This window comes from Balearica regulorum, chromosome 5 (assembly GCF_011004875.1).
Source record: "Balearica regulorum gibbericeps isolate bBalReg1 chromosome 5, bBalReg1.pri, whole genome shotgun sequence".
In the NCBI taxonomy this organism is placed as follows: domain Eukaryota; kingdom Metazoa; phylum Chordata; class Aves; order Gruiformes; family Gruidae; genus Balearica; species Balearica regulorum.
The window spans coordinates 70,222,051-70,505,768 of record NC_046188.1 but is presented as its reverse complement, the minus strand read 5'-3'; the positions used below and the strand labels follow the sequence as shown (position 1 = coordinate 70,505,768).

At 46.8% G+C, this 283,718-nt stretch overlaps 8 protein-coding genes across 22 annotated transcripts; 2 read left to right on the top strand and 6 right to left on the bottom strand.

Moving 5' to 3' along the window:
• Positions 1-23,450: 23,450 nt before the first annotated feature.
• IVD (isovaleryl-CoA dehydrogenase) lies at positions 23,451-40,251 on the bottom strand. Its single transcript, XM_075755643.1, has 12 exons — positions 39,962-40,251; positions 37,832-37,921; positions 35,878-35,929; positions 33,402-33,571; positions 31,834-31,927; positions 31,219-31,355; positions 30,069-30,165; positions 27,391-27,484; positions 26,117-26,198; positions 25,614-25,718; positions 24,858-24,930; positions 23,451-24,723 (listed from the first exon to the last, which is right to left on the bottom strand). Exons 1-12 carry the CDS (start codon positions 40,109-40,111, stop codon positions 24,590-24,592), a joined length of 1,278 nt encoding a protein of 425 aa, XP_075611758.1. The 5' UTR covers positions 40,112-40,251; the 3' UTR covers positions 23,451-24,589.
• Positions 40,252-40,268: 17 nt separating this feature from the next.
• KNSTRN (kinetochore localized astrin (SPAG5) binding protein) lies at positions 40,269-46,270 on the bottom strand. Its single transcript, XM_075755645.1, is given in 9 exon segments — positions 40,269-40,670; positions 41,992-42,066; positions 42,214-42,275; positions 42,600-42,714; positions 44,406-44,505; positions 44,735-44,791; positions 44,942-45,074; positions 46,136-46,235; positions 46,238-46,270. Coding segments are annotated over 9 exon segments (807 nt in total). The 3' UTR covers positions 40,269-40,538.
• A 1,382-nt stretch (positions 46,271-47,652) lies between these two features.
• DISP2 (dispatched RND transporter family member 2) lies at positions 47,653-65,950 on the bottom strand. The gene is made up of 8 exons (XM_075753100.1): positions 65,819-65,950; positions 59,226-59,672; positions 56,792-56,821; positions 54,769-54,892; positions 53,721-53,836; positions 53,134-53,252; positions 52,090-52,187; positions 47,653-51,475 (listed from the first exon to the last, which is right to left on the bottom strand). The coding sequence occupies exons 1-8, from the start codon at positions 65,896-65,898 to the stop codon at positions 48,056-48,058; spliced, it is 4,434 nt and encodes a 1,477-aa protein (XP_075609215.1). The 5' UTR covers positions 65,899-65,950; the 3' UTR covers positions 47,653-48,055.
• Positions 65,951-81,841: 15,891 nt separating this feature from the next.
• CCDC9B (coiled-coil domain containing 9B) lies at positions 81,842-132,126 on the top strand. 4 transcript variants are annotated; one of them, XM_075755639.1, is made up of 14 exons: positions 81,919-82,074; positions 87,332-87,445; positions 89,031-89,135; positions 89,908-89,970; positions 90,366-90,530; positions 99,050-99,199; positions 109,238-109,312; positions 111,912-112,096; positions 113,466-113,527; positions 114,043-114,096; positions 114,517-114,622; positions 120,350-120,407; positions 120,746-121,563; positions 130,591-130,723. In XM_075755639.1, the coding sequence occupies exons 1-13, from the start codon at positions 82,054-82,056 to the stop codon at positions 121,529-121,531; spliced, it is 1,944 nt and encodes a 647-aa protein (XP_075611754.1). In that variant the 5' UTR covers positions 81,919-82,053; the 3' UTR covers positions 121,532-121,563; positions 130,591-130,723. The 4 variants fall into 4 exon arrangements, with proteins under 4 accessions (XP_075611755.1, XP_075611754.1, XP_075611756.1 ...); XM_075755640.1 differs by lacking the exon at positions 89,908-89,970 and having other exon boundaries at positions 81,842-82,074; positions 130,591-132,126; XM_075755641.1 differs by lacking the exon at positions 87,332-87,445 and having other exon boundaries at positions 81,923-82,074.
• Positions 132,127-138,433: 6,307 nt separating this feature from the next.
• INAFM2 (InaF motif containing 2) lies at positions 138,434-139,781 on the bottom strand. The gene has a single exon (XM_075755638.1). The coding sequence runs from the start codon at positions 139,548-139,550 to the stop codon at positions 139,113-139,115; it is 438 nt and encodes a 145-aa protein (XP_075611753.1). The 5' UTR covers positions 139,551-139,781; the 3' UTR covers positions 138,434-139,112.
• Positions 139,782-140,615: 834 nt separating this feature from the next.
• PLCB2 (phospholipase C beta 2) lies at positions 140,616-200,854 on the top strand. 2 transcript variants are annotated; one of them, XM_010303850.2, is made up of 32 exons: positions 153,404-154,130; positions 157,755-157,832; positions 160,215-160,283; positions 169,502-169,642; positions 170,086-170,165; positions 170,785-170,838; positions 173,405-173,480; positions 174,064-174,164; positions 174,738-174,904; positions 175,087-175,233; positions 175,504-175,661; positions 177,630-177,712; positions 178,109-178,193; positions 179,586-179,757; positions 180,598-180,695; positions 181,439-181,535; positions 182,361-182,445; positions 182,865-182,989; positions 184,057-184,211; positions 184,654-184,818; positions 185,912-186,011; positions 186,284-186,388; positions 187,973-188,058; positions 188,156-188,252; positions 189,313-189,366; positions 190,589-190,799; positions 191,017-191,185; positions 192,926-193,002; positions 195,173-195,268; positions 196,355-196,412; positions 197,101-197,187; positions 197,829-200,854. In XM_010303850.2, the coding sequence occupies exons 1-32, from the start codon at positions 154,047-154,049 to the stop codon at positions 198,099-198,101; spliced, it is 3,633 nt and encodes a 1,210-aa protein (XP_010302152.2). In that variant the 5' UTR covers positions 153,404-154,046; the 3' UTR covers positions 198,102-200,854. The 2 variants fall into 2 exon arrangements, 1 of the variants encoding a protein (XP_010302152.2); XR_012835881.1 differs by lacking the exons at positions 177,630-177,712; positions 178,109-178,193; positions 179,586-179,757; ... (16 more) ...; positions 197,101-197,187; positions 197,829-200,854 and adding an exon at positions 140,616-140,721 and having other exon boundaries at positions 175,092-175,233; positions 175,504-175,642.
• A 5,666-nt stretch (positions 200,855-206,520) lies between these two features.
• On the bottom strand, positions 206,521-246,007 carry PAK6 (p21 (RAC1) activated kinase 6). Of its 10 annotated transcripts, XR_012835880.1 has the most exons (13): positions 245,543-245,956; positions 233,506-233,831; positions 232,998-233,196; positions 232,277-232,341; positions 222,827-223,035; positions 218,206-218,823; positions 214,567-215,058; positions 214,331-214,464; positions 211,736-211,862; positions 211,418-211,543; positions 210,635-210,769; positions 207,914-208,661; positions 206,521-207,036 (listed from the first exon to the last, which is right to left on the bottom strand). XR_012835880.1 is itself a non-coding variant. In XM_075755636.1 (12 exons), exons 5-12 carry the CDS (start codon positions 223,028-223,030, stop codon positions 207,013-207,015), a joined length of 1,860 nt encoding a protein of 619 aa, XP_075611751.1. In that variant the 5' UTR covers positions 223,031-223,035; positions 232,277-232,341; positions 232,998-233,196; positions 233,506-233,831; positions 245,543-245,957; the 3' UTR covers positions 206,521-207,012. The 10 variants fall into 10 exon arrangements, 9 of the variants coding, with proteins under 9 accessions (XP_075611751.1, XP_075611744.1, XP_075611743.1 ...); XM_075755636.1 differs by lacking the exon at positions 207,914-208,661 and having other exon boundaries at positions 245,543-245,957; XM_075755629.1 differs by having other exon boundaries at positions 206,521-208,661; positions 232,259-232,341.
• Positions 246,008-254,590: 8,583 nt separating this feature from the next.
• BUB1B (BUB1 mitotic checkpoint serine/threonine kinase B) lies at positions 254,591-281,831 on the bottom strand. 2 transcript variants are annotated; one of them, XM_075755626.1, is made up of 24 exons: positions 281,744-281,831; positions 280,883-281,045; positions 279,290-279,349; positions 278,900-279,044; positions 277,790-277,986; positions 277,509-277,687; positions 277,190-277,389; positions 275,098-275,192; positions 272,687-272,913; positions 272,286-272,398; positions 270,499-270,596; positions 270,153-270,205; positions 269,588-269,698; positions 269,268-269,352; positions 268,770-268,872; positions 267,283-267,569; positions 266,158-266,348; positions 263,944-264,090; positions 263,660-263,772; positions 263,212-263,373; positions 262,360-262,502; positions 260,676-260,847; positions 260,184-260,290; positions 254,591-256,081 (listed from the first exon to the last, which is right to left on the bottom strand). In XM_075755626.1, exons 2-24 carry the CDS (start codon positions 281,023-281,025, stop codon positions 255,892-255,894), a joined length of 3,321 nt encoding a protein of 1,106 aa, XP_075611741.1. In that variant the 5' UTR covers positions 281,026-281,045; positions 281,744-281,831; the 3' UTR covers positions 254,591-255,891. The 2 variants fall into 2 exon arrangements, with proteins under 2 accessions (XP_075611741.1, XP_075611742.1); XM_075755627.1 differs by lacking the exon at positions 281,744-281,831 and adding an exon at positions 281,444-281,564.
• Between the last annotated feature and the right edge of the window lie 1,887 nt (positions 281,832-283,718).

Genomic DNA, 283,718 nt, shown 5'->3' with positions numbered 1-283,718 from the left:
GTGAAATATTTCCCTTTTTCCATCGAAAGAAGTCAGGAGGGATTCGGGCTAGATGAGAGGGGTCTGCCAGCACAGAGCTGTCATACGTGATCTCGTTACCTACCTGGGAAAACGGCAAACAAAAAGTACTGTACTTGTGTCTCAGGGAATCACCCGCAGGCTTTTAGCTTTGTTACTGCTATTAAGGCTTAATTTATATTATATTTTAGTTTTAGAAAAGTTGCTGCTGCTCGTATCGGATGCTATTATCTACCAAGCAACAGCACCAGGGAAGCTCAGCCCACGTGCACTGCAAAAGCGAGGGGATTGCTATGTTGTATTTCTTATTTCACCTCTCATCTTTAACGTGCTTTAGTGAGGAATATATGAGCATCGTTAGCCAAATTTATTGATGGAGAATAAAAATGGAGGGACAATGAATTTTGCTTGAGATGAGCTTGGTGGGGACCAGGAAATGAGACCTGGATTAAATTAAAGCAGAAAATGGCAGGAGTAAGGGTTAAACACATACCTACATGTTATCGTGGATGGGCACATCCACAAATGTAGGTGTGTGCTTAAGCATATTGCAAAATAAGGATTAAAACCGAGGACTCTGCTTTATGAGCTGGATCGTGGCAGCGCTAGTGAAAAATTCATATGCACGGGAAGAATAAAATGTTATGCCTTACATTCCCTAGGTAGCCATTATTTTATGAAGTGTGATTCACAAAACCAGGGAGGCTGGAGAAATCTGAACGCAAAACACATGTCCCAAAAAGACACGATGGGAAAGCAAACAGTAATTATATGACCATCTGCGAACGGCGATGCTAAAGGATGGGGTTTTAGTGGGCTGCGAGCACAGCTGCGTGCGAGGGCTGCGCTCGGCAGGGCTGCAGCGACCGGAGCCGTTCCTTCGCCCTGCGGCTGGTCGCTGGGCTCAGGGCAGCGCCTTAGCTACGATCAGCTTGGATAAGTCAGCGGGAACAAAACCATCGCTATGTTCACAACTCAAAACGTTGACTTTTTCCCCTTGCACAGAACTAATCCAGGAAACCTAATAAGAAACCCCGAAGGCACCAGCCCGGGCCGATCGGTGTTTCCATAGGAAACAGCTGCATCACCGGCACAAATTTCGGCCCCCTTCTCGTTGTGTCCCTCAGGTGGACGGGAGCTCCTGCCAGCACAGGACGTGAGAGGGACGTTGCTCGGCAGAGGGGACGCGTCTCTGCTCCTCCGCGCTCCCGGGCGGTTGCGTTAAGCCAGCCTGTTTTGCTGGCTGGGCCGGCGGGGAGGTGATGTCTCCTGGGGAAAAGCGGGGAGGACGAGGGGTGGCAGCTTTTTAAACCACTGCAGCTGGCTCCTCTGCTCGCTGGCTGCCGCAGCTCTGCCTCCCCGGGCTTCAAACAGAGAAGATCATATTGTTCTGGTGTTGCACAAGCAGCTAAATATCCCCGCGCTGTGCTGATGCCGCTGCCTTGGCCAGGCACGACCTTAGAGTGGGCGAGAGAGCCGCAGGGCAAACGAGGAGCAGAAGAGCTGGGAACGAACCCCCCCCCTCCGCCGCTCCTCCGAGCCCAGCTCTGGCGTCCCAGGCAGAGGCGAAATCGTGGGTTCAGGAGTCAAAGGAAACCAGCGGGACTGCGTGGTGGTGAGGAGCATCCCCGCTCTCCCCACGGGCACTTCTGGGGGGCACCGAGGAGCACTTTGCCTTCAGCCCCCAGCCAGGATACTTGATTTAATAACGGAGTGGTTTGAGCTGCGAAGGCAAACCATCCCTCCTCGGCCTGTCTGCTCTGACTTGCACCAGTATCAATCTGGGCGACCTGGTTCTCCAACCTGACCCGAGCGTCATCAAGGCTCGTACCCACAAAAGTCACCTCAAATATTACGAGCTGGCCAGGAATTTTGTGATGTCCGCAGAAAAAGCCCTTCTGCCATCCTGCCTCTCAGGCTAACGATGCTGTTGTGCAGAACCGCGCTAGTTTGCGGTGAAGCCAGCTGCAAACGACTGGAGTTGTGAATTAGCGCCTAAGCAAAGAAAACATAGGCAAAAAGGAAGGTAATGTGTCTCAGAATGGACTTTGCTTATTTATTTTATCATTTGTAGCTTTGTTTGAATTATTTATGATAATACTTTGTAGTGGCGTCTGTAGTGTATGTTGTGAAAATAATGAAATCCAATTCACGTGAGACTTCACTCTATTAAATCTCTGCAGAAAGGTGAGGAGAGCCTACCAGGTTTTGCACATTTTAAGCGCAGTAGGGAGGGGAGTTAGGAGGTTCCCTGGCTGTTAGAACCGGTTTCCAGTTTTCAGTCTGCTCTGCATCCATTGGCATTCGTTGCCTGATGGCCATCTGAAATAAAAACTCTCTGGCCTGGGATAGTCCTCAGCTGGTGCCTGCACAAAAGCTGATTTTCCCCCAAAGTCCAAGCTGATGCAGTGCGACTCCTTCAGAGCACACTGAAAGAAAAAAAAGCAGCTAAATACCTGAAACTGGGGTGTTTATTCAAGCTCGAAGAAAAACCATCCAGGGGTTTTGCACGTTGTGACCTTAGAAATACTGGTGCGTTGATTGAAACTGGGGACGATATTTCCCCAGCTTCCTTATTCTGACGCACGCAGGGAATGCATTTGTCTGTAGATTGCTCTTACTCATGGATTAATTCTTCAGACCTTCCGACCAAAAGTGGCTCAGCCTTTACGAAGCAATTCAGCCCCGGAAGTGTTTTGTAGTGAACCCGTTGCTTCCTTACTCAACAGATTCTCCTCTGCCGCTCTTTGCTCCGCACCAAGCTTGAGACACAGGTGAAGATTTAAAATGCAGCGAACCCGGATCCTCGCTCGCATTGACGCACTGGTTTAATTTGAGCAGGTGCACTGCAGTTTGGTTGGAAACTGAGCAAATTTGGCCTGCGGTCACTGCGACCTCGTTAGCCGAGGACGCCACGACATCAGGCTTTTTGTGCCTCCGCCGCGGAGCTGCCTTCAGCACTTTCTCTCTAACGATGCTCTTGACGTACCCCAGCGCTGAAGCTTTGGCGTTACAGGTGCATTGAGAAGCACCCGGGGGTACGTTGGCCTGAGAAAAACACCCCCCGTCGCTTCCAGCGACCCTTGGGGGTCCCGCCTGCTGCAGGGCGCGAGGACCTTTGTGGAGAAGCGGTACTGGTACCACTCGACAACACGATGGAACAAAATCCACGATAACAAACACCGTTTTAGGGGGCCAGAGTTAGTGTCAGAGCCTGGAGGTTCCTGCCATGAGTATCTGAACCCCGGCTGCCCCCAAAACGCCAGGCTCCCGTTCCTTGGCCACCCTTTTCCCCGACTCTTTGGTACCAGGCCCTGCCCTGCGAGGTGTCGGGGCAGGCTGAGGGAGCCGTGCGCGCCGGAGAGGCCCCGGGCAGGCTCCGGTTCCTGCTGGACCTTGGTCCGTACCACTCCCAGGGCACGGGAGGCAGAAGATGACAGCAGGTCTTTGCTCAGCAATAAAACAGGGCGTGAAGCAGCAGCCCTTTGGCAGCCTCTGAAGCAATAGCAGGCGCTGCCGAGAGCGAGACTTTACGTCTGAAGTACTGGAAGGGGCTGAAACCTTGCCGTCGCTGCTGGAAAACCATCACTCCGAGCCGCATTCCGGTTTTACTGCAGTTTTTAATTGCCTTCGGGGCTGCGTGCATGAGCAAAACATCCGCCACTGCCCACAGGGGCGAGGGCAGGGGCAAACCCCCGTCCTCGGGGGGAGCGGTGTCACGCAGCGGCACGGGAAACCTCTCGCAGGAATGGACACCGCAGGGCGGCAGAAGACGGCATCAATATATCTTTTTTTTTCTTATTGGAAAGCTACCAGCTCCCAAGGTCGGGCGTCTCCTGCTGGCCAGCTGTTCCTAGAGAATTCCGATGTTCTAGAGAATTTGTCCCAGTTTCCCGCGAGCGAGGTACCCAGCTCCCCGGGCTGGTCCCGCTGCAGCTTGGCGTGCCTGGCCAGCCCTGGCACCGTTCCGGGCACGTTTCTGCTTTATTGAGGAACTTCTGCCCTGCATTTGCCTAGGCCCTGCTTGTCTGCTTTCATGCTCCGGAGGAATGGGATATGCGATGTATAACATACGCTGCCGACAAAGGCCAAGGTTAGGCAAACCTAGCTCTGCCCAGGCAAACCTCGAATTGAGCACTCGGGTCTGGGGGCTCTGCCTGCCACTCCCCAGCTGAGAAAAAATATCAGCCTATAGTCTATAAATTCTATCAGAAATTCATTTTTATTTTAATTTTATTTTTATTTTACTTTAATTTGAAAGGGGGGTTGTATTTCCATAAGAAACTACGCCTTCCTTTGCACACACCGTAGCTCACCCAGCCGGGAAGGTGGAGCGATTTCTGTGCTCGTTTGTTTCGAAACTTTTTCAGGTGTTTACGTTACCAGACGTGTAACCTCCCTCCTCACGCGGTTCTGCAAAAAGGAGTCTTTCTTGCAGATCATCTCAGAGGAATACACTCACGAGATGTCCTTAGGAAAGTCCAGGAAACTTGCTTTGCTCCCTCTTCTTTTAAACAGAGAGAAAAACGTGAAAGGTAAGAGTACTTCTGAAATGTTTTTATCTGTAACAAATAAGGAAAATGCTGAAGAGAGCTTTTGCACGGCCGCCTCTAAGGCTTTTTAAGAAAAAAAACCCCACAACACTCTAAAATGAAAATGAAGCCTGAATGAAGCATATGCAGGGTGAATATGGGGCGATACGCGACTCTGAAGTGCTATTTGCCTTTGAAAATGGGATAGATCGGTTCGCTCTACGTGTTCATCGTACGTGGTACGGCTCCCGTGACAAAGGGCGTTGCTGCCTGTCTCTGCCCCTACGCGTGAGCTGCTCACCGCGAAGCCAACTCGGCGCCCGCTGGGTCCTGGTCTAGCTTCATCCGCTGCATCACCGGAATGAAATCTGAAATGCAGGAGGTTTGTCGGTGTTGATGGATGGGTCCAGCTTCGCCTTGGGTCTCTGAGCTGAGCTGGTAAGTTTGGCGTGCAAAAAGCGTGGGCTTATGTATATATACAATGTCGATAATGTTATATATACAGAATTTCAGTTGTATAAATATATCGATTGTAAATGAAACAAATTCAGACCCGGGAGTTGAAATAAGCAGCTCGGCAAAGGCTCGCTGCCCCCTTCTGTGCCCCCTCCCCGCCGCAACAGGCAGCCCGAGGGCCGGGGGCATTGCAGCGGCACCGGGCAGGGCTGCGCCGCGGCCGGGGAGCGGTCACAGGGCGGGGGTCCCGGGGGCAGGGGGCGAGGATGCTCGGGGGGACGGGGTGAGGATGCTCGGGAGGATGGGGTGAGGATGCTCAGGGGGACAGGGCGAGGACCCCGGGGGTAAGGGGTGAGGATGCTCGGGGGGGGACAGGGCAAGGACCCTGGGGGTAAGGGGCGAGGATGCTCAGGGGGCAGGGGGTGAGGATGCTCGGGGGGACGGGGTGAGGACCCCGGGGGTAAGGGGATGAGGGTGCTCGGGGGTAAGGGGCAAGGATGCTCAGGGGGCAGGGGGTGAGGATGCTCGGGGGGATGGGATGAGGATGCTCGGGGGAACGGGGTGAGGACCCCGGGGGCAGGGGGTGAGGATGCTCGGGGGGACGGGGTGAGGACCCCGGGGGCAGGGGGTGAGGATGCTCGGGGGGACGGGGTGAGGACCCCGGGGGCAGGGGGTGAGGATGCTCGGGGGGACGGGATGAGGATGCTCGGGGGCAGGGGGTGAGGATGCTCGGGGGGACGGGCCGGCGCGTCCCGCGGTCCCGGTGCAGCCGCCGGGGAGGGCCCGGGGGAGGTGTCGGGGCCCGGGGCGGGGAGAGCGGGGACAAAGAGGGGAAGGGGCGGAACCGGATCGGGCGGGGGCGATCCGCGGCCCGGGAGCGGGGCGGGAGCGGAGCGGGGCGGCGGCGGCTGCGCTCCCTCCCGGGGAGGGGCAATCGGGCGGGGCGTCCTGTTACCCCAACGTACCGGACGGACAAAGTTTCGATCTAAAAACCTTCCCCATTTTTTTGAGAGTGGAAATCTCCCGGGTGCATCTTTGGGCCGGGCTTACGGAAGAAGATGAGCCGCGGGTTAACAGCAGAGGCCTCCAGCAGACAAGCGCGGGCTTGGCTTTGGGGGGGCACGGCCACATCCTTGGGGGTCTCTGAGCCCGGCGGCGCCCAGCAGCTTCGCCTGCTCCTCTCTGGCGGGGATCTTGGGTGGGTTTTCCCGGCTGTTGTCACACGGTCCCGCCGGTTTTCCTGACGCGGTTTGTCGGCAATGTCGGCCCGTGAGCATCTGAAACCATCCCCCCGCTCCGCTCGGGTTTGGGGGTGAAGGTGAACACCCACCGCTGGCTTGGTGAAAACCCCACGGCACCCATCGACTCTCCAAGTCTGAAAGGTTTGGCTCAGGGTTGTAGCCATTTGTTAATTTAGTTATTTCTCTTTAACGTGGGAAAAAAACCCCAAACAAAACACATTGTTGGATGCTTTGTTCTCATCTTGTCCCCAGGCTCCCAGAGATGCCAGGCACCAGAGGCCCACCCAGCCTCCCACTTGGAGATGTTTCAGCCCTCAGGGTCCTCTTTTACTCCTTATTTTTGGTAGTTTGAGGTCAAGGCAGCACAAGGAAGGAGCAACTTCTCCGTGGGCTTTTGGTGGAGACATCAGGAAAAGCTCCGAAAGCCTCATTAAGACAATAACGACTTCTCAGTGGCGGGGGGGAAATAACACATCCGCACATCATCCGTGTACCTCTGCCTAATCCCATGGGTTGCAGGGATGAATTAGGGTTCAGCACCCACATTCTGAAGCTCTTACGGATGCCAGGGACCACCTGCACCTCCACCCTTTGGTGGCCGTAGGTCAGGCACCTGGCGAGCAGCAGAAGAGTTAAGATAACAACGGGGCAGTAAGTTTTATGGGGAGGCTTGGAGTTTAGCTGTACAAATCCTATTAGCATTAACATCGGCTGTATGGCTAAATCCTTGTATTCCGCACAGAAATTGAATCCCTGAGGGGCTGGCTTAAATCAACAAATACTGGGAAAGCCTGCGTCTGCGGCAGCCGCCCCGGGATGGGGCTGTCCCCTCGCCCCCCGACCAGAGGGGACGGGCAATGCAAACCCAGCCGGGACGACCTGCAGGGACGGGGGGGGCCGGGAAACGCCAAACCTCTGCGGACTTGCAAAGACAGCGCGGGGTCCCGCCGGGCCCGCTCGTGCGCTGTCCTTGAGGGACGATCGGAGCGAGCCCGTGTCTGCAGAAGGGGAAGATGGAAGCAGACGTCTCACTGGAGGTCCCAGCAGCACGGCGTGCCAGCGGCTTTTCGGGTGCGACACGCAGAGCTGGGTATCCCGGGTGGAAGCGGGAGGTAGCGGCGCAGCAGATTGGCTTTCCAGTTGATTCCCATTGCTGTCCTTTCTCTTGGTTTAAAACCAGGGACTGTAATTGTTGGCACGTGGCCACGCATCCCGAGCCGATGTATTCCGGCGGGGATGAGCACTCAGCGTTCAGTAGGTGTCTGTCGGAAAGGCCCCGGGCTCCTCTTCAATTTCCCTTCCCGCATCTTTCCTCGTTGTTGTTTTATTACAATGAGAGAGAAAAAGGAAAGCGAGGAAGGGACAATCCACCATTTCCTCCCAGGCTTCGAAACACACGTCGGCATCAGGATCGGTTCTGATCCCGTGGGAGAAGAGAAACCGCTGCAGCTTTACTGCCTGGGAACGAGGCGTCTGCCTTGGGAGGCAGAGCCAGGGCTTCTCTGCTTAGGAGAGCCCGAAATCCAGGTCCCGTCCCCCCGCCAGCCCCGGGCTGCTGGCCACGAGGAGTTTCACGCTGTGGCTCAGCTCTCTGGTCACTTTTTTCTTTTTTTTTTTCCTTTTTCTTTCTTTTTCTTTCTTTTTTTTTCTTTTTTTTCCTTTTTTTTTCTTTTTTTTCTTTTTTTTTTTTTCTTTTTTTCAGCCCAGGTTTGTCCCCCATGACGGTGCTGAGCAGGGTCAGCAGGTGACACACAGCGGAGCCGGGGGAGCCTGCTCATTCACCGGCCTCCTTTTCCTCGGGAAAGGCGTTGGGCTTTGAAGAAACCACTGGCAGCACTCAGCTCCCTGCGAATAACCCGAGGAAATGCAACCGAGACCACACTAAAGGCGGGAGGAGCCGTCCCGAGAGCTGCACGAGATGTAACGTGGCACAGCCGCGCGAAAAGGGCTCTTCTGGGGGGACGGTGGGAAGTCGGGGGGGAACCGGGGCTGGTTTGCTCCTCGAGTCAGCCAGGGAAGAAGCGAGAGGGATGAGCTGAGCGGATTTTCTCAGCTCGTTACGAGCGCGGGACGTTGGCCAGGGAAGCACCGGCAGCGGGCTCAGAGGTGTGACCCGACGGCAGTGCGAGGGCCACGGGCTGCGCGGGGCCGGCAGGGAAGGGGTCGGTGAGCTGACGCTCGCACGGCCGCGTGAGCACGGCGAGTCCCAGCGCGGAGATGGCACGACAGGGGAGGAAGAACCGAGAAACCGGCAGAGCCGCTGTGGCCATCGATGCTGAGGTCCCGCCGGATGTCCGACGGCAGCATCTCCTCGCGGGATGGGGTGCGGGGTGACGATGGGGGTGCTGCTGCAGAGGAGGACGCGGGTCCTTCTGCAGGCGCTGCCCCTCGGCTGCGGGTGGCCGAGGACCTGGGCTCGGCTGGAGGCTTCCCCCAGCTCCCTGGCTGCTGTTGCCCTTGCAAAAGTAGTTACTAACCCCAATATCCTCCTTAGATACTCACGTGAGGACTTTGCGCTCCGCCAGTCGGAAATATTCCCGCGGTGTGAAGATTTCTGCTTTTCTGACAAATGAATGTATCTGGGGTAAAGGGAACTTTAATTCATTAAGGCAAATTTTTGTTGAACTCTGGGCTGGCGAGTGGAGCCGACTGCGTCTCGGACAGTGAACTGCGATTATTTATCAACAGAATTAATCTGAAGGGGGGGTCGTTCCCCGGGGTGAGGAGCCTTGGTACCAGGATGTGAGTTCAGCCATCAGCCACGGACTTCACGCCAGAATCTGTGGGAAAAAGTCTCTCGTCAGGGAGATACAGATGATAACGATGGCTCATGGCCTCAAATCTAATGACCTGTTTATTCCTCTGCAGTATCTATGAAGCGTGCTTGGTGGCACAGCCCTGCTGCTGCCCCGGCCTGGCATCCAGACCTGAGGAATCGGAGGGTCACTTGTGTTTCTGAGTCCTGAGCTGCTCCTCGCCGCCTCCTCCATCCCCAGCCCATCGCTGGTGGAGACCCTGCTGCACGTCGATGGCGTGGGCGCGCTGGAGAAGACCCACCTTGCAACCTAATCACAAATCCTTTGCTTGGGGCAAAACGGTCCTTGCATCAGAGCGCTCGCGATGAGCAAAACGTTTCGGGTTGGATCTCGCAGGTTAGTGCAATTGTCTTGACCGGAGCAGACAGGAACTGCTTTCAGAAAGCTGTGCCAAAAGCTGGGGTGTGTGGACCCACAGTCTGACAGGCTCACAAAACCCCAAAGGGTTCGTACGTAGCACGGAAACCACGTCAGCATCGCCCGAGTTTCAGCGAGGTGGGTTGTTAGCACTGTTTGGACAGAGCCTTATATCAAAAGCCGTTTATTCTGCTGTTACGATTCATTATTCCTTCCAGTGTTACCCTGGATGTTTGAGCTGGGATCTGCCTAATCCCGTAAAGCCCGACTTCTCCTCGTGCCAGAACGGGGAACAAAGTCATAATTCTCCTTTTGCAGCCTCCCAGGCTGTTGCTATGGGAATGATGCGTCGTCCCCGTTCGGCAGTGCTGCTCTCCCGCCAGTGCAGGTAGGAGAAGACGCTTTCCAAAGGGAACTCTGCCCCGCATCCAGCACCGCGCTCTGACAATTAGCCGGGGAAGTTACAAATCGCTCAATCACAGCGACGGAGCCAGGCTCGCAGGGGACCTGTTTTCTGAATTGTAAATGAAGAGCCGAGCGAGCCCGGCTCAGCTGGAGCCATCTGAAGGCGCCGGGATTTGTAGGTCGGGGTCCTCAGATCCCCACGAGTCTCCTGCTGGGCTGGCCCCGCGGGCAGCCTTCCCCGCTCCTCCCGCTCCAGGGCCCACCCTGCCGTCCCCAGCCCCTCACCTGCAGCTGACACCCCAACACGGGCTTCTTGCACCCCTGGGTCTCCCTGAACCTGCGCCCGTGCTTACGCGGGACCTCGCGGAGACTTCTGAAGTACAAACATCCCCTTGAAAATAACCCCTGGGGATGCTGAGGACGCATCTGGGTGCGAGCGGCCGGCGAGGTAACCTCTCCCCAGGCAGGAGGCACGAACTCCACCTGAGAGCAGCAACACTGATAAATCCTCCCTCGTTTCTTTTCATTAATTGCTGCCAGACCTGCCTCCTCCCCGAAAAGTGGGGGAATTGGGGCACTGACCTGCTCAGCTGTTGGTGCGGCTCTCAGCCAGCCCCCATCCCGTAAAAGCATCTTCCTGAGTTCATCGGAGGAAAAGTTGCTAAAAGGTGTCACTTACGGTGGAATGTGGAGCCAGGTGAATTTTCAAAGCTAAAATGAGCAACGAAGCCGGTCCTGACAGCGGACTTGTTCAAACCTGGGGAGATAAAACTGAGTGACAGGAACGAAGATACAAGCTCAGAAAATCACCTCCATGGCTGTGCTATAAACTTTCTCCTGAGTTCGGAAACACATTATGGCCCAGGTTATGGCCCTTGGGCAGTGAGAACACTGAGCCCGTCTCTCCAGGTCTGCCCGGTGTTTGCGGGTCGTTCCGGGGTGATTCGGCAGCGGCTGGAAGGGCTCGCCGTGCCCCCGCTGCCTCCCCGCTCCCTGGATTTGCTGCCGCTCCCGGGGCCGGTGAACCAAACTTTTCAAACCTGGAGAATAACGACAGCTGAATGATATACGATGGGAGATACTTAAAGAAATGCTCGGTTTTGCTGAACAGCTGGTGCTCGCGGGGTTTCCGTGGGGCACAGCCGGCGTAGCAGCCCATCGGGGCATCGTGAGCTCTCCCTGTAGATCTCTGCATTCCTGTTTCGCTGCAGAGCTCTGGGGCTCCATGGGAGCACCCTGAGACCCAGCGGAGATCAGCCCCTTTCCCTTCCCCCCCCTCCAGTTTGCCTTCTAGAAAACCCCCCACAAAGGCGAGGCCCCAACCCTTGGAAACGCCAGGCCGTGGGGCGCAGGGATGCTCGGCCCCAGCCAGCCCACTGCTGCAAGCAGAAACACAAGACAGCAACTTTTCACTGAGCACCAGAAAGAAAAAGACAAAAAAAACCCCTTTAAAACCCCGCCTAGCCTGGCTGCTGCGAGGTTAGCCTCGGCGGCACGTTTCGCTAACGGCGTTATCAGTCGAGTGCTCGAACGCAGAGAGCTGGCGGGGGGAGCGAAGGCAGTTCCTTCCTCCCTCCTCTCCTCGGTGCTTCAAACCACAACCTGAAAATCACATCGCCCCGCGTTCGGTCCTATCCCTCGCCCTAAATTTGGGTCTGAGCACGCAGCCCATCTCCGTATCAAACCCCGTCGTGCCGTTCTGCGGCTCATAACAGCCTGCGCGGGCTTGGGCTGCCTGAATAGGCACCTCGGCACCCCGGCAACGAGGATTGCTGCCGCCCGGGGAAATCCTTTCTGCTGCCCAGGAACTGGATTTCACAAACTGACTCGTCCCTCTCTTTAAAACGACGTCCTCCGCACCAGGAGGCGGAAGGCAGGGACCGAAGCGGGACGCTATCCCGGGGGCCGATCCCGCGCGGCCCTGCTGAAGGCTGAGCTCTGCGCTGATCTCGGCAGGATGCGGGGATGCCGCCCGGCACCAACGCCGCGTCCCCGCACTCCGGCAAAGACAGGGATGAAGAGAGACAGCGGCCGGCCCAGGTCAGCCCTTCCCATCACGCGGCCGTGCCAGGCACGACGCGTAACGAGCCGCCTTGGAGCTGCAGAGCAGCGGCGTTACGCGTGTGTACGACTGCCGACCGCTCTCCCGGCCGGCCCTCGCCGGTTTGCAGCGATGGCTGCTTTGGCCCGGTTCGGGTTTGTTCCCAAGGCTGGAGAGTTTGCCGTGTCCCAGCGGGCATCGCCACAAAACAGCCATCGCCTTTTCCCAGGACACGGCCCCGCAGGATATCCCCCCTGTCTGCCGGCGCCTCGCCATCCCCATGTTCGGGAGAGAAGTTTTCGGTGAGCTGTTCTGCACGGTGGGGACTGCGTCCAGCCCCAACGCCTCGTTTCCTCCCCCAAATGTCACGCGAGACCCCGTGTAGAGCCTTCCTACAGTCAGAATTTGTCCTGTTTGCTGCTGCTTCCTCATCCGCTCGGCCAGTTTCCTCATCAAAGCGGGAAATTAGAGAGGTTTGATGTGATCTCTTCTCGAAAAACCCAGGCTGGCTGCTTTTTATCACCCTGTTATCTTTCAGGTGCTTAAATGGATTTCAAAACCCCCCATACGCCAGGAGCTTTCCAGGCATCAAAGAACAGCCGAGCGCTTTATAATCCCCTTGGTCTTCCTCTTCGCGTTTGGGAAGAGGAGTAGGAGCCGATGTGCCCTTCTCCTCTCCTCCACCGCAGGCTGGGATGCCTGACGGGTCAGAAATCGCTGGCCCGTTAAGCCCTTCAGCATCAACGGCACCAGAGGCAGAGGCATCGCGTACAGCCCTCCACACCCCCTTTAACCTCCTCCTCTCCCCCCGGCCAGACCCCCTGCCCTCCCGCTCCTCTCTCCCTCCGACCCAGCGACGCGCTGGCGAGGGAAAGTGGGGTTAACGGATGAAAGAGGAATCGCTAAAGCAAATATTTTCTTTCCAAAGCTCTGTTCATTAGCTATAAACACAGGGAACCGCCGCGTGCAATAGATGCGTTTTAAAGAGGGTTGTAGCTCCGTGGTGAAAGCAGGAATTGGGAGACACAGATCTCTGATTTTCTGTTCTTTTAAGAGAAAATAATTAGCTGTGGACCATGTCAGACCTCCTTACCTATTGGCCGAGCAGGAGCATCCCAAACCCAGGACACTCGGCAGCACAGCGGCCCCAGCACGCAGCGCGGGTCCATCCCAGCGGGCGCAACGCGGGCAGCGGCTGCCGGTGCCCCGTGAGCGTCCCTTCTTGCCCCAGGAAATCACCCAGCCGTGGGCAGGCACCTGGGAAATAAATGAAAAAGGTCCCGCAGGGTTCGGAAACAGGTTTGGTGCTTGTTTAGTGTTTTCGTTAGTATTTTCGACAGGCTGCAGGCTAGCTGATGAGATTAGGTTTGCTTAAGCCAAGGAGAGGAAAACTGGGATGGGGGAAGGAATAGGAAGAAAACGCCTCCTCTATCCACCGCATCCCAAGAGGGATGCTCAAGACCTTTCCCCCCAGGCAGACTCTTCTCTGCAGCAGTAGCGCTGCTTTCTCCTGGAAACCCGGCAAGGTTTCCTCCCGGAGCAGGCAGCTGCAGAGAGCCGAGCCGGCGTCTCTCCCGATACGGCCCCTGGTGCGGGCAGCGACGGGGGGCAGCGGGTTGCGCTGCCTCCGACTAACCCCCCGCGGCGGGGAGGGACCCGTCAGCTGAGGAGATGCGTACATAGGCTTCCAGTTTTACTGCTGGCTTTTGATGGGGAAAACGGGTGATGCGGTGCTGGGGAAGCTGGGGCTTTCCGTGCACACAGGGAGGTTGGTACCCAGCATCGCGCCGGCAGCCGCATCCCTGCCCTCGGGGCTAGAGACGCAGCTGGGACACGGCTCCAGCGCGGTTTCCTTCCTCCCGTTAGTGCCGCTGGGATGGAGTACTTAATTAAAAGCCTGCTAAGTCCCATTTTGGTGGGGAAAAAGAAAAAGATGGCTTCTTCACAGGTAGCTGGCCGGCAGAAAATAATAAATAAAATAACCCCCTCGGCAGAAGAGCTCTGCTGCAGCGATGACAAAGCAACAAAACCCCGAGGACCGGCGAGCGCAAGACGCTCTCCTTGCGTCTTTAAGCATCCACACACGAGCGCAGCGCTCCCAGGTGCGGCGAGGGTGTAAAGATCCCCCAACCTGTCGTTCAGAAATGGGGAAATGGGGAAAAAAGATGTGATTTGTGCACCCGACGGGCGTTAAATCCCCCGGAGCTTTCCTCGTGTCTCTCCTCTCGAGCTGAAGGCAGCCCCGGAGGAGCGTGGCCGCGTCCTGCTCGTCAGCCCTTCTTTGCCGCGATTATAATCCTTAATTTCTGATTTTGCCACCTGCACTACGTTTCATAAAATTTTAAAGCTAATGCTCTGCCAAACTCAAATGGCACCGGAGCAGATGTTTAAGTGCAGCCTAGGATGAATAAATTATGGGGCTCGTGGATGTACGGTGAAGGAAGGAGAGGCTGGATGGCTCTGAAAGGACAGATAATTGATTTAAACGACACTGTCCATTGTAATCACCTGGGATTAGCTCTTTGGGCACAGGCAGAATAAGAAATGCAGCAATTAAAGATACTGCTCTAATGACAGCGATGACTTGCCCGCATGCAGTCCCTGCTCAGACTTTTTTTTGGCAGCTCGGAGGGTTTTCTGCCTCTTCATCCCATCTCGATCATCAGGCAGGGAGAAGGAAACGAGGCCGCTCTCCGCCTCGGTCCACCCATGGCGGTGCAGAGCGTGCTCCAGGAGCCCGAGGCTTGCAAGGGACGTTAGGGGAGGAGGAGCTGACAGAAACAGCACGGAAATGATTTGATGCTGGAGAAAAAGCTCCGTCATGAGACGCTTCCGGGGGTCACCCTGTTTGGGCTATCCACCGGCGCGCTGGGGGGGATTCGATTGCAGTACGTCGGTACCTGCGGAGGAGAATGTGCTAAGCATCAAAGAGCTTTTTCATTTCACAGAGAAAGGCGTAAGAAGCATTGGTGGCTGGACACCAAATCCAGACCCAGCAGCACCAAGCTGCTTTGGTTTAACCACGAGGACGGGCAAAAAATGACTGCGACTCGGAAGCCCACGGGTTTTTTTACTCTGCTACAGGCAACTCTGACAACCCTGGGCAAGTCACTTAAGCTTTTAGCCCGGCAAGGTGTTTACCTGGAGGGTTAAATAGGTTGGCTTGGCAAACCCGCAGCTGCCACGGAGGAAATTATTCCCTTGGATCCCAAAAGCTTGCTGGTCCATGGGTCCTGTCTCCCCGGCGGATGCCGCGGTCCTGGGTGCCAGGCCTTGTCCTGCCCCGTGCCCCCCCGAGCACCCCCGGTTTGGGGGCTCGATGCCGCCCCTGCCCTTGCGAATAACGGCCCGGAGGTGGGACCTGGCTGAACCCGCGGCACTTTTTGCACTTCACAGAAAACGGCTTTTTTTGCAACTCTGAAACAAGCTCCGCTGGAGCGCGTCGGCTTTTTAATCATCGTCTTGTCTCTGCGTCCTGACGGCTTGCTGCCAAGGAGCTCCGCAGCGTAGCAAAGCCTCCCGCCATCGTACCCCCGTCTCGGGGAGCAAACCCGAGTAAAGCAAAGCAGGAGACGAAGGGTTCCCACGCCTGGGGATCGCTCAAAAGCCCGTGCCGGCCTCCGAGGACGTTCACCTCCAGCCTTAACCTGCGGCTGGGACCAGGGGCGGAGGAGGGAGGGACCCGAGGTGCCGCCGGCAGCAGCTTCAGGGCGTTCGCAGGCGCCGGGGGGTTTGATGTGCGTGCGAAGGACGCCGGGCAGAAAGGGCTTGATGCTGCCTGTGGCTCCCGGGCGATGCTGCCATGAAGAAAATAGACGTGTGGAGATGAAAGGGGTTTTCTAATAACAAAAGCAGCCGGGTGGAAAGCTGGGGGGAGATTTCTCTGCTGGCGGTGATGGCTGGTTTTCCAAATCCTGCTGAGTCAGCGTAAAGGAGGGTGGGTGCCTCTGCATGCTGCCACGGCAGCCGCCTCCCCGGGGGAGAAAACAGTACCAAGTCCCGGGCGGACACCGGCTGCTCCCACGGGCACGGCAAATCCCTGCGGAGGGATCAACATCGCGTCTCAGCGGGGACACGAGAGCCGGGAGCTGCCCCGAGAGCGAGCAAGCCGTGACGGCACCGGCACCGGCCGCGGGAGGGGGTCCCCGTAAAGATCCAGGAAATAAAGTGCCTTTAACACCCTTTTACCTCTAGAAACAGGCTCCAAATTCACATTCAGGTCAGGGTTCGCCTCTCAAACCTCTGCCCTTATGAAAATTTAAAGACAGACCCCAAACGTCGTCATGCGGGGGAGACCGAGGGAATAGGAGTGGCGGCACAAGGCCAGGGCAAAGGTCCGTCCGTCCCGGCGTCCCGTTCCCAGCAGAGACGTGTGTGAGCACAGGGACATCCGGGGCGACGCTTTGCAAAATCCTGCTGCTAACGGGCTCCGGGACTCCCCGAAACGCAGGTGGTATCTCGGTGGTCTCGCAGTGGGATTGCCCTGCGCGCAGCCTTGGAAAGCGTCTGGATGAGACCTGCGTGTGCTCGGCCTTGACCGATGACATAAATCCGCGGAGGCACTCGCGCCTGGTTTGCACGTGCAGAGCCAGACCGTGCCGCTGGCTCAGGGGCTGAGCTCCACCTCGCTCTGCGAGCAGCCCCGCTCGGATCTGGGGGTCCGCAAGCAGCCCCGGGGGGATTTGGGGGCTCGGTCCTAATTACGCCCGCGTGAATATTGCCGGGCTTGCCCTGATGTTACGCCAACGCCGGGAAGATCGAAGCGGGGCTCGGGGCAGAGGCAGCCCAAGCCTGACCCACCTCTTTGGGCGCACGGAGGGGCGGTGATGCTGGTGCCGATCCCTGGGTGGGCTGGATCCCCGGCAGCGGGACCCGGCTCAGCATCCTGCTGCTTTGCGAGCTGGTTTTTAGTTTTGTTTTTTTTTTCTCCCCTCTTGATCTCGCGGCTCTGGAAAGGAACCGCAGCCAGAGGAGCAGGACCTGCAAAATCAAACAGGAAAAGCGCCGCTGCCACGCTTACGCGTGAATCGTGCTTTCGGCTCCTCTGCAGGGCTCAGCGGCTGCCCTGCCGCCCAGCCCGGGGGGGTTCGGCTCTGCCTGGGGGCGATAACGCGGCCGTGGGGCTGTGCCCCCTCCTTAACCCCCCTCTCAGCACCAGCCCTGGGCGTTTTAGCAAGCCAGAGTCGGGGCTGTTCAATGAAGCAAAAGGCCGTTCCTGTCCTCTCGCAGCCAGGCAGCGCTGCACGGGGATGGCTGCACGGGGATGGCTGCGTGGGAGCGAGCTCCCGCTTTCCCCTCCTGACGGGGGGCCGGGGGCATCGTCCCCTCCCCGGCACTTGGAGGCGGCTTGACAGGCTGGCAGCCGGTCGGGGGGCACGCGCGGGGGCTTGGGTTTGACACCCCCCCCCCATTTGCAAAGCTGCAGAACTCTCTCATGCCCTTCGCGCGCGTGGGCTGCCATCTCCCCATCCCGACAGGCCTCCCCCTGGGTACCGACGGGGCACCCTCTGCGCGTCCCCCCGCCTTGCGCAGGCAGACGGTGCCTGCTGCGGCTGGTTGCGTAAAGCGGAGCAGCCTTGGGGCTGATCCACTTTCTGCCCGTTGCAAACGAGTCGCCCCAAAGCCGTTTCGCAAGCCAGGGGTTGCTGGAGCCCGGCAAGCTGCCCTGCACCCCGGCTGCGCAGAGCAGGATCCGACCCCACGGGCCGTATTTCTCACAGGTTTACAAGCTCAGCTGCAGTTTTGCAAGCCCTCGCCGGTCCCACCGGGCAGCTCTGTGCGAAGCCACGTTGGAAACGACGGCTCTTGGGAAAACCAGCCCCGGGCGAGCGCGTTCAGGCGACGGCGTGATGCCAGCACCTCGGCGAAGCGGGTCCCGGGGGAGCTGCGTGAAGGCTGTTCCTGCGGCGTTGGTGAGAGCTGCCTCGTCACCCGTGCAGCTGTTAAAAACAGAAATCCCAGCAGGCTGACCGGACAGCCAGCCCGTGCCAAAACCAGCCTCCCGAGCCCGGAGCCCTGTGCGGCACAGAGGTGAGCAAGCGCCCGGTTAGGTTTGTCCCAGGTGGATTTTTGGTTTTAAACCTCCCTGGCCAGTGCTGAGAGCTTTGGCCGTGCCCGAAGGAGGGATGCGGTAAAAGGAATCGTCTCCGCGGGTTTCCCGAGCGGGTCCCGGCGGCGGGGCCAGGGCCAGGCCGGCCCCTCGGCGCAGCCACCTCTCCTCGTGCTGGTGTGAGCACCCGGGTGCTGAATCCCACCAGGGACCCCGCTGGGCTGAAAAAACAACCGCTTGCTTTTCTTCTCTAGGTAGGACTCACCAGCCAGCTGCTGCTTTTTCCTTCCCCGGGATTCTCCAGCTTTTTCAGCCCAACGATGGGTTTGCTCTCGCTCTGGAGAAGCTCCTTGCTCTGCGGCAAGGCACAGAGAGGGCACGGGCTCTGCATTTCCTAATGCCCCAGCACGGCCGCTACCGGGCTTGGATCATGGGGAGAGCATCAACCTGGTACAATCCCCTTCCCCCTGCAAACCCCCGGGGCACGCGAGCTATTTTCATCCCTCCAACAGCTGCAGGAAGACACCCTTTCTCCCGCCTCTGTTAAGGGAGGCAGCTGCAGCCAGCTCTGTGGAGGGCTGGAAACTCTCCCGGCCGGGCTGCCCCAGCTCTGACAGCAGCCGTCCCCACGCAGGAGGGGGCTGTGCTTGTGCAGAGCCCATCAGTCCACTGAAACACCCTCCAGAAACTCCCTATTCCCTCTCCGCCCTGCTCCGTGTGAGATTTCCTCGGACAAAGGTGATGCTCCGACGGGGTACGTGCTGAGCGGGATGTCTCGGTGCTCGTCCCAGAGAGATCCGGGCTCGTGCCAAAGCGCCTCAGCACCTCTGGGTGACAGCGCTGAGGGATGCAGATGCCACTCTCTGGTCCTCGTGCTGCAGGGCACGTCTGTCCCGCTGGCACTGGCCCCACCGGAGAGGGCTGGCGTGCCACGCGTGGCCGGGAAGAGCAGGATGCTCCCGCCCGGGAGACGGCGGTGGTGAAGGGCAGGGTGTCCTGCGGCAGCACTGCTCAAAGCCTTGGGTTGGGGGGAGGCACGCCTCGCACCGGGCTGCTCAGCGTGGCACCTCGGGGCTGGAGCGAGCAGGATGGCTTGGGGAGAGCTCATGCTCTTCAGGGGTTCGGGATCACCCCGTTTCTCCTGGATCCCTTTGGAATGACGACTCCCCGACCGGACCCACACCTCCGGGGCTGCCCAGACCTCCACGTGCCGAAGGGAGCCGGCTCCTCTCCCCCCGCCGCCGGCGCTCCCTCCTCCAGCCCGGCGGATGGGACGCCTGCCATTTCCTTTGGCGAGCGTGCTGAGCGGAGGCTTTCTTTCCCCCCATTCAGGCCGACAACTGGGCCTCAGCATCAGCTGCTTGTTGCTCAGCATCAGCCTTTCAGCAAACAGCAGGTGCAAGCGGTGCGACCCCGGGCTCCGCTACAGTAATCCCCGCTCGCCCCCCCGGCCCCCCTCGCACAATATTGTCCCCTCAGCTCAAGAATGTTTTTGTCTCCCCTTCACAGTTGTGAATTCTTTTATATATTGAAAAGAAATCTCTTTCTAATCTTCCTGCCCGGCCATGGCTCGGGAAGAGCGGGTGCCTGGCGGCGAGGGGGAGCGTGGCCGGGCACAGCTGTGCAGGAGGATCCGCTCCCTCCGGGGCAGCTGCCTGCAACGGCCCCCGGCCCTGCTGCCAGCGCAGGCAGGACGTAGGCGATGGTGGCCCTCTCTGCCTGCATCCGCAGCTGCACGGGCTCTCGCCTCCACCCTGGCAAAGAAACCAGTTCACCCACTTGTGGGAAACACGGAGGTGACACAGCAGCCGCTCTCTGCTCCGTCACCGATGTTTAACCGCAGCGAGCTCTGCCAGGAGCCCCGGGGAGGGCCGTAAGGCGAGCGAGAGCCCAGACAAGCAGAGCTTTTGAATACCGCATCGCGCGGGGCTGCACGGGGGAGGCAGGAGGGATGCTCGCGAACAGGGACGGAGCAACGTGCTGCGCGATGCTCGGGCGTCGTCGCAGGGCTTGGCCTCAGCACATCCCCTCCGTACAGTGAAAACAAGACTCAGTGACACTTTCGGTATGTGTCACCCTGTACTGAAATTGTGCAGCAAAGCCCGGCGCAGGAGGGAAACATCATCCTGCCCGCAGGCTACCAAAGCCTCCCTTCCCCTCGTGGACCAGCCCCACAGGCAAGAAACCGCATCCTCTGCCACACACAGGCACGGCCACGAGCACCCACGCTCCCCGCTGCCACCGAAGCGGGGTGACGGTTCCTGCCTTCCCCTGGGGACGGAGCGGGGGGCACAGGGGATCCCCGGAGCCAGGCTCCGCAGGGAGCTGCTGGGACGGAAATCCCATCCGGCAGCCTCGGCAGGCACCTGCGGGGCTCAGGAAGTGTTTTTGCTGGGGGGGAACCAACCCACACAGGTCCCTGCCGAGGAGGGGGGACAGCACTGCGCTGCCCGAGACGCTGCTGCAACACGGGTCCCTCTCGGCGTGGTTCGCCCTCGCCAGACTCGAGATTTGCTTTGCCCACGCCGTGGCCGTCGCTCCCTTTGCAAATCATCTCTGATACAAAGCGCGGCTGGTCCCGCTGCAGCCAAACCCCTCTGCAGCCGGTTTTACCCTGCAGACGTATTTGAAAACAAATGTCCTTGGCGTGTTTCCAAAGCAAACACTACCCTGACCCTGCGGGCATCCCTGGAAACACGGGCCTCTGTTTAAACTCTGGTTTTGGATGCGGCTGGAGAAGCCACGGTCCCTTCTGCCCCGAGATGTACGAGGCAGGACACCGGAGATGTTACAGCCTGTCTTCTCCACTACATCTTCCTTTTGACATGAGTTTTGCATCAAATACGTTTCTGTACCTGTTCTGGCAGCATCGTAGCTCAGCACAAGCCCAGCTTTGCAGGAAAAGCCAGCTCATCATGGAAAACAGCTCCAGAAAGGACCTGCGGACCAAAGGGGCATCAAAGACGGACACAGAACAAGTTTCCTCGTGCAAACGCTGTTGGTATTTATCACAGCTCGGCTGTACAGCTGAGGAGCTAGAAGAGAGCAGAGCCGCAGCATCCACGGCAGGAACACCGGGCAGGAGGACACGACCCAGACCTTCCTGCCCTTCCAGTGCTCGGAACAGCTCGAGAACCCGCTCTCTGTTGTGAGAGTGTCGGCCTCGCACACCTACCCCGCTGCCGCTGACTGGGATCCCCAGATTAGCGTATCCTCAGGTCCAAGGGTGGCTGTTTCCCAGCAGAACGCCTTCCGAATGCCAACCGCGTCCACCCGTAAGAGATCAAACCGAGCCAGAGCTTTGCTGCCTTCAGGACATCGTGCTCGGGCTGTTCCTCCATCGGGTGTTGAGCCGAACGAGCTGCAGAGCGGCTCTGGTCGCACACAGCGAGAAATCAGTCACCTGAGCTGGATGCCCCAGGAGCAGCTTCAGCATGGGAACCCAGCGTGGTTTTTCTTCTTTCAAGAAATCGGTAAACTGCCAACCTGCGAAACCCACCCAGCTGCCAGGGGACAGATGCCTCACACGTGGAGAGCAGCACCTCAAACCCGCTCAGCTGGACAGGCAGCATTTGTGGGTCCCCGATAAGTGACGAGATGCCTCCTATGCCTCATCCAAACCCCCCCGCGTTTTATACGCGCTGCCGAAACAAACTCTGTGCTTACCTTCATGAATAATTCCCTCCGCTCTCCGTGCTTTCTCTGCTTAGTAGCCAGCCGGCTGGAAACAGGGCAAGCATCCTGAAAACCAGGAGAGGTGCAGCACATCCAACCCTGCCATCAGGCAAAGGCTTAGCAGGCTAGGACCGCTGCCATTACAAATTCAGAGCAGACACGTTAAAACCACGTCCAGAGACACAGCGCCCTTGCACGTGGTCCCCGTTAGCTCTGCTGCTCTCCAGAGGAGGCCAGAGGCACAGCCCAGATCAGTATCACTGTATTTTTTTTAAAAAATGGGAGTTAGGGGGGAAAAACAAAAAAAAGCTGTGGTTGGTAAGAAAGCGGGAGGGACAAGGGGGGAAAGCAACGCCGTACCCATGGCTGCGGCCAGCCCGGGTGCGCTGCAGTGGGTACCAGGCAAGGTCTGCACCTGCCTCCTGCTGGGAACACCCCACAGGAGCACCCAGCAAAAGCTCATTTTCCCAGCATCTGTAAAGATTAACCCCCTTCTCCCCCGCGGCCCCCTCCCCAGCCCTTCTTTCCACAGCACGGAGGAACCCGCTGGGCGCAAGGAGAGCCGCCCCTTTCCCGAGGCAGCCCCTGCAGTGCTGCTGTGGGAGCGAGGGCGGGTTGATTAACAGAACCCCGCTTCGCAGTCATGAATCTCTCCCTCCACCCTGTCCCGTGATGCGTTAGACATTGATTCATTTTACCTCTAACTCCGAGGTGCTGATCAGCCTAGAAAGTGAAGGCATTATTTACGATGTCCATTAAAAACCAGACTTCTCTGATGTTAGAGGACAGCTTTAAGAATCTGTGGGTCCCTTCCAGCTTAGAAAACCCATTTTTAGCAATCTGAATCTCGCACCATCCCGACGTGGCTCTAACGCTCGTTAGAGAAGCTCCCCTGGCCAGAGACGGAGCCTAACGCAGCGATTCAGTTCCGACGTTCTTTTGAGAGTCTTGAGGGGAAACTGCAGCGATTCATTCCCGTATTAAAGAGCTGAGGAACACACAGGTAAAATACGAGGCTCCGATACGCGTTAGAGACGCTGCGCCTGCACCCCTTGGCACCCCTGCAGCGCTCCCACCGCCTCTCCAGTTAGATTTGCCATTCTACTGGACGCAGAAACCGCAGCTACGGTAGCGAGCAGACGAGCTGAGCAGCGGTTGCTGCGTTCCTGCCCCGGCCACAGCCTGCTGGAAGGGAGGAGGGCTGCGGGGTTGAAGGCTGCAAGCTGCCCTTACTCAGCACAGCAGGAATCTGCGACCCAAACCTGGAAACTCCTGCCCTCGGGCTTCCACGGGACGCTAGGCTGGGGTTAGCAACTGCAGCGGCTTTGAGACTTGCACGTCCGGGAGAAGACACCACCTGTAATCATTCTGGGATCAAATCGAAGCGCCCGTCACAGAAATGAATTCTTACGTTAACGTACAGTACCGCACTTCGTGTTTCACGTGTGACGTGTGCTTCACTTGTGCTTCAAGGCTCGTGTCCGAAGCTTCTTCAGGTGCAGCTCTCTGACATACTCTTGACCGGCCGCCTCTGCCCACTCTCCACTGCCTCCGTCCGGAGGTTAAGGCCAAAAATTAAACCCTGGGACACTCCAGAGCGACAGCCGTCCACCACAGCTGAGCAAACACGAAGGTCGGGAAGATGGCACTGCCACCATGACTTTAGAAGTTGTTTCTAGCTCTGGATAAAGTGAAGTTTTATAACTTTTTTATAAAAACACTTGTGACCTACCTGGCGATTCAAGAAGGTGAATGTTTCTTCAATCCATGGCATTTTAAAATTCTGTATTAGTCTACTGTTACCTAGTACAGACAGATGTCAACTACAACCAAAAAAAACCACACAAAGCTTTTAAGTTCTTTTCTGTTAAAACTGCTGGGAGGTTGCCAACGTGGCAACCGTTTAATTAATTGTTCTGTCATATTTACAACATAGAATTTTTCGTTGTGATTCACTCTTTAAGGCTGGCAGTATACTGTGCAATTTTCTTTAATATGGCTAGGTAAACTTCAATTTGCTGTATATAATATACACCGAAAACACCCACAAATACTGCTGCGCTCGCTCAGACTTCTCCAGCCAGCCAAAGGTGGAGTGTGAGTACACGCCTTTGCCAAAAGAACAACCTTCAGAAAAAAGAAACCCCAACAAATAACCCCAACCCAAAAAGTCAACCTCCTCCTGCCTGCTTCATTCACGGATGTCACAATACAGGTCTGACGTTTTAACTGTTCCCAGAATGATGGATGGTGACACCTCTGAATGAATAACACAGCGGGAAGCAGTCAATCAGGGCAGCAAAGACTTGGGGTTGCACTGAAATATCTCGAGAAGCAGCAGGAACAGGAAAGGAAGTATGCAAAGAAACAGATGTGGTATTTTAATGAGGGTCTAGGAATTGTCACCTAAAACACGGCTTGTGCATCAACAATGCTCGAGAGTTCGTGACAGCCACCCCCATGAGGTGGCTGGCGTCGAGTTCCCAAAATGGAAGTTATTAATCCCATCGGAAGGTCACAATGGGAAATTTCACCTTCCAGTGGTAATGTGCTAAATGCTAAAATGCTAGCTATTTAATGGCACTCAGGGGTTTTTTAAAAGAACAAAATTGTTCCCCCATTGTCCATTTTTTTGGGGAGTTTACTTTCTGCGCTCAGCAACGGCTGCCTCATTTCAGGCACGCTGCTCACCAGCCTGCTTCAATGGTGATACGTCCCCTGGATGAGCCTCAGCCCTGTGACGCTGGGAATCAGGACGGCTTATCAACAGGATGAATCAGGATGATCACAAGAGGAGAAAAACCACTTTTCCTTCCATGAACCATCTGATTCATTTTATCGAAGCCCAGTCCAGCAGTGTCTGTTCACGGAGCAGGCAGAAGAGAGCCCACAAGCGACGAGCCCAGATTCACAAGCAGGAAGAAGAAGGATTGTGCGCCCCAGCCTCTATGGTCCAAGGCCTCGTGGTGCTCAGGGCGCTGCCTCTCCACTGCCGGACGTTACTTAAAAGTGGCGTTGAACGCCCTGCCAATGACAAGTCTGCGCACTTCACTGGTGCCTGCCCCGATCTCGTAGAGCTTGGCATCACGCAGGAACCGCCCCATGGGATAGTCATTGATGTAACCGTTCCCACCTGCAGTGGAAAAGAAGTCAAAAGTCATTTCTTCTCTCCGATTTCAGGGGCTGAGGGTGGGATGGGAGAGAGCGCCGCTCTTGCACTGCGCTTGGCTCTCTCCAGCAAAGAAACAAAGGCCGCCAGAGCCTTACCCAGGCACTGAATCCCATCCAGAGCCACCTGGGTGGCACACTCTGCCGAATACAGGATCACTCCAGCGCAGTCCTAAAGGAGAGTGACAATGATGACAGTGAGGAAAGGTGTCACCGGCCCGTCTCCAATGTCCGTGCTGCTCTGACCTTTCCGTTACTCCTCAGACACCTGCTAACAAGCCTGCACTACTTGATCACAAAGGCACAGGATTCATTCCCCAGCGAGCAAGAAGCTGCAGCAGTTTGTTTTTTTTTTTCCCACTACAGAACACTTGTGTCAGGTCTGTAAAGGCCACATGAAGACAGAAAAAGAAAAAAAACAAAACCCCAAATCAAAGAGTGCCCCGGGGAGCTGGTCTCTCACAAACGCACATCATACCCACAGGAGACCAATGTGATTTGATTTGGGATGCAGGGCTCTGTGCTCCAACCATTAAACACTCAGTCCCCTCCCGTGGGCGCACTGTGGTGACAGTGCGGGTTGTGGAGATGACAACACCTCGGAATGACTGCTGCAGCCCCTCACAATAGCCAGAATACTGTGTTTGGGCTTCCAATAAACACCTACCGATGCTGCTCAGTCTGCTGCCTTGTAGAACAAGGCTTTCTTTTTCTTTAGGGGCTAGAAAAAAGGCAGGTAGGGCTGTGAGCGAGTCATTTTAACCCCCAGCACAGCACCTCCACCCAGCTCATGATATGGGACCAAAGGGAAAGGAACTCCCCCCGCAGGTGCAGTCCGGGTGGAAGCGAGCTCACCTTTGCATTGAAATGGCCCCGGTCGCAGGCCTTCGCCACGTTGTAGACGTACTGCCGACACGCCATCAGCCGCGTGTACATATCTGCCATTTTGCCCTGCATGAGCTGCGTGTCGTGGGAGACAAGAGAGACATTAACATGAGCAAGGGGAAGATTATTTTCTGCACGAGCATTGGGGATCACCGATTGCCCGAACTATCTCAGAGAAACCAGACAAATGAGAAGATGCGGATTCAGCAGACACCTACGAGGGAGCTGGGGGTTCCGTCAATTCACAGACGCCCAGATGTCAGCCGCAGTCTCTCCCCCACCGCCAGCGGCCTCGGGTAAGCAGGCTCAGAGATCCTTTCACCTTCTCACCACATCCTTACATCATGCGGCCCCAGCAAAAACTCCAGGCAACCTTCTCTACGCAAAGCCCACCCATGACAGAGCTCTCTGTCTTCTCATTTTTAAAGAGAAACGCAAGATGACAAAACTTTCTAAATCCTCTTCTGCCTCACCTGGAAGTGGCCAATTTTCTGTCCAAATGCTTCTCTTACATGTAGGTATGGAATTGCGTGGTCAAGAACCGCCTGCATGAGCCTAAGAAAAGCACAGATATGTAGGAAAACAACAGAACTATTCTTTAATAATAATTAAACCTTGGAAGCACAATCTAAGGCAAAAAGATTCTCATACCTAAAATGATATGCTGCTGTCTTCCCACAGTTCCACTCAAAAAATGTTAAGAATAAAATCCAAAAGTCCCATTTTTCTCCCTAGTGCTCTACATATTGCTCATTTGGGACATCTTGTGGTAAGGTCTTACCTTCTTAATTCAGGGGACGGAGACAAAGAGTTGAAGAGCTTTCTTGTAACTGTAGGCAGGACAGTTTCTGCTGCCTTGTTTCTCCAGAGACCACCAACTCAAGGAGTACTAGCCAGTACGATAAAAAAGCGTAGGCAAGAACAAGGAGGGTAAAAAAATCCTCCTTCTGCTTTGTGGAAGATAGTCTTTCCATGTGAGGATTAGTACAGAGAGACCACTTGGGAGGGGAAAAGGACTGTAGGGTAAAAATAATTACTGGGGAGCTTAAGGACTGAATAAATGAAGAATAAACCCTTTACTCAGTCCAGTGGTCCTTCTGTGTGACAGTCTGGATAGTGTTTTAGATTTTTCAGGAATCAGTAATGCAAATGAGCTGCTTATTCCCAGAGTAATATACGCTATAGGGATACACAGGCAAGCAATCGGGGACTGAGGCAGATCTGCCATCTCTGGAAACATTTACATCAAGACTAATATTTTCAAAAGCATGTTCTGGAGGGTCTGTGGCTTGTGCTACGCTGGAAGGCAGGGATTTGCAAACTTTCCTTCTGGCATTGCTTCTTTGATCCCTTGCCCCTCAGCGGGTGTTCCACTCACTCTCTCTTTCAAACTGAGAAAAAACTGTGTGAGGAGCGGGGAGGTGAGGAGAGCTAAAGGAAAAGGTGGAGCACACACAGAGCAAGCTGTGCCTGCCTGGGAGTGCCGAGCCGAGTATCCTCCAGCAGGAGCCCGTCAGAGCAGCGCGCAGCTACCACACAGCTGGAGCACCCAGCAGCTACGGCATCTCCTTGCTCCTGCTTCCTCCCAACTCGCCCAGCCACCTCCTCCCGGCCTTGCCTCAGTATCTCAGTCCTCCATCCAAGATGCATCCCACAGAGCTGTGACCCCAGTTGGAGACCCGCCGGGCAAGGTGATCGTGAAGGGTCCTTCTGGCCTTACAATCCATGAAGGATGACAAAGCCTTACCCCAGTGGCCCACCAGACAGCACGAGCCTCTCCAGGTCCAGTCCACTCATCAGAACGTAGACTCCTTTGCTCAGTGTCCCCAAGACATTTTCAGCTGCAATCAGCAAAGGAAAATGATTTACTTGCGTGCAAAACCAAGCCGAGCTGTTGTCTGAGGGCCTGTGTTCACTGGGGAGAGGATTCGAACTTTCAGTCTCGTGCACCTTTCTCTTTGGCTTGAGACACAAACATTCAGGATGAGCTAGACAGGTGCTGAGTTCTGATACATATACTTCCTACCACTGAAATGTCTTTTCAATCCAACCAAAGCTAAAAAGGAAAAGGCAGTAAAGGGTCCTAAAGTGCATCTACAGTCACTCCTATTCTCTTGCCTGTTTTCTCAGAAGCAAGGTGCCCTCCAGAGATCTTCCAGCTCAGCATTTCTACCAACAAGAATAGGAGACTTAATAGCCTGTGAGGGCAAATTGGGAGCACCCTTCACCGTTCCCTTAGTTTGTATCTAACCCAAACCGACAGCGTTACATTCTGATGCCTGCTGAGTGTGCATTTGAAATGAATGCAAATGCTGGGCTGATATGCTCGGGTCACCTCTCTGAGCATTCCCAACACAGGAACCAAAGCTTACACAGGCAAGCAAAGCTGACCACTTATCGCATGTGGACTGACATACAATAGTCTTCTGAGAGCGGAGAATACAAATAGTCATCCCCTCTTCTGCAAGGGGGGTTGAACAGAACATTGCAGTTGTTATAAATAAATGTTTTAAAAAGACACGTATTATTTCTGTGACAATGGAATGGGAAAAGAGCCACATTAGATAATGGGCTGACAAAAAACCTCAAGAAACCGTTTCACTTTGGGACAATCTAAAGCATGTGCTGATGTTAACAAGTATAAAAAGAGAAGCAGGAACCAAAGGCTTATCTCAGCAAGGCTGTATTCCCACAGTCAGGAGAGAACTTAAAGACTAACAACTGAGCTTTGTAGATGGACAGTGATTATCCACTGATCACACCATATGGGAGAACTGACATGTACTTCAGGCTTTGATCACGAGAGATCTGAGAGGTGTGATATGCAAAGTGAAAATTAGATGGGACTTGAACACATGCAGATAGTCTGCTGAAATAAATAATCTGGTTTTCAGCAGCAGAAACTCATGGACTGCATTTTCTCCTGCTTATTGAAAAGCATGTTGATGGAGGGTATGGAGAAGTGCAGCCGCTGCAGGGCCATCATCATGGCATTGGAGCTAGAGAGAGGAAGAAGAATGAAGCTGGGCTTTCAGAGAAAAAAGCTCAAAAGCCCCACAAACAAGAAAGAAAAATACTAATAGCAAACATTACTTTGAAGAACAGAACACAAATGCCAGCATCAGTAATAATAAAGTGACAAAGCTGTTCATGAGTAATGACATCTCACAGCTAAAAAAAGGACTGAATAGCCTGAACACTTTCCTGTGCGTCCAGGGGAAAGGGATGGATAGGTGTGTGGTGAGCTGAAGGTCATGCGTGCTGACTGCACAAGGGGGGCAGACCCGCTGGCTGCGTATCACAGGAAAAAAAAAAAAAAAATTGGGGCTCTGAACCAACTTTTCCCAATGCAACATGAGCGAATGAATCCGTGGACAACACTTACTATGAGAAAAACACTCTGTGGAGCATGGCTGACAGTAAAACCCAAGTTTTTTTAAAGTGGACAGACTTGCAGTACTAGAGGGACATCTTGATCTGAGAAAAAGATTCTGCAGACCTATGAAATGGCATCAAACTGGCTCAGCTGCCAAGGCAGATCAGAAGCGGCAATAATGGCCAGAGTGCAAAGTGTCTTAACTTTCAACGCTGCAGTGCTGTGCTTCTCCGAGTTATCAGAAAATGGAAATCCCGTTACCATGAGAACATGCTGTTCTGTACGGATGATTGCCCAGGAGATGATCTGAAGACTTGGGCACTGGCCTTTCTGATTTCAGAGTGGAGGAATCCAATAAAGTTAGAAATGTCAGATTTCAGCTGCGACTCTTCCACGTAACTGCAGAGAGGCTTTTGGGGGTGTATGGGGAGCAGGAGTTACTTGCACTGCAATTAGGATTTTCTTGAGTTCAGACAAGGCATCTCCTCCACTTGCTGTATAGTGGCTGTAATTTTTCTATCAACAAAAACAGCCACTGGAGTAATAAAAATAGCCATTGCAATGACCCTTGCTGTACTAACTAATAGGGGAAAGGATGTTCATTTTCAGGCCCTAACCCCAAAAGAACTCAGAAATGTTACAGGCAAACCAAAAGCCTGTTGGAAAGTCTCCAGGGATTTTGGAGAAAAAAAAAAAAAAAAATCCTTCAAGGCAAATAAGCTCTCCTATATACAAGATGGGGAGCTCTGATGGAAACAAGTTTCTTTGGAAGCCTCCCCTAGGCTTTGCAGAAGCAGTGGTTAAGAGTTAGGTCCACGAGGGTTAAACAGGAGTGACCCAACAAGGGTTGTGCTCATTCACTGGAATCCAGTCACTTGCACTTTTCCAGTTTCACCAGCTCTGTTGTGAGGCTGCCAAAGAGCAGATAACCATCTGCAAAGTCCTCTAGGTCACAGTCTGAACATGCATGTAATTAGTGATCCAATTTATCTGATCAGGAAGACAGGAAACCACCACATGCATACTGCCCTGATTTGAACCCAACTCACCAGGGATCTTGCAGTCTTCAAAGATCAGTTCACAGGTATTCGACCCTCTCATTCCCAGCTTATCGAGCTTCTGGGCTGTGCTGAAACCTGGCATTCCCTGCGAAGTCAAGACACTAAAAATACATTTCAAATCTCAATGCTGACAGACTAAATAAGATCACTAGAGATCTGTGAAATTTCCCTGAGCACGTGAACGCGCGTAGGGTACCAGAAGGGAGTCAAAGTGATCTGCCCACTCTGGGAACAAGAGCAGGTATAAGTGCAAGTGCAGAGGAAGCAAATGAGCAGAGAAACATGCACATGGGGGGAGGGAGGGCACATACAAACTGAGTGCATCCATTTTCTAATGCCCAGAAATATTAAATAATTTGGACAGCTGCAGACGCTGACTCTCCTAGAGTTAAGGGTTGCAACCTTTGCCAGTAACCGAACTGTTCTAATTGCTAAGTCAGGTTAAGACCATCAGGAGGTTTACTGATCTCCAAGATTTCACATTTCCAGTACCGTTTATTTTATTACGGCTTCCTGTCTCCCTTGCGGTGACGGAGATGTGCATAGCATAGCCTCAAATAATTAAAAAGGAAGAAAAAAACCCAATAGATTCCTGTTTTCCAAGGGCTCCTCCTTGAACAGCCCATTTCTGCTCCCTTTGGCCTGCTCTGCTTTGCATCCACGTTTGGGTCATTCCAGGATTCCAAAGGGGCAGTGCAAGAAAACAGAGGGAAGAAATGAACAAAGCTGGTTTAATGTCTTGGCTTAAAAAAAAACCAAAACCACAGAAAGTTAGAAAATGGGATAGTAGGACATATTTACAAGGCCTCCAATATCTCTGACAATTTTTGGCAACAAGCAGGCCCTTTTACATTAGAATCTTGTCCATTCTCTCCACATTTCTAGCCCACATGATTGGCTATATGCTTGGATACCAAAATTCAGGAGTGCCCAGCTGACAGTGCAGTACGCCATGGCCCTGGGGCAGAGGACTAATCTCATGGGTTTACGGAATTCAGGCGGGGAGTAGTTTGTCTTCGAGCAAGAGGCTGACAGTTACAGAAGCCAGCTAGTTTTCTTTCTAAGTGAGCCAGTAAGGGTGAAGGAGTTACCTTTAAAAACCACACTACAATCAGCTTGTGAGAATTATTAAACCTACCCTCTCCACGATGAACGCAGTTATACCTCGGGAGGCTGGAACAGCATTAATGTCAGTTTTAGCATAAACGATGAGAACATCTGCATCTGGCCCATTGGTGATCCAAAATTTGTTCCCATTCAAAACAAAGTAGTCTCCTAGAAGCAAAGAGCTGCAATCTGTTAGCTCACAACAGACAACAGAACAACATTTACATCCTCACTCCATTTATTTCAAAACAGGCTTCCAAGGATCCTCTTTAAGATCCCCACAAACAGCATGCACAAATCCTTCCCATGTTCAAAAAAACATCATTTCCTTCATTTTCGGAGTCCAAAGACAGTTTAAGGAATGCCTGACAAATTAAGGCACCTAGCACTGGTTCAATCGTACCACCAACCTCCACCACCTTCATCAGAAATCTACTTTTAGAGCTTCAACCATCTACCCTGTGTCTTCACTACTGTGCTTTATCACACACTGAATCTTCTGGGAGGCAGCACAAGCCTGCAAACATGGCCTGGTATACCCAAGACTAGGCATCGTATCTCAGTGGTGTTGGGGAGGTTAGTCTAAGTTTACAGGAGACATTAGTTACGGCAGCTATCTATCCGGGCAGCACGTGACAGGCTTTACCTTTCTTATCTGCTTTCAGCTTCATGGACACAACATCAGATCCAGCATTGGGTTCGCTCATTGCTAAGGCTCCAATGTGCTCCCCGCTGATTAGCTGGAAGAAAAGACAAATACAAGGAAGCGAGGGAGAATAGTAGCATTGTTGCTGTTCCCAATTTGGCCTGCCTTCTTTTTTTTTTTTTTTTTTTTTTTTCCCCCTGCATTGAATCTCCACAGTAGCTGTTCTATGCAAGAACTGCAAACGAGAGCCGTTCCTAGTAGCATCCTAGCAGGGAGCTCCCTTGTGCTGCTGTGCTGAGGGAACAGAACCAAATCACAGTGGGATGAGAAGGATGACTCAACCCACGTCTGAGCTAGATGAGCACAGCCCCGCTTATAAAACACCATCTCCAGGAAGGTGCCAAAAGAACCATGCAGGCAGCCATATGCCTTTGACAAGCTCCTTGTTCTGCGCTTCAGGACTGCCCTTTTACATAAACAAGAGTTGTCAAACACAAAAGGCCAACGAGGGGGATGAAAAGAGATTGCAAAGTTCTCAGCAATGTTCTCGCAGCCCGGTCCCCCACACTCAAACTACACCAGCAGATGGACACCCTCCTTCTGTGCCTGCTCATACCAGGCTCTGGCATAGCTGTTGCTTCCTCTTTGCTGTTCCTTTCATCCTGCCCTTTTCTCCTTCCCTTTTTTTTCTCCCTGTGTACTTTTATCTGTCTTCTCCTCCTTTTGATCTCTCATTTTTTTTTAAGAATAGACTCAATGCTGAAGATACATGTTCAACCCATTCAATCTATCAGTGCATTTCTACAGAGGTCTTCGCGATATGCTCAAAACTAGTTAAGTACCATCAAGTACTGAGTCACGAACCAAGACAAGACAGACTAAAGTTATCGCACATCTCATTGAAAGGCAGCGAATGACGGCATTAAAATACTCCTGAGCAGCAACGAGGACAACTCAGGGTCACACATTAGCAGGCTGCACAACGCTTTGAAGAAGCGACACTGCACTTTACATGTGGTTTACATCAAGTTTCTCCTGCTGATAATTTCGCTTATAATTTCAGTAGCTGGGATTCAATCTACTAGTTAAGTTTTTCCAATACCAAAATCTGTTTAACATGCCTTTGATTCACAAACATCAATGCCCCAAATGATGAAGTTTCAGATGTAGTTAATTAGCATAGGCAAGCCAAGCATTTGGGCAATGAGAAATGGAGAACATAAAATAGGAAAGCAGTGAGTTTCATCCAGAAATCTCAAAATGATTTGGGAATTCGGAAGAATATCATCCAGTGTCACCTCAAAGCCTCATTTAGTACCACAGCTCCAGAGAGCTGGATTACGGTGCCTGCAGGCACGGACCTCGGCACAGGCTGAGGTCAATATGGATTAACGGGACAAAAATTAACAAGCTAGAGAAGGGCGAGTTTGGCAACTACACTATTTCCTAAAGGCTGGGTGACTGAAATTAGCTAGTGCTTAAAATGCTACACATTCAGAAAGACACTCATCCTTGCATACAGCCAAAACCTAAATGCTTTCCCTTTCCCCCCTCTTCCAGCCACACACCTTGGGCAAGTACTTGTTTTTCTGGGCCTCGTTGCCGTTACGCACTAGCTGGTTGATACAAAGGTTTGAGTGGGCCCCATAACTGAGACCAACAGCTGCTGATGCCCGAGAAATTTCCTCCATCACCAGCACGTGGTCCAGATACCCCAAAGCAGATCCACCATATTCCACTGAAAAGAGAAGAGAAACCTGACGTTAACCACCATGGAGTATATCACACAAGTACAAGATCCCAGGGTCGGGCTCAGTCTTAAATGAGAGCTAAGACGCTTACAAGAGACCTTCTGGCTTTGACTGACACTGTCCCTGAGCTGGGCACCTCTGGCTTTCCCTGTCCCCTCTGAATTTCAGTTTTCTTATCTTAAAGGCACAGTGATGTTACTTCTTCAGCATAATCAATAATTGACTTTTACAGCATAGTTTTATACATATAACATCCATAAGGATACATCTAAAACACGCTACTGACAATTGCACAATAGCAAGTCCTTCTTGTTGACCATCCTTAAGTGCAACCTTAATACTACCATGAAGATTAAATCACAAAGTGGAAACCTGTATTAGGTGAGGGGACAAAGGAACGCAGGCAAAGTTTGTAAATTCCACGTGTGTTTGTCATAACGAGGACCCCTAAACAAGTGAGGAATCCTCAAACTGCTCAAAAAGTGGGGTATTAAAGACTTCCCTATACCCACAACCATGCAGGAGATCAGCATTTGGATAGACGGCTGATTCAGAATGAGAATGATCTACAAATGTAACTGCTGTAACTCAGCAGTGGCAAAAAAGGGGATTTCAAGAGAGGGTGAAGTGAGACAGAGCAGCATATCCATTGTAACTGGGAATCCAGCGAGGCACACTGAGCCGAGTCTAAAATGGGTGGTAAAGAGTAAAGGCACATTGTAGAACAGGGAGAGAGAGAAGGCAGGAAAAAAAAAGAGAAGGCTGAGAAATGCATAATGGCCTTGAGCAGCTGACAGCCTACACAAATATATACACGTAGACCTAGACACACATTTATATACACACAAATACAGTCACATCCCAAAGTAAAAGCTTTGCTCTACAGGCAAGAAGCAAGTGATTGTACTGCTAAGAGAAGTAAACGAGGAGGATATAAACACTGCAAAGTAGTCAGGGAGGTATCCAGGAGCACTTACTCGTCATCAACGTGACTGCTGTGAGCAAGCGGCAACAACAGCAGAGCAAATATCTTTATATATTTGTACATATGTACATTTCTTAACTTTGCTCTTTATAAAACAAATGGAAAATTACATCAAACCAACATAGCTTTCTTAGTTCTAAAAAGAAAACAAAAAGCACTGTTATTTAAAATGCTCCCTTAAAAGACATGATCCACTGGTACCCAAATACGCCATTTAATTGAGCATACGCCCTCATAAGGTTTCACATTATCTTCACATCCTAAATCCCAGTCTCCACCTCCTTCAACAAAACCAATGCCAATAAAGAAACTGCACATAGCTATACAATCAAAAATAAGGCAAAAACTTCTGGGCATGGGAGGGTTTGAGAGGTAAATCTTTGAGGAAATCAAAAAGGACAGGACTCATGAGGGGATGGCTTATTTATAGTGTGGGAAACTGCTGTAAGCCTCAGGCACAACATCAAAGAAGAAAGAAGGTAAGAGTGAGAAAAAACAGGAGCAGCAGTAAATTGGGAAGAGTAAAGAGAAAGCAAGCAGAAATACAGACTCTTTCAAGCAGACTCAGCGCCACTGAAAGAAACGCAGAGGCATTATTTCAACGCATTGCTATTCAGCTTGCTTCTGCAGAAGCCTTTGCACGCGCACATCTAGAAACACAGAGTTTACGATGGGGAAATAAAGGCCCCATTGGCCGCTTTTCTCCACTAAGGGCTTCTCCTCATTACACTGCGTTAGTGCATTCAGCATGACCACAGCAGCCTCAGGAATCTATAACATTAATCAAAACACTTTTCAACTAACCTGGATGAGGCTGAATAAGATTTACCCTGATTTTTTCTGACTGGTTGGATGTGGTCAGCTCTCCATTAGTTATCGCAGCTTTTCAGAACACTGTTTTATACCCGTTAACTTCTCCTTTTAGAGATGGATGTTTGTTCTGGGAAACTTTTATCTATAGCTTTCATTCTTCAACACTTGCAGCAAACGCTTCATATTAAGAGAAGTGCAAACATGTTCGAGTTGTATATGTTATCTCTGGAGAAATAATTTCTGAACAGTACTTTTGAATTGTAAAAGGCATTTTGTAATTGTCCAGAAGTCTAACAAGGAAAAAGGATTCTGAGTCAGTGAAGAACAACAAAAGTTGCGATGGAGTTTTTAAAAACATGAAGATAGGAGCTTCTGGACAAAATGGATGGCATATCACAGAGCAGGTTAGTATGAACTGGAAAGCGTGACTTTAAGTAGTTTCTCCTTCTTTTGAAGAGTCACCCAGCAGAAGGTAAAAGGTGGGAACAGACTTACCGGGAGCTGTGATCCCCAGAACTCCCAGTTCCCCGAGTTTCTTCCAAAACTCCTACAAATACAGAACAAGCGCTCAGTCCAGACTCGCAGTCAGGGCATCACCGTAAGAAGTTTTCCCAGGCAGCTCACCAAGCACACCAATTTACTTTATTCTTGTGATATCTCAGAGATAAATACATCGATACCTATGCGTTCTGCAGCAGCAGCTCCAACTTTTGGACTAAGAACCCAGACAGACTTAAGGACCTTAGTTATGCTACACATGGGAGTCGTCTGTTGAATTCAGGGAAAATTCACAACCTGAATTTAATTCTGGAAGGATAGGTGCTTAGATGTAACTCACTGCCCAGTTTAAGGAGAATTTTGATGAATTAAAAGCTCTCATTAATTTAAAAACTGCACCTCTAGGCTTTCATATACTATCTCTCGCTAAAGATAATTTAGTATGCTACGACTTAAATTTATGCTTGTCTTTTACCTCATGCATCCTTGTCACTGTGCTTTGGCAGCGCTGTGTAGGCCTATCAGCCTGTGGTTGCCGCAAACAGCGGTTAGAGTAAGTTATCCTTCACTGAAACCCTGGAAAAACTTAGGATACTAGGTGGCAATTTAACTCTTCTAGTAAAACAGAAACTGGTAAGTAAAGCCAAGGAGGGCTCCTTGGGAGAGATCACGAAAAGGGAATGTTACAGCTGGGCAGAGAGAGGTGCTGCCCGCCTCGCAGGTGGCACTGGAGAAGTGACAGAAGGTGACCGCAACAGGGAATTTGTGAACACTTTGGACCTGTGAAGCTAAAGGAGATGACTCCGTAAGGGCTGCTCCCGTACATAACCTGTAGGTTTTCAAGACTGCCCAGACACGAGGCACGCGTGGGACTGGGCAGCGCGGCTGAGTTTTGCTCAGCTGGACACGAGTGCTACAAAGTTCGTTGCCAGAGGACAAGCTGTCCTCCTTGACCACCAACTCCTCCGTTCGGCTATCACCCAGATTTATCACTCTGGCAAGTGACAAACACAAGATCCGAGGCACAGAGGCAACGGCTGACTTGAGATATACACATCAGCTGCATCTAGCACATGGCATCACAGAGTTAAGAGGGAAGCTATGACATCATGCAGTAGCAAAGGATGTCACCAGTGAGGACCACACACATGCTAGAGGGGTCATCTCTTTGTTGCTTCAGACTGCAGCCTCTCCTCCGCTGCATGATGGACACACAGGTGAACGCTTGTAATGTGGCCTCAGTGTCCAGCGGTAAGAGAGTTATCAGCGAATAGTCGCCAGAGACTTCAAAAAGTATTATAGAATAGCTCTGGATGACATCTGGAGCACCAGACTAAATTTATATACTTAACTTCAAAGCTATGCCTATATCCCTGAAAATGTCAACATCAGAGCTCTGGGAAATCCTAGCAGATGTTCTGAGCTTTTTAAGTCTTGTGGAGCTTATGAAAACCAATAGTTGGATATCTCATTTTCATCAATCAAACCATCCTGTTGCACAGAATTTATTGGTTTTATTAGGAAGGCAAACTTCAGCTCGACAGTCAAACAACTCTGCGTTTCAGCATTTGCAGACAATATTTTCACAACAAACTCAAACTGTCTGAGAAAGGGTCCTAGCTAGGAGAATACAAAGCACATATTAGAGGAGGGGTCGGAACAGAGCCAAGCAGAAATACCATGATAAGAATACAAACAAGACCATTATCAATCCCTTTTTTAATATCTTTTTTTTAATTGGATGCTGGCTGAATTCTGCCCCAGGTTGCTGAAAGTTGCTAACAAAAGATAAAACAGGAAATCAAAAAATCTCCATGGCTTTTAAGTTTAAAAAGTTAATGCATATGTTCCTGTGGTGTGGCCTGGGATTCTTTTCTGGATTAATGTACAGATCAAAGTACAGACAGGCTTTCACTACCATCTATTTTAAATGCACACATGAAATACTTGCCCGCATGCCTTTGAATTCATTTTCCTGGTCAATCTGTTGGGCCTTCGGAGCCAAATGCTCTTGACAGAACTTTGTCATGGTCTGTCTAAGCTGGGAAAAGAGGTGAGGAAAAACACATGCGTTACATCTCATCAATATATCGTCACCTTCCTCCCTGGGATACTGCCAACATTCCCCTGCCAGGCGACTCCGGGATCCCAAACCCAGAAGCACGAAACCATAAGGAAATGGATGTTTCAGGGTACTGGCTGAAAGACCATATGAAAGGCCCTGTAGTCTTTTAGAGAGAAGATACTGATGTACTTCAGTTCCTCTCAGCATCGAACCTCAACAGCCTTACCCCAACACAAGAGAACGCTACTGCCTGCACTAGGGCTTCAGGGCGTGGGTTTGGTCAGGACACGTTGAAAGCTGATGAACAGCTTACGATGTGTTATCCCCAGCCAGTAGCTGCTTACGGTTTCATTTAATTATACGCAGATGCCTGTAATAAGCATGCGTACTAATTAAAATGTGTTGGTGTATCAAACTGGAACTATATTAGCTACCCTACTATTTTCCACAGAAGGAAAATTTGATAAAGTCAGGTATCCTCATTGATCCAAGTGTTAAAAGAATCTTAAAATCTTTTTCTAAACTTTAAAATCTGAATACTTGCACACAAGTATTCTGCAGAGCTCTATAGGCATACTAAAAAAACGTATACAATATCTTTTTAAGTGTCTTTAGGATGAAGATTTTAAAACTTTGTCTAGATATTATGGTAGAGCTTAACAATCTCATTTTTCCTTTTGGTTCTTTATTCCTACAAATTAATGCTGGTGAAGGAACAGTCTTAGAGGCTGAAAGCCTCTGCTGTTTAACCTGCAGAAGGAACAAACCAAAACATGCCCACGCTTCTCTGCCTTTCTCTCACCTGCACAACCAAGGCATCCGCTTTTTCACAATGAAGATGTGTTAGTTTCCATGGCCACCCTGACCTTGGATTCCAGTACCACTGAACAAGCTTTCCCACCACCGACAGATTTAAAAACTTTAAAAAACCCAAAACACATTAGATATGTTTCCATTGTGACAAAGTTGACAGCAGTAAACTCGAGCATAAAGCTTAAAAGAAAAAAAAATTCTAAAGCTATAATAAAAAAAAAAGATCTTAATCGATTAGAGACTGAGGGATAGACTAAGACAGGCATCCCTGATACTCTAAGCCAGTTTATAAGTTACAGTGCTCTTAATTCACAATTTAACTAACATACTAAAGATCTACTTCTGATCTTTTTTTTTTAGCTTTTCCACCAGACAGATAAGAACTACAAAAATATTTTTCTCCTTTTACACTGCTGAGAGTAGAAGCACAAAGAATCATCAAGTTAATTCAAGCTGATAAGGCTATAAACCGTGAACACAAACTTGGCAAAGAATTATTCTGCAGTAAAGAAGAAGCAAGAATAAGTTTATTTTGTACATCCGTATGCTTGCACTGTCGTAATTAACTAGAAAGTAAGGCTGTAGCTCCAGTCTTGAGAAGCACGGAGGAAGAGTTTCATGGGCAGAGCCTGTCCAGATCAACCCCTCGACTCCCTGCCCTGGGGCAGCTGGGAGTAAGAGCACTGATGGCTAGCACTGGCTGCTGTCGGACACCGGAGAGAACAGCAAAGCTAAGAATTATTATCCTAAATCTTTAAGTCCCCCATTGGACAAGAGAACAAGCTGGGAGAGCTCCAACACTTCTTTTGAGAGGACTTGACGAGACCCAATCAATTTGTTTCTTTGGTGATCGTATTTCTGATCGTCATTTCTCATCAAACAGGCCCCAACGCGCACGCAGAGGACGTTTTTTCACGCAACGCTTCGCCGTCTGGCGCTTTACCGTGAAGAGACGCCTCCCCCCCGCTGAAGCAAAGCCAGAGCCGGGACCGCCTTTGGCCGGGCACTGCGGACACGTGGCCGGGGCGCGCCCTCCCCGAAGGGCCCGGGCCGCGCCCCCTCTGCGCGCCCGGCGATAGGTCGGCTCCTCACGGCCGCGGCCAATCACCGCTGGCAGCCCCGCCACACCCCCGGCGGGGAGGCGCGCCGCCAGGGCCCGGGGCCACCGCTCCCCCCCTCCCCTGCCACCGGGCGGGCCCCTACCTGTCGCTGCTCCTCGCTCAGCCCGTTGACCGTATCGTCGACCGCCAGCCCCGCGCAGCCCCGCCGCAGCAGCCCCAACGTTTGACGCCGCCGCGCTCCCCGCAATCCCGCGCCGCCCGCCACCCACCCGATCACCGCCGCCGCCGCCATGGCTGCCCCGGGCCTGCACCGGCGCGCAGGCGCGGCCCGGCCCCGGGGGAGCGCCCCGCCCCGCAGCCCGCCTCTCCGGTGGGGCCCCGAAGAAGGAGGGAGGCAGAGGGCAGCGGCGGCTGCAGGGCAGAGCGGTGCGGGGAAGGAACAGCGCGTGTCCGCACCCTCCCGGTACGTTTAATGGGTTAAAAACCACCCAGAGTTACAGCACGGTGCCCGACTGAACCAGAGCGAGGTGAGCGGCGAGGCCAGGGACGAGCAACAAGAGCAGCCAGCCACGGCCAGTCTCCCCCAGTCACCCGTCCCGTTCCTGCCCCGCAGAGAGCAGCGACCTGCTCATCGCGACATAAGAACTAGGTTTGCAAAGTAGAGACCGCTGAGCTAGGAGTAAAACATAAAAAAAAAGTGTACAGTCCGTCCTTGTGCCTCACATAGCCAGGAGCAGCTCCAACTCATCAAGTATTGCTGAGCATTCCTTAATTTCTGCTTGAAAGGAGGAATGCTTCTCCATGGACTGGCGTTGCTCCTCTTCTGCCGATTTCCACTTAGCCATCGCCGTCTGTGTAGAAAAGTCAGCGTACGTGACATTTTACTAACACCAAAGTACTGAGTAGCAAAGCCAAGTTCTAAAGCATGCGAACTCTTCAGTGGGGCCCTGCCTGCCTTGACCGGGATGTCTTTTACCTTTGTTCCTTGAGGAAAACAGCAATTTATCTGTGACCAGAATTTAGGAAGTCTTATATAACAGCCGTTTCATTAATTAGCTCTTAAGCTTCTTACAAAGAATTGTAGAACCGTAATTTAATCACTATTTTGATCAATATATAGACAGTATTATTGAAGCTGCTTGTGCTTGCATACTTCTCCCAGAGAGACTACCTGAGGTCACTGGGCTGCAACAGTCACCAAGTCAGATCAAGCGTTCCAAGTTCCAGTGCAACAGCCAGACTGGGGGATCGGTGTTCTGCCAGGGGTGCTGACAGCCACCTGCAACACAGCCTGGAAAACTCTCTTAGGACAGGAGCTGGTCTAAGCAGGGGTTTTGGCAAGATAGTTAATTTTCTTCCTAGTAGCCAGTACAGTGCTGTGTTTTGGATTTAGGATGAGAGTAATGTTGATAACACACTGACTGTTTTAGTTGTTGCTGGGAGAGCACAGCCAGGACAGCCGACCCAGGCTGGCCAAAAGGACATTCCCTGCCACGTCACATCATGCTCCGGATATAACGGGGGAAGCTGGCCAGGAGGCAGATTCGCTGCTTGGGAATGGACTGGGCACCAGGATTGTTTTTTTCCTTCCACATGTGGTGAGCAATTGCATTTGTGCATCATTCATTTTATTATCATCATCATCGTTATTATTATTCTCTTCCTTTGTTATCCTATTAAACTTTCTTTATCTCAACCCATGAGTTTTTCCTCATTCTCCTCCCCATCCCCTTAGGGGGGACGTGAGCAAGCGGCTGCTGGTGTGTAGCTGCCAGCTGGGGCAAAACCACAGAGACAGTTCTGTTTCCAGTCCTGACATCCATCTTCACTTTGGAACTGATTCACTGTAACTTGGAAGCTATCAGTCATTAATATCACTTTCACCTTCTACCTTGTTTCAAGTTCAATTGTACATAATTGAACTTGAAATGACCGAGATGAAACTTAACATTGCTCCACCATAACCTTTGCTTTAAGCCCTCTATTTAGAAGGGGAGTGACACATACAGTTTCCTTAATGCACATATATTTATAACAGAAGATGAATACTGTAGGTTTTCACTGTCTAGCTCATTTGAAGAGAGAGCAGGATTGGGAGGAGCAAAATAACCTTCAGAATCTCACTCAGCACCAGACACTCATTACCTGGTTGAGTCAAAGTCACAGTCTTACCTGAAGCATCTCCTTTTCTTTTGCAGCTGTTTGATTGAATAGCCTCAATTCTTCTATGAGCTTCTCAGTTAACAGCTGAAGAGCCAAAAGGAAAATAGTTTAATATATGCAAATAAATGCAAGTCTCAGCAGCTGTTTCCACGACATGAGTAGAAAAGGGCAGTAGCACACAGATCCCTCAAAGCCTATTGAACTCCTATTGCTATTTCAAAATTTTCTTACCATTGTTTGCTTCTGGCACTCTTGTGTCTTTTCCTCCTCCTCCAAAATGTTGCTGCCTGTAACTAATTCATGAGATCTATTAGCAAACCTCTACTATACAAATAACTTTGCTTGTAGGAACTAACAGCTTTTCAGAGTAAATTTCCACAGCAAGAAAGACTAAATGATTTTCAAAGTTTATCAAGGACAGGGCCTAATACAGGAAGCAGATTTTTCTCTTAAGCTAGGGAAAAAAAAAATAAAAAATTGCCTGGAGATACAGCAGAATTTCCTTAGCAAGGAAGCAGAATCCAAATGTCTTATGAGCAGTCACATCACAGGGAAAAAAAAATTAACAGTTACAAAGAATGAGTACTAGAACAGTACGTGAAATGCATAGTCCTTACCAGGATCAATGTTTCTGCTTTCCAAAATCACCATGCAAGTCTCCTGAAATTTCTTGAGCTTCTCAACTTCTTGTACCAGGCCTTCATTCTCCTCCTTTAACTCCTTTATAGTGCCCTGTTGTTAACACCGGTTGTAAGTGAATCAAGTTTACAAGGAGATTTTCTTCTCATTAGTCAGTAATACTGAGTGTAACGCTAATGGCTTAACAAGCGCTCCACTAGCACCAAGAATCAAATCTTGTCCTTCCGTCTCTGCTACCACAGCCAATGAGTCTGCTGCAGATCCTTACTCCTGCTTCTTGACAGGATTAATACATTTATCACATCCACATGCCACAGCAATTATTAGGAAAAAAAATCAATCCTAGAGATAAATTCCTTTTAGGCAATCCTAGCATATCTTTTCTTGTGCTCCCTCTCATATATATGAATAATTCAAGAGTTTGATGCATTGCAAAGCATATAAACATTGGGAGAAAAAGGGCATCTTCGAATCTTTAAGCCACAGCATTATTCCCTACACAGTTCAGCTATTACCAGGCAATCGGATAAGCTGATCAACCTCACAAGTTGAATGCAATTCTCCAAGAGAATCAATAAGCATGTGGATTAGGGTGATCCAGCTGATCGTGTCAGGAGCTTTTTGAACGTTTCATAGGAGGTCTCAAAGGCTCTTAAAGAAATCAAACTGTGAGATAAAAGGAATGATCATCTCACAGATTAGTAACTGCTTGAGAACTAGGAAATAAAGTGAGCTTTTACAACTGGAGGTTACCAGCAGGGCCTCTTGCACATGACATACTGTGCCAAGTACATCCTAGAGTGAATCTCTAAGAGGTGGTGAATAACAAGGTGCTAATTCTGAAACTCAGCTTTATTCAAGAAAGTCAAATCTGTTTGAAACAGAATCCACTGAGGATTCCCAGCTCTCTCAGCCTTTCCTCCAGTCCCTTAATCATCTTAGTGGCCCTTTGCTGGACTCTCTCCAGTATGCCTGTGTCTCTCTTGTACCAGGAGCCCAGAACAGGACACAATACTCCAAGTTTGGCCTCACCAGTGCTGAGCAGATGGGAAAAAACTTGCAGAAGAATACAAAGACACTAAAAGATTAGGCCACAATATGACACACTAGCACATGAAGAAACATAAGCTTATATAAACGGAGCTCTGTGTTAAATACTCAGAAGAGAATGAGGTCACTGTCCCTCAAACTTAGTGCACAGCAGCGACCAAAATCCAAATAAAGTGTTCTTCATTAGTAAAATGAGACCACGCACATTCCTGAACCCACACCTTCAATGATGTACATACTTTCACAGCACACTACGTGATGGGTTAGCAAAGCTAGGAGAGACTGGGCGAAAGGAACAAGGAAATTGGATAGCTTGCCTACTGTATGTTCAGAGCTATGGAAGAAAAAGAATTAATAGACCTCAAACCATCAGTGGCAAGTGATTATTTGCAAGCTCTCTTGACATAGCTAGGAAGCATCTGGCAATATTGAGGCTGTTTTAATAAAATTTCATGTGAATGTATAGGTGTGAACTTGAAATGTTCTCCCACAATGAGTTTAAAATGGAATTAGATCTCTGATGACTATTTAAGAGTGATCTGGATGCATTATCTGTCCAAATCCATCTGCAGCTCTGCTGATTTCCAGGTTCTAGCAGATATCACGGGGTCAGAGGAGAAAAAAACAGCCCACCCAAACTCTACTGACCTATCAAACTCAATCCTTTGATCTGACCCTGTAGGGATCAAAATACAAGAATTACTCAATGATTCACCCCCCACCCCTTTCCTTACCTGTGCTCCTGTTAGTCTGGAGTGTAGTTGCTGTTTGGCTGTTTCTAACAGCTGATTCTTGGTCTTCAGCTCTGCTTCTAGTTTGTATCTGTTAAGAGGTCTGTAGAGTCAAACATCAAATATTTAGGGGCAAAAATATCAGTATTGCACACCTCCTCTTTTACTTCCTCAAACACACCCTTTTTTTAAGCATTTGCTCTTGTTTCTGACCAAAAGCTTTGATCAGCAAACTTGGCCAGCAAGCTATGCATGGGTGAGAGCTCATCATAACCCTCCAAGAGGGAGCATTACTGCACGAGGGCACCTAACAGAAATTTGAGGAAACGTACCCTCTCATAGCTGTCTTCTTTGAAGGCGGTTCCACTTTCTTGGCAGATTTAGGCAACCTTAAAACACAGGTAAAATACAATTACCAGAAGACCACTGCATTCTTGCAGATTAATGAGTCTGTTAGTTTGACAAAATCTGCAAAATGCTAAGTCATATTTAGGACACTTGCCAAGTAATAAATCCATCAATATTTTACTTTCATTTACCCTTGGTTTGCAGCTTTGAAGACACCATCTGCTGGAATGTTTGAGCTAAAGTTAAAATTGGGATCTTTGCTGAACTCTAGATCTGCTGTTTTGCTGATGCATTGTTTCTTTGAAGGAAAAGCCATTTGCGTTTCTGCAAGAAAAAGACAACACAAATGCTACAGTCTGCAAATGATCACCATAATGCCCAGAACTACTGCATCTCTTAAGCATTCAATTTCAGGTAAATCACAATGATGTCTGGCTAGAATGGAGACTTCAAGGTAGTGACAACTAAGGGCAGTCTTCAAACTTCACCCAGGATCAAGGCTCCAGAACAAGCCACGGATAGCTTAGATGACAGGCAGTGTTAAAACACAGTTACCAGGTTAGCACTAATGAAAGAAAGTTTGCAAGTGATAATATAGGCATGGTAATAAAGGAGGTCTCAACATGAAGCAGACAGTATGCCACAGGTTTCCAAGCAAAGTTGTTCAGCACTGGAAGCAGAACAAACACAGCCCACTCGAAACTCTCAGTTAAGAGAGCTGTGTATTTCAATTCACTGTGAGTAGATACACTTCTAAAATAACACTACAGAGAACTAGCTTTCTACATAAAGTTTATTTGGCTTTAAACCACAGCTGCTTGAGTATATAAAGCTTTGTTCATATAGCGGGTTTAGGAAGCTTTTCTTTTTCCCTGCCCAAGTTAAGTATTTTTCAGACAACATACCCACAAGCACGTTTCTACTAGAGTAACACGGCAGTTCCCACCGACCCAGACTAGCTCCCCGGGTTTTAACGCTACGCCTGGGTGCCCCGCATTTCTACAGCGCTGTAGGCAGTTTCAAAGGCCTTCCAGCAGCAGGAGCCCCCGAAGGGAACCGCCTTCAGGCTCCGAGGGCCGCCGCAGGCCATACACGCTCCTCAGGCCCAGCACCGGGGCCGAGCCGCGATGCGGCCAGAAACCGCCGGCCCCGCTGCGAGGTGCGCGCTTAGCAAAGGCGGGCTTCACCCAAGCCTTAAATAGAGACAAAACAGTTGAATAAAGCCCGTAATTAGATTTCGCACCGGCCGCCACAGACCAAGGCGGTATTGGAGCTCCCTAACAGACACCGCTCCCCGCCCTCACCCGGACACCAGCCCCTCCGCCCCACGGAGGAGGGGGGGCAAGGCTCGCTCGCCCTTCCTCCCTCCCGGAGAGGGTACGCACCTGCGGGCGGGCCGGCGCGGTGGAGCGCGGTGTAGACGGGGATGCGAGAGAGCTCCCCCTCCATGGCGGCCGCGCGCCCCCTCAGCCGCCGTTTGAATCGAACCCGCCGCCAAACGGCTGCGAGGCCCCGCGCATGCGCACAAGCGCACCTCCGGCCGCGCGCTGGCCCCGCCCAGGCGCAGTGCGCGCGCAGCGGGGTGCCGGGTGCGGTTCGCGCGCCGTTTCTCTCCTTCCGCCCTTCCCTCAGAGAAGGTCCCCGGGCACGGCGGGTCTCCGGGCGGCTCTGACACCGCGTCCCCTCGCTCAGGGCAGCTGCCCGGCGGCGGGGAGGGTCTTCCCTGCCTCCTGCTGCCTCGCCCTGTGGCTTGGGCACTGCAGGCCCGGAGGTGGCCTTCGGGGGGGGACTCCCTGCTGTGCCCTCGGGGCGCCGGTGCTGCCACTTGCCTTTGAGGCGGCTGGAATAGCCCTTCCACACTGTAAGGGGAAAGGAGGCATCCGTATAAAATGTTTCCCGGCTTTTTTAGCACTGTTCACTAACAGAGTTTTCATAACGGGTGAGAAGTCCCTCTGAAATAACAGCAGCAGCTTCGGGGACCAAGAGGATTTCAGGCAGTGTTGGCTCACAGCCCTTGGCGTTTCGTTACTTGAATGCCCAGTATGAGACCTGCACCATGGCAATGCAAAACTGAAATAAAGCATTATGTGGTTCAAGCATTGTTAATTACCCTTAAAAGAGCGTGTTCCTAATCAACATCAGGTGGTTGTGGCCTGTCTCCCACGGAGCAGGGAAAACTATTTGTGGGTATCAGAAGGAGAAAATCTTTTTAAGATGTATGCTTTCCTTTTGCTGATTGTATTGGAAAATATATTAGGCACTGAAAAGATGAAGAAAATGAACCATGGTGTTCTTTCTCGGTGAAAATGAAGCATCACTCAGGTTTAGGAAAGTTTGTCATAAGCATTTATTTTACGTCAACTTGTATAGAGAATGTTTTTTCTTTTTCAACAGATAAAGGCAAGGAAGTGTTAGTTTTCCTGTTTGTTTCTGGTAGAGAAAAAAACCTACATAAAATTCAAGATTCACCAGATACGCAGATTTAAAAAAGTGACATGTTTGTGGGGAATGCCTTGAGCGGAAACAAGCTCTGAAGACGACACACAAAGCACCCGAGTGACTGCGGGGACAGGGGCACTTCTCCCAGAGGGGAAATCTCACACTGAAAATCTTTAGCAGTACTGGAATTTCTTCTGATAAACTGAAATTGTTACAGAAAATAGGTTTGGGCCAGATTCCGCAGCCTCCTCCATAACCAGTAAGAGACTGTATCAACTCAAAAGTCTCAATGAGTTGGGTTTTTTTACTATCTATCTGAACTATTTTGACGACATCCGTGAACCTGCACTTCACATAGAGCAGTTTCTAATTCAGCAGAAAATGAAAGACTTTCTTTTTTTATTAACAATACACACTTCACTTGATACCTAGATTTTCAATAGTTGTGGGTTTGGGGGTTGGATTTTTTTTTTTTTTTTTTTTACGTGAGCTCTGTGTTGTTAAATATCTGGGGAGATTCACCTCATTATTTCTCTCCTACATGACCTTGACAAGAAAACAAAATCTAATCACCGTGTAGGAAATGACAGAACAGGTTTACTGAAGTAAGTTTTGCAGTACAGCTGTGAATATGGCACCAGACACCGGAAGGTCGAAGGGCTTGTACTCCATCAGGATTGATCTCACATCCTCTCACTAGGATCAGATTTGCTGGTTCTGTGAAAACACGGGTATTCACACAGCTGAAATACTAAGAAATAGTCTCAGCTCTAGGAGAGGTGGGAGGAAAAAACTGATATTTACAGTTCCAAGGAGATTTCGACTTCCCCTTTCCCTAGCAGTACAGTTTTGTTTTCTGCAAGATTTCAGCTGTTGTAACCAGAACTTTGTGCACTAGATCGTTTGATCCAAACATCAGGCATGTCTGGTTGGCTGTTCGGTAACACCACTGGACCTTCGCTCCCTAATCCAAATCGATTTTTCCATGAAGAGCTGTTCTGCTGCGATGCTGCTGGAGAGATATCAAAGACAGTCTCCCTCAGGTCCAGCCGCAGGGTATCTCTCTTCCCATTCAAGTAACCTCTTTCTGTTTGACTGTACGAATCAGACAGCTCTAAGACATCAGGACAAGAACTGGCTGATTCAGCAAGCTTTAGGCCTTGCTCAAAATCACTAATCGACGTCTCACTGGAGATGTTGAGCATGTCGAAAGAGCTGCCAAGAGAACAAAGGCATCTGTGAATTTTGTAGATGTCAGCAGCAGGGAGGTGGCTGTTGTCTGAGGTATAATCCGACTGCTGCTGGGCAGTGTCGCTGGAGCACTGTGATTTATTGAGCTGCCCTTCCTCTGTCATGCCAGCCGGCTGGATATGGTCCAGCCCAGACCCATCCCAAACTTTCAGACCGTACTTTCGACATCGACAATCTCGGCAGAGTCTCTCCCTGTGAATTTCTGCTTCTGAGCTGCTGTGCTTGTACGGAGAGGAAGTTTGCAGGGCAGGACACTGGCACAGGCCAACCTGCTGGTCTCCAAGGGTCTCCTGCAGAGTCTGTCTCTCTCTTTCAAAGGAGGGGTGCATTCCTAGTCTGGGGCATCTGTTTTCTTCAACTTGTGTGTCTTCAGAGAGAACTGATGGCCTGTTGGACAGCTTGCTTGTGGAAGTGCTGTTGTCAAAGCTGTCGCTGAGTTTTCTGGACAAGGGCTGGAGCTCGTATTGCTCGTTTGCCGTGTTGGACTCCTGGACCTTCCGCAACCGGTTTTGCTTCTCGTTCCCCCCACAGGCAAAGCTTCCGTTCAGCCCAGAGTCATCAGAATAGTCTTTCATGGTGTGGGCACAAGGCCAAAGGATCTGCCCACAGTTCTTCTCTGGGCCAAAGAAGCAGCACAGTGACTGGAAGAAGAAGCTGGCAAACCCACAGCTGATACACTTGATCATCATGATGAATATCCCCAACTTCCTGTATGCCAGGACCGTTGCGGGCAACATAATGACCCCTGCAGAGAAAAGAGCCGAAGCTGCCATGGCTGTGGCACAGCTCATCTGCTTCAGGGAGAAGGCCACTCGGCTCAGGCGGTCAGAATGGGGGCACAAATGATAGGAGATGCAGTAGTTGACGGTAAAGTCAACAGAGAGACCCACTGCAGCTGAAATGAAGAGAGACTCCACTGCGTTGAGCTGCCACTCCAAGAGGACCAAAAGACCAATGGTTACCAGGACAGTGCCCGCGATGGCAGTAACAGAGAAAATGCTAAGGAGAACATTCCAGGTCGTGAGCAGCAGCACCACGAAGGATATGGCTATGGAGAGCCCCATGACCACCATTGTTTCTGTGCTGAGACTATGCTGGAGGTTGTATAGCTCTAGTTTACTGGTAAACCAGCCATTCTGAAGCCCCACAGGGGCAGTTTTCATTTCCTCTGTTACCCAGAGGTTGATTTCCTCATAGAATTGTTTGGCTTTGCTGTAGTTGAAGCTATAGTGATAAATAGTTTGAAACTGCAGCACTAAGGCAGCAAGATTTCCCTCCCCGTCAAACCTGAGGCCCAGATCGTACGTTTCTGCCCCTTCCCTGCCCTGTTCCAGGAGCATCATTTTGATGCAGTGTAGGAAGACTTCGCTTCCATAAGGGAAAGAGAACTGGTTACAGCAAAGATTGAAGCTGTGGTCTCGCTGGGAGCACTGGCGACTGTCCATCCACCTGAGGAACTCCTCCATGAAGCATACAGTAGATTTCTGCTCTGTGTCGGGGTAATAGAAAGTTTTGTTCTTCACTTTTTGGCAGAATTCAAGGAGCCACTTCTGGGCATCGGGGTTTTGGATTGTGAAGGTGATGTCTGTCACTAGGGTGCCATTACTTTTTGGATTGAAATGGTCCCCGTTATCCATGGGCAGAATGCCCCATACTATTGTGACAGGCATGCGCTGCCCTTCTCCATGCTCCAGCCTCTCAAACATGAACTGGTGGCAGTACTCGGAATCGTACCTCTCAAAGGGGTGGCTCAATCTAAACACCTGGACAGATGATGTCTCGAGAGTCGGGAGTTTGAGTTTGGGGTTGGAACAGGAGATGTACGCACCTCCTATTGCTAAGGCAGCAAACCAGCAGATCCAGATGTACCGAAACTTGATGACCCCACAAGGCAGAAGCTTTTCAAATAGCAGCTTGGAGGTTTCAGACAGCGTGTTCTGGAGACCCCTGAGAATGTAATGGAGGGAGAGAGCGACTCTCTTCTGGCCGGCGTTGTTCCAGTAGTCTTCTGGCTTGTAAATGCAGGTTGTTGCTATGTAGCGCTCATACAGCACAGCCGAAGAAGGAAGCCAAGTCATCATGAATACCAGATTCACCAGCACGGAGGTGCCCATGTAAATAGCGAAGCAACGGATGGCTATTATATTGCTAATGTAGCTGGCGTAGAAGGCAGCACCCGTTGTGAAGCACGATGCCAGCATGAGATACGCAAAGTGGTGCATGGTTTGACTCACCCACTGAGAGAGCCCAGCAGAAGGGTTCTGGCTCTTGCTGAGGTTCCAGAGGTCGAAGAAGACAAAGGTGTGGTTGGCACAAATGCTGCTGAGGATGATCACTGCTGTCAGGTTTACAAAAGGGAAGTAGGTGAATCTGAAGGCCACCTTGTACAAGAAGTAGGAGATCAATAAAGAACTGACAACAGCGAGCAGGACCATCAAGGTAATAAAGACTGAGCGTAAATAAAAAGAAATGCTTAGAAAAATAGCTAATATTGCCAGGACTGGATACTTAGTATCCAGTAAAAGATAGTGCTGGAATAATTTCTGTTTAAGGCCCAGGTCCATTCCAGTGATGGATGTATAGTTATCAAAGAGATTCCAGGATTCAAGATTGTCTAAGTAGATCCCCATCATAGATGCACCTTTCCTTGTAGGCAAAAAGAGCAGGCTGTATTTGAGAGATGGCACTTGGTACTCCATTGTCTGGGGACTCAGGAAGTCTCTGTCGACCAAGAAGTGAAGTAGCTGGTAGATGGCATTGAAGCGGGTACATTTTTCTGGGACTTTGGCACACTGAGAGTGTTTCTGTCTGACAGTCTCAGGACCTATGCATGACGGAGTGAGGATACCTTTGTGGTAGTCTGGAGCACAGGCACGAAGGAGGGCCAGGGTATGGGAGATGTCTGCTTGGGTTATCTCCAAACAAGAAGACCTGTTGTACAGGACAGCAATGTAGTTCCCCAGAGACCAGCTTGGGCAGCATTCGTTGGCTTCAGTACGTTGGCAGAGGTCTCTAAAATGAACATGTGAACGTATCTGAAAAACAGATGAGGGAGTGTCATGTCAGACCCTCTCTGCACGCTTCGTCTTGCAGCCCCATAGTGTCCCTTGGTCCTTGCAGGGGTATTCCCCTCCAGGCGTACAAGCCATGGCTCGCCATCCTCCCAACGACAAGTTGCAAATACTAAAGCTATTGAAACATGCTAGCCTTTTGCAAAAAATTAAACCCTGCCCATTATTTATATAACCTCTGATCTGAAAATTTGGATCCCATGGCAAACACAGCTGATCCAATTAAACTTCCCACTTGCAAAACTTGCTGTCACAGTCTCCAAGATGATAGCTCCATTTTGATAATTAGGTTCTGCTGCCCAAAATTCTCAGTGGCTTCTGATGGACACCTTTGGCTTCTGGACCAAGCGTCCGTTTATTCTTGTTTAATGGCAGCTGCTACTTTGCAGGTGGACTTTAGTGACAGGTGGAATCATCCGTGTATTGCTAAGTAGGTGAAATGCTTTGGGGTCCTCTAGGCTGAAACCTGTTCTGTAGCTTGTGTTATTTTTGTCTGGCTGCCTTTCAGCTAAAGATTAAAGATTACAGCAGTCAGAAAAGAGACAGCATGTATATATGTTCTTCCTGACATTACTAACCTTGTCTTGTTCAATTTGACACATGGATTGAATAGCTTGCAAGTTCCATAAGCTCCCAGCAGTTGTGGACATAAATACCAGCTGGGAATAGCTCTTTTCTGAAATAAAGAAGAAGAAAAAAAAATTAAAAAAGGATTAGGTAATGAAGATGAATCAGCCAGAGTGTTTGGAGTAGACTCTCTGTGTATAGAAAAATAAAATAAAATATATATATCTTGCTGTCTATATGACTGCTATGGAGGACTCCCTGAAGGGAAGCAGGTCACAGAGACAGTAGCTTGTAGTGAGTGGTAGCATCTGCCTTGTGTGACCTGACCTCTGCTCCTGGCCCATCTGTCAGCAGCAGGAGAGCAGCGTTGGGGCATTTTCAAAATACACTCTCCGTGCTGTCAGCATGCTTTTAGTGAGTGTTGGCATCTGGTTCTGCACCCCTGTTACAAGTGAGGGGCTCAAGTTCAGCCAGAAACTCCCAAGGACCCATGGGTTTAGTGTTTGGCTGGTTTCAGAGGTGGCATAGAGGCAGGGAAGGGAGTAAAAATATCTGCACACTGTTCCTCTTTTTTGTACTTGCTCATGTCCGTTTTGGGACAAATTTTGGGTGTCTTGGAGTTTTCCTCTTTTTTCTCTCCAGTTTTTACTGCCACTTAGATTTTTCAAGAAGAAAATAAGGAACAGAGAGGGAGTGGGGCATATGCCATTTTTTCAGTGTTCACTTTTGATATGGGGAAATGGTGAAAACATGAGTCCTTTTACTGGTGCTTTTAAGGCATATTTCTAAAGGGGAGAAAGAAGTATGGCAAAAATTTAAGGAGAAACAACTCTTCTCCAGAATTTCAGAATAAGCCTTTTCGACCACTTACTTACAAAGTGCTGGAAGATCACTGTCCAAAAGGTGGCTTATGTTTCACAGGGTGGTATTGTATGCATCGCTTTCTTAGAGCTCTTTCAGATAATTTTCCCTGTGTCCTAAACCACCTTGGCAAGTCTGTATTCTGTTGGGTTCTGCATATGTAATACTTATTACCCCATCAAGATTTCACTCACCTGGGGGACCACAAAAGAAACCATCCGCTCCGTAGATTTGTTCCACCATTCTCCGTGTCCTTGCTTCTTGTTCACCCTGAGCAGCCTTCTGTTCTCTGCTAGTGCCAATGCCATCATAGCTAGCAAGAGATCAGATTATTTGTGTAACTAGAGATGATCTGGCTATGAGTTGCGTTCACTGACAAGGCTCTGGTGCCACACAGAACACAGCTGCAGCAGTAAGAGTCATCAGTCTTGAAAGAGCATTGCGTGGGTGGGAGCTTTTCGGTATTGGGTTGGCTGTGCCCCATTATAGGGATCTTCGTGAGACTGAGAACTGCATCCCCTTGTGCAGACATGCCGAGTCCCCTCTGCAGTTTCTTAAAGGTAAACAGTGAAGTAAATGCATGAAGGGTTTAGAGCCTAATTCCTAGTTTCCAGAATAGGGAGGCCAAGGCCATTGCAGGCAAACAGACTAAACTCTCCAGTGCCTTGGTCGCTCTTAAGCATAGCATATATGTTGTAATTCACATAGATACCTTGAAACATTGAATCTATAACTTTACAGACAACATCTTCCTCAACCCCCCCAAACCAAACTCAAATACCTTTTCTTCTCAGCATAAGGAGAAAGAGAAAACGTCTTCTTGTAGCCTGTATGGCTCTCCACATTCCTCCACACAACGAGCTTTCTGCCAATGTCAGTGTCTCGCGGCTCGAAACCCTGCAGCCAAGCAAAAGGGTTTTGTCGTCAGCTTGCATTTAAGTTTAGCTTAGCTTTCCTTAATCCTCCTCCTAGGCATAGAAACTATATGAGATTATCACTGCATCTTGGAGAGATACACAAATTGAATTTTCTGTGGAAATACTGCATCCCAGACCTGACAGAAAAAAAATATTTCTCCTTTCTTTCCTTTTTGGGCAAGGATGGCTACAATTCTCTCTCCCTGACCTCATAAGACTCTTCTCTTCAAGTCAAATAGTCACTTACACAAATGGGAGTAATTTTCCTCTTCCTGGACAAACTCTCATGTATTCTTATTTTCTCAGGATTCTTCCATTAACAAGAGACAGGGATGACTTTAGAAAGCATGGGATCCTGCATGGAAAACAGGCTCCTGTGCAGCAGCGCTCAGAACAGGGCAATCTCTCCATTTCAAGACCCTTGCTCATGCACAGACTGTAGAATCCAGAGCCAGCTCCTCCATCTAGTCTCCACCCAGCTTAGTGCTTTTGGGCAACCCCAGCCTTCCAGCAGTGGAACGGGAGCCAAAGGAGTGATCTGGGTTTGTGCTGGCAGTGTCTGGACACCAGGCTGAGGGCACTAGTGCGAGCTGGCGTAGGCTGTGCTCTTTCCATGGTGTCAAAGGAACAGCAAATACTGTGCATTACTCTGACACTTCATGTTCACCCAGAAGGAACCTTGCTTTGGTTGCACGCTGTGAAGATGTGGGTTAAGGACAGCAGATCACTGATAAACATGGTAATTTTTTCTACTGGCTTTAATGTCCTTGATTTACTGTCCTGCCTCGCTGCCTCTATCTGCAGAGAAGGAAGGCAGCACAGGCTCATTTTATATGGCAGAAAGAATATATCAGTGGTTGGCCTGTGGATTTTCCTTATGTTCATGTTGACGTATCGTCTGTAGGGACTTACCATTAAGGGTTCTGAAAAGTCAGGCAAATTTCCAACAAGCAGGCCAGCTAAAGTGCAAACCACAGCCGTCACTGAACACAGCACCAGGACGGCTATGGGCCACTCTGCGATCATTTGAGAGTAACTGGAATCAACAGGAGAAGAAAAAATGCAGCTGTTAAGGCGCTTCTGCTATTAGCATGAAACCTGCTGTTGAACCAATGTACTGTTAGTGAAAGGAAGTAAAAGAATTAAGGCTTTCTGGTTTGAGCATTTATTTATTGAAAACCTTGGAGGCTCTAGTACAGCTCTTAATGAACATATTATACCTCCAACTGGATGTTTGCAGGCAATTCTAATTAACTCGGGTAATTACATTTTGCCTCACTAAATTTTCCTGCTTTTTCAATCAGAAATAATAAAAGCCAGACTCTTGCATCCTAGGGCAAAATGAAGCTTTAAATATTTAACTTAAAAAAAATGCATTTAAAAAGAGCTGCTTCCCTTTTTTTCCCCCACATTGTGCAGTCTAAGCTGCCTAACAGTCTGGCCTGCAGATTTTCACCCTGTGGACCCTGAGAAGTCTTTGGGCTATTCTGAAGGGTCCCCTAAAGACAACTAACAAGTCCATTGTCATTGATCTAAATTCACTCACTATATAGGGGCCTGCCTTACTGTTGGGAAATGAATGGACATGTGCACAGCAAAAAAAGAGGAAAACCTGATAGCCGAAGTTAGGATTGCCGGCAGCATTCTCGGAGCAGACAAATGGCTTCTGCACTCGCAGGATGAGTGAATCTCACCCTGATCTCAGCCTCAAAACCAAACGCTGAACCTCAACAAGAGCATCTACAAATGCAGCAGACCAGTTTTCCTTCAGGGTTTGGACAACACCTGCAAGCCCCCAGGCCAGGGCTACGCCTGGAATACGTATCAACGTGGTACGGTGGCACACACATGTTTAATGACATTTCTATACAAACAAAACCCTTCCAGAGAAGCAGCTTACTCTGGCCAAAAGTATTTTTGCCAGTTACTTTTGTTCTTAAAAGCTGGTCTAAATCCAAGTTCTATTTTTCTTTTGGACAACCTGTGTCTCACACAGGATGATCTGTTAAAGTTCCTATCCCACAATTTTTTACCAGTGCAGGTTTTACTGCGTCAAGATTTTTGTCTTCCTCAAAAATATCTGTTGAGATATAAGATATCGGAATGGGTTCCTGCTCCAGTTTGGCAGGTTCTAGGTAGTTCTTCTGGATTCTGGTGTGTTTCTGAAATATAAGAAATTCCTTGTTCAATCATCACCAGCCCTTCAAACAGGTTTTCACATGCCTTTTGGTCAAGCCTGGTATTTTTTTCAATTTAAGGCTGCCTGTCACCTGTTTTCATAGGTGAAGTCTTTGCTATGAAAATAAACAAAAATTGCCCTTTATGCTTTAGAGTACCAAATTTCTGGAGGCTATTTTGGGTGATTCCATGTTCAATTACCAGAAAGAAAAAAAAAAATAAAATCAGATGCAGTATCTGATGATGGGAGGTATTTACTCAAACCTTCCAGAAAAGATAGTTTACAAAAAGCAGCTTTTAAACAGAAGTTGAAAGCAATCAAATTATTTTAATTTTGAGAAATGTATTAAAAATCCTCTGTCTTTTGAAAACGTGAACTTATTTCATGGATGGGCTATCCTCCTGATTGCTCATCAGGTGGGCCAAGCTGGTTTAATCCTATACATAGATTTATATATACATGCATACATGCATGTAGGATTATTATATATTGTACAGATTAGAGCCAGGCACCTGCCCCCAGAACAGCTATCAAGACAGTGTTGCTATTCATGAATGCAGGTTAAATGGATCTTGCAAGCGAACTGAGATTTTTCCAAGCGGGCAGGAAGCCCTGAGCAGGGAGCGCTGCCCTTGCCTCTGAAGCTGGGCCTGCTGGGGATGGCACCAGCAATAACACTCTACATTTCCTAATAGCAGGGTAGGAGAGCAATGATAATGGGGTAGAAGGACAGGAAGCTTTTGATAATAAACATACCTTTTTGGCATCCTGAAAGCTTTGTCATGTCTGCAGACAGGAAAAAAAAAGATACATTCATTTATTATTTTCCTGTGAAGCCCGGTGCTGGGCTGTTAGTGAGCGAGGTAACCCTTTCAGGGCTGTAAAGCCCCAAGCTGAGCCGTTGCTGCAAGAGACTGCCACTACATGGATTACCCTAATGAATTACAGAGCCTTTTCCTCTCCTGTTGGCATTTTAACCAAACAGGATGGGAAGACACGGAGTCACTCCTCCTTTTTGCCCCTCTAAGAAAACCCTGCAGAAAATAGTGGACATTATCCATGTAGAAATTGCACTGCAACTCTATCCATGAAAATCTATCTGTTTTAAGCACTTTCCTACTGAATTCTTAAATTGTTTCTTGACAAGAGCATACCTCTATTCAAATTCATCAGTTGGGCTAGCAACATCTATAGATAGTTTTTACTTCCTGTTCCGCACAGCAAGGATTTTCCAAAAAGATGGCTCTCATTTGTTTCCTGGGCCCTTCCAGAGACAGCGTTTGTACAGTCTAGAGGAGCAGAAACCTGGTGGAGCTGCTCAAAACATTTTGCCAGGGTTTCCTTCACAGAGGAACATTTGTCATTCCTACTTGTAGGGCTCTGAGGAGTGAAATAAAGCCACCTTCCCCAGGGATCCAAGGTTACATGTGTTAATGAATCCCTGAGGGCAAGCTTTCCACTGACATCTTAACAGAAAAGCTGCACCTCAGTGGGCCACCATGTCTGAAGGACCTTTCGTTCTGCTCTCCGTTTCCACTGAAACATCCCCTCGACATCTGTGCCAGCCCAGCACAGCCTTGGGTTGCAATGCAGCTTCCAGCAAACTGCTCCAAGCTGTGGCTTCCTCCTCTCTCTGTTCCCGTGCCAAGCTCAGCTCAGCGAGTGCTCCCTCCTCCCTTCACCCTCCTCCTACGCTCTTGGCTTAAACTGGGAGAAGGTCCTGCTGCTCTCCGATATCTGCATGGGACAGATGGCCCTGCTCCAGTGCGGGTAGCCAACCGTGACCCTGTGGCAGCTCATCCTTCCTTGCAGGTTGTTAGGAATGGAGGAAACAGAAAAGCAACAGAGTTCCCCAAGGAAGAGTCTCTCTCAGTGGCACATGTAATAAATGATACTGTGTTTTCTTCATCTCATTAATGCTCTGTAGATTTGGGAGAGAGGGGAGCAAAGAAAAATCCTCACCAGATTATTAATGAGAGGTCTCATTCTGGCAGCATGCTGCCCATCCTGTGCTAATTCCCTCACAATAGCTTCTCAAGCAGATTTGCTTGGATTAAAAGCCCCATTCTAGCATTATTATGTTATCACTTTTCTGTCTGCTAGTGCTGCACATTCTGCCAGGGATTTGCAATCCAGCTGCGTTTTCTACTTAAACAACCTGTTACGGAGAATGCAGTTGACGATTTTGTTGATAGCGTATGAGCTAAAAAGGATCTGGGCTCCACTCCTCTGACTGCAATTGCTCTACTCTGCAAACACAAGCAAATTAAATCCTCTGTTAATGGCTAGAAAATGAGACCATAAAGGGCTTTTGTGCCTAACCCTGCACTGCTGTGCACAAGCAAGGAAGGAATCCAGAGCCATCTTTTATCGGGCTTTGGTGGCTACTGCTGTGGTGGCACAGGGATCAAGGTCTTTAGTGCCAACAGCAGACCCCAGAAGGCGCAGGCAGAGAGGCAGGATGATGCTGGCAGGCAGGAGCAGAGGTTGTAGCTCAGGCTGTGGGGGAAGCCCGTCCTGTATGCACCCTTACAGTGCTGCCCAAGAAACATCCACCACCCAACCAAGTCACTGTGGTGCTCTGCATACAAATGGAGTGACTTGCCCAATTCTGTCATGGACAGTACAGACTTTACACCCTCGTTGCTGCCCAACCTGGAAAACCAAATAATCTTCCTCCTTTTTGTATTTCTCACTGCTCAGCTGTAGCCAGTTCTTACTCTCTGCTGCCTCTGCTTTCCAGCAAAGGCAGCAGCTTTGGTGGGGGCAGAAAAAGAAATTAACTCTGCTCTTATCACTGAGAAACTCTGCCAAGACAAACGATTAGCCAGCTGGATGTCTTGCATGCAAAAGGAGAATATACAAAGATCAGAGAAGATGGGCATAATCAGAGCTGCGTGATCTAGGAGCAACTGAGCGACCTCGGCTTTATGCAGCGAGTCACCTTGAGAAGCAAACCCTGCCTCTCCCTGGTGTGGGAATGGCAGCTCTCTGTACGCTTTCCACAGTGGTGGAGAGAGCAGACTGGATCTCTCCATGCATTTTGGGGCAGCTGTTGTCCCAAACTGAAGAGCAAAACCCTGTTTCGTGCATCCGCACTCGTCCCCTTCTTGTCCCCTCCTGCTTCCCACCACAAGGGTCAGGGGATGCTTTTCGAAAGCCCCTGAGCCACCCTCCGTGTGCCTCTTACCTCACTGTTACAACGTGATGCTGCACCGGCCGTCGCTGCCCGGGGGACCACTGTTTCCAGGGGGTTTCTGAGGCCTCGTGGTGGGAAGCTGGTGCCGGGTCACCGCTGGAAAGGTGGGAACACAACATGGGCCCCTCGCCGTGCCCAGGGAGCGGGGGCAGGCCGTAGCTGCCTCGGGGCTCCTGCTGGTTGCAGGGGTAATACAGGTGATGCTGCTGCGAGTCCTGGGAGCTCGATGGCACCTGGCCGTTGAACTGGGTGGAGACTGGCCCAAGCGTGTGGCTGGAGGAGGGCAGGTGGTCACCCCCCAGCCTGGGAGATGCAGGAATGGGGCAGTGATGGACCGGGCAGATTCTTTCCCAGGAAGTGCCACTGTAGCTGGGCTCGGTGGTCCCAGTCTCTGGCATGGCGAGACAGGTCTGGCAAGGTCCTGCATTTTGTTTTTCTCTGTGAGAGAAAATAATGGTATGGTAAACCCCTCCTCTGTTAAAACAGCAGAGCAGTAGAAAGGCTGCGCAGGGGAATTGCATCCTGCAAACTGGAGGCACTCACAGGCCTCCCACATAACACAGGATGTAAAACCTCATCCGGTATTTGCTGTACCAAGAGCAAATACAGGGCTGAGCGGGATTACGCTTTTTATAACGACATCCACGACTGACTCAAGGATTCCAGTTGATGGACAATCCATCACCTCTTTGTCTGCTCCAAAGTTTTGAAAAATTGGGTAATATCCCCTCAAACAATTCTCTAAGATAATTCTCTGTGGAGGGGGCAGAACACACTGGGTGGTGATAATGGCAGAGTCCTCCCTCAGGACCACAGAGTGATTGCATGTGAAGAAGACACTCAATTATCTGTGCTTCTTGGGAAGATGAATTTGTTTGATTGCTCTGCAGAAGGACTGGCTCTGCTCCACGTTGGGAGAGTAGGAGAGTGAATCATCCCTGGCACTAAACCTGAGCAGTGAACCTGGTGGCAGTGACGGTGTAACAGGGGCTTCAGCCTCCAGCGTGGCACATGCCCTAATGGCTCCTGTGTCCTGCAGAGTCTCCACTGGGCTCTTCAGGAACATTTCAGATGTACATCTCCCAGGGATGTCAGCAACAGATACTATTGGTCTGGGTATGTAGGAAGGGGATGGACTAGGATCTCTCAAGATCTTTTGAAGCTTGACTTTGCTCAATTTACTGAGACAAAACATTTGCGGACTTCAGTTCCCAAGTAATGAGGTCTCTGCAGAATATGCTTTCTTCTCTCCAAGGAATAAAAAAAGTATTTCCTTCCTATAGTTCTTGATTTATGGAGCCTGAGAGATTTTGCTAGCTTGGAGAAAGTTTGAATAATACTGTGAGGGACTGGTTAGTCTGACACCAAAAACCCTTTCACGCACAATACACTGAGGTCATGCCGACCCCCAAAATGCCTTAGGAATCACTGTCTCAAGAGATGCAGCTGGGCAAGGTGTCGGGGAGTTCCAGCAGCACCCTGCAACCTGGAGCTCAAGAAGAAAGCACGATATGGAAACATCGGTACTCTCTGGTCCTTGTTCAGAGCACGTGCCATGGTGTCTACAGCTGACTTAACGTGTCTCGCCCTAGTGTCTGGCATCGAGAATTAATTATGATGAATGATTCAGGCCAGCTAGAATCACAAAGTGTCTCAATCATCAAAGAATTATGACTGCTGGAGCAAGGCTGCAGTGAGATGAACTTTAGCCTAAGGCACCTGATGTGATGTGGGAAAAAATGAAGGCAAAATGTTTGAGAAGGGAATATTTTTGAAAAATTTCAGAGTCCCTCTCATTTCTTTTTCAGACAGCCACAGAAAAAGACAGAATTTTAGCAATTACAAGTCTCTGGAATTGCACCCAAAGTTAAAAGGCACGATTATATCAATGACAAAAGGGATTTGAAGAATACTGTTAGCTCAGTTTTGCTTGAAAAATTAGTATTTTTCCCAGAAAGAAGGGCATACTGGCCTTGGAAGATGGTGCTACGTACTTTCCAACATCAATTGAGTTTATCAACACTGAGAAACTATATTTCATGATTGTACAAATCTCATGGTGAATATGTAACACTGGACAGAACAAAAAGGCTTTCACAAAGTATACTTTGAAGATGGTCAGGGAGATGCAGGAAGCACGCAATGAAAAATTCCTCCTCCAAAAACCCCTCAGCTACAAAACCTCCTGGTGGGGAAAGCAGCTGACAAACTCCTGGATAGCACAGATTGCCTCCAGTTTTCATGCACATACATCAATATATTTGATTCTAATATTTCACATGAAAGCCCATTCTTCTTGTTTACCATTTTTGCTGCAAAATACTGTCAAGTTCTGTTCTTCCCCTGCATGTTGCCTTTTAACTCAATCCCCTGCCTGCTCAGTGACTTCCTATTTTAGAATAACTTTGGCTAGTTCAAATCATTCACTCGTGACTCTTCTTCATTATCTCCTTTTCAGACTAAACAATTACAGTTCTGTCAGTCACCCTCCGGATATGAGTTGCCTTATGCTCCTCTCTCTCCAGCTCCATGACAATGTGACCTTGGTTATCCAAAATCTCCAGGGAAACCTGGAGCTCGCAGATAATGATCGGTTTGGATAATAACTGCTGGCAGTTCTGCAGATTTCAAGTCTTCACTTGCTACACTCCCAATTAGCCATAGTGCTGGCGGGCTCAACGTTTGATATGCTGAGGTCTGCACCAGAGACACAGGCTGGTCCTTGTTTGCCTGCAACCATGTCACTATTACTTTTCTGGGCCCGCAGGACCCTGAGCTATGCTAGAAAAATGGTTGTGGAGGGGATTCTGATACCTGTTTACTGTCAGGCAGGAGAGGAGGTGGGCAGAGCACCGCTGCTTGCTACGCTGACGCTAACGAGGACTAACATCAGGGGAAGAGAAACATTTTTTTTAATGTTCATTCCCAGACTGAGCTGTGTCAGATATTTGACATCTTTGGGATTGAGTGGGCAGAAATGGTGTCTCAGCCATGAAAAGCCTACCGAGGCAGCCAGACAGCCTCCATTTTCTTCTTCAAGCTCAGCCGGATGCAACCAAAGAGATGCTGGGAAAAGAGAGGATGAGGAGGTGCTGGGCAAGGGACAGACTGGAGGTAACTGCTCCTGTTACCCACGGCAATGAGTTGCATTTCTCATGCTATTTGCTTCCCCTTCTCTTCCCTTGAGATGTCTAGACAGTATAATAATCCAATTTGTGAAAACTGCCCAAGTCACTTTGAGTGCAGCAGTGCTTTTCTGAGACAAGTACCAGGGCATAGGCAGCCTACTTCATGCGGGAAAACCAGCAGAAGGACAGAAGCTTCTTCCCACAAGAAAAGAGGCAAGATAAGGTCAAGATTCCAAAGGAGACAGCTTTCTGCCGTTCCACCTCTGCTGGGATGCGGAGCAGTGGGAGGCACTGCAGAGGCTGTGGCAGGAGCCAAGGGCTGAATGCTATGAGTGGGCAATCTCGCCCCGCAGAGACCAGCACCGCTGCTCAGACACTGCCCCGCAGAAGGCGGCAGCAGGACGTGGGTTAGCTGCCCACCTCCCCACCAGCCTGAGCACCAAAGCCCCAGCGAGAGGGTTTGCTGGGAGCATGCCGTGCTGGCTGCCTGCCCCTAACTTCTTCCCTCTCCGGACGGCTTCGCTCTGCCACGGAGCTGAGCTCGGGTGGAGGAAGGTTTGCGGGGCTGGGAAATGACAGCGCGTGGTCCCTTTCCCTTTCCTCGGGCACTCCATTTCTTTGGCACTCTCTGGTCCTGCTTCCCTCAGAGCCACGCAGCAGGAGAGCGTGTGCGTCCCTGAGAGAGGAGAAATGGGCCAAAACCACGCAGTGTTTGGAAGGAATGGCTTCTTTATTTGTCTGCCTAATTCCACCCTCGTCCCCAATACCATTTCTATAAGTACTTCTTTTTTTTTTAATAGAAAGATTATCTCACCCTTTGCATACTAAAGAGAGGATCAGGAAAGCAGCACTTTGCATATGAAAGATGGGAAACACCTACCAAGTGAATGGGGCTGTCTGATGCCTGAGTCAAACTACAACTTCTCCTGTTGACAGAAGAATCTCAAGGGGGAATAAAAACTAGTGAGAGAAAGGGCAAGAGTCTGTATCTCGACTACAACCAGAGCCCTTTTTCCCCGGAACCTTTGCTCAATTAGACATTAAGCACTGCAAAATTTCATTCATGAAAAAAAGAAGCTAGGGTTTTTTTTTTTTTCCTTTTTTTTCTTACTTTAGCGAGGTTTTGCTTACATATCAGCTGTACGAGTTTTCCCAAATGAAAAAAATATAAATTCTTTCTGAATTAAAACCACGTGCTAAAGGTCAGCTTCCATCTAGATTAATGGCTTTTTCTTTGAGAGCTGTAAATGACTTTTTAAGAATGGGTTTTTATAATGGAATTTAAATAGAGGTTTTCTCTTTGAACATACCACCAGCAAAACAGCAGTGGAGCTCTCAAGAAAAAAGAGCTGCTTTGCTTGTGTTTTCTAAGGAGATAAGAGTGCTTTTTCCAGGGATTAGGGAAGGGTTCATTGCGTTTCGCTCTCACCTCATTATCTAGCTCCCCTGTCTAGCTGACAGGGAGCGACCGGCACCTCCTGAGCAATTCATCTCCTCCTTAGGCTGGGTCAAATTCTCGTGCATGGAAAAATTTCTGTGTGGTTGCCATTTGGTTTGCTTTTTTGCTCCAGCAGCAGGATAGTGTGTATCCTTGAGAAGACCTACGGTCTTTTTGTTAATGAGACTCCCGAGTATGTTAAATCATCATGAAAAATTAATGAGACTGCAAAACTCTGCTTCCCACGTAGTCTGCCAAGAAAAGTTTAGTTTTCTAATCCTTTCCATTGACTCATCTGAACAGCCTTACCTTTATCCCAGGCAGCTCCTGCTGCTGGGGGTGCAGGTATGTGTGATGGGATGCAACCAGCTCCCCACCCAGGCTTCAGTGCCAGGATAGCTCTGCGTGCAGTTTGCTCTACCTACACTGGCAGCGTAAAACACGCTGGTAAAATCATGTTTGCTAAGCCTTGTTTTGAAGAAAAAAGAATTGAAATGAAAAGGGAAAGGAAAAGAAAACCACACCTTGCTGTCCCAGTCTGAAAGAGGCCAGAAGGAAGGTAGTGTTTTCAAACATCTCTGCTTTTCTGATGATGAATTGAGCATTGGTGATAAAGAGCATTGGCTAGGAGCAGAGAATGGGGACTACAGAGCTAACCCCTTAGTGGCTATATGAAGAGTGAAAAGAAGCATTTATGTGTGTGCATGCTCAGGAGTGAGACTGCTACCTTCTTGTACTTTATTGCCATAAATTTTAGTTCCTGAGTGAGCAGCATGAGTGAAATTCAAAATACACCTGTTTCACATACCTTAACTCATCTCTAGAACTTAACTCTTACAGGCTGCAGCACTCATTTCAAAAGACTCATTTGCATGAGCAAGGATTACTCAGGCAAGCAAAGCTAACAGGGCTTCACGATAGCCCTAGCTGCACCGAATGCCCAGGATTTAACCAAGTGCTGGATTGTGTAACAGGCACCCAGCGAGCCCCGAGCCCCAAAAACACACCGGCCTCCAGCTGAGATCTTCAGAGCTGCCTGAAGAGAAGTGACTGCCCCGTTGGGTTCCCCCAGGCAGGTGGGGATGTCTCAGCACAAATATCTGTATCAGACGGAAGTGAAACTCTGGCTTTCAAGAGGGAATTCGTGTGCTGTTGACCTCGGGGTGTGCTCTGACCAGACAGAATCCGATGAGCTCAGAAGATCTGTTGCCTCCGGTCTAACAAATGGCAATGTGCTTGCAAATTTGGGGATGGCTCCTTGTCCATGATCATGGCCTTGTTGATGTTTCCAGAAAATGACACTGATTGTGGCTGCCAACCTGGTTTAAGACACCAGGTAAGGGACATATGGCACAGGGGGGAGAGGATGAGGGCTGCGGGATTTTACAGACGAGATCTCTGGAGTGAAAACCGTGCTTGCCCATAGCCTAGTGCAAAGAGGACGCTGTCTGAGACACGCTGAGCTTCACCAACAATAGCTCACCCGTTGCTGCAGAAGGGAGCGCTCACCATGTTGCAGCATAAGAACCCGCCAAGGATGCCAAGCCAGGCACTTGCCCCCCGGCACGGTTGGCTCCGCATGGCGTGCCTGGCCCCATGCAGGGACAACCAGGGCCCCGACGGGGCAGCACACATCTCCCAGCCCCAGAACCGAGGGGCGGGCGGTGCGGCAGGCAGCGAGGGGCTTTGCTGCTCCCTCGGTGGGAGGACGGGACACACCTCGGCGGGGCCGGGGGGCCGTACCCAGCTCCGCACCCCACAGCCCCGGGAAAATCCCGGCGGCACCGGCCGCCTCCGCACCCACAGAGCCGGGGGTGGCGGCAGGGCGGGAGCTCCCACCCGCCGGGGCACCGGCTTCGCAGCGCCGGCTCGGCCCCGCCGCACCGGCCACAGCCCGGCCCCGCCGTCTGCCCCGCCGCACCGGCCACAGCGGCGCCGCCGGCCTCCCCGCCCGCGAGGGGAGGGCAGCGCCCCGTGCCCCCGCCACCGGCCCGGCGTCCCGGGACCCGCGCTCCTACCTGGGCGAGGCGGAGCCGCGGCCGCGGCGCGTCCCCTCGGGCCGCTGCTCCCGGCGCGGCGAGCGCGGCGCGGCCTCCATGGCCGGCGGCGGGGCGCTGTCCGCAGCCCGCGGTGCTGAACGCTCCCGGCGCGGCGGCAGCGGCGGCAGCGCCCCGGCGCGGTTCCGCGCGGCGCTTGCGCGGCCGCGGAGGCGGGCCCGGCGCGGGCGGCCAATGGCCGCGGGGGCGGGGGCGCGGCGGGGGCTGCGAGGGGAACCGGCGAGCACCGGGCACGGGCCGCCCCGCTGCTCCCTCCGCCCCCGGGACCGACCGGGATGGGGTTGAGCCGCAGGGTCCAGGGCAGGAGCTCTGGGGCTCATGGTGGTGCAGGGAGGCAGGGTCTACTCCAGGCCTGGGAATGGACCAAACGGCCTCGCCCGGCCCCAAAATCCTCCTCCCGTCCTCACCCCGAGCGGCACGCGGTTCCTGATGAACTTGTGGGGGTGCAGCGAGGGGGGCTGCAGGTTCAAACTGAGCACAAACCCCTTCGGGTGACAGGCGCCTCATCTCAACGGTTGTGCTTCTGCTGTGGCCCACAGTGGGGAAGCTCCCAGAGGCATTCCCAGACCTGTGCGGCAGGTGTAGGGCAGCGTTTTGAAGACTGTGGGTTCACCTTCTGGATTTTAGCAGCATTACATAAATGAACAGTTTGTTGAAATAAATGGCAGTTTTGAAACAACTGAGTTGAAAGCACGGAGAACACAAGGAGGTCAGACACCTTCCCCTCCTTGCAAGATCCGCTGTCACTGTCTATTGATACCACGAAATTGCACTGAGTTGTGTGGTAGCCATGCATGTCCCCTTATGCCATGGGGAGAGCTTCCCACGGAGCTTGTGGAAGGTGGCTGCTCCTTTCACAACCTCTCCCATGCCAATGACCATGACATTACTTGTGCTGGGAAGAGCCTGGGCCTCTCTCGTGACCATGTGTATGGCCGTGGGAGTGGCAGTGACCTTCTCCCTTCTCGTCATCCTGTGTGTGGCCATGGTGATGCCTATGACCTTATCCTTTCTCATGGCCATGCCTGTGTCCCTCACTGTGGCAGTGACCTTCTTTCTCAGGAAGGTGGCATCCTTTTTGCTTCACATGCTACAGAAAAGCCGAAGCAAAAAGGGAAAGTATTAGACCAGAGAGTATCCTGTAACTCCCACTAATCCTCTAGCTGCTTAGAATAAGCCCTTCCTGCCTTAATGACTTAAATGCGCGAGACAGGTTAAAGAACAAAAAGCTTTTCCTAATGCTAGGGTGGGTGAGTCTCTCCGGTCGTACCCAGCAGGAAGAAGATTCAGAGGACAGGCTGCAGGCAGAGCCTGTGTCCCAAGATGGTGATCCCTGCTGGGCTGGGCCGTAGGGTGCTGCCCCCACCCAGGGGATCCCAGCGCAATGTAGGGTGCTGCCCCCACCCAGGGGACCAGCCCACTTTTCTGAGCCTTAGCCACAGAAATGTTGCTTGCCTGGTAGGATCAGGTAACGCTGTGAGGAGCAGCTACAGAGTAATTTGTATTATGTGGCCCAGCAGGAAAGACTGAAACCTGGTATCTGCTGAAAAGATTGGCTGGCATTAATGTGATGACAAGGACATGGGTGATACTTCCTTTTCTTTTTTTCTGATGCTAAATAATAATACTTGCAACAGTAATGATAATGATAACGCCATGGGAGCTGCGAGGATGGTGGGAATAGGCTGAACTGCAAACATCCCACCGCTTCTGACAGACAGCCGCATCTTACAGCTTGTAGTTTGGCTCAGGCTGATGTGTGAACTCCTTGTCTGTGAAGTGGGGGTGATCACACTTCCTCACTCCCACGGCTTGGCAGGTTTCCTCTGTGGCCTACAATACATTCGACATGGATTAATTTTGTTTTAATTGCCCTTTCCCAGGGACTACAGCAGGGCTCATGCTCCCAGCTTGCTGCGAAGCACTGCATGAGGCAGTCAGTGGGGCTGCCCGCGTCCCTCTCGGGGCTGTTGTCACGTGGCTGGGGCTGGAACGGTGGGTCGGTACGTCACGTTAGCTTGTTCTCACACTTCATCAGTGCGGGAGCTGGCTCTTTGCCATGGCAACCCCCATCCGAGACCCGTCAGCATCAGGCAGGTCCAGCTGGTCCCCCCGTGTCCCTCCAACATGAAGGAAGGTGGAGGAGGGTAAGCAAGAGGGGCAGAGAGATGACCAAAAAAAAGTAGAAGAAAAGAGAAAAACAGCAAAAAAGGGAGGTGTAGGGTCAACAGGCAGTAATGGATATATTTGGAAAAGAGAAAAAAAGCTGGTGAGCAGAGAAAAGGGGAGAAGGGGAAAGGAGAGGGACAATATATGAACAGTGAATGGCACAAAGATGCACTGGGGGTGATGTAAGAGGTGGCTGAGGGGTGAGGCAGGTTTATGAAGCTGCTATTCTGCAAAAATCCCCTGTCATCCGAGACAGCAGTTTTCTGCTGCTGACCCTGAGAAACTTAGGGGATCCATCAACTACTCATTTCATGAAAAGCACCCAAGAGCAGAAAGCCTACTGGCTCAGGCCTTGAGCTCCCCAGACAGGGCTCGAAACCCCTGCTAGTAAAAGGCTTAGCTATTCACACATGAGAAGAGGTCAGAAAGCACGGTTCCCAGGAGAGCCAGGGCAAACATCTCTCTGCCTTATACCCGTTGTCTGCACAGGAGAGGTAGGAGGTAGGAAGGCTGCTGTGAGGACTGCCCCGGGAGGAGAGTTGGGTATTTTTGGCACTAATTGGTATTTGTGGCAATTGAAGACAGATTTTTTACCTCTCCTGCTTGACCTGTGAAAGAGATAAGAGAAAAAAACTTCACATTTGAGCTTTGATACCGTATTTACTTGAAGCATCTCTTCATTTTGTATAGCTTATTGCTTCTCCTAGCCTTCTTGCTCACCATTCACTTGCATTTCTTTCACAAACAAAAAGCAAAACATTGTCTCTGCAGCTCTCCTTTGTCTCGAGATAAGTCTGAGTCAGAAGTGAGCACCACACTTCACTTGCTGTGTGTGCAAAGTCCCCCCAGTTTGGAGGTTCCTCCCTGTCCCACCAAAGTCAATAACAAGGCTCCCTTTATCTTTAGGAGAACAAGCCAAGCTTTAGGAGTACAAGCCAGGCATATCCTCAGAGAAGTCTAAGAAGGCAGAATAAGGCTTTAACTTGATGGGCTGGCAAACATGACCGAGAGCATTTCCCAATGGATTTGCTTTGTGCTACAGTCACAGTTCAGCGTGGCTCATTTCACAGCACCCTATCTTAGCGCAGTTCCTTTCAGCACAATTCGTTTTCCTTCACCATAAATCAACATTTCCCCAAGCAGAATTTAGCTCGGTTCACGATGTCCTGACTCCCCTTAGCAGAGCTCAGCACTTCACACGCCAGTTGCGGCTGGCTCGACAAAGCCCACACAGCAGCCGGGCAGGGCAGCGTGCTGGAGCGTGGCGGTCCCGGGCTCGCTCTGTTCATCAGTCTCTTGGCTGATTGCTAACATTTGGCACCGGCTATTTTGGCTCGGATCACTCCATTTCATCTCCACTGACGCTGCCACAAGACAATCCCGCCTGTGCTCTGCTCTTTCTTCTGAGGGAAGAAACAGGAAGAGCCAGCAGATCAATAGCTGGCTCCGACCCTGGTATCACCAGCAGAGTTTTGGGTTTTTTGGTCATGGGTCGGGCTACACGTCACCATGCTGGCAACAGATGAAGCCTCATAATCCAAGGGGAAATGGTTAGAGACCTGCTACACCACTTGGATACACACAAGTCTATGGGGCCGGATGGGATCCACCCAAAGGTGCCTGATCGCTCTACCCGAAAGGAGGTTATAGCCAGGTGGGGGTCAGTCTCTTCTCCCAAGTAACAAGCAATAGCACAAGAGGGAATGGCCTCAAGTTATGCCAGGGGAGGTTTAGATGGGATATTAGGGAAAATTTCTTCACTGAAAGGGTTGTCAAGCACTGGAACAGGCCGCCCAGGGAAGTGGTGGAGTCACCATCTCTGGGGGTATTTAAGAGATGTGTAGATGTGGTGCTTGGGGACATGGTTTAGTGGTGGGCTTGGCAGTGCTGGGTTGATGATCTTAAAGGTCTTTTCCAACCTAATCAGATGTATGATTCTGTGATTCTAAATCCTCGGGGGTTTGCTTCCCTGATTGAAGCAACAAGCAGCACAAGTGTGCACACACCACATGGTTATCCCCCAGCTGAGGCATCTCCACCAGCCGGTGCAGCCATGTTGTACAGTAATGCTCCAAAACAAGCCCCTGACTTTCTGGCCAGACACCCGCTTTCTGCTGCTTCCCCGCTCTGCTGTGTGTGTCTGGCTTTGCGAGCAGCCAGTGCCAGCACAGAGAAAGAAACAGCAAGTCCTGCAGTCCTTCTGGCAACGGATTCAAACAGACTGCTGCAAGTACGGCTATGTTCGTGCCATGCCATCCACATCCAAGGAGGGCCTGGCACAAAGCAGGAGCTCCTCCTAGACCTGTGTCTGGACCTGCTGCTCGGGCTTGCACCCTCCCATGGTCAGTGCTGGGAGGGAGCGGCTGTGGTGGCCGAACGCCTGGAAGCCGGGAGTCCCTTTCTCCAAAATCTGCTTGGCTCTTGCCCCAGCAGTGCAGCAGTGGAGGAGCTGCTGGTGCCCAGCAGCACACACCATCGTCCAGAAGCTGACGCTGTCCCCAGTGCCTGCTGTCATTTAGAATATTGCCACTCTGTGGCCCCTTTGTGCTTGGCCAGTTTGAGACTAGTAGAGCAGATCTCAGTGCCATTCTGGGAGGGGGCGGGGGCATGTGCTGATCCCAAGATTTCATCCCCTTACAGAAAAAACCCAAGACTGAGCAGGAAGGATGAGTAAATGGGGCTCCCAAACTGTTTTAGGGACATAAATGATGGCCATAAGACAATTCCTTCAAGCCGAGACTGTCCTTCATCCAGAGGAATGTTTTCTTCCACAGTGTGTGAGTCAGCAGGATAGAGGCAGAGTGGTCTGGATCAGTCTCTGTGGATGGGGATGCATCCCTGCCTCTCTTGCTGCAGGCAATGCTACCCTGCGGCTCAGGAAAACCACACTCAAAGCTGACTGCTTGCAGTGCTGACATCACCATGATGTTCTGGACAGTGCAAAATCACTCGTGAATTTTGTGGACAGCCAAGCCCTTGGAGTCACCGTGGTTGAGGCAAGGCTGGAGATCACTGTGCAGCTGCGTTGGTTCGCAGCAGGCTGCTGGTTTCCAAGCAATGTGCAATGTCTTGCAGATCTGCAGCCAGCTACGTTCGAACCCTGGCCTGTCACTGCTCACTGGAGCAATAAAATAGCTCCTCAAAGCCAGCACAGCATGCCAGACACCTCCCGTGCTGGAAGATTTCCATGGGTACAGCAGCAGCAGTCCTGGCCTCTTCTGCTTCATAAACCTCCTGTTGTCTCAGCCTGTGAAATTGCTTCCTTAGCCCGAGTACAGGTCCATGGCGGGGCTGGTGCTGTGTTAGCAAATCAAGCCCCACTCACCTTCACTGTGCAGAGCTTATTTTACAGGTCAGTGTAGCTACTCACCTTCTGCAAATTCAGGAGGGTTTAATTTAGAGATAGAAGTGCACTTTATTCATGGTTTGAATGCCAAGACCTGAGTCAGACCCGTTTATCTGAACAGCCACAGCTTATGCCAAAAATGTCAGCGCTGGGTGCCTGAAGAGAAAGGCCTAGATGCAGGTTTGGTCTTGCTTATAGAACCAGTTTGTTTTGCTGCTGGTCTGCTGGGCTGGAAGCAGGGCACGAGCAATGCCATTGTCCACAGAAGGACGTATGTCTCTGCAGACATTTGTACTCAACAGAGCCAATCGTTTTCCTCCTTGCAGCTCCACTTACGTGAGGCAGGTGAACTGGTCCCTGATTCCCTTTTTCTGGCTCGTAGGTGCACTGACCCTGTGAAGCAGACATTTCTTAGAAATATAACTACTGAAAAAAAAAAAAAAGATTTAGCGCCTGTTTCATCAAAGCCATTTGTGACCACTCTGTCCTGGGATGGGCTTGGAGGAGCTGTCACCTTCCCAAATTTGCTCAAAGCTGTCTGTGCCGATAGGATGCATCCTCCACAACACATGCATCAGTACAAGGTGCAAGATTTCAAGGACTCAGGCTCACAGGGCAATGTTAGTGGCCAGTTATTATTCCTGCCCATCACGTGTGCCCAGGGTATGTGCTGGAGCATGGCCCACACACGGCACATGAAGGAGAGGTACATGCGGGACCCTTCTCTGCTTCTCAGGGTGACGGCGAGTTTCCTGCAGTGCTGGAAACCTTTGCGCGGCTGTTGACACAATACCATGGGCTGAGCAGGTCCCAGGCATATGGCAATTATGTTTCTCGGCACCAGTACATTGCAAACTGAAGCAAATAAAAGATGTGATGAGTTTGCTGTGTGTTTGAAGGGGCAGGAGGCCCATGAAGACCCAATTCAGCATTGTCTTGGCAGGGAAAATCTCACTGTAGATATATTGTACCATTTTCTGCAGTGCCTTGTGCTGGGAGCACAGCCACATTTGCTCTGAAGCAGGCCATATGCTCGCACCATTTCCCAGTGTGATTGACAGTGAGCCAGTTCCCTCAGAGCATCCTGAAATATCCCAGACTAATTCATCCTTTGCGCGTAAATATTCTTCTTATGAGGATTTGGGGCATAAATTCTCAGCCTGGGGAAGGCCAGAGAAGGCGTTGGGATATATCAACGTACCGTGACTAACTGTGTTCGTTACAACACCTTCTTTAGCTTCAAAAAGGTTTGAAAATCATGGCTGACTTTTAGTGGAACTGAGGATCTTGCAAACAGCCTGCACAGCGTGGTTCTGCCAGGACTTGGCCAAATACTCGTATGAGATCAAACACTGCAAACCCAGCCATCCCCTTTCCCAGGCTCCTGCAGTTCACATGAGACCCACATTTCAAGATTGATTCTGCAAAATACGCTATACCCAAGTTTCTCACAGCACACTAAAGCCTAGCATTGAAATACTCGTGTCTCTGGAGTACAGGAAAGCAGATCTGGCCACGATAATGATGTGCTGAATGGAGCAAAGGGTTTTATTCTTAAACCCTAAGGATAAATAAAGGTGTGGGACCACTTGTTTGGAGGAGGTTGAGTCCTCAGGAAAGCCCTGGCATGGTGTTAGTCCCACTTTGCACATCCTGTGCCCATCCCAGAAATGGGAGTGCTGTCACGATTCACAGCACACACGAGGTCTGCGACAGGGGCAGAGGATGCTGCGTGCAATGTGTGGCCCATATTGCTCCCACAGCCTTTGATCCTGTCAGCTCCAGGAAAGAGCAGCACGCTAGACGTAGCCTCTGTAGTGACCGCGAGGAAGAATGTGTAGAGCCCCCGGAGTTTTTGAAGTAAAGCCCAGCAGATCCAAGAGACCTGAACTCTCAAAGTGAATAAATGTTCACGACCCTCTTGGTATGAGGATCTGGGAGGAAGCAGGACATGGCCAAGGCTCATCGTGCCATCCTGATAGAGAAGGGAGCAAGCCACAAATTTTCTGCTGTATCTGTTGCATCTCTGCACACCCGGCTTTTCTCAGATTGTATCTGCTCCTGGCTCAATGTAGGTAGATTGTGGCTGAAAAGGGAGTATTGCAGGTCAGTGAGTCTCAGGCATCAGGTTTTCATTCCAGACGGACAGGCCGTTAATAAATGTGACAAGGAGTAACCGGGAGGCACCATTTGCTGGCAGTACCTGGGTCTCTAAGCTGTAGAGTGGCGCAGCTTTGCACAAAAGGGGGGTTTTGAGTGATGCTGAGGAACGTGCGGGTGAGAGACAAGCACATTTCTGCTTCTGTGCGTCTGGGCACTTTGTTTTAGAAACACAAAATGGGCCACAGCTCCAAGATTTCAGAACACTAATTTTTTTTGAAACAGGAGATTCACTGACCCAGGGCTTTTCATGTGAAAAAAGTCTCTTTTCCTGAACTGACATTTCCTCAATGGCTAAAAAAAGTCTTATAGAAACCCCTCCAACTATGTGAAGTATTGTTAGATGGAGGTAGATACACCCTTGGAGACTTATGTCCCCTGCTTTACGTACAGCCCTTCTGTGTCAGTGAAGAGTGTTTGCATTCAAAATGTTTCTGCAGAGCCTCCTCCAAAGGCACTCATGTGATGCTCCCCGTTCCCTCCCGACCTAGAGGTCCCTCTTCCCCTGAGCTATTTGCTTCGTTAGCGGCGTTGCTTGCAGGAGGTAACGAGTGCTGCCGGCTCCCGTGGTTTTGTCTGGTAGCTTTGCAGGCTGATACGACCTGTGTTATCACCACTCGGCAAACACAGCCGAGGTATCAGTTACCAGGAGACTCTCAGCCTTGCTAATCTAATTTTTCAGTAGGGAAGTTTGCCTGAGAGCTCCAGGGAGTATTTAACTGTCTGCCCTCCTGCTCCAGCTCTGGAAAGAGAGGACTGTGTTGCTCTTTCTGTTGTGGCAAGGCTTATTTAAGGGGTTCCTGCTCTCCCCTTCCTCATTTGGATGTGTTAAGGCAGTGCTAACAGATTTAAGGACAAGAGAAGGTCTCAGCCTGTATGAGTCTATCCATGCCAAGGAAAAGAAAATCAGATGAATGACAGGTGGTGTCAGCTAGGAAGTTTGAACATGGGAAGAACTTTTTAATTTTATAACCTTACTGTGTTATTCTTTATCTTGGTGAATCTAAGATTTGCCACAATGCCTTCACAATAGGAATATTGCAGTCTTGCCAAGGACAAGCTTACATTCCAATGATAAAAGCTGGTTAGGGAAAGCTAGTCCTAGCAGGGGTGGTTTCCCTAAAACCAGTTTGGTGGCTCTGGCGGGTTTCTGGACTGCTGTGCAGGTGATGATCAGAGCTGCAGTTGGGAATAGGCCCAGGTATAACAAAGGACAGAACTACTACTCTGAAACACAACCCTAATCCTGGCTGTTGAATGTAGCACTAACAAGATCTTTCTCTCTGCCAGGAGAAACTCCTCCTGTCTGCGCAGGGCTGGCAGATCCCAACAAAAGATTGAGACATCCCATCCTTGCGTGGCTGAGCTGCCAGCCCCATTCCTGATCGTTGTTTTAATTGCTGATCAGAGCTGAGCTACCGTTAACTTTCCTCCTGTAAGCTACTTAGTGCTGCTGGTGCAAGCAATTTCCTTAGCCCTCTGAGCGTTCAGTGATACAACACGGGCGGCAGCTGATACCAGCCCAGACCCAATCCATTGCATGCCCGGGGCAATCGCAACCACAGAATTAACTGTGAAACAATCCCTCAACCTCTATTCAGCCGTGAATTTGCCTTTTTTTACTTCATAATAACAACCCTAACCCAACTCATACCACGAGCACTAGCTTCACAGCTGGATCCCACAAGATTACAGCCGCTCTGGCTCCTGCACGGTCCCCTGCAATGGGAAGGAAACTCAAGCAAGCAGAGCTGGCCGTAAACTGCTGATCCCTGCCTGTGCCAGTCTCGCCTTAGCCCTACAGGACTTGCAGGGTTCAGCAAGAACCAAGCTCTTCTGTCCCAATGGCATCAGTGTCATCCAGGGATGACCCAGTTGACATTTGGGAGAGGAAATTGGCCGAAATGGCCCATTCCAGGAGGATCAGAGCCGGGGCGGGGGGGATGAAAAGCAGTTGTTTTGGCTCAAGAGCAAATAGGAGAGTGGAGGGGAAAGGTTCCATCTCTCAAATTGTTGAAATGTTTCTGGGTTTTTTGGCTAGAAACTGAGCTTCAGAAATGCTCAAAATGTTTCAGCTGATGCTTCCAGAAAAAGGCATCTTTAAATGTTTGTTCCAAACCTTTTTCAACAAAAGGTTTAAATAACAACAGGTTTAAAAAAAGGGTGTTATTTAATCAGTTCCTTCTGAAGATACTGAAGGAAACACAGTGTTCCGGGGAGAAAGGAAATGGATTTTTTTCTTTTTACAAACCCAATTCTAAACCCTGTATATTAGCCCACCCTGATCCCATGTGTTTGGGCTGCACAGTGCCCCCAGCCCTGAGCAACATGCTCGGCCACACTGCAAGGACCAAGTCAGAAGGACCAACAAAATGTCCACATTCCCAATGGAGGCCACCTTACTCAGGAGCTCACACAGACCCGAAATGGATGCTCAGAGAAAAGTAAGAGCAGGGCAAATGCAGACAATGGCTCCCAAAGTGTTTTACAGAGGATTTTCTGAGTGTGATATGTCCAGTCAGGAAACCTCTCAGGAGTAATTTTGTGGTCTCCTCTTGGACCTTGGTAACTGTGATATAAATTTAACACAAGCTGAGCTCCTCAGCTTGTGTGAGGGTTGAAATAAGGCCAACGTGGCTCAAATTCTGACCAGAGCTGGGAGAAGGACCAGGGTCTCCCACTGGGTTTTAATTCCTCCTCTTGAATCATTATTTCCACCCTGCTGGAGCATGGATTATTTGCAATTTAAAGACTTTTCTGCCACTTGAGTGAAGTACTCGGCCAGCCAGGCATAGTGCAGTGAGTATCTGCAAGTGCTTCATGCACCTCCACCCTTTCTCTCCACCCAAGTATTAATTATTGTTAACTGGTCCTTTAATATTTAATTGCCACCTTGACTCCCCTTTTCATCTCCTCCCTTCTCAGGCGTCTCTGTGCCTTTTGCAGGCTGGTCCTTGCACTTTCCTTGGGCTTCTTCTCCAAATCAGCTCCACACCGTAACCCAGCACAAGAAAAGCAGCTCTCCCTGTGAGCCGAGCCCAAACCGAACCCATGCAGCACCAGTGCGATGTGATGCCGCTGGAGTCCATGAAGAGTCTTCAGTCCGGTTTAGACCCTGGAGCGAAGGTTGGTCTCTGGAGTTTGCTTTTGAGTTCTGCTGGCAAAGGGAAGTGAAATGGTTTGTTAGGTTTTAATTGAGCTTGGTTGGGATGAGAGGCACTCATGGGCCTGGAGAGCAGTCGCTGAGTTTGCCACTTCTTTCTTCTTGCATCAGACTGAAAATGGGTCATGTTGCCACTGGTGTAGCCCCAAAGCAGCCCTATGTCAAATAATTTTGACTTTTTGTAGTTCACAAAGGACATACAACCATGTCAAGAGCCAGCTGGCTCCTGGCATGCTCATTTGCAGCTCGCAGACTACAAGTTACAGGCCATTGGGCTGTCCACGTCCTCCTAGATCTGGGCTGAAGCCATGGGCTGGAAGGGGGAACCTCCCTTGGCCCCTGATGATGATAGCTTTCACCCAGGGCAAACCAGTTGCTCTCTACAGCTCTCCATGCTTTCCCCAAGGACTGCATTTCCATAAAAGATGAAAAGAACCTGCCCAACTGGCTGTCCCGGCCACTTTCCACAGCCTGGCATCCTTCCCAAGGCTGGGTCGTGTGTCCTACATCTGAAGGCTGGGGTAGCAAATGGGGTCAACGAACCTGCATCGGGCCCTGCTGTGCATGTCTGGGAGTGGGAAGAACTGAGAGGACAGATCCTCTTACTGTTCACTCAGCCTATAACTACTTCAGAGGCCCTACACTAGAATTACAAGTTTTTTCAGGAGCAGAAAGTGTCAGGTGATCTGATGAGATCGTGAGTTATTCAAGGTGGCATTAAACACAGGTAGGCACAGATCTCACCCACAGGGCAAGAACCTGCAGGCTGGGATGATGCGCAGGGAGAGGGAATAGAGGGGACAAACCTGTCCTCCAACGGGAACAGGGCTGCTCTGCACATCCTGAGAGGTTTCTGTGCTGGTGGCATGGTTGGTATTGCTACGGGAAGGCAGCCCCTTAGTACTGACAGGCAGCTATGATCTTCACTGATTTTAAGCAGGACCAAGCTGCCATTATATCCTTTAAGTAGCTTTGGTAGTTTTCATTTTAGTTGTATATTGATACATTTAAAAATGAATGTCTCAGCAGTCCTTTGATCCCTATGAGTCTCTCCAGCTAAAGCCCATTTAAGGTTTCTGGCTGGTCCCTCCTCCCAGTCTAGGGAATATGCTGACCTTTCTCCTGGCTGGCTGGAGGAAACGCCTCAAACGCCTTTTTATCCTGCAGTCGCAGCTGGCCGAAGGATCAGAGCTGGGGGAAGCAAGGGAGGCAAAGGAGGAATTTGCTTATTGTGGGGAAGTTTGCTCTGTGGTTAATACAAAAGATGCCTCTAGGCTGCTGGGAAACTCTTCTTTGATACACTGCATGTTCCCATCCCTCCCTCTATCCAGCAGACCGGGAGAGGGGTTGCTAGTTCTGCCGGGAGCCTCGGACAGCATGATCTATGAGTTCATTGCTGCATACAGCAGGAGCGCCTCTGAAACTCGGCCATGTGGCTTATCTGCAGCCCTGATACACGATATAAAAGCAGCCTCGCAAAAAAGCTTCAAGCTCCTTCTACAGTGGGCTTTTTGGCAGCCGGCTCCCAGCTTCTCCCAGCAGTTACCGAGTGCCACCTGTTGACTAAATAGCGGTCATGCAAAAAAGGGAGAGAAGCCAAGATGAAGATGGGTGAAGTGCACTTGTGAGAAGTTCAGCATGGGACTGAGTGGCTTTGGAGGAGTTTCACAGAGTGCAAAAGGAAAAGGAAGGAGGGTTTCAAGTCAAGGCGGTTCCTGCTGGTGGAAGGGCTGATGAAGGGATGCCAAGAATGCTTTTCAGGGCAGTCAGGTTTGGGTTTATTGAGGAATCAGATTCTGTCCTTCGGCCTTTGTGTAAGGCAGAGAGACAGAGAAGAAACAAATAGTCTTGCTGTCAATATGTGGGGCAGTACTTTCTGAAAGCTGCTGGGTGCTGTCCTGGAGCAGGGAGATTGTAGACTCCTGTCAGAGATGGTTCTTTGTGCTGAAACTGGTCAGAGAGGGGCTTTGCAGCACACAGCTGGAGAAAGGGACTGTTTCACTGTCACAAGCACAAAACGGACAGGTCATTGCTCTGATTTCCTTCCTTTGCCCCAGAAAAATCTCCAGCAAACTTTGCCCTGAGTGGAGAGCAGGGGCTCCAAGGAAGCAGCTGGAGGCTGTGCTTAAGGGAGGTCAGCCAAGCCTCTGTGTAGTTCAGCCCCGGCAGGGCAATGCAGCAAAAATCCCCTTATGTCCTCTTGATTTCTCCAGCTTTCAGGCTTTCCTGAAGGCAAGCTGCTGTCCACTCCAGGGACTGCTCCTTCAGGGGCTGCCAACAGTGAGCAAGAGCTGATACATCCCCTTTCTGTGAAGCAGAATCTGCAGGGTTAACCGGGGGTATTTACTCTGAGTTTGCCCCATGGCTTCTGTGCTGAGTAGGCTTCAGAGATGGCACAAGCCAATCCACAGCAGCCAGAGCACAATAAAGAGCCCGGAATCAGGCCATCCTGTCTATTAAAGGTCTTCTGGTGATTTTAGAAGAATAAAGGGATTAACTCTGAGGGTGGTGGACAAATTCCTGAGTGAGTAATTAAGCTGGTTTCTCCAAACATCTTTCCTGTCGCACATGGCTATAATATACACTCGCTGTCTGAAGTACTCTGTCAAGTTGCTGCACACTGAGAAATAGCTGTCACCAACTGCTTGAGAGAGCAGTATTGATGTGCTTCAGCCTCCGAGGTGGGGGTGCTCGTGTGAGAAGTATTCAGTGTGTCCTGAGGTCCTGCAGGACCCCCGACATGTCATGCAGCCAGCATGCCCTTCTCACTGGAGCAGGAGACGGGGGACCACCTTTGGCTCCTCTCCTTCCCAAGCAGCAGACCTCTGGGTATCGGTGCTCCCTGGTGCCAGGATGATGGTCCTGGAGGGCCCTTACCCTGAGGCAGGCACAGATCCCATGGGAAGGCAGTGCTAAGCTTGGGATTCACACTGCACTTCAGAGCAAATCGGAGTTTTTGATAGTTCAGAGCAAGCCCTCAAGTTGAGGACAGCCTAGTGACACCAGGAATAAGCAAATATATGTGCATGTATATAACTCCATAAATCTCAGCATATTTGTAAGGTTCTGCTTTCTACATCCCATGAGAGTGCCAAGAGCACAAACAGGTCCCCAAACCAGCCTGTTCTGCCCCACTGGTGAAGCTGCAGATGCTGCTCCCTTGACCGGGCCCTTTTGCCCCTGGGTTTCTGTGTCTGCAGCATTAACCGAGCATTCATCTTCTCATCAGTCTCAGGTGACGATTCAGAAGTAGATGTTGTCATTTATGTGACTCAGACATGGTAAAGGACAGCTGAGAAATGTCCGCTGGTTGTGCTGAGGGCAGTGGAGTAGCCAACGCTGCCCTGGAGGGAACTGCAGCTCTCCAGAGACATTAGCAAAGGCAAAAGCATTTTGGGCCTCTTCATGCCTGCTCATGGCACTGCTCGTTGCTGGAAGAGCTTGGCCACACCATCGATAACAGCAGGGACCTCGGATGCCACCACTATGACATCTGTAAAAACTCCTTGCGAGCACTTAGCTTAAGCCTTGACAACTTGGGCATGATGTGGTCCTTTAGCTACTGTGATCCATGGGTAGCATGACAGACCCCACGGCACATGGTGTTTACCCTGCACTGTGCAAAGAACCTGGCCTTGGTGTTCGGGATAATGGTGTGGGTCTCTGTGTTAGGCTGGGCCCAGGTGTTAGCAGCGTGTGCAGACTCCTCTACCCAGGAACATGGCCACTAAACAAACAGGATGATGCACCGTAGCTGGAAGAAGTGTTTCCATGAACTCTGACTCCCAGACTCAGCCCAGCAGCATCTCTCAAGCTGACCTTGTCCCTGTGGCCACCAGCCCAACCAAAAATGGGCCATCACTCCACCCTCCCAAGGGACTGTGCCAGCTTGGAGACCCAAGGCAGCACCATCCTCCCAGCTCCCCTGTGTTCCTCAGGACAAGGAAAAGCCCCGCACGGCCCCACACCTCCTGCACAGGCTTGTCCATCACAAACCTCTTGACAAGCACTTGGGCTCCTGCAAAGCTCTTGTGTCTTTTTCCCCAATTTTCCATCCACGGCAGAATCTTCATTTCCTTCGTCAAGCCTGAACCCAGAGGCAGTGCCTGGGGAATGGTTTCAATTTCCTTTCATCATTTGAGTAGCTACTAATTAATATGGGTCAGTCTTTCCCTCTAAGCACTTTTACTAAGCTGTGCTTCCAGCTCCTTTAGCGTCTTAGCCCCCATCTCCAATAGCTAGAGCTATGCGCAGAGGAGGGGCCAAATTCAGAGCTCTTCAAAGTCTTTTGAAGGTTTCCCCTAACCATGCTGGATTTCGGGTTGAACTACTTGGGTTTTGTGAGTGGTTGACCTGCTCAAAGGTCTTAGAGGGGATAAGTACCAGCAGCAGACCTGCTCCTTTTTTAATGCTACAACGTACGAACATAGCAGGGCCCTCATTAAGGCTGGGGCACGCATCAGTCCTTGGGCAACAAAATACTCCCCTGTGTGCTTCCATCTCCTGTTCACCTCTCGCCTGATCTGGGTTGAGGAAAGGGGGATCCAGTCTGCACTAAGGGAGGACATAGCACACAGCCAGGACATGGCGCTGATATAAGGGTTCAACTGTGGCAACCTGTGACCGCAGCAGACAAAAGCTGCCTGTTTCCTCAAAGCCCCACTGTTTGTGACTCTTCTGGGGGTCATTTTGGCAGCTTTCAGACAAGGACTTGCTGGGGGGGCCCTTTTCTTTGACCACATGCTTTCTGCTAGTCATGGTGCTGGATGGCGATGCCCACCCCACAGCATCCCTTCTGCTCCCTCCCTGAAAGAAAGGCACATTTTAAAAGCACGGAAATCATTCCCAAAGAATACTGACATTAAATAGAGAAAGGCAAGTCCGGCACTTTTTTCCCCATGAAAGCTCTTGTACATACACTAGCAAGACATTCAGGACCCCAGATATTTTCCCAATTCTCCGCCAGGCGCGCAACTAGCCATGCATAACAAATAACACGACCCCATGAATGGCCACGAAGTGAAGTCAAGCTGTTTGCCTGATCCATTTTTCATTGTTCGCCCGGCTTTTCCCACTTTGAACGAGGGCTTGTGGCATCAGGAAGTTAAAAGGAGTCAGGAGGGGGGAAAAGGGGGAGTGTTTCTTTTAAAAAGAGAGAGATTGGAGAGGAGGACACAGGCACTCAAAACCCTGTCTGTGCTTGGTATATTAGGCAGCCAGTGCTCTTGGCTGGGAGCCCAGACGAGGCTTTTGTAATCAAAACATGATCTTGTATGCTGTGCAACCAGTGCTGAGAAAGGCCGTCTGATGGCTCTCCTCTTTTAGCTCTGCTCTGGAATCCGCCGGGCTTCGCCGCTGATGTCCAACATGCACCGAGCTGTGAGTGCTGCCTTTGTGGGGCCTGGGAGGGGCACGGGGCGGTGGGGTCCCTCACCCAAAAAGGCCACGAAAGGACTTGCACTCGGTTCCTTCAGGGTGGCCTTTCGGTGGTTGTCGCTTTGTTGTTTTTTTTTTTCCTCGCCTGGCTGCCAGCAGGCAGGGGAGCAAACAAGCCGTGCCGCATCGGGGGGGAGGTGCCGGGGGGGGTGGATTTTGGGTGCCGGGGTTTGCGTGTCCATTGCCGGGGCAGGTTGCAGTGGCTGGCTCAGGACAATGTGCCTCCCGGGAGGGTGGGAGTCCGGGGTAGATGACAAACAGAAACCCAGGCAGTGCTGGATGTTGCCTATCCCGGCAAGGGTTTCAGCCGCAGCTGTCAAGCAGAGGATATTTCTTAAAAAGAACGGATGCATTTGCTTATGCAGAAGAGTGGCCCTGCTTCTCTCTCCTCTTCCCTCCCCCCCACCTTCTGTCTTTCTCGCTTTTCCAACCCTGCTGCCTCCGAGGTCTCTCGCTGTAGAAGCAGGCAATCGTAGAAGTATGCGACAGAAGAAACACTGCACACAGAGACAGTGGAGCGAGGCGTCCCTCCAGCCCCCGATGAGCTGCGTAGCAAGTGTGTGTGCCACTTAGGAGTGGGGGGTATGACAGAATGAGATGTCGTCATTTAATTGAAGCACGAAACCGTTCGCTGTCCAATTTTCCATTTGTGACATTTTTATTTGCAATAGAAAAAGGCCTCTTGGTCTGCGGCTTTGTCACTCTGCCTTGCTATCTAGGAGGCATCGGGCTCGGCTGCTTTCCGATTCAAAGCCATCGCACGTTTGTTCTGCCAAAGCCATTTATAACTCTCCCGTCGCTGTGACATACGGGCACCTTGGCTCCCCGGAAGAGCTTTGCTCTGGGGAGGGCACGGTGTAGCCACTTTTCATCCTGTGCATCAGCTTCAGCATGGGCTGGGGCGGCAGATTCGTTCCAGAAGCGGAGGAGAGGGCACATCCCCCTGTTAGCGGCTGGCTCCGAGCGGCAGCTGACGAGCAAATGCTGACTTGGCTTAACCATACAATGGGTGAGCCCCTGCGAGTCGGTGCGTGGGCTCAAAACGCCACTCGGCTGCTCTGCGGCCCCGGGGTGTGTGGGCAAGGGACCACCTCTCCTCTGCAGCTCCCCAGCATGTGCTGAAATGGATCGTGCAGAGACAAATAAGTTAATGGCTTCATTAATAAAGGGGAGGAGAAGTGCTGAATATCAGCAAAACTTTCCTTCCAGTGACTTGTTTCCAGCTGGAAATGGAAAGACCCCCCTTCCCTCCCCCCGCACTAGCTGTGTTGCAACGTAGACAAAATGCTGACAAATGCGCAGTCTCGCGCGGAGAGGGAGCATGGCCCGACAGGTCTTTTCCATCTTTTGCCTTTGAAAAGAGAAGAGCACAAATACAATCTCTGCAGGAATTTTTAAATTCTTCCTGAGCCGGTAGCTCTGTCAGTCCTCCTTCAAAGGAATTTCAAGATGAAAGGGGTGTGTTTGAGGGCATGCACCACTTTGATCCCACCCTCAAGCAGCCAACACCCCAGCACTCAGCAAACAGCAAACCTGCCAATTTAGTGCTCACAGAATAGCTTCTGTTCAGGTAAACACTGAATTCAGCTTTAATCAGCCTTGCAAAATTGCCATGAAAGTGTATCCACCCACATATACAATACACTCACCTGTTGCATACCCGGTTGAATGATGGCAGGGGAAAAGCATGTTTTGCTTTCCCCCAGACCTTGACAAAATCCCATTGTCCAGCAGGAGAATGCATGGAGGTGGTTTAAATGTCCCTGTTGTTCCACCTGAAGACAAATGCATGCCTGTGTCCTGGCAGAGTGGCCCTTGTGAGGGCCGTTAAATCAGCACTGATCACGTACCCCTCATCGGGGATACAACTGAAGATGCGCTTGTGCAGGATCCGAGGTCTGCTTTAGCAAACTGGTTCTCCTGCCTTGCCCCCCTCGGGTTTCTGACATCCTCTGTGATGGCATCACATTTTCAACCTTTAGTCCCTTTTCTCCAAAGAACGTTGCCTAGGCAGACCTTTCCCCCCATCCGTATCAAGCACAGATCTGCTTGAGCAGAGCAGAAATGTAGTTAGCTTTGGGGTTTTTTCATGTAAAGCCCTTGAAAGGAAGACCTAGCATTGCAGGGATGTGTGGTGATTCAGCAGCTGGATCCCTTCCTTTGGAGCCAAGCACTGGCCATGCACGCAGGGGATGATTTGCAGCCCTGGTTCCCAGGAGCCCTGTGACACCTTTGGAAGAGCAGTGATGCTAACCCCTGGCTGAATTCCCACACGCTACCTAGAACCGTTTTCCAAAGGGCCAGCTGATGAAATGTGCCCAAATTCTTACGTGGTGTCTGTCTCTAGGGTAGCTGAAAATCTTCCCATGTTAAGAGGGTAATTCCTGCAGCCCGTCTAAAATCCTGTGCTTTCAAATAGGCAGGACATTCCCATCCTGGTGAAATGCTACATGACACACAAGAAATCAAGGGTCAGGTTCACAGCCGCATGCAATGCACTGTCACACTATAAATACATACATCTTCAGGAGGCTGGAGCCCCTGTACATCACTGGATAAAGTTCACATAGCTGGGAACGTGTTGCAGAGTCAAAGGCTTTCCCTCCCCTGGGCTAGCATCTATGGTTTTACTCTTTGCCTTCTAGCCTTGGGCTTCACACTGCATATTTGCTGAGGTTAAGAAGAGCTGTGTAGACAACACCCCTCTATCCCCTCCTCCAGACCTCCACTGCTCCAGTTTTTCCTCTGGTGACCTAATTAGGACGAGGCAAAAGGCAACTGAGGTCTCCAGGACAAACCCTCCCCTCCTGGGAGAAGGGCTTTGCAAGCCTGGTGGCTACCGCTCGAGGCTGGAGCCTGGGGAGCCTGGCTGCCTGGAGGAACGCACCCAGGCACGGCGGGTGTCAGACCCAGATCCTGTGTCCCTGGCTGCCATGGCTGGCCCCTGATGCATACTGCCCCGAAGGAGGTCACACCTGCTATGTCATGATTAATGAAGGGAAAACCCCTCCTGCCTGGGCAGAAGCTCTTCCCAGCCTTGCGTGCCGCAGAGCCGGCGGTGGAGGATGCTTCTGGGGATTTCGCCCTTGGGGTGGGCACAGCCAGGAGCCGTCAGCCCTGAAGAACCCAGGGCAGCAGAAATGCTCGCTCACAGGGGTGCAGTGGCGATTCGCTCCCGTGAAAATGGGGATGCTAACACTTGTCCTCAGGGTCTTGGTGTTTTTATGAGGAATTTGATGGGAAGCCAATGGAGACAGGCAAAAAACATGCCTTGCCCATGCATCGTGAGCAAAAACACTTTACAGTTTTGGGGAATTTAAATCAATTTTATTTGCCAATTAACCATCTATTAATGACTGATTCTAGTTTTAAACAAACACAAAACAAAAAATCACCCCTGCTTCTCTCCTGGCACCGCTCCCCTCTGTCTTGTTCTCCATCCCCCTCAGCACAGGGCACTCCGTCCCTTCGCCGAGGCGAGGGCAGCATCGGCAATGGGGGTCACGCCTGGTGGCTCCCACGCCGGCAGCAGCCCCTCAAGGGTCCCCCACCGGCATGGACGTCTCTCCTCCTCCTCCCAGCAGACCTTTTTCTTCTCGACCTCCTCCTGCTCTGGCCTCATTCCCCCTGTTCTCTTTCCAGGCGGCTCCATTGCCTGCCCTGAGGGGTGCGCGGGTGCCTCGCTCCTGTCAAGGCTCCGGGGCGCCGCGGGCTCCCCTGATTGGCTGACTTTTGGCGGGAAGCCCGTGGGGGAACTGGCCGGAACCGGCTGCGACCGGTTGGGAGCAGTCCCTGGCTGCCTCCCTCACAAGGCACCTGCAGCCTGCCCCTCGCTACCGAAACCTCACCAGTTATGCCCAGTATACCCATGCAACTGGGGTGGTTGTAGGACCAGGCTTGTAGCGGCCATCAGAGTAGCTCAGGGCTGGGGCTGGGAAACCTTCCGAGGCCAGGGTTGAAGGTGGGGTGCAGCTTTCCCCAGGGCAGGTCCCTCTCCCTGCTCCCGGGGTATGGCTGGGGCTGAGGTGCCCTGGAGCAGGGTCTGACACCGGCCCCAGAGACCTTGACAGGTCCAGGGCGAGGATGGGGCCAGGATGGTCATGAGGAGCGCCAGAGCTGCAGGGAGGCAATGCCGGCCCCAGAGGACATGGGCACACACGAGCCTCTTTGCCAGCCCTTGGGGACCGTCAATATGTCTTTCCACCAGGCACTGGCTGTGTCCGCTTAATAGGGACACAACCCTGAGGGTCACTCGCAGGAGCAACATCTAGTTGTAGCGAGATGGGCAACATTTTTGTGACGTTTGCTTCTTGATTCCTCCAAACTTTCCTGCACTGTGGGCAATATGCAGCATGCACGGCAGCTCGATTTGCTGCAGTGCTGCTGCGGCAGATTTACTGCACGGGGCCAAATGGCAAATGCAGCAGGCTGGGGGTAGCCTGATGGTGGTTTGAGTTACGATGTCAGCAAAATACATATCCAGGCGTGCAATGTCTGCCCAGAGATTTGGGGTTCCTTTCCTCCCCTCCTCAGTCTCACTTTGTCTTACCCAGCTCTCTGTGTGAGCGAAGGAGAGGGAATATGAGACCTCTGCAGCATGTAGATGCCATGCTGATAAGGAGAGCACAAAAATGCTGTTTAAAAATAAACCTGTAGTGCCTTGGAGATCTCAGCCTTGCCACCTTGCTCTTCATGCAAATACCGGGCAGAGTCTAGACGATACGGATCAGCTTGCTGCAGTGAGTTGATGCTCATCAGCATTAATTTTCGCTAGACACTGCTGTCACTAGAATTTAAAAAATCCGATTTGTTATCCCCTGTGGTAACCAAGGTGCTCTCTGAATGTAAATGGAGGGGAACTGATGTGCCTGAGAACACCTGAATCAACTGCAGGGACGTGTCATTTACTGCATGCAGCTAAGCAGTGTGTTAACTCTGGAGCCTATCGACAGCCATCAAAGCGGGACATCAGCTTTTTGTTCTACCTACCTCATTGCTGAAAAAAAATTGTAAGACAAGAAAAGGTCTGTTCTGTCAGGAAGAAGTCAATTTACAAGATACAGTATTCTTTTTAATGGAGGACTAAGGGGAGGAATGGTGGGGAAAGACTCTTCCACTTCCCACCCTGTCCAAACAGAAGGAGCAGGCTTTGTCCTGTTGGTGTGATGACTGAGAAGAGCTTTGCTCCTTCTGTTTTCAGGATGCCACTGTGGATGACGCAGTGTTAAGAAAGAAAGAGCAGAAAGATGTTGAACTTGATAAGAAAATCTTGGCTTTGCGGAAAAAGAATGAAGCGCTCATACGAAGATACCAGGTAAGTTTGCAGGTTCTGAACTTCCCCAGCTCTATTTTGGAGTCCTCAACTCGCAGTGTAAAGAAAATGGTCAGCAGTGTCAGAGTGACTTTGTTAGATAACATTTTTACATCAGAAAGCATTCGGAGCAGGTGGGCAGAGCTCTGCCTTTAGCTACGGCTCCTGAATTGCATTGGAAAGCAGGCTCGCTGATGCTTGCCTTGCTGCTGCAGCATCTCCTTTTGCCTTACCATCTTCCTTTATCTGCATCACACCTTTCCCACCCCTTTGCCTTATATTCCTCTGACTTTGTCCCTGTCTGTCCTTCCCAGTGCCTCGTGGTTATGCATCTTGGATGCATAGGAGGTTGCATCCTCAAGACATTTGATAGGTTTATCCTCCCTACCAGGGCAGTGGTATGGGCTGAAGCTCTTCCCTGGCCAGTCTCAGTGTTTCCGTGGAGCACAGAGGAGCCCAAAAAGAGATTCCATGAAAAAAAGGAAGACGAAGGCAAATCAAGGCTTTACACCCTGCTGGTTACTGCAGCCTTACCCTCTGAATTAGGAGGAAGTGCTCCAGCTACACCCACTGGTTTTTGGATCCTGCCTTGGCCAAGAGAGTCTACCCAGTGGCCTGCAGGAGATATCTAGCCTGGCTTGTACAAGCTGATTTGGGTGACATTGTGGTAACCTGGAACTCTTTCTGTGGATTGTTTACCCTCCTCCATGAGCTTCTGCACACGGCAGTGCAGAGTAGGACAGCCTGAGGGTACTCCTGGCAGAAGGGTCCCCCTTGGCTTGTCTGGAATATTCTCCTGCCTGTGCCCAAGGCCACTTGGCGTTAGGGGCTCTTTGACATTTGCCGGCTGGGTGGGCAGTCTCAAGTTCGACAAAGAGCCATGCTGAAAACCCGAAAACCCAGAGCTCACTTTGTGTCTGGATCCAGAGCTGAGAGACTGAGTGGTGCTCTGGGCTGGGTCTTGCTTAGAAGACATTTCCTTTGATACCATAGAAGCCGTTTTGGACCTTTTCTGGTGGCAGCAAAAAATGGTGCATAGTGGGAAGCTATGGGGAAGGTTGAATGCCACACGTAGCTGGAGGAGAGGAACTCTTCCTCCCGTATGAAACGCTACCCACCTGCCACCACACTTGACTTCTAGAAGAAGCTGCCTAGTAGATAGCCAGATTTCAGGCACCTTCCCCTGGCCACAGATGATGCCCTGGCCCCAGACTGGCACAGGGATCATGGCTCCTCCCTTCTGCAGGCCTAGTGTGTCTTCCAGCCTTTCCACAGGTTCTATACCCAATCTTTTCCTTTCATGAACCTCAAATTGATCATCTTCCCCTGCTTCCCATTGCATGTGCTGAGACGACAGCGGACACTCTGAGTCAACAAGAGATTTACTAAGATGCCTGTGGCACAGGGACAGGTAATGCAGGTCACAGCTGCCTGTGACCCCTTCCAAGGGCACACAGATGGGACACAAGTTGGTCCACTCCCTCTTAGAGGTGGAGATGGGTTCGTTTAGGAGAGATCCTAAACAGGAAAATAGACAACATCTATAGACAGCAAGGTACAGGCTGATAAGGATGTATATGTGTTTCAGGAAATAGAAGAGGACAAAAAGCGAGCTGAGCAGGAAGGAATGGCTGTTACTTCCAGGAGACCCAAGCAGGATGGACTCACTATTACCATCACCAAAGCTCACAACGTAAGTGCTGCCTCTCCTTCACCACAGGCCAGCTCTTACTCCAGTCCTACCTCAGCAAAGTGACATTTCTGAAAGAGACAGCCTCCACAGCAAAGCTCTTTCAGGCATCGGACATAGCTCCTAAGCCCTTGCAAAAGGATGTGAAAACCCTGCAGAGATGTGCGCTCTGAGTGATTTTAGCTGATGCACAGAAATTTCCAGCCATGCCCAGGCACCTGTACCCGAACACGCAGAATTAACAGGCAAATGAATGAATGTGCGCACAGGCACACTTGGCCCTGGATGGGTCCCAGGTGTCAGCATCGCTGCAAATACGTAAGCAGACCGTATCAGGTGTACGTGTGTCATTGGAGGCATCAGGAATGCCTCTGAGGATGCCAGTGGGCTGGGCAAAGTCGTGGTCTCCTTGGGCTTTGTGAGTGAGCAAAGCAAGTAGCCCTTGGTTGCTCTGGGGCTTCCCATAACTGGGGTAAATGCTGCAAGTCCCAGGCTTCCTTCCTAACTGGACCAAATCTGTGTCTGACAAGCCCTGTCCACCCCTCCTGGCAGTGTGGGGCTCGGTAAACCACCCGCCCAGTCCTGCTTTAACCCCTGTGTGAAGTCTTCTGCCAGCACGAGTGCAGAGCTCGCTGAGCCAGCCCACCCTCCTACCGTGCAGTCAGCACTCCTGGGTTGTTAGATCCGGGCTAGAGCATTGCTCACTTCTCAACCACGCCCCGGCCCTCGCTTTTCTCCGGAGGTGCGCTGTTGCACACATTTTTCTCTCATACAGGACCTGAAAGATGCAATTACCCAGACTGAACACTATGGACAAGATAGCCCAGCCCTCTCGATGGTGAGCACCACCCTCAGGAGCCATCCACTTGGCTTCCAAGCCCATCTCCATCAGGACTTAGGCTTTCCTGATCTAACTCAGAGTGCTACAGAAAGAGACGAGGATGACATTTGTTTCCTATAACTCTGGCATTTTAGTCTGAAATGTCAGATTTGTAAGTGCAAAGGATTTTCCAGACCCACTGTAATTGTGGGTTTTGCTGCTGAGCACACAACGAACCCCTTGTTCCCTAGGAATGTCACGGCACCGTGCCGGGCACAGAAAGCTTCCTCAGGGCAAGGCCTGCCTTTTCTGTAGCTGGCCTCCCTGCTTGTGTGCAAGTGCGTTTGGGGAAGGGAATCGCATCAGTGAGCCTAGGGGCCTGGATTTGCTAACGGAAGTGATTCGTTTTCCAGGACAAAAGGATTGTGAGCGAGAAATGGGGAGGCCCCTGTCCTACAAGCCCTGGGTTCGGCATTGGCAGTGAGGAAGAAGAGGAGGAGGAGGAAGCAGATCATATGTTCACATTCAGGATGGGAAAGAGGATGCAGCTGGCTGTTACCATGGACAACAAAGCCAAGGTGAGCAGGGAAGAGGATTCCCCTTACACTGCAGCCTCTTTACTTACAAAGGGGCTTCTGTTCTTACTCTCATGAGCTTTCTGCTCAGCACATGCCCCGGTGTCTCGTCTCCAAAGGGAATAGTTCCCTTCCCGCTCCTTTTCTCTCATTTCTCAATCCTTCAGCACAGCCTCAGCTTTTCTCGAGTTGCCACACACTTTCCTCCCCACATCTGATTCACAGCAGTCAGCCCCCAGGCCATGCTAAACCTCCCAGCAGCTCCATCCAGCCGTGCATAGCCAGTTCCCTTGCTGAGAGATCAGTCACCTCGTTGCCCTCCTGGGCCACCGGCGGGTTTGTTAAACTGTGTCACTATGCCAGGAAAGGGGATGGAAATAAGTGGGAGCTTGGACAGATTTAGCTACATTACTTCCCAGCTATTCCCAGGGAGGCAGTAATGTTTGATGGTAAAACCAGCATCATTTCTCCCTGTTGCTGTGTTGCAGAAAGTCTTAAACAGAGAATAAAAACCTGAGTGACGTGGGTATCTGTTGCAGTTGCCAATGTGATGAGCAGAAAATGTGGCACAGTATTTGCAGACTTAATTAAAAATTGTGCAAAACAGCAAAAGTAATTGGAAATGCTACTTAATTTTTTAAATCCCAAAGCATCCCCTCCTGGGCACTACCCCATCTCTCGTGGAGTCTGTGCATGTAGATATAATGATCAAAGGATCCTAATGGCAGCTTTGGCATGTCAGGAGTTATTTGCCAAGAAGGGTTTGATAAAACTTTGGCAGTTAGTGTTGGCAGCACGTCCAAGGAAGTACGTGCCTGTATGAGCTTCACGCTCCTATTTTCATCAGTTGGAGTATATCTCAGGGGACTGATCTTGCTCTCACTGGAGTTAGTGAGTTTGACCGGGAGATAAACAGGAACAAGGATCGGAAGCGTTACCTTCTTTGGAAAAATGTAGTATCTGTGTGCATAGATGCACCTGTACGGGAACTCAGGGAATCTCTCCAGTTAGTGAGTCTCTGGAGGGAGATTATTGCTGCAGGTAATATTTCTTGCCTGTTAATATTTTCCAAAATAATACAAGAGGCAATCTTTTCAATTTGTTAATTAAGACTAAGAAGACACCAGCGAGAAACTCGAGAGACAACACCCAGGTGAGCACAGTCTCTGTGTGCTGGCCATGACAATGTGAAGGAGTCAAAAACCCCTCAGTTGGCCCTGTGCTTCACTGAGACGTTGGGGTGGACAAGGTCAGCCTCTGTCTCCGTCACTGCAGCACTGTGAAAAGGAAATGGTGGCATCAAATGGTGCTCCCATGGGTACCCTTTTAAGCACAGCAACGTGCTTGGCCCACGAAATGGAAGTGGGCTTTTTTGAACTGAGGTCTGAGCCAAAGATATTTCCCAGGGTAGTGAAGTGAAACCCCACCCTTCCTGCTACCCTGGTGCTTTGGGATAGGAGTGCTGAAAACCTTGGCTGTAAACAAAAGGCAGAGAGCCATTTCTCCCTCTGAGGCAGCTTGGAAATATTTTTCTGATTTTGTGCCTCAAATGCGTTTTCATTTCTGTTTCTCTGTGACCTAGTTACCCTTTCTTTCCATGAAGAAATAGGCCACAATCACTGTGCCATTATAAAGTCATTATACGTTACCTTGAAGGAAGTGAATCATTTAGGAAATAATGCACCTTTCAGAATGATTTTTCAGGATAAAGGGACTGAGGCCTCTCATTTCCTTTGTTCCAGATAGACTACCAGTAGCGCGAACATCTCCTTCAAATGAGATCTCATTGCAGCACAACCAAACACCTCCTGATGTAAGGGGAAAAATCCTGGTTTTTCTTAGAATAGAGGGCACACAGAAATCTAACCATCCTCATTACTGACTGAACTTTACCAATGAGATACTTGAGAGGCTCCTCCAAGGTTTCTCATGGCTATGTAGCTCTGCATGGGGGGCTTATATCTGAAGCAATTACATTTGCAGAGTGAGTGGCTCTCGCAGACAAGCTGTGTCCCCTGGAGCCGTTTCCATAATCTATAGCTCAGAATTCAGGCCCTAGATGGGGATTTGTATTAGCGCAAAGCACTGGCAGCTAAATCACATTGCTGCCTTAAACTCTGTGCCAGGGTTTCAGCATGGGCAATTACTAGAGCTCTGAGATTTTTCTGCTGGAAACGCAGAAACGCAGTTTCTGTGGAGACTCCCCATAAGTTCCCCGTTGTATGGTATATATAAGTTTGCTTGCATTAAGCGCCTTTCACAGCCCTTAGCAGCCCCCTCTAGTTCCCCGAGTGTTGGTGTAAAGCACAACCCAGCAGCCTGAGGTGATGACAGGGGAAAACTGATTTATTGGTGAACATTCTGGTGGCATCAATCCAGAAACTTCCTTTAGTTACTTTAAATACAGTTCTCAAAATGGATGAGTAGGAAAAACATGGGACTGTAATGGGTGAGAGGGAAAAATTATTAGGATTTTGGACAAAACTGTATTTGATTTCACTTGAAGTACAAGCTTATTTGTTGCTGCTGCCCTATTAAGGCATCGTCTGGGCTGCTGAAGATTAAAAGAGGGTAGACAACTCACTTCAGCTTCTCAGTGAGCAAGCCTTGACCAGATGTCCCTGGAGAGACTTGCTCGGTGATACTGGCATGATTAAATGGGCCATCACAATCCTTCCTATGGCTGGCACAAGTTTCAAGCAACAGAGTTGCTGGGCGGTGCAGCAAACCATTCACATTCAATCCTAAATATCACTGTAAAGGGAGAAACCCTAAAGAAAGGCAGCTGGGAAATTGCATAAACTGGACAGAAGTCCAGGGTTTTCCTTTGTTCCCCATGTTCTTTTTCCTGACGGTCCTCAGATGGGCATTTTTAACACTACCTTTGCAATCTGGGGCATGCCTCAGACGTAAGATGGGCACTTCTCAATTTACAGTTTCGCAGTGAAATGCTACAAGGGAAGCAGTGTAGTTTTGTCTGACTGCAGCTAAATAGCTAGTGCCAGAGTCTTGAATCTCCTGCAGGCAGTGAGTGAGCCGGGACCAGCCCTGCGGAGGAGAAGAGGTGGCTCTGCCAGGCACTGCTGGCTGTTTGGGCCCCGCTCTCTGTTCCCGTTGGCTCTGCATTGGCGCTTTCCTCATCTGACATCCCTCGCTTTGGGAGCTAGCCCACCGAGGGCCAGGATTTCCCAATGTGGAAAAAGCAATCTAGGAAATCGCTGGTATTCTTAAAATAATAGACAAGCACATGTGAGCACGAGGCAGAATGTGCTTTCAGGTGACCCATCTTAGCCAGAAGCAATATGGGGAGGGAGGGAGGGAGGGAGGGAGGGAGGGAGAGAGGCTATTACAAAGAAAAGCTGGTGGTCTCCCAGCCTGTATATGTCTAGCTATCACAGCTCTGCTAAATAGGTATTTCCTCTATCGGCCTCTGAGTCTTCCTTGCCATCTGCTCAACAAACTGCAGGGTTTAATGGCTTAGCCAAGGCACCAGCCTTCCCACTGTGACTTTTAACATCTGATGGCCCAGGGAAGGTGCCACTTCCCTGTAAATCCAGCAGTGCACTTTGAGGCTTCCGTCCTGCTCCTTGTATTGGTGCTCTGTTCAGGGCAGAGCAAGCCCAGATCTCCAGTTCATTAACTAACCTTAGCAGTACCACCTGGGATTAGTGTACATGCCTGCTCAGGGCTCAAAGGAGGGAAGATTTAGTGCCTCAAATGTCCCAGGAAACTCAGGATTATCCCTGGAGCAAAGATATTTCCTGGGAATAATAACCATTGAAGAAAAAAGCGATATGCAGCTTCAGCACCAAAGTATCTACCAGGTTCAAGTGATTCAGTGGTTCCAAAGCAAAGCCAGACCACATTTTCAGCCCCCAAATCATGCTACAAATAGAACAGGGAGACAGGACAACAAGCAGTTAAGAGCCTGTTCTGCAAGGTGTAATGTGTCTGCTTTCAGAGGACATCAGCAGATCTTAGTTCTTCCCCAAATATAATACAGTCATGCAGGACTGGGCCCTGTACAGGAGGGTCTGACTTGAGTCATTCCTGTGATTCCCAAGAGCTATGCTGTTACGGTAGGAGAACACCGTCCTTTGTGGGGACTGTTTGCGTGTTGAGGAAACAGCAGTGCCTTGCTTGGGGAGCAGAGTTCCTCGGTGGCAGCCGGCAGCCTCCTTGGCTGGAGGGTTGCTGCCAGAGAGGCAGATGCTGGGGAAAAGAGATTCTTTCGTAGAAAATTGCTTTACAGATTGCTTTGGGCAATTGCCCAGATTGCTTTACAGAGCCCTCCTCCCCAAAAGACGTGAGTAAGGAACAGGTGTTTAGAAGAGGAGAGGCTCGTGTGGGGAGAGAAAGAAGAGAGGTGCAGTCTTGTATACCCCAATTCCAAAACAGGGAGGCTGTATTTGTCCCTGTTGTAATGCCACTGACATTTCTGGGGTTAAGTCACAGATCCATGAGGTGTGGGGGCCTCAAAAAACTGCTAAGCACTTTTCTTCCATGTCTCCAGGCATAAGAAAGAGTTTAGTTTTCCTTATAAAGGGGAACTGTGAGTACACACAATGATGGTTATCACTTCATCCTTTCTAGCTGTGGGAGAAAGTTTGAATAGGAAGGCTCAGGTTTTCAGAGTGGCTGACAAGATTTTGGTTTTCACTACCTTTTCATCACAATGGGCAGTGTTTGTTCACATATCTGGAAGACAGATGATTCAGTTAGCATAACTTTGCAAGCTACTGTATAAGAGGTGTCCATTTACACAGTCTTTAATGGTAGAGTTAAATAAAACTGCATTTCCTGTGTTTCTCACAAGGTAAGAGCACCAGCATGGCTTGTTCATGCTGATACACAGTAACTTCCTAAAATGACCATGTTAATATTGTATTTTTGAGCTACTAGATCATCTCAGCTTAATTGCCAACATGAATGAGACCAGAGGATACTCTTGTGGCCTCAGACATTGCCCCATGAAACCAGAGGGGATGGCAGGAGAGATTTGCAGCTTCGAATTATCCAGCCTAGCTCTGTGGTCTGAAATACAAGACCAAGACAGTCTATTCAAAAGGTTAATTTCTCTTCCACCCACATCCATTAGTACTGATTTGCACTGACATAAAGAAAAGCCACATTGATTTCTTCGAGTGCAAGCAGGAATCCTATGCTGACCATTCTAATTCCAGTCTCCAGTTTCAGTGAAATTTAGGAATAAAATATATGAATCATAGAACATAAACAGGATTTGAAATATTCTTTTTGTTCTAAAACATCCTGTGTTTTTATTGGGTGATTGTTCTGGCAAGGGAAATGTTACCTTTGGATATGATGCGATTCAGTCATTCGGAAACAGATGCCACTTAAAAGCCAAGACCTAACTGCTTGTGAGCTTCGTGGCTGACTAATCCCGAATTCTGGTCTGTACTACCTAGTTCCAGTGGTATAAAAGCCAGAGCTGCAGAAAACAGCCAAAATTATTATCCAGATCACTGCAGAAGATGCTAAGCAGTAGAAAGCGGCCTCACGGTGACATCAGCCTACACCCTCAGATGCAGCCCACCTCATCCCACCTTCTTACTTTATTTAAATGGTCTGTAACTGAATCTTCAAGGACGCTGAGGGAGTGAAGCATTTTTCTGACTCTGCCACTACGTTAGGGACTTGGGAGGTAGAGAGCAGACCTTGCCAGTAAAAGACCAAAGCAAAGAAGGCATAGAGTAACCAGGCTTTTCCATGCCCTGTGTCACTAGGTTGCCCTCCCCATTCAGCAGCAGGCCAACAGCTTTCTTCAACTTTCTTTGCTGCTTATGTACCTAAAGAAGTCCTTCTTTCTGACCTTCACATCTCTCACTTGTTTCAACTCCGGGTGAGCTTTGCCTTTCCTAACTCCATCCCTGCATGCCCAGGTCCTGCTCCCATAGTCTTTCTTGAGAGCCTGTCTCTTTCCACCTCCCACACACTCCCTTTTTGCATTTGAGTTCAACCAGGAGCAGCTTGCTCAGCCAAACTGGCCTCTTTCCACACCTGCTTATTTTCTTGTACAACAGGAAGTCCTTACTTATGTTATTCTGCCTTCTCCATGAAAATCAGTCTGGTCTCCTGGGTTCCTTTCCCCTTCAAGACAGCTTCCTGCAGGATCCTGCCTGCCAGTTTCCTGAACAATTCAGCATCTGCTCTCCTGAAGCCCATGGTCTCTAGTCTGCTGCTTGCCTTCCTTACTGCTCTCAGGCTCCTAAAATCCACTGTCTTCTGGTCACTACTGCCAAAGCTGCCATTGGCCTTCACATCTTCAACCAGTTCTGACTTCCGTTTAGTAATCAGGCAGTCACTGGCTAAGGTGCAGCAATGCAATCACTCGTAACGCTGTGACTGCAATGGGATGTGTAATTAAGGCCAGTATATCATGGCCTATTTGTTGATGGGGAGTAAAGCTAGGATTTCAGAGCAGTTTAGAGTCTGGTTTGAACTTCCCAGCTCTGCCTGGTCTCTGATAAAATCATATCCTTCTCAAGGCAGATACATAGGCTAAAACTTTTAAAACAGCTCACGGAGTTTATAGGTATGGGGACTTTCCCAGGACATATATCCTGGCTGCAGGTAAAAGTACACCTAAATGTCTGGCTATGGTCGATGCCAAGGCAGTTGTACTCCATATTTAATGACTGCCTGTTCTCTTGACTATCAGATTTTACTCTCTCAGGAAAAAGATGTCGACATCTCTAGGGATGGCTCACAGATGTTGGTCCTCGGCAGCAGCTGAAGTAGGAGACTGCATTGAGACAAACCTAGAGAACAACACAGAAAGTACTAGAATGGCATTGAACAGACTGGCAGCAGATCCTTGCTTTGAACACAACATGTGGCTTCACTTATTTCAAGAAAAGCAGAAATAGCAAGAGTCCTGCTAAGGGCAGCAAAACTTGTTAGGAGCTACAGCTGAAACCTAAAACTGGAGCTGTATGTACTCAAGGGAATGTACACTATGTCCACGCAGCTCTGGCACACAGAACCAACGGCAGGGCAGAGACCTGCTCCTCCTCTCGCATGCATCAGACCAACTTAAGAACTGTCTCTGCTGAGATAGCAAAATTACACAGATGTGAAAGAAGAATAAACAAGAGACTGAAGATCTGATGCTGGAAATACTCCAGTACCTCTTAAAACATTTATCATGTGGTAGGAAGCTTGATGACTGGACAAGCAATAAAAAAGGTCTTGCTGATGGAGGCTGTCTGCAGCAAGGCTCCCTCCATGCTAACATCTGCACTTCTGGCAAAGCCAAGTGAAGATGAGGCTAATGTAAGATATCTTGATATCATATGTCATGGCAAATTCACTGATGCTGATGCTTGCAAGCCTTGCATACAAATCTGAGGTCAGTGTGTGCTGTTTGTTTTTGAAACCAAATTCGTAGCCACAAAGAGTTTCCAAGTTTCACTTAAGTTTACTTGGAGATTTTGAGCTCCTTTGAAATAAAGACTCCAGTATGTGTGGAAGTCCAAGGAGGAAAACAGAGGAAAATATACCATCCCTTAGAGAGGGAAGCTTCTAGATGATCTCCAGAGGTCCCTTGCAACCCCTACCATTCTGTGATTCTGTGATTCTGAAGTTTGGTCATCCCTGGTAGAGTTAAGCAGAGCAATCATACAGATGAAGAGAAAAGAGAAAGATCAGAGATAAAGATGGAGATATCTTACTAAGACTCTCATTTCCTTGTAAGGCAAAAATAAAAAGGCACATGATGGAACCGAAAGATGATACTTTTAAATGAGAAAAAGTATGTATTTTTGTGCAGAAGATGTGCTCATTTTGTGGAAGTGATGGCTGAGGGCACTGGCAGGAGCTCAGCCAGCAACAAAGATAATTAACAAAATAAGAACCAGATGTAAATCCATGCAGTAAAGTAATGAACTGACACAGACAGCTGGAAATACTATCTGAAAGGAGTAAACTGCCCTTGTTCAAGGAGTTTATATATCAGTTTTCTAAACTATTCCTCTGCTGAATAAATCATTCCAGAAATATGAACACACATGACTATGAAGATGATAAATTATCGAGTGTTAATACACTTTAGGGTAGTAACTGCTTTGAGGGCAAGGTTAGAGAGGACACCACTGTTTCCCTTCTCTTTCACTCTCTAGGCTTCTGCTCCAATGTAGCCTCGCATTTTATTGGGACATATTGTTTGGTGAGACGACAAGTTCGCATTTGTTTCAAAGACACAAATGCAAGATGGCTTGCCTGTCTAAAATAAAAACGTCAATCAGTGTTCATGCTGCAAAGCATCTGAACAGGGTAAATCCCACCCTGCCTAAGTTGTGCTCAGTTAAACATGCCTACGTAATATTACATAGCCCTTAAAGTAGGGTGGCAGCTGTATAAACCAAGCAGACTGACTATATCTGGCTCATTTTCTGTTCAGCCAGGCCAAAATCCTTTGCAGTCTGGGGATGGCCACCCTCCTAGGAAGGGCACTGCACAGCACTAACGGAGGTGTCGTTAACTCATCCTGTCCTTTCCAGGGCAAGCGCATCGTCAGTGAGAAACGCAGCGAGTGCTTCCCTGGCCCAGGCAGAGTGCCAGACCTGAGTGAAGAAGAGACAGACCATTTGGTGGCTTTCCGCCGGGGGAGAAGGATGCAGATTGCCATCACCATGGATAACAAGGAAAAGGTAAGTGCATTGCAATGACTGGACTGCAACGTCTCAGTGGCATCCACTAGTTTTGCTGGCTTGAGAAGGGCCATGGAGACAGATTAGGAGCTATCCCAGCAACAGGACATTGGGAGAGACTATAAATTGATAGCGTGGAGCTTATCACCATAAAACTCCCTGGCTTCTATGACTGTGGAGGAGGAAAGGCTACAATCCTTTCCCTTCTCTGTGATCCTAGCTAGAGCTAGCAGGCTCTCAAACATACTGGGTCCATAAGAAATATCAGATGCTGTTTTGGGTGGATCAATGAAAGCACTGCCAGATATGGGGCACGAATCTCATCTCCTGTCTCCTACCAACTTCTTTTTGGGGCCATACAGCAGGTAGAGTCAGGAGTGCTGTCCTCTTGACTCACTGCATGACTTAGAAGTTAACAGAGCTGGGCATCTAAAGCCAAGTCCTGCTGTGCCTGGCCATAACCTACTGGGTGAGCTGGCTGAACTTCGTCAATCTTTGAAACATATTTCAAGTACTTCTTCACAAATACCTTCCTCTGTGTAAAGAGGAGGCACGTGATATTTTCCTATTTGAGAGTTTGCACAGATAAGTAAGAATGCCTGCAAGAAACAGGGTTAGCAAATATTATGAAGGAAGACAACACTTAGTGTAGCTGCCAAACACACCCAGGAATGCTGGTAGACCTATGCAGCACCTTCTCCGGGACAGCAGCCAACCATCTGCTAACTGCCCACATTAATCTTCAGCTTCTCCTCTTCCCCAGAGTTTACCTAGGCTCTGAAAGCCCATGTGCTCCTTTCTCATGGCTACCAAGCAGTTTTTTGAATGCCATAAACCTCATGCAAGCTGCCCGATTGAGCCACTAGTAACTGTCCATTCATAGAATCATGGAATCATAGGATAGTTTGGGTTGGAAAGGACCTCAAAGCCCATCTAGTTCCACCCCCTGCCATGGGCAGGGACACCCTCCACTAGCCCAGGTTGCCCAAAGCCCCATCCAGCCTGGTCTTGAACACTGCCAGGGCAAGGGCATCCACAACCAGCTGTCGCCCATTTCAGTCTAGGCATCACAAACACACCTAGACATGATGGTAGGACACGAGAGACCTGACCGTGCCTGTGCTGTAGCTATCCTTGAGGCTGTCAAATGTAATTCTGTGATGTGCAGGGCAAGTCTCTCCGCTTCTGCTTTTGCTGGGCTTGTTTAAATACTTATCTCTGAAGTCATCAAAGCTGGGACTGTGCCAGGAGAGAGCAGCAGGAGTGCCTAGGTTCTGACTTCAGATCCTGAGCCCTGTTTTAAGTGTATGGACAGCCCTGGAAAAGGTAGTATCTCATATGCTTTTATTATGGAACATGAAATTTGAGGCTGAGGGCCCATATATGTAGTTTTGGTGATGCCTCACTTGTACTGGCCCCAAAGCAGTTAGATTCAGAGTGTGTATGAGAGCAGGCCTACAGCTGTGCTAGTTTAAAGCCATATCTGCCTACACCTTTTTATGTGAACCACTGAAGACTTGATGCTTTGAATCATAGGCTGGCAAAGAAGGTGTGAAGTCCCTAATGCCTGGCAGATTTGATGTTGGTGATTCAGCTGAGGTCGGTGTCTTGGATCTTGCTCCTGCTACTTTCAGCTCCCACTGTGCTACCATTGATTTAAGCTCTTTCATTTAAATTCATTCCCAATTAACACCATTACCTCCATATGGCAGTGCAAGGAGCTCACATAACTCTGTCATCCCTCTTTTCCTCAATTGTACATAGTCACGGTGGTCTCCTTCACACAGCTTGGGCTAGCAGGTAATCCTGATAATCTCCAGGAATGCGAACAGTTCTATGCTGCCCCTCCTCAGATACCAAATGTTGTGGTTTAGCCCCAGCCGTCAGCTGAGCACCACGCAGCCACTCGCTCACCCCTCCGCCTCCCGGTGGGATGGGGAGGAGAATTGGAAGGAAAAGGTAAAACTCGTGGGTTGGGATAAGGACAGTTTGCTAGGACAGCAAAGGAAGAGGGAAATAACAGCAGTACTTTTAACAGAATATACAAAGCGGGTGGTACACAATGCCATTTGCTCACTGCCCGGTACAGATGCCCTGCCCATCCCCGAGCAGTGACCCCCACTCCCCAGCCAGTCCCCTTTATATACTGAGCGTGAGCCCTATGGTATGGAATAGGGCTGGTTTGGGTCAGCTGTCCTGGCTGTGTCCCCTCCCAGCTCCTGGTGAAAATTAACTCTATCCCAGCCAAAAACCAGGACACCAAAGTTCATTTAAAGTCTTCCCTTTTTTTCCTCTTCATCCCAACCCAGTTGCTCCATTGGCAGAGAGTAGGACTGAAGCTCAGGCACTCTTCTAGCAACAGCAGGCTGTGAGGGAGGCCTGCTAGGTGCGGGATGAGAGCCCGCTGGTGCTGACATCTGCAGGGAGAAGGATTGTGCAAAGCCATTCGGTGCCTTCACACCTTGGCTGAACAAGAGAAAGATCTCTGTCAGGAGCACAGGAAAGCCACGGAGGCTTCATACAACTCTAGCTATAGAACTACACTACCGAGGAGCAGTGTATGCCCTCAGCCTTACTTAAGACTGAAAAGAAACATTAGTTTTGCTTGACCACCTGGTCTTCTGGCTGGACAGAGAGCCTGGCTCAACAGCAGTCTTGGACTAACACCCCGGCAAGACTCATTTAGCTATAGCACCATGCTTCTCGCTGGCACAGAAAAATTGTCCCCAGCTTTCTGTTGCTGAGCTTAGAAGCGTACCTCCCCCAGCCTCTGGGAAGCTGAGGGAGAGCTGAATGGGAGCTTGCTGCTCTCTGGAAGGCAGGGTGCTTCCAGGGACTACATGCTCCCCCAGGCTGCACAGGAGGCAGGGAGCAAGCACAGGGGTTGCCACAGAGCGCACCTCTCGCAGCTGGGAAATGGAGGGGCTGGAAGAGCATGTTAATGAGCTTATTTTAGAAATGGGCTTTTGTGGGAATATTTGTTGTTGTTCTTTGGATTCCTCTTATAATTTAGAAAAAGATATAAAAGTATTTGAAACTCTAGTTTCCAATACCTATTACCAGCTGGATATGTTTCAGAGTCACTCTGAGGTCAGGAGATTTCCTTGTTCCCAGTGATTTCCCTAGACTGGCCAGGCCCTGTTCCATCCCCAGTTAATGAAGATATCTTCATATTGCCATTTTAGCAACGTAACTTCAGACAACAGCTACAACAGCCAGGACAAAAGCCACCTCTCAGCACACAGGCACCTTACAACATGATAAAAGGATGTGGCTGTAAGAGAGTTAAATGGTTGAATTTCATGGTCACCTCTGCAAGCTACTTTCTTCCATCCACACTTGGTCAACCTTTTCCCAGGATCAGTGACAGAAGCAGATGGGACCTGAAGTGACAGGTCACATTGGCATCTCACACATCATGCCAGCTTGGGCTGGTTGGGCCAAGGGAGATTTGGGCTGGCCCACCCTGTCACATCAGCTGTTCCTAAGCTGTGTTAAGGATTAGTGTTTTAAACAAGCACTTATTTTTCTTGGTAGTGATAGTGCTTGACAAATCGAAACCAGGCAAGTCTGCCTCACATGCTGTCCCTCAGAGCGATGTGTTTCTCTGAGAGGCACTGGAAGACTGCAGTGCAGAGAGCAGATCAGAGTCAGTAATACCAAAATGTACAAAACCTCTATGAAATAATTTTAGCCTTTAGAACTCAGTGTGTGTCACAGGGGTGTTGAATGCAGCAATTCATTTTGGAAATGGAGACCAAATCCCGCCAGCACTGTTGGGATCACAGCATCCACAAACCCTGGCAGCCCTGGGCTTCAGTTCCCCCACGTAAACAGGATTATAGCATGCCTCTGCCATTCTGCCTGCGGTGACGACAAGCATGTGAACAATGCTGAGTGGCTCAGCAATGCATCACTTCAGGAAAGCTGGTAAACAAACAGGGAACCAGCTGCTAAACAGGGAAACTAGCCCTGGTGGGCTCTGCAACCCAAAGCCACAGCAGCACTGTAGACAGGCTGGGACCTGCCCAGTGAGGGCCATGCACTGACAGGAGTGTTAGTGCAGCAGTGTTTGCGCTAATATTAAATGTTCACAGCAGCAGCCAGCAGCACAGTGTCAGGGAAAGAGCAGATGACCAGGGAAGCCTGCAGTCATCCCTCCCCTCCTACACTCGCCAGCCCCCAAGTTAGGGGTCTCCTCGGCCAAGAACAGCATCTTTCTCCTTCACAGACTTTTTCTTGCCTGAATTCTAATTTCTTTTTTTTTTTTTTTTGAGTCCATCTAAACTTTATCCCCCACAACAACTCCACCCAGGAGCTGCAATGTTAAGTGATGTGCTGTGTTGAAACACGCATCCCTTCTTTTTCTTCAAACTTGTTACCTGATAACTCCATTTGATGTTTCTGCGTCACGAGGAGCAGTGCATAGATCATCCTCTGTTCACTTTCCCAAAGCGCAAACGATTTTATCAACCCATTTTGCATCTCCCTTCAACCATCTCTTCAGCAGGCTTAAGAGACTGACCCTATTTAGACATGTCTGGTGAGGAAGTAGTTCTATATTTTTCATCACTCTCATTGCCCTCATTTGTGCCTTTGTTATTTTTATTATATTCTTTGAATACAAGAGGACCAGAACTGTACGTGGTATTTGAGCTGCGGGCTCTTGTGGATGTACTCAGCGACATAACAATGTTTCTGGCTTGTTCTCTGTTCTTTTCCTAACAACTTTGCATTTTCTTTGCTTTTTTTCTAAATAATTGAGCTAACATTTTCAGAGAACTAGTCACAATAACACCAAAATTTCATTCCTGAGTGTTAATCATAGTTCAGGCTTCATTACTGCATGTGTATATATAGGAAGGGGCATTTTTCTCCATGTGAGTTATTACGCATTATTGATATTGAATTTCATCTGTAATTTTATGATGCAGGCATTCAATGTCAAGAGATCTTTTGCAGCTCTTTCCTGGCAAATTACATTCTTTGCCCTGGATGATTTAGTATCATCAGCAAACTGTCATCTCTCTATTCAGCTCCTTTTCCAGACCATTTATGAGCATGTTGAGCAGCGCATGTTCCAGTGGCACACCCCTGCCACTCTTCCACCAAGGAAACTGGCATTTTCTTGTTTTCTATCCTTTAATTAATTGTTAATCCAAAAGAGAAACTTCATTTTCATCCCCAAATTGATCAGCTACTGGGAGAGCCTGATGGGGTATTGGTGGTGTCATCTGAGTAGCTGTGTGTTAGGACCTAAGCTGAGAGCCCCAAGTCACGCATGAGCTTTCAGCCTCCCTTATTACCCCAGCATGGTCCATCCTTTGGGGTTTTTCACCTCATGCCCCAGCTGGTTCCCTGCTCATTTGGGGTTATTTGTGTCCTCCCTCCCACAGAGGTCTGCGGTGCTTAGCAGAGAGGATCACATCCGTCACTCCTCCCCGCTTTGGTAACATCCCGTACCCTGGCCACTCTCAAATTTCTCTCCTTCTCTCTGCACTTGCCAGATTTATCCTATTAAAACACTTGATGGGCATCCTCGTTATCCCACATTTTTCTCTATTTTTATTCATGATGAAATTCAATGAAAAGAGAAAAATACTAAAAAAATACTCCTATTCTTCCTCCCCTTGGTGCTTCTCGCTAGCATCACATTGTCAGTCCCAGACTGCATCGCAGCTGGCAGCACACAGCTGTGGCAGAGGCTGCCAAAGAGGAAATGCAAGAAAAAAAAGCTGTTCTCATGATTTTCTTTTCTGAAACAGCCCCAGTGCCTTATATTACCCTGCCATCTTGAAGCCTGTTTTTTTCCTACCCAGTGAAAGACTCTTTCACTCTCTGTTAGCACAGAGGGCTGGGGGGATGAAATTATCCTGTCTCCCTGCAGAACGAATCAGCCTGAGCACATCACATCTCTCTACTGATACAACTTCATGCCCTCCAGCGCTGCTGCTGGCTTGGAGGTGCCACATCTGGGACCTTTCTTCCCACCTCTGCCTGGCTGCCCCTAAATCTGCAAGCAGGGCTGGGGATAACGGCTAATGTTTAGCACCAGTTTTCCTAAAAAGCCGCTCCATGCTCTGGCAGTGTTTCAGGATCATTAATACATTAGGGCTGCAAGCTGGCAGCCCAGGACCAGTGGAGCACAATGGTTAATTAGCAGGTTACAAATCATCTTTTAAATGGGCAGTTGATAGGGCTTCAGGGCTTTTAAATTGTCCTTTTATTAACAGAGTTTCCCAGGATGGTATATCAGAAATGACTGTTTGTAATCAAGACACACAAAAGCTGCTTTCAGGGACTTACGCCAATGAGTCTGACTCCTGTGCTTGCATGGGAGAGGAACCGAACCTGTGGCAGGAGAAACACTTGCTGTTACACAGCAGATGGGAGGGGAAGATAGGCAGAAAGGGTGGCTGAAAAGTCTTTAGCTCCCTTCAGGCAGCACAATTAGTAGGCAGATTTTTCAAAAGAGTTAGAAAAAAAATATCCTCTTATGTTCTAGTTTCAAAAATCCTGCCCAGTGGGGGATCTAAGCACTGGAAAAACAGCTCTAAGCTCTTACAAAACTCTCCTCCTGCAGAAGAAATGCCAGTTCTGGTGCCAACACGTGCCTGGAGAAATGGGTACCAAAAGGTTAATTTAACACATCTGTTGGTACTTGTTTTTAAAATAAGAAGACCACGAAGTAGCCTAGAAACATTGAGGACTGTCAAAGCTTTCGGTTCGGAAAACTGCTAGTACAAACCAATGCTTAACATGGCTGGATAATGGCATCAGCATCGTCGCCCTTGCACTTTAACATTAGCTGGGTATGTGTTCGTCGGGAGGTCAGACAAACCCAGAGTCAGAAAGCATTTGGGATCCAAGGACCACATCCTGGTTAGGAGCAGGCTCTGCCCTCCCTGCCCCAGACCATTCTGTGGCTGAGAAACTGAGAAATCCTTGCGTAAACCTCTGGATAAACAAACGTAATCTTCTCTGTCTACTTTGGGTTTTTGTTCCCTCCTCACATCTCTTCCCCTGCTGTGCAGGAACAGTTAAACTATGAGATGATAATGTCATTGTCATGTTTCATAATTTTGGGGGCGGAGAGGAGGAAGGAGGAGAAAAACATGTTTTGCTTCCCCATGGCCTGGGTGTGTCATAACAGGCTAACAGCAGCTCTGGGGAAATGCGAAAATCTGCTCCTGAGCCAGTGCAAAAGCAAAGCTAACCATGTTTTCTTAACTGCACAGTTCAGACCTGCTTTCCTGGTAGAAAAGAACAAGCTTGTTTGGTCCTCTCTATTATCCACAGTGCCCTTTGAGAAGCAAAAATAGAAGTAGACAAAGGAAAAAAGCAGCCTGGCTTTGAGCAAGGGGTGTAAAAGGATGGAGAGCTGTACAGTGTCCCTGTGACAGAGCGATCTGTGGTGTGCACTGGAGAGCTGGTGCCCCAAATGGGACAGCCTGTGGGTTGCAGGTCTCCACTGCTGGCCAGCCATGCAAGAGCTGCATCTTCTCCCACATCTTGTGAGCTGCAGCACGGTCCCTCAGCCGGGCCGTCCCAGCACATTTCCTGGGCACAGGCTCGCTCTTCGCTTGGCAGAGACCTGGCTGAAGTCAAGCTGTGCTGGGCTGCAGACAGGCAGATCACACTGCTCCCCCCACAGCTTACGCGCAGCCTGGCTCAGTGCTCCGGCTGTGCGGATGCTCTGGCTTTCCGGTTCCCATCTTTGGGGACACAATCAGGCATTGTAAAGGGTCCAAACAGAATCATTCTTTGCATGAGCTTGCATGAGAAATATGCAGACTCTGATGAAACAATTAGCACACCCGTGCAGCTCCCTGCCTCAGTTTCCCCGTCAACTATGAGCTGTCTTTGGCATTCCCGAGGCAATCAGTGCTCCTTCTCTCCCATCTCTCCTCCCACACAAGGTTTCCCCCAGGGGCAGAGAGGCTCCAGCTCTTCTGCAGCAGCTCACTCCTTTGTGCTCTTTCTAAAATGGTGAGTTTCTCTTACAGCTGCTTTAAAGGCTAAACATCCATCTGCACCCTGCTCCCCAACCAGCCTCCTTAAATCAGCAAAGTTCCCAGGTTTCTGCTGGTTTAATCTCTCTATAAATGCAGGGTCTCAGTTTGGGGCTGCAGTGACTTGTTAGATCCCTCACTACTAGGTTCGTCAAATGGGGCTGCATGAGCACTTGACTTTTGGCCTGGAGGGAGCATCTTTGGTTATGTAAGTTTTCACAGCCACCGTCTGAAATAAATACCCAGTATTATCTTTCACCATATCCTGGCCCGTTTTGCAACAGGCTGGGCTATGGTGAAGGGTGGCTTCTCTGAGCACAGACCCCTCTGCATTTTTTCCCAAATCTTTGCTGTGAAATCCTAGGACAATATAGCTAACATCTTTCTCATTATTTCCAAGGATCTGTTTACACAAGTTTCCACCTGTATTGGAGCTACGCCACCTTCATATCAGTCAGACCAGTGAAGCTGGCTGCACTGAGTGCAGTGTCCATGAGCACTGGCTATATGCTCACACTTCATTTAGCACATGTGGGCAATTCCCAAAAAGACTGCTCCCAGCTCACTCCCCGTACGATCCCACCGAGTATGTGGGAAGATCCCACCGAGTATGTGGGAACGGGCTGCAGCGGGGACGAATTGCCTTGGGAGGCTGGGCAGAGCCGGCAGGTATTGAGACTGCTGTCTCGAGTTGCACGCACCCAGCCCCACAATGCTGGGCTAAACCTGGGGCTGGCAAGTGACTGGAATAAAAGTCCTGTTTCCAGCCTGGGTTGGACTTCAATGCACTGACACTTTCTCGAACAGCTGACTTAGCAGTTTGTGCTGTGACTTTCCTTTTTGTGTTCCAATTTTGCTTGGCAGTGCGAAACGGCAGCATGATAATCTCAGCCCCACACACTCCCTGGCCCTGGAGCAGTTCAGCAGGGAGGGGAATTTGGGGATGCCTCGGCCGCACTGGGCACAAGGGGGCTGCTGGGCTACAGCATGCCGGGCCTCTCCGCTCGTGGCAGCATTTGTTGCCCAGGGCTGCCATGTACGGTTACAGAACGGGGGGAGGCAGCTGTGATAAATGCTGTGCCACTTGGCAGCCACTGTGCTCCAAATCACATGCTGTGGCAGTGTCTGGGTGGGAGCGGGAGCTGCTCGCGGAGGCGTGCAGCCGCCCCAGGGCAGAGCCCTGAGCAAGCACCAACCCTCTGCCCTGAGGGGCTTAACAGTGTGGGGGGCAGGCTGGTACCCTGCCTACATCTGCCCGGCACACGCGACGGCGCACAGCCCTCGCAGGGGCACCTGAACAATACTGTCTAGCCAGGGCAGAAAGCATTTCTTAAAAGATGCTCGGCAGACTATTTTGCTAAGACCCACTGTGATCCCACCCTGGCCTCGGACATGGCTGTGTCTGTATTATCAGTCCCACGTAGGGGCAGAGAAATGCCTGGCCCATGGCATGCCTCATGCTTGGTGTCTATAGTTCAGTAAGACGGAGGGGTTAATTTTCACCCCCTGCCAGGCAGGGGGATATCAACACTAGAGCAGAGCTTGCCAATCTGGTGGCAGCATAGCTGAACCCAGTGGAAGCAGGGATGGACCCCAGTAGAAGTGCACTGCGTTTGACAGGGACAAAAATCACTCCCACCTTTACCATGCTGGCTTTCAGCTGAATCTTAGTCTCATAGTCTCATACAGTTGAATCGTAATCTGGGTCTTTTGCTCAAATCTGAAACGGGATCTGAAACTTGGTCTGCCTTGGAAAGAAACAGCACCATACAGGACATCTCTCTGTGCTTGAGAGGAGGAGGGACCTGTGGGAATGCATCCCTTTTTTTTTTTTTCATACATCACTTACTTTCTGACTTCTTTTCCACATCAGTTTGATTCAGGGCCCCAGAAACAAATCTTTCCTCTTTTGCTGACCTTTTCTGGGCAGTTGCATGTCCTGGTGTGCACAGGGTCAAGCACTGACTCCCCTGCCAGGAGTCCTTGCTTAATCCTTGAAATAATTCCTGTGTCTATGTTCTTGCAGGCAGAGGAGAGGAGAACAGCAGAGAAGAGGAGATCAGACAGTGACAGAGGCCCAGAAAGTGAGCATGGCCGGAAGGTGAGTGGGGCCTTGTGTCTCTTTGAGGGAGACCCTTGTCTTGGAAGAGGAAACCAGTAGGATGTGCCTACCCACAAGTAAGAGTTGCCTCAGTCCTAAGGGAAGCAGCAGTGTGCTCCCATGTAGTCCCCACTGTTCATCCCTCTCATCGTCCCAAGCTTTGCTGTGCAGTTAACACACCTGAAGCAGAACAGCACTGGAAAAAGGTGACAGGGGACCTGCCCTTCACACCTTGTCGTGGCTGCATAAGTCCCTAGCACAGCAGCAGGGATGTTGTGAAGGGTAACGTGCTCACCCACATGGCAGTACAGCCCTAGCTGGTTTCTCTCCCAAAAGACAGCTCATGGGTTGAAAGGCTCAGGCCGCATTAGCTACAGCTCCTCACTTCAGCAGAGGCTGAGTAGGATGGAGGTAAATTAAAGCACAGGCCTTCCCACTGACTGTTTAATGCAAAACCTGGAGGACATGCTGGTTCCCTTGAGCCTGCGGATGCTCTTAATTAATGGAGCATAAATTGAATAGCCCCACCTCAGTGGGATTCATTAGGAGGGCACAGATGGGCTCTTAAGCATTAATTCCAGCTGAAACATCCCCCCCCCGCCAGCAGAACAGGGGAGCACGATGGCTTTGCGGTCCAGCTCACCACATCTGTGCTGCAACCAAGGTGAGGCCCTGGTCAGGGACCAGCTCCCCCTGCTCTGCAGGCCCTGCAGCCACCTCTGCACCTACCCATGAGACAGCACGGGCACCAGCCTCAGGCTTGCCCTTGCTTTTGGCTTCCCCTTTGCTGAGGGTCAAGGTAATGACATAGAGCACTTCCCTTATCCTCCAGCTCTAGAGGTTGAACCCTGCTCTCGCTAGCCGCGTGCCGCTCAGCTCTTGCGTGCTTCTCTGTGGGTGCGTCAGGATCCACTGTGGCAGCTTGCACTGTGCCGTGCCATGGGCTGGAAGCCGCGGGAGCATCTCCAGGCCTGTGTCCCAAGCCAGGGACCAGTGCTAGCCCTCGTTTTGCCCCCATGTGCCTTGCCTTTCTGCGGCCCTCATCTCTCCCTTCTTGGGGATGCAGTCTCAGTGTCCCCAGCTCCTGCCAGCTAACAAATGGAGGAGCAATTACTGCCACCCCATCTCCAGCCCACGCAGGTGGGTCTCCTTGGTAACAGGGCTTTCAGTCACTCCTTCCCTGCTGCTCTGCTTTCAGCAGCACTGCAACACTGAGGAGTTAATTCCTGTTTGGGGACGGGGTGAGGGTGGCTGGTGTGGAAGGACACGTGATGAATTATCCACTGGTAATTAGCACCCCAGGACTCAGCTCTGCACTAAGCTATTCACTGCGCAGTGTTGCTTGACAACGCACCATGGCCAGTTGGCTCCTGTTTGCACCATGTCCATTAACCTGACAGCTAGGTTACCCCCTCCCTTCACATGCTACATCAGTTCTGAACTGTCTTGTCATTAAGCTTTAAATTTTTGAACAGTGGCAGCCCTTAACTATCATGAGGAGGAGTGATAAACCAGGAGGCTGAAAGCAATGAAGGGAAGAGCCCCTTTGCTCTGAGAATGCTGCTCTTGGCACTCGCAATACCATGTGCCCTGGGCCCAGGGTCAGCCCTAGCCCTGTGGGCTCCTGTGAATGCCTGGGGATCACAGAAGGCTGCCTGCCTTCTCGAATCTGTCACTGTGAAGGATTTCAGAGGCATAACTTCGATTTAAGTGTCCCAAAGTCTTCAGGTGGGGGGATTCATCACCCTGGTGCATCTTCTATGGGAGTTCAACCTCTCAAACTCCATTGGGAGGTGTTGCAAGCATTCCAGGAACTAACTATATGCCATATGCTTAGCAAAGTGCCTCTTCCAGGAAAAATTGAGAATGTTTGGTTTTAAAACCTTCAGGTGAGCAGGAACACAGCAGGTGAAAACCACTGTCTAATTTATGCCTGCAGTTAAAGTGACTGCAAGTACAAATGAGGTGTAACTCAGAGTTACAGGGGCATGCTTTAAAAGTTTGTAATCAGGTACTGAATATCTAGAATGGAAAACTATATCTTATGGCAGCAGCTTCACAGATGAGGAGGTTAGATATCACTACAAGAACCAAAGAAACATTGCAGTTAGGTTAGGGAAACAGCAGTGAAGCCCCACCTCATTAAGGCAAGAGGAATGTATCCAACTGGCAAAATCCTGGGGTTTAGGTGGAAGCAATTTTAATCCTTTGAAATGTAACACTATTCATGTAGTCTGGATGAAGGGGAGCAACTTTTCAGAAATACATTGCCACAAATTACCATTATCCTTGTTGAATATCCCCAGGGGGGAATGGTTGCTTCTTCTGACTTGGCTATGGATTTGCAGTGTGACTCCAAGCAAGCCATGTAACTTCTTCCTGCCTCAGTTTTCCTCTCTGTAAAGTCAGTCAGCCCTGGGACCGGTATATTTAGGCTATGGGTAAAGCAGAGCCCTTCTGTGTGGACATCACTTAGAGACAGAAGCTGCAAGTTGTTTTCAAATATTACTGGGCATTTTTGGTGGTGACAGTACAAAGTATAGTGAATGCAGCTGTTTCAGACATTTTTATCAACATGAAGCTCTTTTGCCTCCACAAGGATGGTGGGAAGTCAGTCCAGAGGAGCCCCGGAGATCTGAGTTTCCCCATGACTGGACGGGAACGCTCGGAGTACATACGCTGGAAGAGGGAGCGAGATCAGATTGACCTGGAGCGACTGGCACGCCACAAGAATGCGAAGGGCGAGTGGCGACGCGCTTGGGATGTGGAGAAGTCGGAGCACATGTAGGTCCTCTGCTGTCCTGGGGTGTTTTGTCTGCAAAAGGCCATCTAAAGCCAATGATGAGATCTTGTGCAGATATTCATTGCTGATCAAATCCCATGCTGTCGTGTGCCTCTCCCTGACCAAATCCCCATGGCTATCTCTTTCTCTTTCTGATCATGTCTGTCAGTGGGACCAGATATCAGAGTGATTCTCCTATTTTCTTTCTGACATGAGGTCTCCTACCCTAATAGGAGATACTGTGTGCTGACAAAGATTGCCTGCCTTTACTCCCACCAGGGCTTGCACCGTGGGAGGGAGGGGAGCATGGGTCACTGCTCAGTCTACATCTGGAGGGCCCTCTCTAACTCTACATGGACAAATCCAATGGCAGGAGGGTGCAGGTGCTCTTCTAGAAACAGGGATGGACAAACTTGCATTGCTAGTCCACAGGTTTTCTCACTGCCCTGCTCGTTTCTCCTTTTCGATCACAGGAGAGGCCACCATGCCTAAATCCTCCACACCTCATAAACTGAGCCTGTTCAGGTGTGAGGGGATCACTTCAAAGGGCCGCCTGTGTGATATGGGGGAAATGCTGGGGAGAGCAGTATGGGAGAGCTCTCAATGGGGTCTAACACTTCCCTGCTTTAAACACTGTCCCTCTAATTGTGCTTGTTCAGCTGGGTCATGCCACCTAGAAAGCTTTGGAGGATGACTTGGCACCTGCAGCAGGAAAAGGTTTTGATAGAGCGTGGAGTTAGGGAATGTTACATTGGCTTGCTGATAAAAGAGTTTGTACAGAACAGATAGAGGGGACAGTCTTTTGGCTGAGGAATGGGACCAAAGACATAGATTTTTCAGTCACTGAGACCCCAATAATGAGAGATAAATTGACTTAAGTAGGTGCTGAGTGTTGCTGGCAAGACAGCTTTGAGCCCTGCTGCTCTCCTGTATATCAATTTTTAAGAGAAAAGCTGGAATACAAAACAAGCGGGATTAGAAACCAACCAAACGAGTCTGACGCACAGGTCTGAAGCTAATTCAGAATGCGTTTGGAAGCTTGGGAAGCTGCATTTGAGCCTTGTACAGTTACACTACAGGCATCTATAGGCTTCATGGATGTTCGTAGAATGAAATAGATACATATATATATGGGTACTGATGTAAAGGTTTTAGAGGTTCTTCTTTGGGGTAGAATTGCCTCACAGCCTCATTTCTCCTGGTTAGTGCATGCAGTTTCAGCTCCTGCTGATAAACCTGCAGATATTTGCCAGTGGGCAGGCGCAGAAGGGCCGAAGGCTGGAGCCTGCGTCGTCTCGAGGTCTCCTGCCCACGCTTTTGCACACTGGAGGAGAACGGTCAGGTCTGACAATGCCTGTTTTTAACCTGCAGGTTTGAAGAGGACTTTGTTAAGGATGGGGAGCCAGCCTTGGATAATCCCAGCAATAAGAAAGGTTGGCAAGGGACACCTAGACTCTGTCCTGATGCTATTGAATGCTGATCGTGCGAATCCCAGTGCCACAGCAGCTGTCATGGCTGTCAGTTGCAAAACTCTGCTTTCCTGGGCAAATGCCTCTGAGCGCAGTGTTGGGGTCTCTGCCCTCTCTGCTTTGCAGAGTGCTCAGGGGATGGGATTTGAGCGTCTGGGTGCTAGTGCTTTTTACCTTCCCAGGGAGAGCAGTGGCACCATTTCTGCAACCTTGTGTGACACAATACGGAGGCTCAGCATCGCCTCCTTTCCCAAACACTGGTTTGAGAGGCAATCCTATTCCAGAGCACATCTCTGATCCCTGTGGCACGTGCTGGCTTATTTACTAGCATAAGTCCATCATGACTCCTGTTTCTCAGGAGATGGACTGGCAGAACAAAGCTTTCCCTTGTGACACCCTATTTGAACGTCAGGCTTTCTGCTGCATGTCCATTAGAGAACCTTGCTCACTTTTGTGCATGCTTTCCTTTGTCCTTTCAGGGGGAAGAAACGCAAGAAAATTCCAACACAGGTCCTTTCCTCCGGACGGGAGAGGTGAGTAAAATATGCAACTCGGTTGCATCACCCCACTGAATGTCAGCACCTCTGATGTGCCCTCATGGAGAGAGTTTTCTTCAGGCACTCTCGCAGATTTGGAGTGCCTTTTGGGAACATAACCATGTGGCTGCTCTCATAGCTGTGTGGCAAGGGAGAACAGGAACAAGTCTTGCAAGAAGAGCACAAGGGAGACTGTATCCAAGGAATAATATTTAAAGTTATAATTGGAATTTGGAATAAAAAATGCAGAAGAAGCATCCCTAAATTCTCAATTTGTATTTATTACTTTAGAAAATATATGTACAGTACAGATACAGCCTCAGATACCCCTCCAGAGGTACTTTCCGTACAAGGATGTTGGCCCCTTCAGTGGGGGTTCTGCTTGCTCTTGCATGGCATTTCCAACCTGTCTTCTAGGTGGAGGACAGCATGGAGTGAATGTGAGCGATCCTGGTCCGAAAGCGGTACCTGCTGTGAGCAGCCGAGCCAAAGGAAAGGACAGACTGACTGGCAGAGCCAGAAGGTAAGGAGGCTGGCAGCAGTGCCATGGGCTAGCGGTTGTGATATGCGTGTCCAGGTCTCATTCATTGCCTGATTGTGAAGAGGGACAGACAAAAAGAGATATTGTTCCACAATGAATCTTTTCAGATGAGTTCACATTGGCTGGGACCGTGTCTGGCAGGACTTCACTTGGTGGGGTTTGTGGTACTTGTGGGGTTCATCATCGCTGTACTGACCCACTGCATCGACCCTCTGCAGAACAGTCTGGGGGGGGGGGTCAGGGTTGCTCTGGGTAACCTGGCACATGCCCCAGCAAGCTTTTGAACACATCTTGTCTGACTTCGAGACAGTGCTGATATGGAGGAGCAGCCTCCAAAGATAGTTCCCAACTGAACTAATAGTAATTAGGATTGATACTGTGGTACAGATGTCTTTTCTTCTTAAACAACTGTTCTTAAAGATGTGAGGAGGGAAGTGGCCTGGTCCTGCCAGCTGTGGGCAGCACACAGCAATATAGTAATTTGCAGAGAAGTAATTTCAGAATATCAGCAAAACTAAGTGCATTTTCCAGGTTCGCCCACATCCTCCCAGGGGCCCCCCTTCCCTGCTGCTCTCCATAATTAAATTTCAGTGCAGTCTCCAGTTTCCTGGAGCCACACTGACGGTTTAATAACAGTAATCATCTTCACAGCACTGTCATGCCCTTTAGTGGGCAACAAATGGAGGAAGAGTTGATTACGTACCCCGAGCCTCTTCATTTATCCAGGACACAAAACCATTCCAGTAGCTTTTAATGTTAGCATTCTTCAACCATCCAGGTCAGTCATGACCATGAAGTTAAACAGATGCATAAACAGATACGTGCTTCATAGGGGTACTCACAGCATTACCCAGAAGAAATTAGTTAGCTGGAGGCCAGCTGCTGCTTGGCTGAAATGAAGAGTGTTAGGCAGCGTCTGTGTGTGCAGGGTTCTGCTGTGTCAGGACAGAAGTAGGTCCAATATGCAGAACCTGGCACTGTATTAAGCCTGGAGATTTTTTTAATGTTGTTTTTGTTTCCAGTGGTTGTGCTTTGAGGAAATGCACCTGAGCAGCCGTAACTCTCAGCTAGTTAAGCTGTTGACTGGCAATCATACAATCCCAGACTGGTTTGGGCTGGAAGGGACCTCACAGCCCACCCAGTCCCACCCCCTGCCATGGGCAGGGACACCCTCCACTAGCCCAGGTTGCCCAAAGCCCCATCCAACCTGGCCTTGAACACTGCCAGGGAGCCAGGGGCAGCCACAGCTTCTCTGGGCACCCTGTGCCAGGGCCTCAGCACCCTCACAGGGAAGGATTTCTGCCTCAGATCTCATCTCCATCTCCCCTCCTTCAGCATCAGGACGTTCCCCCTTGTCCTGTCACTCCCTGACCTTGTCACCAGCCCCTCTCCAGCTTTCCTGGAGCCCCTGCAGGGACTGGAAGGGGCTCTAAGGTCTCCCCAGAGCCTTCTCTTCTCCAGGCTGAACAACCCCAACTCTCTCAGCCTGTCTCCATAGCAGAGGGGCTCCAGCCCTCTGATCATCTTCGTGGCCTCCTCTGGACTCACTCCAAAAAACCTACTCTAAATCTACTTACAGCATAAAGAAGGGTTATCTTCTGTCTTCCTAAGCCCTGTTAGTTAATCATACTTTTTAAAATTAAATTTAATTCTGATAAATTAATGAAGAATAGGATCAGCAGCATGCAAATAATCATTAGCTTTGTTTGTAAGTTACATTCCACCCCTTCCCATTCTTCAGCTCCATCCCCAGTAAAATATACTTGGGAAAGAAAAGCTGATGAGCTGTGCTCATGCTCGCTCCCTCCAGCTGCTGACTGCAACACTGGGAATTACAGAAATTCCCAAAGGATATGCAGGATGGCCATGCCAATAGATTTGCTTTATGTTGTTACTTTCTGTAAATACCTTAGAAGGTTTCAGACTGCAGGCTGAACATTGCTGTTCAAAACTGTGAAAGTTGCAGTGATTACAAACAGTTCTGCCCTGCCTGAAGATGCCAGCCCATCAGGGTGAAAACAAACTCCCAGACTTCAACAACTACCCTCAGGAGTAAGCATGGTTCTGCTTCTGAGGTTTGCTGCTGAAATTTGGTTATTTGTGATAATAAAAAAAGACAGGGAGCTGGCCAGAGAGAGAGAAATAAAATTTAAAATGCAATGGGCTACAGGGCAGATAGGGAAGAATTAAAAAAACAGGGACAGGGAGCTGGACAGACAGAGATAAGAATAAAATTTTTAAAGGGACAGGCTGCAAGCTAATGAGGGAAGAACTAAAAACTGGGGATAGGGAGAGACATAGAAAGGAAGTGTATGCACAGGGATTATTTCAACAGGTGCACTGGAGGAGAGAAAGAGAAAGAAAAAATATATCCACTTGATATACTATATATAAGAAGTTAAAGTGCAGGTAGCTGTTGGGCAGACACTACTACTTTCACACTGGTTTTAAGATTTTTAATGTCCACAAATGTCCTGACTTTAGGTCATGATCCTTTCTAAAGGTATCACTTCTTACAGAATACAGATTTCCTAAAACCACACACCAGTTTTGGGCTAAACTGGATTCAGGGGGAAGGTTGCTGGTGCAGCATTGCTGTCTCTACTTCCCTGTGAACTTACGTGGATCAGTTATCAGTTGTCTAGGTCTCCTCCAAGCTAATCAGAGAACACTGTTTCCTGAGACACTTTTCCTTTGGACTTTGATCCATCTGTTCCTTTAAAATGCGCATCTGGTGCCATCCCCTCTGCTTTGAGAAGGGTTCATGGAACACCTTATTGCCGCAGAGCAGATTGTGTCTCACTGCGGGAGAGATGCTCAGTGCTCCCAAGGGCTGGAAGAAATTGCTCAGAACAAGCAATTCATGGTTTCTGTTAGCGTTTGCTGGGAACGTGAGTTATACCCACCGCAAAGATCACTTTCTTCCTTTCTCTCTCCTTCCAACTGGAGTCTTTTGTTTCCCTGCACTTCAAGGCCTGGGGAGGTGGGAAGGCACAGAGGAGAGGTTTCCCTGGGAGCTTCATGTGGTTTATTCTGGTCTCATCTTCAACTGTTGGCCATGCCCACCTCGTCTTACCACAAGAGCTGGGGCGTGTCTTGGGGGGCCTTCGGGGACAATCAGGTGTGTAAGGCATGGGATCAGCAAGTTAGCTCGTCCAGATGTCCTTGCTCCCAAGCAGCAAAATGGAAGGAAAGACTTCAGAAAATGATGATGTTAGGAGGACCTGATGACATGATAAACCTCATGCTTTCTAGTGTTTCATCTTCAAGTTTAATCCTAGTGCAGTAATTCTCTTCTGCTCTGTGGACATTTTAGCTGTACAATTTAGATGCACATGCCCAGTTAAATGTGTGCTGGGAGTAGACTAAAAAAAAAAAGCAGTGTTGATTTTGAGCAGCTTCTTGCAATGGAGTTTGATGCTTCCCTTTTATAGGCAGCATGGATGGATGACACTATGATCTGCTCCCTCCATGCCGCATGGGCCCTGCCTTGGGCTCCATCTCTGTCCTGGTCAGACCCAGGGGAAGGGATGAGAGCCTGCCCACTCCCCTACATCCATCTCTTCTCCTCCTCCCCAGCAAAGGTTGACTTATGCCCCAAAGCATGCCTGTGACAGACAGATGCTGACTAGTTTCCAGAAATCATAACAGGGTCTTGAGCCATTTCTTTTTCCTTCTACACTAAGCTCTGAGCCATGCCCAGAAAGAATGCCTTGGCTAGCTGTCTTATGGCAGAAATTCAAATAAATAATGTTGGGCTGGGATTTAATGTTTTGTACAGACTGCCTCAGCGCCTCTGGCCAGCTTGGAGCGCTGTTTGATGACATCTCAATGAGCTGCCCCTCATTAGCAGCCCTCAGAGTCTCTTCTGCAGTGGTCTCTGCCTCTTCTGCTCCAGAGCTTGGAGGGGTCACTGGAGGCAGCCTCCTTTCTGGCACTGAGTAGGACAGCTAGCATCATTTCAAACTGAGTAGGGCTGTACCTGGGTATCAGCACTTCCACCTGCTGTAATAATACAGTATTATTCCCTTGCTTTTCTCACCTCCCCCCGCTAGCAGGAGATTTATGCCGTGGGTCCAGCAGGCTTAAGATCCCTTGTGCCTTGGAAACGCCTGCTTGAAGCACGTCAGAGTCAAAGCACACCTGCAATGTCAATCAGTTCGAAGTGACAATGGTTTTTGGGATGCATTCTTTATCTGGGGAGAGGGGAAGGTCAGCTAGATTACACAGCAAGGTTTAGCACCTTCTGTCGGGAGGCTCAGAGGATGTATTGCAGGGAGGATGTGTTGCAGAGAGGATGCCTGGCTTGTCATGGGCTTCCACAGCCTGTTTCTTTTCTCACAACAAACTGAGAAGGTATGTTTTCCAGTATGTTTGTGCCTCCAGTGCAGAGGCTTGGAGACTTGTTAGTGCATCTGTCTCCTCTAGGGGTGCTGGGTTCAATCAGGATATTATTCATATCCATTTAAAGGCTCTAAGGTCTCGATCTATTTTTTTTTTCATTCTTGTTTGCTGTACTTCATATTTATCAGCTACTAGGATGAAAAATCATGGTTCATTTAAAACTACAAGAAGTATCTTAAACACTACTGATGTGAGTAGCTGGAACATGGAGTCATGCCATAAAGTCCTCGGCTTCGCCTGTGGACCCTGGAAAAGCCCAGCAGAGCCTGTCTAGAGAAGAATTAAATCTCACACACCTTTGCATATGTGTTTTAAGAGTATGTGGCAGGGTGAAATATGTGTGTATTATATATATGTGTATACATTTATAAAATGTTTGTGTGCATGATATAACTCACCAGGCACACATACGAGAAGGTAAAGGTTACTGAGACCCCTCCCTGCCCAGTAGCACTGCACGGGCAAATTCAGATTTATATTCACCCTAGCAAATTCAAACAAGCAAAAGAAAGCAGTTCATCATGCAGCCTTGAACTAAGCTGTGGCTCTCTTTGGCACAGGATGTTGTAGCTGCTGCAAATTTATTACAGGGTCAAAATGCACTTCTTACACGAATCCTTGGAAGAGACTGTCTAAGCGTGACTCAACACAGAGATACCATCTCAGGCTCAGGAAATCCCAGAGCCGCACGTTTCTGGAAGCTGGGTAGGGCACTGGGGAGGTGTAAAATGCATTTGCCCTCTTTTCAAATCTACCCTAAGCATCTGCTAGTGATGCTGAGAGGGGAAGAAAGCCTGGGCTAGCTGGACCTTCAGCCTGATCCCTATGGCCATTCTTGCAGTCTGTTTGCACATGTCCATGTCTCTAGTCTTCCCAGCTACTTCAAAGCAATTTTATCCTTCACTGTCTGCCGTTGTGGAGATCTGGGACACTTGGGCACTGTCAGGCAAGCAGGACCAGACTCTGGCAGACATCAGCATAAGCAAACCGTATATCTTACTAGTCTAATGACAAATATCTGTTCTGGCAATTGGATTTTATGTTTTCATTACATTTAGAATTATAACAACGAGTTCACTGATTTAGTGGTCTCAGATGAGCGTCTCAGGATGGGCTGAGTGCTTTGCAGGTGCCAAAAGGAACAGGACTGGTTATGCTTGCCACCTTTATCTCTCGTTGCCTGGTCAGGGGGTTCAAACAAGCCCTGGTAGAAATTCCTTTCCAAGTGTCAGGCAGGGAGAGTGGCTTTGCCATATAAGAACTTAAAAGGCCTAAATTCAGATTTTTTTTTTTTTTTCTTAACAGATGGGATGCAAGAGAAGGCGAGGACATGTCTTTTCTGAAGGATGACCTTGATAGCCAGGTGAGTGCAGAAGTCCAGGCTGGCTGCTGAGTTTTCTCCAAATATGCAGCGTTGGGAAACACTGTCAGCCAGTGCAGAGCTGGGAGACCTCTGTGTTGGGGTACATGTACCCCGTGTTAGCACTCTCCCGGTGGCACGATGTGAGAGCAATTTCACTTTTGTATTGACCCTCTGTCAGCACAACCCCCCTTATTCTGGTCCCTGAACACTTCTCATCACCTGCATCCTTTTACTTCCTTTAGTGGCCTCCACAAATTTTTCCTCAAGTTTTGGGAACCATCATAGACAATGTACTGATATTTTAATAAGCTGAACTAAACATCTCCTCCTTTTCTCAGAGGAGCCTTGGTATGGACAAGCGGAAGAGCAGAGGTGAGGAGGGGGTGGAAGAGAACTGCACAGCTGAGCTGGAGGAGAAGGTGAAACAGCCAAGCCTCCAAGGTCATGGGGCCTCCTCATCACAAAGGCTACGAAGTGGAAAGGTCCAGTCTGCCCACAACGGCCAGAAGGAGGAGCGGAGAGGAGTGAAGGGCTGCAGTATGGAGGTGTCTGTGGCCAGCATGGGTGACTCAGAGCCAGGGCCTAAGCCAAGTAAGGAAGGCATTGGGGAAGATGCCGATGGGAAGCCTGGCACTGCTGACGTCTCCCAGGAGAAGGAGAGCGCTAACAGCACTGCTTCACAGAGCAGCCTTCCGAGCACTGTGCAAGCCACCAGGGATGGCGGTGAGGAGACCGTGTCATTGCCCGTGGGAGCGAATTTAGATGGAGCTGGCTTAGTGAAAAACACAGCTTCAGAACCGGAGTCCGCTGAGGACTCTTCAAACAGCCACGGAGGAAAGCCGGACACAGCAGTAGGAGACAGACTGGATGCAGGTCAGGGACAACTGGTGAGCAAAAGAGGGGAGGAAGTGACCCAAAACACTGCCCTTCAGGGGCAGACACTTGCACTGAAAGGAGGTGAAGATGCTGAAGGCACTGAACACAGAGGAGAGCCTTTGCCCCCAAGGAATGCCAACTCTGACAAGACTGTTGTGTCTGAGCAGGACACAGCAAAATCAGAGGCCAGGGACGGGGACCAGCCTGAGGATTGCAAGGACAAGGACAGTGGGGACAGTCTCAACTAGCAAAGATTGCACCGGCTTGCCTGAGACAGAAGGTGAGTCCCTGACCCCGCTCCCCATGATGTGTTTGTTATCCCATTAACGCTTTCAGCCATAGTACAGGTCCACAACTCCATTGTCTGTGGCCACAATGGCATCATAGCAGGTAACTATCCAGAAATGTTCATTAATGGTGATGTGGATCCCTCAGGTAGTCTAAATCTGTGCATCACAAAGACTGCCCTGGAGTGGAGGGGGAAACAATGGAAAGTCAGACAGGAGAATTTGGACAGAAAACTGGACTGCTGAGTCTGGCTGGTGACATGGATTAGTTAGGGCACACACTGAAACTATTCCTGGGAAGGGATGACCTCAGAAAGGATAGCAGGATTACTTTATTTCTGCCTCTGGGGTGATCACAACTAGAATAACTCGATGTCAGCCTGGTCCCTTTCCCAAAACACTTGCAAAGCTATAGAGGCCCACCTTGTGGACAGCAGTTTGAAGAAGGTCGACTGCATCTGGGATTCTCTTCCCAGCACAAGATCTGTGAATGCTGCACTTTGAATTATACACGTGGTATCACTAATGTGCAAGGCAATGTATAAATACAAAGGGTGAGATGGTTCCTGTTGAAAAGGCCTATGAACCAAACAGAATGGAGGGAGAACAGATCTGGTTACATTGCAAAGCTCCAGGTTTTACTCAAGCAAAGAAGTTTCTTCCAGAAAGGCAAATGCAGAACAAGAAAAGCCAGGAGAAAGGAGAAAATATGATGATAGGCAGAAAAGTAAAGTAGAAATTAGGAGGAAGGGGGGCAAGGAGACAGTGTAGAGGCTCTTTAGCAGTTACCTTTGCAAGACATGTTCTTTCCAGGCAATGTCACACACAGGTCAGGATGTCATAGCCACAGGTGCTAGGTCAGACCAGTAAGTCAGGATGTGATTCTGCCACCAGGTTAGGCAGTGGGGTTGCAATTCACCTACCTCAGGCTGAGCCCAGAGGCACCTAACTTAAGATCTGGACTTCATTTCTCTTCAAAGGAGAGAGATGAGCACTTCCAGAGTGCAATCCAGGTTGCCTAACACCTGAGTGGCTCTCAGCATGCTCCTGGCTTGATCCTTTAAGTAGAGAGGCAGCAGCTATATTCTGTAAGTAGGCACTTCAGGCAATTAGCTGCTCAAAGCTAGGCAGGCTGATTGCCCCCCCCCCCCCCCCACCAAGTGCCTTTCCCTGATTCCAGCAGGCTTTTCTTCAGACCCTGACCCAGCAGCTTGTCACTGGGTATTGCTTCGTATTCATCCCAGAGGTACAAATGAGCTTAGGGATGAAGTGGTTAAGCTGCTAACAAAAAGACTTTCACTATAATCCAATCCTATACAAAAGGCATGGAGAAGCGCAAGTGTTACAGCTATTTAAAAAAGACAAAACACCAAGAACCAGCAGGAGCTGGCTCTGTGCTTGAACTAAAATTCCTTCAAGTGAGGGAAATTAATTCCAACAGCATTAATGAAAATGTTAAGAGAAATCTGAATGCACATAGCAGGAGTTCACTGTCCAGGCCATGCCTCTCCAATCTACCAAAAATCTCCCCAAAAGTAGAGGATGAAAGTTACCCTGAGTGAGAAAAGTAGTTATTAATTAGACACCAGCTAAGAGGAAACAATAAATTACAGTAGTCCATTTTCATCTCAGCAATGGAGATTCCTATGGTTTGGTAATGGGGCCCTGAGTCCCCTTCAGCATGGCTCTTTACTCCATCACTCCTCACTGAATTCATTACGGCAGGCTTAATGATAAACATAGCCTTATGTCTTGGAGAAGAGAAGGCAGCTTAACCTGGTGGTTGCACTTAAGCACTCGTGTATCTGCTTGGCTAAGCTGGAACTTGAGGCTGGTATTGCTCTCTGAAAGTATTTATTGCTTGGGAAACACCACGTGTAGTGATGCCAGGGGAAAATGAGGGGTTAACTGGTGTCCCAGTTACCCTCTACCATTTCATCCTGCCTGGCTCCCCATCTATCTCCTTTCTATCTGCAATGCTCCTTTTCCTTTGCCTGATCGTTTCCCCCCACGTCTGCATGCTCCTGCCTCGCCTTCCTCTCTTTCCCAGACAGTTTAAGAAGAGTTTCCAGGTGTGTCTGAACCATGCACATAGCATCAAATACCACCTTTTGATGCAGACAAATTGAAGCAAGATACTTTCCTTTTTTTGGTATTTCCTGTAATTTAGGAGTTGCTTCAGATTTCAGGGCAGTCCTGTGCAGGATGCGGACAGCAGGTCACTTGGGGAGAGTCAGCCTTTAACCAAAGTGGCAGTGCTGAGCTGTGTTAGGATCACAGGAATAGGCACGGCTACATCAAATCTTACACCAAGAGAATGCATTTTCATTCTTTTTAGTCCTTAAAACAATCACCAGTCACTAATTCACAGCAAAGACATAAGGACTTGTCCTCTCTGAGCACACCGGTCTGTGATTGATTGTTTCATCTGAAGGTTTCTTGCACTTTCCTCAGAAGCCTCCGACTTTCTTGCTGGCAGGGCACCCACAGAGGTGCCAGGGTGAGCCAGAGCGGCAGTTTCTGTGTCCCCATCTCAGCAACGGGTTTCTCTTGTTGGTTTGTTTGTTTTTCATTCCATCAACTGCAAGAGCATTTAGGGAATGAGTGCATGAGTGCTGCTTGGCTCTTAGTCTTTAATGGTGTGCTAGGGCATCATCGTCACCTCCTATCTGCTGAAGTCACCACAAAGCAATTTGACCTCTCCCTTTGCATCAGTGACATGCCACTATCAGGGTTGGCTTTCCCAAACAAGATCAGTTGCAGACAGAGTGAATTTTGCCATGATTTATTTGTAGTGGGAAGAAGAGCCAAGAGGAAGACAGAGGGACCTGTCTTTAACTGTCTGCTCCCTGCATCCAATTTGTCAGGAACATCCCTTGGCAGGCAGGAAAAAAAAAAAAAAAGGCAAGACCTGGATTTCTCTAGTGCTAGCTCAGCACAACCAGGTCTGTGTGGCTTGACAGCAGGGCCCCTAGGAGCAACAAAATAGCAACAATGACAACAACAACAACCAAAAAAGCAAGAGCTCATTTGGCTCAAGTCGGTTGTCAGTGTGTTGGAGCAAAAAGGTCTCGTGTCTATTCCTGCTGTTGCTTTGAAGTTCCCAAATCAACATGACAGGCTGCATAATGACACAGATGGCAGTCATAAATAACCACCGGCTGCTAACAGTCACTTCCCTTCTCCCTTGGCTTCTGCTTCCCAGTGCTCTACAGACAGATTAGTTTTAGACCATGGTATGTATAAAAAGCTGCAAAGCTTTACTTTATTTTCATGTAATTCTCCCTAAAGTGCGATTTCACAACAATTCTTGGGAAGAGGATCCCTCAGGATTGGCCCCATTTGAGGTGCGTTTGAATCCTTGGCAGGGTTTTTTTCTAATTGTTTGGGGGTTTTTTTGGCTTATTGAGCTTGATCCCTGCAGCTGACTCCAGATGATGCTCTAGGGCAAGGATTGTCCAAAGTGCAACCCGTATGAAACCTGCGTTCGTCAAAGCCATTGCATATGGCCCACAGAGTGGCTTAATAGGGGTGGCTGTCCCCAAGGGAAACATCACTACGTTCGCTGGAGTCCCTTCATGAATGTCACCACACGTGGCAGGCTAATGATTCTGCCTTTCTCAGCCTAGTAAAAAGCACAGCATTATCAGGCAAAGCTAGGTTTAGCAAGAACCAGGAAAAGAGCATCATTCAGGAAGCTGAAAGAGCAGTAAGCTCAAGCATTAAATAGAGCGCTGCACTTTTTTGTTAAATGCAAAATTAAAAGTTTGTTTATTCCTTTTGCGTCTAGTTCCATGAATTCAAGTGCCCAAACCACCTTAATTATTCACTTCCTCTCATGGCTTTAGTATAACCTTTAAGGAACAGGTAGTCCTGAGTGACTGGCGCGTAATCCGGTGTAGGAGGCTGTGGGCTGGGAGCTCACGCATGGTTTTTACCAGTTGATGCTTACACCAAATTGCAGACGTCCATGCCTGACTGCCTTAATCTGACGTCAGGCCAACACAATTACAAGATTGTCCCACTGCAGCAGGGGAAGGAGGGGGTTTTTCACCCTGTGGTGCGTGAGCAACGGTAACACAAGTTCTCTGTAGATGAAGGACTTTATGTGGCAAAGTAAATGGGTTGTTGTTATGCAAGCCCCCAGGAGGTACTGACCAGCTCTTGGTAAATCCAGGCCTGCTGGAAACCTTTACTGTGCTCTGTGTCCATGTAGCAGATGGTATTATACCAGGGAATGCCCTCAAGTGCCTGGTAGAAAACGTGAGCCAAGTCTGTGCTGAGAATCCAAAGGATACTGAGTCTGAATGACTACTGTCTTGGAGGACAGGGAGTTTATAGCAAAAAAGGAAGATGATTATTTTAACTGGGACCCACGTAAGATATGACCAGCCTTAAGGAGAAGCACCCGGAGGGATGCACCCTCATGGGTTATCAAGACTGGTTAATCATTTCCTGCCAGGACATAGCAGGTAACTTCCCAGTGAGATTTTTTTTTCCCTATGAAAAATACAGATTTGACAAATGCTGTGCATGTACCAGAAATGTGTCTGCTTTGACCTTTCATATTTCATAAAACCCAAACTGGAGCCCCTGTTAAACCTTTTCAAAACAGAAAATTTTAATGTTATGTTTTTAAATTCTGGTGATTCAGTTTTGATACAGTGCAATTTTGGAAAAATCAGCATTGAAACAGATGATACGATTTTGCAAAATACAACCTATCAACCCCGAAAGGAATGTGAAAGTATCATTCCGTTAAAAAGTTTAATTGTGGAATTTCCATCAAGTAGAAAATCCTGTACCAGGTCACTCCACCTGCTGCCAGGGAATGCCCTCTGCTCACGGCTCTCACATGTCCCAAAGCAGGGCAGATAGCTGTAGCAGCAGTAAACGTCAGTAAGCAGTGGTAACAATATGCTCTCTACCTGCCCTGCGCCCGGGGCCCATGTCCCCCACACCTCAGTGGGCAGATTTCACTCCGGGATGCTGCTGCTCACCCATTTCTGCAGAACAGCAGCTCCTCGCAGCAAGCAACCACCATGTGGGTTTCACAACTTCCACTGCTAATGTCTATTTATGGCACTAAAAGTCTCCATCACCTTCAAACCAGTTGGAGATGCTGTGCAGAGTGTGTGGTGGAGCTTTCATCCTTTGCTTCAAATAACAAGGAATAAATATTTACCCGAAGGGCAGGACTGGAATCCCTGGAGAATGTCCAACAAGTCCCAGAGAAGTAAACGATACACAAAAACCACATAAGCTTTTCCCTGAATTCTCTTGAGAAAATTAATCTTAACATCTTTAGAGAAAATGCAGCTGGGGGTAGATTTCCAGAGCAGCTCCAGGGATCTGACCTTGCAGCTCTGGCTGACGTAAACAGGAGTGGGGCAGGCAGGGCCTGTGTGCTGCAGGATTGAGAGGGTCGGAAGAGGTCAGCTTTCTGATGCAAACCAGTGCTAAAGGTTGGTGCAGGAAGCGGTACAAGCAGAAACCAACACTTCTCAATGCAGTTACGGAGCTACCAAAGAACATACCGGTTTCCTCGGGGTTCAAGAGACAAGAAGATACCATCTGCTGTTGTATCTTGGAAGTTGGCCTGGGATTGGCCTCAAGGTCTCAAGGGCTTGACATAATAGAATTGGCCTCCCTGGTCCTTCCTGCAGCCCACACCACCTTCTGGAGCCCACCATCACGCTACTGGCATTTCAGATTCCCAGGGCACATCTTAGTACCACGTACCACCAAAGCAGAGAGTTTAGTCCTCATGCAGAATTAGGGAGTGGTATGGCTCAATACAGGACTTGACACAGTTACCTTCATACCTCTGGAGTGATGGGAAGCCTTCCCCGTGGCACATGGGAAAATACATTGGAACAGAGGGATTACGTGAGAATGGTTCAAGAGAAATGTACTCGGACTGACGAAACACAGGGAAGGACTCCAGGGATGTTCAGGGAATGGTTGTTTAGTCTAGCAAAATGCAGGCACAAAGTGATGGAGTTGTGATCGCTAGAAATACAGTGGGGAAGTAAACACCAGTGAAGGAAAAGAAACACTCAAGCCAGAAAACAACGCTGATGCAAGAATCGATGTCTTGAAGAAGCCCATGAATAAATATGGGAAAATTAGAAAAAGGTTGCTATCCGTCAGAGGACAGACTTGGACATATGCCTGACCAGCAGGCTTTGGCAGGGGTTAGGTAATGTGGTGCTCGTGACAGCAACAGGATGAATTTGATGACAAAGTTGTGTAGCTCCTGTCAGAGCTGATGACCACTGTCAAAGCAGTGCTTTCACTGACACCCAAAAGAATTAGTGTACACATCCCATCTGAAGTGTAGGTCTTTACTCCTAGACCTCTCCAGCACTTTGCAAGAGCTTCTGTCCCTTCCTTGGTTTGTCAGGGTGACCTGAGGAGAGAAGGAACTATTAGAAGCTGTTAACACGTTGAGAGTCAGAGACCAAAGCTAGTCATTGGAGCACCTATGCTTCCTTTTGGCTACTTAACAAGCTTAACAAGTTTAAACATAATTTAGGGCTCTGACAGGCAAGCTGCTGCCATCTAAACTTGAAAATGGAGCTGCTCTTGTACCCTGGAGTTGTTGCTGTTACCACAGAGCTGGCAGAAGGGAGCACGTACCTGAGGTGCCTGTGTTAACCTTCTTAATGTAAACCCCAGACGAAAAGGAGTTAAACATACCACTGTGGTCTGCTGTGCAGGGGGCACTGGCACATCTTCCTTTCTGCCTGCTCTGCTGCTGAGAAGGAACAGATGGACTGTACAGAGTGACAACATCTTAAACCACTCCAACAGGAATCTCCCCCAAAGACTGTCATTACATATTTAAACTCATCAAGGGTTGCAGTGATAGTTTTTCTATCCGTGGCAAATCTAGACAGGATTAGGATTTTTTTTCCCCTTAAATCAATCAGTTCTAATTCAAATGGGAATTAATTCAGGGATGTCCAATGGCCTGTGCTAGGAAGAAGATGCCTCATGATCTTACTGGTCTTTTGGCTGGCCTCACAGTGTATGTTGGAACAGCAGATATATATATATATGCATTTTAAAAAAGCTAAGTGAGAAAATATCTGACAGATGGTCCTTGCAAGTCATGTCTGAGTTTGCCTTGTGGTATTTTACGAGACTGAGTGGCCCACTAAGAACAAAATTGTCTCTGGGAACTCTGGGCCTGCCCCAGCAGAGACCCAACAAAATTATGTCTTCCAACCCAAGCAGAGGATGGATAGCACTAATCTTAGCTGGAGGAAGGAGGGCTGAGTTGCCAGACGTCAGCCACATTCAGCTGGTCTTCAGGGACTCCATGCACCTCCCCTCCACGAGATGGCATTTAACCAGGAGATCCTGCAGTGGATCCTCGTGTCGGTTTGGCTGTGCAAGTCCTCCCAGTGACATCCCACACCCAGCCAGGCTCTGTCAGGCTGGGAAGTGTGAGGCAGATGGGGCCTTTGAGATGGACCACCAGCCATCTGCATTAATCCTCCCATGTGACAGTGAGACACGGAGGGAGATTTGGCACTGTGTCCCCTTGCTGCTGATGGCAGAGTCCAAGGCAGCCCAGCCGTATCGCTCTCCTGGGCCCCGGCTCACAAGCCACGCCAGCGCAGAGCTTGCTAAATCTCTGACTGGCCCTTGAGTTATGCATGGAAAAGAGGATACAGTGTGAAATGAGAGAAATGCTAATCATTATGTCTAATTACTAAGAGAAGTAATGACTTTAAAGCCCACCAGTGTCTTGGCTGTAAAGACTCACTCATGCACAGAAGGAAGGTGCCTGTATTGAGAGGATAATATTGCAAAACAGGAAAGACAATTGTCTGCCATCACTAATGGCACAGGGCTGTCAAAGAGACTTTTGAAACCATTAATAATAAAATAGATTAACAATAAGCAGAGCTAGTTCTGGAGTCAGTTCAGACTTACAAAACAGACTATTGTACAACATTTGGACCACCAAGCCCAACTCTGAAAATCTGCTTCCTGGCCCTTCCCAATAGTGTTAAATCCCAGAAGTGTGCTGCTGCAGCACTGAGTACCCCCTGGGCAGCAGGATACGGCCAACCCTGACCGCTGCATGCATAGAGAACGATCAAAAATGTCTCCAGCAACGGTATTAGAATCTCCTCTCAGCTGTTCATAGCATTGATTATTTCAGCACCTTGGGTATGATTTCAGTGCCATTCTTTATTAGATTTCCATTGCTGTGTCCTTAAATGATTCCTTTGGAGATTTCCTTTTTATGCAAGCCAAGCTTACTATGAACTCTCCTGCCTTCATGGTATTTCATCTCTTTTTCTTTTCATATCTTCCCTCTGCCCTTTCTTGTGAGTTTTCAGTGCTGCAATCTGCATCAGCAAAAGGCAGACCTGTGGATTTAAACATGGATGCAGGAACATGCCAGCTCAGCAATTCTGAGCAGCACCCATGCATCTGGCACCTGCAGGGGAAAAAAAAAAAAGTCTGCCTTTCCCAATTAAAATCAACATATCTAGGTCTGAAGGCAGCTACAGGGCAGCAGGCTCCCCTCACAGGTTAGCGTTTTCATTAGAGAAAAGCTGATACACCCTTCTGCCCTTGGCGAACACAAGAGCTGCACCCCCAGGCCAAGTTTCACAAGAGAGGACCGCAAAGCCCTGCCCCAAGTCAGCTCCTCCTTTTGTTGCTCCAGGTGCTGTACAAGCACACACAAAACCACATAAAGATTATTGTTCTTGAGACAAAAGGAGAGAGTAAAGTAGCCTTAGCAAACCCAGAGGACTGTGTGCGTTTCATCCAGGCTCATACGTTCCATTTATCCCCCAGGCTGCGGAGCCCCCCCCATCCCATCGGATTTGGCAGGTAGGTATCTGTGTTATCTACCGTGGTACCCCCCAAGCAGCCCCAGCCATACAGGAAGGTTGAAAACAGGTTGAAATTCAGCAGACGTTTTTAATTTACTGCTCAGCAGTTCCCTAAAGACTGATAATCCCACTGCTGTCTCTGCTCTGGTTTCACAGGATAACGTACTGAAGGTGGTGGATGAGAAGAGGAGCACAAGCTTGTCCTCACTCTTCAACCTTCTATGAAATCAGCTTTCAGCACCTGCCCTGCACCCTTCAACACCCATTCAGAACACATGGGGACCCCCCCACCACCACCCCCCCCCACTCCCAGTTTCGGCATCACCACCCTTTCCTATCCGTATGCCAAAGGACAGGGAAGGCTACATGCACTCCCAACCTACTGAGAACACACTGTCACTTTTCTTTTCTATTTGTTTTGCCTATATTGCAGCTGTGTGGCAAGCCAATGAAATGTCTACTGGATGCACTTTATTTTATTTAATAACTAATTCTGTTTAAAGTTAAGATTTAGGTTTCTGGGCACCCCACCCATCTCCTCCCGCAGAGGCTGGCAGGGAGCTGCACACGCCGGGAGGATGGCAGGGGCTGTGCGAGCTCTCCCTCGCTGTCAGGCAGGAAGCAGATGACTGACAGAGCATTAGGAGACAGGGTGAGAGGTGTTATGTTGTAGTTCAGTAGGGGGAAGAAAAAAAGTAGTGTTCAGAGCAGCTCTTGTACTAGGTTTGTACGTGGTTGAAGTGTTGGCAGAGATGTACGGTAGTTGCGTGGGCCATGGGGCGCAAAGGGGATGGAGCATTCTTGAGTTACACTGTGGGGTGCTCGTGCCAAGCACACACCAACCACAGCATCTCGTCCTTGAAAGCTTGCTTTCCTCCTCCAGCTAGATGTAGGAGGGCGCAAGCAGCAGAGGCTGAATCAGCACATCAGGAGACCGATTTTTTCCTAAGGAAGGTGGCTGCTCAGTTGAGCAGGTATGTGCGCAGCTCAGCAAAATCCCGTGCCTGCTTCCTAAGACCAGGAAGGCTGCAGTAGCTGGAGATACTTACAGCTTCCTGTGCCATGCAGGGCAAGGAAGAGGACAGCACAAATGCCGTAACCTTCCTCCTCCACCACGCTGCACAAAGGAGTTGGCAGCAGGACCCAGGCCAAATTGGAGCTAAGGTCTAAGGCTTTCTGCCAAATGCTTTCACCTTCCTGGTTGTGCCTTTCATAGCCTTGTGCTTGAACAACGGGGCAGCAGTTCCCCTGGACGCTGCCATGCAGACATTTTGACCTGGTCTTAAAAGACACCTTTCAAATTGAGGATCTGGATGAGCATTTGCAAGCATAAATGAGCAAGAATGCCAGCTGCTTGGAAATCCAAGCAGCTAAGAGATTCACAGCAAACTAGGACCTAGGTGAAATATGGCTACTAATTAAGGAGAAGGCAGAAGGCAGGCACAAGGAATAACACAACATAGTTTCTGACTTCTGAATGACAGAGCAGAGAGAATATTGCCCTCATTTTGAAGCGCTGCTCTAAAACTTGATGCAGGAGTAAATGTACATGCAGACACATGTGTGGAGATTTATTGGATTTCATTGCAGGATGCATTTGCTAACCAAAATGGCAGACTGCCTTGGTGGTAGGGTTGGCATGTGTGGACTGAAATACTGTACACTGTTTTAATAAACTAATATTTGCACAGATAAGCATTTTGTTTTTCCACGTAACTTAGATCCACAGTACCTATCTCATGAAGGACAAGCCTGGGAATTTCCTCTACGTGCCAAATTCAGGAGAGTTTACTGGCTTCAGACCAGGCATTAGTGAGAAACAGAGTGTGCAGCTTTGATGTTTTAGGAGTAGAAACATCTCCACCCCACCAAAGCCCAGACTGGGTTTATTTGGACTTACCCAACAGATAAGAGATAGGTAAAAGCCAGACTGTAAAACTGCTCCAGGTCCTGGAGATTCTCCGTCACTGTTAAAGGCTGATTTTTCTTATCTGACTGGCTCAGTAACCTGCTTACAATTGCTTAATTTTTTAATTTATTATTACTTTTTACATCAGGTCACTGACCTCAATCTTGGTCCAGCCAGAGTGAGTCATTACCAGCATGTACCAGAAACTGGTTTGCCTCAAGTCCATGCAAAAAACGGTCTTGGATCAAGAGCCGTCGGGCACACAGCCAGGTAGATGGAAACTTTTACATTGCCCCTGGTCCAGCACTTAGTTGTAGGGATAAAAAACCCAGCTGCAATTATTGCTCTATCTTATGGCCCTAGACTCCTTTTTGAAAGGAAACATGACACTTTTCCCCCATTCCCTCCTCCTTTTTCTCCTGCAAATCCAAGTAACTTTGCAGTTACTGATGCCTAGGAAGGACTGAGTCTGTACCAGCTCCAGGGATGGGACTGTACAGATAGTGCCTGTTCTCAGTGTAATTTTTTTCCTGCTCATTAACACTTGGCTCGAATGCACTTTGGTTGGTGCCTGGATTGCAATTTTTTTAAGAGAACTGCAGCTAGCTGTTTCGTCTTTACAGTGAGAGAAAAGACTGAAAAGTTGAAAAATCTGATGTAGAGGGATTATTTATATGAAATAAAAGTTGTAATGAGGAAAAAGCTCCAGTTTCTTAGTGTTTCTCAGTCGCACATGTAGACTTTTCTGAATTTAATCTGTCCTCTCTGCTTTTTAGAGCAAGAGCTCCAATTCAGATTGCTTACCCCTTAGGAAAGCGCTTAACTCTTGGGCTAGCTCAGCTAACTCACCCAAAAAGCTGACCGCAGCAACAACAGCCTGCATTAGAACACGAGGCTCACTTTTTCAGAGGCGTCAAAGCCGCCTCGTTGCCTCTGCGCTTTTCTTGCAAGCAAACGTGAAGGCAGCTTGCAAAGTGCAAACTCCTCTGTCTGTAGCAGGAACCTGTTTCCTCCCAGCAGTGGTTGGTAGCTCAGGGATTTTGTGAAAGTTATTCTAGTTCTTCCCAGACGACAGGAGAGCAGCAGCGACTCTTGCACAGAACACCTTTTGCTTTAAACCACAGAAGCCGCTTGTCACTGGACACTGTTCTAGGCGGCAAAATTTACCATCAGTTTCAACACAACAACTCTGAAGCTAAAACTGATACCAAAATTGATTTCAGACTAGTGAATCAACTCTTGTATAAAGAGATCAATTTAAAAAATCCTCAAGCCAAGGACAAAAAGGTACATCTGGATAAAGTTGGAGATGCTGCAGTTTCCAAAGTTTTACCAAGCCAATTCCTGCAGGAGGCAACAACAGAAAACCTTGACGGCAGTTCCAGCCCTCCATTCCTATCTCAACAAGTCTGATACCAACTGCAGAGGCATACTGCACAGAGTGCCAACAAGTAAAGCCCTCTACAGAGTCTAGAACTAGAAATAACAGAAACACTCATTGATTTTCCACACCAGTTCCCCTCCAGATAAATTGGTTGCAAGTGGCATAGAAGCCTGAAGCTAGAGTGGCATTTAGTCAGAAAGTTTTGTATTTAAAGCGCATAATACAGTAGTTGGTGCTTTTTAAGTTATGTGGAAAGCTTTTTAAGTCAATTAGAGGCACCGAGCAGGAGCAGGGTACAGCACTGCTGTGAAGTTCAGAACCCTGCTGCTGCCTTTCCTTGGCAAGGTCGTCCAACAACGGCCCCACCAGCTCACAGACTCCCCAGCCTCTGGCCCGCAAAGGTAACACACTGGCAAGTCCGCAGCCGTTTCCCAGTCGTGCCAGCTTAATGCAGTGACAAGGAGCTGACCAGCCAGGAGGCTCCCCCAAAACTGCCCCCAAACACCCACGGAACAGCCAGAAGTCAAACTTCATCTCCCTAGCTTTCTGCTCCAGCTCAGGTATGATCGTTTCTTACCCCATTCCCCTTCTCCCCACACCAGCACCTCCAGGACTCGCAGCCAGCCGTCGGTAACACACACCCCTGCACAACCCTTCCCAGACTGGCGCACTGAGATTAGTTGTGACTTCTCTGAACGTGATCCCCAAAGCCCAGAAGCAGCCACTGATTTTGTTATCAGCACTACACAAGACTGCTTTTCAGCTACACTCATGAATTAAGTCAAGATCTGGAGTAAAAGTAACACCACCTTCCTTGTCAAAAATACAGCCCAGCCCCAGGAACGTGGGATTCAGATGGCATGCGTTACATCAGCTGAGACCACGAGAAAGCACCTGTGGGGACAAGGTAGCTTTTAGGAGATGGAAATGTGAGCCAGCTGCTGGAGCAGATTACATGCTCCAGTAACTTTTTTCCCAGCTATTTCCCTTCCTTCTGGTCCCTCTGCCCGTGAGTTGAATCAACGCGCTCTCCTTGAACAAATGAGCTCAATGGGACACGACCAGCGTGTACAGGCAGAGCGCAAGTATTGTATGTCAGTAAAAAAGTGTAAGTCCAGAGGCACCGACGTACAAGGAAGGAACCAAGAAGGTTCGAAAAAACCATCCTCTGATCTAGATACACCTTTGACTGGACATCATTAACAATTCTTCACTTATTACTCCTTTCAGGAAGCGCTTCCATTTGACAGAGCTTGCAGTTCAAGTCCCTGCGTAAGGATCTAAGCAGAGGCCGCGTTACACAGTGCTAGAGGGTCACCATTGTCACGTGAGAGTTGGACAAGGCACTATTAGCAGAACTTTTCTTACAAGAAGTCCGATTCCTCCCTCATGAGACTCTTCTCAGTCAGAAAGGAAAAGCAGAACGTGACCTGGTCTTCTCTCCATCCTGTTAAATGATTACGGTGATTAGGAACCGGAGAATCAAAGCTACCATGGTATTTACCTTCACTTGAACACGATGCATTCTGTCACCACATTTCAGAATTAAGTTGCACCTGAGGTGCAAATGTACGGTGACTTCTGTTCTCTGTACCACTGTTTTTTTAAAGGCTCTTAGAGGACAAAAATCTGGAACTCAGGCCCTAAGTGATACAGAGACTCAAAGCTTGGAGGAAAGTTGGCATTACAGAATTATTAGCATGTTTAATCAAATCATGAGGTTACAGCGATTTCTATCTAGGAAGCAACACAAAAGCCTGTGCCTTATCTCGCCTGATACAATTACACTAAGTGATTTTTTTTTTTTTTTTTTTGGAGGAGCAACAAAGGGAAAGACTGAATTGGAGCTGAAGTAATACAACAGATAACAAAGCAGTCTGCCTTTTAAACCTCAGGTTTACCCAAGACTGGTGACTGTACCATTTTAGGGCACTAAAAAATTATGTTCTAGATGCAGATGACTGTCTCGGTAGAAAAATGGCAACATAATGCAAAAATTCACAGTCCAAGATGACAATCCAGCTGTTATCTGTTGCAGCCAATCTACTTCCCAAGAAATCCCTACTACCCTGAATTTTAAAAAGTTAGCTTACACCTAGAAACCAGTCCAGACAAACCATTTTTGTTACTAGAATGATTTGCAAAGTGCACTTAGTCACTGATTTCTTGGACAGTCTGCCACAAAGAGAGTAACAAGCACAGAGACTGGCTCACTGCAGGCTGGAAACAGTAGCATCTCAAGGGGAACATATTTTCCTCCCGAGGACTATGATTCCTGGCTAGGGAAAGGATGTAGAAGAGATTTTAGCTGAAGAATCTTGGTCCAAAAGCGCTTTGGAAAATAAGGCAGTTCAAATCACAAAGGCTTCCTGGCCCTTAGGCCAGCACTCCACAATCCTTCTGCATCTTCACAAGCCAAAGTTCCTCCCCCCACCACTGCATGCTTACTACAACAGTAGTGAGGTAACAGGATGCTCCAAAGCCAGTTGTAACAGGTACAGAAATAGAAGTGTTTCACCTCACTCTCAATTCGTCAGCAGAGGAGAAGATGCAAAAACAGAGTCTGGGAACTCACCAAGCCTGCACTTTCATACAGGAATGAAGACAGCCACAACCATCTCAGTACTGGCTCATCAACTATTTTTAGCAACAGGAAGGGAGGCAACCATCAGCAATGGGTCTATTCCCTTCGATAAAGCGGATCTAAACGCTGTCACTGTCCCAAAGATCCTTTGCCACCAAAACCACAAACCAGGTGAAGAGCTTGAAGTTGTTCCTGCTCCTGAACACAAGGCATCTCTCTGCAGTTACATGGCAGGTTGGAAGAGGGCCACGCAGCCCATTTAATTCAATTTACTTCCTCTTCCATCTGCTCTACGCAGCCATGCTCTATTAGTCTTCTGAGAGCAATTGTATTTCAAGTGAAAAATGCCAGGAGTCCGCGTACACCCAGCATGCGCTGGACATGCTGTTCAAAGCCACTACGGATTCACCAGTTCTGAGCTGCAGGCCAGGATCAGAGAAATCCCAGCGTCCGCGTAATTCCACCCAGCTTTTATTTACCTTCAGAGGTTTTAAAAGTTAAACACAAGCTCCCTTCCAGAGACGCTTCCCAACTGGTTCTGCATTTAGCACCAGAGCCAAGAAACAGACTGAACTCAACTAGCATCAAACAATGAGCTTGTTTTGTTTCTTTTACTCATTCCTCCCCTAGAGAGCTACTGAAAGCCTTTCCCCCTACGACCAGAGGTGTATACCAAAGAGAGCAGAGCACGGTTATCACCAGGACCCAGAGCTACTGCACGCCTGCGGCAGCCCCACAAACGGGTACCAACATGCTGCAGGCAGAACCGCCAAGGGAACAAAATCACCCCCGCTACAGAACGGACACATGCGGGGCCAAACCCAGCCAACCGTCTGGCCAAAGCACAAGCCAGTGCTGCTGTGGGGACACCAGCAGCCCTGCCACCGCAGCGGGTGAACTGGCCGAGCTTTGAAGCAGCTCAGGAGGGAACGGGGCGGCAGGGCAGCCACCTGCTCCAGCGGCAGCTTTGGGCTTTCAGCTCCTTCACCACTGGCTCTTCCACCTGCCCTGCAGAAAGGCGGCAATGATCACACGCACGCTTTTGGCTAAAATGACTAAGCGTCATCTTTTTTCCTGCCCACCAGCTAGCCTTCTTTTGTAGCGCAATAACAATGTACAGACTTTCCTGCACGCTCTCCAGAAAATGGAAAAGAAGGGTGGAAGATCACACCCAAACCACTCCCTCCTTCTGCCCAATGTCTTTCGGGAAGCCCTCTGCTCCTGGTTTCCACCTTTAGCAGATGCTGCAAAGGAAATACCCCTCTGACGACGCAGACTTAATGCAACACCACCAGTCCAGGTATGATACAGCTTTTTTCCCTCCAACTTTAAAAAAGTGCCCTATTTTAAAGTACCTTCATGATTTACACAACTGAAATACGTACACCACATCAGACCACGTTTTTATCCCTCAGTAGAGGGAATCTGAACTCCAGGGATCATTTCACAGGGACGCAGAAGAGCCTGGCAGCCTCACAGTTAAGGCACTCAACCCAAACCACCAATCTGAAAAGCAGGTGCTCAGAATGACAGAAGTCTTACAGTTTTCTAGCTGACAGCCCACATCCTACAGCCACTAAAGGCCAGATTTTCTGCGCTGCTTGTCGACGAACAGGGCCGCGCAGAACATCTCTGAAGACTACAGGGCAGAAAGAGATCCAGCCGGGAGGAGAGCCTGCCCAGGGCACATCACGAGCCGGCTGGCACAGACCTACCTCCTGATGGCACCGGCTTCAGGGTGCCACCGAGGCGCCGTGACGGTCTGGAAGCTCGGCCATCCCACGCAGGCAAGAGCACGGGTGTACAAGCTACGGAGCCTTGCAGTACGCTGCACCGCCGCAGCTGCCCACCGCGAGAGCTCCACCTGCTTCTGTCAGGAAAGATCAAACCTTCTCTCGTCACCAATGCTTTGTTGCCACGATTAGCGGGAGTTAGGCACGTACCGAGGGTTCTCCAGCCTCACCTAAGGAGACCAACGACAAATGAATCAACAACATATTATGCCACAGTTGCCCATTACAGCAGGCAAACCATTTTTGCTACCCAGAGAGCCCTTCCAGTTCCACATTCCTTCCAAATCATGCTCCCCACCACCGAAGAGAACATACTGTATTACAGAGACTTTCATACTGGGAAAATATTTTAATATAGTAAACAAGTCAATTTACCTTTCACATGTTTTTAAATAAGTTTATGCTCATTGTTAAACAAAACTGTTTTTACTTAAACAACGGATTACAGCCTCTAAATTCATATTGTTCCCAGCTGATCCTGTAAATAGTGAGGAATTTTGGACACGGATATCCTTTTATAGGTAACAGACTGGCATAAACAGCGCAGGAATTCAATGCAGGTTCAAAGGGAGAAGCTAGCCCAGGTGAGGAAAGAAACGAAGCCACAAAATTCCCTTTTGAGGAAAAATGGGGGGGGGAAGATACCGCAGTTCTGCCAAGGAAAAATCCGTCCTTTCCCCCGCCGAGCCCCGCGCCGGGTCAGTCTCCAGCCTGAGCTCTTCGGGGCTCCTCCGCGCCGGGGGTCGCGGTGCCGCCTCCCCAGCGCCAAGCGCGGCCGGTGCGCAGGGGCGAGCGGGAGATCCCACCCCGGGCAGCCGCGCCGCCGGCCTCCATCCTCCGCCGGGCCCAGCCGCTGCATCCCCCTCCTCCCCGCTTCGGCAGAGAACCCCCGGGGCGGCGCCGGCCTCCCGGGCTGCAGCGCGGCCGCCCCCCGCAGTCCGCCGGGCCCGGCCTCTCCCCCCCCCCCCAACCCCCGCCCCGGCCGGGGGACGATCGCTGACTGCCGCCTCAGGGGCCGCCGGGCACCCGGCGCGGCACGGCGGAGCTCCCCTCGGCCCCGGGCGGCGGCGACGCGTCCGGCCGGTCCGTCTCGGCGAGGCCGGGGTCGGGGCCCGTCCGCGGCGGCGCTGGCGGAGCCTCCTGCGTGGGTCCGGCGGGCTGCGGGGCGGGGGGCCGGCTGGCCGCGGGGCCCGGCGGCGCGGCGCGGGGCTGCGAGGTGGCGGTGGCGGTGGCAGGGCCGGAGCCGCCGCCGCCGCGCACCGGCTGCCAGATGAGGCTGTAGTAGACGGCGAGGACGATGGCGGCGAGCGAGACGGAGAGGACGTAGGCCAGCACGGTGGCCAGGCGCACCCACTTCTTGTTGGTCTTGGCCGCCATGCGCGCCTTCTTGTCCCCGGTGTAAGTGGCGGGCTTGCCCCGCTCCGCCCCCGCCTCCTTCTCCTTCATGGGGGCCCGGCCCTTGGCCCGCTGCTCCACCGACCCCTCCGTGGTGGGGCCCGGCCCGGCTCCGCGCCGCCGCCGCCTGCCCGCCTCAGGACATGCCGCTGCCCGCTCGCGCTGCCGGTGCCACCGCCTCGTGCCGCTGCCCGCGGCCCGCGTTGCTCCGGCGGCTCCGCCGGCCGCGGGCGGGGGCGAGGGGCGGGGCTTAAAGGGGCAACACCGCCCGGCGGGGGTGGCGAGGGTTGCCCTTAAAGGGGCGATGGCCCCTGGGTCGGGGTGTGGTCGCTGCGCGCGCGGTGGCCGTTGGGCGTACCTGAGGAGGCGCGCGGTGGCCGTTGGGCGGGCGTGAGGGAAGGATGGCGGCACCTGTCCGGCCTCGGTGTGCGGCCCCCTTGTCCCGCTGGGTCTGTCTGCCCCCCCTCCCCGAGTCCCCCTGCCCTCTGTCCGCCGTCGTGCGCGGGTCAGTGGAGAGCGGTTGGTAGGTACGTGGGTGGGGACGTCTTGGGGCTCTGCTTGCTCCTGAGGTAGCCTCCGGGGTCTGCAGGTACCACCGAGCCAGGCCAAAATTAAGGCTTGTTCTCAGGGGTCTGTGAGCATAGGGAATGCTGCAAGGAGGGATGAGTGTGAGGAAAGCTCTAGGCAGAGGCCCGGTGCAGGAGGCGGTCAGAAATCTGCTCTCCATGGAAGTTACTTGTTGGTGCCTGCCTGCCTCCAGGTATGTGATGCTGCCTGCAACTTCCGTGATGCTTGAGGGGTGCCCTGGCAAAGCAGTGGCTTTTGGAGAGAGTCAGCTTTAGTTCCTTCAAACCGGGCTGATCCCAAATCTACTGAGATAATCCAAACTGTTGTTGCTGTTAAGGTTGATCCAAACCTTATTCCCCATATGTTAGTCCCTCATGAAAGCATTACATTTACTTAGTCTGAAGACAACCAAACCACTGTTCTAGGGTATGGATTAGCCCTTTTATTTTTTTTTCTTTACAGTGTGAGATGTTTACTTTGAGAATGATTTGGTTGTTCCTTTTACAAGTGTTCTCATTTTTTTCCCCCTTGCTTAAATCTTAGGCTAGTCAGGTGTGTTGCAGCAGAAAATCTTTTGTAAAGAAGGAGTTGCAGTTCTGAAAGAGGCTAACAGCAGCTGGAGAAATGACTGTCATCCAGAAAGGCATCAGAGGAAGTGAGTGATTGAGTTTTGAATCAATAGTTGCATTTTATTTTTATTCTTAGTAGCAGGAAAAATCTGCAGGGCTGGAGGAGAAAGGGAAACCTCTGAGTTTTTGCAGGAAGAAGTATGGAGCTTGCAGCTCTGGGGAAGACTACTGAGGCAAACAATCCATTAGGGAATAAAATAGAGTAACTTCAAAATAACTGTAATTCTTGGCAAAAGGTGGATCATGTTGACAAAAAGCTCCAGGGTAGCTGTATGCATGTGGAAGAGTCGTGCTGCAATGATCTGTGCACACTGACCCTCCTGGGCGTGGTGGGGGGCTCCCAGTGCCCAGCAGCAACTGGAGCCTTCTGAAGGGGCTGGGACACCCCTTGGTGAGGGGCACCTGGCTGATTGCTCTTCTAAAGGCAAAGGAATTCCCGGGACTAAACTTTCTGGGAGAGAGCAACTGTGCACATGTGGGATGTTCGGTATCCAGACCCTGCCCTTGCCTGGATGGAAGGGCTAAAGGGTGTGACATGGTGCTGTCAGCTGCCTTTGGAGATCCTCTGCCTTTGGGTCTCTGCACCAGTCGCATCTAAAGTAATACAAACCATGGCTCTGCAGTGTAGATACAGGAGTGAGCGGATCCCACTGTGGCTGCCTTGCCAGCACTGGCATGGGGTAGCAGCAATTTCACTGCCAGTTCAGGGCAGAGGGGGCTTATTGCCCATGGCAGAGGGTTGTACAGATGACTTTTAAAGGTCCCTTCCAACCCAAATGCTTCTGTGATTCTACAGCTGATGACACACTCTATCCTCCTGAAATAATCTTCATGAAATGTTGCTGTAACCCAGTATGTCTAGGAGACATTTGTTAGTAGGTATTGTGACTTTCCTATGGGCTCCTTATCTCTTGCCCTGATTTATTACACCTGACTGCATTCTTCTTGTTGAAGTCAGATTTCACACACCTGAATAGCATGAGCTGATGGCATCCTACTGGCAGAGTTTTCCTGAGTGATAGAAATGTATTTTCTGTGGTGTTCTATAGATTCTATACACAAATTCTGTTGGGCTGTATATGTTTAAGTGGTACATTTGGATTTATAGCTGTTCCTACAAAATGGATTTTCTACGAATTTTTCAGGCTTTCTCTCAATGATGGGTTTGCTGCAACCCTTTCTCCCCTTGCTTCTCATATTTCATTCAGCAGCTGTCTGTTGCTCTGTCTTTTATTTGCATTTAAAAGAAAAATTATGTAACTTGATCAGGACTTCATCACACCTTTCCTCTGCTTTACATATGTTGCTCTGAGCTATTTATTTTGAGGTCAGAGACTTCTCAGTTTCTGTGCTATAGAGTACTTTAAGATTGAGTTTGGACCTTTTTTGTCTAGCATTTATTACTTCTTGAGCTTGTTTTTTAATCCATCCTCTCAGCTGCTGGACTGTACTCGCATTCTTGCTGGCCTTTGTCTTCCTGCTACTGAATGTTGCAAAGATGAGCAGAGACAGAGCCTCAGTGGGCTGCTGTCTGTCTCCACTCACAGTTCTTCCTCAAACCATCTGTGCAGAAATTGGTCATTCCAAACCCTCATGCTGTCTGTGATCTCCTCTGGCCTTGCCACTGATGCAATTTATCATTGCCTCTGGTGAAAGGATGGTGAATTACTACCTCCCACAAGGCCTTTCCCTATGCTTTTCCTTAATTCCAGGAAATAGGCATAGAAGGTAACAGTGAGGTGGTAGGGACCAGTGTAATAAAAAGCAGTTACAGCTGCATATCTTAGTCCTATGTCCCCAAAGTTAGTTTCCCCTCTCCTGGGAAGGAAACCAATCCTTTTTAATCTCTGAGCAAATGATTGCTGCGCTTCACTGGTGCTGCGCTTTTTTTCCCTTTGCTCACCGAAGCTCTGTTTATAAATCCAGGGGTTAATAGTGCTTCTTTTCCATCAGTGGAGGTCTTGACAGCCTGGATTGGCTAAGGACATACTTCTAAACAGTCCCAGCAAAGGTGGTGAGTGTGGTGTGGTTGAGGAGATCCCACTATACTTTGTATCATTTGAATGTGGATTCTAGGAGCAACTAAAGCTACTCCAGCTAGAAAATGTGGCAATAGATAATTCAGCATTCCTTCCTGCCTTCCCAGTTTTTACTGTGAACAAATCAATGGGTGTGCGTTTCCCTCCAGGTCCTTTTGTTGAAGAGCAGGCAGCTGCCAGAAGGCGTGTGCCTACTGTTCCTAAACTTAGTTCCTTGGAACAACCACCCGTAAAGGCAAATGAGAGCCAGGAAGCCAGAGCTGCAATAATGATATTTTCTTTGTCCTCTGGGTTTTAGCAGAAATACCAAGCTGTGCGTTGAGCAGGCCCCTGTGGTGCAGAAAGAGAGCTCTGGGGTGCAGAGCTCAGAGGTCTTGTAAAGTCAGTGAATGCATCAGACACTAGACAAAGCTTGCAAATTAGCCTTTTCTGAGGTTTTTTCCTAAAGAACACAAAAGAGATTGCTCGCCTGAGACAAATGGAGTTGAGGGCACATGATGCACCCTGGGACTGGACCTGCCAACGAAGGAGAGCTGGGCAGCCCTTGGACACCTAGCCTTTCTCCCATGGCAGTCCAAATGCTGTACTCTTCAGGACCCTGTTGTTTATAAGCTTCTCTGATTTTTGACTTCTCTTGCCTGAAAGCCCACTAGGAAACTCGTTTACTTAGGAGCCTGCTCTTACTGCCTTACACCTGTGTTTAGTTGAAAACCCAAGTGCTGAGACAGATTGAAGATTTGGTGTTCCACCTATCTGACTGAACAGCACTGCTTGAATTCTGCTGCTACCTGTTGCAATGGGATGTCTACTCTCCCAGGGCCCCTGAAGGATGTAGCTAAATAAACTTGTATTATTGATTTCCAATGTTCAGAGTCAGTGGATAGCATCTAGTGCTTCAGGACAGAGAAGACTTAATTAAGGGTAGATCATTGGCCTAAGATATTACCTCTGTACAGACCTTGCTTCTGAGGATGGTGAGACACAGGGTTGGATTGCCTGGGAGGTGGTTGAGTCTCCACTGCTAACAGAGGCCTCCAGAAGCTCCGTCAGAGCTGAAAAATGTCACACCCGATCCTGCCTTGGGACAAGGGGTGGGCTGGATGATTTCCCGCAGTCCATTGCCCTTGTGCTTTTGATTCAGCAAAGGCAGCTACTCTGCCATTCCTTTCTGTGCCTGTCATTAGGTGGCAGTCTGATGAGACACCCTGTAAATGATCAGCTTATTCCGTGAGGTGTGCGGTTTGACTACTCCACTTAGGTTAGCTTGTGTAACTCTAAAAATTGTAATTCACTGCTGTGATGCTATACAGTCCCTTGTCTGGACTCTGGCCCTGGTTTTTGTTCTTGGTGTCTGCCTCCAGCTGTGTGACTTCTACAGGCAGATTATAGACCTCATAAAGAATTGTAACTTTTTAATTGGCTGTGTGTTGCTTTTTAAACTTTATACTGTCTCCTTGGTCACATTTGTGAGCTGGGGAGAGGAGAGATGGATGAGGTCTTTCTACCTGCCTCCTAATGTTTAAAGGATGGAATAGGTATGTTTAAATTCATGTCTGTCTTGGCTGAAATCCTTGAGCAAATACTTTGCTAGGCTTGAGCCTTCTGTCATAGAGAACGTCTCTGCTCTTGACAGGGCGCAATCTCTCATGCTCTGCTGTCCACTCTTCTAAAGGAAATGTGCCTTATTTCACACTGATGTTCCAGTCTCCTGTTTGGAGCCTGCAGGGAATCAGATTCTGTTCTCTGGCATTTCTCTCTCATGCTTTGAAATCTCCTCTGCCTTACGTGGGAAGGTGCTGTCTCTTGTTAATCCAATAACAGATGGGGGGAGGTTGGGGATGTTCTTTAATTCCTTCAGCTTCTGATTTAGCTGTGGTAAGTGAAGTTTGCACAACCCACTGTCTTGTGCTGACTTGGAAAGTGATCTGCAGAGGTTATAAGGTGGGTGGGGAAGACAGTAAAAGTGATGCTGGATTTGAGATATGACAGCAAGAGGTCTGGTTTTGCTCAGGATAGAGGCCTTGGGCAGAAAACTGGTAGCTCAGGGTCATGATGCATCAGCAGCTTCAACCTTGTATCATCAACTTGGTGAGGCTCATTGTGAGCCATTTTATCACCCTGCGGACCATTTGCACAGTATAAAAAGAATGTCCTACTTACATTCGGTGTGCAAGGCTCTCCTGCTTCCTTTGTGGGAAAACTCTTGAGAGTGAAAAGTATGTCTGAAAAGGATTTATTGTTTTGTTTTTAATGTTTAGAAACTCCTGTAAGTAGACGATGGTCCAGACTCTGGAGTGGGGAGCCAGCTTTGTAGCAGAGGTGTTCATAGCATTTTGGAAGCTCTGCTTTTCTTTGGTATAATGAGATGGGGTGCTCAGTTGAGCGGAGTCATATCTCACCCAGCCTTCTGGAGGCAGAGTTCTCCCAAATAACATGAATTGTCTTTGGCCTGTTGTTTCCATGACGCTTTTCTGAAACTGAGAAAAGGCTGACAAGGGTGGCCTGACAGTGCCCTGGGCATTCACTAGAAGAAGAAACCTTGTCATTTGCTGGAATGTTAAGCTCTAGTCCCAGAGGTTCCCAGCGCTCTGAGCTGTGGGTTTCACACATCAGTTTGTGGGGAGGAAAGCTGCCTTTGTTTCACTAGGTGCAGGATTCCAAGGGGGTGAATGTTGGGAGTTTTTTAAATAAAAAAAGTTTCTCTTTGGGTGTGAACCTCTGCTGTCTGTGGTTGTGACTATAAGCAGTGTCTGTGCAAGAATCTAGAGTCAAAAAATCTGTTTCATTGTTCATTTTGCAAGGAGGAAACGTGTGTGTACACACGCCCACACACACACTCCATTTAACATCCGAATGCAGTTCTGAGGGCTGGATTGCAGAAATAACCACCACTTTTCAAGCAAGAGGACAGTGATGATTAATGGCCATAATCTGACTGTGCATCTTTACCTCTAGTTTTCATGGTCCGAAGAAGCTGAATTCACCCACCTTTGGGTGTGTGGAGAAGGAATGTGTGTGTGACTTGTGCTTCTCTCTGATGCACATGAATGTGTGTGTGTGACTTGTGCTTCTCTCTGATGCACAGAGATATACACATATATATAGTATTTGCTCACATGTATGCATGGGAGAGTGCTGACATAGCTTGTCTGAAAATACAACCTATAGTGTTTGCAGAATACCACCACTTTATTCAGAGTTGCACCAACTTGTGATTGCCCTTCAAGCACTGTAACAGGATTTGTTTGGAAAGCCTTATCCACAGTCTCACACAGTCCTGGAGCTAAAATGATCCTAGTTCAGCCTGGGTTACTGCCGTTTCAATTGGGCATAGTTTTTGTTGGGTTTTTTTCCCAGGATGGAGAAGAGTTCTTTTATGGTAGGTCATCTGTGCATGATTGCTCCAGCCATTGTTGAGGTCAGCTCTTAATGCAGCCAAGCTCTTGGTTAGACCAAACAGCTTGTCCAGTCTTCAAAGTTATCTTGACTTAGCTTAAGTTTGGGTCTTTGCTCAGTTACACTAAGGCAATAAGAAGTTTTAACTGCTTTAAAGATCCAAATAGATTCTTTTTTTATACAAGGTCAACACAGGTTTTCATCCTAGTTAAAATACTGTAGCTTTGAATGTGATAATGCTTCCTCATCTCACAGGAAAAAAAAAATCAAAAGCGGCTGTTACTTTTTGACTCTCTCCGTTTCTATCTGCTTGGCTTTGGTAGCTGAATAAGGAAAATGTGGTGGACTCATGTTGATAACCCTGTGCAAGGGAGGTTATTTCACTGAATTAAAATAGCAGCCTGAAACCTCTCCTAGTTCTGCTGGAGCTGACTTTTACTTGTTACATCTTACTGCTTTCACACTTCTGCCATCCTGGTTCAGGCTGCGACTGGAAATGGAGCTGTGAAGTCCTAGGAGAGAAGCTGTTCTGATACTTCCAGGAGCAGAAAGCATGCAGAATGTCAGCAGAAAATTCACTCCTGTTTGTCATACACCTGTGAAAAGGGGGAAGATCTGTTGGCAATGAGCTTCAGCGGGATTCCTTAATAATGCTGTGTGCTCTTCAGATAAATCTTTAAATCTTGTATTACAAGCCCCTGGCCATTCTGCTCAGGAAAATATTTCTTCCACATCCAGTGGTTTGATAATCATCCACTCTTGTGGATGTATACCTTTCCAGCAGAGGTGTCCAAACATATTTGGTTGTGTAACAGTACTGTTCCTCAATTTGCTGTGGACCATGGTGCATGCATCGTTGTCAGCTGAAAAATACTATGGCGGTCATCTCAGCCTGGGGATCAACTGCAGCTTGTTTTCCAGGATCTTAGAGGCCACAAATTGTGAAATCAAACCTGACATCTACCCCAGTCATGTGTGTCCTGAGTACCAACAAGGTGGCTTGTGTCAGAGGTGTTTGTATCTGGGAAGCTGCGCTGCTTTTTGTGAATGTGCCTCATTAGACGGAAGACTCCTCTGATACGCCACCTTGAGCCTTCACTGTTCCCACCAGCGCACCCAGCCTTGTATTTGTCAGCGTAGTTCATGAACACGCTACTGCCTTTAGCCATTCATACACCACAAATGCCACAGAATGACCTAGTAAGAGACCTTCCTTGTGCTCCGGTAGCAATTTCCATTCCATTTGCTGCTTTTTCCTGTTCCAGTGTTTATCTGACTGCTCAAAAAAAGAGTGGCTGGAGTTGCATGCGGTGTTAAATGTTTCCTAGAGAGCTCTTTTCTAGGAATCTGTAGTCATTTTGTGTGTTGTTTGTTCCTAGTTTAATAATGTGATAAAATAAAAAAAACATTTTTCGAGATCTAATTTTGACCTTTAGAAAAACAGGAGATGATTTAAAAATACATTGTACTGATTGCACTCATCAGGGCTCGAAAAGCTATGTAAAAAGCACAAATAATAATAAATAAGGCAAAAGGGCCTGTTTCCCAGTAAGGCAGGGAGATAAGTCTCTTGGTGAGCAGCAAGGCCCTGCTGCGTGTGTATTCATGCGCTCATTAGTTAACGGCACTGGGCTGAGTCCCTGATCTGCCTGTCTACACAGCAGTATTGTGGGCAGCAGTGATGTGTCAACAGAGCAAACCTCTGCAAAAGTGAACAAAAACAGGTTTCATCATCTCTTTAGGGTCTGATGTAAAACCCTTGTCCCAACCACAGGTTATTGTCAAAGGACGGTGTCTGGATGAGGTCTTGCCCCTTTAGTTCCATTTTACAGTTGCTGAGGATATCAGCTGGTGTAAATCAGCTTCATTTGCTGCCTTCCATGGGCTGTGCAGCCATTGTGCCTTTTTGAGATTAGTTTTTTCAACAGCTTCAGTGATCTAGGTAGAGGCTAGTGAGAAACTTGTGGGGTGGGCCGAAAGCGGTCCTCAGCCTGAAAAGCGTGCCAATCTCTGATTTTGCACTATTAACTTAAAACAGTGGAGGCTGTAGACCTACCTACAAACCTATCTGACTTTTCCTTTGCAGCCTCTATGGGAAATGTGTTCTTTCCTGTGGGACTACACTCGACTATGTCACTGCTTCACAAGCACTTTTCACCTCAAGGAGATGAAGAGTTTGGAACGTAGTGTGCAAAGGCCTTTGCGGTGAGGAGAGGAATAGTGGAAGGTTAAGGCTGGATATTGCTAAAGCAGATTTTTGGTCTAGCACATGGAGAACTGAGGTTTATGGAAGGGCCAGGGAAGACAATGGCTGAAACCTATTCAGCTCTATTAGCTGAGTAGGCAGAGTGGTTCTTGGGTAGCAGTCTGAGGCTGCTTTAACTTGGAATCAGCTGGTAGGGGCAGTGCAAAGGTTTAAAGGTTTTTTTATTATTGTTCTTTCATCCCTGACTGAATAGTGCTGCAACCAGGGGTAGTCTGGAATGGGAGCCACTGTCTCTTGAATGGGATTCATTGGGCTGCTTTGCCTTTCAAAGTCAGTGCATTGGGGCTTACACATAGGGACACAGTTGTATAAATTCATATAGAAAATTTGGTGCATTTGTGGCGACAAAAAGCCATCTGTTGGCTGAAGGCCCCATTACCTGCCTTAGCTTGATGCTGGAACCAAGCTGATATCCTTTGCTTCTCAGCCAAGGGGTTCCCATCTTCCTGGACCCGTACATGCAGATATGCCTGCTCTCAGGGAAGCAGGGATTCAGTCCTGCCCTGAAGACTGCACTAATCTGCTACCTTACCCTGGAAATCCTGTACTGAGAGGCTGCCTCAGAGCTCTCCGAAGGGGAAGAGTCAAAGCATGCTCAGTTCCTGAGTCTGCGCCCAGGTTCTTGGTTGGGCTTTTGTCTGGATGGGGCAAGAAGCATGCCTCTTTCCAGTGGATCTTGTTCTTTCCTATACCCTGAATGCTTTGAACAGAAGCTGTTGCCTATCAGAGAACTTCTTCATTCTTTATTTCACAATGAAGACTGATGCTTTGGAAATAATAGTTTGTCTCAACTGAGAATGAGCATATTGACCTTAAAAATATGTAATTTCTCCCATTCCTAAAGCGGTTAGGTTTGTGCCTTGCCCCAGGCACTATCTCCGTGGTATGTCAGTTTAAGAAGTTGACCTTGATATTCAAAGCCCTCTGAGCTGCAGCTGAAATAATGTCTTGTCCTCTGTGACCTGCCCAAGGGGACTGTGTTCTGGACTCAACTCGCGTGGGCAGACGCAGTCACTGTGGCCGCTGGGTTTGCTGCTCTGAACCTTCCTTAGGAGACTGCACTTGTGAAATGTGCCTTCTCACAGGTGGGAGAAAAATATGCCTAACCAAGGGAAGCAGAGTGAGTAAAGTCCAGGTTGTAGAACTAATAAGCTGCCCGTGAAAAGCAGAAGCAACGAGAATGGCAGAAGTATTGCAGTAATGCTGAGGTCTCAACCAGGACTGGGATGTGCTGTGGCAGGCAGCAAATACATCCACAGAAGGAGACAGCTTGCACTTGAAATAAGTTGGGCTGGTAGAGTAGGAAGAAAAAGTTGATGAGGCCAAGAGCAAAAGGGGGCTTCCTCCTCCAGTATCCTGATTTCCAGTTCATTATCTTATACTGGAGGTAAACCAAGTGGGGCAATTAGATGGATTCACCTCCAGATTTGGTAGAACTCACTTTCCTGTTCTTGCTGCTGCATTACCGTGAGGTAACCTGAGATGGGCACGTTCTGTCTGGTGTGCTGCTACTCTTCATCCTCCTGCTCTTCTGTTAATGACCCATCTCAGAGAGTTTCATTCTTTTACTAGCATTTAGGAATTGCATGGTTCAGTCATCCCTGTGCAGTGATTATTTTTGTATTGCAGTAATGTATAGGGTGTTTAAATAGTGTGTGAAGCTGCTTGCATCGCTCAGCTCTGCAGTTTGGAAATGCACAGAAAGCCATCAGAGTGCCAGAAGCATAACATACTCCTTCTGCGTGTTCCTGCCTGGTGAACCATTAATTATAGACCTAACCATGTCTTGGTGGTTGGGCAGATTGTTTTGGGGTTTTTTTTTTCACACAAGACCTCACTGCTTTTATGGTATTGTGGCATCTGTGGCTGCTTGTCTTTCTGTGCTGTAGTCTACTGCCCTTTGACTTCTGCAGTTGAAGCTGAAGAGTCATGCTGAGAGCTGTCATGAATCCTCAGCTTTGTGGTGTAGGCTCAAAGTAGGACACACAGTATGCCCCGGCACACACGCTCAGCAGTTCTCCTCTCCAAGGATGGTGAGAAAATACTGGCCTCTGTGGTCCTAACAGTGTCATTAATCTTTTCAGGATTCCCAGGGCTCAGAGGGCAGAACAGAAAAAGGAGCAGTGGGACTAACTCAGTTTTGCTTAGCTGTGAATTTATTACTGGGGTTTGAAGGCAATGCTAAAGGCTGGGTGTGCAATATCCTAGCTGTTCACTAGAGGACAGTATTACACATTGCAAAGTGTAATTATAATAGAACAATGCTGGAAGAGATTTCTTACAGGTTTTGTGTGTGCTAGGAATAGGTTGGGGTTGAGGTTACAAAGTAATTTGCTAGAACTGGGGAGCCATCCAGTCAAGGTGGTTTAATAGACGGCATGGCTTAAATCACTGTCTACAGATCCTATCTTGTACAATCTCTGAAGGGTAATGCTGACTATCTTGCTTCTGCATGCTCTTTGTGGGAGGTAGAGGCTGCTGAATAGGTAGGACAGGGAGATAAGGAGGAGTCTCCAGAAGGAAGAAAAAAAAAAAAAGAGAAAAAAGGGGGAAATTTTTGCATATCAAAATTCCTATAGTGGGTGATGGGATGCACAGTGGTGGAGGTAAGGGATGAAAGCAAAGAAGGCACGGGGCCTGCACAGAGGGGATATAGGATGAGTATACATACACTGGGTGATGGGCCTTGCAGGAGAAAGAAAATAAAGGGTGGTTGGAATAAATACTGCTCAAAGAGCTGCTGCTTCTGCCTGCTCTGATATCAGAGCTTTCAGCAGAGGGCAGGACTGTTGCTTTATTCTATCACCGTTCCATCAGCCAGCTCTTCATGCAAAGGACAGAAGCTCCCACATAGAGCAAGGAGTGTGAAATGAAAGATAAGGAGGCCGGGTTATGCAAAAGGAAATGAGTTTCAGCTTTTTGACCATCTTTATGCAAGCGGGGATCTTGGCAGTTGTTGTGCAGCGCCATGCAGCCTCACAGGACAGCCACTAGCTTGGGTGCTGCTCTTCGTGTTTGGTGGTTCTTGTTGTTTTTTAAATTTATTGTTTTATCCCTTAGGGAAAGCTGACCTTGAGTAACAAGCAAGTAAAGCTGCGGCAGGATTCTTGCTTACTTTAGGTTTGTTGATGAGACAAAGCTGTTGAATATCCAGGTCTGAGAGAGTGCAGGGCAGAAGCAGCCTTTCTGTGAGGCTCTGGTTCTGGCAGGAAGCAAACATGATGATAACTGTGGTACGTACCAAATAGGCCACTGGAACCGGTGGCTGTGACTGCCTGATCTCACCTGCGGTCCCTCTGCTCTTGGCAGTACCAGGTGGCAAAGCTCATCCCGCCTTTCGCTTCTTCGCCGCTGTGATCTCCAAGGCCTTCCTTTAGTGCTTTTTTGTTTTGCAGAGGATGGGAGGACTGCAGCGCTTCTGAGCAAGATCGATGCTTTTTATCCTTTTCGCAGCTGTTCCCTAGTTAAAGTTAAGCAGCCTGGAAACTGCTCTGGCCTTGCACAAGGGGTCAGGTGAGGGTAGAGAAAACTTTGACTCCTCTCTGCCGCCTCCTGTGTTCCTATGGCCCTTCTCTATAGGGACCTAAGCCTCAAGGTCTGTTCCTAAACTGCTTACAAGAAGAGCACAGAGAGCAAAACTCGCCCAGCAGTGCCTGGCGTTTCACTGGCATTTGGCTGTTGCTGACATCCCCGAGTGCTTCCAGCTCAGCCTTTGAGATCTGAGCAGACACTGTCATCTGTTGCTTTGCTGCTTGCGAGTAACAGTGTTCTCTGAGGGGGGGGGTCCTGGTGATGCTGTCTTGGCTAGGCCTAGAGTACCCCAGTGCTCTGTCAGCTGACTGCCTGAGCAGCACGTGTCACTTTGACATGCGTGCAAAGGAAGCTTAATGCCATGAGCGTGGCTTGGTCATGAGACCAGAGGTGATGGATTCCTGTGTCCCCAGTCTCAGCCCTGATACCACTGATAACCACAGCTATGGTTAAGCCACCTCGGTTCGCTGCCCTAATAAAATAGAGCTAACAGCCTTAGCCCGAATAGCCAGTTCTTGGAAAGTGCAATGCTTTGCGAAACATGTTAGTAAATGCAGAAAACTTGATGGTAGCTGGAAATGCAGAAACTCTCTTATTCCCAGTTTGTCAGGCAGAGAAACTCTTGAAAGAAATGGACAAAGGATGTTAGGTTTGTTCAGGGTCCTCTGTTTCTGCAGCAGGCATCTCTGGTAATTGCTGCCATCTTTGTTTTTTTGCAGCTAGAGCACTTGCTACAGGTCCACTTCATCTCTCCTGCTGCTAACATTTGAGAGTGCCCTTAGGATTCCTTCATCCAGCCTTCCCCCAGCTGTCCAATCTGCTTTAAAGTGCTGGTCTTATCATCATACTAGGAAGTCAGAGGTGGGAAAGAAGCAACAAAACCATGCAGCTGGCTCCCTTTGTGCAGTGGGAGTTTCTGTCCACTCTTCTCAGAATCCGCATTACTTTTGAACAGTATCTTGTCCCTCTTGAGCAATGGCAAGTGCCACACCTTGACTTTCATAGCAGACAAGAAGGCTGAAATCCCACCCCTTGGGATTATAGCAAGTGTGGCACAGTTGTCTTCACTTCTAACGAGCTGTGGGGCTCTGCCTTTTTGACTAAAATTAGCCTTGCCCATGTTAGCCCTTTCACAAGCCACTCTCCTGGTTAGCCAGTGCCCATCTGCCACCAGAGTTCCTCTTCTCCTCTGCTGTCCACACGGAAGAGGACAGGACCTTCATTCCAAGGTCAGGAGCAGGGTCTCGGTTTGCCCTGTTTGCCATTAACCTTCTGTTCTGCTTTCTGTCACTTCCCTGCAGCTTCATCCTTATAATCCCTACCTTACACATCTCTCCCATTCTGTGTTCCCAGAGCATCTGCAGTAGACCCAAGTGAATCTGGAGAATATTGCTGTTCCTAGGGACTCTCGTGAATGTTTTATTTCATCTGTCTGTGGAATTTGCATCTGCTCTGCTGGTCTGTCTCATTTTTCAGGTTGACATTCAGAAGAACCCATAAAAGAAAGGAAAAAAGGTTAAAGACTGGACAGTGCAGCAAGTGGCCCCAGAAATGCAGTGTGTACAGAGCAAGGAATAGGTTTATTGTACGTGATATTTGGCCCATCGCATGAAGGGGGCAGTCTGCTTGTAGCAAAAACCTGAGCTGTTCTGTAACCACATCTGCTGAAATAGTTTGACTGTCGGCTGGCAATGCCTGCACTTCGTCAAAGAGAATATTTAAGGAAGTTCAGTTACGGAAGTGCTACGAACTGTGCGCTTCGCAAGTACAACTCCGAGGAGTAGGTCCCTCCAGGAGAGACGGCGTGCGTGCATGACTGCCCACGCGGGCATCTCAACCCATCGCAAGCTATCCTCTAGGTGACCTTGGGCTGAGCTCTGCGTGCTTGCTTGGAGAGCTGTTGATTTACAATGCAGATTCATCAGTCCTTGCCTGCCTGTCCCTGCCCCTCCTAAATTTGGCTGGGATATAAGAGCTGTTTGCTTTCTGATGCCAACAGTGGCAATGGCAGAGAGCCCTGCCATGTGAGAGGCAGAGATAGAGAAGAGGGGGCCAAGGAGGAGCAAACTGTACAGCTGCTATTGCTTCTGGGAGCCGAGGAACACATCTGTGGGACAGCATGTCAATGCTTACCCCTGTCCTGCAGCCCCCAGAGGTGAAGGAGTATCTGTCTAAGGGTGAGCGCTTCATCAAATGGGATGATGTGAGTACCGGGGTTTTTGCTTTGCTAGGCTGTATGCATGGTGACAGGGCAGATACCGGGTTCTGGTCAGGGTTTGTGGGGAGGCTGGGAGCGTACATTCAGTGGGGGGGACAGGCCATTGTGTGTCGTACTTGAGAGCAGCAGCATCTGGATAGGGAGAGTGAACCAAGACCAACAGGAGAGCTGAGGGCTAAATGCAAAGGGCATATGTATTAGGGCTTGATGTGGCTTCTGCACCTCTTGTGTTTGTGGAGGCTGGAAGTAAGTGGAGCGTGCCACTGAGTCTGTGCGTGCAGCTTCTCTGGTGTAGGACCTCAGGGTCCTGTCTGTGTTTGAACCAACCCTCAGGAAGGTGGTCGCTCCGGGAGTCTCCTTGGGGTGAGAGGCATACGCTGCCTTCAGACTTGTCTGGGGGAGCGTGAGGGGTAGGATTTACTCCAGAGCTGAGTGGACTCTGCAGATAGAGCGGAAATCAGGCTCCAAGTTGCTTCCTCTTGTGGCCGGGTTGCTGGAGTGGATCGGAGGGTGGGCCCATGTCCTCCACGCCTGCCCGGCTTGTGGGTCTGTGAGCTATCAAGTGCGCAGTGGCCAAGCAGCCAGGGGCCTGGGCTTTAACAGCGCCAGAGCCTCAGAGGTGCTGCAGAAAGCTGCTTCCCTCTCCAACTCGGTGTCCTCTTGTATCTTCAAAACACCTGCTTTGCAGTCTCTGCTGTTCACTGTGAGGGGAAGAAAGTGTGGAACAGCAGAAGAGAAATTTGAATGCAGTAGTCCCCCTCCTCACTTTCTAAGAAGGCAAAAGCGTGTTTACCCTAATGCCCACATACCTGAGCAAGAGGACAGCGGCTGCCCATCCATTTTATCTGGAGTATGAATTGTCTACTATTGAACATGAATGTTGATAAAACAGGGGGCGAGTCAGGTTATGAGTATTCACTAAGATCTGGGGGAAACATTTGATGTGGTATTGCAAATGGGACGCGTTAGCAGGAGCCTCCAGCAGCAACGCAGGAGGGATTAGTGCTTACTTTTGTGGGCATAAAGTGGGAGTAGAGTTTTAAGTCCCAAGGCAGTGTGTGCGTGGGAGGTGGATCATTTGTGTGCAGCATAAGCAGTGTGGTCCGGTGGCACTGAGAAATGAGAAAGCAATGTAATGTACAGCTGATGGAAAGGATGGATGCTGAGGAATACAAGTTGGGATATCACTGTGCAGTTATTCCACTAGCTGTACATAAACGGGAGGATGACACCAGGGTACAGTGGAAAGCACAGGCTTCCCTTTCTTTCCAACGGGGCCACTGCCTGCAGAATGCACCTGTGGCTTTGAATTTGAACAGGGATTTGGTTTCTGAGAATAACAGTAGCCAAACTTGTCCAAAATTGCTGCTGACTTTGTATGCTTAGTCCTTGGGGACCACTGTCCTAAAAAATTGAAGCTGTTAAGTACTTCACTGGGAATTCCTGGGATAGTTAGTCTCCCTTGAAACCCAAGGTGAGTCAAGCTGGGCTTCCAAGACCAACCAAGTGTTTGCTGCTGCAACCATGGGAGTTAGGGAGCTCAAGACCTGTGTGGATTTTTCCCTGAGGTTTACAGATTTGTGAACATTCCTAAAAGGCCGCCTCTAATTACTAAGTAGTTTACAGACTTGACCTCCCACAATGATGAAAGCCTTCTCCACAAGTGGGCTGTTCTGGTCACACTGCTCTATCTCATCATGCTTTCCCACTCCACAGTTAGAGCAGGCTGCAAAGGATGATGGCAAGTGCTCCAGGCTGCAGGATTGCTGCTCTTTAGAGGTCATGGGCCTGCAGGGTTTTTTGTCTCACTCTTTGAATTGAATATTTCAAGAAACAGCTTGGGAACTCTTTCAAAACCTCAGGTAGGGCACAATGTAGTAGCCGACCTCTTAAGCGGAGCAGATGTTTGTAGATTTGGTTCTATGCTGACTCTTAGCTCTCATAGTAAAAGCAAAAGTGTTTCTGTCTCCTCAAGATCATGGATTACAGGATTTTATCAGACAAAGCTTGCTTTCTGTCCTGGAGTTGAATTCCACAGTGTAAGCAGCAGCTAGTTTGGCTGCCAGACCATCGTCTGTAGAATTCACCATTTCCTGTGTTGCCAGGAGCCACCCTGTAGGAGAGTCTACCTGTGCCCCACAGCCGTCCGTGTCCCTGATCAGGAGGCCAGCTGTCAGGAGTCCTTACTGCAGCCTCAACTTGCTTTCAAGAAAGCTGCTTCGTAGGAGATAAGGTTAATCTAGAAACATGGCACAATACGCAGTAGTAGTGCTACAGTGCGGGTTCTGATCTTCGAGGCTGGTGGCCATGTGTTCAGGGAGCTAACCGAGAGCTCTGGGAACATGGGCGTGTGCTGGGCAGATCAGCATTGTCCCTAGTACAGTGTGAGACAGACAGTAGCGTGTAAAAGGAGAGCATATGATACCCTGCAGCCTGGGCAGTTTACTGTAATGAAGAATACTGAATCTGGTGGAGGTCCCTGGAAATACAGCTACACTCTGGAGTGAAGTATGAGTTCAATAACAAACTGAAGAACTCAAGGCCAAGTGACAAATACAACTTCCAAATTCCAGTACTGGTTTCATCTCAGTAGCTGGGTATTTCAGCTTCATGAGTTGAATTTGAAGCCTTCCCAGAAATGGCTGATAGGCCTTATGGTCCTATCTTCTGTGGCACCAGAGGTCAAATGCAGCAAGGAGTCATCTAGACCAAATGAGCAAATGGGCTGGGACCCAAGCAGAGGCACCAAGCATCCTTTATCTCTGTCTCCAAAGAGCTCACACCAATTGATCTCTCAGCACAGGCTTACACGTCAGATGGAAATGGATGTTGTCTTGAAAATGTGAGGTTGCCTTTAACTGACAATGCAGAAGCAGTGTAATTATTCTGAGGCAAAGCACACAACCCAGCAGCTTGCCTCTCCTTTGCAGTGTACGCTTTGGTTCTAATCTGGAGGGGTCCCCCTGTTGTATGGGGTTCAGGATCGGTCCCCAAGCATTTCATCTAACTTTGTGCCTGTAGTGCGGGTGTTCAAATAGCTGCTGCTTTTTATAGTCTGTGTAGAGCTAGCCTATGGAGTTTAAGCATCACCACCTAAAGCAGACTCATCAGCTGTATTAGACTCTTTCTTGAACTCTTCTTGACTAGGCCCCCATTCTCCGTAAAGAGAGCCCAGATAACTAGCATGAGCACCTAGATGGTAGATGCCATAGATGAATGCTATCTCTGCTTGGCCTAGGCTCCTTCTGGAGCTCGTAGAACGAAGTAGGTGCCTTGGAGGGAAGGCAATTCAAAGTAAACAACTAATTGCATCTACAGGTTCTTTCTTCTCTTAATCCATTACATAGAAAGCTCCAAGAGAGTTGTTCTGGCTAAATTCGTAGTGTTAAGTGAGACCCAGGCTTCAGCAGAGATCAGCTTCCGTAGCCTCACGCTGTTACTCGGGAGATGTACTAAAATCATCTGGTTCATTTCCATAAATCGCAGAGGATGATTCACCTGACTAGGTCTATATTTAAACTGGGAACCTTACGTCCCATGATGGATTATTCTCCGAGTCATGTAAGGTTCCAACCTTCTTTCTTCTGTTTTTTTTTTTTTTTTTTTCAGGAAACAGCAAGTGCTTCTCCTGTGATTCTTCGAGTGGATCCGAAGGGCTTTTACTTATACTGGACCTATCAGAATAAAGTAAGTGCTAAGCCTTCACAGCTTGGTCTCCAAACAGCCAGTTCAAGTTTGTGTGAGATTAAAACACCGTAGCTGCTTGAATTCTGCACTCAGGAGCGAACTACCACACTCATTCCACCTAGCAGGAAGGCCCCCACAAAGGACCTGGGAGTCTTGTGCTTATTCAATTGCAGATTTGTCTGTCTTTAGAGTTCCAGAAAAGAGCAGGAAATTAAGCTGCGAACATGCCAGAGAGGTGAGCTGGCCTTTTTGTGCTTGTCATGCTGGCATCATATATTTGCAAAGTTGATTAGATGCGCTTCAAAGGTCTTCAGAGAGAACAGTAGTATTGATATCCCTGTTGCCGAGCATGCCAGAGGATTCTCCCAACCAGTACAGTGGTGCAGTTGGAAAGAAAATGGCTAGATGTATGCAATTAAATGTATGCAGCTTCAGCTAACATCTGCCTCATGTGCAGCCTGTGTTGTAATTAACTGACTTGTTAAGGCTTTAAATTTTAATTTAAAAAAAAAAAAGTAGTGACTGTAGTGATGTAGAGACAACATCGGGTCTGGAGAGTGAGTTGTGCTCCTCTCAGGCCAGCATGGTGTGTGCATACTGCTGGAGGTAAACCAGAGGAGGCTGGCTGCTGGAGAAGAGAGAGGCAACAGATTCAGGAAAGAGAATTCAGTTCCTCACTGATGAGTAGCAACCAGGGGTGGAGAGATCTGGCTGACTGGAGGTGGAAGACTGGGCTTACTTCTGCTTTCCAGAGCAGAGCTGTGGTTCAGCTCTACTTCCTCCTCATGACCTATATGTGAAGAGGCATGGTAGATAAAGAGACAGTAGTCCTGCACAATGCCCTGGCCAAGAGACCTGATGTGTTTTGATGAGCTCTGCCTTCTGAAAAGATTACGCCCCAGTGCCGGTGGGGTCAAGGCACTGCTGCACAGCCGTATCCTCTGAGAACACAGTGTTGCAAGGTTGGGACTGTCACATCCTTCTAGATGTGCTCTCCTTTCAGATGTCTCTCTCCCTCTCGTTCCCCTTTCGAGGTCCGCTCCTGGCGGTAGAATTTTTGCTGTAAGAGTTCCAGCCAGACAGCAGGAAGAAGTAGCACTGGAGGAGATGCACAAAATGGGGCAAGGGGAGCAGTTGTCACTCATCAAAAGTGAGATATTTCACTGGGTTAGTGGTAAGAGGGATGCAATGACCTGGGAAGGGGGCTGGGGTAAGGAAGCATAGCTGACATGGGGAAACCCAGACTAGGAGGGTCTCATCTTCCTGGAAAATGCCATTGACTAGCACCTAAAATAAACTGTAAACAAATTTGAGAGCTGCAGTGGAGCACCAGCCTGTTTTACATCCTTGGGGAAGCACTTGTTTAGCATCTTACCTATTCTCTGAGGGAATCTGCAGACAGTGTGAGCTGGCAAGAAGAGCAGTGGGCAAATGCTGCCTGTCAGAGGGAGCTAGGGCAGGCTTGTGAAGGCTGTGCATGAGCACAGCGACTGGGGACAAGAGATGGACTGATACAGAGCACAGTGTGGTATGGTCAATAGTTTGTTGAATTTGTGTGGCTTATTAATCTTTGGCTGACTCCTCTTAAGATCTGCTTGTCGTGAACAGCAAGGAAGAAAAACTGCACCACTTTTGCACTAGGGGTTCAGAAAGGAGTGGGATTAGGATAAAATTTCCATCCCACTTGACAATAAAGTGGGGATACAGCCAGAAGGCATGGTATCTGCATTGTTCCTTATTGTGATCTAGGAAAATAATACTATCTGCTGCAACAAGTATAATTTGTTCTCCAGATCTATGGTGAGCAGACAAATTAGTAACAGAGGAAGGAAATTCAGGTTGGATATTAAAAGAACAAACAAAATAAACCTGACAGCTAGCCAGTAGTGAGGACGTGGGGTGGGCTGCCTAGGGAAGGTTGTGGAATGTCCTCCATGGGAATTGCTTCAGAACAGATTAGGTGAAGGTCTGCTGGGAGTGACCTGGGAAGAGGTGGTCCTGCCTGCCTTCCAGCTCAGCTGCTCTTCATGGAATGTGTGGAGGCAAAAGAGAGGCTGAGGACATTAGTGGAACGTATTAACACATGGACTGTAAGTGGGGTGGAGTTTCCCCATGTAAACCTGTATGTATGTCTCAGGGTATTCCACACTGAGCCTCTGGCCTCACCCTGAAGAGGACAGTGCTGCAGACCTCTGCGCGAGCCAGCCTGCAGGCCTGGCATTTCAGCAGCCGGTGTTTCCCTGCCTGCGTTGTTCTGGTGGGAGGGTTCTTCCCCAGTGAAGGGCACTAGCTGAGACCTGCTTTGCAGCTTCTGGGGGCTCTGTAATGGATTTCTTTCCTTCCTCCTTTGTCTTTCCTCATCTTGTCCTTATCCTGTTGTAGGAAATGGAAATTTTGGATATAACCAACATCCGAGATACCAGAGTGGGGCGATTTGCCAAAATCCCCAAGGTGAGTGCATAGCTTCATTTCTGCTGGTTGGTTGTATGGGAAAGGCAAGGTTGCCTAGGGCTTTGGCGTAAGCTGAGGCAGTTTACCCTGGCTTTCTGTTACAAGGAAGTGGAGAGGACCTCATCTCCTTGCAACACAGCTATGTAAAATGTAGAAAAGCCATCTTTACTCTTGTTCCTGAACTCCCCGGGGGTCCTCTGTGCACCCAAGAGAAAGGCACACCCAGACAATGGTATATGAGCTTGTTGGAACAAATATGCCAGAATGCTGAGAAAACAATTCCCCTTCGAAGTGTCTGCCAAAAGACTCATTTTCTGCTGTGTGCAGCGGCTATCTTCTCTCCCCTGCCATGCATCTAGCTAGCTTTAATCTTGGCTGGGCCTTTATGGTCACTGAGCTACGCTGGGAAGTCCTGCAGGAGACGTGGGATGCCTCTGTATTGAGTCACCAGAGCTTCTCTTGTGCAGAGATGCACAGGCTGGGTCAAGGCAGCTACAAACCTGTAGTTACAGTGAGATTCCAACGCAGTGTGTGGTGGGGGTTTTTCCCTTTAAAGGGAAGAAAATACAGTTTCAGAAAAACTAGAGTGTTTTTTCCCCAAATAATTTTCAGTTGTCTGCTTGCAGGGTGGCAGACTAAGGGAAGCACATGATTATGGCTTTGTTCTTGGTTTCAGTTATAATTTAAGCTTCCTGCAGCAAAGTTGTCCTTGTTAGGACTTTTTTTCTGGGTCTGTGTTTTGTTTTTATTTTTTCCGTGTATGGAAGAGGCAAGCAGAAAACTGAAGCAAAGCTAGAATGTGAAAAGGAAACAAAGGAGTAAAGATAATGTCTCCGTACGGTAACATAGGTGATTCTCAGTCTAACGCAAAAGGGGAAGATTTTGCAATATACACTGAGATACTTGAGCAGCCTCTTTGCGTAAGTAGTATGGCTGTTTTCTTAATGCTGCTCTGAAAATGGCTATTCAGAGCCCCCAAGACTGATCTTCCTCAAAAGACCATAATGAGTTGGATGCTAAAGGCACAGCAGAGCTCAAGAACAGTACCCATCCTATGCAGTTCTTAAAAATCATAATTCCTTCAGAGAAACTGTGTTTCTCCTTGGAAATTCACTAGAATGAAACATATTTGAGTTTTCAACAAGCCTAAAACTTTGTCTGCAACTTGTTTTGTAGTAATAATGTTTGGAAAAAAAGCTCTCAGAAGTTTTGTTGGTTTTTTCTTTTATTTTTGAGAGAATAAAATATTTGGAGCTGGTAGAGCTAGGTGCACACTCCAGACAGAATGCAGTAAGGAAAAGGCCAACTTAAAGGAGAGGCATGAGATACTATTTCCTAGGGTGTTAAACTTCAGGATTAACCTGCTTATAAAATGAATGAATTCAGCTTTGATACAGATGATAAATCGATGGTGTAAGTACTGAGGCCATAGGTGGATGTCCTTCTGGTGGCAGCAGCCAGGCTGGAGAAAAATGTCCTAGATTTTAGCAATTAGTTAAGGAAGACTAATTGGAGACTATCAGAAGAAACATGCTGGCATGAGTGCAGTGTCAAATCTGCCTCTACATAGAAGGAATTTCTACTCAACAGCATCTTTCTGTAATGAGCCCCTACTCACAAGGAATTGCTCTGGAAACAAGACCAACCCCAATTTTTTAAGACTAATTCACAGTACAGTTTTGGGATGACTGCATTCTGTATCTGGAGGAAAACTAAAATGGCCTTTTTAAAGAGATCTTTGATAAAAGCACAAAGTTTTTGTGAAAAGAATGAGGAAATTCCTGGGCAGTACTGGGGTGGCAAAAAGCAGAGGAGGAGGGGAAGGCAGTGGCTATGTTCCATAGTTAGCTCTAAGTCTTTTCAATAAAATTGGAAAGTGGCCCGTGTGATTTCCATCATAAGCAAAGGCTCTTACAGAACAGAATAAGAGAGGACATCTTTGCATGGAAAAATTACTGCTGGAGAATAATTACTGCTCTCCTCTTGAGGGAACCAGTAGGCCCCCAGAAAGGTCAGTGCTTGGGACTGTGACATGCTCTGTGTTCATATGGGATCTGCAAAGAAGTGTACAGAGACAAGACAAAGTTTGCTGGTGGTACCAAGATGTTTCGGGTAATAAAATGAGGGCTGATTTGTAGAAAGACCATGAATTGCTGATTGACTGGATGATCTAATAAATGATAAAATTTAGTACGGATAAAAACTGGGCAATGCACACAGGAAAAAACCCTGATCCTAACCTTCTGTAATAGCGGGCTCTGAGCTGACTGTTGCTGCTCAGAAACAAGTTCATGAGGGTATGGTAAATCCGTAAAAATACTAACTCAGTGTTCAGTAGTATTTGCTCAAAAAAGTAAGTTGTACGTTGGGAATTATAAGGAAGGAATTAGGTAATCATGCCACTGCGTACCCCCTGAATGCACCCATGTTTCGCTGCATTTCTAGTGTCCTCATCTCAACTGAGACAAAGAACTGGAAAAGGTAGAGAAGAGCAGCAAGATTAATAAAGGAATGAAACGGCTACTGTAGGAGGAGCATCTGAGTAGGCAGGGGCTGTAGTCTGGCAAAAAAAGAAATGAGGGGGAATGTGGAGAAGTATTGTGGAGTCGAACAGAGAAGGTGAGCATGAAGCAGTTGCTCAGTGTTTCTTCCAGCGTGAGAGCTACACATCAAGTGGAATTTTCCAAAGGCAGTTTCAGCACAAGCAGAAGGAGGTGCTGCTGCCTTAAACCCTGTGTTGCTGTGCTGTGCAATGCCTTCCTGCGAAAGTCACGAGAACGTATACGACTTTTTTAAAGTCGGGACAAGGAGGAGATGCCCTTTGAGGGTTATTAAATGCAGGATAATGCCTCTGGTTTAGGAAGTTCATAGACTATCAGGTTGGAAGGGACCTCAGGGATCATCTGGTCCAACCTTGCTTAATCATAATTTGCTTAATCATAAATAGCTGGAAGCTGCAGAAATGTGGCAGGGAAGTATCATTGTGTTTTCCCTGTTCTTATACTTTTCCCCAGGCATCTGGATAGATCTGTGGTCTGACCTGGTGTAGCTCTTGTATTCCAGCCATTGTAATAGGCCAGAGACAGTATTTTACAGTCCTGGGAATTGGCTACAGCTCATTTCTTACAAACAAAGAAACAAATGTCAAGCACCAAGTAATTTATTAAGTACTCTCGACAGGCAGAAGTGATGCACTTAATGACAACCTCTGCTGTAAAAACCCCAAGTGCTTTTTGAATTCTGCATTTCAGAGAGACCCACTGAAAATAAGTCCCCATTTTATTTCAGGGTATTTTCTAGCATTTCTACAACAACATGTAGTAAAATGCACTAGGCTGGCTCCTTATCTACCTTTCCCTCATGGGATGATGGGAGGTCTTGTGTGGGCACTGAAACAGCCGTTGAACCAAAATAGTGGGAGAGATGTGCTGTCCCATCCTGGAAATTTCCTATTTACATATGGCTGTGCTACCCCTGATGCTTCTGCAGGGTGTGCTTAAAGCCCTCAGTTGTGTTGGCTTTCTTGAGAGCAGAATTTGTTCAAAGAAATGCAGAAAGCAGTGAAAATTTCTTAATGTGAATCACCATACTCTCCACATAGGGCATCTACATCTGGGGCATCATTATGAAAATGAAAAGCTGGTGTGATGGAGCAAATGAAGATCTGTTAGAGGGGAAGGGTGGAAGAATGAAAAAGGGTGCTGTCTCCCTGTTACAAAAAGACTGCTTGGAATGGTTGTGGGATGTAACTGCTGAAATTAGCACAAATGGTTACTCGTTTCATTGGCTAAAAGTGGAGGACAAGGGGCTAATGGGTGATAATTAAGACAAGGAGAAAAAGATGGCAGCTGTTGGAAGAGCTTTGGCTAGTACCAATAACAAATCAAGCATCCTTTTCCCCTCCTGTCCCCTTCCTTGCAAGTGGTGCCATAGTAAGCCCACAGCCTCTCTGAAGGGAAGCTTGGGGTCTGGTTTTCGTACTGAATTGTGACTGAAGGAACTTACAAGGAAGAAAAGTGCTTTATTGAGAGATCTGTGCTATTGCTTTCCTCTGCAAGGTACTGTGCGCTTTTGGGCTGTGGCTCAAGGCGCGTGAGGCTGGAACACGCCCTGAACTTTTCAGACCGATGTGGGTGAAATGAGTCTCCCTGCTAGTGGGTGGTGGTGGTACTGTGAATGTTGGGAGTTACCTGCTTTCAGTATCACTTTCCTGCTGCTGCTGCTAAGCGAGAGGTTTGGGGTTTTTCTTTGTAACCTCTCTATGCACAGGAAGAAGAAAAACACCAAAGCACCCACACAGAAAACCACTTCTGAAAAGACCCACTATCATACACGCTCCCTTGCCAGTTTTCTCCCGGCAGGGCGGGAGGCGGAGACTGGTGGGACCCCCTTCCCGACACCGCAGAGTCAGCCTGCGGTGCCCAGCACTGTAAGCGTGGCGCTGGAAAAGGGACCAGTTACTAAGGGCTGGCAGCAACAGGAGCCCCCTCCAAATGAGAAGGGCCACCGCTCTTTGCCCCAGTAGGAAACAATTCCTAGAACTGAACCTGCCCGAAGGTGAGGGACAGCCAAGTTCTCTCTGAGCAAAGACTCTCCTTGCTCTTCCTGCCACCCTCCCCAGCCCTCGCCTCCTGGCGTATTGGCACGTAAGCGCACACACAGCCCCCGAGTCCTCCCGTGACCTCTTCTGTGCCTGCGCAGGTTTCCCCTTCCCTTCCTCTTTGCTTTATTTTCTTTGAGAGCTACTCAGTGTTCTGCAGTGGTTTTTCTCCAAGGAAATTTTTTTTTGAGAGACAGGGCAGAGTGAACTTTGGCGTGTGTTCAAGAGTAATAAAGATAAGAATTAGCAGGGACTTTGAACATAAACGAGACAAGATAAAAAGCTATTGAATGTAGTTCAGCAGCATGCCGAAGCAGATCAAGATGTTATTTACAACGCAGTCCTGTGTTTTCCTTTGAGTAACAAGGAACAATAACAGCTGTTCCATTTTGGGTTTTTTGGATGCACCAAGACCCCAGAACACTGACAGAGAATGTAATAATTAGGACCAAAATCATGATATTTTAGGCCAGACTGCTGGGCTGTTGGCTTCATCTTGGATTTTGTGTAGACATTTCAGCAGGCATTGGCTTTGAAACAAGCACAATTTTTCATAAAAACAGAAGTTGTATTTTCTGACTGTCATGATTATAAAACAGTTTTATCCTCCATATTCTCCATACACATTTTGTTGTTATTGAACCCAGAGATGCAGACTCTGAACTGAACACGTACAAGGGAGAAAATGATACCCAGGTATTTCCCACATCGTATTTTAAGATGATAAAGTAGGAATGAGAAGTGTTTAGGAACCACCAATGCAGGGAGCGCTCCCGTTGCACTTGGAGCTGAGCCCTGGGCTATAAACACGTTGTGGGCGGTCAGTCGTTCTGCTGCGTCGCAGGGGAAGGCAGCAGCATCTCAACGCTACGCTGTGGATTCAGCAATGGGTGTGAGCACAGGGTGGAACTAAACAACATCAGGCCTCCAAATGAGAGACTGAGCACAAGAAGCCATACGGAGACAAACTGATATGCGTGTGTGCAAGAGAAAACTGGGTACAAGCCTGTCGCTTGCAAAAGATTTATAAATAGTGGGGCAGGGGCCAAAACAGTCACATCTGAATAATGGCCTTTTGCCATGCTGGGCCCTTTTTCTGCCTCTTCCATCTTTCTGCAGTGTGAGCCCTTAGGCAACAGGGACGGAAGTTAGTGAGGATGCACAGTCTGTGTCTCTGCCTTGCAGTTCGTTCCTCCTCAATTCCAGAATGCCGCGGGTTATTTTGTGCCGTGTGAATCTCTGTGCTGCTGCATTTTCCGGTTCCTTTAGATAAGACAGCAATGAGAGCTGAGAGTGCTTCATCTGTGTATTTTTTTTTCTGCCTCATCTGGCTGAGATGCCTGGCGCAGTCAGCTGGCCCCTGCGGCACAGACGGTGGCAGGACAGACCCCCTGCTTCAGAGCAATCGGTCTCCTGCTGAATCCCATGCTGGAGCAGTGCTGCTGACAAGGACATGAGCATTACCTGTAGAGCCAAAGGCATTTGAATAGTCTTGGTGCTCCCTTTCCCTTCTGGCCACCAAACAAGACCTTTCTTCTCCAAAAGAGAAGACTTGTAATCAAGTCCTGTCTTCTAATACCACAAGCACTGCATCATGAAGCGTGTTTCGTGAAGACAGAAAATTGTCAGAGTGCAGGGAGTGCGTACAGCTGTGGCAAATCCCGGCTCCTATCCAGCTGTATCCCGTTTCAAGTGCAGAAAGGATTGTTTGTTTGTATTTGCATGAGAATTTGCTTTTTTCTGGACTATGAACCTGGTTTGTACAGATGAGGATTTTAGGGAAATCAGGAGGGTGGGAAGTGAAATGCAAGTTGAATCTGTGTTTGAACCCCTCTGCCAGTGGGTGGTTTTCTGTTTGGTGTTTTTTTAAGTGGATTTGCTAAGCATGTTTCCTTTCCTCTGATTTGCATGGCTAATATGGTTGTCCTGCTTTTCACATAGCAATTCCTATTTTTCCTTTATGGCCACCAGCAACATGACACTAATTACATAGTGAAGCTGCAGTAAAGGTGCTAAAGGAGTACAGGTTATGAAAGAGCCAAGACGTGGCATCAGGTTCAGTGCTTTTGGTCACAGTCTCTGGTCCTCTCTCACCATGTTCATTCAGTGTTACACCAACATCACTGCATTTATCCCTGAGGAAGATAATCCCCATGTAAAGCAGGCAGCACAAAGTGAGCAAGTGACTTGCTTAAGGCCACGCAGGAAACCAGTCACTGGGAAAATATGACCCAATTTAGATCTCTAACAAGATCATCTTTTCCTCTCCCCGCTGCAGTTTGCTTCTCACAAAATGAAGCTATCAGCTTCACCGAGGTGTTTGGAGGTGCCGTACACTAACGCCGATGAAGGGCATGGCAGATAAAAAGCTGCACAGGCCAAGGTTAACCATGAACTTCTTGTTCTGAGGAGGTGATCAGATAGCAGGCCGTTACCAAACACGGCATGTGTCGGGCTTGTGTGGCGGAGCGCAGCGAGATAAAGGCAGAAGCTCTGATGCGGCACTCAGCTTGCTAGGGACATAGTGTGAACAGAAATGTCTGCTGGGGAGCCAAGTGACACCAGCTTGCAGAGAAGGAAGGGCTGGGAGGAGACGATTTGTAACAAGTACAGGAAATGAGTTCAGCCTAAACCACAAGTTCTCTATTGTCTTAGCTTCATATAATTTACAACACTAGAGGTAAGGAAGCTGAACAAATGCCAGTGGGTTTGCAAGATGAAGTTAAATTTGAAGTTAAAATCCTAATGCTTTGCCACTTGTAATGAAAAGTTAAGCTCCATCGAGAAGTTGCTATGAGCGTGGAAAGGAGGTGTGGGTATGCGGGTGCTGCTCACTTCTGCGAAGGAAAATTGCTCACAAAGCAAAAATGAGGCATTTGAGAAATTTCCTATTAGAAAATTTCTATTGGGGTGGCTGACTGCTTTTCCCCTCCTTTCTCTCCAAATGCTCTTGGATTAGATAAGTTTCAGAGTTACCCCTGTGGAGAGTTGCTTTTATGGAGTGAGAGACGGCAGTCAGGCAATCATCCAGCCCATCCTGTTTTTCCTAAAGATACCTGTTTGCTGCAGATGTGGCAAAATTGCAAATGCCCCAGAAACTTGGAAAAATGCAGTGGAAAAAATCTGCAGAGTTCCTTATAAAATCTGTATGCAGCTCTGTGTGTGACATGGTGCAGACGCATAAGAATGCCCGAAGCTGAGCTGTTTCAGAGTTTCTGCTATTACAGTCCAAATGAAAAGAGAAAATTCTGTGGCAGAAATGGAATTGCTTCCATTTGAATCACAGGGGGATGCAAACAGAGGGCTGCGTAGAAGGGTTTATAGCTGGTTTGGGCTAAATGGAGGTCCAGGGAAGTCTAAGATCAGGGAGTTCACGTTTTAACTTGCAAAGATTCAGGCATTGTCCAGTTCATCGCAGCTCAACAAGTCACTAAATACAAACTGAACTGCTGCGACTGACTTTGTATGTGTTCTAAGTTTATAGCAAACACAAAGGTAAAGTCATTTTGCTAAAACCTCTTTTGCTGAAGTTACAGTGGGATCTAATGCGTTAAGGTATCAGTGATGTTTTAACTTGTGGGGATGCAATAGCTCAGCCATGTGTCTTGCCATAGGTTTGCGCATACAGCGAGAGCTTGGGTCCCACCGCCAGTTAAACTTCTGAGTCTGACCTCCAGTGCCAACAATCCCTGATGGTGAATTTTGCCCTTTGGTTCTGAAGGAGCAAGTGTTCTGACAGCCTCCCTGTTTGCTTTGATAACGATTTATCCTGTGCTTAGATAATGAATTGCTGTGCTTTATTCCAGGCCATGGGAATTTTAACCTTTCATTATAAATAGCAACTGTCAGTACAACTCCAGGATACCTTGGTTTAGTGACGCCTTATGTAGGAATGCAGAAAATGCTAAGTAATTTAAAGGAATTCTATAAATACTTTCATATGGTGATGAAACCCAAGTATGACTAATCGGATGAGCCTTATACTTGACAAATCTCTGGTGAGCCATTGCTGTAGGATACTGCAATTGCTATGAAAAAAAAACACTTCCAGCAACTGACAGCTAGCAGAAAATGTGACTTGGAGGGAGAGAGCGAGCCCATTCCTCCAGTAACCGGGTCTAAAGCTGGCAGACCTTCTGGGTCCCAAACAACATCTTTTTTGTGGTGGAGGGAGGCTACAGCAAAAGATCTCATGCTAATCTAAAAGACTTTCTTAGTGTGTGTTTTGGCAAATGGATGGCTGCAATAACGTGGTTATGCACCTCTGGTATGAGCAGGCCAAATACTCATCTGCTTGTCTGCAAGTTCAGGCTGCAGTTTTAAAAGGAATTTATGTAAGAGCAGTCTCCAACTTTTACTATTTCAGACCAAAACAGTGTGTTTGTGCAGTGATGTTAGTCACAATGTTTTGTTCCATGGATGATCCAGGTGATGCAGGCTCCAGAATAAAGATGAAAAATAAGGAAAGCCAAGGAAAGGAAGATCACATTAAAATTTTTTTCAACCCTTGAAAAAGCTTACTGTGAATTTGGGTCAATGTTTGGATTGGGTCCTGTTGTTTTCAGGTGCAGTTTGCATCATTCTCCATTCATCCCCATCTGTTCTGTTTCTTTTGCAGTGCCAGAAGCTCCGAGAGGTTTTTAACTTGGATTACCCTCACAGCACCTTCCTCCTTAAGACTCTCACTATCGTATCTGGCCCTGACATGGTGGACCTCACTTTCCATAACTTTGTGTCCTACAAGGAGAATGTCGGCAAGGTATTGGGTCCTGAGGGCAAGGAAGCACTGGGAAACGCTAAGGGTTGGGGCATTAAGGGGGAACTGAAACCTGTATTGTTACTGTCAAAGTTATAAACAAGCAGGTTTATGTTCCAGTAAGGTGTGGTACCTCCACAGTTCTAGAAATTTCTGCCCTGCATGGAGAAGGACCAGTAGAAGAAATTGAATATGTCATTTTTGTCCTTCATGCGCTTTGTGTGGATAAACAGCTGAGAAGACCCAGTGGAAAAGTTTCAGCTGCTAGCATATATAGGCAGTAGAAGGGTGATGTAGCCGAGCCCAGGGTGCACTTGTTGGGATTTGTAGCCCGGCGGTATCAGGACAGGTCCGTGCCCTTTCAGTCGGTGTTTGTTGCCGTGTGCTTCTTGGTGCAGTTCCATAATGCCCAGCTGCCTCTGTCTTGTGTGTGTGTTTGTTCCCAGAGCTGGGCTGAGGATATTATGGCCATTGTTCGGAATCCCCTCACATACAATGCTTCTCGATACACCTTCCTAGAGAAAATGTAAGTGATTTCTGACAAGCTTTGTTCTCTGAAACATTCCTGTACTGCCCGTTCTGTCTGTACTGGAAAGATAAGGTTTCTTAGCATCCAGGTCCTTTGGCAGCCTCCAAAACCAGCCCCAGGGCACAGGTCGGGGGGTGGTACTTGGGCCATATGTTGCGTGACAACTGACTGCCACAGAAATGCTTGAGCCAGTTACACACACACGTGGCATTAGACAGACTGAAATTCTGAGCCTCAGACATGTCTCCCACCGTAGTCACAGCACTCACCCCAACAAAGCGCTGCCTCTTTTTCTTGGCTTGGTAATCCTGTTTGGTTGGCAACCTGGGATCACTGAGGAATGCTAAATAATAGGGGATATCATTATCTCATATCTCTATCATATGTTTCAGAGGAATCTTTCTGATATCTAAGCTGTTACAATTTGCCTGTTTCTCCTTCCCAAGAAACAGGAACAGGTTCTGTTTGAGGTTAAGCTGATGGTCTGTAGGACCCTGATTTCCAGCTAACTGTTAGATTGTTTTCCCAATTGCATACTTTTTCTTTCTCCTTACTTAACAGGACCTCTAAGATCATACAAGTGCATTTTCATAATCTTGGGGGTTTTTTTCCACAGCCTGGTGAAGCTGAAGATGCAGCTTAATGCAGAGGGAAAGATTCCTGTCAGGAAGTGAGTATGGATATTTGTTTTATTGTGTGTTCAGTCAGATTAAAGGCAGAGCAGCTAGGAAGAGGATGGTAGCCCAGTGGCTTCAGCTGCCTGCTCTTTCTGCACCTAAGAGGTAGAGATCATTCCCTCTGGATTCAGGCCATGAAAGCAACCTGCTGCACCTAGGTTCCTTCCAAGCAAGGGCCTGGGATATCATCTGGGGCTGAAAGGAGACCTTTTGTGGCAAGAAATTGCCTTAAACAGCCATGGATTTCACTTCCTGGCTGTTGCCAAGTAATAATCAACAAAACCAAGCAACTTAGGTAAAATTCTGATCACAGATTGTGTTGCAAACCTGAGTTGAAAGGTGGATGAGGCGTAGGACTCTTTAGCTTTAATATAAGGAGTTCTGTATTTGGAGAACTTTTTGCTTGACTCCCCAGCTAGCCTGAACTAGGGGTGCGTTGCTTTTGCTTGTCTCCTTTCTTCATGTGTGACTGCTAGAGCCGTTCTCACTGGTGTAACTCCGCTGCGCTCAGCCTTTACTCTGGATGTGCATGAGAGGGAAACAGCCTTGGAGGACAGACCTCTGTTTAAGCACAGAACAGTGGAGATTTGCACTTTGCTGTCCCCAGGGTTGGCGTTGTGTATCAGGGTAGGACTGCCATTAGCATAAGCCAAGGCTGCTTTGCGGTAGTGATGACCAGCCTGTTACTTCTCCCCTGCATGGCATGGCAGAAATCTAGAATTGATTTTGTGCCACTCAGTGTCTTCCCTAGTAAAATCACTCCCTGGCTGATCCTGTGGCACCTCCATGTCGATTCAACTCGTAGGGTGACAAAATGCGGTGCTGCCTTATTGAATTCCCTTTTGGGTGCATAAATTATCTTTTGTTTTAAGAATAAGGAGCTGCAGATAGTGCACTCGTGGGTATTCACTAGGAAGTTTTGAACCACTCTGTTTCTAGGTTTATGCTGTGTTACAGCATCACACAAGGCAAGCGCTAATCACCCGTAATAAATATACTGCCTGCTGCGCGTTGTATTGCATAACGATTCTAGATTAAGTCTGTGCTGGCTAAATGGGCTCCTGGATGGTTGATCATTATTCAACAAGAAACATTTTTTGTTGTTTGTTTTCTAAAGCACCAACGCGCAGAATTTCATTCTGTCAGAAACCAGTGCATTCGTCAAAGGGCTTTTAAAAATGTATAGGTCTTTAATGAATAACTCACACTAAGGAAAAGTACTTTGGATCGATCTTTAAAATGCAAGCAAGGTAGCATTACTGCAGAGAGAAAACAACTTATTCTTCTGAAATAAGCCAGAAAAAATGTCTGGTACAGGCCGCACCTCTCTTCAATGCCCTGGTCAGTCTTTCTTCCAGAGTGGTAAAAGTGCTTTGCTGTGTAAAGCATTAGACCATTAAATAGTCCAGATCAAGAGCCAGATTTATACAAATACTCAATATCTCCAGGTGCAGGTATACGTAAGGCTTTCAAAACTCCATGTCTGAATTCTTCTGGAAGTTCCACTGAGCATCTGCCTTTCTCTTTAGACATTTGAATCCCTTTTGAATCTTAACAAGGGTGCTGCAATTTTTGCCTTTTAAAGGGCAGCTTGGAAGCCAGTATGCACTGAGTTTGCATAAGTCTGCTGCAGCTCCCACTGAACGCTTCTCCACCTGTCAACACATTTGGCACTTTTTGTTCCCCGTTTTGGCTGTGAGCACCTGTGATGCCAGGAGCTTAATAGAGCTGACATCTAAATCTATCCACAGAGGAGACCTCATTACTGCTGACTGGGATATTCTGCAAGCAGGGAGAGGTCAGTTATTGTTACAGCAGCACAGAGGCTGCTTTAAGCTGAAGGCTGGACTAAGTGAACCCTGCCCTGCAGACCAATACCCAGCTTTCTGCATGGGAGGTGAGCTTTGGTTTCTGTGGCAGCAGACTTTTACGCTTCCATCACGTAGCGTACCAGCTTCTTTGCCTGCGTAATGAGTTTGTTCCTTGAATTCACAGAAAGCCTTTGGTTCCAGAAGACTTTGCCATCTTTCAAAGCAGCAAATATGCACAATGTTTGTTTGCTTTTTTTGAATGTCGTCTTGACTACAAAGTTATTCCTTGCTAATGCCAGCTTCCACATGGGATAGTGTCTGGGGGAGCAAGTGTCCTGGGGAATTCGTGGCATGGGGCCTCCTGCCACAGAGGGCACCTTCCAAGAGGGGCAGGGGAAGGACAGGGAAGAGCGATTTTGAGAGTAAGCTGATGTAGTTTAATGACAGGGCTCTTCCAGAGTCCATAGCAGAAATATAGAACTTCTGTATTAAGGCAGCAGTCAAAAAATCCACTGTAGGATTATAGGATTATAAACTGTAGGTTTATAAGACTTGGTACGTCAGTTATGCCCTTGGAGAAACACTGTCTTTCTTCTCTGGTTCATGTTTACAGTCTTCTCATCAGTCTCCTTCGCTGTGCATTTTGAGTGTCTTGTACTCTGGCTGCAGCTCCCAGCCCCCCAAACCCAAGCTTTCTGATTTCGCTCCTGTTACGTTGTGATGAGTTCTTTTTTCCCTGTCTGGTCAGTATTTTTCAGATGTTTCCTGCAGACAGGAAGAGAGTGGAAGCAGCATTAAGCGCTTGTCATCTTCCCAAGGGCAAGGTAAGGGTTTCGCTAGGTAGCCAAAGCTCTCGCTAGTTTGAGAATGATCTTTTTGCCTACCCTGGCTGTGCCCATCAGCCCAGATGCTCTTAGTTACTCTGAAACCTTTTCCTTACCCCTAGCTGCCATGCCTTAACTGCAAGCCTGCTAGGATCAGTTCTTACAGTTTGTATTGCAGTGACGCTTGTGACTCCATCACTTGCACTATGTGGCACGAGAAGCAGCACGTTCCCTTCCACTCATTTCGCTGTCTGCTCTTTGAAGCAAGATCTGATGGTTAATCTTGGCACTTCTACCAACCCGCAGAGTACAGTCCAGGCCCCTGACAGCTCCTACCACTACATCATGCTTTAGCTTTATACCATCGCACAAGAGGCACTGACGGACAGTTCAGATAACTGTCCATTCTGAAATGGGGCATAGTGGTGCTTCTCCACTCCGTCCGTTCTTTCCTAAACACCGTGCCAGATGTTCCAGTCGCTTACTTGCATGGTCACAAACAAGTGCGGGACTGTGGGTGTTAATGGAGAGGTCAAAGCCATCAAGGGTTTGTGTTACTGACGTGTCTTCATTGCATTCTCAGAATGATGCCATCAACCCAGAGGACTTCCCTGAGACTGTGTATAAAACTTTCCTCATGAATCTCTGTCCACGGCCTGAGATTGATGAGATATTTACCTCACAGTAAGTTTCCCTCAAGCTATGGCACAGAACTTGATCTCTTGAAGCAAAAGATAAACAAAAAGGAGGGGCAAGGGGCTTTTACTGTGTGGCTTGTCTGGCCTCAAGCCCTGGAAGGGCAGGGACTCTTAACTGTCACCATCAGGAGGGCTGATTCCTGCTTGTGGCTAGCCCCAAACAAGGCCATATACAGCCTGAGAACCATAGGTCCTCACAAGTAGTCAATGAATTTTTTTTTTTTTCCAAGTAGCTAAATCTGTGCTCTCTTAAATCGACTTGATGTCCTGGGGCAAGCAATTCAGCGTGCTCTGAAATTCAGGTCCTTTTAGAGTTCAAATCAGAGGCTCAAAATATGCCTTGTGCTCCCTCAGCACGCCCTCTTCACAGTATTGAGTGAGTTAGGAAGAAGAAAGGCCACTGCAGGAAGCATCATTTACAGGAAGAAATGTAGACAAAACAGAAATTTGTGGGCTCAGGAACGCCGACACCCATTGCTAACCTGAGGGAGGACCAGTCCCTCATTTTCTGGGTAATACACAGGCCTTACCTCTGCTCCTCTGTATCCTCTCACCACAGCCATTTAAAAGCAAAGCCCTACATGACCAAAGAGCACTTGGCAAAGTTTATCAACAAGAAGCAGCGAGACTCTCGCCTCAATGACATCCTTTTCCCACCAGCCAAACCTGAGCAGGTGCAGAGCCTGATAGAGAAGTATGAGCCCAGTGGGATTAACATCCAGAGAGGTGAGTCTTGTTCAGCCCAAAAGTCTTGCTATAGAGGTGGTATGAAAATAGCAGAGGATCTCGCACCTTCTGCTACCCTGACTTTCCCAAGGTCTCACAAGTCCCTGTGTCGCAAGGCACCAGCAAGGAGGTGCCGGAACCGCTTTGTTTTGGTACTATTAACAGCTTTGTTTTCTGTGCAGGGCAGTTGTCTCCAGAGGGGATGGTCTGGTTTCTCTGTGGCCCTGAGAACAATGTGATAGCACTGGACAAATTGGTGCTGTACCAGGACATGACCCAGCCACTCTCACACTACTTCATCAATTCATCACACAACACGTATTTAACAGGTATGTGCAGTTCCAGAGTTTGCCTCTGCTCCAATGCGTAGGTACCACCGCCGGGGATGGATGAATGAGACTGACAGACAGTTGTGTCTGCCCTCAACTTTGGAGGGCCGAGGGCTGTAATGCATCCTGAGGGGCTTGGCACTTAGATGCTGTGTAAAAAGAAGAAATGTCACCCTGTAACCTAAAACATCTTAATGTTAAGCTCCAGTTTATGCAGAAAGTGTCCCGCCTGAATAGCTAATGTCAAGCCTCCCTTCTGTTCTCCTCCAGCCGGTCAGTTTTCTGGTATCTCGTCTCCTGAAATGTATCGCCAGACGCTGCTGGCTGGCTGCCGCTGCGTGGAGCTGGACTGCTGGAAGGGCCGTCCCCCGGATGAGGAGCCGATCATCACTCACGGGTTCACCATGACAACCGAGATCCTCTTCAAGGTACGGAAGGAGCTTTCTGCTCACATGCTTTCCCCAGCTTGGTTTTAGACTGATCTCTGTTTGAGGAGGCTGGCTGAGGGAACTGTCAAATGGATGGGCAAAGATGTTTGAGAGGAAAAGATTGATGGCAAGATGACAAGCGAATGAAAGATGAAAAAATATGCAATAGGTTGGAGTTTGTGTAGTTTTTGGAGTGGGAGGACCACAGGAGAGGTTGTTAGCCAGATGGAGATGAATCAATGAGGGAAATGCAGGCAGTCAGGTGGAAGCGATGGAGAGATGGTTGAGTAGATGTGCCTGCATACACAGGGCAGTGCAGCAAGATGGATGTTTGGACAGAAATTTGCATGAGGATGGTGGATTTGTGGATGGATGCATATCAGAGAAACAAATAAGATGGCTTTTAGAAAACAAATGGTTAAAATGAGTTTATCTTCTAACTGGTCTACAGCAGGTTTCTGTGGCTTACAGCCTCACATGGTGGCGCTTTGGAGGAATAGGTTTTAATTACTACCTAATTACTTGAGTGTGTGGAATGTGTTCAGTGGACCAGCTGCCCCCTAGCACGCTGGGCAGATGGCTTCCCTGAGGACTCGGCTCCCGGGCTTCAGAAGCACAGTGCAAAGCCTGCTTCTCCCTTGGAAATTTAGGGCATTTAACCACAGAAGTTACGAACAGCTTGCAGGTTAAAAATCAATGCATCACACTTATTTTCTTCTTCACTCCTTTACACAGCTGCAGCCAACAGGCAGAGGCACTTCATATTTTTTTTAAAGCATTTATTCTTATTCTGTATCTTCTCCGCAGTTCCCACACTTCACTATTTCTGAAATATTTATGTGGGGAAAAAAACCACAACCAATCCTTAAGATCAGAGGTATTGCCATATTCAGTGTCAGTAATTTCCCAAATCCTGTAGTACTGCTGCTGCTTTTTGTGCAGTGGTTCACTACAGATAGGAGAAATAATGACAGCTGTAGCTGCTGTAATTGCAGAGCTCTGCTAAAACATGTGACTTTACCTCAAGGAAATTATAACCTGTTAACACAGCATGTGCCCAGGTTTTAGTTGTACATAATACGTAGATCTTTCCCTCCACGCCTCTCTCCCTTTTCTACCATTGCCTGTGGCCTTTTAGTAGCTTTTTCTGTAGCTTCTCCTCCTCTGGACCTTGCAGGTCTCTGTGATAGATAGTCCAAGTGGTCTGTGGAGCAGCAGCTGTGGCAGCCTCCCTCAGTGCTGAGATCATGGCCGAGCCAGGATTTTGGGGGGGGTAAGGGACTGTAATTGCAAAGGAGCAAGTGACACTTCTTTACTGTGTCAGTTAGCAGCACCAGAAAATAAAATAGTGGAAAGTTTGTGGCAGTTTAACAGGGACTTGGGGAAAATACGATTATTTTTTCTTACATCATTAATGCTGAGAACATTTCCATGGTATTTGCATTTGAAATGTCAGCACTGCTGGTTACTGAACATTCCAGTTTTCTCTGCTGCTAGATAGAAGGATTTTATAAGCAGGTGAAATGATAGAAAATTGGACAGGTTCAGAGGTAAGTATAAATAGGGTTTGAAGCAGTTTAATCTGGTGCTGCGTACACCTTTCTCTATCAATTCAAAGTGCACGTGGCAGCGGCTTGCCTCTCTGCCTAGACGCTTTCACATTCATTTATGTATACACTAAACTATGCAAGAAAAATAAAACCTCATATTCTTACATCTTTTTTATTTTATGTAAGCTGTTGAGTGTAACTGCTTGTTATATCCTCTGGAGCTGCAAATCTGAGCGGGTATGAAAGAGATGACGCTTCTCACCTTCTTAGTGGGAGAAGATTAGTTACTTTAAAGAGAAGCCCCTGACTATGATCATTTTGGAGATCTGAAACTTGGGGGTCCTTTCAGTGGGAGGTCAGCTGCGTGGCTCTTATGAACGAGTGCTGATCTTTTCTCTGACCATTGCTTCTCCTTTAGGATGCCATTGAGGCCATTGCAGAAAGTGCTTTTAAGACATCTCTCTACCCTGTCATCTTGTCCTTTGAGAACCATGTGGACTCGTGAGTATCTGGTGACTGGGGACCAAACCTGGGAGAATTGTGTTCCCTCTTGTCCAGAGCAGAAAGTACGCAGGCAAGGGCTGCTGGGTTTTCAGTGGGTGCCTGAGCTGAAATGAAACACCGATTGAGATTTCTGAAGCAATTGGAGATGGGTCAGAGCTGAAAGGTGAGCCTTAAGCTGCAGAGTGACCGACCACAATTGTGCAGCCTTTTAGCTCAGAAACAAATGGGAATGAGCGTGGGAAGGGACATCAGGATCTGCGTAGCTGTCTGAGTGAAGGCAAGGGATGATTTTCTGGGTAGACTACATGGATCTCGAGATGTTTGCTCATGGTAAGCTCTGGATTTGGGCATCTGTCTTCTTGTTCACTCCTGCTTGATCTCTTTGTTTCTTAGGCCCAAGCAGCAGGCGAAGATGGCTGAGTATTGCCGAACCATATTTGGAGATATGCTGCTGACAGAGCCGCTGGAAAAATACCCAGTAAGTGGAAATTGGGGAAGGAGGCTAGTGGAGAGGTCTTTCTGAAAAAAATGGTCACTCCTGGTGCCAGGAAATGGCACGACAGATGCAAGGACAGTGAAAGAGAAGACGGTACTGTGGACAAATAAGCCTGATTCATAGGGGTGAGCAACATAGTAAGTGGATGGAAGACCTCTCAGTTGTAGAGGTTTTCCTAAGCACTTGCCTGACTGCGCTCTTATTTAATGCTGTGCAACTTGGGTGACTTTGGAAGCTGAGCTCTGGGTAATCGAGTCATACCAGTTGTACCAAGATGAGCCAGTGTATTTTTGTGCACAGTACCATTTCAAATCTGTCTGCCAGCACTTGCTTTGGAAAGAAACAGGAACAAGGGCTTAGTAGCATTTCAGGCTCTTCCTACCAGTGCTTCTAAATTCCTGTTACCAACCTGGAAATACTCCCTCCAGGCATAGATGGGCAGGTCATGACATGCATAGCTTTGCGCTCAAGAGTAGCTGAGTAAAGCTCCCGATCTGCTTGACCCTAGTCATCAGCTTACTTGTACAAGCACATATTTTTGTGGGCACCATGATATCTTTAGTGATCTGCATGCACACTGCTACTTCAGCTGCCTTGTGACTTGGCGCTGATTTACAAATACCAGGCAGTGCCTGTGCTCTGGAAAGCATGAGGCAGCTCCTTGGGATACGTAGCAGTGGGGGGAGCTCAGACACCTAGCCAAAGCATCTATTTTCAAGCCCTGAGATCAAAAGAAGAGCTGCAAGGAAGCAGTGAGCAAATCAGTAGTTGCCCACTGTCCAGACCCATGGTTTTGTCCAGGCAATGAGGAGAAACAGTTCAGGCCGTTAGCTAAATTATTAATAGGCCTGTTGCAATCTGTACAGGGAGCGTAGGTCTAGAAGCCCAGCCTGAGTCATGCATCCTTGTCTTGAGCCACCTACTCTGGGATCTTTTTTTCAAATGTGCTGCAGGCAGAGTGTTTAAATATGGCCCCAGTGCTGATCTAGGACTGAGGCTCTGGGATAATGAGAGAAGTAGGTGGAATGCGAAAGCCAGAGGTGTGTGGATGGCTTCAGGACATGTAGATGTATTTTCAGCTGGGGTGCAGGATGGGTGGCTGGGAACAGCATGGCATGTGCAGGCAGCAGAGCAGGAGAGGGCTGCAAAGTGCAAAATGCTGGTCTGAAACTGAAGGTGAAGTCTTAGAAAAATAATTGCATAGATATAGGGGGATATGCTGGCAGATGGAGAAATTAAAGTATACAGTGGGTGGGAGATGTGTCCATGCACCAGTAAGTGGCCAGAGGAGTGGTACCGGGAGGAGACAGGACAGGAGAGAGGAGTGAATTCTATCTTCGTTATGAAAATTCAGTGTGAAGTTTATCTTTGCAGCTGAAGCCAGGAGCTCCTTTGCCAAGTCCGAAGGATCTCTTAGGGAAAATCTTGATTAAGAACAAAAAGAACCAATCTATATCTGGGAAGAGACAGAACTCTCTGAAGAAAGGGAGGAATGTGGAACCAGAAATCATCGAGCAGCCAATGCCAATGGATGCTGAAGATACTGGTATGTCTGAAGGGAAAATGGGACTAGTATAGCTAGGTGAGCAAGTCTGGCCCACTGGAGACCTTCCAAATCACCCAATGCTAGCTTGAGGCGAGCCAATACTTGTCATTAATTTAATTATCTCAAGAAGCAGCATAACCTTCGAAGAGAAATTAAATCTTCAGAATATTTTCAAACCGTTCGTTCCAACCAAAAGAGGCAATCAACTCATGCCCTGCCCATCAGTCAACTCTTCTGCATACTCTGAGGCATATGGCTGCATGAGTAGGTAATTCATTGATACACACTGGCTATTGCTTTGAGGGAAAGGTGGATAACTTTTTACTGCTTGTAGCTCTCTGATATCCATAAATTCACCATGGCCTGTTTCTTCACTGTGAGGTTCTTGAAGGTTTATAGAACCTTCAGCCCCACTCTCCTTTCCTCCAGTCTCAAGGCTGTCACCTCCTGGGCTCAGGGAACCTATGGTAGAACACTGGATTTTCAATCCCTGTCATGGTAGGAGCACATGAAGTCATATGAAGACAGGGTGGGTGCCACCACGGAGCACCTAGAAATGGACATTTGTTCCCACAGATGTGTGCCACCTTGGTGGGGAAAACAGCATTGTGATTGTCGCTCTTGGGGGATGAGGGAAGCCTGCAGGAGGAATGATTTGGTCTCTTGAGTGTGCTAGTTCATATTTGGATTTGGCTAATAAAATTGTATGATTCTTCCACTTACTGTTCCTGTATGACTGGAGTGCGAGGTTTTGCAGAGTCCTCCATTGCTAGCAATCTGCAGTGTCTTGTCTCAGTGTGCTGCTGATACGCACTGCTGATGTGGGCTGCGTGTGCTTAGTGTGGGCAGGTGATGTGGCTGAAGAGGAACCAGAGGAAGAGGATGAACATCTCGGAAACCTGGATGAAGAAGAAATTAAAAAGATGCAGTCAGATGAGGTACTGTGGCTGTTGTTTCTGTTCCTTTTCTGTTTATTTTTCTGGCCTCTGGCTTCCTCCGGGGCCTCACCGTATTGACTAGAGATGAACGCAAAGTGGAGAGGGGAATGAACAGTGCTATGACCGGTCAGGGGCTTTCCTTGCCCCGTGCAACAAGACTTTTGCAGGAGAAACTGAATAAGATAAACTAGGTTGCAAGTATAGAGAATATGGCAGAAGAGGTATTATTTCTGCCTTTGATATCCTGCATGATTTGGAGATAATTCTTTGCCTTCAGGGTGTTTGGAGAGGCTTAGCCTTAGTCTGATAAAAGCCGTTACCGAAACATGAAGTGCTGCTGCTGAAGGGGGAAGGAGGAGATCAGCTTTCCCTTCAATAAAAACCAAAACCAAAACATTTCCCATTTCCATCTCCCCAGTATCACTCAGAGAGGAGGGAAAACAAGGTCCCAGGTTTGTCCCAGACTCCATGCTTTAAGAGGTTGAAAAGGCCTGGGGTTTCTTACGTACTGACGATACCTCTCCCTGTGCCTCAGCGTCAGTTTTTGCCAAGCCACCTAGAAACTCAGCGCCCCTGACTACGCTGCCCACAATGTAACTGTAGGACCAGGAAGCCAAAGAAACTGGTGTGCTCTGGTCAGGGCAGCCACTGGAGTCCTTTGATTGTGAAGCCCAGGTGTGTTTCGTTTCATCTCTAGGAAAGGTCTCTTCATCTGTCGTCTTTGGGTTTTGTTTTCTGCTCAGGGCACTGCTGGTTTGGAAGTGACAGCGTACGAGGAAATGTCCAGCCTAGTTAATTACATACAGCCTATCAAATTTGACTCCTTTGAAGTCTCTGCCCGTAAGTCAAACTCGGTCCTTTCGGGATTCCAAGCGTTGTGTTCTCTCTCCCCCGCAACGTGTGCATGCTCTCAAACACTTCCCTTCTGCCCTCCTCCCTGTAGTAAGGAATTGGTAAGGAGAAGACAGGGATATGTCAGATATTGCTCCCAGTTACATGAGCGAGGATGAAAAGAAACAGCCTAGAAGCCAGTGGCATCTCTGTGGGCTTGCTTTGCTGCTTCTGCGGGCAGGATTGAGCCCGGCTTTTCTTAACGTATGTGAGTGGCCTTCCTCTTCTGTGGTGATTGAACAGAGAAACATCTGAAACACTGCAAATGCACGCAATTTCTTTATACAGAATAGGTTCCTCTAAACACTTCCCACATTTGGGTCTAGCTTTGAGTGAGCTGGTTTGATTGATGAAAGAAAGAAAAATTAAAAAAATAGAGGAGTGAAGAAGGGGAAACTTGACAAAATAAAGAACTTAGTGCAAGACTTTGAATATTTGGATTTACTTGGAACTAAAACTCCAGGTAGGAGCTATTCTCTAAATGTCACTGAAATCCAGCAAGAGGTGGGCAAAATTATTGCCATTTTAGCTTTGGAAGCCCATCCTGTCCGTACTCTGTGATATTCCTGTCCTGTAGTGCGCAACCATTGTCTCTCTTCTATGGAGTAACTTTTCCAGGGACCAGAGAAAGGTAAATTGTCTTGATAGAAAATGGTACCCAGTAGAAAGTTGGAGTAAACAGGCCAAGTGCTTCTTGGGTCCATCAGTCCTCACACACAGAATGGGAGCTGAGCATGCCTTTCTTCTAAATGCTTTCTTTTCTGCTCTTTCTAGAGAAGAACCGGAGTTACGTCATCTCTTCCTTCACAGAGCTGAAGGCTTACGATCTACTAACCAAGTTCCCTGTGCAGTTTGTAGAGTATCCTTTTGCCAGCCTTTGTCCCGTGTAGTGGATTGTATGGAGTATGACAGCTAATCTGAAGCTTGGGTACAGCTGAGACATACCTAACTGGCTTCTGGTTTCAAGACCTGGTAAACTCTTCATCAGAGATACAAAGTGTGCAGGTGGGACATGGGGGACATGGGAACTTCCAGTGTGGTTTGGGGACTGTTCACAGATTCTTGACAGGATGTATCCTGCTGCAGTGAATGCCCAGGCTGCCAGATGCTTGTCTTTAAGTGGAACGGGTATGGGAGAGGAGCCTGTTGTTGCCAGGGCCTGGAAGGCTCTGAGCATTTGGTAGCAGAGCTTAAACAGTTTTTGCAATCTGAATACGTGAGCTAGCCCCAGGGTACGCAAGGAGTGCTCCAGACGTGTTTCCAATAGAGCAACTGTAGATATAACAAGCGGCAGATGAGCCGGATTTACCCCAAAGGCACCCGGATGGACTCCTCTAATTACATGCCCCAGATGTTCTGGAATGTTGGCTGTCAGATGGTGGCACTCAACTTCCAGACCATGGGTGAGTATCACGTTGTCCTCCAGCTTCTGAGTGGGGGAGGCTGTGCGCTCGTGTTCACTGTCTCTTTGCTGCTATTTCCTACCCCTGCTGTTTCCCTGAATGCTTTTATTCTGTGTTCCTTCTCCCAAAGTGGTGGTCATCTTTGACTCCATCTCCCACAGACCAAAAGCACTTTTCTAGGCCCAGCACAAACCTGGCACACCGTGTCCGGGATGCCGCTCCTACACACTTGTGCATACGCACATCCATCACATCCATGGACTTGCTGTCATCCAGTGTCTGGGTACCGTCTCTGGCTGCCCTGTAACATGATGTCAGACTGAATGCAGAGCACGAATGCATGAGAAGCTCCCGCTTCCCCTAAGCCACTTCCTCTTTTGCGAGGCAGCAGGCAGAGCTCCATCTGGCTACAGGCCTGGCCTGGCCGTGCTGTTATTTCCAGTACTTTGACCTGAACACGGAAGAAGGGCCTTTCCTTGCTGCACAACCAGCATGAGAAGGAGACAAGGAAAAGCCTCCAGAGAAAGCTGTTCTTTACCCCTCTTCATTCCTCAGAGGACCGTCTTTATATAGAGAGAGTGTAGGAGACTAGCTTTAGGGTCAGTAGGAGAAAAAAAGAAGGAACTTTGAAAGGGAGAGAGCAAGAGATTGGTTAAGAAGAGGATATCATACTGAAGACAGGTGCAGAAACCACAAGACAGCGTTCTCAAGAGAAGTGGCAGAGAGGATGGACTGAGAGGAGGCCCAACATGAAAGGAGGAAGGAGTAGAGGGGTTCAGCCAAGTATTTACTTCACAGTCAAAAATAGCGGGTACTTCTTAAAGTAGTTTTTAATTGAGTTCTACCCATGACTTATGGTGCAATCATAAGCAAACCACTTACCTTGCTTACAACAGCTGCTGTAATATTTTTCCCTGTAGGGTGCTGAGAGGCTTAATTAGTTTTTGAAATGGCTTTGTGAGCCTTTGGCTAGCAGGGGCTGTAAAAGTACAGCATCTTTCAGCTCACTCCTTGCACCCAATGAGGTCCCTCAGAAATTTTTCTCATTGTGTTCCTCTGTATCTCAGATGTCCCCATGCAGCAGAACATGGCTCTCTTTGAGTTCAACGGCCAGTGTGGCTATCTGCTCAAGCATGAATTCATGCGACGTCCAGACAAGCAGTTTGACCCCTTCTCTGTGGACCGCATTGACGTGCTGGTGGCAAGTACCCTGTCTGTCACGGCAAGTACAAACCATGGTGCTGTTCTTTCCCTGACAGCCAGTTCCTGGCACCACATCTATAACTGGCATCTATGTCCCTGCTATTTATTACCCGGTAGGGTTCTTAGTGGCAAATGAACCCAGAGAGTCCTGTGGGAGAGTGTTACCATGGCAACTCCCAATCTTTTCACTATTTTAAATTAATCATAATCGCATGAAAATGGAAAATTAGCATCTGCCATGCAGAAGAAGCCAAGGCTGTGATGATGGGGAGGGAGGAGGTTGGAGGAAGTGCTGAAGCCAGAAACACGGGTGGAGGTAAAAGAAAAGCCTACTGTGGATTGGAAGCTGCAGCAGAAAAGATGTTTTGGGGTGGGAGACTGACTTTGGGGCAAAGGTGTGGGTGGAGTCTTCTCTTTTATTCTTTTTAGCAGTTGCTAATCATGTTTCTGCTTGTTCATAGATACTGTCTGGTCAGTTCCTCTCAGACCGCAGCGTGAAGACATATGTGGAAGTAGAGCTGTTTGGGTTGCCAAGGGACACAAAGCGCAAATACAGAACCAAACTGACCTCCACTGCCAATTCCATTAACCCTGTGTGGAAAGAGGAAGCTTTTGTTTTTGAAAAGGTAATAGCATTTTATAGTAATTTAGACAGAGAATCCTTAAAGATCCTGTTGGCCACGAGCACTGCCTCTTGCGAGGTCAGTGACAACAGAAGGGACTCACTTCTGGAGAGCTCAGTCGTGGCTTTAGACACAAGACGTTGCGTGTTGTGCTCTCAGATAACATCCAGCAACAATATCCAAAACAACTCTCCGTCAACATTGCCCTGACAGAGAAGGAGTAGCTGGGGACATTTCTGGAAATAACAGGCATCAGAAGTCTCCCATTTATGATGCACTTCAGACTGAATTGACTAATCAGCTTTGAAAGCTTCAAGCACCAGGAAGCAGAAAGGAACTGAGTGTCTGCAGTTAAATTGTAAATGAGAAACAGAGATACTTGAGAAGTGACAGGACCAGTGAGAGGTTTCCAGTTGTGCCAGAATACGGAAGGCTCCCCTGTTTATCCAGAAGAATTCAGTGGTCACTAAGCCGGGTACAGGGTAGTACAAGGTGATAGTACGTTTGGCCTTTCTGCAGTAAGTTACAAAGGCAAAATACATGTTACACAATTCATCTCTGTTAAGCATGCTGTGAAACAGCAGATATTTTCAGCCTACTTGGGATGTGGTAGATAAATATTATCCTCATTTTAGAAAACACTTTTCAGGCTTCAGTTCTGGCAGAATAATTTTTAATTCTTTTTATGGCAGAAGAAAATGGGGTAGGAGGGAAGCAAGAGCCCTTATGGCAAAGTTACCATGCTTGCTAAATTGTCCTTCCAAGTTCATTCCCTTCTCTAGTGAATTGCTTCGTGGAAGCTGTGGTCTGGGGGTTTGTTCCCCCATTTTTTTCTTTAGGTAAACTGGCCTCCTGTGATCCTATGCAGTCTCTCTTCTGAGAAGCCTGTGTTTTGTGGTGTTTCTGTGAATTTATTTATGCCTGTGATAAACTGTAGCCTTAAATTACAAGATGAGGAAATAGGCAATGACTTCCTTGGAGAGATGGCATTGTTTTGTTGGAAGGAGGAGAGAATAAAGTTCTGCTTACTGAAGCCAATGTGCAGTTAAGAGTTAAAGGTGAGGACGTTGGTGCCTTACTCTGTTTTTTTCCTTAGATCATGATGCCCGAGCTGGCGTCTCTCAAAATTGCGGCTTGGGAGGAAGGAGGGAAGTTCATTGGTCATCGTGTCATTCCCGTTATTGCAGTGCACTCAGGTAAATTTGGTGGAAATTCCTTCAGCTTCTGTGCCCTTAAGACCTATCCATTGGAAGCTGTAAAAAAAGATACCCACATATGCATATTTTGCTATTTAATCTCCATTCCTGTAGGCAGCGGAGCTTCAAATTCATCCTATTACAGCCTTGGCTTAATTCCCTAATATGTTCACCGTGCCCTTCTGTAAAGAGAGGCTTTGTTGTAGTGTTGGAGTGCACAGACAAGAAGGGACAGATTGTGTCAGCTTACCTCTTCTGCTTTCTGTTTTCAGGCTATCACCACGTTTGTCTCCGCAGTGAAAGTAACATGCCGCTCACCATGCCTTCTCTATTTGTGTACCTGGAAGTCAAGGACTACGTTCCTGATGCTTGGGCAGGTAGTACGCGTTAGAATGCACGTGGGAGGTGCTCTGGCTTTGTCCAGACTGTGATCCAGAAGCATTTTTCCAGCCTGGGGGGGTACTTTCCTGCTGCACCCTTAATTCCTTGTCAGGGTGGGACTTGAGCACAGGCCAGCATCTTGTCACACCCTTGCTCTCATCAGAGGAGAGTGGATGCTTGCACGGGAACTGGGACGGGTTCCCCACGTGGGCCAGTGCGCTCATATCTGCCGTGCAGTGCAGATGTAACTCTGGCTCTCAGGTTTGAAATGGGTTGGTCTCTACTACTTTGATTCAGTGGCAGGGAGAGCTTTCCTTGAGGTGATAACTGTCAGGGATTGATGAGAACAGGGTTTTAGGGAGCAGAGGAGTCGTCTTCTTCCCTGTTGGAAGAGAGGGAGGTTCTTGCTGGTACTGAGATACAGTGATCTTCCTTTGAAAGGGGTGGTCAGTGAGAGATGAATCGGGAAAGAAGCCCCACTGGAGGTATTGGCAGCAAAACTTTGTAACAACCATGAACAAAGCCAGTGTCCTGGTTTCAGCTGGGATAGAGTTTATTTTCTGCCTAGCAGCAGATATAGCTGTTAGTTTGGATTTAGGATGAGAATACTGTTGATAACACACTGGTATTTTGGATGTTGCTGGGTGATGTTTGCACCAAGTCAAAGACTTTTCTGCTTCTAACCCTGCCACGCCAGTGAGGAACCTGGGGGTGCACAAAGAGCTGGGAGGGGACACGGCCGGGACAGCTGGCCCCAATGACCAAAGGGACATTCCATACTATAAGGTGTCATGCACAGTGTATAACTGGGGGAAAGCTGGCCAGGGGCTGGGACCGTGGCTCGGGAACTGGCTGGGCATCAGTGCTCTGCGGGTAGTGAGCAATTGTGCTGTGCATCACTTGTTTTGTATACTTTTTTTTATTATTATCATCATCATCTTTATCATCTTCCTTTTCCGTCATATTAAACTATCGTTATCTCAACCCATGCGTTTTACCTTTTTTCCCCAATTCTCTTACCCGTCTCACTGCGGGGAGAGTGAGTGAATGGTTCTGTGGTTGGTTTAGGTGCCAGACAGGTTAAACCACAACAGCCATGCAGAATCTAACAGTATCAGCCACAGAAGTTCCTGTGAATGCCTCTCATGTTTACTCTCTCCTCCCCCATGTTTATACAATGAACCTTATTCATGGGGGAAGTCCTGGGAAATCGATGGTTTTAACACGTATTTCTAAAAAAGACCGGGTTCATACAGCATTGGACTGGAATTGGAGCAGGGAGCTGTGCAGGTTAGGAAAGTCTTAACCTGGCTTTGGATTTTGGGAGCAGTATGCTCTTTGCAGCTTCACAGAGCTGCCCTACACATCAGTTGTGAGCCGTCCGCTCAGAATGGGACTGAGGTGAAGATGGTCCCTTCCCTCTGTGCTGCCAGGGAGAAGCCTGTTACAGGTAGAGAATACAAAATAGCCCTTCTCTGTAATTTCCTGTCCCAGGCCAGAAAGGAAGCCAGAAGGCAAGGAAAATCAGAGTACAATGAGTTATGTGATAATCTGAGCAACGATCTCCTCTTTGTTTCTAGATCTCACTATTGCTCTCTCCAACCCTATTAAGTTCTTCAGTCTGCAAGACAAGAGATCAGTTAAGCTAAAAGATGGCTCGGCAGAGGTGAGTTTTTCCAAGTTCTGTCATTGTCTCTAAAAAGTGTTGCATGGATTCAGCCTGAAGTAATAGAACTTTGATTTACCTCCGATCTTTGTTTTAGAGGCTTGGCACACAGAGGAACTTCCCATCTGCTGAAACTAACGGGATACCAGACTCCATCGGGAAATCCAGTACGTCTCTTTCCAATGGGCCTGCAGGTAAGGCTGTGGGTGTGGGGTGAGCTAAAAGTGGAAGGGAAAGCCTGTACACTCAAAAGGCTGGAAAGAGACAGTGCTGGAGGGTGAAGATCCTTGGTAATGAGGTCAGAGCCTCTCAGACCAAGTCACCAACTTAAATTCCCGTGCTTGTCATGAGTGGAAAAAGTCATAGGTATCCCTGACTCTCGCGGCTGGAGTGAGCGTGATGTGCATACTGCTTTTACTCCACAACAGAAGAGTAGTCTGGGGTGTCTCCTGAGAATGCCAGGAAACAAGCTGCACACCCAATTGGCATGAGCATCGTCTTTCCCCTCCGAGGCGGGCTAACGTATGGGGGTAGTACTGCCGCTTCCTCTGCTATCTTGCGCGTGTGCTGAGGACTGAGAGGACCTCAGTCTTCCAGGTTCAGCACAGAGTTCCCTGGGAGATAACCACGTTAAGAGGGAAGCACTGTCCAAGGAGGAAGCAGCCCATGGCAGAGATGTAGCCTTTCACCTTAAGTGTGGAATTGGAGGTTGGACATTGATTTTGAGCAAAGACAGGATAATTCTGCATGTTTGTGAGAGAAAGATTTTCAGATCTGGCTTAGTTTTATCCCATAATACCTCACTGCTCTTCACCTCTTTGTTCTTTTCAAGGGTCTCTTTCTGTAGATTACCTCATTCTCCTCTATTGTGTTTTACAATAATTGACAGCTAATCAGTATTTCCTACATACTAACAGTATCAATGTGATTAGTGTTGTTTTAAATATGTCAGTATCAAAACAATCAGTTTTCTCAAATTTCAGACCAGAACATCCTTCTCAGCTAATCAGAACAAGTTTACATGTGCCAAATTGTCACTAGCAATAGCCTGCTAATACAAAGCAAATGCCCTTTTTTTCTGGCAAGGCAGAGAATCCTGTTCCCTTTCTGCTGTGCCTGTTAACAAAGTTCCTGAGCACTTAAACATCTTAGCAGCTTAATTAATTCCTGTGGCCCATGTTCTCAATGAACTCTCCACTGTCCATTTTCAACCTGAAGACAGAGCATCAACAGGAACATTTTTTGTGATTTCAGGAGCAGCAGCTTTTGCCAAGGACAAAAATGTGACAGAAGTGACACAGATTGCAGGTAACTCCTGATTGCAGGTTCACGTGGGCTGAGACCCTGTCAGTCATTTTATATTCCCTCGCTGCCCAATTTCTGACTGGAATAGGGATGAAGCCTGTTTTGCAAACGAAAAAAGACCCGACCCAACCCTGCATGTTGTAGCCAGCACTAAAGACAAACCACATGAGTCCTTGGGCTCGGGGACCCGGTTTCCCAGCCTGCGGCACCATTTGCCCGTTTGGACACCTGCCATGCTGTGTGGTGAGCTCTCAGGCTGGGGCTGAGCTCACAGCAGGTCTTGAGGAGAAAAGAGGCTTGAAGTTGCCATGGTCGATGTCTTGTGCCAGCTGGGCCACTGCTATCTGCCCAGGTAGGTCCAAAGGGCTTTGGACTGCTCCAGCTTTAGCCCTCTGAGGCCACTGCCTATGATTACTTTAGATACGGACTCTGGTAAAAGGCATCGCGTAATACGGAAGCATAGCGGGTCTGGTTTGACCTAGACTTGTTGGCTGAGACGCTTGGATTTAAGCTGTACGCTTGTTTCCTCCATACAAGCTGTTTAGAAGGAGTTGACCCTGCACAACACAGCACTGTGTTGCAGACCCACCTGTGAGTTCTGTTAATTTTTACAGATTCCAATTAAAAAAAAAAAGTTATTTCCCTTGAGAAGATAACTCCCTGTGGCCTTTCTGCCACAGATAAGCACATCTCACTGACTTGCTACAGCCAGATAACAAGTTCTCCAACAGTTCACAGGCACCCTTCCCCTCTCATTTTCATCTGCCTCAAAAGCCCTTTCATTTATTCCTCACAACTGAAGAAATGCCAGGCATTAAAACTGGAAGGGATGAAAGCACTTCTCATTGGAATTCTGTTTTGGAAAAAAAAAAAATCAGTAATGAAACAACAAAGCTTTTCCCTTATAATTAGAGCTGCCAACTAGCTTAACGATTGTGCTTTCTTTGGGATACTTAGAATTGTGGAAAAAGGTGCAAGGCACAAGACAGACAGACTGGCACATCATCACTGTGTTTCTCTGGCCAAAATAACCAAGAGGCAGCAATGCTTCCGGCCATCCCCATGCCTCGCACCCACCAGGTGGTGAACTGAGCTGCATGCAATGCTGGAAAGAGGGAGGAAAAGCTGAATGAAGGCAGTGCCAAAAAAACCCTGTCTGACCCCAAAAGGCATTGCAGCATGTTGAGAAGAGAGAAAAGAGCCTCTCTTTATTTTGTGTTTTTAGAGCCTCAGACAGCCAGCCTCGCAGAACTGCAGCAGATGAAGCTCTTTCTGAAGCTGCTGAAGAAGCAGGAGAAGGAACTGAGGGAGCTGGAGCGGAAAGGAAGTAAACGGAGGGAGGAGCTGCTGCAGAAATACTCTGTACTCTTTTTGGAGCCTGTCTGCTATGGAAGCAAGAAAAGGATGATACAGACTAGGAAAACCCAGAAGAAGAGGTAAATGCAGCACCCTGACCTGTGTGTCACCTCCCTGCACCAAAGCAGAGCAACCCCCAAGAGAAACCTGGGCTCCCCCCTCTGAAGGAAGCATGGAGTGGGGTGGGCATCCACATCTCCCTGGGTTTATACAGCTGTTCCCACTGAGGGTGGGTAGGGAGGTCAGGATTGTATCCACTGCTCTAGAAGCAGCACAGCTGCTGTGTTTGTTCTGCAGGAGTTTGACAGCAGGTGATGTTGGTACATGTGGAAATCCTGTAGAAATGGCAGAAAGTGTTGATAGCCGAATTTTGGAACTGAGAGAGAGGCTGGAGATGGACCTCATCCACCTGGGGGAGGAACACTACGATGGGATTCGAAGAAAGAAAGAGCAGCATGCCACGGAGGTAAGGACTGCAAGCGTCAACAGAAAATGTAGCCTAGGAGAGCCCTGCAAGGACAGCCTGAAAAAACCAAGTTCTTCACTAAACTGTGAGCTTGGAAATGTGGCCACAGGGCAGAAGACTCCCCCCAGAGCAACTGTCAGGTCCATGCAAGGTAGCTGAGAATGTAGACAGTGATGCTTATTTGTTAGAAGCTATAAAAATCCAGCAGAAACATTTTTAAAGGTCTGCAATTTGGGGGGGGGGGGCAGGGAGAGAAAAAAAAAGAGAGAAGTACTGTCCTGGAGCACATCAGGCTCCATCTGCTTAAACTCTTCTGATGGCTTAGCTTGGCATTAAGGTGGCGTTGAGGTGCTTCTTACGCTGCCAGGCACACACGTACATGGAGCTGTACCACGCTTCTCATGGCTCCCTGCATGATGCTGTACCGTCAGGGCTAGGGTGACACACAGGTGTGTAGAAGCCCTGCAGGTTCACTGGTGGCAACCGTCAGAGTGTTAGAGACATGCCGTAGGGGCAACCACATGCACCGCTGTCATTCAGCCAGGACAGATGATGCGTGGGAATAGAGCAGCCATTGTCCCATCTGGGCTAATAAAATTAAGGTCTTGCAAGGGTCAGCACTCCTGGGACCACCCCTTACAGCGGGGCTGACTCACATTCCTCTTGAAACCTGGGAAGAGTTTTGCTGTTTGACTTACTAGAAGTCGGAATAAGTGTCCACACAGGGTGTCGCCAAGTCTGTCCTGCAAGTGCATCAGTGTTTCTCAGACCCCCACCTTAAGTAAACCCCAGCAAGAGGCATAGTAATGCCTGGAGACAAAGTGCAGTCCACGAGATGGTGACGATAAATGCAGGATACGCCATCTTTTCCAATGAAAGTGGACAATTTCAGGATTTGGAGGCCTTTTCCTATCATTATTTTCCAAAGGAGTTTGCATCATATGTCTTAAATCTTAGGTTCCCCGGTGCGCTTTGGCTTGACACGCTTGCAAGCTCTCTACAAGACTGGCTGGTCTAGCCTCCACCAACCCCGAGGGGGGGAAAAAAAAAAAAACAAAACACCTGCCTCTTCAGAACTAGCTTACCTGGGAATCATGCTTATCACCAGAGAGAGAGAAGCCAAAGGAATAAACACATCCTTGTCTCACAACTCTGACAAAGACTGTGAGATTTAGTGGCAAGGCTACAAAAGGGAAATAAACCCCTTGAGTTCCCACTGCACAGCACGTAGCCCAGGAGCCAGGGTTTTTCCTTCCAGGCTGTCTCCCAGCAGGCAGCAGTGTAGGCAGGTCTCACTGCACTCACACTTACTCTGCCCTGATTTCCACAGAACTTTGTTTCCACCAGACAGCAGGCTCATACCCTTGCTGCTGGCTGCTGTTGTTTAGAAGGTAAGCTTGACTGTTTCCCACCGACCCACAAGTACAGCGAATCTGGTGCTGCCTCCTGCACAGAGATAGGAAGCTGTCCGTAAAGATACCCTGGCAGTGCCTGAGGTGGCTCACGGAGCAGCCTTTGGAGCCTTGGTGGAGTCAGGGCACTCACCCGGTGCAACCCCTCTGCACGTCTGAACTCGCTGCAGTGGTGCACAGGTTTGCACAGAGCCTCACGGATTAGCTGGCCCCTGGATTTCAGTGCAGGGAGGAATAAAGCTGAATCTGGTGGTGATTAGATACTGGTGGTGTGCTGTGTCTCATCTTGCTTTGCTTGGTTTTGATCTTGTTTTCATCCCTTGAACAGCAAGTTACCAAGATAATAGAGCTAGCCAGAGAGAAGCAGACAGCTGAGCTGAAGGCACTGAAGGAGTCATCAGAAAGGTAAATTTAGTATTTGAATAACAAAGCACTCATGCATAGCTCTTGTCTGGGGTAGCATTTTGTGCTAGAGCTCAAAGCACTGTACTACAGCCCACGAGTGAATACAGGGAAAGAGAAGCGTCTCTCTTTCTTTGGTGAGAAACTGAAGCACAGCGATGTGACTCGGGGTCTCAGTTACACAGTGGCAGTGGTGGAAGGCAGCTCTTGTGCTCTCCAGAATAGTGTCCGTGCTGTGAGGCACCGAGCAGGGTACAAGCATTCAAGCTGCAGTAAGTAGCCTTGACTCATTCAGAAAGATAGGAAATAAGAGTGCTGGTCACTGGGTGTCAGCTCTGCCTCCTGCAGTCAGAACGTCACATGTAATCCTCCCTCCAGGGACTGATCAGCTCAGCCTTCTAGGTGACTTGAGCATCTTGGCTCCAGTGCTTAAATAAACTGGCAGAATCAATTCACCAATTTCTAGCCGGGCATTTATCCATTTGTTCTTGCAATAACTTTGTCCTGAAGCTAAAACCCTCACTCATTCCTCCTTCCCATTAAATCCTCTCTCAGCCTTTAGTTGCTAAGTTAGGCAAAACTTCCTCTTTTCATATCCTCCATCAAGACAGATTTTTCTGTTTCTCTCAGCTTTTCAGCATATTCAGACAAGACTAAGAAAAACGGGTCAAGCTAGGTGTAATGGTTTGCTAACAATATGATGTCATTCAGTATAGTCACATCTACAGCTGGCTGTGAGCAGCTCCAGAAGGATTTAAAGATCTTGAGCAGTGGGCAATAAAATAGCAGTTAAATTCAGTATGAGTAAATACATGTGAATGGAAAAAACGAACCAGAGCTCAACTGTACACAGGGGTGAGCTACTCTCACTCAGGAAAGAGGTCTTCAGGTGCTGTGGATACTTCTCTCAAACAGCTCCTCATGCACAGCTCTGCAGTGGCCAAAGTGGCAAACAGAACTTTTGGCATTATATGGAGAGAAAAAAAAAAAGATTCCAAGTCAGCATTATGCCGCTAGATCTGTCTGCACAGCGCAGTTACCTTTTCAGTATGCCATCTCAAACAACAAGCTTTGAAAGAGCAAGAAGGGGGTGGCAAAGATAGTCAGCAGTGAGGAGTAATTTCTGCACAAAAAGAATTAAATAGGACTCAGCTTGGAGAACAGATGATTGAGGGGGATGTGACAGAAGTGTGTAAAATCATGAATGGTATGGAGAAGAATAGGGAAGAGATTACTCACCTCTTTCTCTTAAAAGAAGAAATGGGGGGCACCTGGTGAAGTTCTCAGGGAGCACTTCTGTCTTTTTCCTCTCAGGGCAAGGAGCTATGAAGTCCAAAAGTAGAGCTAAACTCCAAGGTATGAGAGACATAGAAGCTGGAGCATGGACTGGAAACGTGGAAGGTGGAGGAGGGAAAAATTACCCTATGCTGCTTCTCTTTCTTACGCTTCTCCAGTGTTGGAGGCAGGACACCAGCCCAGTGGGCCACAATCGGTGGCCGTTATTGTGTCCACCTTAGCAGCCATCCTGTTGTAATCATTTTGTACGTGAAGGTCCAGGGTGAAGTACAGATGGTGTGCCAGCAGCCTCTTATGTCCTGACACCAACACCTTCCTCCGGCCGTCTTGCCAGGTTCTCTGGCATTTAGCATTTTTGCAGTTAGCATTTTTGATGGCCACATATGCCTCAGGGGCACAGACCTTAGGTTTTTCTGGATTATGTTCTTATCTTTCCTACAGGTTGATCAAATGCCTTTTAAAAGTTTATGGTTCCTGCTTTGCAACTCACATCCCATAGTTCGTGTGCCTTTCTGCTTGCTTCAGGCCTTTTTAGCTCTGCTATACAGACATGTAGTTCCTTCTTTTTTTAAGTACTTTTAGCAAGTCTCCTGCTGCTTGAGAGGAACCCAGTGCAGGTATACAATACAACCTAACTACGTAACAAACACGTTTTCTCCTGTCCCTTTGTTATGACTCCCCTTATTAAAAAAAAAAAAAAGAAGAAAAAGTTACAGGACTTAAAATATTTGTGAGACTTAAGGCTTTCTGCTGCACAATCAGTAAAACTTTGCTTTTCTGGACAGTCAAGCACTCCAGAGAGCAGGTGTGGAGGGCTGCTTCAGTCTCTGGGATTTGTAATCAGCTCTCTCTCTCACACGTTCTTTTCTCTCCACAGCAATATTAAAGACATTAAGAAGAGGCTGGAAGCAAAGAGAGTGGATCGAATCCAAACCATGATGAGGAATACTAGTGACAAGGCTGCTCAGGAGAGGTACCGGGGGGATGTCACTGGGATGTCTATGTACGCGCTAGCTGTCCTGCTCTAGGCAGGGAACAGCACTACACCACAGTCTCCATCACCAACAGGGAAACTTTTTAAAACAGCCAAACAGGTAGTGGCAGAGCTGTAGGGGTCAGGGGAGGTATGCTGGCCTGCCCTCACTCCCGCCTTAGCGTTTTTTTCTCCATTGCATTGCAGTACACAGGCACATAAGCAGTGAAGCCAAATATCTGTGATAACGGCACCCCCGCAGTCAGTGCTGACAGTGGCTTCCAGAGCTTTCTCCATAGGCTTCATTTTTTTGTGTAACGTGGTCAGCAAGATCAATTTTACTCACTGGACTTCTGAATAGCCTGAGTAGCGCCTTAGAAATGCCCCCTTGCCCTGCCACAGGGAGACACTGTACCTTGAAGACAAGCCTCCCATGCGCCAGTCTCTTTGGCTCTCTTACGTGACATGTAAGCTTCTTGCTGGCTTGATGACGCACCTTCCAGTCACTTCAGCTGAAGCCTAAGAGCACTTGCAAATACTTCCTGCCTGCCCTCATGCCTTGGTGGGTATTTATCTCCTCCTGGAATCAAAGGCCAATCTTCCCCAGCCTCCCTAGAAGCTGTTTGTAACAGGTTTCAGCAGCCCTCTCAGTTAAGAGGTTGGTTGTGCCTATAATGGCTGCAGCCTTCCTTCCCATTCGTTGTTATAAAAATAACACTCCGGTACTGAGCCTGAGAATTCAAGTACATGGATCGGTTGTAACAGCGTCACGTGTTCAAGGGTACAGAAGAGGGTATGCTACTGCCTTTGCTTCCGGCTCATAGCAAGGTCCTTTGGCTGTCTGTTATGCTGAAAAAAACAGAATTGTGCATCCAATTGGCTTATGTCTCAGTGGAATTGGAATGGTGTTTTATTTGCCTTTCCTAAAATTACAGCAACCTCTCTGTGTGGGAGGACACTATGAGAATGTAACAACACACCTGCCTCTCTGTGTGGGCACTAGCAATCCTGTCTTGCTGTATTGATAAACCGGTTTTATATAAAGATAACAGATGGATTATAGGTTTTTATACGTTTCCTTTAAAGGTTGAAGAAAGAAATTAATAACTCTCACATTCAGGAAGTGGTGCAAACAATTAAACTGGTAAGTTCTCCTGTGACAGTCTGCCACAGCATCTCTGCTTTCTGCAAAGCAAGGGTGTCACGTGTCCGTCATCAGCGTGTCTCACAGAGCACGAGTTCTCAGAGGTATTTAAATCCCATTAAATTGCTGCTGCGTCCAGGACTCCGAGTGTGTAATTCAGACTGCCAAAGTGCAGCTGAGACAGCTACTACCCTTACTAAAATACCGCAGGTCCATAAGGGTCTGGTCAGAGATGCAGTGCAGACAGAGACGTCCAGGCTATTTCGCATTCCTAATTCAGGGATTTTTTTGAAGCACAACTAATTAGCAGTGTAACTCCCCACCTATTTAATAATGTGCAAAATTTTGCAGAGGGGGAGGAGACCCAAAGGTTCTCTTCCTTGCCCTTCAGAGACCTATCCCCTATAGAGCCAACTGTGTGTGTGTGCGCACACGTTCACACATGCGGACGCTCTCGCAGTGCTTCCCTAGCACTGGAGTTCAGTCTTGAGTACCACACAACTGGCTTGGGGGCAGCAGAAATTGTTCAGAATCAGGAACGAGGGGGATACTGTGGGATGCGCTCTATAACCCTGCGTCTTACTTTTATAAGCTTGGGATGGATAAAACATTTGTTTATAAAACCTTAAATTTTAGTGGGGTTTTTTTTTAAGGTTTTTTTTTTTTTTTTAATTTGTTCTTTTTAAAGGTGACAGAAAAGACAGCCAGATATCAGCAGAAACTGGAAGAGAAGCAGGCAGATAATCTGAGAACCATCAAGGAGAAAGAAAGCCAGGTAAATGCAAAGATGAAGCTCAGGGTCAATGCTGTTACTCAGCACAGTAAATCCAAAATACTAGAGGGGATCAGTCTTCCCTGTGTATTCTTTAATTAAGGCTACACTCATCCTCCACACGCACACTTCAGCCACCCACTCCTCAGTACACTGAGAAAATGAATGACTTAAAAGGTGGTTCTACTGGAGCCTACACAGCTCTAAGTCAGAGGCGCTGCACTCCTACACTCTCTGTGCCAGCACTGGCATTCACCTAACTGTACAAACCCCCATAAATTAAAAGTGTGATGGAAACGCATCTTTAGAAGAGATGAGTCTCATCCCTGAGCTCCTCAAACCACACAGAACATAGTCATGTTCTTTCAAGGTTGTTGTGCAGTGAACATGCAGTCTGAATTCATCACACCATGGTGCAAATCAGAATAATGTAAATCAGCAAGCCTCCCTGCCTGCGTCTTCTAGGAAGCCAAAGATTGCCTGGGGGATGGAGAAAGGCATTTAAAACAGGGTTGAGACCAAAATTGTGAAGTACTAACATGTCATCATATTGGTATCTCTCAGAGCAGGTTTTTATACCATTCTCAGCCTGACATCAGCTTAGCTTCAGTGTTTGGAGAATGATTTGAGGTCTCTGTTTGCAGCTCCAGCAGGAGATACTGGCAGAGTATGAGGAGAAATTGAAAAGTCTGAATACGGAGGTGCAGGAGATGGTGAAGAACTACACAAAAGCAGGGTTTTCTGGGGAGCCGGCGACTCAGAAGGAAGCAGTTCAGAGTGTTCCTGAGGGAGAACAAGGCTCTACAGCACAACTGGAAGAAAAGATGCCAGTGGCAGAGGTGTCGAGGCTTACAATAGCTGTGCCTGAGCCCCCAGGAGCTGACACAGATGTTGAGATTGAAGAAAGCATATTTTGAGAGACCCTACCCTTACCCTTATGGAGGTATAGAGTGAAGTTCAAGACCAGCTGGACAAACTACTACTGTCCCTCTACACTCAGGGGAACTCCTGAAATCCTTCAGGCATTTACTACTTTATTATCCTAGATTGTGGAAGCAGCTGAAGAGATCACCCTTCAGAGAGCACTTTGCTCTCTTTGCTTCCCCAGCCTTGGCACCAAGGTATTTAAGCAGGGTGAAAGGGCCTGGGGCTCAGTGTTGGCATTCACAGCTATCGCTGTGTTCGTACCTTAGTCTGGGTTCAGACTTCTGGTTTTAGAGTAATTCCCCTCCTCGTTCATCACACACACATCTTCACATCCGAGCAGTCTGAGAGCTAGAGCCCCTTGAGTGAAAAGTAACTGCGAGACGCTCTCCAGTAGCCCACCTAACGCGCTCTGCCAGCTGGCCCAGACAGAATAAAGCCGCCTGCAATACGGGTAAGTGGGGTGGCAGGTGCTCAGCAAAAGCTGTTGTCCTCTAAGGCGCCGTTCCTTGTGGCAACACTACCTGCTAATGGAGACACAGCCTCTGTTAACAGGAGGAAAGGTCAGTTTGATAGAACCTCATACCATTTGCTGTCACATACCACTTCCTTGCACAAACAGTGTTGGCTTTTTAATTGGTGTGTCCCCCTCGTCAGGTGAGAAGAGTTTTCGGGACACTGGTAGCCACACAACATAACCCAGCATTTCCTGCTGTGGAAATGTGCATTACCAGCATGGTAGCTTTTCTTTCATTCTGTCTAACCTCCCTTATTCCCAGGGGCTGAGTCTCACTCCTAATTCTAACTTTGACTCCTTCAGGCAAGTTCTCAGCTCTGGCTCCGTAGCTCCTGAAGACCCTGCCAGTCTTGAGCAGGCTCCTGGGCAATTACAAGGCCTCCCATGAGGAGACTAGGAGCCTCTTCCTTTGTTCCAGCCACCACAAAAAAACACTTGCAGAGTTCTCATCTACAGCAAGTTGACCTTTTTAGAGCTTTACTGAAACTTTTTCTCATGAAACTAAATTAGTTCTATATTATGGACTTACTTAGGATAACATTTCTAAACTGTTTGAAAATAATTTTGTTGCTTAAATAAAAAGCCAGGCAGTTACATTGCCCGTAACTCCCCTTACACGGAAAGCTGAGTCTGGCTCATAGAAACCACATGGAATTATCCTGTCAAGTAGCAGCAAGCAGGTCACTTGCATGCTGCCATCCCAGTTAATGACAACAGAGGGCTCCACAGGGATCTGTAGAACCTGTTCCTTGCTGCTGGGAAAACCACACACCTCAAACAGCCGTGTTTGTTCAGGACCTTGGGGACAAGACTACAGGCTACTCCTGTTTGCTCCCCGTCGGCATATGTCCTCCCTCAAAGCTTTAGTCACTCCCCATTTCTTCATGAAGCGTGCCCGCCTGACCTAACAGCAGCAGCCCCCCCCCCTTTGGTGACATAACAAGTCTCATTCCACGGCCTAACTAATGAAAATTGCCCGGCCGTAGGATGCGGCCTCTTTCAGCCCTGGCATGTACCTGCTGCTGTCTGTCTCCACCAGCACAAAACCTTCAGCAGAACACACGTGGAGGGCAGGTTCCTGGCACCTCCGTCTTGGCTTGCAGCAGAAGAAGGGTCGGTTCCTCTTAGCCCTGTTACACTTCCACTTTCTAGGATGACAGAGCATTAGCTTGTGAATGCAGAAGTCATGTCCGTGCCCGCCCCCCGCGCTGCCACACACACTTTCTCTCACCTGGTTTATGACCTTGCACTGAACAGCTTTGACCCAGCAAGTGCTCACGCATCCAGAAGGAAGGAACTGGAAAGATACGGGCCAACTCTTTCCCTAGCACCATTTAAGACAGATTTTTTTTTGCTTATAGATCCTAAAAGAGCAGGAAATGGCAATAACTCGATACCGAGTGGCCACATCCTGGCCTTCCTCGTAGCGCATCCTGAAATAATGTTAGCCTGAGAACTGGAGTTTGGCCTGACAAAGTAAACACGCACCAGGTCACACAGACCCTCGAAATTTGGCACTTGTGGCCGCCAGAAGTCACAAGTTGGGGGGGGGGGGGGGCCTGACAAACACCCCCATGCCCCCCAAAACCAAGTCAACCCTCTCCAGTCATACCTGGGTAAATAGCAAGGCTTAATTCAAAGAGGTGGAGGAAGCTACGCTTGGGGGGACAAAAGGAAATGGGAACTGCAACTATTTTATTACAAATGCTTACCCTAGAGATGAGATACTGTAGGTCAAATCTTCCAAATTGCTCAAGAAAACAACAAAAAAACCCAAACCACCACCACCCCCTAAACACTGCTGAAGAGAAATGGGGGGATGGGACCCCCAAACCTCCACCTGCAATTGAGCAGATCTGTGACTGCCACAAGTCTGAGCCCCGCAGCCTGGAGAACTTGGTGCTGCCAAAACCCTCATGTAGTTATCTGGGCATTCGAGCCCCTTTTATTGCTACTTTACAGCGCCGCAGAGGGCAGAGTGTCTTTACACCCAGCCGTACAGCATGAGAACAGTTACACCTAGAAACTGCATCGATAACGTGCTGCTATAGAAACACAAACCAAAAACCCAGCTCCAGTAGGAAGGAGAGACAAGGTGTTCCAAGCCTGGTCTGATATCCGAGACCGTACCTCCCCTGCGGTGTTAATGTAATACTGGAATTATGTATTGTACATTTCTGACTTATTTATTTTCTAAAAAAATAAACATTTCATTTCTTAAAAAAAAAATTGGATCTTTTTTTTTAATTGCAGTTAGTGGATATGGGAGCAAGTCCCAAACGTTGCCCAGCGTAACCACATGTTAACAGAGACAGCGCGTCCCAGAGTTTTCTGCCATCTGTTGCTCACAGTTCTCACGTTCAACTTCTTAGTCACTAAATACGCAGTGAGGTAGGGTTTTAAACATAATTTCCTTGTCACACACATTCTCTGCACAAGTTCATTCCATTCCTTATTGTACTCAATAACCAAATCACTCACAGCCCCAGTACCGCTCCCGCTCCCCCTACTTTTACAGTGGCCACCTCCTCCTCCTCTTCCTCATCCCCCAGCACAGGGCCAAAGAGCACTTCAACAGGGGGAGGAACAATTCTGGTGGGTTCACACTCCTCAGGTTGGCTCCGTCCTCGTTCAGCCAGCCAAGGACGTCCCAGAGACACGCCAGGGCAGCCACACGCAGCCTTACACTCAGAGCTGGTTCTCCCCCATCACGCAGCAACGCTCGCGCCTCACATACCCACAGCACAGCCCCTGGCCGCTCCCCGGCTCTGACCCCAGCAGAACGACAGGCCGGGCTCAGGGCAGAACACGTTCTGCCACGGGCAGCAACAGATTCACAAACCTCTGGCCGAGCAACTCCAGGGTACCGCAACACGAGCTCAGTTCCCTTCCTGGCTCATCCCGACGGCTGGTTGGGCTCCGTCACTGGTACGGCAGAGCTCTGGCACAGACACGTGGCCGCTTCCTTCTGCTGAGAGCGGGCGCCTTCGCTGTTCCAGGACTGAAGCTTTATTTCAGGAAGGGGTAAAATATTGCTCCAGTTAGATCAATTTTGTTGGTTTACAGAACAGCCTCCATCCCTGAAGTCTCACTCACGCTGTGAGGTTTGAGGGCCTTCAACAAACATCACAGCAAGGCAGAACTGCAGCCAGGAACCAGTTTAATATTTTGACTTAAACCAGCTCGCAGTGTTGGCAGACTGGAGCCCGTGCTCATTAACCCCTGCTTTCTACACTGGGGCTGGCAATGGAGCTCAAGGATTGTGTTGGAAATGGGATTAGCACAAGTGAGGGGTGGATTTCCCCCCAAGAGCCCAGAGCCACAGCAGCGAGGAAAGGCTGCAAATGGAGAAACAAGCCAAAAAACCGCCCAGAAAAACGTGGGCCCCGAGTGAGGCTCCCCAGTCACTGCTAAGCACCAGGTATTGCCAGACATCAGTAACAGCCAATCTGCATTTCTCAGCCGCAACCGTGCCTGGAGTTAGTCCCCTACTCCAGCCACACGTGGATGGAACTGGGAAAACAAGAACTGCCCATCAGTACACGCAAACTTCCCATCAGCGTAAATACAAACCCCCAGCACGCTCTGTTTTACAGCCTGAGACTGCTGATAACAAAAGCTGTTCAGAGATGCTTCTGAATTATTTCTAGGGGCACGACAGCCACCACCTGCTCTGTGTGTCATTACACGGCATATGTTGCTCAGCACAGACCAAACTGTTTGGTGTTTATCCCACACACAACATCCAGCACAGCAGAAACACAGCCCTCGTGCTGGATAAACCAGGGGTTTGTCCCCAGTTTCAGCCACCTAGCCCATACCAGCCACCCAAAGCCCCTCCAGAGAGGTTTCTCAGAGGTTATTTTAAAGGACATTTCATCCTGTCTCTGGAGGGAACCCAGACCAAAGCGTGGCCACGGGGTGCCCCCCCCTCTCCACACATGTTGCCAAAGCACCAGGGGTTACTTTTTTTCCTTCACGCTCTTGCAGTGAATGAACCCAACAGAATAAACCCATGTTACAGACTCATAAAGCCAGGGGAGAACAGCAGCACCTGAGTCCGTGGAAGGTTTCACTCCTCTCTCCCCTGACACGACCACCTAAGAAGAACGTGTTTCACAGGGACAGCCCTACCAGGCGCAGCAAAGGGGCAGGACGTGCTCTCTTCTTCCACACAGCACAGCACAAATGCGCTAAGCCAGCTCCGGCAGGCTCAGTCTCGCTTCAGAAGCTGCTCCTGGGCACAAGCTGCAGCCCTGGAGCGAGGGATAGCACCGCTACGGCCTCCTGCCCTCCAGCCTGCGCCAGCTTCTTGTCTGAATTCCCCAACTGCTTCCTTTTCCAGCCTAGAGACCTCTCGTTACTGCATCCTGCCAACTCTTCAGCAACACCCTCCAGGGAGAGCTCTCCTACTGCCTGCGAGCGTTTTGAGGTCAGTACAGCAGCCCGAACCCGGTGCTCTCCTCACCTTTTTAGCTCTTTTTGCCATCACCTCTAAGCAGAGCATCAGTTCTCTGACAGCCTTTGAGCAACACGAATCGGTCAGCCAAAGCAAGGGCTGAAACGCTGCCAGAGTAAAATGCTCTTCCTGAGGCTTTTTTAAAGGTGTGGATGTTTCAAACACAACCATAGCTCAGCTACACTGTGGCACAGATGTAGGACAACTTAACTTCAGCAGTTTGGATTCACGGTATTAATATCCTCTGACATGTGAAGTCTGAGGAAGAAAACACACCACAATGACTCGGACCCTTACACCACATCACAGTTTCTGTTGTGCAACCGTTCTGTTATTAAACAAAGTGCTGGCACAGCTTTATCAGGTGATTTACGCAGAATTTCATGAAAAACAGGTGGAACGTTTTATGCAGATACATCTTAGTGCTAAAAAATTTCTTCTAAATGTACTTTTCAGAGTGTATATGGAAGAATCACAACTGTAAGCAAAGCCACATCTCAGATGAAGTACAGACCACATTCTGCATCAAGCCCTTTCCCCACTGAAGCGAAGCAGTCCTCATGCCCCAGAGCCCAGGCGTGCCGACGCTCCTCTAGACAGAATACCGTCTCTACACAAAACATGATGAAATCTCTGGAAGATGAGAAAGTATTTACAAAATTAAATAAAGGCACTAAACCACCTGTTACTGTAGAGGTTTCACACAACACATGTGGAATTCTGACCTTCCCTCCAGCAGCACAATGGCTCAGAGTCGCACCAGCATTGGTCATGTACGTACTCCAGAGGAGAAATGCCACCTGCTGATTTTCCAGCACTATTTCTTCCCACAGAATTCAGACATCCTTGAAGATCTCTTCATGCGGCTCTGGTGCCCTGCCTGAGGTTTTCCTTACCACAGGATACTTGCTGACCACAGGGTGATACAGTAGGTGGCTCAGATAGGTCTCTGTAATGAGGCTGTTACAGAAACCAAATTCAACGGTAATTACAACAACAATGGTGCCTGGTCAGACATTGAACAGCTGCAGATTTAGGCACAATCTTAGATTCTTTCCACATTTTCATCTTTTATGTGGCACATTCTAAATCACATTCTGTACCACTAAATTCTCTTGCCCAAAATACTGATTTTCAGCAGCCCAAACTTTATACTATATTCTTAAAAAATTAAGTAATGGGGATCCCTAAGCAAAGGAGGACTCCAGCCACCACAAGGGATACAAATACAAGACACCATACCTGAAGGATCAGCACGGGGACTCGAAAACAAGAGCATTACTAACAAAAGACACAGCAGTCAAACTCATCTCTTGGCCAACACCTTTGCTAGCAGCTTCCATAGTAAGGATTCAGCACTGACATTAGAAAAAAAAAAAAAAAAAAAAACAAAAACCCTAGAAGACTTACACAGCACTCATTTTCAGATGAGAAGCCCAATCCAGGGAAAAGCTTCCCCTTGCTTCACTACCCAGTGGGAACTGGTGGTAGTGGGAAAGTTCGGGCGAGCACGGCTCCTCTTGGCAGGCTGGCTTCCCGTCAGCATCTTCGTTATCGTCATGCCCTTCACGATTTCAGAGCACTTGACAGACGTGAGTAAAAGCCTGAAGGTCATTGCTAAAGCAAATCAGTTTGCTGTGGTGAACAGATGCAGATCCCTCTGAACATGATGCTGTCAACCAAACGCTGAGAAGCAAATAGCCAGAAAATGCACGTAGCTGGTTGCCTCAGCTTTATTTCTATCATCTTTCCCTAGCAGTCAGGGACCTAGAAGCCTTTGATGTCTCTTCACAGCTCCAAACAAGCGTCTGGCCATGCTCTCCTCCTCTGCAAGCAACAGTAACTCATTTCCTTCCAGGTGGCACAACTACGATGCCCCAGTTTTTAACGGGAGAACGGACAGTGTGTACAGGCAGTTCTCTCTGCTCCCTTTCCTGCAGTTAAAGGAACTTTGCCTTCGAACATTTAGTGCCCACTCTGCACACTGCAAGCTGCTCCAGATAGTCCTACAACCTATGTCCAATTGAGAGCTACAGTTCAGGCTCAGTTTGTACTGAATGATCCAAAATTATCCTCTACCTCCGTAATAAAGATGTGGTGCTGACATGACCATTGCTACTACAGAAGGAATTGCTGCACAGAGGCTATTGCATTTTAGAGACGCCCTCCCTGCCCCACATGTATCTCCACGTGGTCAACATTCACTACTTCTTATTATCCTCATTTATACACTAGGACCTAGGGCACAGCAAAATGCTTTCACCAGGCTCCAGGGGGAAGTGTAGGATTCTTCTCACCGGACTGAACAATCTTAAAAGTCGGGAGCCTCATTTGATGTACGGTCCTTCTGTAATCACTGGTTAAAAGATAGGGGCCTCTAGAGAAAGATTTGTCCCGTTCTGAAATAAATGGGGTAATAAGCTGCTGCACTCGATAGCACAGAGCCCTGTTCGAGGAGGACAGGCACCATTATATATAAACAAGTGCAACTGGAAGATGACAGCAGTCACAGACTGCCCGTTTGATTCAGCAAATTGTTCATATAAATTCAACCTGCCATCTTCAAAGGCCTACCACATGCTGATTGCCAGGGCTGCGGCAGCACGGAAAAGACTCAATACCAGTAAGGCTGACAGGAAGGAAAAATAAAAGGGAACGATCCAGGTGAAACATGACACAAAACAACAGAAAACCCCGAGACGTAAGTGTCACCTTGTTGAAAGCATATAGGAAAAGATATTCAAAGAAAACAACATCTCAAAGCATAATTACCCACTGAGTAGGCTATGAGCTCTTGAGAGAAGACTCTACATTTTGTTATATACTTAGGTATCGCTTAGCATACAAGAATTCTCACTCCTGAATACTACTGCAATGCAAATTACAAACCTGCTCTGCTTATCATAATTCTCCTGCCTGGCTGCCTGGTTCTTGGGGAAGGAGCTGGTGGCCCTGGAGACAGAGCTTCAATCCTTTAACTAATCTAGGTTTATCTTAGGATTTATATTTGATTCCACACTCATCTAAGTAACGGAGCATTTAATTGGTGATATGCCATGCACGATCTGTAAAGAGAGAAACACGAGAATCAGATATTTAATTCTGTAGTGGACAGGAAGACGGATACTTTCTGCATTCTTCACAAATATGGTAATGAGTTTTTAAAAATTTATAAGGTACTTGAGTGCAATCTTTCAAGGGCCCTCCCTCACTGTGTTTAGTCAGACTTGGGCCAAAGTATAAAATGGTGTTAAAACCTGTCATCCCTGTCCCCAGGAAATGTTCGTTTCAGGATCCAGGCTTCTGCTATAGTCTCTTCCTGTTCTGAAAGCCACAGCCACAGAATAGGTGAGTTAGACCAGACTTCAAGGTTCACGCTTCCCTTACATCTCTGAACTATAGACACATTTTAAAGCATCTCAGCACCGCAACAGGCTTATGAATAAATCAAGATCTACTTTAATTTAAAACACAAGTGCAAAGGATTCACAACTACAGATGAGCAGGATTGTTTGTTTCAAATTATAAATCTTTTCAAAGCCCTGCTCTTTTGCATAAAAAAAAAAAAAAGCAGTATATCTGGAATACAGAAACATTTTACATCAAAAATTTTCCAGTGCAACTATGGAGAAGCTAAAGGAATTAATTTCAACCAACTTCATCAGCCCCACAGTGGGACAGCCAGTCCAGGCAAACCACCTACGATGCCTCTACAGGCCACAGGCAGAGCAGTACCGAGAGACCCCGATTTCATCCTTCAGCAGGTGTCTGAGAGAATGGAGATGAATCACCCTCTGGAGGTGTTCCTCTCACCTTGGGCTACAGAGCCAACCCATATGCTTCGCAGACTGGGTGCCCACCATTTAGATGGCTGGCATCAGTGCAGGTGAATTCCATCCCAAATTACTTCAAGTAATCAACTGCGGCTTCAATTTTGAAGCAGGATCTGTAACTGGAGTAAATAGCTGAGGATAGAGATTATTAACATCTTCTGAAGAAAATGCAATTATGAGGTTAGTTTCTGAGACAGTAGCACTGTCCCAGGAATAACTTAAATTCCAATAAATTTGTATCTGGAGTTTCAAAACAGGATCCCAGTTCCACATGTAAGATTATATTCTTGAGACCTCACAACAATACACACCATTACTGTACAATGTTACATCCTGACCTAGAGTCCAATTACCTTGACTATCTCACTGATCAGAAAGTGTATCATACAAAATATCTAAATCTATTTTAAAATAACTGAAAGAGCTGTTTAAACAACCAGTAACCTTCCAAAAGTATCAGGAAAGGGATGGAGGGGAAGGGCATACCAATACCGAAACGTACAGTAAGAGTTTCTCTTCTCCCCGTGTTCTGCGGTAGCAAGCAGGGGAGACAGAGGTTCAACAAACCGCCTCACGTGAACACAAAAATCTCTCTTGGGATATGCAGGACAGCTGAAACTTTTTCATTTAGTGTCCCAGAGCATCCCCAAAGTGCAACCCAACAGCTATCTCAGGGCAGCACTTCTCAGACTCTCTTGGGAGAAAGGACTTGGAAAGAAAGGCGCCTGGAAACCAAAGATAGGACCAAGCTTTCCCAGACTCTCCATTCCAACCAGCACTGGAGCTGTTGCATATTGTGAATTTTCAACCACACAATCCTAGTGGCAAGCACAACTGTCTCCACAGAGTCTGGCCTGGGGCCTGCATCCAAGCGTTCCCCCCTCCGAAAGTTTAAGCTCGTGAAATGGATTCAAGACTGACCACTAAACCATACATATTCCTCAGCAAAAGAGAAGCATGTTGATGCAAAAGAGCCATTTAGAAACAGATACATACATCACATCTGCTCCCTAGGAAAGCATGTACAGTTTTCTAGGTCCACATTTACTGAAGGAAATTAAAATCATCTGTGGAAAAAGTCTCAGAGGAAAAAATTGTCAAGTCTTTGTGCATTGTTTGAGAGTTTAAAGGGGTCTGTGCCCCAAAACGTACATCTGAGTCAGCTCAAGACTCCAGTGTACAACTAGGGAAACAAAGATCACATTTCTAATAGGGAAATATTGTTTCAGTTCAGTAGTCAGCAGCCAAGGTTTGCAGGGACTTGCAGACATTCAGATATGCAACTTCAGACTCCGCTTTAAAATGCCATTCTTCGGAAGTGATCCACAAGTCACGAAATACCTGCTTTTTTCTGGAGACATACTTGGTCTTATTTGGATCTAGTATGTATTGATTGTCTTCAGCAAAAGAGAAGCCACAAAAGGCTGAGACTGCAAGGACAGTATTCACATTCATCCTCTAAAAAGATTGCTGACAAGTTCCAAGCACCATTCACAGGGCGAGACTGCCTGGTCTCTTGATTATTATTATTTTTTAATAAACATTATTTTTTCCCAGCATTTCCCCTTATGTAAAGTCAACAGGTAGAGGTACGCTTTCTGTATTGTTGGATAAGGGGGACCAGACACTCTGGAAGTCCTGTCTGGAGCAAAAAGGGGTGATCCAGAAGTTCCTGTGCCGTTGCTCTTTCTAGTGGATCCCGTGTCAACATCCTTTCCAAGAAGTCTCTCAGAACTGGGGAGGTCTGTGAAAAAGCAACCAACCAAGTCAACCCCGTAAAGGCACCAGGCACCAGTTCATGCAACAACAGGTTGCTGAGGTAGGTTTGGTTAAAAAGGACGCCGTACATTTCAACTCCATAACCCTGCTTCTGCACAGAAATGTAACATCAGATAGCATGCTTTTTACACTACAGTAATAACTTTCTGTCACCCGTAGGCACATTTGCACAGGCTGTTTTCTTTTTAATGGGGCACAGCAAATTAAGACAAGACTGCCTGCCATGTCCTTCCATCTGAGTTAATTTTCTTTCCCGTTTTGTTATTTAATCTTTTCTGCATTTCAGCTCAAAAATTCAACAGAATTCCTGCTACCTGAGGCACATCGCTTGGGTGTGAAGGGTTGATCAATTCATTCTTTTACTGGCCACAGATAGTGGAAAAAGGGGTTAAATAGGATTCCCAAACAGGTTTTGAGAGTCTGGAAACCTGATGCTGCTGGTACAAGAAGATGAAGAAACTGCAGAACAGGATACCGAAAAGCTAAGTGACCTCAGCAGGTTTGTCCTTTGAAAGATGTGTAACGGCCTGTTGGGTAGCCAGGCCCAAGAACCACTTAAAGGCACTGCACATCTCTTGCTGGTGCTAATCCTCTGCATCATTAAAACTGAATTAAAAATTAACTCGGTATTTATTTATTTATTTTAATGACACTAATTACATCCATTTTAGATTGGGGGCATTTTCCCAGCTCTGGTTAACTTAGAAGTAGATCATGAAATACTGCTTACACTGAGCTACTGCTTATTTCATGAGTGCTTTGAACGACTTCCCTGGGATTGCTAGAGGGAGAAGGCACAACACAGCTAAGTGCAAGTGCCAGGCTCCAGCCTCTATCACTCTCTCAATAAATCTAGTTATGCTTTAGAAAAGCAGCAGATTTTATCCCAGGTGGTATCTGTTTAACCTGCTGCACCCAGTACTGCAGGAATTGACCCCCACGAGCCATTAGCTGTAATCAGGAGGGAGGGCTCAATCCAGAGCTGGTGCTGAGCTCTGCTCAGACACCAGGGAGACAGGGGAGGACGGCCACCAGCCTGGCAATCCAGAGGTCTGCTGCGAGCCAGTTTGTTTCCCAGGACAAGAGCAAGACTATAAATGGCTCTGGCTATCACAGCCAGCGGTAGGGTCATCTCACCAAGCAAGGTGTGCGATCCAGACCAGGACTGGCTTTACACCGCCTAACGAGTACAAGCACTGGGTCCAAAATGTGACCTTGAATTTTAATTAGTGTTGCAAAGGCAAAGAGGAAAGAGCAGCTGTTGATGTTTGAGTGTATGCTGTTAGTTCAGCAGTCTACTCTGTTAAATAATTCAGTTTTAGCAGCTGCAGATATTCTGATTAATTGGAAAGGCCGGATAGCTTCTGCAGCTTTCTGAGCTATTTGATCTCAGAGGCTTGGGCTGAAATGAAAGGAGGCCTGCTCTAAGTGGTGACTAAAAGGTAATCACTGTATTTCTTATGTCACTGCTACTTTTTCATAAGAAGCCATGAAGCTGAGTGCATCTTCAAAGCAGCTGCAGTGTCTGCTACTGTCTGTATCGAGCTCTCCTGCTCTGACCATAACGCAGTCTTTGCAGTCCTGAAAGCCGTGAAGCTGGAAACTCCCAAGAGCAAGCATCCTCCTGTCTGCTCCCCTAGAAGATGAGCTACTCTGTCACCATCAGCAAGATATTAACTGTTGGGTCCACCAGAAGCAGCTTTGATTTGCATTATCAGGTTTATGCCCAAGTGACCTTACATTATGAGGGCTGCTTCCCAAACCAGCCACTAGCTGTCAGCAGCAGCTTGCATCCACTGAGGCACCAGGGCCAAAGAAGCTCCCCAAGAAACATGTCCTAGCAAGATCATTTTCACAGCCAGCTTTCCTGGGTACGGCCGATACGGATGTTTCCCCATGATAATCATCAGGTTTACAAGTGTTTGCCAGCATGCTCACCCTGTGGAAGTTTTTCAGTTTGGGAGGAGGACTGTCACGGAGTCTCTTCATTGCCTGGACTGGAGAATCACTAAAATAGGGAGGTTCTCCATCCACCATCTCTATCACCATGATCCCCAGAGACCAGATATCCACCTGCAGGAGCCAACATCACATCAATACACACAGTTCAGAGCCAGAGGTCCTTCCTTTGTTGCTTTCATGAAGACTACAACACCCCGCCCATGACAAATGTTCCTGAGAACATAAAACATTAACCCACTTGATGCTACGGACTCCTTACTGCAGTTTAACAAAGGCAGCTTTCCACCTAGGACTCAGCCATGCTGGTGTTGCAACATGTAGAGGTCTGCAAGTAACTGCTTGTGCTACACGGGTTGGTTGGTAAACAAAACTCACCAGTCTGCTGCCACCTGCCCGTAATTTCAAAGCTCTCATCTGTGCCTCCCCTCCCTTATGGCATTGATTGATTTACTGATCTGTATCATGTCACGGGCTGCTCCTTGCTAACATCTGTCCACACTGCAGCACATACAAGCCTACGCCAAACTTCAGGTCTAAGAACAGAGTAAGTTTATACCTTGTTCCCAGAAGCCGAACAACCTGTTTTTCTACTGTTTTAGGAAATATTGATATCATCGCAATCAAATCTGAATTCATAGTTGTATTTATATTTTAAATAGACTCTAGAGGTTTTTCCTGGAAAAGCTAATAGTTATTTTCCTGTGACATTTCAGAACATTATTTGCTACCTCTTCTGATATTGGGGATGTGGTCCCTTACCTCGGTGGTGTATGGTATCCTTGCAATAACTTCCGGAGCCATCCAGTAGGGAGTACCTACTAGGGACTTTCTTTTAGGTACATCTTTACTGATCTGAGCACAGAAGCCAAAATCTGAGAGTTTGACCTGTGCAAAGACAAAAGCAAACAACCTTAAAAATAGTTTTTACACAACGTGGAGGGAAACACCAAAGACAAAGAAGACAAAGGGAGTAAGAGAACGAGGTACACACAAGAGATTGTGAACAGAAAAGAAATAAGAGACAGACTAAGGCTACAGCAGCAGAAGACAGGAAACCATTTGCCTGAGGAAACATACCCTTCCATCCAGTGTCAGAAGAATGGAGTCACTCTTAATGTCTCGGTGAATGACCCCCTGAGAGTGAAGATAGGACAGAGCCTGCAGCACCGACTCACACACTGTGGCAATTTGCTCTTCATTTAGCCTGAAATTAAAGACACAGCACTGTACTGGGCAGCGCAGAGTACACGTTCACGGGTCCTCTTTAACGGCACAGTGCAGTTTTGAAGGTGAGTTGCAGATACATATTTTGATTCCCCATGACCGTTATCATCTCACTCGTACCATTCTTCTATGACTACCTTTTACTGTTGAAAACATTTTAAGTTTTCATCAGTCTGATACAGAGAAATTGCATTTTAACTCTTGTCTCTACAGTCATTCTGCAAGATGCTGTTTCAAGCCATTCTGATTGGCATGAAGAAGCAGTCTTGTCTAAGTGCCACAGTAGCTGTTGAGACAGCATTTTTTTAAGCAAATATAGTAAAGCTTTGTTCACAAGGCACACTGTGCAACTCTATCCAGAAAGCATCTTAACACATAAATCCATAGAGAATAAAGGGATCCTTTACAGCTTTCATGCAGCTAGATGCTTTGGATACTCTTACACCTATATAAAGGTAGCACAGGTTACAAGCAGGGAAGACGCTCCTGAATTTTACCACTCTCTCTGGTAGCACACTGAGTATGAGCACCAAGAACCTTCTCTTTAGAAGCTCTCGCTGTTTGGAATACCAACACAAGAACCTTCATGATCAAGTATAAGTGAAAATGGTGGAAATGAAAATTACCTCCTCTAACTGGGGACAGTGCGAGCAGAGCACTGCATGTTGTGGCTGCGCTGTGCCATGCTGATGGCAGAAATGTATCTGAAAGATAGCAGAGGAGCTACTTTTGCCATTGTGATTTAACCTCGAATGGGAGAGGGACTTCTCCAAAACAGGACCTAACCTGTTTAGAAACAGTGCTTTTCATTTCCTAGTGCATGAGCTGTAAGAAAAGCCGACACATTTCTGAGCTCTGTGGTTCTAGAAGATAACACGAGGCGTACTTTCAGCTTGTCACGTATGGAATTTGGTTTCAGTCAAGTGACTGCATAGTGTAAAACAGATTACTAGAGGATTAGCTCTCTCCTGGAGATGCAAATCAGTTATCACCTTCAGCAAATGTTTAATGAGTGGAATGAGGGTATTTTCCTCCCTGTGAAAAACTGATAAAGGCTTGCAGCTTACTTTTGATAAATGTTATGGTTATAACAGATCCTGTTTCCACAATGTGGCAAAACAAGCATTCATTAAAAGGTTCAAAGGAAGGCTTTATAAAATAACTTAAAATCTAGGCTGAGGTCCCATAATGGGATTCAGTCTCACTGGTGGATATAAACTGCACAGACCCTTATTAAATCTGTTCAGATTTTTTTTTTTCATCTGTAGTTGATTGGTTCTAACACCAGCTAAGAGCTACAAGAGTTTCACTGGCTCTGCAATGCCATAAGTCAGCACTCTTCAGGACTAAATGTTCCTTTTCCTGTCCAGGAGCAGGTACGTGACTGACAGCGAAACCTTGGTTCCCAGACCCTGAGACGTGCCGCTGAACTCAACGCCAGAGGGCCTGGCCATCTAAGTGTCTCCACGACACTCCTTACAGGTGGGGCTGTATTGCTACAAAGGACAATGTGGGGTTTTTATGCTTCCCAAACACATCACAGATGCACTTCCAAAACAGAGAACCCAACAGAGCAATATATATGCCTTAAATCCACCACAGGATCAGTAAAGGCTAGTCAAAGCACATAAGTGAATTAAAGGCATACTATGATTAAAAAAAAGTAAATATAATTAGTGTTAGCAATGCTATCTAATTGTAATCCAATTAAGATTCTGAATCTTCAAAAAAGGAAAGCTCAGGCTTTCTTGGTCAGTCTTTTCATTGGTGTTCCCTGTGCCAGCTTACAGCCTCACAGGACTGCTCGGAGGCAGGAGGAGGGTGCTCCAGGGTCATGGGCAACACACGATCATCATGACTGCGCCACCAGAAACCTCGTGAGTGCGACTCTAGAACCTGTTTGAGAACAACTTCTTTGCCCTACATGAATGCTTTGGGCATTAATGAATATTAAGTGGTGTGGATAAGAAAACAAATTTAGCAGAGTGTCCAGTAGTTGCTATCTTTAGGCAATAAAATTTGGGAAGGAGTCCAGATCTCAAAGCTCTGCTGCACTTCTCCAGAGGAGTTAGCCACAAATTCAACCTCACTAAGGTTGCACCACTGAAAACTATTTCTGCATGCTCTTTAATACTTATTCAATGAGCTTCATGGCCAGAAAACAACAGATATAGTAAACAATACTTTTTATGAGTACTGCATTTTACAGGGAAGGTCATCAAGGAGATGAAGAGTGAGTATCTAAAGGGAATCAGTACTGTAAATGAGGTCCCTTCTACATCAGAAGTATTATTGCATACTTCGAATGGATGACAAAGTGTAGTAGTTTCAGGGCACTGAAAACACAAGATCTCTGAGGGAAACTGTTCTTCCCAGAAATCTTCACCCTACTGCTCTCGCCTGTCAGGTGGGAACCCAAGAGTCAATGTTTTGGATTTTGCTTCGTACCTGATCTGAGACACGATGTCTGTGAGGGCTCCTCCCTGCAGGAACTCCATCAGCACCCAGAGCTCCTCTCCCACTAGATAGCTCTTGTACATCTCCACTACGTTGACATGTTGATAGTCCCTCATTATCACCACCTGTAAAACCACACAGCGGACAATTCACCACCACAAAACTTAATCTTATCCAACAGAGCAAGCAGGCACAACCCTACAAGTACAATGCATCTCTACACTCACCTCATTAAAAAGAAGTTCCCGGCGCTGCTGCTTTCTCAGATCCATCATTTTCACTGCCACCTGCCGCCCCGAGTGCTTCTCTCGAGCAATGCAGACGATACCTGTGGACCCTTCACCGATCTTTACATAATTCTCTAGCAATGTCCGGGGATCCCCCTGATCCACAACCATCCTAAGGGCGGCTTTGAACTGCTCATGGGTCACAACCACCGGGTCCTCACTGGCCAGCTGCCCTTTCACAGAAGAGTCCTGGGGAAGGTGAAGGTTGCTAGAACTAGTCTGAGTCTGCCGGTTCCTGGGAGACCCTGCCGGTGACGGCCTGCCTTGTGGCACTGCAACTGCCTTCTCCACTGCTGGTGATTTCTGGGGGGTCCCAGCTTCTGAGATGATCCTGGGGAAATCGGATGCAGGCTGATCTGATGGAAGAGACTGGGCTTTGGCTGCAGGGCTGCGTGGTGAACCCCACTGCTGGGGCCTGAAGAAAGCATTAGGCTTTGAGAAGAACAAATACAAAAGTAGAAGAAAGAAAAAGCCATGGTTAGATTAACAAGAAGAAAGAAGTGGCAGGAATCAGTTGTGCCACTCTGGCCTTGGAGCTGACTGGAGTTAAGAGCTCTAGGTTCTTGTCTCCAGGTCCATCCAACATATGCTGCATCACTAGGGGAAGCCCCATGGATGCAGATTTTCAAGAATCAGTTACAGGATGGGTGCTACGCTTTAACGACCTCCAAATTAAGGCAGTTTAAAAGGTACATTTTAAAGCACATGCTTTAAAAAAACACCAAAACCCACAGAAAAAAACCCCAACAAAACCAAACACCAAACAACAGCAGCTGCTAAAAAGCATTCCAACCTTGCCACCAAAACTCATGGGCAACCTGTGTTGCAGAGAATTTTAAAGTCCTTTATCCCTCTGTGCCTCTGATCTTCATATATATAAAAGGAAAGAGGATTCATGCCAAAGTTGTAAATCACTTTGATGTCTTGGCCTAATTCCCCTTGGGTAATTATGCTCTGCCTACTGAAAACGCTCTCTGCTCTTTCCACTGGTACCTGAGGAGCATTCCTGTCCATCAGACACAGAATTAGCACTCTGTTTTGGTAAAAGCACCATGAACCAGCAGAGCTGCAGGTGGCCAGCGTGACACTTAAGCTACGCAGAACCACCAGCCACCGTGCCACCTTACCGCCTCAGAACTGACCTACGATGAGTTTGGATTAGTGGTGCTCCTTCCCAAAGCACTCGAGGCTTTTGGAGACCTCCCACTCAAGCACCAAGCAGGCCCAACCCCGTTTAGTTTATGAGATCTAGTAAGATGACAGCCTGCGGTAACATGGCTTCGGGATACGCATTCCCACGCTAGCACCATGCGTAGGTCTCCCAAAAAGGATAAATCTTGAAGTGCTAATACTCACCCTGGAAATGCAGACTAATTAAAATTCAACAATATCTAGCAGGTTAGGTATGAAATAAATGATCTACTTATTTATATGTAAAATAATAGTAGATCTGACAAAGTAGCAACTTCAGAAGGAGCAAGCCAATCATTTATATTATAGGGCAAAATAAAAGCTTCAAAGCAACAAGCTTTTTCTCTCTCACAATTCAGACAGATATTTAATAAAGTTAATAATATGGGTATGAGAACTGAAAACTGCCAATAGAAAAGTTTTTTAAAAAGCCCTCATTTTCTCTGTCTCAGACAGAAAATAATTGTATAGAATTTAATTCTATGCACTTTCTTTTTTAACCAAGGATTTTTGTCAACAGTAAAATCTGCAGAAGGCTAACACAGACACTGCTCGTTTACACACACGTAGAGGCCCTGAAAGTATGATTTAGTAGCTCCTGGCATTGGGGTGCAGGAGTGTGCAAAGTCACTTCCTCCTCATTTACCAGCTCCACCCCTGCAGTCCTGTAGAGACACGCTCACGGCAGCCAAGTATTTATTTCCCAACTCTTGTTTTGTCTCAAGAGAGAGGAAAAAAAAAAGGGTTTATATAACCTAGAGCATGAAAAGGGCACACAACATGCATACAAGCTCACACATGTTTGTCTAACCACACAGAAGTATTATTTCCTGCTCTTGTAATTTGACAGCCCCTATATACACATTCTCAGTCTCTGGACATTTTGAGGTTCTCCCACTCCTTCCCCAAATTAGGTCAGAAGGAGAGCATGCTCGACCTTCCCATGGTGACTACAGGCAGCCTGTCAAGGCACCCACCTCCCCATTTTCAGCCAATTCTGTCCACTTTCCGTTTCATCTGCAGTTATGCATTTCTCACATGTCACAATTACACATCATCATCTCCATTTGCAACGGAGACTACGGTTTTCATCGTTGGAGGCTGTTAAGAACAGCTTAGATAAACAATTGCCAGCGATGGCGCAGAGCCTTCACTGGAGCAGGGAGATGGAATGGATAACCTCAAGGTCTTTCCTGCTCCTCTCACGAGCAGCCCGAGTTCAAACACACCCAAGCACATCCACATGCACGCGCCACTGACTGCTCCTCCCTGTTCAAGTGCTGAGGCACGGCAAGGACAGTCCTGCTTGAGGAGAAAGAAGTGGTCAGATCTCCTAAGTACTCGGGGACGGGCCTCCAGCCAGGACAGATCAGCCCAGAGTCAGAGGCAGCAATAAGTGTAATTTTTGCTACACGAGAACTGTATTCCTTTAAAATCCCACTCCCTGGCAGAGGGAGTCTGGAGGGAGGAGGCTGTGTCTAAAAGCCTTGAGCCCGAGCCTTAGGCAAACTGCAAGAAGCCAGGTCGGAGGGAGTCCCACCCTGCGGTACACTTTAGAACAGTTTTGTTGGGCCAGTGGTTCCTGTCATCTTCCTCCGAGTTCAGGGACTCCATGCCTGCTAGAAATTAGCCTGGCCTAGCACCAGCGCAGCCTCTGCAACCACGGACAGCTGAGCGAGGACAATGAGTGCTGGGTTAGCCTGGGATGAATTAGGAGCAGTGGCCTCAAGGGCTACATTTCCTAGCCAGTAACAGGAACCAGAGTTTTCCTCCTAGTTTAATAAGAAGTGAGTCATTCATTCAGGATAGTTTTCCTGGGGGAGATGTAGCTATGAGCTGTCCCATCCTTAGCAAAAACCAACAGCCAGATTTCCTGTTTGACAGTACCGTGGGTGCTGATTGAAACGTTCCTGTTGTAGGCAGGCTGGCAGATACAGCTATAACCAACAAGCTCTCTTGAGGTAGTTCTATTTTGTACAGGCAAAAGAATACATTACTAATGTAAATTACGGCAATTTCCCAAATGGCAAAAGCACATTTATGCTAGTATAACGGCATTTAAGTTCTGCCTCAACTACTACAGAAGGGCAGAAATGAGTAAGTCCCCTACCCCTTCCCCGACCTACACTCCTGCAAGCACAGCTCCACTGACAAGCCTCTCTCATGTAGATCTGGCTGCCATTTTGAGCTATGCCTAATGGTATATTCTGTGAAGCTTAGGCGGACTACACGTTTCCCCTTGTCCAGAACTATTTTGATTCCAGCATTAATCATAACAATAACAGATGGTTGCATGATGTTTGCAGTTAGATTTGTTCAGCTGTGTAACCAACCTCTGGAACTGTAAAGTCAAAATTGCGCTCACTCAAAAATACTGAATAACTATACCTTTATCTGCAGGGAAGGGCCTGACTTGTTTGAGCCGCTGGATGAGGAGAACACACTGCGTAACAGCCTCCTCTTCAAGCTGTTCTCCCTTGATTTGGAGCTAGGGCTGCCCTCCCCTGAGGGCCGGGAGTTTGCTTGTCGTAGGAGGCAAGGCTGAGGCCAGCACTCTTCTGAGCTCTTTTTTCCTGTCTTCTCACTCTCCCCCAGCAGAGTTGGCATGTGCTGCAAACCAGAGGCACGCTGGAGGCAGCTGCCGTCAGCACCCTGGAACTCCGAAGGCCCAAGGGACTGTGCTTTTGTTACCATACCGTTGGGATGAGACTGTCCTTCCAAGCGGGGTTTATAATCTGGCCACATAGTCTGCCTCCGGGTCACCTTGGTCCCACCGTTGCAATTGAGGTAGTTTCCGTATTTGTCTGCCCAGTCTGCTTCAGGACTCTGAAGATACATGTCTGGGGGTCTGTCTTCCCCCAGGAGCCCCAAGGACTGAGCTCTCCTCCTGCTCGTGGGGCTCCTTCCCCTCAGAGTGTTCGAACTGATGGCAGAAAGCTTCTGGATATCGTTGAGTATCCCGGAGATATAGCCTTCCACTTCCACGGTGCTGCCCCTCACCACAGTCTGCAAAACGTAGAGAAACAGGGAGAAAAATGTTAGAGTTGTAAAAATCAAGGCTCAGTTCATCTTTAAAAAGGTTAGGTTTTGTTTGTCTAGCCAAAGAGGATGCACGGAATTTAGGAAAAAAAGAGAATTTTTTCTTTCTGTCTTTTTTTCATTGTCCTTTACTGGGGGGACGGGGGTGGGGGAGGAGGCATCGCTGGGTTCCATCCTTCTGTCAGAGGCAGCAGTGCTTTCAGCCAGAACAGTGAATGCTGCTGCTGCGCTCGCATTCTAAAGGACAACGTTAGAGCAAAACCGGGGTGTTTTTCGCACTCCTGACTCTCTTGTGCTGAAGTTGTGCTACGCTACATCAGACTTAGGCTCAATGAGCTCCTGAGAGTATTAGTTCACAGAAGAAGTTACAGCATGCTGTAAGCTCTATCTGCAAAAAACACCTTGCTATTCCAATACAAGGTTCATCTCTCCCCTCAAGCACTCTCAACAGCGTTGTAATCAGCCTCTCTTATTCTGGTTCTCTACAATTTTTGCTAATGCATCTTAATCCTGACCAGTGAAGACCACACTGTTCCAACACTGCATCCCTCCTCTGTTCTGCCAAGCTATTAGAATTAAAAATGATGAACAAAGGGTCACAACAGCTTACAACTGCCTTGTAAGCAATTGATGAAGAACAAGGCTTCCATCCAAACAAGCAACAGCACTATACAAGTAGGACACTTGAAGCTGCCAGTATATTATGTGGTGCTCTACCTTGTTTATTCTGGAACTGAAATGCTTCATGGAGCTTTTTTAGTGCTGGGAACCAAAATGTTTCATTTCTTCACAGAAATTCACAGCATAGGATGATTCCTACACTTTCATGAATCTCTGCCTGAGGAAAGCCCTTCCCTGGAGTGATGGCAATCTCCTGTTTGCTAACTGAACTCCAGGGATCTTCTAAAGATGCTGAATTAATTACACCGAGCCTAATATTTAGCTGGTGCAAAACAGCAGCTCCAGTAATTTCAACAAAATGCCACCACAGAGCACAAAATGAGCACCTGGTTTGCTCAGCATCTGAGAATGGAAGGCAGAATAGAAGATTTTGTCAAACAAGGTGAAGAAAGGACAATCCGACCCGTACCATTGCATACACAACACCACCTGCAGCAGGAAATTCTGCTCTTCAGTCCTATTGTGGCAATATACCTCCCTCACAACATACAAGCACCTTCCTCCACACCCCAGATGCTGCCAAGTAAACGACATGCTGAGGACATTAACTCCTCAAACTGCTTCCACCACTTTTGCACCAAACTTGGTAAGGGGGAAAAAAAAAATACCAAATGGTCAGAAAACCAGTCTCTGAAATGTGTCAGTGGGGTGGAAAGAGTCTTCTGTCCATTCTAACTCATACATTAGAAAACCAGACATCCCAGTTTACCTCAGTAATGCACTCAATTAAAAGCACTAGTACGTAAATGAGCCTGAGAGGGACAGACGTAATACGCACACCCCGAGTCACAGAGCACTCAGCAGGATGCCCCCGCACCCTTGCTCATGCTCGCAGAGGCAGATGGGAGAGGAAGAAGCCCTCCTCCAATGCTTGCTGGTGGTTCCGTGTTTCTACAAATTGGGAAAAAATATAAGTCAAAATGAAGTTGGAACAAATCTCAAGAGGCCAGCTAGTCCAAAAGTCATTCCAGAAAGACTTGTATCTAACATGTTCTCAAAACAAGATGTCTCCAAGAACAGATGCTGTGGCCTCTCTATAAAATCCGTTCCAGTGCTCACCTCACCTTGCACTCAGACTTAATGGGGCAAAAAACCCCAGGCTTAAGATTCTTCTCTAGGTTTTAAAAGATTGCTGGGTATTTTATCCTTGTTCTCTTAACGGCTTGCACTTCCTTTCAGCTTTTACTATCTACAGGCTTAATAAGTCATAGATGAAAGTACTGACCAGTATTAGACTTGGGACAAACTCCAGGAAATCTCTTCATGCACATTTCTATTTTGACAGTGCTGGCTCACACTATTCTTTTGAGTATGCTTTTCCTAATACTTGAGAAAACTTACTCAGTTTGCTCTGGGAATGCCATAGGTACAGTGTCAAGAGCCTAACTGAAGTCAAGATATAGGAGAGCGCTATCATTTCTCTCTGACCCAAAGCCTGATACCCTGTGATTGATGGAAATTGGGTTGCTTGACATGATTTGTTCTTGATAAATCCATGCTGGCTGCCAGCTATTACCGTGCTATCTCCAAGGAAGTGGTTGCAAATAGATTACTTGCTTATTTGTTCCAGTCTCTTTCTGGGAATTGAAATTATTCTGACTGATCTGCAATTCCTTGAATTTCATTAGGCCCAGCTGACTTGAAAATATGTAACTTATCTAAGAGGTCTCATTGCTGTCATGTTCTTTTCTTATTCTAGCCTGCCTTCTTATCCCTTCATGCTCGTGTTAATTGTGTTAGCCCACGGATCACAGTTAACCTTTTCAATAAAGACTGAAGAAAAATCATTAAACATTTAAGAATTCTCAGTGTCATCTGTTATTAACTTTCTTCCAAAATGAGCAGTGAACAAATTCTTTCCTTCATCCTCCTTCTCCTCCTCAGTGTACGTATGATGTCTCCTTAGTGCCCTTTATGTTCTTTAAGAATAACATCTCTTTTTGTGCCTTGGCCTTCCAGTTTTGTTCCTACATAAATTTCTTTTCTGTTTGCCCTTTATAACTTGACCTAGTTTCCACCCTTCTGAGCAATCCTCCTGCAGTTTAAGCTCATTAGAGAGCTCCTGATCTAACCAAGTTGGTCTCTTATTACACATTTTATCTCTTCTCTGGATTGTGGTCCTATCTCCTACTACAGTTTGAACCTCAAAGCACATTCAGGACATCATAAAACAGAAGGCAACACCTCCTCCCTTTTTCTTTTACCTGTTCTTCCTGAGCGAGTTTTTCCTTTCTAAATCAGCTTTCTGCTCAAAGATCCTGATGTGCCATTTAAACTCCAGGTTTGATTTTGCATTACTACTTGCATTATACTAAAATGTAGTCTCATTTAGTCCCTGTGTTTTAAGCATCTGTACACAAAAAGCTAAATATATTCATCATAGACAACTATTTTCTTTTATGTGCCTCTTAAAATCCAAGTAGTAACATCTCTGTTTTACAACTTACCTTTCAGTTTGTAGGTCCCTGTCGGGTTTTTTTTTAACTGGGAACAAAAACTTCCCACAAGCTAGCAAGACTTTAAACACAATAATTCTGTCACCATCTTTCATGTCCTTTTCCAAGAGGTCAGCATGAATCTGCCTCCCCTCACACAGCAGGTCCCTGCAGTCACTTAGGGCGTTATCAACAACCATCCGAGCAAGACAGCCATCTAAATGCACCCATCTACAAGGGGCAGTAACTTGTTTCTCTTTACTGAAGGCCTTGCTTTAAGGAAATTCTCCTGTTTACTATGTCCTGCTTTCTGTTAAACTGCTGCTTTATCAGCCCTTTTAGCCTAAACCCTAGTTTAGCCCTGCTCCCTGTTGTCTCTCATTCACTTAGCCATCCATGAATGGCAAGCTAGTGCTACCCCGCTCTCTCCCACTCAGGCTTCCCTGTCAACTTAATTACCAGCCAAATTTGCTCACCCACGAGAATGACAAACTTGCTAAAACAGGTCTGTCCACGAATTCTCCTCTTCACTTCCCTGTACAACAGCTGAACACATCCTAGGCCCTGTCAGCTACTGTGGGAGCTTTCGCAGGTCCGTGTGACAGTGACAGGCAGCCAGCTGGTTATTTGAACAGTGACACTACTGCAGCTAAGGATACTACTGTCCTTTTTTCTGATGAGGTCACTATCACCTCAAAAAAAAGACAGTGTTATCGAAGCCCAGACCAGGCTATCCACCAAATTCCTTACAGATCCCACCCTTAGCCCATTTAAATATATATGGGGCAATGCAAAATTGTCTCAACTTGGGTCTCCCCAAGGAACAGGAAAGCCCAGGGGTCTTCATCTCTTACCTTCATAGGCTGGAGCTGCATCCTTGTGATCCTTGAAGGGTCTACCACTGGCTTGGGGCGCCTCAGTGTGTCTAGAATATTCTGCCATTGAGGTGGCAGACCCACAAATTTTCCCTCCTTTGGGTCAAATGAAGTGTGGACGCGATGCTCAAAGTTCTGCGGAGCTGAGATCTCTGGGCGTTTCTTCTTCTTCTTGCGGAACATGATGCCTGAATCAGAGAAGGCAATGCCGTCAGTGCTCTTGCATGTCTACATCAGATATGCCCCATCAGTAATATCACATATCAATTATATTAATACTTAAATATTAAATATTAAGAACACTCTCTGCAGTGACAAGCACTTTAACAACAGACATGATCATCTGCTTTTACAGATGAGGAAATAGAGGCAACAAGAGAGCAATGACTTGCTCAAGACCACCTAGCAGGTCGGTGGCTGAGCTAGGATTTCTAACGACCCTTTTGGTGCTCTGCCCACCATGAAACAGTGCTCCTGGTTCAGAAAAGAAACAGATGTCTGTTACGTCTGTAGCTGAACTCCTACCACTTGGCTTTCCTTTATCTCTACAAATTCACACTGCCTGATATGAATATTTTAAATACGTGTGAGAGATGCGTATTTCTATTTTACCGGCTTGTACCTAGGTTAAATGGCTTTGGAGTCCAGCCAGTTAGACAGTGTTGATTCCACTACAAGCCTGGAATGAAGGGCGGTTATGACCAGGGCTTAGGCTGTCTTCTCACTGGTTACTCCAAGTAATACACATTTGATTCCTATTTAAAGACAACAGAGCTGTTGCCAAAGGAAGAGCTGCCCAAGACTGATTTTGGATCACATTTTTTCTAGCTTAGAGGGCTTGGGAGAGAGAGAGGAGGTGGTAGGTGGAAATCAAACTGTCAGCAGGTAGCTGAAGAAGCTAAAATTAAAAACTAAGATTCCTTTCCCTTGGGGGCTGAGACAGACAGTTTGTGTGAACAGCCATTACAACTGCAACAAGCCAAAACCAGCTAACACTTAAATATATCCAAACACAAGAGATGCACAAAAATCTTAATTTTTACATTATAGCCCCCCCCCCCCAAAAAAAAAAAGAGATGTACATAGATAGAAAGCCAAAACATTTAGACCTTTTTGAAATTGGGAAGACATAAAGAAAAAGGAAGAACCAGAGCTCCACATGTGGTCACAGAGGTAGGAAAGTTTGAATAACTGGGGGACTGCGATGGATGGACACAGCCTCTTCACAAAAGACAGACAGGGAAGATGGGGTGAGTTACCCTTTCCATGAAGAAACAGCTCAGAGGTAGGGAGATTTTCTACGGAGAGCAAGGCTTTTCACAGTGGAGAGCGGTGAGAGTCTGACAGACGATAGGCATAAATCAAAACAAGAGAGGTCCCAACTGGATAGAAAAAAACTTTTTCGTGACCAGGAGAGTCCAGCATTGGGGTAGGCTGCCCAGGCAGGCTGTGCAGTCTCCATCCTCAGAGGTTTTCAAGGGCAAGTTTGCTCTTGAAGACAATGCCCTGTGCAACCTGCTCCAACCCTCAGAGCAGACCCTGTTTTGAGCAGAGGCTTGGACTACAGATCTCTTGAGGTCCCTTCTCCGCTGCATTGTTCTATGATTCTATTGACTGGTTTGATGGCTTTAAAGTTAAGAGTAGTCCAAGTTAACATTTTCCTACTTGCTGTTAGAGAAGCATGTTTCATGAGCAGATTACTGTTGTGTGGATGCAATGGAACTGGTGTGCTCCAGAGCTCATCATCATCTTTCCACGTTGCTTTCTGTCAGCGCACAGGATGAACTGTGCAACAAGAGCCATAGGAGAGATGAGACAAAGCTGAGATCCAGTGCCAAAACCGTTTTGGTAAAGCTCTAGTGCTAAAGCTCTCTAGCTTGGGAAAAAGCTGTACAGGTTTCCTTTAGGTAATTTATATCCACCAGTATTTAAAAAAAAAAAAAAAGTTTCTATGCTCTTCCCTTTCCACTGACAACTTTAATACTAGCATTTGTCTTTCACTAATATTGCTTAAAGCGATGAAGACTACCTCTTCCTTGACATCAGGTAAAGGATTTTTGCCATTTGATCTTACACTTTGTAGTGATTGCTCTTCCCTTGTACAGGACCTCAGCTTCCAACTATTTGTGCTGAATAAATATTTGCAAGGGTCAGAGGCACAGAACACATACAGAGATAACATGTTGTGATGTAGACACGAACATACTTCTAGAGGACACTGGTCTTGAAAATCAGCACCCCTTGTGCTTTTTCCCTCCCACAGTGAAACATCAAACATTTTCCAGGTTGTTCCACTTAAAACTTGCTTAGGGAGCAAAGTGCAGCCACCAGTTGAGCAACGACTTTGCTTCCTAGTGCTAGACTGAGATCCTGAAAACACACACACACTTGCTTAAAATTTGGTTACCATGACCCTGTAGCTGCTGTGATGGGAAGTGCGTGTTTGTCGCAGAAGGACCTTTACACCACCTAAACCCCCAGTCATGTAATCCGTCCTTGATGAAACACAGACTTCACGCACTGACAATGCCCATTGCAATACTGTGTCCAGAAGCCTGATAACAATACCTAACAGTTGAAAAAGAAAGCAAAAGGCTAGGCAACTACAAAAACACTTACAAAAGAGGCTGGAAGCAACTGCTCTGCCTAGGAGAGGTTTCACAGCCAGAATAATCTTTGGTTAGAATAAGTTCCAATGAAAACCCAAATACATCTTAATGGAGAGTTTATGGGAAGAGTGTCTGTGCTCCAGGTCTGTACTGCAACTACTCACAGTGATTCATCTGTAAGGCCCCTTAGGGGCTGCATATTAACTAATAATCAAGACTAAAGTAGTAATGCAATTCTTTAAGGAAAAAAAAAGTGCAGACAGCCCTGGAAAGGAAAGCTATTCTAATAGCTCATGGTGTTAGTACTATTCAAACCAACAGCTGGTGCTACTGAGGAGTTTTCACAGCCTCCAAGGAAAGCAGGAAGTATAGCTGTAGCATTACATCAAGTGCTTCAGTTCTGAACCGGTGACTGCACGTCAGTTATGATAGCTACTTGGTCCGCCAGAACAGGGGCATTTCCAGGCAGAGTGATGTTACTATTTTAACCAATATCTTTTCCTTCTCCTGCTCCTACTCTCACAGCTTCATTCCTCATCTCATCTTCATAATGAGAAGATATTCAGGGCGTAGCACATGGTGTCTTTCAAGTTTGCTCTTTAACTGCTTTAGGTGGCAAGGGGTCCTGTAAAATGTGGTGTTACAAATGCCACAACCATTAGCACCTGCAGTAGCAATTGTTTTCTGAAGATTTCAGTCATTTCCCCAGAAGGAGAATGATTCTAACTGAAGTACTTCAAAATACAAATTGTTAAAGCCGGGTGATATTCTGGCCCCAAATAGAACAGTGGCTCTATGCCAGCATATCAGTTTGCATAAACACCACATTTGTATATTTGGATTAAATCACAATACCTGTCAATCAACACCTGGACTACACTTAGATCCTATATACAAAAGCATGCTTCCTAAACCCAGAAAGAAGCATCTACTAAGTTCATGGTCAATGTTAGGGTGACTACCTGACATGGCCTGCATCTACCTTATCGGTTTACAAGAGACATCTTAAAACCAAACTGTAACCGACTCCAAATACAGTACAACCCTGGCTATCCAATGACATTTGCTTTATATGGTCAGCATCAATCTTTGATTATAAAGACATTGCCGTATCAGACAGGTGGTTTAAAGGTACACTGCATTAAGATCAAATTAAATTCATACACTAAAAATAGTTATTTGAAATCCAATAGATTGTAATAAACTGTGTAGGTTTTGCATTTCATTGAGAAGGTCTGTATTTAACCAGTCTCCTTTCACTTTGTGGTTTTCATGCAAGAGCTATTTATTTGTATTTCCAATACCCAGCTAAAGAATGTTTAAATAAAAAACATAAAACAGGTCTTTTCTAATTCAATAAGAAATTCATAAGAATATTTTATGCATATAAGATTTTGTAAATCAAGCCAAACCTGTATTTAAACGTAGACAGCATTCCTTTAATATAATAATACAAATACTGTGACACTGATTTTATAATAATCTGCTAGACTTTAGTCTTTCATTCACTGCTGACAACTGTACTGTAAGAAATGTCACAAACATAAATAATAAAAGTCACTACCACAAGACAAAAGCAGTCGGAGATTGAAATTCTCTCAGCGATCCATTCCTGCTGCCTGGGAAACCACGTTAGATTTTTCAACTCCAGATATAGCTGTTCCTAGATGATACAGTTCCAAAAGCTGTCACATCTGCCAGTGAGCATGAGAAAAAAATCCCACAGCCAGCAGATCCAGAGCAGGGGGAGGGATCGGCTGGGAAGGAGGGGCGAGAAGAGAGAAGGGTCAGGCTCAGATGGGAGGAAGGGGTGGGAAGATTAAGGATGGAAGAGAGACAGGGGATGAGAGTTAGGAAGCGAAAGAGGAATGGCTGGGAGACGGGCAGCCCGAGGAGCAGGGCGCAGAAAAGAATCAACCCCACTGAAGAAAAGTAGTAGATAAATGTTATCGGGAATTGCTGGTTACAGCACACGAGTCCTAACACTCAGACAAAGCAGCTAGCGTGCACTGTCGTCTAATCGGACTTGCCTCCACCCTATACACATGCAGTCACACACTCCATTAGTACATATGCGCTGTACTTAGCTATGTTCATATGCTCACTCACACATACGCTTGATGATAGCAAGACAGCAGAGAGCTACTTCCGTCTGACTTGTATAGTTTCCAGTTAAAAATAAGCTTTCCCTCCCCCTCCTCACTGCAGCAACCAAACTCCCTCATCAGCGCTTATTGCACCGCTATCGCAGACCTGGACACGGCTTGCTACATTCCTCCCGCCCGGACAAGAGATAACGCTTGGTCCCTGGGCTGAAGAAAGCAATTCCCATGATTTTTAAGTGCTCCCTCGGCTGATACGCCAACTACTCCGGCCAGCTACAAGAGCAGAGGAGGAGGAAGAGGAGAACTCTTCCTACAGGACCTGAGCAACTGCAGTATGCAGATTGAGTTTGGAGTAGGAAGATTAAGAAGATCTCAGAGAGCCCACCCATTAAAAGGAAAAACACATTTCCATACTCTGCTATACAGGTCACTGTCATGTAATACATTGCAAATGCACTGCAAGTTAAACAGGCCATTATCAATGCACATTGTACGCATATATGCATCTGTTCATATGTGAATACGCACGCATGGCATTTCACTGTATTCCATACCTTCTAAAATCCTCATGTTTGCCCTCCTGAGGTTTCTGACATGATTGTTATTTATAACAAGCCACAAATGTTCATAACATTTTGCAGACAAAGAAAAATGACGGGTTACTTCCCTGAGGAGCTTACAAATTTAAATGTAACTTCACACAGCAAGAAATGACAACAAAGGGTGAGTGAAAGGGGGAAAGAAAAGCAAAATGGTCTGAAATCTGAAATGGGATCCAAGAGCACAAAGCCTTGTCGTGATGACACCTTCCACATTAGTCTGCAATTCTAGTTTTAGAAATAGTTTTAGGTACTTTTTTTCCTCTGAAGGAAGAGTGCATGTTTGCCTGCTGCACTATCACTTTCCCTATTTCAAGTCCTTTCCTTCCACTCCGCTGTCTCCCCCACCCGCCCCCAATAGCAAAGCTATGTGTTGGAGCGAACTAGCAGCACAGCAAACCAATGTAATGCTCTAAATCCTGCCCAAACATACACATGAGCGCACAGATTAATATTACATTAGAAATAAGCTTAGGGAGAGACATATTTATTATATTGGTGGGTTTATTTTTGACAAATTAGAAAAAGAACACAACTGCTTGACGTGGTTTTGCCCTGGTGTCTAAAGGCAGTGGTGCTACCTTTTTCTCCCCTGCTCCATTTCCTTGCCCATAAATTAGGACTAAAACCTGAAACACAGTGAACGCCTATTTGCCAAGCTTGTTTTGGACGCCGCTCAGTGACATACTTTTAGGTGTGTTTTAGCTATACTAGACCAAATTCATTCTGAGGCATATAAAAGCACTTGCAAAGACAAGACCTCTTGAACTTTCTGAAACCAGTACAGGCATGTCCCAAATGCTAATGAGCTTTTTCCCTTGACAAATAATAAAATTTTCCCTGATTTACAGTCCCCTAGAAATCCCAGCTAAAGTCACTGTGCCATCGTGCCAGTCTCTGAAGTCAGGCCGCACCCTCCAGAGGTTTCATCTAAACAGACGAAAGGTAAGGAAAAGGAATTATTATCCTCATTTGCAGACCAGACAAAAAAAAAAAAAAAAAAAAATTACTAGCTCAGTTTCTTCACAGCTATGTCTAGATTAGCAAACCTACAAGAGCTTCAAGGTATGTCTCCTGGCTGCTTTTTAACTTCATATCAAGGCCAGATCCAGGCCCAACACACCCTGGCCTCCATGGAGAAAAAACGTCGGTGCACAGCACCGGTGGGAGCCAAGACATGCTCTGACCACGTCTGATCTTGACACCAGCACATAGGTCTAGACACCATGACAGAAACCAGCTGCACAGACAGAAATCACACCCAAACCTCAACTGCAATCCAATGCCTTCATTATAAGATTAGCCTTTCCCATCTGTATTTGGCTTGTGAGAGGGTTACAGCTAGCAAATACCACTGCAGCACCAAGAGAAGCCTGCAATTCATCGCATCCCCCTCACCCCAAGCCTGTGAGATGCATGCTGCGAGTCGTAAGGCTAAGACATAAGCCACTATAGCAACTGTGACCTTTTTTGCCCACCTTTTAAACACCTGATGGGGCTGTGTCCTGTTCTGGACATACAAAACCATACAGCACTGCATCTCTTTGCCATCTTACACATGCACGCTTCACTGTTCCACATCCAAAGAGTAACTGCATTGTTTCAAATGGGGTTATTGAGATTATTTTGGCCCAAGAGATGCATCAGAGCAAAAACAAGTGGGTGTGTTTTGCTCTTAATCCAGAATACCAAAGAGCTTCAAGATCAGGTGGGATATGGGGTTTCACTCTTCACTGAATTGTGCGACAGATCCGTTCAAAATGAGCATAAAAATACTACTGAGATTAGAATATGAATATTTAAGGTTCTGCCTCCAAAAATTAGCATGAACAGCAACATCTTACATATCAGCTGGGAGGTTACATCGGGACAAGTGCAAGGGGCCACATCTGGCACACCAGGTCACGTGTCCTCCTCGCACGGAGGAGCCACGGCACTCGGCTGCGTCTGGGCAACACGTGGCTTCCAACAGCACTCGCAATGCCAGGTGCCACATCCTGCGGCTGGCTGAGCACTGCAGCCTCACGGTGCTCCTCTCTGCTACATCACCGATCGCAGATCCAGCCGTCTCCGGCACATTGGGTTACGAGAGGGAAGCTGCAGCTCTGCGCCGCAAACACGCACGATACAGACTTTAGTTTGAGAAAGCACAAGGCAGAAGCCAAGCAGGAGTCGCACGCTCGGTAAGCGTGGCGCATTGCTTGCAAGCAGACCTGTCCCAGCAGACGCCCTGGCGATCACACACATCCTGGATCACACTCCTCACTGCAGCAGCACAGCAAAGGGCTGGCAGAGACACTACAGTGATTCCCCAGGCCACTCCCAGTATAAAGATGCAAGAGTTAAACTTCCTTCCAAACAACACTAAATCTCAGTCCCTATTTATGATCATCATGTTCTCCCAAAGTGAGATACACAGATATTTAATTGCTGTCAACTGCCTGCAAGGCAGCTCACTTGTGTTATCCCCACGGGATAACTGATGGGAAAACTGCAGCCTAAGCAGCGTGTCCCAAAACATGGAGGAGATGGACTAGCTTAAACCCCACAACCTGGCTGACTCTCAGTGCCTTCCTGCTCACTGCTGCCAACACCGATACGGAAATTTAAATCATAACAGGCAAGTCTTCTCCTAGGGAGCATCAGTTGTTCTGCTCTGTTCAGAAAGGAAAAACACGTGCCATGAGTATGAATGTTCACAGCACTCCATACATTAAAACCTGAGGTATACTTGTAACAGAAGATAAATAACTGTTATTGTCTACAGCTACGCTCTGTCAATTAATTACAAAATAATCTAATTACTAACACTACAAGTTAAAATGGCTCAGCCCTAGGGTGAATGTAATTTCCTGAGAATTTTTTTGAGGGAGACAGATTTGAACTTTTAGCCTATCATCACCCTACATTCACATTACACCCCTACACCAGACAAACAGAAGATCAGTGTTAAAACAACAACAACATCACTAATGACCAAATCTCAGTGCAGTGGCCCTCAAGTCACATGGTAATTCTCCTGCAACTTTAGAAACCATACTGAGAAGTTCCTTAAAAACAAGACCTGTATCAGTGAAGTCCTGATTCTGTACTCCATCACATTGAGTCTATACAATTCTAACTTAGAAGCCAGTGAGACTGGTGCAGGAGCAGGATTAGTACAACAGACAAGAAAACTGGTCCCCTAGTCCAGAGCCTCCCTTGGCAAGATCAGAAAGTTTGCTGCACTCTCTCCAGCTATCGGTGCTGTGCAGCACAACGCACTGACGAGCCTTCAGCTGCTCTTGCTAACTTCAGAGCCCATGTCCTGTACGTGTACAGAGCTGATGTGCAGCTCTGAACGTGATGAAACGTCAGCACAGTACCTCTGTTCGTACCCTCAAGAAAACATGATCTGCAATGTGGAACTCAGAATCCAGCTGAGTTTTTACTTGCAGTTGGAGTAGGCTAGTCCAAGCTGTTTTAAGCAATTTGCACAAAATATTTAGCTCTCTTCTCTGCTTGTGAATTTCCCTGAACACAATAGAGAAGTAGGTGTAAAAGTGCTCTTTTTTCTGATTGGAGGCAGGACAGCCAAACTTTCATAATGCTTCTCCTTGGGAATGAAAACCATTTTGTGACCCAGCAAGAGTTACGTTTCTCACTTCCACAAGCCTCAGCAGCAGGACCCAGGATATTCTTTCCAGGTACACACATACCCACACCTATCTGGACAGAAACAACCCCTGCACGTGGAACAGGCTGGCCATCTGGAAGCACAGTTACTGATCCAGCAAACTATTTACTGATAGCTCTTTCCACTATTTGATCAGCTTTGCTACTAGATAGATACATAAACCATTTGCTCACACTTAGCATACAGGATGTACATACCAAGGCAGTACAGAATATTAAAATCAATATACAGCTTCATCACATGGTCAAGAATGAGACGTTTCAGAGGGACAGGGCTTGAGAGAGCACCATGCAGCAGCATTTCTGTCCTCAGCAGCTGTGTAGGGGCTCAGATGACCCAGGTTTTACCCAAGCAGACAACTCAGAAAAGCAGAGGAAGACTCAGCAAATACCTCTTACTCTACATACATCCCCCAGCCTCACCTGAGAGCTCGCGCTCACCAGCCACAAACTTCTCTTCTGTTTTTTCAGTACTTTGTCCCCAAATACATTAAGGCATTAATGTCCTGGCAAAGAAGAAAGCAAATGCATCAGCAAACATTAATGGACAGGACTCTCTTCTGTAGTTGTAAATACCTGGCCGTATACGTTGGTTACCACCTGACAAAAACAATTAAGTACAAATGCCCAATAGACTTGTAGATTGTAGCTTAAACAAGAGATAGCTTAAGACTGTAGCTTAAACAAGCTTTCAGATAGCCAAAATCCACTCACGCACCCATACACACACAAGTACTACAACGTAGTTTCAGTAGGTGTGCTGAAAGGATCTTGGCTAGCAGAGCAGCCAGCAGGTCGGGAATACAGGCACAAGGGGTGTCACTGGTGAGTCAGCCAGACCTCTTCATAGGGTACGGTGAGGGTCCTTGCAGATGCGAGAGGCTTCAGAGGAGATATTGCTATGTCTCACATAAAGGCAATGAGCATGCATGTTCCTGACATGCTGTCTGCTTTCTCAAGCATCATCCAGAGTAATTTTTAACCCCTTCTTCACCCCGATGTTTTAAGAGCATCACCCTGCAAGATTCAACAACGCATTTTCCTCTCCACATTCCCCATCATCTTGAGTGTCAATAGGCTAAACCGTGAGACCCCAGACACCGCAGACCCATACGCTGGCTCACCTAAAAGACACTGGAAAGCAAAAAACACAAGATCTTACTGGCAGTCCTGCTGCAACAATGCCGGTAGAGGACAATTCCAAGTGAGAGGAGAAAGAAGGGTCTGGAGGGAAACTCTCCCACTGTCATGCAGCAAAGCCGATTGGAGGATGGTGTTGCTGGGCTATAGGAGTAAAGATGAAGTAAACTCCTTCCCAAAGGAATCCAGCTCCCGGTTTTTCTTCCCTTCCAGAACCATCCCTTGAGAGAAAGAATTATATGACCCCCCAAACCATTCCCCTCTCACTTTGCCCTAGGCTGGCACTGCCAACACACGTGTGATCGTTACACTAATTCTTGGCAGTGGCAAGGCTTAGCTCCGAAGGGAAGGGGTTAAGCCGTAGCAGCACGGCCACTGGGGAGTGAAGACATTAGTTTAAACTGACAAACCTAGTCCTCTGTAAACAGAGGAAACAAATTGCACAAAACAGCGGCCATTAGGACGGTGCTGTTATTGCTTTAAAGCAAGCCAGCCAATGTTGATCCCCAAATCTGCGGGAGGGAGCTTACCCCTGACTCCTCATTGCTCCGTAACCAGAAGTAAGGTGGGAACGCTCTGCCACTGGAATCCGCTGACACGCCGATAAACTTGAGAGAGAAAGACGGCAGGAGAAAGCGGGAGAAGAAAAAGGGGTGGAGGCAAGTCTGACATGTTTGTACAGTGCCTGGTTCACCGAAGCTGCTGAGTTTGATTTCAGGGTGTGGTAGTAGATGGGACACAGAAGCACTCAGCGTGGAGAAGCCTCAGATTCTGGTTCCAAGGAAAATGACACACACCGACAGCAGAGCCCTTGGGATAATCCTGCCTTCTCCTCACCGTCTCCTCCTTTTGGTCCCTAGAGGGGATGAGAGAGAGAAAGAGCTCGGTCTCACACCTGGGCACTGACGTTTGCTGGATCTCAGGCGAGAACCTTGGAGAGATAATCTCCCATTCTCCTCCACCCTTTTTACCCCCCACTTCACTGCTGACCTATTAAAGCTCCGACTTGCTCGTTAGCTCTTCTCTCTCTCAGCTCCACAGCCTCGGGGCCTAGAGCTGCTGCAGTTTCTAACGAATCCCAACATCTCCACCTATGTCGCCTGGCTGCAGATTTCAGGACCTGCCACCAATTCCTTGTCATTCCCGGCAGGAAAGCTTTGATTGCTTGCTATATGGCTGGCTATAGAAGAATTCACTAATTTATTTGCATTGCAGATGAGCAACACATGACCTGGCGCTTTTACTTTTCCCCTGTCGCTCAGTGTGAGTCAGTGCTGCGAGGTCTGAAGTCTAGTAGCACCCTATAATCCTGTTGCACTGCCTGTGTCATGCCTCAGGGTTTACCGACTCCTGGAAACAGCCATTTCCACAAGTGACGTGTGTTCAGCAGGATGCCAGCCCCACCACTGCTCAGCGGTGATGGGTGGGTGTAGGTGGAAAGGAGCATCACTGGAGGACGCTTCGGGGATTACAGCCTGGGAGAGGTCAAAGTTCATGTCAGCAAACCCATCAGCTGCTCTTCCTCCACTGCAAATAAAGAGGATTCTTGGCCTTTCCGAACCACTAACAATGCTGGCTTAACCCTAAGATAGTTTTAGGTCCAAAGAGCAGAGATAAAAGCCTTAAAAATCTACCCCCATTATTTTTTAATTTTTTTTAATGTTGGTTTTGTTGAACCACCCTTAAAATAAATAAAGGAATGACATGCTACAAAACATCATTAGGCTGTCATCATTTCTGCTGGGAGTGGCTTCTCCAGCAGAAGTGAGCCAGCCCAGTACCATGTACCCCCGTTCCCATTTTCCTTCCTACCTATTCATCCTGCCTAACCAGGCTGCAGTGTCTTTGTACAACAACCTGAGTCACCGATCTAGTTGGAACGCACAAGATCTACGGTAATATTATGGAGAAGAAACAGAACTGGGGTTCATATCAAGAACGTACAGGAAACCCTGGCATTGTAGCTCACGGTCTGAGGTTCATAATCCTCATTTCCAGAGCTGCTAGGGAAGTTGTGGAAGGCTGCTTCCTGAAAGGACAGTCACCACTTCTACATTACACTGCAGGTCCTTGCCTGCCAGAGCCTGCCAAAGAGACCGAGGTTTCCTGCCTGTTACCTCACAGCAGCGTCCCTAGGGTATAGGAAATAAAGTTAGCCGGGTTCCTTGCTGTCTGGGGATTAGCTTGTCTCCTCCTACGGGACAGGTACCATACACAGATGTAATCAAAAAAAAGGAAAGTTCATGTTAATAGTAGTAAACAAACTACAATTGAGAGAGGGGGACAGCATCCTTTCTCCAAAAGACCGGAATGTGCGAGGCAGAAGGAGCACTGTGGAGGATCAGAGATGAGGAAACAGCATAATCCTCCTAGGTGTGGAGGAAACGCGACAGTGAGAGCAAACCATCATTGTCATCTGTTGCATCTGTGCTTTGCTGATGTGCCAGTCAGTGAGGAGTCGTCTACACAATGATCGCTTTGGGAGCGTCACAAAGAAATGTCATTTATATTCTACAAGGAGTCACCCAGGCTTGGAACTGGCTTCAGATTTGCATAAGTATTATATTTCATGGCTTACATGCTAAGGCAGTCTTCTAGAACAAGATGCAAGTTCTTTATAAATGGAAGAGCCTGATTTTACTTGTCAAGACACAAGCTTAGATGAAACCAAGGCAGCTTTGAGTTGGTGTGAACCTCTGCTGCCTACAATCTTAATGAAAAATTAGGACACTTTCCAGTCTTTCTATTCACAAGTTTAGTCCCAGCAGTCCTTCACACTTTGAAGAAATATTTCCCAGTAGAAGCGATGCATCTCTAATTTTCCCCTTTAGCAATTGTCCCTTTATTAAACATTTCACTGCTCCTTCCCTGCCCACTGCTCCCTTCTTACCTAGAGAATTGCACAAGATAATATAAATAATTATACTCACACATTTATATAAACACACGCATACACACCCCACTCCTCCTACGGCTGCTATACTCGATGTTGCTCATTCAGGTCCTGTCTGGCTTAGCTACGGCAGCCGTAAGTGCCAAGCAAGAAGTTCTGCAGGGTACACTGACTAAATGCTTGCATCACAGCCTGCCTGGTTTATCTACCCAGCAAAGGCCATTCCACACTCCATGTCCCCTTCCCAGACACAAAGCGTAGCAAATTTCAGATCAAAACTGCTGATCTCTCCTCTTTCCTCACCCTGCCCATCCACGTCACTGCGTCAGGAAAGCACCAGCACCTCATGTCTTGCACTGTTGCTGCAATAGATTCAATGTCAGTCCATTTTTATCTCTATTGGAGCAAAATTTTGTGAGAAAAAAAAAACCCTTTTCAACATTTTACTATGCCAACAGGCAAGACTTGACATTTCTAATCTAAAAAAAAAGAAAAAAAGTTAGAGACACTGAGGCCAACTCTACCATATATGATGGTTTTCTTCTACCTCAGTCAGAAGAAACGTACTTGGCCACCTGTTTGGAGCTTGTGGGAACTGGGCAAGCTGTTGAGAAAAATTTATCCTGCTTCAACAAAGCTTCCAGGAGAAGGCTAATACCAAGGCACAGTAAATCTGATGCATTCAGGAAATCCCAGTAAGAACTAAGACAATCCCACCCACGGAGCTAGGCTGTGGTTCAGAGCCAGACCTTCTAGCAGGGCTCCTCTGAGCTCTGAGATTTGCTAGGAGGCACAAATGCACTTCCATCAAAGAAGCGTGGTCCCTCTTCTCTTTCATGGCTCTCGAAATCCAGAGTAAGCTGGCCAGGGAAGTGAAAAAATATGCCAACAATTGGGACAAAGGGGTCACTAGGAGAAAGGGTGTGTTGCAAATTCACAAAGCATCAGCATCAACTGGTGGGAGGAAGCGCAAGATAGGAATCAAGTCTGCAAGTCTCATAATCAACACATGACATTAGCCAGGACTGGAGATAAGGAGGGAGCAATCCAGAGGCAGTTTCGCTTTAAATAAGTGCTTACAGTTTAGCTACCTTTCCCCAAGGCTATTGCATTCAGAGATGGGCAGAAAATTTCAAGAGAGCACTACTTGGATTGCTTGCTCTAAGGTTAGGGCTGTCCTCCTGCTTCCTATGCATTGCTGACATTATAAAGGTAGGGTCCTGGAGATGCCAGCAGGACAAAGCCTCATCTGCCCTCCCATTGCATGGGCTTGTTCAGTGTGCTTGGAAGTGTCACCGAGGTTTACAATCTATTCCAGTTTCCATCTTTTTGGCTCAATTCAAATCAAAAATCAAATGCACCAGATCTGAAGAACTGGAGGTTGGCTTAGCAAGTTCATCACCTTTGCTGGAGCACTGCGTGCTGTTATACATTGGGACACATCCCTGTACTCAAATCTGGCAGCGTGGTGCTTGGAGTCCCTCTTCACCATGTGCACGCTGCCAAATACAGCGCACGCTGGGTCACAAGAAAGAAGAAAGTTTGTGCTGCTTCAGGCTCTCATTGGCACCAGGGCATAATCACAGCCAGGCTCTCCTGAGCTGGGCAGCTCCAACAGCGGAGCAAAGCATAGCCAGCAAGGAAGCAGCACAGGGACCTACAGATTCTGCCAGACTGCAAACACTAGGCTGGAGCAGCGAGAGCTGAGAACATAGCCAAGAAAGCAGATTAAGCTTAAAGAGAGTACGAAAACAGCAGACTCTCTTTAAAAATTTTAACTACCACTCTGATGAGAGGTTGAAACTAAAGCTCAAGAGGATCACCTGAACACAGCACACGCTATTTTGCTACTGGTTAAATTCCTGTGGCTTGGTAGACATTCCCTGCAGATAATATCAATACAGCTTGGATCACAGCCATCTCGCACTCCTTCCAGATCTTCCACTTGCAAAAATTCACAGACTTATTAGGTTAAATAGAACTAACGTCATGCTCCACCAGACAAGTCTGTGCCACCTTCTACAAAAGGTCTATCTGCTGCTTCCCACAAAAGTCAGGACAATCAGTCCTGCAATGGCAGCACTGCAGCAGAAAGTCAGTGCAGCCTACCTTTTCCACAGATTTGCCAGGTCACCTTGGGAAAGTCATTTTGCACACTGGGAAAATGCCTGTGACAATGCTTAACTCCCACAGAACAGAAGCGGCTTAATCTGTTGTTTTTTCAAGCATGCCGCGCTCCTTAAAGATGCTATAGAAATGCAGATTGAAATCCCTGGCTGACATAAGAGGAATACAGACTACAGCTTCTGCTCAGAATAACTAGGTCAGTCAGCTACTGCAAAAGTATTAACCAGAATTCAGAGAATTTCTAGTGGCTAAAATAACAGTAGCAAAAATCTAACCCCATTTGCTGTTATTAGTCCCTCTCCACCACTGGGTACGTTCAAACCCAACTCTCAAGAGCCTAGAATAATTTGAGGGTTAGAGCTTATGCTTGTCAAAATCCAGCCACGTGGCTCTGTGCAGCACAGGAGGCTCCCGTCGCGCTGGCTGCCTGCGGAGGCAGGGAACAACTGCCCTCACCGACAACGCAGCCTTAAGCAGCTGAACGCGTGCAGCCCGTCTCCCAGAGCTGCACTGTTAATCCTCTGCCGGGAATGGGTGGCATGCTCACCCTCTCAGCAGCAGTCCCCTACAGCAAGGGGGCTTTGTAGTGCGGTGGTGTGTGGGTACCTTGTTTTGGGGGAAGGCTGGTAGAGGCAGAGAGCAAGCGTTTGAATGGAATCCGAGGTAGAGAAGAGGGGAAGGGTTGACCATTGCAATGGGGATGAATATCCAAAATGCATCTCAACCCCCTTTGGTTGCTGAGGCTGGATGGAGCATTTGCTTTCCTCTCACTGTTCGGCACTGCTGCACGCCACTTGTTCATACGTTTATACTGCAGCTCATTTCCCCTAGTTGTGCTGGTACAACTGTACAGCTGCCTGCGGACCGTGCCATGCAGATAATCAATACAACTACTTGCATAAAAAGCTTTTGGGTTTACTGGACATAGGAGGTAGGTGAAGGGTTAAATCTGTTTGATTATTATTAATAATAATAATTATGATATTCATATTTATTTTAAAACTCTGATTATTTCAGCAGCCTGGCATACAGTTCAGCCACGCAAACTGTCATGCCACCACAACTCAGAAGCCAGCGACCTGCAATGCAGGAACTGGGTCTTTTCATTTTGCCATGGAAACAAGCATGTCATAATTCTCATAACCCTCAGTTTCCCTCATCTCCATGAGCTGGAGTCCACAGGATGGGTTGCAAAGGATTAAGTGGTTATAATCACCACTTAGAGATTTATTCATATAGTGTAGAAAATACGCTAGCTGTGACATCCTTGTCTTGTGTACTAACTGCTACAACAGAGGAAAGAGAAAAAGTTGTTAATGCTACCTCCCCTAGCAGTGATTTTCAGCCTTTCCTGCTAGTAGAGAAGCCTTTTACTTTCTTTATCCTCAGCTCTCTCCTCCAGTCTTCATTCAGGCTGCAATTTCTAATAGCCTAAATACTCGCATAAGACAGAATAAGATGCCAGTTGCTCCAGGGCACCTTGTTTCAGCAGAACACAGGCTGGTTGGTGGGCACACGATAAAGCTTCCAACAACTATTTTCTCCATTACAAAAAAATATTCAAAACTACCCAAAACACTTGTCAACTATTCATGTTGTCAGATTCCACAACAAGAAACTAAAACGTGCACACAGTCAGGCAATGCGTGTTACAAAGGACCGAAACATGCTGGCTGTTTCTGGTATCGTAAGAACATTTTTACACCAAAACCCTACCACGTGATTAATGGAGTCCAAGTTGCACACAGTCACACCATCTACCAGAGCACACGGAGCTCTGGCATCTGCTGCAATCCTAACAAATGTCCTTCCTTTGGAACAAGTGTAGGTCCTGCTGGTGGCTGTAAGGACTGAAACCATAGGGGAACCAGAATCCTCTTCAAGATAACACCAGAAACTAATCCACTCAGATATATAGATACAGATATAATTAAAGGAAATACCCGGATTCTGAATAATAATAATTAAAGAAGTTAAGAAAGGAGCAACACAAGACATAGCTATTTAAGCTGTACATAAAATGCTTGTCTCCTATTCTGCAGGCCTACAGATTCTGAAGATGGCATCATACAAATTCTGTTAACCTTCTGCTTAATCATCATTCATCAAACTACTAATTCAAAAACACATTTCTTGTTCCTGTGCTCTCTGGAGTGCCAAATAAATTCTATAAATAAATGAATTCAGAGAAATGTGTTCAAATAAAAAGAGTATTAACTTAGTTCATTTCCACATGTGACCTTTAAAAACAAATGCTTGCTAAGACTCAAAATGAGCATTTTTTGGTTTTGTTCTTCAGAACTTTGATGAAAACTGAAGGCCTGGCTAACAGTTGTGCCCAAGTGCTTAAGCAAAGATTCCCCACAGAAATACTTGGGTAGTTATCTGGAAAGTTCTTTTATTTCCTTCTTTCAACAAATAGCAATCTCAGTCCAAGAACAGCCACAACCCATCAGGAAGGTGATCACAGACCACAAATTAGAAGTAGCTAGATAATGTAGTTAACCCTGAGTTCCAAGAGACTGTTTTAAAAACATGCCTTTATATGTTGCAGAAATAAATGGCAATGTTCTTTAAATAAGTTATTGGCTCAGCTTTACATCACTCAGGCTGCTATTTTGCAGAAGCTTGGGGAGAACAGATTTAGAACTTGGAAGAGAACACAAAAGCCCAAAGAGCTTTGCAAATTCCTGATTTGGGAGAAAATGGCAGAAATAGTATTTTCTTCACTGTTAACACCAAAGAGTGCATATTTTATAATAAAGTGTCAGAAATCAGAACTTTCCTCAGTCGCAGTCACAAACAGGAGGATCTTGTCTACCAACGTCACCTATGGTTGATGAGGTGGTACAAGATCTAAACTACTTTACTGACATTACTTTATACATTTAGGTTTCTAAGGAACTAAACACAGCATGCATTTTTCATTTTATGGCCCAAATATTCCATAACAGCATCTAGGTTTGCAATCTGATTTTCCACACCTTTCGCTACACACTCAGGAGCTCTGATTTCTGCAAATTAATTATGTGTGTACCCAAACTGGACAGCTTGCTGTAGCATGAACAGCAGCAAAGATGACTTGCCCAGAGAGACTTCTTTCCAGAGTCAGCTGTAACATCTGCTCTTCAGATCCAATCCAAAGTCCCTTGGAACCAGAGTTTTTTCACTGACTTCCACAAATGCTAGAAAGATTCTTATTCTAAGCTGGATGTTACGGGAAAGAAGTTAATTTCTAACATTATTGTATGCATTTATGTATTTTCTTGGACAAGGCCCAAAGTACTCATTATAAAGTGTAACACCCTTCTTAATCTTCCAGAACCCAATCATAAGGCTACTAAGAATTTTAGTGAGCACTGAATTAAACCCCAGATAGTTTTTAAAGCCAAATTATCCTGATCTTGGTTATTTTAAGCTCTGTGTAGTGCCTTCTGGCCACTACACATATTAACCGCTCTATTCCTGGTCCAGATTTCATACCTGTTACCCCATCTAAACACAGCTCTTCAGCTCCTGCTATGCCTTGAAAAGTCACAGCTTTGATGGAAGACTCAAAGATCGACACACGTGAGAAAAAAAACCACACGCACAACACAGCAGAGAGGACATGCTCTTTCAGTAACACAACCAGGGTTCTGCAGCCTATTGAGTACTGTCTTCAGGACACATCACATGAATATGAACAAACTTAGAAGATATTAGTGAGATCTAGGAAAATTTTCATCTCAATGAAAAAGGTGACAGTATAATAAGAAAAACAAAATTTAGTCATTTATAAGGCAATGTACATTGCAGAGAGTCAGAAAACTAGAAGGCCGTCAGTAAGGTAACACTGACACTACAGACAGTCCAATTTAACCAGATTCTCAAGGGAAAAACAATTGAGCTCAGAGCCATCAAGTTGACATTATCAGTTCATAGAGATACTTGTCTCTGCTGAAACTGCTGAGTATGTTTGCTTTCTAGTTTGAAACAGTATGTTTCATTTTAACAACTAAACCATCTTTTTTATTCAATGGTATTTCAAGTATCTTCACATCATATCAGCAGGATACCTGCCCCTGGCCAGCGACACTGCTCAGGGCTGTACTTTGGCTACACTCTGACTTTTCGGAGCAGACTTCGGATTACTGTCCATATCTACCATGAACCACTATTACCTTACCCTTTCCTTTGACTCGGGGTTTTTGGGCTGTGCTTGTTTCCTGCAAATGGTGACCTGAGTGTCTCAGAGATTCACAAGGCCTTCTCCCTTCTCCTTGGCACCCTGCAGGAGAAAAATCACATCACTCAACTGTTTCCAAAGTGGTCTTTGGTTGAAGCATCACTATTCCTTGCTAGACTTTAAGCAAGTCGAGAGAATATTAATGCTTGATAGAGACTTTTTGTGCAGGAGATTTTGTAACCAGTGACTACAGCAGTGCATGCCAGTTTTTGTAAACAAGACAGCTGTTCGGACAGCCAGAATGCCAGCTGTTTCAGGGTGGGGGGGTTGGGGTTTTGGGGGGGTTTGGGGGGTTTTTTGGGTTGGTGGTTTTGGGGGTTTTTTGGGGGGGGGGGGAAGGGAAGAGATAAATCCCCTTTACACTAACTTGTGGGGTTTTTTTCTTTTTCTATTCTGGGATTATTTTTTTTTCCCTAAACTTTGTCTGGTAAACAGATGGACATCATAGAAATGAAAAGGATGAAATGGAAAGAGTAACAAAAACTGAAGTGCAGGATTATGCAAGCTAGCTATGGAAAAGAAATATGTTATGTCACTGTATATTACTCAGTTGAGAATGGTTAATGAGTTTATGCTATTTAACCACCATACCAGAATGGGCATCACAGCTTGAGGAATGCAGACAGAGCTCTGAAATGATTTCACGATTAGAAATGAAGGGTGGGAGGGAAAGAAGGAAGCAAAAGATGGTTTAATGTCCTTTCTTGCCTCCAGATGCACGGCACATGGCTCAGCTGTCCTAAGTGCCTGAAATAGTTCTTTTAATTCACTGAAAATACACTGACTGAGCAGCAGGAGTGCAAGCGCCACACTTAACTTGCCATCATTTGCTAAAGCAGAGGAGGAGCTCAATCTCCCAGCTCTCTGCTGGGATTGCCAAGTAAAGCATCAACGGCGGGTTCCGTAACTCAGACAACTCTGCCTTCTGAAATGGCCCGGGAGCCCTGAGGAGCGTGTGCTTATACAGGTTTCGGTCCCTTTTGACTTGAACCACATTTGAACTTCTTAGCAGTGAAAAATCATTCTATCCTGTTACTATTCCTCTGAGCAATTGCACACACACCCCTTTTATTATTACATTAGTGTAATTTTGTCTCCGACATTCCCCCGAGAGGAATTACTCATGTCCTGCTATTATTTATTTTACTACTAAGAGCCTGGTTTTTAGCAGTAGTTTTAATTAAGTACCAATCCTCCTCCTCAATTAGGATCACCTTTATCTAGCTTGCTGTGCTTTGTATTCTCCAGCAGTATCATTTCTTTCCTCCTATTTATTCCCCCTCCACAGTTCTCTCAGGAACTGCAAAAGCCCCCTCTCCCACCAAATTCTTTCAGCAAAAAGAAATACAAGATTTTACTAACGTAGAGAACCATCACATGGAAGATAACATGGTGACTAGCACCGGTAATTCAGAATTCCAGTTTAAATTGATGTCAAGTGACACTGCCAAAAGCAGCGGCATCTTCCATAACCCCCCAAGCCATGTAGTCTGCTGCTCTGTCCCGTGCACCAGCCCGCAGCATGTTGCTGCTACCGTCCCTCTGTGGTTTCCCTGCTCCTCCGTAGCCTTCCTTGCACATCCACTGCTCCCCTACCCTCTGATGTTGTGTCTCTCTTCTCCAAATATATTACTGAAAGTGGCCAAGGCAGGTTTTCTTTGGGAGTTTGAAGTTCAGTACATCCACATGCTGGGTAAACACCTCTTTGCTGTCCCTGGATAATGAATCAGATCACAATGTATTCTAGACTTTAGTACACAGGATTCTTGGAAGCTGCCCTAGATTAATGTTTTAAGAGTTATTCATTCATGCTCCCCAAGTGTCAGAGGCAGAACTGATGACTCCTGACGGTGAAGTTGGCAGGAATTTCCTCATCTCAACTATTTCTACAAAGTGGAGTCAAACTGCAGCAACAGCATCCAACTGCATTAACTGCTCCAGCCCCTGGCAAAGCCAGCTGCGGAGACAGCACAAAGTTACGCAATGACTGCTGGCACCAAACACCCTCCTGGCCATCATTCCCCGCCTGAACGTTGGGCACAAGTACCATTCCCCAGGCCATCTCACCTAACCACTCTGCAACCTTCACAGAGCACAAGTTCCCCCCTAGGCACCACTCCGTTCTATACCTTGCATAGGGAAGGGGAGGCAACAAGTCAGAGAACATTCTGATTTCGCTTCTCACACGCTTGACAATGCTTTTTCCTCCTTATCAGTTCTAGGTGCAGAAGTTTACTAACTACACGTTCCCTAAATGTCCGATGGTTTTCCTTTTATGAGCACATTTTATTCCTTTTCCAAAAGCAAAATGGAGCAGTATACAAGTATTAGATCAATTAGTGTGCGAAGAGAAAGCCTAGCCTCACGCCTACACTCTCCCCTGCACTTCCAGGCTCACCAAGTGCACTCCTTAATGGCTCCAGCACCTTTGTAAGATTCATGCTCTGCTGTACTTTAATCAAGGACTATAATTTATACACCGCAGCCTAAGCATACAATTCTCAGTCTGGAGGGTTCTCAACTAGGAGTTTCAGGTTTTGGTTTATACTGGAGAGGAGGGAATACTGATGATAAAAGATATTTTTCAATGTTACTCACCAGTTCTTTCCAGAGCCATCTCTGTACATGCAAGGTATTTTTTTCCTCCCTTAAATAAGGCTTTTCAAACAAGTTGCCTGCAGCTGGGACAGGGAGCTCTCTACTACTTTCTGGCCTCTCCACAAATAGTTTTCAACAGTGATAAACTGGTTGTTCAGGTGTAAATATATGCTTTTAAAAAAAGTCCTATCTCCTTTCTTTTGTTTCAATAGCATTTCTTCAAACCAAGCCTATTAAAAACCTTTAGGCTTAAGTTCCCAAGCCAGGAACCATCTTCATTTTGCCTCCTACAGAACAACAAATACTCTATCAATGTTTAAAAACACTGAATGAAAATTAATATACCATAAGCTCATGGCTATTTACTAAATTTTACTTTCATTCACCCACTGTTCCTACAACACCCATCATTCTACTATTTAAGTATGCGATTTAGAAGCACAGTCAATGGCATTTATTCACCACTAGAATACAGGCAGGCAAAAGGCAGTGTTAAAAGCCTTCCCTCCCCCACCTCTTTTTCATGGCTTCAAACCTCAGAAAATTAGTTCTTATTGGCAGATTTCAATTTCCAGTCTAAGAAGGGAGTGCCAGAGACATCAGAGAATTATCTCAGTTCTAAAGCTTGGGCAGATAAAAAAATTGTAGAAGTCATCTCACTTTTAGTGTTCAGAATGCTGGACCCCGTTGCCCCATCTATCTCCCACAAGAGGAGTCTTACCTTGAAAAAAAGATTTCTGAGAAATACTCCTGGAGTGAATTCAGTCCTTTCTTCCTTCTGACTGCAGGTTGCTGCTTGTCTTAAGCACGGGAAACATCCCATCCTTCAGGCAAAAATTCTCGGCAATTTCATCTTAAAGCTTCTTCAGAAAGATCCTGGTTCAGTCTCATGCACATGCAAACACACCAAGCTCGCAGCTGCTTACTCACCAGCACTACCCCAGTGCCAGCTGCCGTGGAGGAGGAGATCAGAGCCACACGCCCCCTCTTTCTGGCAGCCAGCAGAGGTGTTAGGAGAATTCACTGAAGGTAAAATATCCTCACAGTTGGAGGACAGAGGAGACCACAATGATAAATTCCATTAAACCCCTGCAGTTAAAATTGATGAGATCTCATTGTAGACACATACCACTATCAAGGTTCTGTAATGCAGCGAATCAATGTTTTCTGAGACCTTTTTTATTGTGGGCTGATGCTGTCTGTGATCTCAGCAAAGAGGATGGGACTCTGTAGTGAGTGACACTTTGCACAAAAGGCAAGAGCAAGATACTAATCAAGATTCTAGTGTGTAAAGACTATACATGCATTTCGCCTCAACTAAGCCTCGAAATCACAGGATGGCTGACTTATGCTTCACTCCGGGCTGGGGAGGGAGTTAACAGACCTAACAAAGCCTCGCACTTTGAGAATCTGTGATTAAAGACTTCTGTGCCCTATCGAGGTATAAACTGCAGACCATGAGCAGCAAATAGAGTGTTGCCATCGCTCAGGCAAACCGAAGTGTTACTTATCAATCCGGTAAGCATTGCCACGTCCCTTTCTGGATATAAGAACTCTGTGGGCGTTGTGCTGATCTTGCATAACTTGCCTGCGCCCATGTCATGCAGTTTCAAAAATGCAAAACATAGTAGCAAGTTGACACTTCTGCAGGTTAAATTTCAGCAGCAGATCTCATGGCACCCTGCAGAAGAAGGAAGGTAAACTGTTCTAAGGCCTTGGACTTCATAGGGATGTAAATTAGGACAGATTTATTAAGCTGATTGAAGCAGTGACAGTTTACACAGGCTGTAACTCTGCAGATGTAACCATTATGTTCCTGCTACTTGAGTCCCAAATGGAACCCAGCAGAATCCAATCCTGTAATCAAGACAGCAAGTGAAATAGCTTCCCCCCCACTGCAGTTGGTTTAGAAATCAAGTCAAAACCAGCAGGGCTGCCAGTGAGGCAATTACGTATTTTCCATAGGTAGTTTGATAAAGAAGCCAGTTATTTACCGTTCCCTGGCACATCAGTTACTTTAGTATTTCCTGGACAACATTCAGAAAGGAGAAGCACTTTTTTTTTTTTTTTTTAAGATAAATGTGTTGTATCCAAGAGACAATTCATTTTTCTTGCTTTTAGAGTTGGCTTCTATTTCCTCACCTGGATCACCACAAGCACATTTTTGTGAACATTAGGTATCAAGAAAGCCTGCTAATTCTTTCTCATCAGGGCCTGGGGAAAAATACAAGCTGTTGGGTGAAAGCTAACAAACAAACAGAAAAGATGGGAGCAGGGAGAGAAGGGGAGTGAGAAAATAACTCAGGAGTGAGTCAGTCATGCTCCTCCTGCTTAGTCACCTGTAGTGCTCCTCTCCAGACACACCGGAGATGGAGAATAAGATGCCTGCCTACCTTCCACCCACCTCCTCCTCCTGCCAAGGACTTACAAAAAGAAGAGATGGGGCAGAGTTTTAAGAGACAATCGGTACAGATCCAAGCTTTCCCCAGAAGCAGAGGCGACAGTAGCCCATTTGCCCATGTCTCCCACCCCCTCCTGTCACCCCCTGCACTATTTCTCAATTAAATCGTCTTGAATCAACCTGTTCATTTGGTGGTTTAAGCTTCTCTGATGGTGCCCTGCAGTTTTGACATCGTAAGGGAGTTGCCATGGAGAAGAGGGTGATGTCATTGACACAAAAAGCACTGAATTTACAAATACGACAGGAACAGAGCTATTTATAAATAGCTGCTTTTCTCCCCCCACTCTTTGCTGGGGTGGGTGGAGGCAAAGGCAGCAGTTCCATTCTTGATGTTTCTGTCAACAAGTCTCAGAAATTAATTTTCTTGTTAGAAAAATATCCTGAGCCCGTGAAATTGCTGAATGCTGTCAGCTTTCGGACTTCATTCATTAGAGCTGGATTTAGCTTTCCAGCTCAAAGATATTTTTGAGGTCATATAACACTCGTGTTTGTATAGTAACTTCTATCCTGAAAAATCTATGCAGCATTACTGAAATACAGCCACTTCTGAAAGGAAAGACAAGAGCATGTCACAAAAGGAGAGTGGACAGATACCCTGATTTATGTCAAGGCTTCACACAGCTTATAATCACTTTGAATAATAACCGTGAGTGTTGGTTTTGCCTTGACTATGTGGTGCCACTGCACGTTAATGCAACCTTCGTATAATGAAACATGTAGTGCATATAAAAATTGCAAAACACAGAAGAGATAGAAAAGGCAAGATGATAAACTTAGACATGAACAAAACCCCTCTAATTTTAGAATGCATTTGGAACAAATTGGGAGGAATAAAGGGTGGTTTAAGAACATGACAGGGAAACTATCATCGATGTCAAAAGAGTATTATTTACGTGTACGGCACCTGCAACCAAACATGCAACCATCTATCAGACCACAATCTGACAGGACAGTGACATTACCAAAAGCTGCATGCTAAGAAGAATTATTTCACCAAGATACAGGTCAAGGTCCAAAATTCAGTTAAAAATATAGCTTAGTTTTAAAAGAAAACAGCTTGGATCTTAACAGCTGGTAGAACAGCTACACTCCAGCTTAAACAACAGCATCTGTCAGCACAACAGTTCCCCTGTTTTACTCTCTGGATGCTAATATGAAACCAAAACCTATTTTGGTGAAGTGTTATTGGTTACACTGTACACTTCAACTGCCCAGAAGCTACAGGCATAGGGAGCAACAGAAACTACTGGTCCAAATGCAGGTCAGGAAACCAGCAGCAAAATGTATCACAGTGTTACCTTGTTTTTATGAACCATTTCTCCTCCACAGAAGTGGAACATTTATAAATATGTGTATTTAGAAAAGAAAATATACATAAAAGTATAATACCAGTTTTACAAACAGAAAAACACCAGTACTTAAATGATTTGTCCAGTATCACACACGAAGCCAGGAACAATGCTGACAGCAGAAGGTAGGTCTTTACTCTGGAACCTCGTTTGTCTCAGTAATAGAAGTTTAATAAAACTACAAAGGCTAGAAACATTTTCAGGGCTTTGCCACAACATCCACAGCTTCTGCAGCACGCTGCCCAACAGCTTGGCTTTCACCATAATGAAATAGCAAGAAGATTCAGGAGAAGCATAGTTTCCTTACCTCTCCTTTACAAGTCCAACTACTCAAACACCATTTCCAAATTTGCTGCCTCCCATTTTAAGACGACCAAGGCGAATTTACTAGGGAAGCAAGGAAAACCGTAACTTTTTTCCATGGGCCTCATCCAATACAGCAGTGTGTTCCCAATCCCATGGCAGTTTTTCCTGCCTTTCCCTCTCCACCCATATTTCTACGCATCTCCTTCTGGAAAGCACATTGATACATCAAGAAAGATCACTGCAGAAACCACAACACAGTTTAAGAATGTGAAGAATATGCCATACAGTAAAGACCACAGAAATTTAAGCTTGTAATTGAGAAAGTTGTAAAGTCTAAAAGTATATAGATATACTGCTCACTTTGATAAAAATCTCCTCAGTTTAGCTGATAGGAAGCAAAAAACCATTCTGATCTTGGTGCATAGAGCAGCAGCAATGAATGCTCATAAGAAGTCATGAAGATGGCTCCAATGTTCCATTGTATGGGAATTATCTGTTGAAAGAACTGAGAACAGGATTACAGTGAGTTTTCCATTGTTGTCTAGCTCACCAAGTGAAAAATATGTTTTCCCTGGAGATGAGGAGGAATAATGACTTTTTAAAATTGCATAAAAAATGGACTATTCTTGTTACACATTCCCCATATGTTAAACAAATGAGAGACTATCTTTACAGCTGCCCACACCAGTTGCCAGTAATGTTTTCTGTTTCAGGCCAGGCAAGACTACTTTCAGCTGACACTTACGTTTTACATCTTGATATAAAACCTGCTGCTTTCAGTTGCACAGGATCTAAGCAATAGTTTCTAAGATAGAAGAATACGGCACGCGCCAGTAAAGCTAGATGAAGCAAAGTCTTCCATGGTTCCCCTACAAACAGCAGGAGCAGCCTATGTGCCACTAAAACAATAGGTGCCTGCTTACAGTTGGATTTAATCCCCAACATACTTACCTTTTCAAACAGGATATCAGCAGATCTGGACTGCGAAGCCATGGGAACAGATGAATGAAAGGACAAGTTGTGGCCAGTTCAGCTCACAGTACAGGTAAAGTACTAATCCAGGTTGCCTCTTTGGGAGTAAATGCAGCTCTAATGGTGTGGCAGAATAGAATGCCTTTATTTTGGCTGGATATCGAGGAAATGTATCAACGAGCCATATCTAGCCACCACTGAGTTTTGCCATACTCCAACACCTGTCGCCCCCCTACATCAAAATACATTACTAGTTTAGCTTTAAGAAAGGAACTATACAATTCAAGAGATACTGAAGAACTGTGCATCAAGAGAACCCAAAGCACTGGAAAAACAAATGTAAGTTCAGGCACAGAAACTGAACAGGAGACTAACATTTGTCTTTCATCAGCATTGTGTCACTCAGCTGCTGATCCTGCTTTGTAAATCACACTTCCATACCCGCTGGAGCCACAGGATCAATAATTAAATAGCTTTGGATGGTACTTATTACAAAAGGAGAGTAGGGAACAAATATTTCTAGAACCAACAAAAGAAACAGCGTTCTCCCCTGGTCTTACTGAGTGACCTCAATTTTCACATGCTTCTTTAATAATTTAAAATATTCTATCAGATAAAGAATGAATGGTAATAAAACTTCCTTATTTCTAAGCTTCTAACCATGGCATTCTGCTGGATTAACCAAGCAGACGGGCAATGAGTGTAAAATAGTAAGAACCAAAAGAAAGAAACTGTCAAAGGAGTTTCAGTCTTCCTTCAGCAATCTTTAAGGACGATCTTTTTAAGCACATGCACATTAATGTAACTGCAGTGCCCATAGCCCAAGGCTAAATGAGAGACTCTAACCACCAATTCTCAAGACCACAGTCAAATAACTCACTCAGAATAACAGCACTAAGCTTTTGTACACTGAAGCATCGCTGGGGAAATCACTAGTGCACAGCATGGAGCACAACACCTCAGAAGTTACAGTTTAGCCCAAAGCCATTTTGGAATATTTATTATTTGGGAAATCAGCAGCAGCACAGAGGAAAGATTTAGAATTATTTGCTGATGCACATGCAGGAGGTGTAATATGTCTACTTTTAAAAGTATTCCTAAATTTCATGAAATAAAAATCAGTTGGATCTGATTTATAGTAGGTTTGGTAGAACCGAAGCAGCATTAATTAAATGTATGGAATCCAGAGTCTGGTAGGTCAGTCAGAGTGACACAAAATGTGAAGTGACAGTATTCTTCATAGAAAATAGGAAATTTTTTTTCTTCTATAATTCTTTCAATTTTAGACTAAAGATAGGACAAATGGCTCATCAAAGCCTTTTTAAAATTTTGTTGTAAAACATGATGGTACTGTCTCTTCTCGACTCTGCAAAACTTCAGTGAGGTTGGTGAACAGACTGTTGGTTTCTTATGTACGACCATATTACACTGTAGCGAGGAGACAGACACATCCAATAGGTATATAGAAAATAATGGAAGTCAATTTCCAAATTAATATAAATATATTAGAAACTGGAATCATTCAGCTTATTGAAATAGTTCAAAACCTTCCAAACATTCAGATTTAAATCACATCAGTTGCTCATGGTATCCAGAATGCAATTTTCCAAGAACAAGAAGAAACCAACGCTTAGGAGAGCCATAAACCCCAACATCCCTTGGCTGTGTCCAACGTGGGGATGAGGGAGCATTCCCGCTCAGTGGGAGCACACTCTGTCTGCGGCCTGGCTGTAGGGATGAGATCTGCGTGCCCTCGATCTTGATCAGATGGAAGAGCAGCTCCGAGATGTGCTAGTGCGGAAGACTAGGGGACATCTAACTATTGCCCCATGTAAATTTAAGGCTAGTGCTGTAATTCAACATAACTCCTTTCTATGTTGCAAATTTTTTGTTGGTTTAAGAATTCCTGAATTGGTATGAATCTATAACATAGACTATAATAAAAATATTATACTATTATATGATTTCATATCAAAAGCTGTAAATACAAGTGTGGGGATCTCATGCACCAGTCACGTGAAATGCATTCTCCTTATTCATCAGTTGAATTTATACAGAAACACCTAATTTAAGTATTACAGGGAACCCACATTAAGGTAGAGTGCAAGCTACTGTTTCTAGTTCATTCTGGAAATCTTCTGTTAAGTAATCACACCTGCTAGCACAAGTACAAGCTTACACCTCCCTTAACATATCAGTCAACAGGTGCGTGGTGTTCATCCTCTTTCTGTTTAACACAGACCTAGGCATTTGGAATACATCTATCTGAGCTGATAAATACTTTTAGCAGTTATCTCAAGTTTAGGATTTTGAATCTCCTACAAATCAAATACCTTTTTGGGACAGCAGGTGATGAGTACTACTAGCTGACACATTTCCTTAAGGTGATCTCTTAAAATGTAGAGTATTAGCAAGTTAGTTTCAGAGCGTGAAACTGACTTTTTGTAAATACCTGTAGATACACTTTAAAAAGAAAGTTCTGGTTTGGTATTGTTTTAGAACTCTGATTCTTATTGTTGGCTTCTGCAGCTTCTTATAATCACTTTTCTGTTCTTCACTCTCAAGATCTGCTTTTTCTTATTGTGCTGACATAGTCAAATGGAAGTAATAAGGTTACGTAAGGTTGTTGGCGTTACACCACAGAACTACTAACAGGTAAGCTGTCTCACCTGTGTTTCACAGATGCAGGCAGTGATCCTGATGAGCCCTAGATCAGTGGAAGCAACTCCTAACCCAGACGCAGCTGCCAGAGCTTAATGAGCAGCAAATGGCTCAGACCTGTGGGGTTTGCCCCACTTGCAGTATATGTACATTTGAGCAGCCTAGATTTTTTATCTGTAGCATTTGTTGGGGCTCGATGGTTCTTGGCCATTAGTTCTAGATCCCTTTGCACTTAATGTAACAGAGTGGACAACATTATTGACTTAACTCTTCTACTGTTTCTGAATCAAAGCGGGCAGTTTATAGGAATGCAGAGGAGAGTGGGGGGTCCCTATGAATGCCAACAAATTGTTTCAAAAAACAAATGTTGCAGAGCCTCACCAGCAGACAAGCAGACCAAGTATTCCACAGTCTTGGATGAAAGCAGCTGGGGTTTGGGTGGGTTACTGCACACAGGGCTATTGTGTGAAGTGCACATTTGTGGCATCCAGAGCATCAGTGAAGATGCTCTCAATTTCTGAAAAAGTTAAAAGCTCAGCTCCTCCGCGCCCTTGCCCTTTTCTGGAGCCTTTGAAGAACTTTTTGTAGCGCTACCCTAGTAACAAATAAAGAGATAGGGGCAGGCTTTGGGTCCTGTTATGTTCCCACCCTCTGGCCAGTCAGAACTCTAGGGACAGATCTAAGCTTGGAATGTTGCTGCTGGCACACAGATTATAAGAAAAATGGCAAAAACCAAGATTCTCATGCTCTTGGAGGATCTATATGTGCTTTCCAACAAATCACTTCCATTCTTCTCACCTTTTTGTCAAGCACCTGTGATACTACTGAAGCATTTTAGAAGCAGGGAAAAAAGCTGTGCATTAAGAAAAATAAATAACTTTCTAACTGCAAGATACCCAGGTAGGAGAAAAAGCATCATCTGGACAATAATATTATTCCAAGTGTAGTATTATGCATAGCATTAGACTGCACTTGAGTAGTATCTAATTAGTAATTTCAGTGAAGAAAATTTACTACTGACACAGTAGCCAAAGAGCAAGATATTGTTACTGTATCTCCAGGTAATAAAACAATTTTGTGTTCAAATGGAAAGCAGGCTAAGGAAGAATAGCAACATCATGAACATCATAGATATATTTTTTCTTCTCTCAGCTATATGAAATTTGTTCCATTTTACAAATTAAAAAAAACATATTAGAAGACCTTTTTTCTTTTTTTTTTAAGAATTGATTTTCAAGAACATTGAAATAGCCTATCTTCTACAATTCTGTCATCTCCTACATTTACAATAGAGCTCTTCCAACTCTGAAATTTAACCACAGAGTTGCCACATTCAGTAGGCACTTTAACTAACATTCATATTGACAAACATCTCGCAACCTGTTATACCCACCAACTATAATATAGAAATGTCATTCAGTTGAAAATTTTTAAAGCAGTTTACTTCCAGTCAACCTTTATTTTAATAAGAGTTTGATGTTTTGGCATCAGATACAGAAGAACCAAAGACAAGTAGAAAGGATGCATAAGATTTCGAGTGTGTGGCATTTCCCCAGGAAGCGTTAGTCAAGCTGGCACCTTCCTTGCCAGATGCCAATGGTATTACTTTCTGGTAACTAAACATGATCAAACCTATTTACCCTGTTATTAAGCACACATTAGCAGGCACGAAACCATGTTGTGGGTTTTGGTTTTCTTCCAAAGGAAGCGTCCTGCCTCCACAACCTTAGGCAAGTTTTTCCTAAGCATCCCTTTTTGAATCATTGTGTAAAAGACAGATGCGCTCTGAGACCTCACAGGCCAGGACTGTAATAGACCAGTCACAAAATGGGAGAGAGACCAGTCTTGTTCACAGGATGCTTGGAGATCAAATTTCCCTAATCCCTTCAGAGGAAAAGAGGCACCTGCAGAGGCCAAGATGACAAGAAGGGGGTAGGGTGAAATTCTGTCTGATGCCCAGGCCTAGAAGTCCTAGTGAGGTTATCACTACAAAATAGGGTGATGGAATCTGAGCTATTGCAAATTTTAATTAGTTTATTGCGTGAATAAGAGTGCATGAAAGAAAGCCCAAGGAATGTAATGGATCATGATTGCACCCAGTTGCTTGGAGAACAAAACTTGAACAGAGAGACAACAGGGATGTCTGAAAGACCTCCCTGAGCTCCTATTACATATTGGTGCAGTCAACTCACAGGAGAGGGCAGGCAGAGACTAGCCTGTATAGAAGAAAAGCAGAGATCCAGCAGAGCAGAACGTGGAACAAGCAGCAGCAGAGATAGTTGCTCTTTCATTTTATAGCTGCCAGTTCCTCTTTGTTATTTTGCTCATTTCTTATGGACAAGTCTGTAATGCCATTGCTAAATGTTTCTTATTTTACAATATTGGGAAGGAGGGGAGTTTCAGTAATTTTCTAGATATGATAAAACTTAAGTCTGAGTTCTTCTACACTTAAGGTATGTGGCATCTTGGGTCCAGATCCTGTAAATTCTGTTCTCTTGAATAAAACGAATACAAGCCTTTACATTGGTTTCAATAATACAGTACCATAAAAGGTTAACACAAATATCTATCCACAAAAACCTGCAAGCACTTCAGCACATACGGCAAATTTAGACTTCAGTGAGATTTCTGAAAGATGCTCAATCCAGTCAGTAACTCCAGCGCTTGCAAAAGTAAACACTTACGTTGAGAAGCAAAAATACAAGTATGCATCTTTTTCACTCACAACTCTATCTACATTTTCTTACAACAATCATCCATGAGAGCCCATTGCAAGTAGAATAATTCAAGTTGTGTTCAAGTGTCCAGGCAGTCCTGTGTGGTTGTGAAAGCTGCCACCAAATGAGGGGCTTTTGTATCTAGCAGCCACAAACAGTTCCCAGTCAGGCAGAAGCACTCCAGTGTGGATGCTAAATCAAGTCTTTTGAAACCATCTGACAGTAGTGTTCAATATGGCAGAGTTGCTATCAAAATACAACTTTATTGATGAAACACTGGTTAAAAGACCAACTAAACATAGGACAAGGATGCTTCAGAGACTGCAGTGTGAACTAGGTATTAAATACATTTTTAAGGAGCTACACAAAAAGGGGCAGTTATGACAATTTTCTCTGGCAAACTGCTCAGACACAGACTAGCTCACATAGCAGGCTTAGGAGGTTACCTATGAACTGATGCAACAACATTCTTTAGCAAGTCCACGTGAAATATTGCAGAAACAACTACAATCACTGCTCATGCTTACATTTGGAAAAAAAAATAAATAAGAAGTTAACAACAAATTCCTCTCTATAATACAGAATGCATTTGTCCTCTATGCAATCACAGAAAGTTCTCCAAGAGGAAAGTTTCTCCCATTGCAGCTAAGGATTCACAAAGACGTTCTTGGAAACAGCTGTCAAACATGTCACTTATTTCCTCTCTCAACTCCCTCAGCAGAGGCACTGTGGACTTACCATCTGCATTCAGAATTCTCCCAAAAAGTTTACTCCAGAAATCACTGTCAACAGTCCTAAAACAAACAGAGCAGTTTTCAGTGAAACAGTGTGCACACACAACATGTCTGTCAAGATTGCCATTTACATTGAGCACTAAATGCCCTGGGAAAACCAATTCTGAAATCAGTTTCACTCACATGAGTAAATGTAAAAGAAAACTAGGAATGTATTAAGTTTATACATGTGGGTCCCTTTCTCTTTCTCCAGCAGCCTTCTGGATAGTAACTAGACAGGCTGTTCCATGATCTATTGGAACCACTAAATTCAGTGTTACCTCTTCTAGTGTATCTGGCCACTATCACCATTCACACTGAACCACAGCAATTTTCAGTTAAAGGAATTATCAAGAGCATTCTTTGAACCAACAAAGTTGGCAGATTACTTTCATGAGTAAGGGGTAGAGGTAAGTCTTATTCCCCCATCTGCAAGTTAAGTTCACAGGTCAATATTAAAGGAAAGCTGCAAGAGAAATATAAAAAAAAAGTTTTACTTTCTTTTTTCCAGGCCTTCCATCTGCCAGAGTTCTCATGTAGCTAACATTTCAAAGACAATTAATAGTAATAAATCCCCTCTCTCACAGATATGCCCACACAACATGAATAAAAAAGGTTAAATGACTCATTAAAGTCTCAGAAAACTGATACCAGAGCTAACCCTTTGTTCTTCAGTCTTGCACTGAAGTCCATAGACTGCACTGCTTCTGACTACTGAAGCACTTTTCTCCTTCAAGCTAGGAGTTACATTGGCTTTTGAACAAATTATCTGCCTCTGCTTTATGTAAGTGACTCACAAAAGAGCAGCAGCCACAGTCTCAGAAGGAATCTGGTCTGTACTATTACACTCTTTTCTAAAATAATGAAGTCATACAGAACCTAGCAGAAAAAACGTGCAAGATTTGAGGCCATTTTCTTCATGGACTTCGACAAGTAAGAGGCATAGCAGAGGAGGTTACATGTTGGTAAGGATGTCTAAGGAGTTATGAACAACAAAAATAGTCCTAAAAATTCAAACACAGCTTCTGTATACTACCTCACATAAGCCTGCACAGGTGAAGTTTCCTAAAATAGTGTAGTGAAAATAGAAAGACTATAAACTCTCCTGGAACTGAAAAATCTCCAAATCCATTATTTAATAATGGTAACATGCTAAAACCCCCTTCCCTGTAAAACAGGCTGTCAACTTGATAGCAATGCTCAAAGATGAAAAAAGAAACTTGATCAGAATTCACATTCTACCTTTGCAGAAGTCTTTACTACAACGTTTAAGTGTTTTGCATTCATTTTGTCACCTTTTAAGTGGGTTCTGCTTTATTGAACGCTGTTGGCCTTAGGACAACAATTTTGTGCTTTGCCTTGCAAGTCCCCGCTGCTTTGGTATTTTGTTGAACTGGTAGTAAAATTAGTGGCTCTACCAGTCATTCTACTATCTTTAAATTTGTTTAATACTCAGAAATAATTCAGTTCTTTTAAAAAGGATTTCCTAAGACAAGGAGATCATGGTTTTCTTTGCTTTTAATACCAGTCAGCCTTCCAGTGAGAAATCTTCTTTTATTTCTTACTGCCTAAATTCTCAGAATATTCTCTGAGGAAGGTTATCCTGTCAATAGAACCCTCCAGAAAAACCCCAAACTCAAGCCAACCCCCAAAGAAACAAACAATCAAAAAACCCCACGTTCCAAGTGACTTATAGGACTTTTAGCAGAAAGGACAGAAGTAACATGATCCTTATAAAAGAAAAGTAAAATTACTAAAAGCAACAGGAAAAAGAATCCTGGGTGTTGCAAGTGTCAGGGCCATGCGTGGCTGTATTCAAAGGATAAAGTGCAAGATGAATATCCATCAGCTGACTCTTCACATAGGGAAGCGCTTAATTGTGTGGCCCCTTCTGATAGGGAATCTGAAGATTCCCTGCAGCAGTAGACTTGCTTGTCAGAGATTACTTGAGAATTTATTGAAAGCTTCAAATGGACTGGAAGAAATATCATCAATTAATAAGAGCCAGACACTAAAAGATCTACATGTGAATGGAAAAAAAAAAAGATTCTATGCAGATTTCTTATTCATACATAACGAAATGCCCTGTTTACACTGTTGATATAAGATTTCAGTATAACATGTAACTAAAGCACTTATACAAACATTGCTTTGAATTCTTGATATTGAAAAATAAGTATAGAAGATGAATAAGAAGTCTATCACACTTTCAGAAGCAAAGTAAAGACAGGATGGAAAATGGAAATTCTTTATTTGTGCTCCCAACTCCACAGCAGTTATAAACTGATGTACCCAAGCAAGCAATGAGCCAGTTCCAGCTACGCAGAACTCGTATCCAGGCTTTAACTTCTGCCTCCTCAGTCTCCTCTAGCCCTTCACAGCTCTCACTCCCCTTCTATTCAAGTCTCCCTCCAAGTTCTACCTCTACCCAGAATCCTAATTCTTTCAATCCAAAGTCCCTGGCTTTGATTGAAATTCCTTTCCAATTGACCCCTCCCCTCCGAACTCCTCTAAGAGCCAGCCCTATCCTTCCAAATTCAGACCTGCTGCTCAGCTCCTCCTGCTCCAGTTATCCAGACAGTTATTGCTGGTTTTCCCATACCCACATCCTCATGAGGTCCCCAACACCCTGTCCCTACCTTCTCAACTCAGGCCTTGTGTGGCTTTATCTGCAGCAGCTCAATTCAATCTCTTGTAGAATTAAAAAGTTAAATAATTAAAAAAATTAAAAGGAAACACTTATCAAAAATCTGTCTCTCTATCCCAACAGAATTTTGTAAAAAACAGATCATGGTCTGAAAGAAATTAATATACACGATTCCTTTTTTTCAGAGCAGGTCAGATTTACTTTATTTCAGAGCAGGTTCAGATGTAATGTTAGAGTATCTGTCAGCAGAGAGAAAAAGCCAGTCTCCACCAATGACTGAGTTGCCTATTTTTTTTAGTATTTCTGAAACAAAGGTGGTATAAGATATGTGTTTACTGCCAACCTATGCATCATTGATATTCATCTCTTCAGACAACAATCACCCTTGGTGATTCTGTTCTTCACAGCCCAGTCTTGCAAGTTGAGCCTCTAAATTAAAAACAAGAGCTGTGGGGTACACTATGGCATGCATAGTAGCATGGTAACTACTGGTATCACTAGTAGAAAAAGATACACGTCCAGTAAAGAAAAAAGCATTTTTCCCCTGTACACACTTTAAGATGAGATTTTTTTCCAGTGGTTGAATACAACAAACTAGGAGGTATAAGTAATGCAGGTTGCTAGGGAACTGGACAACTCCCACACTGGTAGTAGGTTTTCTTAAAGCAATAGTTACAGAAGGATACCCACACAATGAGTGTAGCTAATATACCACAATCCTGAATGCAGTGTCAAGTAATTTCTGTCATGAGCAGAGCGCTCTGGTAAATCCTTATGAAATGATAAGGCATAAAATTCTGCAGGATGTGACTAACAAAGTGAACAAGCGGTTAGTCTAAGAACAAACAAAGGGTAGATGAAAGCAGAGTAGTCTTATAGCCAAAACACGTGGCTAAAAGAGAGCAGTAGAAATTAATACCTGAGGACAAACAGCAGCTTCCAAAAAGAAGCTGCTTGCAGATGCATCTTAAATTATAATTTTAAATTATTTTCCTTCTTGTGCATGTATACTGCTTCTGCAACTGTTACAGACAGAACCCTGATATAAGCATCTTAGTAGCCTTTCAACAGAGCCTAGAATGAAAGAGGCAGAAAACCCAAATAATCTTAATTTCTAAAGCAACAAGCTCACGTAATTTTCCTCCTCACCACCCGCCTGCTTATAAACTTCTCCAAGCTTAGTCTATCAAATGAAGAGACTAAAATAGTCTGGTCTGAAAGGACAGGAAAAGCAAAATAATCCTAACTGGACTGCTAGGCTTGTATTGAGCTTAAAATTGTCTCCTACACAGCACTAAGACTCCTATACAATGAACAAGTCTAGTAGCTTCAAAATTTAAATTCCCACAGAACAAATGCTTTTGGCAACACCACTAAGTTCTGTGTTCTAAGCTTTGAAGGTGGTGCCATTGTAAAAAAGTGAAGGAAGTTAGAAGTCTGTTCTTTCCCAGCAGCCTCCTCTGCAAAAGGACTTACTTTGATACGTTTTGGCTGATTTTCCAGATGGAATTCTCTTGATAGACCTGGACATGATCCCCAAACAGCATCAAATGGACTATATCTGCAATGCCAACCAAGTCTACCTGCAATCACAACAAACACAAGAAAGTTCAACTTCTGTCAATCTCTGCAATCCACTACAGATTTCTACTATAGGTGCTTTTACACATTTAAGTCTGAACTGGCCTTTGAATCAGAATCCTCCAGAGACCTGCTAAGCAAGAAAACTTCAAAAAGTAAAATTCTGGTCTTATTGTAGGTTCCTAAATAAGTACAGTAGTCACAGGTACTCAATAGTGCTGCTAGTCCCTTCACTTAATGCCAAAGATTTAATCAGGTGATAAATTCTCTTTATATGGTATTTATTGATCAGAGTTTTCCACAGAGTTTGCAAAATATAACTTAAGAAAATGGAGATTTTGTAAAGGAAACACAGAAACTAAGACGTCTTGCTAAATAGATACTCACCTGATAAGGAAGAGAACTTTTTGCCAGAAGCTGTTGTCCATGAGGGGTCTGAGATACTGGAAAGCTGTTGGGCAAACTTACTCGAGACTGTAATCTCAAATCTAGACTGTGAGAGAAATCCACTATCTTCAGAGCTCTTGTCATCTCATCATTAGCAAATGGATCGCAGATCCTGAGCAGAGGAAGCAAATGAACCATGAGACAATGCAAAAAACTTTTTTAAAATGTAATTTAACAGTGAAGGTAAGCCTTAGCTATGTCAATGCTCCCCTCTGATGGTTAGCTTAAGAACTACTGCTGAAAGGACATCCCCTGGATGGGAAACCAGCTGGCCACCTGAAGCTTAGAGATGATACTGGTTTCTCCAGAGTAAGCCATGAGAAACACCACAGAGTTAACGATGACGCTGTCTTGATATTTGTCACACTTATCCGAAACACAGTTGGTAGAATGGGAAAATAGCGTAACGTTTAGCACTTCTCCCTCTCCTTCAAGATCTCAGAATACTTTATACAAGAAAGAATTAAGCCTCATAATATTTTTAAAAGTCTTTCCTAGTCTACACACTAGGGAAGACAAACAGAAAGGGCAGTTAGGAGTATCTGTATGGATGACTCTCTACTGCCAGGCCAACAATATAAACAGATCACACTTCTCACTACTATTCTTCTTTTTTACATTTATGTTATAGGCATATTTTGTAATTCATACTATGTACTTGTCCTAGGATAGTTTTTGCTAACTAAAAAAATTCCACCATTATCCTAACTTTTTGGCAGTTTGGTTAGGTTTGTATTCGCCACAGAGAAATCCAGCAGGAGATATCCAAGTCATCAAGCCACTGTTAGATCACTGACTTCCAAAACGAGATGCATGCACCCTAAGGGATGTGCAAGACAATCTATTGGGGTGTGTGAAGAAACTATTCAGTAGTACATGTATGTAATTTATAAATAAAGTCTATAAATAAAATAATTCTAAGTAAATTATAATAAAATATATTGGGAGGGTGTGCATGTTAGATGAGTGTAGGTTGAAAATACATTTAAAGTTAATAGCTATTTTTAACATATCAGTGAAGACTGATAACAGCCTCACCGAATTTCTTCTAGTGGAATTAAATGTGAATCATTAGACATTCCAAAGTTACTATCTTCCCACGCTTAGTTCACAGATCACATTTCAAGGGAAATGTGACTTTGTTAACATAATATGGGAAAGAGCTTAAAGAAGAAAACTAGATATGTGCATCAAGTTACAAGCTGGCCTGTAGCAGAAGCTGTGCAATCTGTTTAAGAGAATGTCTGCATATTCCAGTTCCACTTGCCCTTTGTCTTCTAATTTCCTGGTTTTCAGATACGCACAACCAGAAGGCAAGTTAGTTACCAATACTCAGTTAGCTGTCCAGTACATTGGTAAAGTAGAAACTTGACAACACAAGCAATATACTAAACAAAATGTTTCTGCAAAGTTTTACAACATCGTTGTATACTATTTCTATAGAAATAAACAAAAGAAAGGTTTATTCCTGAAGTGTTTTCACTATTTTCAGAATACACTGTAGCCTAAATAAACTGGACCGCAATATCGGTATCCCAGCTAAAGATGAGAAATTACAAAAGCACAAGACTGTAGCTGAGACTGAGTATTATACATCCTCTCATATTCGTACAAAGAGACAAACCTGTCTCCCAGAAAGAACACCTCTGGACTCAGATCTCCATGGACAATCTCTGCTTTGTGGAGCTTCTCTACCACACCCAGAAGATTATAAACAACCAGTAGGATAACTTCCTCCGTGATGGACTTACAGCCACGAATAACATCCTGAGAACAGGAAATAAACATGTATCTATACGCCATTATACTGTAGATTAAGTGAAATATTTATAGCTCACCTTTTTTCCCCTACTTGTCTGTACAGAGATAACAGTCCTACCCTCAGTTCAAATATAATCAGATTTTGTCCATGATCAGCCCAGCCAGAATTAAAAGAACCATGAGCTCTTAGGAAACACTATTATTCAGAAGTGAACAGAAGATCAGGAGGAAGAAACCGAAGACTGAAAAAACTATTTAATTTGTATCATATTTATAGGTAACGATTCAAAATGCACTTACAAGACTTTAATATATAAATCCTTCAGCAAGACACTAAATGCCATGACCTTGCTATAGCAGACTGGAAGACTGGAACTCATTGAAAGATGCCAAGTTAAACAAGAGTTTTAGATGCAAACCTTGTTGTGGAGTAACATGTGGTTCTTGGCTCAGGTCATTTATCACTCATGAATAAAGAAAATGTGAAAAATTGGTTCAAGTTTGTCTGAGAAGCACATGATCTATGAATGAGAAACCACCTCTAATGGACAGTCCTAATTTGTATGGATAAAACAAAAAACATAGAATCTAGGTTGCAGGATTAAACATGTGAAGCTGTCTTCAGCAATGAGCATAATGACAAGCAAAACTCACTAATGGTACCCATGCAAGAGTTCATGTCTTCTACAATTGTACACAGTTTATTTGTACTGACCCCAAGCGTGAAGCGATTTATATCCCTGTGCAAAATAGCACAGCCATCTTGATACAAGTAACAGCTGCAATTCTCACTGAAGCTTTGGTCAAAATCAGTATTCAAACGCTCCTGTAACTGAAGTGTGATATAAAAATCCCAAGGCACAGGCTGAGAATACACCTACAAAAAGGTACATAAGAAGAACATTTATTTTTGGAATAAAGCTAAAATTGCTTATCTTCATATTATTCTCCTCCTTTTTTTTTCCTCCCCACTTTACCAAGGAAGACATTTTCCACAGTCAGAAACTTTTACTCTAATCAACAGTTAGAAAGAGGACTTGAAGTAGCAAACTTCATGCACAGAATTCAGAAATTAAAACCAAACTTACTACATTTTACTTTATATTGGCTGAGGAGATTTTAACATTTCACACTTCTTGTATAATAACTATCATGTGTGTTACCTTTACTGCAAATCCCTTTGCATCCAACTGGGGAAAGTTAGCTGGAATGGCAAAAAACATCTTGTATTCTTCATTGGTCCAATATTCCCATTTGATACAGTAAGTCTCATTTCCTGTTATGAAAGTTTACATTCATGAGGTGTCACAGCAAAGCTACGTACCCAGGCTATTTGAGTTATTCCCCATCTACACCACAAAACTAGTGAGGGTGAATATTAAGCATATTTCAAACCAATTAGAACATAAATAGACCTCTTACACAGCAGAGTATCTGGCATACCTACCTAGCTCAACGTCTTTCTCAAGCTCCATCACAGGCAGAGCGCCAGACTCCAAATGAAAATCTGGAGAGGCAGTCAGTGATTCTGGCATAGGATCTAAAAGCTTTTTACGCTGTTCAGCGCTCCACAAGAGCTGAGTTACATCATCACCTAGGAAGACAAGTAATAGAAACGGATGAGCTGAAACTAGGTCTTGAGTCTGTGACTTGATTGTACCTGTCAAGAAAAAACAACCTGGATATTGGAAGCCTTCTATGTACATACTGATTTAGTGCATCACCTTTCCGCAAGTCCATTAATCTCTTTCAAATAGTTTCTTGTTCTGTGAACTGAACATAACACTCATCTTTGAAACTACCCTCACAGATTCTCTCATCATGACGTCTCAATGATTCTACTGTAGCATCATGTAAAATGTATCTTTCACAAGAGACAAAGCTCTGAATTAGGTTAGGCATGTCTGCTCAGTCCCAGCAGAATTCAAACTTATTTTGCAAATTAACACTTTTTTTAAAAATATATGACCAGATTAAGCAACCAGTTTGCGATTTTTAAATGAAGGGTTTTATTGAAATTTATTCCTTTGAATACAGCAGGAGTTTTATCTAAGAAAAGAAAAACAAAGTTGGACTCCAGCTCTGCTGCTCACTACAATATTAAGAATTTAACGACTTGTATTTCCTTGAAGACACACAATATAATTATATGTAGGTCTGGGTTTATTTTCCTACATAACAGGACAGAGAGAAAACTCATTCAATAGATGAGCTCATCTGTACGAAACCAAGGTAGCCTGAAAAGTGTTGATCTCAAATGATCAGGCAGAGTAAAACACAGCAGAACTAGATGGCTCCCAAAGATGACTAGTAATGGGTGACAACATTTTAAGCTTTCACAGTACAACGGTATGAATCAGAGTATCATTACCTACTGTTATATTTATTTGAAAAGCATTGCAGTAAGATATTGGTCAGGAAGTAATTCTGTGAAAGCAGATCCAGGAAACTTTGTAGGTTGAAGGCAGAACAGGCATTCCAGTATTTTACCATTACAAACCTATGACATTTAATGGCATATTTTACAGGAGTAAACTGAGACATCTGAATTTTTCTGCTCTATGCACCATTAAGGAGTCCTCAGTAGAATTACTACATCCAGGTTGAAAACTGCAGTTCTAGGGAGATGTACAGAAAGCAAGAAAAAAATGCAATGGGAATGATCAGAAGCTTAAGAAAGGACCATTAAAACTTCTGAACAAATGCCTTCTTTTGCTGAAAAGAACCTGTAAGGATTCTGCATCTTGCTCTAAAGAGTAGCACATACAATAAAAAAATGAGTGTAAGATCTATCCAAAATATTTCAGCTATTTCAGTGACAACACTCTTCTCCCAATTGTGTTTTCATGCAGGCCCAGAGCATGCTTCATCATAAAATAGTCTGCAGACACACAATAACAGTGTATCTCTAAAGTAGATACACAGAGAATTTTCAGATACACAATTCTAATTAATGTATCATAAACTAAAATCAAAGGAGTTAAAACAGCTTAAGCACCTTGAAAACCATCATTCAACACAAACCTAATTCTACAGGCCAGATTTTGAAGGCTTTTTGTGACTATTCCTGTCTTAACCGTAATATAAAAATTTATAACGGGAACAAAGGTCTTCGGCTAGAAGAAAAAAAATAAACTATTTAAGGAACAGTATTGTTTGCCTTCAGTAGAAAAAGAAACATACTGTGAAGCAGCACAATGGTTTCCAGCAAAGTTAAGAGTGCAAATTTAAAACCAAAATTATGCAGCTTTCATAAGATTTAAAATTCATATTCAGCACCTAAGGAAAACACAGAGTATGATTACAGAGAGAAAAAAAAAATCAAGAAGAAACAAAACAAAACTGTCTTAGAAGTTCCCACTACCATCCACAGAATTTTTCATTTCAGAATTTGACCTCATTACTCCTACATATTCCCTGCTTTATTACCTTAAATAACTTCTCCATCGCCTTAATATTTATGTCTTTTGGATGCTGACAAGTATGCCATACTGTATACCTCACCACAACTCCTGACAAGGGTGACACAAGTTTAGTCACAAGTCAAAACAACGGGAAATACACAGAAAGCAGAGCAGAATATAGGAAACACAGGAAAGCACCACAGTTTAGTGTCAGCTACAAGTTATTTGTTGTGAGTGAAACTCAGTTTAGTACTAACCAGATATGTTTTCACTGATACCTCCAGCATCAGTAACCGTTTCAGCAGGCAAGCTCTGAGCAAGTTCCAGTTTCTCAGGGATATGCAGGTATTTAATAGTAGATATTTGTGTAACAGAGGAAAGAGAAGATCCTGAGGAGACAGAAGAACCTGACGAGCGAGTATCTTCCAGGCTTGCTTCCATGATCGGGCTGTAAATAAAGTCATCAAGGATTCAGACTTTCAGAAGATACAGTGTCTAGACAATGCCAGCCTAGTGACTATGAAAGGATACTGTGCACTCCCAGACTACTTTAACATAAAGTAGTCCTTTCCCATCCCTAGTGCAAAACCAATAGTTATGTCAGAGCTTCATTTTAGCTTCAATGATTGTTTAGACTCAGAATCTTAGTCTGCAGATGAATTTTATCTTCTCTTCCATTAAATATGACTGCTACAACAGAAGACATACTGAATGTCTATTACTCCCCTACCTACCAAAATGCAGACCCACAGTGCTTTTAAAGCAGTGGAGGGTTGGGTGGGAAATAACTCTTGCTCTTCCTAATTATAATCAGCACGGTTTCCCAGGGACTTTGCAAGTAAACAAACACCTTCAGCATGGTATACATGTTATATACTAACAGCTAGCAAATCAAACTCTGTTCTAAATTAAGAAAGCCCCATATAACAGATGCTTTTTTCTTTATGATAAAAACCAGGAGGTTGTTTGCCAGTTATTTTTCTTCTCTCTAGCTTTTCTCCTCTGTAGAGGAAATCTAAGCCATAATCACCAAATATATTTTATATACTAAAATAACTGCAGAAGCATACGAGCGTAAAAGGAACCGATGATTCTACTTTTAATCTCTGGTTATAAAGACAGACTGTGCTTATGAATTTCTTTGCAAGTTATTTGGTAGAAAAAGCACAGAGTTAAATCCTGCAGCAGTAATCCTGAAAAGCAAGTGGGCTTGCTATTACCTCTTAAATCTGCTCAAGGCAGAATGGACCCTGAGCTAGAGAAATGGCCGTCTTTAGTATATTCTGACCCCTTCAGAAAATTGTTTCTGAAGAAACAGAATAGTAAAACCACAACCAAAGACACACAGCAAAAGGGGCTTAAAATGCTTTGCTGTTAATTACCTCAGTTTATTTACACAGAGAGCTTCATTGTACGCTCCCTCACAAACCAGCGTTTCCTGATTCAGAGGTGCACTCTTCGATTCTGGACAGTCTTCCTTCAGGCCACTCTGTGAAAAAACGGGAGCTGGGACTCTCTGAGCTACTACCCCATGAAAGGGCGTTGAGGCCAGATGGGCAGCCCTAACAAAGTCACACGTGTCTTCTGGGTTGGCACAAAGGGTTTTGTTCTTGTAGGAGCCTGTCACAATTGCATCTTCAGTCAAAGGTTCAATTCCATTCAGCTCATCCTGAAAAAAGTAGGAGAAGACAATTAAAAAAAAATTTGACATAAAATCTACTGGCTTTTATTTCTTTAAAATCTGCTCTCTACCCCTCCTGCCAGTTGGGAAATTCAAAAGTTCTGTCAAGATGTGCTTCAAAATTAACTTCCTTCCAGGAACAACACACATGCATAGTAATTGCCTGTGACATTTGCTAATTATGTCACACTAAGTTTTTACCTTTTTTTGGTTTATCTATAAGTACAATGATAAAATTTGCTCATTGAATTTTTAAACTGGAATAATTACCTCCCATGCATAGTGTTATTTCTCCACTATCTTGATCCCTTTTATGTTCCAGGTGACACTTTCATTTAGTCATGCTAGTCCCACAATTATCCCTCACCTTATCAGTATGAAGAACATTTTTCTTTTCCCTGTCTTCCACCCCACCACCTTCCAACGTGAATCTGACAGTTTTCTACTCACTTATATTGCTCATTCAAATTGAGTAGTTGAACCTCAATTGTAATATATTTGCATATATTCTTCCCACTAGAAAGGATAGCTGCCATGAACCATTAATTACTTAACCCTGCTAAGCATTTCATATCATAGCTGTACATAAAATCCTTCTCAGCTCAGAATAAAGTCCTCTCACTCAACTAGTCTAAAGGTCTATTGCAGCGTGCAGTAACTAAGTCCTTTAACGACACAGCAACCACCACCTCTATTGAAAGCTTTACAAACATCTGCAAAATGGCCACATAAAGACCTGTAGCTTAGGAAACAAGATACAAAGGTTTAAGGGAGTCAAGCGTATAGTAATTCAGGTGAGGAACACAGGAGCCGAGATTCTCGTCTGCAGGCGTGGCAAGAAAGTGGATGGAACGGGAGGCAGCGTTCAAGAGTACAACTCTTTATCACACAAACTTTTTAAAGTTTCAGCATAAGTAATCCTGGCCGCTAATCAGCTCCTTAAAATTTGGAAGACTCCTTACCATCATCTCCACATTGCCCACGTTAAAGCCTAATAAAAACATGAAATTTCCAATGTAATCTTAACACCACGCAATTCAAGTATTGCCACACCAAACAGAAGTTTAGAATCCTGGCTTATCACACATCAGGTCAGGCCAGCCAATCTCACTCAGTTCAACAGTAGGACAATTCTCTGTTGGTTTATCCTTGACAGGAAATCTGCTATGGGGTAAACTGCTTCCTTACACAGGCTTCTGGTGGTATGTTTTCCTTTGCAGTTAGAGAATCTGAAGGTTTACGAACAGCAAGAGGGCGCCGGGCGCTTTTCTGTGTGTGATCTGCAGAACAACTAAGATAAAGTTACATTCCATTAAATATGTATTAGAGTAGCTTCCAATCTTCAGCAGAGATTCCTCTCAAGAGTTTAAGTCTACTGACAATTTCAATCTACCACTTTCTACTACAGAACTACCAGTAAACTGCAATATATATAAACGTTCTTCGTTCTGGAGAGCTGTCTAACAGCTTAAATAGTTCTAGATTGAGGAGGAACACCAGGAGTGTATTTCCCCATCATTGACTTCCCAAGTAGAGTAATCAAATAAAACAAAAAATACAAATATAAACAAAAAAACCCCACTCCACACCCATACAAGAAACAGTACTGTGTTTCAGGTGCTACAGAAAGTGGCTTGATCCTTCAGTTTTCCCTCCCTCTGAAATTTAGGTCTTGAATAATTCTACCTTATATTCTGATTTGCCAAAGTAGAGGATTCATCAAATATGGAGAAAAATGTAGCAGGACCTGGTGGGGGAAGGAGACCTACATCTGTAAAGAAAAACCAAGAGGGTCTATTATATCAACAGTTTTTCCACAACAGTGTATCCAATGCTACTAAAAACATTTAATAGTCTTAAAAATACCAGTCCTAGCAAAAAAAATTAAAGAACTGACACTTAAAGAAACCTATTAAAAAAGGCTTGGTTTTCTCTCTTTAATGAGCCACCCTTTTACCACCTTTTAGCTAGCTTGCTCTTTTCCAAATATGCTTCATAATTTGTACCTTTTTTTCCAAGGCTGGCCTCATCTCTCTGTTGCTCCTGTTCATCCTCGGAGTCTAAAAACACATTTCCCCTTTGTGTATCTGGGCATACATCGAGAGACTGGATAACCTCTGTCAACAGTAACAGCAGTCAATTTGGGTCAAAGGAAATTTCTTCAGCATGCTCTCTTCCCAACAACAAAACTGAATATATAATTTCTGACTGTATTCCTGTACCAAATCCTTTCAGGAAAAAGGACTTAAGATAGTAAATGTTAGTGTTAAACTCTTTTACTGATTTTAGTTAAGTCTGCATATATGAAAGTGTGAAGAAAGCTCTTCAGCTATTAAAAGAAAAAAGCTCTTCTGCTTTAAAGTCCTTTCAAATAGTGACAGTTCTCAGACCTCAGATGCTCGGTCTTTTGCTGAGTAAAGGTTAAAGGCACTACTATAGCACATTCTCATTTTCATTCTCCTAATCCACTAGATTTTTGGTTTTAGTTTGTTGCAGTCTTGCTATCCATGTAAAAGAACACTTCCCTTTAACACAACCTTCTCCATAATGGTAAAAAATTTAAATACTTACCCTCAGAACAAGATCGTTTATGTAGCTGAGTATCTTCAGAGACCTGGAATTCACTGTGAGAGAGTTACAAACTTGTTTCTTACATGTTACACACCTTCACAAAAGTTAAGTAAACTTTGTAAAAATGGCAAGCCAAGCTGACATACACTGCTTGTAAGAAGTTAAGATCCCTCAGACAGATAATTAAAACTATATAGACAGATTATAGATCATGGATACAGGCTGATGCGTGAGGGTATATGCCATTCTGCCTGTGGAAACAGGCAATCTGTTAGTGGTCCATGGTACTCATAATTAATTATCCCCACAAATTTTCTCATTGCTGGCAAAGAAGAGCCTGTATTACCTTTGCAATTGAGGCTGTTTCCCTTCAACTTCTGTTGCACTAGAAAAAGTAAATCCTTGCAGTGCCAAAGGTGGTGAAGCTTCTGTTACCTCTGTTGGCTGTGGAAACAAAACTGCATTTTGGTTCTACAGTGATGGAGTCACAAGCCATGCAACAAGGTTCCAAGAACACTATGATAATCCTGTGTAGGTCATTACAGTCTCTGATAGATTAATAGTTGTCTTTAGCCATTTTTATTTGTACTTAACTAACTTGTCTGAAAAAAAGTCCATTCTTATTGCTTAGTGTAGTTAAAATGCTTAATTTTACTCTTTGCAACCATATCTAACTTTCATAGGAGATTTTAGTTATACTGCAACTATTAAAAACGTATGTACGTAGTTACACAGCTTACATCAAATTTACACCACTTTGTATTTCATTATTTAAACTATTTACTACTATGGCAGTGTTGTAGAAATGGGGAAGGAGGGTGGAAAGAGAGAGAGAGAAAACATACTTTATCAGCCCAACTGATGAAGTCAGGAAAAGAAAAGCTTTAAAATAATTAACTTTTACTTGTTATTTGCAACCTATAAGAAAACTAGGGTTTAAACACTACCGAGCAATGACAGAACAAAGTATACTTGCTTGAAAGATACTCTGCTCAAGATTAGTCTGCATAGAGAAGGAAAAAAAATAATCTAATACATAATAAAGCATACTACTGTCTATAAAACTTGGAGATGAATCAGCTATGGCTTTGTGTACTGGTCTTGGCTGGGATAGAGTTAATTTTCTTCATAGTAGCTGGTATGGTGCTATGTTTTGGATTTTTGACCAAAACAATGTTGATAACACACTGGTGTTTTAGCTATTACTGAACAGTGCTTATGCAGCATCAAGGTCTTTTGTTCTTGATGCTGCCCCACCAGCGAGTAGGCTGGGGGCACACAAACTGAGGGGGGACACAGCTTGGATAGCTGACGCCAACTGACCAAAAGGATATTCCATACCATACTGCGTCATACTCAGCAATAAAATCTGCAGGAAGGGGGGGAACACTCAGAATTAGAGCAAGTAACCATTACGCATGATGAGGCCCTGCTTTCCTGGAAACTGCTAAACATCTGGCTGCCAATGGGAAGTAGTAAATGAATTTCTTGTTTTGCTTTGCTTGTGTGTAGAGCTTTTGGTTTGCCTATTGAACTGTCCTTATCTCAACCCACGAGTTTTCTCACTTTTACCCTCCCAATTCTCTCCCCGTCCCACTGAAGGGGAGTGAGCAAGCAGGTGTGTGGTGCTTAGTTGCCTACCGGGGTTAGCCCACACCACTTTGCCACCCTTCGCTTTCCCTAGTTCCAGCTTCTCCTGTCTTCTTTTGCATTACAAATCCTCTATATAAGAGGAAACCCCACATGAACAGAGCTTAAGAAAAATCAATTTACTTTTAAGGTTTGGTATAACTTTATTTAAAAAAGTTAGACGTTTCTACCTTAGCACTAAGGTATCTTGTCTGTTAAATAACTTAATAATACTTGTAAAGTAACACTACAAAACTTTAAGTCTTTGATTTACATTCCTATAGCGAAAGGATATGGCTTGGGGACAAGTTGGGGAAAAGAAAAGAAATACTTCTCTGAGCATTTATTTACTGGTGATGTATGTGTACAATAGACTGAAGCATCCTTTCAAAAAAGTTTAAGAAGTGTTAGCCAAAGAGAAATATATTAGATATTGTTCCTCCTTTGGTACTTTTACTTAAAATAGTAGCTATTTGTAAAAGAACGGTTAAAGGTGGACAATACCTGCTCACGCGGTTGTTGCTGCTTGTCATCTTCTTTCTTCTTTAATTTCTTCTCCAGCTCCTCAATTTTCCTTTGTATTTCTTCCTTCTTCTGTGCTATGGCCTGCATCTCCTCTAAGGAAGAAAAGCTTGTATGGCACAATGCATATTTCACAATCTGTGGCTACAGTCTAAATTATTTTTCAAGGGGCTAAAACTTCTGGTCGTCTTTCCTTGTTTCACGGCTTATATGTAAATTTGTCAGATAGGTTACTTTCCCTATACCTCAGAGCAGTGAAATAACTATTCCAGTAGAAAAAGAAAAGCAGCTGCAATAACAGACAGCTGTGTGCTGGTAAATAATAAGTATAATTTTATGATTCTGTCTCAGAAAGTCTTATGTCATCCCATTTTGAAGCATACCTTCAGTTTTCTTTTTTGCTTTCTTTCTGTAGATTTCAGCTCGGATCTCTTCCAAAGAAAATTCTTCGACTCCAGCATAAACTTTATCTTTGCAGTACATCACCACCTCCTTCTTTTCTTGAGCATCCTGCTGATGATTTTGCACTCGCTGTAGCGGGTCCTCCTCTTTCTCAGGTTTGCGAGCACTTAAAACACGGTTTATGGTGGGTTCAATTTTGCAGGGAGTCCTGAAAAACCATGCAGTTATTACTTTGATGTACTTCACTGTAACACATAAAATCAAGCATAGGAGAGAAAATGGCTAACTTCAGAATCTAACTGTAGAATAAAGACATTCTCTTCTGTTGATAGAAAAAAGAAACAGGAAAAATGGAATGATAGCACATAAGAGGCAAGCATACCAACTCAGATCTGTGTAATCAAAAAGAAAAAACAAGCCACCAAAACAAAGTGTTAATAATGTCCAGTCCAGCAAATAAAATTCTTCCAGTACTCTGAATTGCTACGCATTCAGGAGCAGGATCTATGTTTACTTTAGCTCCATCGATCTGTGTGACCACAGGTGACAAGTCCATAATCATCTTACAAAAGAGTTTATCCGGGAGGAAAGAGGGGAGGGGAAGAATCAGCAGGACTTAAAAATGGAAGATCTTGGACTAGATTACACCTTTAGATTAAGAAGAAAAGGGAAGATTTAAGATGCAATAAAAGGGAAGTTTACTCAAGGAGAATGTTTTGCAAGCTGAGTGTCAGAAATGAAGTGCCCCGTTACAAAACAAACAAACAAAAGCCCATCACTGTACAGTGAAAGGAGTCCGAAGTGAAGAAATTGACTGCTGCTAAGTGCTTTCTGAACGTGCCACACGCTAATTTCAGGAGAGAGGAACCAGAATTTGTGGAGTTTTACAGATACCAGTAATCCACATGACTCCAGCAATTATCTGTACCTCAATAAAAGATGATCTGAAACCAACCTTAAAAAATAAAATGTGTTAACTGTGGTCTGGGTAAATAGCTAGTTCAAAAGAAAACACAGTGCACAGTTCCAATACATCTGTTTTGTTTTGCACGTGAATGGACTGAAAACCCTAAAACTATTTGGGGGATTGAGGCAAAAAAGGTGCTCCTAATGGTTGGGGCTTCTTTAAAGCTTTTTTGAGAGGGTGAGAGCTTATTACCAAGATCCCTACAGGGTCCTTTTACCCACATCTCCAGATGACAACTGATGGCGTGATTTGTATCATGCTTACACAGTTTCAACACAACACTTTCAAGATTTATTTGGTTAACAACCATGGCATCATGAGGAAATGGACTCAAAGGCAGAAAAAATCCACCTGCTTTTTAACTTTCAACTACATAGTATAATACTACGCAAAAATTCTCTGTTCAAGTTGCTTGCGGCTAATTTAGCATGATGTTCAGTTCCCACCCACTCCTTCCTTTTCCCTAGTATAAAAAAATGCTGCCTTCTGTAAATACTAAGTCTTCATCTGAGACACCAGCATGTTAGGAGATTTAATTCTATGGCATCACTGACTTGCAGGAGCAAGAAAGTCTTATGGGCTTAGACAGAAACTTATTTTGTTCATATATTCTTAAACTAAATTATGTTATGTCCTTGGTCAGAGCTACTCTGCAGTCCACATGCAACACACAAAACGCACAGGAAAAATTCATGCTGTTGGCACCTTTCAGCATTCTTTGATTACATGCAATTCAGAGCCAAGGAAGATGGCTGTAATATCAAACATTCTTTTCCACATCTCTCTTAGGAACAGCCTATGTATTCTATGGCCATCATTAGCCACAGAAAAAGAATAGTAAGCAGCTTTGCAAAATAACGCATTTTCCTCTGCTCTAACAAAACAGAACCACCACATCTCCTGGGATTTATCAGCATTTCAGTGAGCACTGTAATAGCAGGAAGGTAATTTCAGGCAAAACAGCATACTCCTCCGTGACCTAAGCAACACAGTTGTCATGGAAACTTTGATAGCTTGTTTCAGAATAAAACTCCAGATAGATTGAGCACAGAGTTCCCAAGGTAAAGGAAAACAGCCATGAACCTGTCTCAATTTGGGGTTGCTTTCATAGCAAACAGCATCCTAAGAGAGGTAACACTGTTTTTGTGTAAACACACTGAGTTAAGCTATTAAGCTAATTACCATATATAAATGTGATATAGGCTCCCACATAATGAGCAGCAATAGTCAAATACTTCCCATGCCTGGTATGCATCCCCCACTGAAGCCTCTGCCATCAAGCTAAAGCACAAAGAGCTTCCAGGTTGACAGATTTTTAAGTTCTTTTAGATCTAGAGGTTTGACTACTTGGCAAAACAAGTCAGAATCTTATGAAGCAGCTTTGATAACTTCAAATGCAATCCCCATTTCAAACTGAAGACTCACATGACTTGTTGCTGAGCTGACTCTTCCACATACGGGGTGAAACTGGGCAGTGGGCAGGGCACTTCTATACCAGAATTTGCACTGCTGCGAGGACGCTGAGAAAGGAAAAGTCAATGTTAAGAGCTTAAAGATTCATTTTTAGACTATCTTGCCTCTATACTCTGACTCTCCCTGTTCCCAGTGTTTGGCTCATTTGTAGTTCTTCTTATGTAAAAAAATTAAACCTGATACTTTTCCAAGATTAATTTACACAATTAATTCCATTCCTATACATAAACAGTTACAGACCATCAGCTGAGCACTAGCACCTGAAACTCCTCATGCATGTCCTCATCAGTACCTAGTTTCTGTTATTCTGAGGGAATGCTGGTCAAGCTGGGTATTCTGGTTGCTGCTCTTGTTTGTTTTCCAAAAATGCTAAAGTCCTCATTTTTCAGCCAAGACTGCCCCAATTCTATGATAGTATTCCTTCTGCTGCCCACCAAGAACCTCCAGACTTCTCAATTTTCCTCTCACAGGCCATTCCAACACCACAAAAATCCCTTAACTGCTTCTGGGATCCATTATTTAAGAGAACACAGATGGAATTTAGTCTGACAACATTCTATTTTTATCTGTCTACTTGAAATTCCCCATGACTGTTAAGCAGAAAAAGTTACATGGTGGGGATATTTCACAAACTGACTTCTCTTTTCTACCATTTTTTGAACTGTTTACTTAACCATCCTCACACCAGCAATAAAAGAGAAGCCTTTTTCCTCTGTGCAGGTTTTAATACGTCAGTGTTCACAAAAGAGTATTCTTTCACTGTAATACAAGCCAGAATGAGCACCACACTTTGCTGAAGGTGAATAAAACATCCTCAAACTCTTCTGTTAGTTGCATTTTTACTCTTTTTTTAATTAAATCTAACAAATTTCACAAAAGGGGGAACTCTCAGGACAGACATTAAAAGAATACAGAAGCAGTTGGGGACCAGAATGTATTAAGCAGCCCAAAGCAAGGCAACTGTTTGTTTTACATTAATTCTTCCACCTTGTTCTTCTCAGCTAAATTAAACCTGTGATTTACTGAACTTTTCCACTCACTTAAATAGCTTTATATCTGGCAGTAATTCTTCCTAGTTTCCATGAATTTCATCCCATTTATTTCCCTCCCCTCATCCTAGTTTTTGTTTCTAAGCTTCACTCATAAGGACTTCTATATTGAGAAGTCTAAAATATTTTTATCATCTGATTACTTTCTAGTCCTCCTCTCTAACCTACAAAGAAGAGGGTAACACCGGGTGTTATCTAAGGACTTATGAAACAAATTTGATTTTATAGGATTAATTTCCTTCAGATAATGTCTTGGATCATTTCTCTACAACAGGTTAAACACCTGTAGCACAGCTGCTTCTTTTCATGTCTGCAGCATTAGTTTAAACCATTGGAACCTACTTTGTCATCTTTTTTTCATCTACTGGCAAGCTTCCCTATATTATCAGGATAAATATTCCATTGATACAGTAGTTCTTCAATTCTTTTCATCTCCACTCTTCTGTTTTCCTCACAGACACTTCAAAACAGACTTGCAGAATGCTGTACATGCCTTATTTTCATAAGACGACAGGCAACAAGTTCTTCCTTCAGGTTGTACTGTATGCTATCAATTTAACAGTTGCTCTTCTTTCTTACAGAATTAACTAATGCCTGGCTTCTCTCCCTTTCTTTGGCTAGTGGTTTCGTCTCTTATATTCCTTTTCTGCCCTCTAAACAATTTGGTCCAAACCAATTTCTCTGGTTAGCAAGAATTATAATTTCTTGATTTTTTTTTTTTTAAATTTAAGAAATTAAATTTTAATTTCTTAAAATTTTAAGAACTCTCTAGAGTTTTTTAAACTTACTCTAGAAAGATCAGCTTGCTAAACTTGAGTAAGTTACACATAGCCAGAGACTCTTTAGAAAGAAACTAGGAAGATCTGTAGTTACAGATAGACACAAACCCCAGGCAAGGGAAAAAAGACTACAACATTTGTCTCGGGGATCAGAAGTCATGATCAGCTTATAACACGCCTTCTCCTTTTTTCCCAGTCCATTTTGAGACTCCTTACCCTGCCAGAGTTCCAAGGCCCTGCGCTGAGTTCATTCTCCTTGGCCCTCGGAGCTGGAGGTGCTGTCCACGGCTGTGGTGTAAGTACAGGAATCTCAGGTCCGGAAGCTGAGGCTGAATTTTCATCAAAGACAGCAAAACCCGGATTGTTTGAAAGCTGCTGAGAATTTAGAGTCTGGAAGCTTCTGCTTTGGTTCGTGGCTACAAGCAAAAACATTTATGCAAATTAACCTTTAAACTATCACACTCAAGTGCAAATTCCACAACAAAAAGATGTAACTCTTGCAACAATAATACGTGGTTTCAGCAACTGAATGTACCTTTAAGTGCGTCTCCTACACGACTAATCGGGGCTCTCACTTTTTTCTTCCCCCTGCCTTTTAGATCTGCCAATGAGCTTCTCTGAGGTTCTGCAGCTCCCAGAAGATCAATATCTTTTTCGTCAGGAGTTTCCTCAAGCCCCAATAGTGTCTGCCGAGAAACACGGGTCTGAAACTGCCTGAGAAAAATATTGGAGAAGTCAGCATAAGTGTCACTGTAGCAGATATCCACTGAAGCACATAAGACTACTCTAAACTCTTCCCTTTAGCCGGAAGCTTACCTGTGATGGGATTGGAGTTTGTCCAAAGGCTCAGCCTTGCGCTGAAGACCTTCCTGGAATATCAGATCTGCTTTCTTAAAACTTCCTCTAGCCTCAAGTACTTCTGCCCATGTGATGTAGAGTAGTGCCAGTGTTGTGCCAATTTCCTGGCTGTGTAGGTAACTGTACAGATCCAAGGGCTCGTTGCAACAATTCCCCTGAAACAACCAAAGTATTTCAGTAATTGCATTGGACTACAAAGGATTCCAAGTTGATGTCTGAGTTTTGATGCATGAGGCATCCCATTGATTGCAATACAAGTCTTACAGGAACAGTTCTAAGACCAGGATATACAATTAATTGTATCATGTCACAGTGCACAATGTAAAGGAAAGGAATTCAATAGCAGAATGAGAAAAACCTCTGACTGCATGTATATATTTGTCAATATTATTACCAATCCCTTAATTCTAGCCTACATATTTCAAGTCAGTCATTTCTTAGATTTTTTTTTTTTTTTATCTGAGATAATTCAGTGATTGAACTATGTCATATTAGTATTCCTGACAATAGTTATTTTAACTTTAGATAAAAGACAACATATTTCCTATCAGTTTTGGAACTGGTAAATCAGCTCAGGAAGCTACACCTGGAGAAAAGCTGCTTAAGACAACAAGAACAACAAAAACTATATGAATGGAGAGACAGGGCAAGACCAGACCAAATTCAGCTTGGTTTTACTTAAACACAGGATGTGGATACAAGGCAGTTAGAAATTAAAATAACCGGTAGGACAGATATAACACCTCAAGTGTATCTTTAATCACTTTCTTTTCTCCTTAAATAAATAATCAAGCTCTAGTCATTCAAATTAGCTTTTCCAAAACAAAACTTATGGAGTTCGTAGCTGTCTGAACTGGATGATCCTAAAAAAGGTCTGAAGACCCTATTAAAAATGAGAAGTGGAATTCAAGAGTAGGTAACACCTTTGCAGAGAGATACTTCTAATATTGCACCAGTTGTACAACATATTCTTTGACTCTGTTTTTACAAAAATCAGCTTAACTGTGTGTAAATGACATGAGAAGAACCAAGAAAAAGCAGCACCCAAGGCATTCACAAAACACTCACAAACTTAAGCCAGAGATTAAGATAGCGGGGATCTTTGTAGTATCGCTGCTGCTCATTGAGTGCTTTCACCGCCCTTTCCAATATTGCTGCAAGATTACTCTCCTTTCCACCTTGGGGGAAGGTTTGCTCTGTCCACTTGATGTACCTGGAAACGGAACATTCATAGGAAGTCAGTTCTGAATAAGATACAAGGCTTCTGTTTCTGTACAACATAAGGAGATTGACAAAAAAAAATAGGCATAGTACAGAAACACAACATATTACTCAAAAAAAAACTGTTATAGAATTTATCTTTTAATGAGTTTCTTATTAAATTAGAGTATTTTTCCCAAGATTTTACAAAGATACCTGACCTTTCTATTCTTTCTTCTGAAATAAAAGGAAACTTACCGGTCCCAGACATCCAGGGGATCATCTCCAGAGTAAAATCGGATTTCTGATTCAAACTCCCTAAAAAAACAATCATTATCCATCCAATAAATACATGTGTGTAACTGTAAGGATGTTTTCTATGCTGTAAACTAAGACCTTCACTCTCACTCACACCATTTTGTACGTCTATAAAAAAAAGGCTAAGTTAACATATATTTAGACTTGAGATTTTACTGAGACCAGAAAAATCAAATAAATAAGCTTTTGCACTCTTCTTCAAAATGAAAGCGCTGGGAAAGGTATCATTATTTAACAAGAACAGATATGCATCTTTCCAAAGGATATTTCCAAGATTTTCTACTACCCCAAAGCTTATATGGTCTCCCTTGACAGAATGCTTGTTCTGTTATGAAGAGTTATTTGCAGACAGATATATTGGGAAGTTTTTGCATGAAATGTCCCTTATTTAAGTATAGGAGGAGGTTGGAATTCACACACAGGATGACAGAAAAGCCTGATGATCAGACAACTACGGAACTGCACCAGAGAGCTCAGTGAAGACACATCTAAGTGGCCACACTGACAGTCATCATCTTGTCTCATTTTTCATCCCTACAACATGACTTCATCCTCAGGCAGCACATCAAGAAAACCACCTTGCAGACTGAGTTAGACATTAGCTTGTGTTTAGCAGTGGCTCTAACTTATAGAAGCATTCAGGTTGGAAAAGACCTTTAAGATCACCAACTCCAGATCCTGTAGAGCTCCCCAGGCAGTCCTTTGCTCTTGGAAAGCTCTGTTCAAACATAACACCTCACAAACATAATGAGTCAAGTTGGATAAACCCTCAATTCCATGGATTTCCATGAAAAAACCCAGATCCAGCTGATAAGCACTGGTTCTGTAAGTACTGGGCAGCTGCTCATAGACCCTGCTGACCTCATATGAAATCACCCAGATGGTTCAGCATGACAAGCACCAGTGCTTCAAAGTCTGACAACACAGTACAAACACAATATGCTGACTCTTCACAAAGTCAACTTGGCCTTCACAGGGCATGCAAATTTGAGTATCAGGCAACAGAAATATAACTGAATAGGATTGGGACACCAGATGCCCCTTGAAGTCATACAGTTAGATCTGTGGAATACTGTATGCAAGACAGACCCACTTGGGTGTCTTTGCAATCCAGAAAAGACATACAGAGACACCTGTATATTGCCTATATGAGGATAGTAGAAAGTATTTATCTCCTAAGATATACCCTACTTCAACACATTGTTGCAAGAAAGACAAAAAAAGCTGTCCTCCTTGTAACTTTTATGTATCTTTTTTAATGAGTATGTTTAAAAACACAACCAAACCTCCCTAGTGTTTGCTGTTTAAATGCTGCATTGCAAACCTAAAAGCAGTAGTCTATACTGTACAGCACCTGCAGCAAGTGACCCTAAATACCTGAAGTGTGATAGTAGCACAGACACCAGTTACTAAACTTCTGTTCTTTTATGCTCTTTTTAATGCTTATGGGATTAGTACAGTTAAATAAGACATAGAAAAACCAATGAGGGGGCAGGAAGATGAGGGGAAAGAACAAGTGAAAACATTGCTCACTGTTTTTTGAGCTGAACAGCAGTGTGGATGGAGGTCTCCTGCTGAGCCAGTGCTTCCTGCAAGGTGGACATGACACGTCCCTGCCGGAGGGGCTGCACATTCTCTTTGCTCAGCTCCCACTCATCGTTGCAGTCCTGTGACATGACAGCCTCTCCTTTAAACTCTGTGTTAACAACAAAAACAATAAGGAATTGATTCATTAGGTAGGATGTTAATCTGAAACCTGACAGATCTGGCTGTCAGTAGCCAATCCACCACACACTGTGTAGCCATAAGCACTACCATTTAGGTCCCCAACTTTTAGAGGGAATTGGGCATTAATTCCTCTCCGTGGAACTTAAGTTAAACAAGAGCTAAGCACTTCTTTACAATCAAGAATCTCTGGCTGGTGATGCTACCAGGAAAGGCTGCTAAGGTTAAGGTGTTTCCCTCCCCACCTGCGTGCTCCCTTCTTCCCCCCAGATTACCACCCTCTCTGAGGCTGGCGAGCGGCGAACTCCGGCCGAGGGGAGCCTCGGCACCTCGGTAAACCGAATCAGGCCCCTCTGGCTCTTCACCTACGAGTAGTTGTAGCGGGCTGGTAGGACAGGCGAATCTCGACCCCCGTCTCCCTGCGGTGAGGCGACGCCGGGAGGGAACGAGGGGTGCGGGGAGACCCTGCCCCGCCGCGTGCAAGCGAGGGGGCTCCCCGGCTCCACAATGGCGGCTCGTCCCCACGCACCCCCCGCTCCTCGTCCCTCACGCCGGGATAAGAAACCCCACGCTCTCCGGGCCGGAGGGAAGAGGAAAGAAGGAGAAGGAAGAGGAAAACTCCCCTCAGCCCGCGCCGCCGCCGCCGCCAGAGCCCCCCACCACACGCACCGAGCGCAACCGCCCCAGGTCCGCACGAGCCGTAACGGCAGCCCCGCCTCAGCCCCCTTCAAAATTCAAACGCCAACCGCCGCCAGCCGCCTCCCCATTGGCCCCCGCCAGCCGCCTCCCCATTGGCCGCCCCTTCGCCTCGCCCTGCGGGGGTTGGTTCCGCCCCCAGCCGGCCCGGCCGCACCGCTGCATCATGGGAAAGAGAGTTTCCCTGAGGCGGCTCGCGCCGCCGCGTGCCGGCAGGGAGAGATACATAGTTACTCTTATAATTAATGATCTTCTAGTTACTCTCATATAAAAAGCAGCTGTCACCACAAGGAACATTCGCGGGTCCTCCTTTTCCCGCTCGCAGGTGTTCCCATCATTTCCCTTGCTCGGCTCTGTGCTCATCTGGCCTGGCAGTGGCTCTGCTGGCGGCTGGAGTCTGCTGATCTCTCCAGTTATTTCTCTGCCAGAAAATCGGAAAAATAAATCGGTTCTTTTCTCTGAGGCGAGCACTCCCCCTTTGGGCACGCAGCTAGCTTTGTTACCCCAGAAAACCTCCCTTTTCAGGTATCCGTGGCAAACACAACGCCGTGTCTGAGCTCCCCAGAGCGGCCCCAGAGGAGCTGTGTGGTGCCAAGGCCCTGGCCCAGCGCGGCCCAGAGGTGGTATGGCTGTGTTACTGCCATGCTCGGCCCCGTTAGTTGCCTTTTCTCCTACAGAATTGCAAGAGAGAACTAATTATCCCAAGGGGCTGCAGTAATACGCTGCTATACAGCTTCCAGTGCCAGCACAAGGTTGTGCGGTGAGAGACCAAACTCTTCTGCTCTGCCGTTATTTACGTGGTACAGCCATGTCCTCAGGTGGCTGCAACCTCCTAAGGGGGCTGAAGAGCTCTGCAGCTCCCAACGCTTGTTTTAAGTTGTTCTTCAGCACTGCCTTGTGTTCTGCAGGCTAACTGAAATGAGTTAGGGCTAGTTGTTTACCTCTCTTTCAGTGAAAGTTGAGATCTAAATAAAATCCGATGTCTTCAGGGTCTTAAATGTACAGATGTCTTGGTCCCTTCTGCGTTCTATTATCTGCAAAAACTGAAAAAAAAACCCCACATTGCCTTAGACGTGGACAGACATTTCCTGTGAGTAATATAGATTAGCTGCCTGCTATTATTGGAAAACTGATCAATAAAAAAATACTATTTCTCATAAAGCAAATGGAATATTTCATGAGTAAAAAGTTATTTTTTTTCTTCACAACTGACCTTAATGACTCACAGACTCTGAAGGCATTTGTGGTGCTGTGCGTTATGAAACTTTCATACTCACAAATGAAAAGTAATAGTCACCCTTCACTGTTTAGATATTCCATAGCATTTGTATGATACCAATAAAAGGCAGGAATCCTCTCGTGAGTGCAAGTACACAAAGTAAGCATGAAGGATAATCACAGCCTGATATTTAGGTTGTTTTGCTGCTGGGGTTTTTTTTGACAAAAGGTGTTTGTATTCAGGGCAAACCGTGATCATGTCATTGATGGGTAATTGCTTCTTCACCACATGGGTAGAAATTCATGGCATACCTAAAAGGGATATATATGACCTTATATCCCCCTAATAAATCTGTTACTTCGATAGCTGAACAGTTAACATACTTATCCTACAATAAAATACATAATGAATGCATAAAGATAGCTATGTCTCACATAGGGAAAGAACAGGCAATTTCAGTTGAGGAATGCAGATTTCGCACTCCCACCAAATCTTTGTGCTAGTTTTCACTCTGCGTCAGCCGCTGCCTCTGCTGCCGGAACCACCACCATCGTTTGGATTGTTCCCTCTTAGGAGGGAAAGATGCAACTGTACTCTCCGAAATACAATTTCTATCTAAGTATTACTGCTGGGTCACCGCTCTCCACAGGTCATTTCTGCAGCCTCAGTTTTTATTATAGTTCCACATCTGTTCCTTTAAACCTGTTTGGTGGACTGATTTGGTTTTTA

Excerpts from the sequence above, each read along its gene's own strand:
- IVD (XM_075755643.1), bottom strand. The coding sequence starts at position 40,111 with ATGGCGGCGGCGGCGGTGATCGGGTGGGTGGCGGGCGGCGCGGGATTG. Across the intron at positions 31,356-31,833 it reads GCTGAAAGCAGATAAGAAAG|GAGACTACTTTGTTTTGAAT; the intron begins GTAAAGCCTGTC and ends CTTTGCTTCTAG. Across the intron at positions 26,199-27,390 it reads CTGTCTGGTGGGCCACTGGG|GCTCATGCAGGCGGTTCTTG; the intron begins GTAAGGCTTTGT and ends TGCTTTTCTTAG.
- DISP2 (XM_075753100.1), bottom strand. The coding sequence starts at position 65,898 with ATGGAGGCCGCGCCGCGCTCGCCGCGCCGGGAGCAGCGGCCCGAGGGG. Across the intron at positions 54,893-56,791 it reads GCTTTCAGGATGCCAAAAAG|TTACTCTCAAATGATCGCAG; the intron begins GTATGTTTATTA and ends TGTTGATTCCAG. Across the intron at positions 53,837-54,768 it reads ACTTTTCAGAACCCTTAATG|GGTTTCGAGCCGCGAGACAC; the intron begins GTAAGTCCCTAC and ends GCTTGGCTGCAG.
- BUB1B (XM_075755626.1), bottom strand. The coding sequence starts at position 281,025 with ATGTCACAGGACTGCAACGATGAGTGGGAGCTGAGCAAAGAGAATGTG. Across the intron at positions 270,206-270,498 it reads AAACAGCCTCAATTGCAAAG|TGAATTCCAGGTCTCTGAAG; the intron begins GTAATACAGGCT and ends ACTCTCTCACAG. Across the intron at positions 269,353-269,587 it reads GGCCAGCCTTGGAAAAAAAG|ATGTAGGTCTCCTTCCCCCA; the intron begins GTACAAATTATG and ends TTTTCTTTACAG.
- INAFM2 (XM_075755638.1), bottom strand. The coding sequence starts at position 139,550 with ATGAAGGAGAAGGAGGCGGGGGCGGAGCGGGGCAAGCCCGCCACTTAC.
- CCDC9B (XM_075755639.1), top strand. The coding sequence starts at position 82,054 with ATGTCCAACATGCACCGAGCT. Across the intron at positions 112,097-113,465 it reads GTGGAGAAGTCGGAGCACAT|GTTTGAAGAGGACTTTGTTA; the intron begins GTAGGTCCTCTG and ends TTTAACCTGCAG. Across the intron at positions 114,623-120,349 it reads CTGACTGGCAGAGCCAGAAG|ATGGGATGCAAGAGAAGGCG; the intron begins GTAAGGAGGCTG and ends TTTTCTTAACAG.
- PLCB2 (XM_010303850.2), top strand. The coding sequence starts at position 154,047 with ATGTCAATGCTTACCCCTGTCCTGCAGCCCCCAGAGGTGAAGGAGTAT. Across the intron at positions 179,758-180,597 it reads AATGGATGCTGAAGATACTG|TGTGGGCAGGTGATGTGGCT; the intron begins GTATGTCTGAAG and ends GCGTGTGCTTAG. Across the intron at positions 184,819-185,911 it reads AAGCTTTTGTTTTTGAAAAG|ATCATGATGCCCGAGCTGGC; the intron begins GTAATAGCATTT and ends TTTTTTCCTTAG.
- PAK6 (XM_075755635.1), bottom strand. The coding sequence starts at position 223,030 with ATGTTCCGCAAGAAGAAGAAGAAACGCCCAGAGATCTCAGCTCCGCAG. Across the intron at positions 214,465-214,566 it reads GGGAACTTCTTTTTAATGAG|GTGGTGATAATGAGGGACTA; the intron begins GTGAGTGTAGAG and ends GTGGTTTTACAG. Across the intron at positions 208,662-210,634 it reads AACTGAAAAACTTCCACAGG|ACCTCCCCAGTTCTGAGAGA; the intron begins GTGAGCATGCTG and ends GCTTTTTCACAG.